Raw genomic sequence first — 288,358 nt, forward strand, 5'->3', positions numbered from 1 at the left:
GATTGATAACATTTCGAACGAATGTGGAAGCTGATATTAGCTGCAGTGAATGATACGGCGAGATAACCTAAATCAAATGGAGGTGCTTCACTAACAAATAACGATAAATAACTGAATAGGAAATAATGTTCGTAAACAATAAAACATCTTTTGACTAAAATGCCCTAGGCAAGTTTGTATATTACTGTACATAGTTCCTTTGTTTTGTCGTGTTATAGTACTGGTTGAAAGTTGCAGCAATATACCCAGCAAAACGCAAGCAGTATACGCTACCTTCCTAAACTAACTACAGTTATATACGCATTTTTACCGATGCAAAACTGATTTTGTAATGCCTTATAATACCGAGTAATGTTAGGAAAACAGTTTTGAAAATTTACAATTTAAGAATCAGTAGCATAAATATCGGTGCCTAATAAATGTACATGAACCCAACATGTTAACAGTTTAACCCAATGCTAAGAAGTCGTTAAGGAAAATACCAGCGACATGAACATTTTTTTCTTACTTTTCCGAAACATCCTTTTTCAACATAGGGTTTATTTCTAATTCCCGTCGTAGTAAGGCAAGCCACTCTAATTTTCATCATTTCTTAAGTGGATTTAATGAATACTCTAAAAATTCTGCTGCTGATTTGACTCAAACACCTGTATCTTCCGATCCGTGCACCTTGTATTCACTAAAAAGCGATTATTAAAGCATTTTATTGAAATTACGCAACTGATTTTATATCTTAAATTCGTCGTACCGTTTTGAAATCCGTCCATCAACATTTTTCATCGTCTGAACTAAAAATACCAATAATGTTTACGAAGCTGGCGCGCATGTATTTGTGTAGGACGGGATGACAAATGTTATTCTGCAAAATTTCAGCAGGTCATGCAAGTTTTCCCGGCTGCAGAATAACGATAATGCGTTGCGTGAGTTGTTTTCATTTTATAAATGACAGAAACTGAAACGTTTACCTACTTCCTCGCCGCACGAAAAAACGTAGGAAATTTGGCTGCTAGGAATTCTTTAATAAAACAAAGCATTTAAATAGATCTCAGCTCACTTTGATTGATCGCGTATGATAGTCAACGAAGTAAAATATTAGGGAATAACTAATTTTGCATTGTGTGTCATAAAAATCGCTGATATTTTTAATAATTTGTGTTGGATAGGACGGGAATAGGCAACTACGACGAAGCAGCAACATACCCTTCATTTCATGACCATGATAAAATTCATTCATCTTATTTCTTTTTTATTTACATCAACAGACTTACATGGTCCCAATGGTGATGAAGGGGACATAAATGACTAAAATTTTTGAAAAATTCAATATTTTCTTATTTCAGATTTCAATTTTGCAGTCTTTTCCGCTTATTTTGAACCTAATTTTGTAATGATCCGACCACTAGACGTTGTGTAGTTTCTGAGAAAAAGGTACATAAAGTTATAACATCGTGGTTTTTCAGGAGCGGCGTTTTATATCCCGTTACAAAATTAGTATCAAAATAAGCGGAAAAGACTGCAGAATCAAAATCTGAAATAAGAAAATGTTGAATTTTTCAACAATTTTAGTCGTTCATGTCCCCTTAACTCCTTAGAACTAGCGGTAAACTATAAAATAGCATAGGGGAATGTCGTCGTGGTTGTACCGCCTTTTGACATTCGCTCATAACTTTCGTTTCAAAAAGAATTTTCAAAATCTAAATAGATCGTTGGAAAGGTCTAAGCAAGGTGAGTTAAAATAGGTGATCTTGTTTTCACAGTTTGTAGAACAGAAGTGCGCGGAACGATTGGTTAGCAACCTTCGACGTTGTTTACACATTCAACAGTTTCCACTTTGAAAATTTCGGTGATCGTCAAGGGTAATCCAGTGGGGGTGAAAAACAAATCTGAACATCAGAAAACCTCTCTTGACTAACCTTGGGTCTAAGAATAAGCTATATTTCTGAAAAATCTTGAACCAATTGCTTAAAAAATGATAAAGTTATAAGCATTTACGTGAAGACAAAAAATGTTGTCACACTCGGGCCACGTTGTACCGGTTCGGCCACCGCTCTTATTCCAAGAGATACGTATTGAAATTCTATGTAGAGACATCAAAAGAATGAATTTCATGAGCAACGGCCCATACAAGTATAAATATCCTATTTTTAATAACATCTTTGCGAAATTTTTGGAGATCTTGTAAAATCAATATTACTACAATCGCGTTTTCCGAAGTGTACTACTGCAACGAAAAATCAACAACAATCTAGGTTTTTATTGGTACTAATTTTGCTTTATTTCATCACATTTCCCGCGACTGACGTTCTCTAGCGAATATTGTGCTTCTGTGCTTAAAATTATGGTGGCCATGACCACGCAAGTGGCCCGACCTTTACAATAAGCGCTTTTGTAGCATTTACCCCCTTACCCTACCCAGACACCTAACTGGACGACATTTTTCAATAGTCTTCGAATAGAGCACAACACACTTAATAAATTTTCAATATTTATCCCGATAATTGCATTTCATGAATCATTTTTTGAAGAAAAGTTAACTGCTCCTGGAAATTTTTTTTTTACTGATTTTTTACTTGCAACACTTCTGCGCATCGCACTTTTGACAGCTCTAACGCATTTGTTTGTTAACATAACCATTTGTACCCAATGCTATTTTAAAGAAGGGACGTTTACCTACACACAGAAAAATTTCATGGTAAATTCTACCATTTTAGGGGTAAGCTTGACCAGAAAAGTATGGTGGTTTTCAACCGACCGGGAAAACTGGTCTAGACAACATTTTCATGGTTATTTCGACTATAAGCTTGAACAATGGACGCATGGTACGGTTGACCACGCATAGTAGGCATAACTATAATCTGTATACCATAAAATTGTCATCATTACAATGCTTTAGTTATTTTAACCACTTTTTGTATAGTTTTACTGACAAGAAAATAGTCATCTTGGACAAAAAAATAAACGGAACTAGCTGGTTGCAGTGACAATTTTATGGTAAAAATGACCATGTATGGTTGGGACAACTATAATTTAAAACTATACAATTGTCATCATGACAATGGTTTTGTTATCATGACCAGGTTTTGTATGATATTGCTGACAAGAAAATAGTCATCTTAAACACGCAATGAACGGGACGAGTTGGTTGTCGTGACAATTTCGTGGTAAAAATGACGTTATTAACTATTGTTGAAATAACCATGAACGTAGTCATCTCAACTATAAATTTTATAGTTTTTATAATCATTCACGTTATACTTACTCCGAATGAATCAAACGAATCTTTTGCAATAAATGAATGTGGTGCACCTGCAGGTATACTTGCAGAGAAACTTTCAAGTATACTTGCAGATGCACCACATTCAATTATTGCAAAAGATTCATATGATTCTTTCGAAGTAAGCATAATGTGAACGGTAATATATAAATAAATTAGACGGATTTCTCATTATTTCACAATCCAAATAACAAACAATCGGTTATGTCTATACATATATATCGTAGATTACTATAATTTTAACAGGAATTTTACGTACGTTTTTGGTGTGGCTCTGCAGTGTAGGTTTGCTGACTGTGGTTACCTGCATTGCGAGTATAGATTCATCCGCGGCTAAAACCACAATTTGCGATGCTCAGCCTGCAGCAGAGCCGGTCAGATCTGGCATATTTAGCTGGAATATACTGAAGTGAAACCACTGGCTACCTATTAGTTTGAACTGCCTGAACATTAATCGAATGTGGCATAGACTTCACGTTATCCTATTTGGGATGAGAAGCGGTTTTAGACGTGTGCTAAACTAACACATACCAATATTTACCTCAAAGTTGTCGAGCCCGTGTAGCTACTACTCTAAAAATCCTTATCATGATGGCACATCCAATGACGATCATCGGTTATTGGGACTTCGAATAAATTGGAAACATCTCCCGGGGGCATTATGCAGCAGAATCCTGTACGGATGGGAAAATCGATAATCCTGGAAATAGTTTTCTGGACATATGCCGTATTCTTGACTGCAGACAACACGTCTAACTTAAGCCTATCCATGATGCCAATTAACTACAGGATAAGATTCTCCACCGTGCACCATGCATTGAAAATATTGTTATTTCAACTGTTATAAACGGCAAGCAAAGGTGATCTCCGTCAAGTGATTTAACAATTGGTTTCTGATCAATTTCATCAGAACAGGTTGGTACAACCGACATAATTAGCATTTTATATATGTTCGGTTCTAAGGGAAAGTCTGTCATACGGCAATCTAATCATGCCGGCTGTCTTTCGTTGTCTAATGCAGATAAAGAGTGCAATAGGTCTGAAGCAGGCAACAGTAATTCAACTGGCGGAGCATCCATAAAATCAAACTGCAGGAAATCGTTAATTCCCAGCTGAAATATCATTGTGGTCAAATCGGTACGCTAAATTTTTGGAACCAGCATCGGAAGCGTTTTACGTTCCATTCTAGTTTTTGAGATGAAGACTTTTTGCTCAACAAATCCTGGATTAACCACATAATAAATACCATCGACTGTGAGCGATGTTTTCGTTATGTCCGTTCGTAGTGTGTCAGCAACTTGAATAACAGACGACTGAAATGAACAAAATTGAATAAACATTGAAATACGACAAAAATTAAATACTCACTTCGTTCGTTCGTTGGATATGCCGTAGTTTCGGGGTAGTTTAAAGGCCGGCCGAAATCTTCCGATCAAGTAGGACGTCATAACTGCTGGTAGAAGTAGATTTTACGATTGAAATATTTCAAAGTCTCGGAGTTGCTAATTGTGACTCTGATCGGTTTTAGAAGTCTATTGTGCTCCAGTGTCTGCTGACGGAAATAGTTTGACGATGGTCTAGCTCAGTGGTGGCCACGGTACAAGCATATTGCGGGCTAAATCAGATCTCCCCAATAGATCCGCGGCCCTAAATGACTTCTGACATTAATAAATTCAACCTATAGTGTCCGTCCGCCATCTATCAAACCAGTTCGCGGGCCGCAAAGGCCAAATTCAAGAGCCGCAGTTTGGCCATCACTGGTCTAGCTGGTGTTACATAGGATGTCATTTTGAATTATTCGACTGAAGGTACCGAAAGTGTAATCCTCAATTCCCGACACGAATCAGCCATCGTTGGCAGTTCCAGAACCTGCTTTTTGTTTGTACGTGTGGCAGGATGTTCGAACTGGTTTGTCTGATCATCTGGATGCTACGCTTGTTCCGCACCTGCCACTCTACCGGTCAGGAAAAATATGTACTAACTTTTGATTCCTGTCGGTCTACTATATTGCCGCTTTCCTCTGTCGAAACGTATTTACTTCTGTTTTTTTTTGCTGAAATATCCAGTAAAACACTGTACCTGGAAAACAACATATTAGCCTCAACCGTTTGAAACAGTCCTAATCGAGTTCATTGCTGGTCCTAAAAAGAGTTATTATGGTGTATTTGAAGATAATAAAAGATGATTTTTCTATTTCTTTACCTAAAGCACAAATGGTGCTTCCTGTAGTCCGTACGGTATGGAGTTATGATGACGGCGATTAAAACTTTGGATTGATTCTTTTTTTTTCACTGGCCTAATAAAATAAAAAGTTTCACTGGCCTGTGGATTCCGATATAAAACATCTGTTGGTGAGCAAACCGTGATCATTGTATTGTATTTACGACGAATCAAGAAGATCTATGACGTGGATCTTGGACCCGGCAACAATACCGTTCGCACAATAGAGGCTAAATGTTGTGATTGCTGGATGGTGTTGGCTCATTCCTAGTTTTTGTAAAGAGCTGCAATCCGGTTATGTTAGATATTTCGGAAGCAAGCAGGAGATGCAAATTTTCTTAAAAATATGTTGCGGAAAATATAAAGAAAAAGAAAATATTGTACCCAACAAATATTTTTGTTATATAACAACTTATCAGGCGTTTGCTACTCGGTATTAGCTATACAATGGTTTTAATAAGGTATACTATTAAACAAAAATGTTTGTTGGGTATACAGAAAAATGAATTTTGTCTGTTCTGCATGTGCCTTATAGACTAGGAAACTACTAAACCGATCGGAGTGAAAATTTGTATGCGGTTTTTAGGGTCAGGGAAGGTTCTTATTGTACTAGCTAGTGCTGCTAATGAAAATACGTCTTTGCCGCCCAGTTGTAAAGTTTGTACTTCCCAGTATGTATATTAAATAGCATATCCAAGAATCTATGTTTACTAGATCAACGGATAATAGAGTTTATAAATATTTTACTATACTACACAGGGTGGCTCCCATACAAATAAAACCCAAATTTTACATATCTCGAGAACCAATCAAGCAAATTGGGTCCTAAAATTTGTGATAAAAAGATGATTTTTTTAGAAGGAACGATAAAGCTTCCCATTATGACTACCAGAGTATAGTTTTTTCTTTTTTAAAAAGATGCAGAGCACTAAAAAATTAAAAAACAAAAATATTGTAATTTATTCTCCCTTCACATTATAGATCTTCCTTGACATAACGAAAATAACACGTTTCTGGCAACAATGATAACTTTTTCTCACTGGCAACTCTGGTTTGACATTAGAGCAGCTGATCGTTTTGACAGTTACAGCTTCGCAGTTGTCTCTTGTTCTTGTCTGCGTTTTGCTGGTCGTGAGGAAGTGGAACATCAAATTTGTACTATAGTTATCGGATAAAAGTTTTGATTCGGGCAATGTATTTCAATCCATCGATTCACGGTGCTAGACTTTGCCCAAATCTAGTTTGCGCTAATGACTAAACGATGTCAAACTGATGGCCAACAGTATAATCTCGGTACAATCGACCCCGCAGAACAGTATGAAAAAAAAAACGCCAACCGAAACTGGCACCGTATTATCAATCAGATTGGTATGTTCTGCTACTCCGATGTGAATCAGCAGTAGGGCGAACGGCAGACCAAAAATTTCTGTGCGTTTCTAACCAAACACGGTCGCATCTCGATGGCGAGTGTTGCATCCGAAAACTGAAGCCATCCACGCTGTGACCAAGTGCAGTCACTACGCTTATTGCTGATTTTGACAAAGGCCTTAATTAAACTGAGATGACCGGAACCGGAAAATGAGCTGTAAACTCAGAAAATGTTTTAGGTCGCGATTGCCAAGCCATTTCCTGACTGCAACTTTTGACTTTTTGACACACTATCACATGAGCGTGAAGGTAAACAAAAAGTTTTCCGTGACATTTCAAGACATACTATGGTTTCTTTTTATAATTCGTGTTGTCTAAACACCGCTTGACACAACCATGCACAACTATAGTTTGTCTATATAAGGTTGCCCAAATGTTTATTTTTTGTTCAAAATTTCACAAAATTAAAAAAAAAGGTTTTTAACGGCAATAGCCTAAAAATATAAAATTGAATATCAAAATATTTGTTCCTAACCCTAACCTCATCGATTCAAGCTAAAAACGACATAGGGCTTTAGGACCCAATTGAACCAAATTTTGGATGAGGTGGGGTTTTCCCTTCTCTGGAAGGGGTTGTACTCACACAAATAAAGCGGATATTTTTGCAAAACTCAAAAACTAATTGAACTCGAGAAAAATTCTTCCATAAACATTAGTCAATATCAAGATCACTAAAAACTGCTTATATACACTAGATGATTCAGGGCGAGACGGCCGCAGGTCGCGAGTACTGCCGGCGGAAGCGCTGACCACTACGAGGGGGGCAGTCCCCAGAGAAAACACCTCTGTCTAGGTTTATTTGTTTTCCTAGGTCTACTGCCCTCTATTACTTTCCTTCAGTTGGGTCCGAACGAGCGACGGCGGGTAAGTGAGGATCGCACCCGCGAAATAGTACTTTTCGCTAAAAGGGTTTTCGCGAAATGGTATTCCGCTAACACTATATTCCGCATTATGGTCAACTGAGAATTAGTTTTCCGCGAAAATTCGGCGAAATGTTATATAATCACGGTGAATATTTAAATACTATTAGCTTTATTTTATCTGCCGTAATAATAATGGTGGGAGCAGCCACGTAGCCAGGAGGGCCTGGCGGCCTTGGCCCCTCCCCCGAAATATTTTGGCTCACATTTTTATCGCAGCACTGCAAGAGATCTGTCGCAAAGGCGAGAAGGTGTGGAGGATCCGTGGCGGTAAAGCCAAATTTTTCCAGAGCGGTGGAGCGATCGACGAGCTGGGAACGGGCTTCGTAGTATTGGGAAAAATGCAGGATCACGTAATGGACTGGAAAGCGATCAACGAGAGGATGTGTGTGTTGAGGATAAAAGGCCGTTTCTTCAACTACACCATCATAAACGAGCATTGTCCATACGAAGGTAGACCCGACGACGAGAAGGAAGCGTTCTATGTGCAGCTGCAGGCAACGTACGACAGCTGCACACGACAGGACATCAAGATCGTCATCGGCGATATGAACGCCCAGGTCGGCAGGGAAGCAATGTATAGACCGGTGATCGGGTCCCATAGCCTGCACACCGATACGAACGACAACGGCCAGCGATGCATGATCACCAGCGATGGTGATCAGAAGCACTTTCTTTTCCCACAAAGATATCCAAAAAGCCACCTGGAGATCACCTGACCAATGAACTTCGAACCAAATCGACCATATTCACATCGAGGGCTGGTTTTTCTCGAATATCACCAACGTACACTCCCTACGGGGTACGGATACCGACTCGGACAATTACCTAATAGCAGTACACGTGCGCTTAAAGCTAGATGCTTCGACCCTCGAAAACGGGTGGAGTATGATACGCTCGGCCGTCAACGGGGTCGCAACCTCGGCGCTAGGAGTGGAAACCTCGAGCGGAACCAAAAAAGTGGTCTCTAGGAAACTCCGGTAATATACGTGGGAAAGGCGAGACCACACGAAGCCAGCTCCCCCTCGATCCAAAGTGTGTTCGGCTACTGGTAGTAAGAAAACTACGGCCTCCATGAGGCCAAACCTCCGGTAATTCCGTCTCTCCTAAATGCCAGTGAGCGGAAAAATCACAAAAATACAGTGCAGATAAACCTTCCACTTGCGAAAGCTGTTTCGGGCGTAATTTTCAGGAGGTTTATCGAACACGGTGTGGACCTGGCCCTGGGGTGACATTGCGATTCTCGTTTCGAGTGATTTTGGTTCGTTTCGACCACGTTAAATGAATGGGCGAAACGAACTAAAATCACTCGAAACGAAAATCGCAATACCACCCCTGATTCAAGAGCCCTGGGTCTACAAAGGAAGAATACAAGGTATTCAAACAAGAACATGTAAGTTCTTCTATGATGACAAATATGATCCTCCGAGAGCTGCTGTCTTGGCCAACGCAAACATTAATTGTTTGCCCATTACAGAGTTCATCAAACGAGACATAGTGGCGATCAGAGTTGAGGTATCAATCGCCAAGGGAAATCCGATATTATCGTAGCATCGCCCCATTTTCCTGGAGACGTTCCTAAGGTTGCAACTCAAGAGGTTGCGGCGTTCGTCAAATTCTGCATAGAAGTCAACAAAGACTGTATTATCGGCTGCGATGCCAACGCTATCGCATTTTGTGGGGAAGCACCGACCAGGGGTGTGAAATTGTCAAAATTTTGCGGACTAAACATCCATGAATGGCGACAATTTGGAACCAGCCAGCGTATCGAAAATAACAGCTAATAATAGTTAAATTATAACTAAAAGGCTACGTTTAACTGCTTTCTAATTAATTTCAGTTGTTTTAAAACGAATCAACCTTTAAGTAGGTCCCAGCACCAAAGGTATTAAAACCAATGAGTGGGACATGGACAATGTATGTGATTTGACAGCCACACCACCTCGCTGGCACCGACATCAACAATCGAGATGAGTGCCTTTTAGAATTTCTCTCGTTAAACAATATCGACATTGCTAATAAAAACAATGATCCTACATTCATGAATGCTATGAGGCAGGAAGTCTTGGACCTGATCTTGTGAGAAGCTAAGAGGCAAAAGGTTTCGAATTTGTGGGTTTTGCTGATGATTTGGTCATCATGGTTCTTTGAAAATTCGACGACGTGATATCGGATAGAATGCAGAGGGCCTTGGTGTAGTAAAGAAGGCCTGGGCATCAATCCCTCTATAACAACAATTGTTTGTGTTGTTTCACTAGGAAGAAGAAACTGAAATTACAATCTCTACACCTTAAGGAAGAAATTAAATGTAGAGTCTCGTCTCAGGAGTAATCCTATACGCTAAACTTTCTTGGCACGCACACTTAGATTTAATAATTAGCAAGGCAGACTGCCTTATGGGTATGTTCTAGACTGGGAGGAAAAAAATGGGTCCTCAAACCAAAAATGGTGATGTGGGTCTATACCGCCGTTGTGAGACCTAAGATAGCTTATGCCTCGTAGGTATGGTGGCCAAAAACTAATAAAAGCCACAGCTATTGAAAATTTGAACAAACTTCAACGATTATCATGCATGGCCGTCACTGGAGCAATGAAAAGCACACTTTCAAAGGTTCTAGAAGCTATCCTCCACTTACTACCCCTGAACCAACATGTTCAGTTAGAGGCTAAGAAAAGTGTCCTAACACTTAAACGATTGAAGACAATACTCGACGGAGATAAAACCGGTCACTTGAGTATCCTGAATCTTCTACCTGTTTGTCGGTCCAGCTGCGGAAATGAATAGTGATTGGATGGAAGCTAGAACCAACTATGACATCCCATACACATTAAACGAACCCTCACGTTCGGTATGAGTTGGGGAGGGACCTAGCTTCCACAGTGGTTCAATCAAGTTCTATACCGACAGGTCAAAAATGGAAGTCAAAATGGGTGCTGGAGTGTACGGTCCCAGAACAAGAATATCTGTAGCTATGGGAGACTGGCCCACAGTCGTCCAGGCAGCGATAACAGTTATAATAGAATATAGGGTCAGGTGGAGCAAGACGGGTCACCTAAGGAAAGTACCCGATGCGTTTTTCTACGAATTCAATTTTAAGCAGCTTATCATTTATTTAGATAAATCACTAATAATATAAATCCAAAAATAACCAAAATAAGTAAAACGAAACAAAATAAAAGTTATATCAGACAAAAAGTGAAATGTCGGAAAACTACCCTTTTGCCGCATTAACTGTTTTGTGGATAAAATATATGCCGGGCCAGCTAAAAACTTATTTAATAACAACAATAAATAAACTCAAAAATATAGATATATGGACAAACATAGAGTGCCACACAAGTCTTTTTCAGTCTAACCCATCTTGCCCCTATTGAACTGGTAGAACAAAATACATGTTCATTTAAAACTTTGTAGTATATAACAAACTAGCTGACCCGACAAACTTCCCCCATTGCTTAGCCTGATAAAATAAAGCGGATAGCATTTAGATATTCGCCATCATTGCAAACCATTTAGCCGAATACCATTTTGCGGAACACCAATTTTCGGTTGACTATAACGCGGAATATAGAGTTTCGCAAAATACTATTTCGCGAAAAACCTTACGCGGGATGTACCATTTCACGGAAAATCTTTTCGTAGAAAGTACCATTTCGCAGGGGTGACCCAACTGAAGGAAAGTAATAGAGGTCAGTAGATCTAGGAAAATAAATAAACCTAGATAGAGGTAATCTCTACGGGGGGCTGCCCCTCACAGTGACCGGCGCTTCCGACTGCAGGTCGCCGGCAACACTCGCGGCGTGTGGCCGTCGCACGCTGAATTATCTAATGTTACTATTGATAGTTTTTGGTGGTTAATCAATAACAAGATTAATGTTTTATGAAAGAATCTAAAATTGCTCGAATTCGATTAGTTTTTGAGTTACGCAAAAATTTCTGTTTTATTTGTATGAGAGTCCTTATCCCCCTACCACAGGGGTGAGGGGTCTCAAACCATCATTAAAAGAATGCTGGCTCCAAAACCCCCCCACATGCCAAATTTGGTTCCATTTGCTTGATTACTTCTCGAGTTATAAGGAAATTTGTATTTCATTTGCATGGGAGCCCCCCCCCCCTCCTAAAAACCGAGAGGGGTCCAATTTCATCATAGAAAAAATTCATGCCTCCAAAAACACCCACATGCCAAATATGGTTCCATTTGATTAACTAGTTCTCGAGTTATAAGGAAATTTGTATTTCATTTGTATAGGAGCCCCCTCTCCTGAAGCGGGGAAAGGTTTCAATTCATCATAGAAAACATTCTTGTCTCCAAAAACACCCATATGTCATATTTTGTTCCACTTGCTTGATTAGTTCACGAGTTACGAGGAAATATGTGTTTCATTGGTATGGGAGCGGCACTAAAAGCCTTTAAAGTTTTTAAGTGCTCCTCAAAAATTGTCTGGGATTGCAATTGCTTCTTACGGCAACTAAGCCAAGTGAACTCGGTAAAATTGTATTGTGGTTCCTGGTCATTGCGCTATAGAGTGGAATGAACTTGCAGACGAACCAGCCAAATGTGGATCTAACCCTCCATTCACGGTTCAAAATCCATTTCGCTGCATCCCTGACTGTGTGCTGAAAAGTGAGCTGACACAACGGGAGAGCCGAACAGGCATGGCCAATTGGATGGCCGTACAATCCCTCAAACAATCAAAAAAATTATAACGCCGTGTATTAGGGTTACTCAAAAGTTGACATCAAGAAATCTCAGCACGCTTACCGGTCTTGTGACAGGACATTGTGCGAGTAAATACCATCTTCGGAATCTCGGTTTCGTACAAGATAACATTTGTCGCTTGTGTAATGCCGAGCGTGATACCTCGGAACACTTGCTCTGCAATTGTGGAGCACTAATAGGACGTAGAGTGCAGTATCCCAAAAATGGTCTACCAGAGCCAAGGGAGATCTGCTTTGCGTCGCCGATCAAGGTAACAACGTTCAAAAACCAAGTCATCCCTGATTGGTACCTGTCTCGCTCCAGCTACGAGCCTATTACTTACTTAACAAGTGATAGGTAAGCTTGAAGCGTACAGTAAAAGAAATAAACGGGGCATAGCACAATAGTTCAAAATAATGGACGCAGTGGTAAGAGTACTCAACAGAAGAGGGAGTTTCATAACGCAATTCTTGACAGTTATTCAAGATCAGTGTTATCGCTCAGAAGTACGAAAAATCGAGCAGATATAGTATAATGGGGACATGGCAATCGTTCGCATTATTCCAATTTTTCTCGGTGACGGTAATTGCGGCTTTTAAAAGTAGAGAGTGTTGGTTATTGGGTTATTAGGTTAGGTTACATGCTATACATGAAACTAAAACTGGCGGTTGCTGAAGGACTCAACAAACCACCTACTCATGGAAGAGAAATTAATGTATCTAAAGTAATTGCTCAGATTGAGTAATTTTTATAAAAGAGAATTTGAAATCAAAGCATATTAATAGCTAATACAATAAAAACATTAAATGCATACCTGTCTGCAAGATTCTTGTGTTTCGCAACTTTTGATGCAATTTGCAATCCATGTTCAGTAATGATTCTCTGCTCAATCGCTTGCGATAGTGCTTTTCCACTCGCGCCTCCACATATTGCGATCTCTCTAAGGCCTAACTCAAGAGCATGTTTGTCGCTTAAGGATTACTCGATCTGTATAAAACATTTCAATTAAATTATGACTATTAAATTTTCAACCGTTACTCACCAGGTCATTGACTAATTCACAAGGGTATATTTTACGCTCAAGGATTGCAATTGGCAATCGTAAAGCCATAGCTTAGCCAGTACATTTCCTAAAAAAGTTATTTATCACAATTTGCTCCTAGTAGTTTGCGTCTCATGTGTAGTAATCCAAATATACCTGACGAATATTAAAGAAAAGATAATACCAATAATTCATACAATCAAAAAATATCGAATACTACCTATAGATGATGGTCTGCATGCAGATAGGATATATAAATTGCCTTTATTACAGTTCCAAATATACGTTTCCAACAGTCTATCCCGCAGCTCCCTCGCCGCAGTCAAGTTAAATGGAAATATTTGGACATCATTTCACGTTTTATCCAAAAACACTTCACGGACACGTCTAAACCACCGATTGAACTGTTTAGAGCGGAAGTCCAGCACCATCCGCAATTAAAAAAATAAAACAGACAAGCTATAAATAACACCGATTACACCATAACAGTTTAGCAGTTTGTTTTTGTTAGTACACTACACAGTAAAATAATTCAACCTGTTTTCACGTACACAGAAAATAATTTAATACAATTTGTCACTTAAAGATTAGATTTTTTTTATTATTTGTTTTGCACTAACAAACTGTTCATAATATCAAAAAAAAATTTAATAAAAACAAAAAAACTCACCACTAAGCACATCACTCGTGACTCAAATTTTTCGTAATGGCGGTGCGGTTTCAAATGACAGAAAGAAAAAGGGCAAAATAAACATAAAATTGTCATCAAGAAACGCGTTTCCATAGTCGGTTGAAAAGCACTAAACTTATACTGTTACGATAACCCATAAAAATGTTAAAACTACCATGATATTCTTACAGTTAGTAAGTTACCAATTTTATGGTCCTGTTGACAATTCAATATTGTTATATCAAGCTGCAAAAATATTGTCATTAGAAGTATGAGAGAAAAGTCAATTTAACCACGGAAATAGTCAGCGATTTGCTTGTTGTCATAGTAGTTTTAACCACGAAACTTCTCAAGTTGACAATAATCATGGTAAGCGCTACAATATTGCAATATAGTTAAGATGACCATGCATACATGTTTCTAAAACGGGTCTAGGATCGTGAAATGCACTCGTACGGAAAATAAACAGCGAAATTAAGAAACGTGGTTTATTGTACGAGAATAACTTTCAGAGTAAACAAAGTGATACAATGTAATGTATGCAAAGGTATATGAGATCGTAACTATACATAGCATTCGCAAATGCTGGCACATCAAGTAGCGAGGGGTTGTCTACCCTAACACCCCCACTCAACCGCTGCAACTTGTTAATCCGATGGCAGAACAATTTCGGCGAAATACTGCAACCGGCAGACTCTTAGTCATCATGTCAGCTTGTTGATCACTGGTAGGGACGTATTCAATAGCAATCTTGTTCTCCTTCACTAAATCCTTTACGAAGAAAAACTTAACATCGATGTGTTTTAATCTCCCGAAGCCTTTGTCATCCTCGGTTATACGAATCGTCGATTGATTATCTTCGAAATACGGTACTGGGCTTTCCAATTTACATCCTAGATCCTGTAATAAACGCTGCATCCACAGGCCATGACAAACCGCTACACATAACGCTGTCAATTCTGCCTCCGTTGAAGAAAGCGCCACAGTTTGTTGTTTTCGTGTAATCCACGACACCGTTGATCCGTACACTTTAAACACGCTGCCACTAACCGATCGCCTATCGACAGCATTGTTGGCCCAGTCGGCATCCGTGTACACCTTTAAAACTTTCCCTGCATTTCGTTGGTATACAAGACTCAGATCTAAAGAACCTTTTATGTAACGCAGAATCCGTTTTAAGTGTGTCCAGTGATCGTCTGTCGGACAACTTTGATACTGACTGAAGAAGTTCACACTGGCCGCCAGATCTGGCCGTGTTGTCAAGGACGCGTACATCAGACAACCTATCAATTCGCGATAGGGTTGTTTAGTGCGCTTCTCTTCTTCGCCCTTCATGAGCTTCAACCTGTTCTCCATTGGCGTCGAACAGGGTTTGCAATCTTGCATATTAAACCGTCTCAAAACATCTTGAAGATAATTACGCTGATCCATTCGCAGGACTCCTTTCTCACTTTCGTAATCGATCGATATCCCGAGAAAGCACTTAATTTCCCCGATATCCGTCATCTCGAATTCACGTGAAAGTAAACTCTTCAAGCGTTCAACGATCTTCAATGTTGAACCCGCAATCATAATGTCGTCTACATATAAAACGATAAAAATAATTCCTTCGTTCGTCCTCTGCGTATAAAGACATTGATCATTCAAACTTCGTCGAAAGTGCAAACGCTTCTGAACAAAGTGGTCAAACCGGTCGTTCCAGGCTTTGGATGCCTGCTTCAATCCGTATATGGATTTCTTTAAATGACACACAAGATTATTACCGCTTTCGAATCCTTCAGGTTGCGTCATGAAAATCTCTTCAGTGAGTGAACCGTTCAAGAAGGCTGTTCGAACGTCCATCTGATGGACAATCATCTTCTTTTCATTCGCCAAAGCTAAAACTGTACGCAAAGTGTCCAATCTGGCAACCGGGGAATAAGTTTCATCGTAATCAAATCCGAAACGTTGGCTGAAGCCTCTGGCCACCAATCGAGCTTTATAACGATCAGGTTGTCCGTCCATTCCCCTCTTTACCTTAAACACCCACTTGCACGTAACAGGTGACCGCCCTTGTGGTAACTTTGTCAGCTCCCATGTTTGATTTTTCATCAGCGACTGCATCTCTTCATCCACCGCTATTTGCCATTTATCCCAGTCCGGACGCTTCCGAGCTTCAGCTAGTGTTTTGGGAAGATTCTCCACAAAGCTTGTGACATTTAACGCGTAAGCCGCATAGTCCATCACGTAGTCTCCATGCCAGGCAGGTGCCCTGCGTTCTCTTCTTACATTCCCCGAGCCATCGTTCGCCTCAGTACCAGCATCCTCGAGAGATTTGTCACTGCCACAGACACTGGAGAAATCTTCATCCTCTGATGTCACCAGCTCATGGTGCATCTCTTCATGCTCCTGCTCAACTTCAGCACCGCCATTATCAACAGCATCTATTGAGATAAAATCATCGGTTGATAAATGCTCTTGTTGATCGACGGAAGACGAGGTTTCCATAAAAACGACATCACGAACATGAAATTCTCTTTGTTTGCTAGGGCTCCATACCCGATAGCCATTGATGGCGTATCCAACAAAAATTCCTTTCCATGATTTAGAATTAAGCTTACCTCGTTTTTCCTTAGGAATGTGAACGTACACGTTGCAGCCAAAAACTCGAAGTTTAGTCAAGTCAGGCTTGTGCCCTTCCCATCTCTCATACGGCGTTTCACAATTGTCGATAGCACTCGTTGGACTACGGTTTACTAAGAATGCAGCGGTCTGAATAGCATAACCCCAGAAACACTTCTTTATTCCGGAATCCTCCAGCATCGCTCTGGCTTTATCGACGAGAGTGCGGTTCATCCGCTCGCTCACCCCGTTCTGCTCGGGCGTATACGGAACCGTCCACTCCACCACAATTCCTTTCTTCTTCAAGAACTGCTGAAATTGCCCACTTCGATATTCGCCACCGTTGTCACACCGTAAACGACTGATACGCTGACCGAACTTTGCCGAAACAACCGCTTCGTAATTTCGAAAACAGTCAAACACTTCATCTTTCGTATTTATTAAGAACACCATCACAAAGTGGCTCCAATCATCCACGAAAGTAACGAAATATTTCGCACCGCCAACACCAATGGGCGAAACTGGACCGCATACGTCTGTATGAATCAGTTCTAGCACTCGCGACGACCGCTTTTGTGTACGAATCGGAAACGGGTTACGCGTTTGTTTTCCACGTAAGCAAGGCTCGCATACGATACTGCCTTCATCGGTACATGACAGTTTCAGACCTGTCACCATCTCGTTCCGAATCAACTTGTCAATACTGCGCACATTTAAATGACCAAAACGTCTATGCCACAATTCCAAATCTTTTGACACACGGCCACTTGTCAACATCGATTTCACAGCATTTTTCTGGGAGTACAAATCTAGCTGATATAGCTTCCCGACACGCGAACCACACGCGACGACCTCTGTCCCGCGACGAATTTCGACATGTCCGTTTTCGTACACTACCGTCATCCCAGCATCATCAACACGCATAACCGAGAAAAGATTGCACCGCAAATCTGGTACGTATAGTACTTCGTTTATCGTGCACTCGATTTGTCTGCCGTTAACAACACTAATCGCTTTGACGGTACCAGAATACTCCGCCCGAATCGTCACATTATCCTTCGCAATGGCAATTTCTACGGGATTCTTCAGTGGGGTCAGTTCTTCGAATAATGCCTTATCATTCACTAAATGGTCAGAGCAACCGGAATCAATGTACCAACGAAGTTCTTGCGACCGTCTGCGTGACGCAGTTTTGCTCACTCCGACAAAACTAACACTATTCGGTTCGGCAATGTGCGCTTTCGAATTATTATCACTCCGCTTCTCAAAACCGTTTGCTTTCACCGGACAATCAGCAAATTTATGACCGTTTTGTTTACACTTGAAACATTTAATATTCTTCTTTTTCTTCTGCATTTGCTTCGAACCAGAAAACGCGGCCTCACTTTTTGGCGTACACGACGTTGTACCTTTCCTTTTTGTTTCTTCGTCCAGCAGCCTGCATTTCACAAATTCAATAGACAGCTTCTCTTCAGGCAGCGTCTCTATTGTCGTAACAACAGTCGAATATGCCGATTCAACCGTTAGCAACAAGTGACAAATTACATCAAGCTCCTCGAAAACGGCACCGGTAGCTCGATATTCGCGAACGAGTCTGTCAAATTTCAGAAAATGTTCCTGCAAAGTGCCACTGGTAAAACGATGCGCAAGCATTTGCTTTTTGAAATGCATCCTGCTTGCCAGGCTGCGTCTCTCAAAGACCCGCTGTAGAGTATCCCACACATTTTTCGGTGAAATCTGATCGTGGATATACTCGAGCTGAGAATCGTGAATTCTCGCCACTAGCAATGACTTGCATTTTCGATCCTGTTTTGCACGTTTTTGCCGATTTTTCGCCTTTTGTGTTTTCACTTCAGCATTATCACCATCCTCGTCCTTCAGCTCCTCCAACTGGTCCGCATCTGACCGGATGCACTCCAGGAGCTCGTGCTCCTCCAGGAGAACCATCATCCGATACTTCCAAGCGGCGTAGTTTGAGCCGTCGAACAGCGGAAGAAAATGCCGGTCGAATTTTTCGTCTTCCATCGTGCGAAACAAATTGCGAAACGAAACTTAACTCGACAAACCGAATGAAAACGCGACTGAGCACATAACCTAAAACGGGTCTAGGATCGTGAAATGCACTCGTACGGAAAATAAACAGCGAAATTAAGAAACGTGGTTTATTGTACGAGAATAACTTTCAGAGTAAACAAAGTGATACAATGTAATGTATGCAAAGGTATATGAGATCGTAACTATACATAGCATTCGCAAATGCTGGCACATCAAGTAGCGAGGGGTTGTCTACCCTAACAGTTTCGCATTACCATGGTTTTTTTCTCAGTGATCCAGCTTTTTACGATTCATAATGGCGGACGTGTTCGTAATATTTGAACAGCATTTTTGACATTTCCCCAATACATCGCACGTTTTCTTTCCGCACATTCCTTTATTTTTGCCGTGAACGCGCGGAAAGAAAACGTGCGATGTATTAGGGAAATGTCAAAAATGCTGTTCAAATATTACGAACACGTCCGCCATTATGGCTCGTAAAAAGCTGGATTGATTAGTTAAGTTTAATCCATTACATCATTGTTTTGCTTGTTTTTATACGATTGAAAAATTAAAATTGTGAAAAAATCCACGTGCCTTGAAACGGCAATTTGTAGTTCGCCGACATGCTGTATTTTCATCGAATATCTTTGAAAAAGCGATAGACGAAATTGGGAAACAAAAAACGCCTCCAGTATCTCTTGTTTTACTACAAATACATCCAAAATATCTAAAAATAGTCATTCGCGGTTTGAAATCAGATTTAAAATCATAAGAAACGCAAAATCAGAAAAGTGTTGCAAGTAACCCCGTTTACTGGGTAACTTGCAACACCTTTGTTTTCGGTTCATTCTACAGATTCATTTAGTTTATATTTTTTCTCATAATCATAAATCAAAAGTACTACCCACTATACAAGGTTTTGGCTACGTACACTTGGACCTAAACGGCATACTTCGGAAGTTATACTAAGTCCATGTTCAAAAGTGTTGTAAGAATCCCCGGATGACGGTAGTTCATATGCAGGGACATCATAGCAGCATGACATCATGACATCATCATGACATCATCAGACATCATGACGGCATATCAGTATTTCGAAGAGACCTAGGTATAGGCTGCGCATTAAGGTCGATTACCTTAAGAATTTTCGGGCAATCTATGTTTTCTCGCATAGTCTCGGCGGCTAACATGGCTTTTGTAGTGTCTCTCCGTGTGGAAAGCGTATCCTGGTGGATCAGCGGACATCGGTTTTCGTAGCTATCGGTAAATAGTAAGGATTTCGTCAGGGTAACCGACGAAGAATAAAATATAGGAAGCGACGCTGGACAGATTCAATTCGTTCAGAGCTGTTGTAGTATAGTTCGGGTTCCAGATCGCAGAACAGTACTCTAGAGTCGATCGGACCAGAGAGCAGTATAATGCTTTAAAGCACTAGACGTCCGTCTTGGCAATCCTGAGATAATGCCTAGGGTCGACGATGTACGAGATATGCTTTCTGAATGTTAACTTTTATCGAGGATTACCTCTAGGTCTTTGAGTTGATTGACCCGCTCGATTGTACTCGATAGAAGCATCTAGTTAAAAATAACATCTTTTGTTTCGTGAGAAGGATACTACACAGAACTTTGAGAGATTGACAACCATCCTATTTCTATTCTATTATCACAAATTGGCGAAAGTATCGCGTTGGTGTTGGAGTGCGAGACAGTCTTCAGTTAAACGGATATGGGAGAATATTTTTAGATCGTCGGCATATGACAATCATGGTCGTTTGAGCACGAGGTTTACGTCGTTGAACTAGAGTAGGAATATGAGCGGTCTGAGTAGGAATATGACTGCCACGCGGAATAACTAAGGTGGTACAGAATGTATTGGGCCTGCAATCGCCGATTGTAACCATCAGCTAGATAAGAACGATACCAACGCAGGATAGTTCCGCTTATCTCAAGTCTTTCCAGTTGAGCGACTGAGACAATGGATGAACTTATCAAAGGCGGCTGACAGGCCGGTTCTTAAGGAAAACGGACTAAATTCCCTCTGGCCCCGATATTAAAGGAGAACTTTTATAGTTCGATTGATTGCTACTCTGTTGTTAGCAAAAAGGCCCCGAGGTACGGCACTGATCTAACAAGCAATAACAGGTCAAGTTTCAAGCGGATCACGGTATCAGAAACCTAGCTAAATTTAAAAATACTACGAACAATCAAGGACTTGGAACATTTGGCATAGACTAGGACGACGAAATAAGAGTGGATGCTTGGTATACCTGGAATTGCAGATCGCTGAATTTCGTGGATCGCGACAGCGTGCTGTTGAAACTGAAAGTTCGGTATCGTGGCGCTGCGGTGTGGCAAAGGCAAGAAGGTCTGGAGAACCCATGGCAGCAAGGCCTAATTTTAACACGATCTGGGAACGGGCTTTGTAGTGACGAGCAGGATGCAGCATCACGTGATGGATTGAAGGCGATCAACGAGAGGATTTGTATATTTAGGATAAAAGGCCGTTTCTTTAACTATCACCATCATAAACGTGCACTATTCATCCGAAGGTGGACCCGACGACTAGAAGGAAGCGTTCTATGTACAGCTTGAGACAACGTACGGCAGCTGTTCGCATTAAGACCGTCGTCGGAGATATGAACGCTCAGATTAGCAAGGAAGTGATGTATAGACCGGTGATCGGGCCTTATAGCCTGCATATCGACACGAACGATAACGGCCAGCGATGCGAACTTTGCAACTTCCTGAGGCCTGGTGATCAGAAGCACGTTCTTACCCCGCAAAGATATCCAAAGGAGACCACTTGACCAATGAACATTGAACTGGTGAAACTCTACCTTCCTCTGTGAAGGTAGGTGCTTCGACCCTCGAAGACGGATGGAGCAGGATGCGCTCGATCATTATTGAAACCGCTACCGCTGTACTAGGTGAAGAAGCCTGGAATGCACGAATTGACTGATGGTTTGACGGAAAATGTTAATAAGCGATGGAAAGGAAAAAAGAGTTTTGAAAAATTAACTGAGCATTGTCACGAGGAATAATTTGGCCAAGTATCGACGAGCGCGGCATGAGTTGACCGCTATCCTGAGGAGGAGAAAGCGCCAAAAGGAGGACGGAGATTGTGAAGACCTAAACTATTGACACGCGCAAGTTATATTAGAAGGTGAACCAATCTGCTGGAGAACTCTACAAGATTGTGGTGATTTCGCGAATTGACGGACATTTTGTTAAATGCGAACTGTAAATGCGAAATAAATACACGTCTTTACGCGACACGATCAATCACAAGACTCAGTTTATTTCTCCTTTCTCCCTATTCACACCAGTGTTACTCTCTCAGTGCGGAGAGTACGTGACCCTATCTCTACTGCTTCTAAGTCCTCAACCACAGACAAACAAACAATATTTTTCTCTTATCGCCCCGCTCGATCCCTACAAAGATGAGGCTAAAACTTTTAGAATAAAGAATCAAAATAAAAAATCTACAAAAATGGCAAAGATCCACCACTAGCTTTCATTGGATAATTTCATTACCGACAATAATACGAGTAATTCAAGCTGGAAGTCAAACCTATTTTCCCTCCGCAATTCGCTTCGATCAAGGAGCATACGCCGCACAAATCTGGCGACGTACAAAACGTCATTTTAGCTCTAGCTGCTAATTTCCGTTTAAATATCACCTAAAAATTGATCAAATTATTAGTGCTACTTAGTTACTTTACTTTAGTGGCAACGGTCCGTTACCGATCCTGCGCCGAACGAATTATGGTCCTCCAGTACCGTCGGTCCTGGGCTGCCGTTCTCCAATCCCCACGAACACCAGCTGAACGTGCATCGTCTTCGACAGCACGCACCCACCGGGTGCGGCTTCTGCCTCGGAGTCTACGGCCTCTTCCTGGTTCTCTGCTGAACATAGTTTTGGCTACTCTTTCGTCGGGCATTCTGGCCACGTGTCCAGTCCACCGCAGCCTGCCACATTGCACTACCTTCACTATATCAGTATATTTGTATACTTGGTACAGCTCGTGATTCATGCGTCTGCGCCACACTCCATTTTCCATTTTGCCACCAAGTATAGATCGCAGAATTTTACGCTCAAAAACCCCAAGCATTCGCCGATCAGCTTCCTTTAGCGTCCATGATTCGTGTCCGTAAAGGGCCACCGGGAGGATTAGTGTTCTGTAGAGCGCCAGTTTTGTGCGAATTTGCAAACTACGGGACTTCAGCTGGCTACATAATCCGTAGAAAGCCCGATTCGCGGCTGCAACTCGTCGTTTCACTTCGCGGTTTACATCGTTGTCATATGTCACGAGTGTACCAAGGTATAGAAATTACACTACTTCATTTCGTTCCCCATCTAACTCCACCTCGGCAACAACACCACTTGAGCTCCCACGTTCCCTACCAGCAACCATGTACTTCGTTTTGGCGGTATTAATGGTAAGTCCCAATCTCGCAGCTTCCCTTTTAAAGGGCCTGAAGGCCTCTTCCACTGCTCTACGGTTGATTCCGATGATATCGACGTCATCCGCAAAACCAAGAAGTATGTGAGATTTCGTGATGATAGTTCCATTCCTTAACAAGTTTGCTCTTCGTACTGCACCTTCCAAGGCAATGTTGAATAGCAGGTTAGAGAGTGCATCCCCTTGCTTCAGTCCATCCAACGTCATGAAAGCAGCTGAGGTCTCACCCGCTATTCTAACGCATGATTTGGATGCGTCCAGCGTCGCACGAATCAGCGTGACTAGTTTCGTCGGAAAACCATGTTCTAGCATTATCTGCCACAGCTCGTTTCGTTTAAGTGAATCGTACGCCGCTTTAAAGTCCATAAACAGATGGTGTGTTTGCAAGTTGTACTCCTGGAACTTGTCTAGCAACTGGCGCAGGGTAAACATCTGATCCGTCGTGGAGCGACCCTCGCGAAAACCAGCTTGGTACTCGCCGACGAAGGACTCCGCTAACGGTCTCAGTCTGCAGAACAGGATACGGGAAAGCACCTTGTAGGCAGAATTGAGCAATGTAATTCCTCGATAGTTTTTACACTCCATTCGATGTCCCTTTTTGAAAATTGGGCAAATGAGGCCATCCAACCATTCCTCCGGCATTTGTTCTTCCTCCGAGATCCTGACAATGATCCGGTGGATTGCTTCGTACAGCCGCTCGCTCCCCGCTTTTAGAAGTTCAGCCGGGATACCGTCCTTCCCAGCAGCTTTACCGTTTTTCAGCTCACTGATTGCCTTCTTAACCTCCTCCTGTGTTGGTGGCTCCACAGTTTGACCATCGCTTACAATTTCTATCCTGTCCCTGCTGATCTCCGCATTTACCTCTCCATTCAATAGTGTCTGATAGTGCTCCTTCCACCTGACTGCTACCGCCGTTTTGTCGGTAAGCAGGTTGCCAGCACTATCATTGCACATCACAGGCATGGCAAAATTCCTGCATCTCCCCGTTTTATAGAAACTCCGTTTGTCGATGCTGGCGTATCGCTCCTCTGCGCCGGCGAGCACGTGCTCCTCGTACTCGCGTTTCTTAAGACGATGGATTCTTTTTTCCGCAGCTCTAGTCTCTCTGTATCTCTCTCTGTTTTGACGCGTTGCCGCAGTGAGCATGCGACTCCTGGCCTGGTTCTTTTCGTCTGTCACTCTCTGGCATTCGGCATCAAACCAGCTGTTACCATGTCTTTTACGCGTCGTGCCTACCACCTCTCTCGCTGTTGTTTGGATGGCACCATGGATGTTCCTCCACAGCCCATTCATATCTTCTTCTTCTACCTGCTGTTCTGCGATTCGCTGGTCAAGCTTCCTGGCGTACTCCACTGCTACGCCGTCTGCCGTTAACCGCTGGATGTTGAAACGCAGCGTCCTCTCAGTGCGAGCTTTCGCCGTGTTCGACAGCCTTGCGCGAATCTTACTCACTACGAGATAGTGGTCAGAGTCGATATTTGGTCCACGAAAAGACCGTACATCGATAACGTCCGAAAAGTGTCGACCGTCAATCAAGACATGATCGATCTGAGAGCTAGAGTCTCCATTTGGATGCCTCCAGGTGTGTTTCCGAATATTCAAACGTGGAAAGTAGGTGCTACAGATGGCAATCCCTCTGGCCGCGGCAAAATTCGTGAGCCTCAGACCGTTATCATTGGTCGACAGATGCAGGCTATGTCTTCCAATAACTGGACGGAAGAATTCCTCCCTCCCGATCTGCGCGTTTGCATCTCCGATGATGATTTTCACGTCGTGTTTTGAGCACTCTCCATAGGTCCTCTCAAGCTTGTCGTAAAACTCGTCTTTAGCATTATCGGATTTATCATTTGTCGGTGCGTATAAGTTGATTAGGCTATAGTTGAAGAATTTGCCCTTAATCCTCAACACGCATATACGGTCATCTACGGACCTCCACCGGATAACTCGTTGCTTTTGTTTTCCCAACACTACGAAACCGACTCCATGTTCTGCTTTCTTACCGCCAGTGTAGTAGATGTGGTACTTGAAAGAAGGGCCTGCAATAGGGCTACTTATGAGTAACAATTTTATCAATTAATTGGCATAATATTCACGTATTAATTGGCAGATAAAGCTAAAATGACCCATAATTGTGTGTGACCCATGATTGTGGACATGGAGAAAGTCCCATTGTAAACCCGACGAAAGTTGTGAGACTACGATGGACCGGTCACGTCGCGAGGATGCCGGACGACTGTGTAGTGAAACCTGTTCTCTTCTACAACACCACCGGCACCAGGAATAAAGGGGACCAACGTGCTAGATGGAATAAAGGAAAAAAGCGAACCAACGTGCTAGATGACTCGACCAAGTTGAAGCCGACTTACGTGAGTCTAGACGCTCAACGAATAGTCCGGGATCGAGTGCAGTGGAGAGAAATTGTTGACATAATATCAAGAGCCACCCTGGTCCTATGCTTCTAGAAGTAAGAAGTAAGGTATCAGGAACCACATCGACTGGGTGGAAGCACTTATCTACCGAGAGACCAGATATGGCCAGTTGAACAGTCAAGAACACCGGAACCGGTGATAGGAACGAGATAGAGATTGAAGATAACGCACAAGCTATGGATACGTCTGCTTTGGATTAGGCAAAAGAGGCCCCTAGAAAGGTGAACTGTTAATAGCTAGAACAGACTAATATTGAATTGACAGCAGAAGGCTAAGTGGACTTTCAGACATGTTTTACAAAAGTTAAAGAAATCTTTCTCATTACTTTTTCATTATATTCAAACTTTACATCTTAATGAAAATGAAACTAAAACAAAACATAGAAAAGAAACATAGATTGTAATCAAGTAAAAATGTGTCATCAACATGAGAATTTTCAATAATGCGTGATAATCTAGCAACGATTGATTCTTTTTATTCCCGAGCAATTTTTAGTTTCTTCAAAACTTGATGATAGACCTGCTCGACTTGCTGAAAAATTGGGAAATAAAAAAGAAACAAATGATAACTTGACTTCTTGTCCAAATATGTTGCAACTTACCATATATTCTGCGTGCAGCTGTTCTATGCGATCTTCTAGCGTGGGAAGCAAACTGAGTGCGGCACTTACGTCGACTCCACGTTTCTGTAGCCGAGTCAGTGCTCGCTGATGCTTACTGCTATTAAGATTGAGACGTTTTTTCACTTCAACACGATAGTTGCGGTAATCAGTTTCATTCTTTTTATCGACTACTGACAACCGCAGAATCTCATAGATTACGCGACACTGTTTGGGATTGATCTACAAAAAATAAATCCTAATGTAATAAACTTATGCGAAAAAAGAGTTGAGAAATGGTACCTTGTATTTTTCTTTTGCTTCTTTCAGCATTTCTTTGCTGAACCCGGTTATCAGTTTATCTTTCGCAAATGCGGGCAATGTCATACAGTGTTTTGCGTCAATGACGGAGCGAATATGTTGTACTATATCGGTTGGCTCTTCGTACGTGATGTCCGCTACATTACTTTTAGCAAGGAAATATTTGTTAACAGTCTGAAAAAGTTCAGTTACACACGGTTAGTTTAAATCCTTCGACACATAAGAACGAGAGTTCTAACCGTTTCAATCAAGCGGGAGGCAATACCAAGTTTTTGGAAAGGAGGTAAAACGAGAATCTGACTGATTCGTGGCCTGATGAACTGCGGGTACGAGTAATACTGATATACTGTGAAATATCCCGCAGTTGCATAGCGAGTCTCGCCGCCGTCGGAGTATTTTTCATACACTATGAAGAACAACCAGAGTGGATCGTGCTCAACTCTACTAAATGCGTCGATAAACCAAAACGAAAGTGACTCCAGTCGGGCGTGATACTTCAGGAAATCCTTATCGTTTATATCGCTTACGTAAACTTCGAATGTACGCTCCTTTGGACCGCATATGCCTGGATTTATCTTGAATTCATCTACCTTAGTACCAAATGGCTTGAAGGCTTCCGCTTTTACTTTGATGATTTTTTTATATTCTTCCAAATTAGTATAGTAACATCCATCTTCCACCAATTCAGCAAGAGCTTTCTCTACGTCGTCTGCTTTTACACCATCCGGACTCACATCATCAATCTGCAATGAATCTATAATTATTTTTACCGGTCATTATTATTAGTTATGGTAACGTACTTTCTGTGAATATTTGATATTAAAGTAGATATCCAGCGAGCCGGCCGCAAACCCAACATCTATCTGTAAATCTCGATAGCCGAATATGCTCTCCTGTTCACCGAAAACCTGATGGGCCATCTCCGGATGAAACATAATGGACTCATCATCGAAGTCTTCTTCCTTGCGAATTAAGCGAAAGCGGGTGCATTCCAGTGCATTTGTCACGTAGTTTTGTAATTTCGAAATGGAACTCATTCTGGGATGTTCTACTAAAGAAATTATCCGGTTCGGTCACAGCCAAGTCTGTAAAAAGAAATTGCGCCAAATCTTTGTTTACATCGTAACCTCAACTTTGGATTTATATTTATAGAGGAAGTTTTCGTACAAAATTTAACGGTTGCTACCTACCTTCCTACAAAGAGAAACCAATTTAAATTGAATCCAGTTTTTTTATTTTAACAACGCAGGTTTTTCAATAGTTTATCGCGCTTATTTTCTGAGGGTGAACGTAAATCGAACAAAATTTGGTTGCATTGTGCAATGTCCAATGTGTCAAATTAGAAACCGTGGTGCTAGTTTTTTTTAAACAATGCCATTTTATACATGTTTTCGCCATTCGCCTTTTTGTTAATTTATACCAGATAACATCTAGGAATGTTACACTGAAACAGATACCATGACCGTAAATTTTGACAAAAGATTCCTATTTATCCTAAGCAGTGCCTATTTAAAATTTTTAAAGATTGCTGACATTTATCTTACATATTGTGCTTCCCGAGAAAAGCTTTCGTTTTTCAGCTTTATATAGTTGTGCGCAAAGGTAAATCATGTATTATTGACAGTGTAAGCACGAGTAAGTTTTCTATGTTTATGCTCTTATTCTTTGCTAAGATAACATTCGTTTTGTTCTATTACATACAGACTTACAAACAACACAGTCACAATGTTTTACGTTAACCGAAAATGATAAAATTTAAATACTGATTGCGTTTGTAAAAAATTTGTGCATGTTTGAACGGGCAAACACGAAGCAAGCTACCCTAGCATTCAGCTGATGAGCGAGAGAGAAATATTGTTGCTTTTCTCATCACTCTTGCGTTGACAGTTTCTTACGAAATTTCGTGTGAGTGTAAAAGAGATACTTTGACTGCGAGCAACCCAAGCCCATGGCAGACAACCATGTTCTCGCCGCCAACATCTCGTGTGTGCGAAAATGAGATAGCAATTCAGCACTGCGTTTCACTCGACTGCCAGCAGTCTGATTTGGGCCCGCTGTCAACTTTTGAGCCCCGGACATGCTGTCGCTGACGTTTACTGCAGCTCGATATAGAGATGTCGATGGGGTGGAGCAACCAGAACAGAGCTGCGCGCAACTGTTAGGCGCACAACTAAACCTATGAAAGAAAAATTTTAGATAATAATCGCAATACCTTATGCGTAAACGCGATTTGTATTCATCAGAATTTTTTTTTAAATAGTAAAATCGTTGCCAACAAACCACCAATATCATTGCGTATCAGCAATTCGTTATTTTTGGCGTTACCCCGAAGCATAACAAAAATAACAGATTCATAGAGCTTTCTGACAGCTCAAGCACCCACACTAGCGAACACGAAATACGCGTGAATACATGAGGAACAGCTGATGCTGGAGGAACAAACCGAAAAATAGCGATTATTGGTTGTGCTGCTCCGTTTGCCACACAGCAGAACACATATTTTGGTCAAATTTTTCATCCTGTTTCAAATTCAAGCACACATCATGAAAATTTGCTGGTATTTAAGCCAGCGGAAGACGAAATTTATTCTGTACCTTGGTGACAAAGGAATGCATCTTTTTTGTTTAATGTTGTTGTTTGCCTCATTTTCAAGCACCAACACACACATAACTGGAAAGCTCTATAGTCAAAATTACAATGAAAGGTAGTAAAATTGTCTGAGAACATGATGCTTGTACAAGAATCATGGTAAATTTGAATAAGTAATCTTTTCATGGTACTTTCAAAACAGCAAACGTTTTCAGAAAAATGGTACGAGATATTGCGCACTCTTAAATGATTCACCTGTAAATATGTCGGATTTAGTTAAAGCTACACACTTAAAAAAAGTACAGAGTTCGGTCAAATTTACCGAACTTTGGAACAGCCGAACGCTCGGTAAATTTTTTTTGATGCCAAACATCACTAACGGATCGTAAACGTTGATTGGCACCATCGAAATTTTTACCGAACGTTCGGCTGTTCCAAATTTTACCAAACGTTTTAAGTGTGTATAGGTTGAACCCAGTAAACCATTTGGTTTGTATATCTCGATTGCAACTGAGGTATACGAAATCATATCTGCACGAAAAAGTTATATTTCACGCCATATAAGAACATATATGTACCAAAGTGGAGGCGATATACGTGCGAAAATTTTGACAACTATTTGTAATTCTATTTCGCGCAGTTTTTATAACACGCAACTAAATACTCCTGAATATATGATATAGATATAATCAAATATTGCAATTGTCTTTCCTGCTTTATAATTCACAGTCATGAATTGTATATGAAGACACGCACGACTGCAAAACAACTTATTGTTCACTTCGATTTGACATACTCTAATCATTATACAATTCTAATGTGAAATTGACATGAAAACGATCTAATGTAAGCTTTCTATTACGATTTTGTGTTATCTGGGAAACTACTCAAAGTGCCCTTAAAGTGTACAAACTCAGATTTTGATTAGTTTTTCAACCAAAAAATTGGTAGTTGGAACTTAAAAGTGCGTTATTTGTCAATAGAGAATAATTCAATTATCGGTAGCAAGTAGCCAAAATTGGTTGAAATTTTTACCCAAAGTTTGAGCACAGACATAACACTCGTTTTCCATTCTTCGTACCGATTAAACGGTCGTTTCAAATATGGGCTTAGTTGGGAATGTCTCCGTTTTGATCATAGTGGCGCTTTGTAACGAAAGCAATTCTAGTGCTAGGGATACTCCTGTTGCAATTTGATATTTGGGAATGTCGATCATAGATGGTGCTGGTGTTCAGGCAAAATGTGAGGTACGATCATTTTTGTTTATTTTTCTACCAAGAGTTATGTCTGTTTGTCTGTCGTTTGAGTTTGTACACTTCACGCTCGTTCGGTTTAACCCTAAATAGGGTACATTATACTCAGTTCGTTGTTTCATGCAAAATGTTAAAAAATGAGTGGTTTTAAAGAACAAACTGCCCTTAGATTTAAGGGCATTGTGAGTAGTTTCAACGTAGCTTTAACTAAATCCGACCTATTTACACGTAGAATCATTTAAGAGTGCGGAGTTTCCACCAATTTAGAGTCCCACGCGAAAATTATTAGCGTGGTTATTTTCTGAGTTTAGCACACATGTTTGCAATTTAGAAATTTAAACCATCAATTTTTCGTTATTGCCTCCCCACTGCACGTCTCCTTGCTTGACAAGCATATTTTCAGTGTATTTAGTATTTAAGTACAGGATAATTAAATATTATTATTTATACCCACCCCACTGTCACAAATGTCATTCCCATACATTTTTCGTGTAGCCAACATCTCATCTAGCCCATAACAAACTTTACCTCGGACCAAATGTATTTGTGAGTAGCCCGCTCTAACTTCAGCCTCGGATAAATGTGTATTGGTAAGCGCTCGAACAAAGTTACTTTTTTGCTTTTTTTTCTTCTTGTGTCGGACGTGTAGGAAGCGTAAAAAGATGTTAGCCGCATCTTTACCCTTCAGTTTCATACGCCTGTTTATACCGCACTTCCCACCAAACTGGACTCTGCAGTTTGAAAGTGCGACTGCACCAAACTGCGGTCAAACTGCGACAAACTGAAATCACTGTAGTAAGAAAGAGAAAGAGCAACAACGACAATGTTGCTGTTTCGTTCCGTCATATACATTGGTATTAGGGAAAATAGTCCAGATTTAGCTGCCAGGCACAATATTATCAATTTCCCACCCTTTCGTATGCGATGAATTATAACCGTCGCGGGCGAAACCATCGCCCGAATCGTCGCGGGGGCAAATATCGTTTATTTTGTCAAGTAAATCAATGGCTTAGAGCATCCGTAACGGTGCGCTAGTATTTTAGTTGCTCTGGTGACTTTGAACAGCGCTGCTATCCAGCTTTTTACGAGCCATAATGGCGGACGTGTTCGTAATATTTGAACAGCGTTTTTGACATTTCCCTAATACATCGCACGTTTGCTTTCCGTATATTCCTTTAGTTTTACCGTGAACACGCGGAAAGAAAACGAGTGACGTATTAGGGAAATGTCAGAAATGCTGTTCAAATATTACGAACCCGTCCGCCATTATGGTTCGTAAAAAGCTGGATATTTTTAGTCACTCGTTTTCGTACCGGTCTTTGCTATCGCGGCTGTTATTTTAGTTGCCGTATTCCGTACCGGTAATAAAACCCATACAGTTGTTTTGGAACCAATTTGTAAACCAATGAAAATTAATCATAAATTTAAATAATTGACTATTTAGACATATAATGAGGTGGATATTGTTCCAGACACAAGTAACAGGTATGGAAGCGGCGGAAATGGTACGTACGCGAGGGAACGAACTGAAAGACGTAATTCCGCGAACTCTTTCGGACTCATGCATTATTCATGCACATTGTGAAGGACGTGGAGAAACTGCTAACCAAGCTGCCAACGTTTATTTCGCTTAGCGGCCGAACTCAAACAGATGGTTACTGGAAAAAGGATAAATGCCCGAGTTTTCAGAGATGTCGGGATCGTTGAATTTCGGCTACTGGGAATGAAAAAATTGTTACCTTACTTATGTGTTCGTGTCCGCCTGTCCGGTAGAATAAAAGGATGAAATCGGAGATCTCCACTCTCGACCGAACCTCTACACTGTCCTTGCGCATTCCAGTCAGGTTCTTCTCTGCAAATTTCGTTCACTCCTTTCTTCATGGTGTGTCCGATCCGCTACCCCATACTTCCACGATTTTTTGTTGCTACAGGCCGTCGATGACATATACGATGGAATTCTTCATGGGATATCTAGTTGTCCGGCCACCCGACTCGAATGATATATTGTAGGGAACGACTAATAAACAACTACAGGTTTTGTGTTGTCTCCGATGAGACGCACCACGTTTCGCAGGCATACAGCCAGTAGTACGGATTTATTATTTGGGTTGAAAATTCGGGTTTTAATATGTAGAGCGATTTGTACAACAAACGGATATTACCATTGGCGGCAGAAGTTTCTCGATGTTCGGCTAGAGTTAGTCCAGGCTCTTTTGTGTCACCTACTACAGTCTCGTTTAACATCTTTTTCTAGTTCGGTATATCATTGACGGATAGCAAGGATCCTGTGACGCAATTGTGCTACTGCAGGACAGTTGCAAATTACGTGATATGGTGTACCGTAGTCGGATTCACATAAATTACAATGAAACCATATGATAATTTAGTCTGCAGTGACAGTGATCTGATCAAGTGATCAAGTTTTATTTGCTTGATTAGTTCTCGAGTTATGCAGGAATTTATGTTTCATTTGTACGAGAGCCCTCCCCCCCCCTTCCAGAAGAGAGAGGGGTCGCGAACCATCATAGAAAAAAATCTGCCTCCAAAAATTTCCACATGCTAAATTTACTTCCATTTGCTTGATCAGTTCCCAAGTTATGCAGAAATGTCTGTTTCATTTGTATGAGAGACCCCCCACCATTCCAGGGGGAGGGTTCTCAAACCGTCATAAGAACCTTTCCCGGCCACAAATGCATGCAAATTTTCATGCCGATTCATTCAGTAGTTTCTGAGTCTATAAAGTTCATACAGGTTCATGCTATCCGAAAGCAATCCAGCTTTTTACGAACCATAATGGCGGACGGGTTCGTAATATTTGAACAGCATTTCTGACATTTCCCTAATACGTCACTCGTTTTCTTTCCGCGTGTTCACGGTAAAACTAAAGGAATATACGGAAAGCAAACGTGCGATGTATTAGGGAAATGTCAAAAACGCTGTTCAAATATTACGAACACGTCCGCCATTATGGCTCGTAAAAAGCTGGATAATACTTGCATTCACAACAACAATAATATACCCCGAACCGCAATTTTCAATAATTCTTATTTGATCCACAATTTTCAATAATAAGCCGCATTTGATAATTCTTTGGGTGAAATAGCAGCCTTCTCCAGCGCTGTTATCGGGTTGCTAAATTTGTGCACGCGCTGCTTCCCGAAAGCCCGGTTACTGTTTTAGCAGCGCGTTTAGCAGCGACCGGTACGGTACGGAGTGATGACAGAGAGCTGCTAAATTGGATTTAGCAGCGCACCGTTACGGATGCTCTTACGTGCTAGACAAGCATAATATATACTAATAACTTACATACAGCCAAGCCCCTGGCAGACAACCATGTTCTCGCCGCCAACATCTCGTGTGTGCGAAAATGAGATAGCAATTCAGCACTGCGTTTCACTCAACTGCCAGCAGTCTGATTTGGGCCCGCTGTCAAATTTTGAGCCCCGGACATGCTGTCGCTGACGTTTACTGCAGCTCGATATAGAGATGTCGATGGGGTGCATACAGCCAAGCAGATTCTTTCTGCGACGATTTCAAGCTATCAAAAAAGTGAGTAGCGCGTTTTGTTACCAAAGAAACGGACAATAAAAACGTATTTACGTAAATTGCTGCAAGGTACACGGTAAAAAAATATCACGTTAAAGTGAAGTGATTTACCTTTGAATTAGCACTACTTGCCAAACATTATAATTCGAAATGAAAATCTATCCAGCTTTTTACGAGCCATAATGGCGGACGTGTTCGCAATATTTGAACAGCGTTTTTCACATTTCCCTAATACATCGCACGTTTTCTTTCCGTACATTCCTTTAGTTTGACCGTGAACACGCGGAAAGAAAACGTGCGATGTATTGGGGAAATGTCAAAAATGCTGTTCAAATATTACGAGCACGCCCGCCACACTCAAAATATTCTGCACATAACTATAATGGTAAATTTCCATATGAAATTCTAGATGATTATCATGTGCCGCATATAAACACAATCCGCCAAGAAATACACATAGAAATTATACGGATATGAATAGTATGTGCAATTATACACATAAAAAATATACGCATATGAATAGTATGTGCAAAAGTTTCGCGTACCCATAAATTATAACTGTGTGGCATATAAAGTTCATTGATTAGGCACATTGCAAAAATCTATGTGTGGGACACATAGAAACTATATAAAAAGTTTTCTCAGTGCATTATGGCTCGTAAAAAGCTGGATTGAAAATGAGGCAATCCAGCTTTTTACGAGCCATAATGGCGGACGTGTTCGTAATATTTGAACAGCGTTTTTGACATTTCCCTAATACATCGCACGTTTGCTTTCCGTATATTCCTTTAGTTTTACCGTGAACACGCGGAAAGAAAACGAGTGACGTATTAGGGAAATGTCAGAAATGCTGTTCAAATATTACGAACCCGTCCGCCATTATGGTTCGTAAAAAGCTGGATACAAAGTACGATGAAATCAACAGAAAATCACTTCAATTTCGAGTGTACTATGTTTTGAATTTTGGACTGTCAAATGAATTAAAAAAACATGCTTGATAAAACTTAATTTGTTCGACAAGTTAATTTATTATATTATATTAACACAGACAAACAGACGAGACACTCGCGTTGATTCCATCGTCCATTCAAAAACTACTTATTTTTCAAAAAAGCATGTTTCGCAACATCGCCACACCGCGGCGCTCGAGTGTTGTTTCGAGTTTTCGGTATAAAACCGTTTAAATGTAAAAAACCTACAGTATAAAACCCTGGTAAATGTAAAACCCCTACAGTATAAAACCCTGCAAATGCAAGCTACTCCGCAACATGCATAACAGAGGGTGCTAGTGTGCAAGCAAAATGTGTAGGACGATGGTTTTTAAAGGATTTTCTTCTATGTGTCATGTCAGTTCGTCAGTGATATTAATATATTGTGTAATACCATAATGAATGATATTAACATGTTATCCATGGTCACCGATAATTGAACTGGATTACAATTTGGTTTCAGTTTCTACAGGGATGGCTAAATATTGCTGAACGCCGCTGCGGGATTTATGTCCGTCTCCATTGGATTAATTCCGTATACTAAAAACATTTAATTTAATAATTCCGACTACAGAGATAAATACACTTTACTCACAGTCCAGAATATCAGTGATTTCAAAGGAAACATGGTCTAATCTGTTGGTTTTCTGTCTTTCTGCTGACTACTATAAGTTGCACTTTTGTTTCGCAAACCTTTGACATTTACGAATTGCAAAACAAAATTCAATTTCAATGGATGAAAACAGTCATGCAGATGGTGTTTTCCATTAAATACTTTTAAACGGAAGATCTCTTTGTTAAAAAATAAAAATCTCTTAAAAATCAATGTGAAATCACTTCAATTTGCAGTGCGGCGTGACAAATTGAAGTAAATGCAAAAACACTTGAAATAAACGTGACGATTTTTTACCGTGTATACAATATCATCGTGGTTCCCGTTTCAGTGCAGAACCAGAAAGGCACCAAACGTGCGTAACGCCGTAGCGTTATCTGCAACCTGTCAAAGCTTGAATAAAATGCTGTCCTGTGAGTCGTGCTTTCGTGATGGTGTTTGATGTTTGCGTTGTGTTTCATGCTCCGCTAGACTAGACAAAAGTTTATTATATTTTAAAGGTTTTTGGAGTAAATTTCGTTTCCATTTTCGGTTTAAGAGTGCAGACGTTCACTTATTTGTCGGCCCCAAAAACAACTCAGTATGGGACGAAACAAAGATAGTGAAGTTTCAGGTAAAAATCAAATATAAAGTTTTTTAAACAAAATAGTTATGTGTTGTGTTCACGCAGGATCGGATTCCGATTCGAGTCGTGCCGGTAGTCGCAGTCGAAGCGGCACTCCCCAGGTAGCCCCAACGCCGGGCTATTCACTAGAGCATCACGACTCCAGATCAAATTCTCCGGCAAATCGCTCCCGTTCGCAAACACCGCGCAACCGCAGCCTCTCGAGGTCACGTTCCCGTTCAGCTGGCTCTGCGCGGTCAAGGTCCGGCGAACGGTCTCGTTCTGGATCCCCTGCAGGCTCGCAACGGTCTCGGTCGGGAACACCCAGATCTCGTTCCGGATCACATCGTTCGCGATCGGGTTCCGGTTCCCCTGCTGGATCGCAACGTTCACGATCGGGATCTCGATCGCGCAGCGGAACACCACAGAACCGTTCGAAAAGTGGCACGCCCGTTAACAGATCTCGAAGCGGAACACCGGGTGCTCGGTCTCGCAGTGGATCGCGCTCCCGTTCGGGTTCACCGGTATGTAGTGGTATTTAATATTGTTTGATATGGTAGACATAATAGTTTTTTACAGGCCAAATCCCAAACCAGTCGTCGTTCACGGTCACGATCACGAAAATCTGGCTCTCGTTCTCCATCGCAAGCAAAGTCGCATCGGTCAAACCGATCTGAATCAAGGTCACGATCCCGGAGCGCGGGTTCAAACCGATCCGGTTCTGCTGGTTCTGAAGTTGGCGAAAAACGTAAGCGAACCATTGTTTCCAGCGATTCCGGCTCAGAAGCGGAAAAAGTAAAACAAAATAAAAAGAAGAATAAGCTGATTGATTCCGATTCGGAAGAATCCGATGTCGGGAAGACAGGAAAATCTAAGGAGAATGTAACAGCGGATTCTCTGTTTGGAGACGCAGACGATATCAGCTCGGATGAAAATTCGGAAAGAGAACGGGATGAGTTGGATGATCTGGAAGATGAACAACAGAGAAAAAAGGAAAGTGACAGGGAACGTTCGAGAAGTCGAAGTCGGTCACGATCTCGTTCGAGGTCCAGATCTCGGTCTCGGTCAAGAAGTCGCGCCGGCAGTGAGCGTTCAGATGATGAACGTGGAGAAGAGGGTCTTGCACGATTTGAAGAGCCCAAAGAACCTGAACCAGAACCCGAGCCAATACCAGAGACAAGAATTGACGTGGAAATTCCTCGCATTGTGACTGATTTGGGTCGAGATTTGCACTTTGTTAAGTTGCCCAATTTCCTTTCGGTTGAAACACGGCCGTTTGACGTGGAAACTTACGAAGATGAAATCGACGAAGAGGAAACGCTTGATGAGGAAGGTCGCCAAAGGTTGAAACTGAAGGTTGGCAATACGATTCGCTGGCGTAACAATATTGATGACGAAGGCAACGGAGTGCGAGAAACGAACGCTCGAATGGTGCGCTGGTCCGACGGAAGCATGAGTCTGCATTTGGGTTCTGAAATTTTTGATGTCTATAAGCAACCACTGCAGGGCGATCATAACCATCTGTTTATTCGTCAGGGTACCGGTCTGCAAGGGCAATCGGTATTCCGTACAAAATTGACTTTCCGACCACATTCAACGGAATCGTTTACTCACAAAAAGATGACAATGTCTCTGGCCGATCGATCGACTAAGACTTCCGGTATCAAAATTCTTACCCAGGTTGGTTTTGATCCTGATGCTAATCGCAAGCAAAACATCAAAAAGGAGGAGGAAAAGCTTCGAATGGCCATGCGTGCGAAACCTGGTGCTCAAAGCAAACCGAGTGGTCGCAGCAAGAAGGATTCCGGTGCCAATGCGAACAGTTCCTACCACCCAGACGAAGGATCAGACGATGAGGGAGGAATTTCTATTGCAGCTATCAAAAACAAGTACAAGGACGATCGTTCAAAGCCTAAGCAAGGTGCCGCCATTTACTCGTCCGATGAAGATGGATCCGATTTCGATACGAGCCGCAAAAAGCGAAATGATGGCAAAAAGAGGGCTTTAAGAGCATTAGAAAATTCCGATGACAGCGACGAAGGATCTGGACATTCGGGATCGGGCTCCGGGTCCGGGTCGGAACATGGATCTGGTTCAGGATCAGAAGCAGCATCTGGCAGCGAGAAAAGCGGTGGAGGCGCAAGGAATAAATCTGGTGACGATGGAGGTGGCGATGACAGTGATGAATAATAATTTAGTAATTTGTATCTACTATATTTGTAATCATAAAGACTAATCAATAAAGCTTCATTCGCTGCAATCCTACATTTTATAACGGTAAAATAAAAAAAAAATTGCTAATTGACTATCTACATTATCGTACAAAACGACTTTTCGCTGCCGCTTGAAGCTGCTTTTTCCCCTCGAAGTTCTTGTGCTTTTGCAGCCAGATAGGATTGTTCATATTCCTTTTGCATGCTCTCAGGAAGTGGTTTGGACCAATCTTCCGGGACATGATCCCTCTTTTTCCACACATCATTCCGATAGTGTGCTCGTAGTCGTTCTGTTCTTCGCTGACGTTCGCTTTCGACTAGTTGAAGTGCACTTTTGGTATCCTGCGTATTCTTTTCGAATCGAACGCAGTTATCGAAGTCCCGTTTCCACTGAGTACAATCAATGCTTTCTCCATGAATGAAATATTGGTGAAACCGACCCTTAATGCTGGTGCAATCATCATATTCATCGCTGTAGACAAAGCATGGTCGAATCTAAAATGTTTTGCATTTATACACTAGAATCTTTCATAAAATATATGAATATTAAATCGTACTCACAGACCACAAATTTTCAAAAACTTTTTTCTCTTCGGCTGTTCTAGGCTGAGGTGGAATATCCAACAATAATGGGGCCATGTCGTGGAAACCACTACTATTATTACGCGGCTCTCTAACTTCACGAGTTTCCCGATCAAAGATTTTCAAGTCAACAACCTGCTTTTAAAATTTGCGGAGAAATTACGTAAACATTAAACAAAAATCACACGAGCTACTGACAGAGATGCCAGATTTTCTGTTCTGGACATTTAGTATCCCCCCGGTAATCCGACACTCAAACAAAAATCTCAGCGGGATGCTATGAAAAATCTGCATCTGGGGTTTCCACAAGGGGTTTTCAACTGCATTGATTACTACGCACCTTTGAAGAAAGTTACTTTTGATCAATCCTCCTAAACGATTTATTGTATCCCGCATTTTGCACCTTACTGGACACCGCAGTCTAGAAGTGCGACTGGCACAAAAAGTGCGACAATGCGAATGCTGTGAGTGAGAAAGAGAAAGAGTGACAACTGCAATGTTGCTGTTTTCTTTTGTCATATACATTGGCATTAGAGAAAATTATCTGGATTAATCTAGGTACAGCTGCAAAGCACAATAAAATAGCACTTTTATGAGCGATAGGGACGATTCAAATATGACGTCCACCAAATTTCTGCTTTTTTAGACCCCCTCTCCCCCCTCTGTCCGATTGTGTCACAAAACTCAACCTCCCCCTCCCCCTTGGACGTCACACAAACTCAAAATAAAAATGAAAAGCGTGTTGAAAGTAAAAAGTGGTTTATAAAACTAGCTTAACCTTTTAAGAGTTAATGTACACTGATAAAAATAGACACGGCGTTACCAAAAGATCTTACACATGAATTTCAACGTGCAAATGTTGATAATCTTGTTTCATATGTCAATCATTCGGGTATCAAAAGTGTTTCCCTTCAATTTAACGTGAAATGAAATATTTTATATGGAAAACACGTTAAACAACCATGCTTTCCCAACAAACCTTCAATCAACATGGTAGTCACTGCTTTAGCACCGCAAATCCATGTGTATTATCATTAGATCATATTCTATTGCAATCCCCATGAAATTAAAGTGTAAGTTTTTAGAAATATTTCATTGGTTTTAAACGTTTAATCAAAGTTTAACTCTTATGAAAAGTCATTCTATTTGAAATTCACGTGGCTTTCACAATGATTTGATGTGAATATCAGATCATCTCAAAGTGTTTTACCCATGGTTTTGCAATTGAATATGATTCATGTGTTATTCCTATGGAACTGTAGTGATTAGCACCAGGAGAATATCTATATGATCTGCACATTGATCACACGCATTGATGTAGAGTTTTTTCGGTGTATGATTAAAACAAATATAGAAAATAATAATTAATAAAAAATAACTGCGAACAAGGGCTCTAACAACATTCAATTGCAAATTGTCACAAATCAATGAAGAAATGAAGCTTTGGTTTCAATTGAAGTAGCACGGCTCCGCTTCAAAACAAGCTTCAATCTGCGTCGGCGAAGCAGGTTTCACTACATCGTAACGATAGCTTTTAGAGTTCATTATATTCTTTTCTATCCAATATTTAGTAAAAAGCTAGAAACTTTTATTGCAAATGAACTGAAATTGATGTGTAAATTGATCCTTCAATGTGACGCGTGGTCTATCTAGTAGACATTGACAAATTATTGTGCTTGACTTTCAAGCGCCGTCAGCTGGAACAATAAGTTCGAAAATCGACATAAATCAATGAGTGATGAATGACTGAGAAACATATTTTTGCTGCCTTTTGATGAAAATGCAATTTTTTTTCGACGGATGTCACATTTGCCTAGACCCCCCCCCCCTTTGTCACAACCTGTCATAAAATTGACACTCCCCTCCCCCCATAAGCAATGGACGTCATTATTGAATGATCCCATTTCGCACTATGGTACAATTTTCCTTGCAATCAGCAATAATAAATTTGAAGTGATTCGCCCCACCCCACTGTCACAAATGCCATTCCCATACATTTTTCGTGTAGCCACACTCAAAATATTCTGCACATAACTAATGGTAAATTTCCATATGAAATTCTAGATGATTATCATGTGCCGCATATAAACACAATCCGCCTAGAAATACACATAGAAATTATACGGATATGAATAGCATGTGCAATTATACACATAAAAAATATGCGCATATGAATAGTATGTGCAAAAGTTTCGCGTACCCATAAATTATAACTGTGCGGCATATAAAGTTCATTGACTTGGCACATTGCAAAAATCTATGTGTGGGACACATAGAAACTATACGAAAAGTTTTCTCAGTGCAACATCTCATCTAGCCCATAACAAACTTTGCCTCCGACCAAATGTATTTGTGAGTAGCCCGCTCTAACTTCAGCCTCGGATGAATGTGTATTGGTAAGCGCTCGTACAAAGTTACTTTTTTGCTTTTTTTCTTTTTGTGTCGGACGTAAAAAGATGTTAGCCGCATCTTTACCCTTCGGTTTCATACGCCTGATTCGCCCCGTGGATGACAATAAATATTTCAACGGTAATTTTTTTTTCAAATGTGCGTTGTAATCATAGCTCTTGCAAACCCCTTGTACTTTTGCTTTTTGGCTGTCGGATTTAAAAAAGATTTCGAAGCCTCCTCACACTCACACGACATTCTGAATAAAGTTGAAAATATATGTTTCTCTCTTTTTCTCTCACGAAATCGCAGGATAATAATATTATCAAATTGTCAACGCGAATGTAAAAATGCAAATGGTCGCAACGCAAAGTCGCTACTATTTTGCTCGTCGGGTCCAAAAAAGCGTAATAATTTCCGAATTAGCAGTGGCTGGATAAAAAGTGTGAATAAATGTGGAAGTATGTTGCACGCCGTATTCGAGATGTGTATGATCGTACCCACAACGTACTAGACGTTCGCCGGCCGTGCCAGTACGGCGCCGAACGTTTCTGCACTACTGAGGGAACTCAACATCAACCGTGTAACGAGCAGTTTAAGATCCAGTTCCGTAATGAATACATTCGGGGCTCGTACTGCTTGCTGAATGTGGGCAATCGGCAAATAACGGTCGCTCCAGATGGGAGACAGTCCAATGAAAGTGGATCGAACAGTTCCGGTCGGGATGGTTTCCGCCGGAAGGAGTTCTGTCCGTTTCAGCACAGTTGGATCGGTGCCATCACTTGGGTAAGTAGATCCTCAGTGAATGTATCGTGTTCTCGATGTTCAATAGACGATACGAAAACTGCTAGAAAAGTCGTTGGCCTTGGGGGTAGCAGTGAAAAGACGTCTCGGTGAACGAATTTTGACATGCAAACGTTGTTTATTTATGGGTATTTGTTTTATCAATGTGCTTAATAGGCGTAGATAATAGACGATCTGAAAAGATATTCTTCAAGTTATCTTTACTTTAATTACCAATTATTATTTAATAATCCAAAATAAAAAAATCCACATCAACCACCTACTCGAGATCGTTCAGTGATCTGTATTTGTTTGAAAATTACGCTGCATGATGCTACACGTTTGATTTAACCAGTTAGATCCAGTTCGTTGGGTTTATATTTTGATGTGGTTGAATTATGCGAAATTATCATTCAGTGATAAGGAATAAAGCATAACACTAGTGACAAGGCTCTTTGTGTTTCTTTATTTTTTCCACCGAACGGCATCATTTTCGTTATCGCATATTAAATTTTGTATAAACAACCTGAGTTACAAATACTAAACTCCCCCCTTTTGGCGTCAAACGAAGTCGAAGATTTTTCACGTCTATTGAACACTGCTGTCGAAAGGGTTATTTATTATTACTCATTTTTGTCGTTTCTTTTAGTCTGGTGCCATAATCTGCGGATGGTATACAAGCAAGCTTATCTGTTTACACCGCCGTAATCGCAAGTGGGAGGGGCCTAAATGTCTACCGTTTTTGATTTCTTCAGCCCACAAAATTCCTCGTGATTTTTACCGCTCACATTGTCAGGTAAATGCTTCATTGTCTGTTCCGCAATCCCCACCGACCGCATCGAATTCTGAACATCAAGAGCATCAGGCTACACAGAGACCAACATTCTTCGGAGTTCCAATCCCAACGGCAAAACCAAGTCCACTTGCTGAGGTTGATTTTGGCGATACCTTTGTCCATCAGAAGGATGTAATTTTTCCGATAAATAATGAACCAATCAAGAGTTCTGCAGCAGTACCTGCTGATAGGGCTCATTCAATTGAGCAAATCCAACATGAGCCTGCTCCTACTGTCGAATCTGCTATGCAAAACCTTGTGAGTGTTATCGGTGAGATCGAATACCAACTAGGCGTTCAGAATTTGGAGGTGGGGGATTACAGTACAGCGGTGTCCCATCTGAAGTTGGGAACTAGTCACCAGCACGCTGGAGCTGCGTTTAATTTGGGAATTTGTTACGAACAAGGTTTTGGAGTGAAGAAAAGTCCTAGAGTGGTGAGTTATATATTTAAAGTAATTTATCGGAACTACATATTAAGCTACGTTAATTTGTTTCAGGCAATGGAGTGCTACTACACTGCAGCGACTCTTGGCCATCCACAGGCCATGTACAATCTAGGAGTTTACTATGCTCACGGACTCGGAGGATTGCGTCGCAGTCGTCGGATGGCCAAGAAGTATTTTACTGCCGCCGCCGATATGGGTCTACAGGAGGCAATCGATGCCTTAGGAGCGAACTATCGCTCTAGGCGCGATTCGCTGTTGTCGGCCGGTTCGTCAGCGGGATCAACACCGGCTGCCGTACCGTTTCAGTTCAAATTTAATTATGACGAGCTGGAGCGCTATGGTTACGGGTTGAAAAACGCCGAACCGCAGACGGATCAGATCGAGTTGCGCCTGGTTTCTGCGATGGCATAATTTACTGCATATTTTTCATTATATGTTTCAAAAATGTTGATTTGCTACAAAAGTAAAGTTCACAGTCAAATCTAAGATTGACTGGAACCTTCAATTTTACCTATCTACATTACGCGTATCGAATTAAGCTGCTTCGATAGTCTATGGTATTGTGGTTGAAGTACAGAAATTTGATTAAATTTTCTTATTTGCTTTATGGTAAAATCAATTCTTTGGCTGATTAAAACATGCCGAAATACACGATTGTTTTCTAAGTTTTTACCTAATACTTATTTTGAGTTCGATGTTTGATGATAGAGATGGTGGTTGGAGGGACTGGTACAAAATTACAAAATAACTATTTTTTACTCTGTTGCATACTTGTTACTTAAATGCCCACTATTATTATTCTTCTTTCAATTCCATTTTTTTACTCTAGTCTAGTGTCTAACTACAACGGGATAATCGGTATGGGCCCAGGTAAAGAAAAAGGACATCGATTATTGGAAACTTGGTACTTGGAATGTCAGCATTCTACTTGAACTGGCACGCGCGGGTATCCTGGCAAGAGAGCAGCAGAAGATGAAGGTCGAGGTTGCAGCCATCCAGGAAATGCGATGGCCGAAGGCGGGAGAACGCGAATTCCTATTGCGGGCATTCATTTATCACATCTACTACAGTGGTGGCGATAAAGCAGAGCATTGAGTCGGATTCGTTTTACATGGAAAACAAACGAAGCGTGTCAATAGGTGGAGGCCCATGACCGTCCATGCGTGTCGAGAATTAAGGTCAAATTCTTTAACTACAGTCTGATAAATGTGTACGCACCGGCGAACGGCAAATCCGATGACGTAAAAGAGGCGATCTATGATCTTCTCGACAGGGCATATGGAGAGTGCCCAAGACATGACATAAAGATAGTCATCGGGGATACACAGGTCGGACGTGAAGAGTTCTTTCGTCCCGTTATTGGCAGAGAAAGCTTCCAACCTACCACAAACGGCAATGTCCTGACGCTAATCAACTTTGCTTAAGCCAGAGAAATGGCTATCTGTAGCACCTATATTGCACGATGGAACATTCGGAAGCACACCTGGAAACACTCTAATGGCGAGGTCTGCTCTCAGATCGACCACGTTTTGGTTGATGGCCGGCACTTTTCTGATGTCACAGACGTGTGATCTTTCCGGGGACATAACATCGACTCGAGCCACTATCTCGTAGCAAGCAACATCCGCGCCCGTTTGTCCAATGTATTCAAATCGAAACCAACGAGGATGATACAGCTCAACATTCGGCGGCTATCAGCGGAAGGAGTTGCTGCAGAGTACTCTTGGAAGACCGATGAGCGGATCGGAGAACAATTTGAAGAGAACCTGAACGAACTGTGGAGGCACATCCACGACGCGATCATTACTATAGCGTGAGACTGAGAGGTGTGTAGTTCTACTGCTGCAGTCACTTCCAGTGAGTGGTTTGACGCAGACTTCCAACGATTGACTGATGAGAAGAATCGAGCCAGAAGTTACACATTGGCTGCAAGTGCAACTGTGGCACGTCAGAGCGCAGAATTGCTTCGAGAGGCACGATACGAGAAGCTTCTTTAATACGACCAACGGAATCTGGAACCGAACCGTACCAACCCCTGTTACGTGCAATGACAAGGGGGGAACCTGATTACCACCAACTTTGGACGAGGTTAGAAAAGCTGCGAGATAGCTGAAAAATGGCAAAACGGGCGAATTGTACAATCTATTAGGTTATGCTATGGTATGGACTGAGGAAGAATTGCCTACCGACTGCTTGGAAGGTCTCATACGCCCTATTTACTAAAAGGGCCATCGACTTAATTGCAGTAATTACCGAGGCATTACTCTCCTCAATTCTGCATACAAAATTCTCTCCCACATCCTGTTTCTCAGACTGAGGCCGTTGCAGGAAACTTGTTGGCGAATACCAGTGCGGTTCGAGAGGGACGCTCCACGACGGACCAATCATTTTTCGCATCCGACACTTACTCCCGTTTGAAAAAAGCTTATCTAGAAGTTTTTTTTTCCTTTTCTGTCACGTTTATTTGATTTCTGGCTTAAATTTTTTCCCTTTGCTCTGCGGTTCTCCATTTCAATCTCCCGTTTTTCTTCTTTTTCTCTCTATAGTTTTACCTTTGACTTTGGTCCGTTTTACCTGTTTTTTTCCTTTCTCTGTCACATTTTCCTATTCCATTCCTATTATGTTCCATCTTTTTTCTTTTATTTCCCGTTTGTCCTCTTTTTTCTGCTTTCCTCTATCGCTGTTCTGCTTCTTTCTCGCTATTTTTCTCTGGTTTGGTTTCTCTTGTATTCTGCTCCGTTTTCCCACATTTTCTGTTACGTTTTATTTTTCTTTTACTGTTCTATATTCTCTCTATTATTCTTATTTTTCCGCCTTTTCTATTTCATTTTTCCTTTTCCACACGCAATTTTCTTTTTTTCTTGTTTTCTTATTTAATTGTTAGCACTCTTCAACCCTGATTTTCCTCTTATTTTTTCTTTTCTTTTTCATTTTTCGTATTTTTTTCTCCTTTTTCAGGCTAATTTTTCTTTTTTTTCCAGTCTGGTTTTTTGCTTTCTATCCCGTTAACTCCTTTTCCTCCTTAGACTAGACTTAGACTGAATACTAGGCAAGTTTCGATCTGCGGCTCCTTTTCCTCCGTTGTTCCTCTTATTATGTCCGGCTTGTCCCCTTATTCTGTCATTTTCTTTTTTTCGTTTGATCTTGTTTGTCTTCCGTTCTTAGCCAAATTGAAAACCAATTTTTCGTCGTTATCTGATCTCGTTGTTCAATTCCCCAGCTTTCGCATTTTCTCTTTTCATTTCCTCCTTCTCTATCTTGTTTTCCCCCTTTTTTCTTCTTCTTTTCTATTCAGTTTATCCTCATTTTCTTTATCCTTTTCTTACTTTTCATGACAGAATCTTCTTTTCTCATCCATTTTTCATCTTTTTCTGTCCAATCTCTTTTGACGTAGGACTACGTCTTTGTTTACTATATTGGGACTGGGTAGCACTTTCTGAAAACGAACACAGGAGTGTAACATTGGAATGAAAGATTTCAAATGCTAATAACTACTAAACTACTGAACGAAACTGAGTAATTTATATGTCGTTGGATAGATAAAATGACCAGCAATTTTATGTAGGAGTAAAAAAGCAATTTTAAGGAGGGCGTAAGAGGGAGGGGAGGCTCCTATGCAAATGAAACACAAATTTCTTCAAAACTCGAGAACTAATCAAGCAAATGGAACCAAATTTGGCATTTGGGGTTTTTGGAGGCAGGAATTTTTTTCTATGGTGTACTTAGACCCATCCGTCTTTTAACAGGGGGGCTCCTATATAAATGAAACACAAACTTCCTCATAACTCAAGAACTAATTAAGCAAATGGAACCAAAATTTGGCATGGAAGGAATTTTTTTTTTGGTGGATTAGGATCTTTATCTTCTTTAAGAAGGGGGAATCCCAAACCAATGAAATACAAATTTTCTCATAACTCGATACTCGAGAACTAATCGAGAAAATGGAACCAAATTTGGCATGCAGGGGTTTTTGGAGGCATTAATTTATTTTATGATGGTTTAGACTCCTCACCCCTGTGCACAGTGGTTTTTTGCATGTAGTGTTTTTAGGAATATTTCTTGGTATAACAAACCCCTTCTTGTGAGAGAAATCCTTTGGGTGATTAATTCCCTTAAAAGTGAGATACGAAATTTATTGTCTCGTATATTCGAGATACAGGTTTGGTACGTTGAATGAGTTGATGATCGTCGGTACAACGTTTATCTGCAGCCGGTTCATCTTCTCTAGTGCTCCCTTGGCATGATGAGTCAAGACCAGGTCCGGTTAAAAGACCACAGCCTTTGCGTGATACTTCTTGATGAAGGCAGCAACTTCCGGTAGGTACTTCGTACTGTATCTCCGTATCTCCTCGTTCACCGTAATCCACGAGAGAAAGAACAGCGGTTGGAACATTCTCTTCTAGTCCAGCGTCAAGTAGTTTTCGTCGCTCATTACGACCACGATATCGTGCTTCGTTGGACAGAAGTTCTTATCAGCCGTTCTCTGGGCATAGCTAGCCTCAACTGATGTTCTCAGACATATGTCGAATTTGTTTATTCAATCCGGGTTGAAATTGGATGAATTTTATTTGTCAGATAGGAGCAAATGAACACAAAAAGTTCATCCAGTTCCAATCCGGATTGAATAAACAAATTCGACAATAGCCAGTCTCGACTGACGCTTCCGCATAAAAATGTCTATATTGGCCAAGTTCTTTTTACCGCTTAGCCGATTGCTCCGATCTCCCGGCTCAAGGCGCGAAACCTGGTTTCCGTTCAACGCTTTCGCCTTTCACGCGGGATAGGATGTTGTAAATGCCAGATTTGGCTCTATTCAGCGGATACGAAGTGCTTCACCATGTCCAACTTCTTCGCTACGGGGTGGAGCTGGCAGTACGAACAAAGCATCGAGCGTAGTTGTTTGGCTTTTGCATGCAAATCAACTGATATCGTGGCATGAAAAATCGCTAAAATCTGTTCAGTTTTTTAATGCATATGTTATTACTAGTGCTTTACTGAATTGTATGCCATTTTTGGTGCCCCCAAGAACCAGCGCCCTTGGCGGGGGCCAGTCCGGCCAACCCGACGCTACGTCGCTGGCTGGTCATTCATTACTATTTCAACCTTTATAATGCACACAAGTGATTTTTAAAAGAAATCTTTATGTCTTAATGGTTGCAGGCGTTGTTCTTATGTGTCCCCGTCCACGTGTTTTCAAAGCCACCATTGCATTCTGTTTTTCGATTTAATAAAACGCGATCGAACGATTAATACACAGCTTTAGTAAGGTGGTCTATTCACATCAAAGTTCTGATACTGACTTAAACGAGGGGCTAGCAAATACCATAACACATTCAAAGAAGAATTGAATCTGAATATTTCGCTCATCTCTTTTAAACGTTCACTTAAACAATGGCACTCACAGATTCTTATAAACATACATGTGCTAGAAATGTAGTTTACATTAGTCTTTGATCCGTGATCCGATCGTTGTCCAGCTTTTGTTATGTTTTCCCCGTGCTCTTTTCCGTTTTTTTACAGGAGCAGCAAGAGACGGACTTTCACTAGATCTATCGTTAATCTGTCTGTGAATATGCTAAGAAAATTTACATGGCTTTTCGTAAGAAACGGTTTGCTCGTACAACGTACTATTTGGTTCATGATAGGGTAACGGCACCAGTTTTCGCCAGGGCACCAGTTTTCGCCACCCTAGTGGATCACAGGTGTTTTATTGCTAGTTGGCGTACGATAATTGCCATAACATATTCATTGATTTAAACAAAATTATATACTTAACCAATAAAATACGATTCCAAAACCTTGATAATTGTACATACCTCTCGCCAGCTCTCAAAATAGACCATCTTAGTCGAAACTGCCGAGCCAATATTGTCTTCTACAAACCAAACGTTTAGAATTCGCGCAAGTTTGAAAAGTTTTCAAAACGTTTGTTTTCGTCAAATCAAAACAACAAGTTCATAGAGTACGCGTCTTGCGCTTATGTGAAAATGAATAGAGTTACCAAATATTCAGATTAAAAATGAACTCGCCCAATCTGAACGAGCTGTTTTTCAAATTAGCGGGGGTCGAGTGTACCTAATTTAAAATTAGACTTAAAATTTAAAATTAATATAATGGACTTAACGACTTTCAAAGATTTGACCCTTCGGGTGGTCAATCCCTGCGTAGTGGTTAGCATTCACGCCTCTCACGTCGAGGATCCGGTTTCAAATCCCAACCCCGCAGAAGTCACGAATGATCTAAGCTGTTAAACAAAACAAAGACCCTTAGTTTTCGACAGATTTCGAAGCCGGTTGTTAGAGTATAAGAAAACTACGGGGCTTGTGCAACGATCCTACTGACTTTATCTAACCCCTCGTGCCCCAGTTCGGCAGTGCAAATAATTAGGAGTAGTTGGTACGAGATTTTCGTACATTGATATACGTCTCTATTTCATCTTTCCGTATTTATTTGGAAATGCGTTCTTTGTATGAATAATTAATTCACACAAGATTCATTTTGCTTAATTATTTTTGCGGTAATATTTCTATTTCTAGAATTATAATATGTATAAAATTTTAGAACCTTCCAATTCAGAAAGAGGTTTCGCTCCTAAATGCCAAACAAAAATACAAGTTTTCGATGAATAAAAATTCGATGAATAAAATGTTTCTCGTATCCTGCCGAAGAGGGATACAGACGATAAATGCACTTTCTGGAAGACGTACAGTTCTGAAGAAAACCGTCAGCATTGCCACAGCCGAGTTAAGCTTTGTCGCTGTTTTTGATGAAATCATACACCACGGAGAAGTCTTTATTGGCAAGTCCTTTGGCCATCAGCGTGCGGTAGATCTGGTGCGTTAGGGCTCCCAACGGGATTGGGGTATTGGAAGTCGTTGCCACGGCTGAGGCAATTCCCAGATCTTTAGTAATCAAACCGGTTGCAAAACCGCCAGCATACTGATTGGCCGCTGGTGCCGTAGCAATCAGTCCAGGGACGGGGTTATTCACTTCGGATGCCCAACACCGACCGGTGGAAGCGTTGATGATGTCGGCAAACACTTTAGCGTCTAATCCGAGTCTGATAGCTAGGTTCATGCATTCCGCCAAACCGCACATGGAAATACCGAGCATCATATTGTTGCACACCTTGGCAGCTTGGCCCATTCCGTAGCTGCCGCAGTGGGTGATCTTTTTGCCCATACCTTCGAGCAGACCCTTCACGCGGTCGTACTCTTCCTGTGTACCTCCAACCATGAACGTCAGGGTGGCGTTCTTGGCTCCGGGCACACCACCGGAAACGGGAGCATCGACAAAGTTCGCCCCAGCCGCTTTGATTTTCTTCTGCACCGCCTTCGCCACGTTGGGATCGATGGTACTGGAATCGATAAACATGGTGCTGGTGTTGATGCCACCCTTCAGAATACTGTCATAGGTATCGGCCACGATATCGTTGTTGGGCAGCATGGTTACGACGAAGTCCGAAGCCTTAGCCAAATCCGAAACATTATCGTACGTGGAGGCACCCTTGGCCTTCAAGCCCTCTTTCGCGTCAGCCGAGATGTCGAACACATGCAGCTTGTGGCCCTTCGCCATCAGGTTACTGGCCATAGGTGTACCCATATTGCCCAGCCCGATGAAGCCGACATTCTTCGGTCCGCTACAGAACGATCTCGCCAGGAGCTCACCGATCTGTGCGGTGTGTTTGAGGTTGTTGGAGAACGACAGCACGCGGAAAGCCATTTTTGCACTATACAATATCACTTAACAATTATGGAACAATTCACTAGCCGGAACGGACGGTGACCTTACTGTCTGTCTGAGAAAGCACACAAACGCTGCCTTTCTCGAGGAACGATTTTTGGCGACTTTTAAATTTTCTAAAACGAAACAAGTTTTATACAAAATCAAAGCTCTTTTGAGTTTCGATAGTTTTACCTTTGTTATACTATATAACAAAGGTTTAGAAATTGGTCGAAAAACACGAAATTGATCCAAGGCCCGGAGGGCCGAGTCACATATACCAATCGATAGGGTTCGACGAACTGAGCAATGTCTGTGTGTGTGTGTGTGTGTATGTATGTGTGTATGTGTGTATGTGTGTTCGCTCCGAATTTTCTATCGCCTGTTACTCGGCGATGGCTGAACCGATTCGACCGCTATTACTTTTGTTTGAAAGGTATTATTGCCTAGTATATCACTATTAAATGGTTTCGTGGTCTGACTTTTCGTTTGAAAGTTATAAGCAAAAATGTGAAAACTACGTGACACGGTTTTCTCCGGAACCACGCAACCAATTTTAACGATATTAGTACCAAACGAAAGCTCTTACTATTACTAAACATTTAGCTAAGTTTTATTGAAAACGGACAAGCAGTTTAAAAGTTAGCCTTGAAAAACTTGTTTTGACTAGGTACAAATGAACGCCTGTTTCTCAGAGATGGCCAAACCGATTTACACGCTATTAGTTTCATTTGGCAGGTAATATAGCCAGATAGATCACTATTGAATAGTTTTCTGATTGGACGTTTAATTTGAAATTTATGAGCAATCGAATACATCACACCAAAATTAACAATAATTTATAATGATTTTAACCAAGATAATTTACCTAATTTCAATTATTTTAATATCAAACGAGAGGTTTTCACACTAGAAATATATATGCAAAATTACATAAGAATTGGTTTTACCGGTCAAAAGATATTAACCCTCGAACACTCGCGCCAACTTTTATAACACGGTTACTTGCGCGCACAATAGCCCAAACCAAAGAAAACGTGCGCAATAGACTTTTGACTAGGAAAACTTGGTTTTAAGTTTATCAAACCTTTGGAAGAGTTTCTTAAAATTGAAAGCTCTATCGTCTGGTAGAATTTGTATTCTGATTAATCCCCTTAAAAGTGAAATAAACAAATTATTTTCCTTCAGTTTCAATACAACACATTGATATGTTTTGCAAACTTTTAGAGCATATTATTATAAGAAATTTTGCTGAGCACAGTAAGCTTCTATCTCTTCAGTGAAGGTAGAAAAATCTTATTTATTGTATATGAATTTGTAAAATCAGTTTTTCTATTCTAACTCTTCTTGTAATTGTTGTATGACTTTTTCATGTATTACAAAGTTGTACAAATAATAAAAATACACAACTCTGCTGAATTTAGTATACCTCTATGTTTGCTTGTTTAGGAACTGTAGAACTTTAATTGTAAAAACAGCCTGATTTTGACCCCGAATTACTCGATTACCAACAGACGGATACATCTTAAACATTTTACATTTGCTGGTAGTTTTGCTGCATACAGACATCATTTTTCCATGTGAAGAAACGAGAGAAAATTCCAGTTGGGGTCAATTGCGGTACACCTCACATGCTACTTGCTTCGTTTCTGTGATGTCGGTTTATGCTAATCTTGTTTCCTAACAATTTAAAGTATTAATGTATTCAATAATTCGGACATTTTGCTCATAACAAGTTTACTGAAGAATATACGTTAGTATATACGTAATATACGATTTGTAATGGCATTCAAAAACCTACACATGTTGTACAAAATACAACAGCGTGAGTAACCGAAAGTTAATAAAAATTGATGAAATTTATTCAAGAAAACTTTATTGTTGTGAATCAAATAGAATGGCATTACAGGAAATTATGCATAGTTCAAAAACCTATAAACTAGACCTTTACTACGCAATGTATATGTTAAAGAATAATATTTCTTCTTACAACTTACTTTTACTTGAACTTACCCGCATTAGTAACAACTTACTCAGCAATTTCATGAGAAAAAGAACTATCATAATTTGCAAGTGCTTCTATTTTGTTCAAATTTTGTAAACTTATTCAATTTCCAAAAATTTCATGTAAGCCAAACGTGTCGATTTCTATCTCAAATAGCAAGTAAGATCGTATAACAAAGGTTCCTTTCACCACTAGGTGGATTAAATCAGGTTTTTTTCCTTGGAATCGCCAAATTATTACGCAGAACGTAATCCTAAACCTGGTGAATTTTACCCAGCTAGCACCAACTCGTATATCAATGTACGAAAATTATCGGAAATATCTCCTAACAAACTCGAAATCGTAACTAAAGCTGGATAAAGTGGGACCAAGTTGATTTTCTATTGTATATGATGATAATAACTGACATACATACGATTTTCAGCACAAAATCGTATAGTAATACGGAGCGACACGCGCTTAATCGGATATTATCGTATATAAATACTTATATAGTCGAAACGCTCAAAATTATTCGGAATCACGTATATTGCCTCCAAAATAGTACGGATATGCCAATTTTGCGCATCAAATACGATTTATTAGCATGTATATCTGTACGTAATTCTGATTTTTACCTTTTTTGTACATATGAAAATACTAGCTGGGTATTCGACTCTCGTAGGTGCTGATCTTTCTAAACCCTAGACGAAGCTACCACGTGTAACGGTAACACAGTGGACGCTCCATGGAAACTTGTTGATTGGCCACAAACAGTTGGTGGCTATATGAGCACAAGTCTTTCACTGTCTGTTACTACCTTGTGCAGGAAACATCTTTTTTAATCTGTGTTATACCTATTATCTTGGTATGTTGAAAAATGCATGTCCGAAGATAGAAGTAATCCGTGTTATGACTCGTTCAGCTGTTAAGTTTTAATCGTGAAGTGTTGGGAATTTGTAGTTTAAAGTTTGAAACAGATAGCTAGTTGGCAAATAGAAAGAGCTCTACCATGTTTCTATCATCGATACCATCACTGCCTTCGATATTAAACAGCCTATCGGGAGAATCTATCACTATACGCAGGACTCGCTTGTAAGTAAATGAATTTATATACCTTATAATTTTGCGACCTGCATTAACCTTTTCTGGTTAAGAATATGCTTCAAAGGACGAGGATGACTAAACGAATCTTTTCGCGGTTCATAATCGATAAACTATACTTTTTTATGTATATCAGTATGTTTGGAGGGTAGTAGTTTTCCAATCTTTGCCACTAACGCATGTGGCATGATGACAGTGTGGAATGTGCGTACACGAAAATGAATGTATGTCAAGGTCTTATCGGTGTCATCGCCATCGCAGGATATAATTTTGGGTAATGACTTGTCTAACCTGTCATGGTAGTTTACATTAAATTGAACCAAGGCTTTTTGAAAGGTTATGGCCCTAAAGGCTCTTGAGTTGAAGTTCAAAAAGAAAAAAAGCAACCATCGTTATTCACCTAGGAGGCCATCAGAATCAGATGGAGCTCTTTTGACTTTATTGTTGCTTGATTGCTGGTACGTCAGTTTTTGTGAGTACAGATAGTAATTATCAGGTGGCAGTTTTTTTAATGTCACTGTCACTTAGTACGAGCAGCTATTTTTGAAGTCCTGTTCCTAATTTTCAATTGTTAAAAAATAATAAATTTTCATTGATTCTTCACTCACTTGTAGAAAATCTTTTACGCAGGTTCGAAAATACGAAAAGACATTTCTTCTTCTTTCCAAAAATAAAAGAAAACATGAGCCTTTAATAATTGATCAATTTTTTATTTCTACAATTTTTTAATTTTAAAGTTTGGATTGCATAAATATTAATATTCGGGTACTTAAATGAACAAAAATTAACAAAGAAGTAAATTGACAACAAACTAAATAAACAATAAATGTGACTAAGCGAATAAAAAATAATTTAAGACAATAAAAATCATATGTATTTATATGAAATAAATAATGGAGGTAGAATTTAGATTCACTAAAACACAACATAAAACATTTATAACTCGAAAGTGAAACTTCACCTTATAACTATAAGGTCTGTCTACGACGCCGCCGCCGGTCTCAGTTGTTGCATTAGGGATACTTTAGCATGGCGCAACTGCGGTAATTTCATTCATTATGCATGTTCGTAATAAGGAAGTACCGATTGTAGAACGGTGCATTTAGGTTGTTCTATGCACGAACGTATGTAGGTAGGTAGCGATCATATAGCATAGAACCGTACTCATACTCAGTATATTGTAAAATATCCATCAGACAGCAGACGGTTCGTTTTATCTTGCCAACATAGAGAATTCGTGCGCATGTCCTGTTTTTGTCTCCCATCGTCGAATATTCTTAACGCGTCTCCTTGGGGATGAAAGTTCGATCTCCGACTCCGACTTGAAAGAAACAACATCTGATGACATCTTCCGTACGAATGACCTCGATCTCAGACGCTGTCAGTCTGTGTCATTTGTTCCGTGGAGTCAATTTGGAAGCGGACACTGTTAATTTAGTTCGTGTCAGATTATAGAGCTGGTATTTGCCAGTGCGGTGATATTTGTGCATATATTCATTGTTTTCGACGGGTGAGTGGGCGTAGGAAGTACAACGGAAGCTGTACAGGATGGAACCGAGCAGAAAATGCTAAAATTAGTGTATTGATTACCCTGCCGGATGTGATGCTTTGTCAGTGACAAGCTCTAAAGTTTAATATTGGGCAGCAGTTCGTCGTGTATGGAAGTTTATAAATGTTAAAATGACGGTGAAATTGGAATAATATTCGTGCCACATGGTAATGTGTCAGTAAAGCATCTCAATATTACATCTAAAAAAATCGAGCATTTTGCTGTTACGTGTTAAAGTACCACGGCGTAATTTAATATGCGGCGAGACGAGACATACAGACGTATAACACGCGAGAAGGTGGTCGTAAGAGGAAACACCACAATTCGGACACTGGATTCCACTGTGTCTTTTCTGCCCGTAGTTGAATCGTAAGTAATATTGTTGAGTTGAAAAATAGGATGTTCTCTATATTATGATAGGATACCGATGGTCGAGAGTCATATACCAATTGATAAGGTTCGACGAATTGAGCGATATTTGTGTATGTATGGATGTGTGTGAAGCTGTTTTTGTTCCGATGAATTGATTGATCGTTTGAAATATGTTATGGCCTAGTAGATCACTGCTAATTTGTTTCTCAATCGTTTATAAGTTCTAAGCAAAAGTATGAAAATGTGAAACTATTTACCCTAGAACCGCTCAATGAATTTCAACAATTTTGCCCAAAAGTCTACGTAATTTGATCAATCGGGTCAGGCGCACTCACTAAGTAATTCCATGATAAAAAGTCGGGTGCACGGATAGTATTTTTAGACATTTATGTTTGAAAATATGAAAATTGGTGTAAAGTTACTAAAAACCATCAAAAAATGTTTCAGCAGGTTACGTGTCAGTGTAATTTTTGACTTGATTATAATGGCAAAGGGTGAACATGTGCATTCCATAATCTCTGTTCATTAACTCCTATTCCTACCTCCACGAGGTGCCGGCTGGGGTACGCAACTTTGGTTGTCGTATGCTAACAGGAAAGGGGACACAGTGGCTCCCGCCCACATTAAGATGGCAGCCCCATCAGCGGGAAAGGACCTTAGGTTAACAGCCTACTGTACCAGAACATACAAAAAGTTACCGAAAATGAAAGAAGAAATCTCTCCGGATTATTGGCAACGACCTTTAGCATGAAAACACGGACACGAATCGGAACATGGAATATACTGACCCTTGCCCAGCAGGGCAAGCTGGCTCAACTTGCAAGGGAAGCTAGCCGCCTGAAGCTTAAAATCCTGGGGCTGAGAGAGGTCCGCTGGCCGGGTACTGGCGAACACAGGACATCATCCGGGCAAGTCCTGCTCTACTCTGGCATACGAGGTGAAATTGCTACTCGAGAAAGAGGAGTTGGATTCCTACTGAGCCCAGGGGCACATGCGGCCCTGATGAAGTGGGAACCGATAAATGAGCGAATAATCGTTGCCAGATTCAGAACACGGGTTGGGAACCTTACAGCAATCCAGTGCTATGCGCCAACAGATGCAGCAAAAAGAGAGTTTTTACAGCCAGCTAAACAGCGTGGTTGAGAAAATCCCGAAGGGGGATATCCAAATTCACATGGGCGACTTCAACGCGAAGATTGGCTCAAACAACGCGGACCTTGAACGCGTCATGGGACGCCATGGCCTAGGAGAGATGAGCGAAAACGGGGAACTGTTTACAGAATTCTGTAGTAATAACGTAATAATGGTCATTGGTGGATCGCTCTTCCCCCATAGACCAGTACATAAAGTCACGTGGGGTTCCCGCGACGGCCGAACAGAAAACCAAATCGACCACATCTGCATCAGCCGGAAATGGAGAAGGAGCCTTCTTGATGTACGCAACAAACGCAGCGCTGACATTGCATCCGACCATCATCTTGTTATCGCTGAGATACGTCTGCGCGTCGCACGTGTCCAACGCCGGGAGGAGAAAGTTGGGTGCCGCTACGACGTCCGCCGATTGGAGAATCCTGAGGTGAAAAGGGCCTTTGTTGAACAACTTATTTACGCGAACGCATCATTTATTCGTTGACTTCAAAGCCGCATATGATACTATCGACCGGAAAGAGCTATGGAAAATCATGGACGAGAACAGCTTCCCCAGGAAGCTCATCAAACTGATTAAATCTACGATGGATGGTACGCAGTGCTGTGTTCGGATTTCGGGTGGATTGTCAAGTTCATTCGAATTACACAGAGGGATTCGTCAAGGTGATGGTCTTTCATGCCTGCTGTTCAACATAGCGCTACAAGGTGTTATGAATCGAGCGGATATCAACACGCGGGGCACGATATTCAACAAATCTAGTCAATTCGTCTGCTTTGCCGATGACATGGATATTATCGGCAGAACATCTGTGGCGGTGGCTGAACAGTACACCAGACTAAAGCGCGGAGCAGAAAAGATTGGGTTAAAGATAAATACGTCTAAAACAAAGTACATGCTGGCCAGCGGAACCGAGGCCGAACGACACCGCTTGGGCAGTAGTATATTGATCGACGGCGATGAGTTTGAGGTAGTCGATGAATTTGTCTACCTTGGCTCACTGGTAACGGCGGACAATGATACCAGCCGTGAGATTCGGAGGCGTATTATCAGCGGAAGTCGTGCTTACTATGGGCTCCACAAGCAATTGCGGTCGAGCAGACTAAGTCCCCGTACAAAGTGCACCCTGTACAAAACGCTTATTAGACCGGTTGTTCTCTACGGGCATGAAACATGGACAATGCTCGAGGAGGACCTGCGAGTGCTCGGAGTTTTCGAACGACGAGTGCTAAGAACGATCTTCGGCGGCGTACAGGAGAACGGAGTATGGAGGCGGAGGATGAACCATGAACTCGCACAGCTTTATGGCGAAACCAGTATCCAGAAGGTGGCTAAAGCTGGACGGATGCGATGGGCAGGGCATGTTGCAAGAATGCCGGACAACTACCCTGCAAAGATGGTGTTCGCCTCAAATCCGGTAGGAACAAGACGACCAGGAGCGCAGCGAGCAAGATGGTTAGACCAGGTGGAGCGAGATCTGGCGGAGAGTACTCGGTGTCCGAGGAATTGGAGAGCGGTAGCCCTCAACCGAGTTACATGGAGAAATTTTGTTCAACAGGCTTTGTCTTAGGACGGCAAGCCACCTAAGTAAGTAAGTGTTGAACAACTTGAATCTCGAGCCTCGGAGTTGCCACCTGGTGGAACCGTCGAAGAGCAATGGACCGGCATCAAGAACGCCTTCATCACGACCAGTGATGAAACCCTCGGCAAAGCGTGCAGTGGGCGGAGGGAGTGGATTTCGGATGAAACTTGGAGGACGATCGACGAGCGGAGAGAGGCGAAAGCCGGCATTGAGCGAGCGCGGACCAGATCGGCTAAGACAGCTGCCCGTCAACTATATGCCGAACTGGAGAGGTCTGTTAAATGTGCTTGTAGGCGGGACAAGAGAGCCTGGACTAACTCCCTAGCCGAACAAGGAGAAACCGCCGCCGCCAATGGTGATATCCGTTTGTTATACGATATTTCTCGCCGCCTTAGTGGTGCCAGGATGAATACAAAGATGCCGCTAAAGGACAGAGCTGGTCAGCTATTGACTGACCGTACAGAACAGCTTAAGCGATGGACTGAACATTTTGAACAACTCTTCCGAGTTTCAAATGTCAGAGACCAACAAAACCAGCAGCGTACGACGCCTACAGTTCGTCGAATAAATCGCGTGAACTCGGAGGCGCCATCGCTGGATGAAATTGTAGCAGCCATCAAAAGTATGAAATCCAATAGAGCGCCAGGGATAGATCGTATTTCAGCCGAAATGCTTAAAGCTGACCCATCTTTGTCAGCCCAGATGATGCATCAGCTTTTCAGCAATATTTGGGAAACCGCAACTTTTCCGGTGGGCTGGATGTAGGGCATATTGGTCAAAGTCCCTAAGAAAGGAGACCTAACGGAATGCGGTAACTGGCGTGGCATCACGTTGCTCTGTATTACTCTCAAAGTACTCTGTAAGGTAATCCTCAACCGGATCCAGGAGAAGATCGACGCTACTCTCCGACGGCAGCAAGCTGGATTCCGTGCTGGCCGATCATGTGTAGACCATATCACAACGCTCCGCATTATATTGAAGCAGATCAACGAATTCCAGGACTCTCTTCTGCTGGTGTTCGTTGACTTCGAAAAGGCGTTCGACCGACTCAATCACGAAAACATCTGGGGCGCACTTAGGCGTAGAAGAGTTCCAGATAAGCTAGTCCATCTCATCGAGGCTCAGTACGAGGCGTTCTCGTGCAAGGTTTTGCACGACGGCGTCTTGTCCGACCCCATAAGGGTTACTGCTGGCGTGAGACAGGGCTGGATTTTATCACCGCTTCTGTTTCTCATCGTTATGGATGAGATATTAGTTGGAGCAATTGACAGTAGACCAAATCGAGGATTGCCTTGGAATCCTCTAACGATGGAGCAGCTAAATGACCTCGACCTAGCCGACGACATTGTCTTGCTCGCACAACGCCGAAACGACATGCAGAGCAAGTTAGATGACCTCTCCAAGAGCTCCCAAGCAGCAGGTCTCACAGTCAATGTAGCGAAAACTAAGTCTATGGTAGTGAACACTGACAATGCCACCAACTTCACAGTAGCGGGACAACAAGTTGAGCAGGTAGACGCTCTTCAATATCTTGGTAGCCAAACAACGCCCGATGGTGGTACCAAGACTGATATAGCCTTTGCAGGTCTGCGAAATATTTGGAGCTCAAACCAGATCACTCTACGTACGAAAACCCGAATCTTTAATTCAAACGTTAGATCCGTACTGCTGTATGCCTGCGAAACGTGGTGCGTCTCAGCGGATACAACGCAAAAACTGCAGGTCTTCATTAACCGGTGCCTGCGATATATCATTCGTGCCTGGTGGCCTGCCCAGATAACACAAAATCGTAATAGAAAGTTCACATTAAATCGTTTTCATGTCAATTTCATATTGGAGTTGTATAATGATTAGAGTATGTCAAATCGAAGTGAACAATAAGTTGTTTTGCAGTCGTGCGTGTCTTCATATACAATTCATGACTGTGAATTATAAAACAGGATAGACAATTGCAATATTTGATTATATCTATATCATATATTCAGTAGTATTTAGTTGCGTGTTATAAAAACTGCGCAAAATAGAATTACAAATAGTTGTTAAAATTTTCGCACGTATATCGCCTCCACTTTGGTACATATATGTTCTTATATGGCGTGAAATATAACTTTTTCGTTCAGATATGATTTCGTATACCTCAGTTGCAATCGAGATATACAAACTAAATGGTTTACTGGGTGACAACTGGATATCCAATGAGGAACTCCATCGTCGGTGTCATCAACGGCTGATAGCCACAGAAATTCGTGAACGTAGGTGGAAGTGGATCGGACACACCTTGAGGAAAGGAGCGAACGAGGTTTGCAGAGGAGCACTCAACTGGAATCCACAAGGACAGCGTAGAAGAGACAGACCCAGAGGCTCATGGCGACGGAGCTTAGCCAACGACATCCGGGCTGTAGACGAGAACCTGTCCTGGCGACAGATAAAAGCCATGGCGGGTAACCATCAGCAGTGGAGATCTCTGATTTCATCCCTTCTGCCGGACCGGCGGACTTGGACACATTATAATTCCGCACAGTCATGTACATAATTCCGCGCACTATTACTACTATCGTAATTATCACAGACAAAGTCCAAGAAAAGCCCATGACCAAATTAGTCCAAAATTGAAACGAGTACATTACAGGTCTGAACCAAGGTCTGGACGTCTGATAGGAATTGGAACCATAGACAAACAGACTTAGCAACACAGACAAACAAACGTAACATCCTGTAGCATAATGAGAAAGAGTGTGAATAATGACACATGGCAATAACTGAAATAAGAAATTGTCTGCATTCATTACCGTCAATAGATTAAAGTTGCATAGAACCCGTAATGGTGGTTGATAAACCACTGGGTAATGCGTACCATCGGCGCCTTGCGCACTGGGGATAAAATTGACCCCAAAGTGGTCCATGGCCTCTTACCCAGCAACTTGTCGACTTCGCCGCCTCCAAGAACATGGCCATACGTAGTACTTTCTTTCAGCACAACCTCTACCAGTGGTACACCTGGAGATCACCCAACTAGACGGAATTTCCAAATCGACCACGTTCTGATAGATGGTCGGCACTTTTCAGACATTTTCGACGTCAAAACCTATCCAGGCGCTAACATTGATTCGGATCACTACCTAGTGACGGTAAGAATACGTCAAAAACTATCTGCTGTAGACAACGTGCGACACCAGCGCCCGCCACGGTATAATCTAGCGCTACTGAAACAACCGAAAGATGTCGCCGAAAGCAATACGTTATCTCTCGAAGCCGCGCTGCCGGAAGAGGGTGAGCTGGATGAAGCCCCTTTTGAGGACTGTTGGAATGCTGTGAAAACAGACATAACAGCGTTGCGGAGAACGTCCTAGGCCGTGTGACACCGAATCGACGTAACGAATGGTTTGACGAGGAGTGCCAGCAGATATTGGCAGAGAAAAACGTTGCGCGGGTACAAATGCTGCGTAGAGTCAACCGTCAGAATGTGGAGTGATCCAAACAGAAACGAAAACAGCAAACCCGGCTCTTTCAGGAGAAGCAGCACCACCAGGAGGAGAAGGAGTACAAAGAACTCGACCAGCTGTACCGCTTTAACGACACTCGAAAGTACTATTTGAGTCTCAACGAATCTCGCAAAGGCTTTGTGCCGCTGGCCGGAATGTGCAGAGATAAAGATGGAGGTATCTTGACTGACTGAAAAGTGGAAGCAGCACTACGATGAACACCTGAATGGCGTACGGGCTATAGATAAGGGAAATAAAAGAATTCATCCAGCGGATGAAGAACACAAAGCAGCGGGAAAGGATGGCATTGTAGCGGAACTAATTAAAATGGTCCCGGACAACTTTGCCGGCTGTCTACATCAACTGATTGTCTAGATTTAGGATACAGAACGACTACCGGAGGAGTGGAAAGATGGGGTTATGTGCCCTATCTACAAGCAAGGCGATAAGTTGGATTGTAAGAACTACCGAACGATCACTATCCTGAATGCCGTCTATAAAGTGCTGTTCCAAGTCATCTTCCATCGACTATCGCCAATAGCCAAAAGATTTGTGGGAAGTTATCAGGCACGAACGACAACGACCCAAATCTTCACCCTGCGGCAGATCCTCCAGAAGCGCCGCGAATTACGAGTCTCCAAGCATCACCTGTTCATTGATTTCAAAACCGCATATGATAGTGTACCGACAAGAGCTATGGAAAATTTTGGACAAAAACGGTTTTCCGGATAAGCATAATAGACTTATCATGTGTACGATGAATGGGATCCAGTGCTGTAAGAGAATCTCGAGTCGATTGTCGGACCCATTCGAATCTCGCAGGGGACTTCGACAAGGAGATGGTCTTTCCTGCCTGCTATTCAACATTGCGCTTGACGGTGTTACAAGACGAGCGACAATTGAAATGCGGGACACGATTCTCAATAAATCCAGTTATTTGCTTAGCTGACGACGTGGATGCTGTCTGCAGAACATTCGAGGCGGTGGAAGATCTGTACACCAGACAAAAACGTGAAGCAGAGAAGATTGGGTTGAAGATAAATACGTGTAAAACGAAGTATATGCTGGCGGGCAGGACCGAGCGCGACCGTAGTACCGTAGTAATCGACGGGTATAGAACTGGTCTCCAGTTTCGCGGACACCCAGTGCTCCACCTGGTCTTGCTACCTCGCTCGCTGTGCACCTCTTTGTCTTGTTCCCATCGTATTCGGTGCGAAAACCATTTTTGCAGGATAGTTGTCCGGCATTCTAGCAACATGTCCTGCCGAACGTATCCGTCCAACTTTAACCACTTTCTGAATGCTGAAAATAAATTTTAACTAAATATTGGATTTTATCCATAAATCCCAGTTTTCGCCATGAGCCCCTCAACCAATTTTCGTTTTGGGAAGCTGAGAAAAAATGCTACAAGAAACATTTGTAAAATGAAGTATCCATTAGCATTTGCTAAATGAAACACCCAGTCATCTGCAACAAGGTTCATAATTTTCATATAATCATTGTGACATTTCCAAAATTTGCTAGGAATGACACAAACAACAAACGACACGGTTTTGTAAATAGGTAGGATAGGGCTTTTTAATGAAGTGAAAATAAATTGACGGCAATCTTGGGTTTGGCCGCCATATTGGATTTTAATAAAAAATCACCATTTTTGCCATGCGCCCATCAGCAACATCAGCATTCGACAAAATAGCGATTGGTGATCATCTCATGTCTCTAAGAGGCAGTATGGCCGGTTCCGGGTCCGGGGAGGGTTTCTTTTCTGATTCAAGCACGGAACGGATTTTGTAGGAACCTGTCCGGGACCTGAAATCGGCCATATGGCCTCTGAGAGACATGAGATGATCGCCAGCCGCTATTTTGTCGAATGCTGATGTTTTTTGATATGCGACACGACATGCTTTACTGATGCTGAAATGTCCCGTTACGGGAACCGGTTCCGGATTTAAAGTGTCCCCCGGATCCGGATGGTGCGCACCATGGCTCCTAACTGCGACAAAGTAACTATTATATCCACAGTCGATGATATGTTTACAAAAATCAACAGATTTCACACAAATTTTAGATATTTGGCAATTTTATCTAAAAAAGCCATATCTCGGTCCCCCAAGGAACTCCGGAATAACTCCGGGACCATATGACATATGACCATTATCTATAGATATTATGAAAATAGAAAATATTTTCGGCAAAATTCCCAAATTTGGTAAAAAAATATTGAAAGATAAAAAAGTTACGGTCATTTTAGTAAATTTTGCGGTGCTAAAAATGATGTAGATCTTAGAGGGGTTAACTAAATGAAACAATTAATTATCTTTAGCATGGTTTACAGTTCTCATGTATTGTTAAATTTAGCTACAAAAAATCGTTTCATTTAGTTAATGACACTGCACATCTAATTTGATGAATGCTTCTTGCAGTGTTTTTCCTCAGTTGGTTGTTGATTTTCCAGATAGAGTACGGGAGGGTATTCCCATCACTAATTTCGGTATACATTACCTTTTTTGGCTACACTATCCCAAATAAAAACTTTGCCGCTATAAAACAATACTGAAACGAATGACTTTAATGTGTTATAACTATTTTCATAAAAATTTAAGTAATTTGCTAAATTTTATTCAATAAACATCAAAACCACTGTATTTCCTCTGGCACGTAATCAGGCTGAAAAAACCAGCAGCAATCGCTTACGCGTATCCGCTCTTGATGACAGTTTGGAAAACACACAATTATGATCACGTTTACTTATTCTAGAAACTAAACAGCTGTGAATATGCAATCACAGAACAATTCTACTTCTTTTTATCACGGAAGAACACAAAAATTCTCCTCTGATATGAAAATATAAATCAATTTTCATTCACTAGCCATTAGCAGCATTTTGTTTATAATTCCAGCATATGGTGCGTTATTTACACTACTACCAGTATGTGAGGCCTGAAACGCCTGAAATGCTTCTATCTTGTTAACATAGCTAGTATTTAAGTGACAACCGGCGCTAATGTATATGAACGATTCAATGATACACTAGCGTCAGCAGCAAGCTGTTGTCACTGGAAAACTAATTATCTTCAATGAGCTCGGAATGTAGGCAACAGCGACAAGTTATCAATCGCTCTCTTTTGATCTGTTTTTGAAAAGCAATTAAAACCTGTGCAGGCTATTTCGACCGATTGGATTTAAAAAACACAGACACCACTATAGAAAATGGGCTCAATTTAGCTGCAGCGACTTCATCATTTCTCGCGACTATAACTCAAATTCAGTAGCGTTTTATTGATACCAAAATACACGCCGATATTCAGTAAATATTATTCTATCAACTGGTATAAAAATCTTGTCTCGAATAAATATAGTTTCAACGTAATTCCTGAATATTGTTCAGGCTACCGCTTAATGGGCTGGAAATACCCTCCCGTACCCTTTGTTGCTGTTGCTATTCCTGTTGAAGATGATGACACTTGTCTGTCGCTCGGTGAACGAGACCTTTGTTCAGCAGAGTTGAGCTCGCAATCAATAGGAGCATTTTTGGCATATTCACTTTCGCAGCTACCAACAAAGTTATTATATATGGCTATAAAACTTCCTGAACAATACATTAACGGGAAATTAGCAGTCTTTAATTTTTCGTCGGAGAGCCCAATTTCGGAAGCAATTTTTGGGCGCAAAAGCGGGGTTTTATTTATAGAAATTTATTCACTGCATTCTTCTTGCCAATCTGGACACAGTAAATATATTTTCATGAATGGAATTTTTGTTTCAAATAAAAAAACTGCTGTTGAAATTGGCAGAATTTCACCTTAAACTTGATTATTTAACACATCGAAATCCTATGTATAATTAACAAACAGTAAAATTCTGCTGCAAAGACATCTCGTTTTCCGATTCTGATGATAAATGGGGATAAAAGGTGGCATGACAAATATTACATTCACCATTATTGATGGATTGAATCGGGTTTCATATCGGTTTCATTCCTCCATTTTATCTATTAAAATCCAAATGGCTTTTTTCGCCGGATCTATCATCGAAATGATAGATATATTTTAAAGCTGCATACATACATTTAATAAAAATGAATGAGCTTTTTCGATGCGGCTCTCCGCCAATCTTCCCCAAACTGCTATGGGCTTCGAATGAAACCTAGCAATAAACCGAAATGTTGCCGATTTGCACTCCACATTAAATCTTAGTTACCGTGAGAATCTGATACTCAATAAATCGCAAAGATATGACCTTGATTTTGATCAGATTGGAATTTATCTGATTCATGCGATGTTTCTGAAGTATGTTAAACGAAAAAAATATTTTAAAATTGAAGAGATTACCAATCTCTATAATTCATCGTTAGTTCAAACAGTTCGCTTACTAATTTTGTCTTGAACTTATTAATATTTTTTCGAACAAGTGCATTGATTTTATTGGGTATTTTTTAAAGGGTCTAAGAATTTCATGAAATTTTGTACGTGGGCATGGTTGAAGGACGTATATTGTTTAAGGGTTCGAGGAAACTACGATAAATGTGAGGAAAGTGCTCCATTAGCAACATATAGGTATTGATACTTTATGCCAATCAAACCATAGAATCAGAGCACTGGTGAATGAGTACACAAATCATTGAACTGTTTTGATGATAACCAAAACACCTGATACTACTTTTACATAGTTGTTTTTCGCGAAATTCCTTGAACCACAATGATGTTGGTGGTTTATATTATTTCCTCTAGACATCAATCAATGCACCACACTGCAAGCGAAGGTTATCCTGTCGGGCCGTTCACCTATCCAGCGTGAAAGTGTTCATTGATAACTATTAGACAAGCGAAAGGTTCAAATCTGCTGCTTGAACGAATCCTTCGTCTTTCGCATGCCGAAAAAGTGGCTCTCACTTCACCGCAATTTAATGCTGGCGCCATGCCACCGGGAGAGAGTGGGGGAAAGTCTTGACTTACTTTCTATGCTTCTACCATACATATTTCGCTGGTAGTGCAAACTTCAGATTCCTTTGCATACCTATTCCCGATTGCTCTAATCTGATTCCGCACCGCCGTGAGTTGCTTTTTGAGGCCTTCGTAACTTCGGAAGTGGTGCGTGTAATGTGGAGCACCAAGGGGGTTAGGGGGATGGCTTTATTTTATATATACAAATTTGGCTAGCAATGCCTGATGCCGGTGTGCTTCCTTACGGAAGGTGAGAATGTGACTGTAGGGTGGTAAATAGAAAAACAACCCCTTGTGAGCTTCGCGCCGCGAGATCCTTTATAATAAAAATAATAATAGTAATAATAATAGAGCACGAGCGTCGTCGTCTGTGTTTGCGTGCTGCGACCACTTCAAACACTATGGTCAAACAATTCCAATGAGTGAAAGAGAGGTGTCTACGCGAGGGGATGAGGATTTATTGTGTGGCCAGTTGGCAGAGGGTGGCATGCGCTGGGTTTTTTTTGTCGTGCCGAGTGCGGTACACTACCGTTGGTGAACGTCCTGTCCATCGGTCAGTTTAAGTTTGTCCGCGGTCATTGAATGTTGTGCCTTTGCTTGCTAGAAGAGGTCTGACCTCTTGGAGTATTTTTTCTTTTGGTGATTTTTTTTGTGAGTCATGTTAAAAATGATGGTGCTCAAGCTTAGTTCCTAAAATAGAACAACAGGAAGATCGTTTGTTGTAGATGTTACAGTGCACCAGCCGGAACAGTGCGATGAACAGTTACGGTTGTTATAACCAACAGTACGAAAGTGTTGGCGGAACTACCGGCAGCAGTAATCTCGTTGAACACTACAATAACAGTTCCAACGGTTCGTACAAAATGTCCCGGAATGTATCCAACTCACATCCGGCACTGGAGCGGTCCGATGTTCATGTGGAATATGAAGTAGCCGTTCCAATCCATAGCATCGAGTCTATACGGCATACTCCATACCATTCACTCTGGAATTTGCATGAATGGTAAGGGAAACATTTCATTTTCTTCAAGCCAGTTCAAATTCGAATCGATATCGTAATTATACACCATTTGCGTTTGTGTTCTCTTAGAAGCCTAGAAATAACTGCTCAGTATTCATCTAACAGTGAGTTTTCTAACAATACAACAAAGAGAAGTTTGATGTCGTGTGTTGCATTTTTGCAATATCACTTCAAGAACATCTTCAACTATTCGATGGTGCCTTCAGGGAAAAAGTTGGTGATGGTATGCAAAAATTCTATACCAGTTAAAGAAGGACTAAAAGCCGCCTCATGGCAGTAAAAGAAAAGAAAAACCCCGACATATTTTCATTCCTTTAGCAGGACGAAGCATTTGATGAACTCAGTGCGCTCACATAGAAAACTCCGGTCGCACGCTATTCCATTTAGATTGCTTTCAAGTTCCGATTTGAGACCGGGAATGGAATGGGCGTAGAAGGTTCACTGCTTGTGTGTTCAGGCGACTACAGTGGGCGACTTGAACGGACGGTGGACGGAGTTTGATGACCCCTTCAATTTGCCGGACGATGGTGCCTTTTGTTGTTGGTGCTGTGGCGTGGCCTATCGATGCCACTGAGGTGCTGCACGTGTGCTTAGCCGTTGTAGAATGACGCTTCATAATTGGACAACTTTGTGTGTGATATTTGGGAGTATATTTTTTACGGGCCTAAAATTCAATTTGCGGTTTTCGGGTCATGCAGGAAAAACTAATGGAGCAAAAACCTGAAACTTACATTATTTTTATGTGATACCTACTTTTTCGTTCATTACGCTGAAGGAGAAAATCGATTTCCTATTTAAAACACAGATTTTATCAGTTTTATTTTTAGTTGACCGGCAATGAAAATTCTGAACATTTTTTTGCTAGAACCTATTGTTGTACCTACATGGAGAATAGTATCAATCTTCTACTGCAACATCTGAACAAATTGTTTTTCCAAGTTTTGTTTTATGAATAAACTAATGTATTTCTTACTGATTTGCTCTTGCATACTAGGATTTTTTTTAGCTTAACCCATTATGTCCTAGTATATGAAATAAGAATAATATTAATATTAATAAGAAAGAAATATATGAATCTTTTTCGACTTTTCTTTGGAGTTTATCATTGTCGTGGAATTTTTCTTTTTTTTTAAATCCATTTTCCGATTGATTCCGATTTTTCAAGAAATTTAAGAATTTTCTTGCATTTTCATAAAAAATGTCGGTTCATGAGGTATGAAGTTATGAAATGAGCGATTTCCAAAAATAAATATATTTAGAAGGGTGTACTAAACGGTTCTTATATGTATAATACCAAGACGAACTTTTCCTCAAATTACTAATTCTACTGAGTCGCCTAGCAGAGAAACATAACGTCATTGAATTGAACTCGTCACACCTTCATTAGAGTTTCCTATTGAAACGACCAGTCGAGTAAATTTCCGTTTGGAGAATGAATAGTTAATTTGATCTATTCTTGATTGGTTAAGTTGAACGGCAGTGCAAATATTTACACTTTCTTTGACGGCCGAGGTATGTAAGGGGGGGGGGGGGGGGTGATTAGTTGGAATTTTTAATGTAACTACTTATAAAGAGCCTTTTAATAAATCATAGGATTACGCCAACGGATATAACACTTCGAAAAAAAATCCCAGCGAAACAAACTAGAGCGACAGTTTTAAATTAAAGACGGTCGGGTGTGAACATTTGGACACCCGAACCCTACCCGTACCCGATTCAGAAAAAACAAAAAACCTGTACCGGGCTCTAACCCGCAATTTTTTTTTGATAGCCGAACTCGATCCGAACTCTGGTACGGGCAGGGGCGCGGGTACCTTACCCGACTCGAACATCTTTAGTGTTGTCAGGCCATCAAGCATGATGGTAGAAGTGCCATTGTTCACTACCATAAAATTGTTCTATGCTACATTGATTGTGAGACCTGCTGCCTAGCAGCTGTCGGAAAGCTCATCTAGCTTGTTCTGCATATCGGCTCGGTGTTGGGTGAGCAAAACAATGTCATCGGTTAGGCCAAGGTCATTGAGTTACTTCATCGTTAGAAGATTCCAAAGCAATTCTCGATTGGGTCTTCTGTACCATATATCCAATAGTTCCATATATTATCTCATCCATAAAGATGGGAAACAGCAATGGTTATGATAAAGACATGTTTCACACCGGCAGTAACCTTCACAGAGTCGGACAAGATTTCATAGTGCAAGACCTTTCATGCGAGTCTAAACACAACACCTCCTGGTGTTGTATAGGATTCGCAAGATGCCAGCTTGCGCCTACCTACTAAAAATTCTCCTGCTTCCCATTTCCTGAATCCCTCCCGGAGTTACCGTTGGGTTTCACTTCAGGAAGAAGGACGAGCCTAAGCACTCCACCATTGCCGTTGTTTGTGTAGGTTCAAATATTACACCTTGTCATGCCATTTTTTTACTTCTCTCCTGTAGAGCCATATTACAACTGCGTCCATTGATAAGGACTATTGTTGTATGACCCATATTTGATCTGGTGCTAGTTAGATATCCTATCACAATTAAGGTGTGATGGACAATGGTTAACATAGCACACGGTCCCAGTTAGGCTCAACTCGTTGTATAAAGCCTAATACCCTACCAGGATCGCTTTGCCAAATTTCGAAAGGCTCTAATAACCCCTTTCCAAATATTGACATCCTTTGATTGAATAATGCTCCACAATTGCAGAGTATATCTTCAACAGTTTCTATATCTAATCGGCAAAAACGACATTCAGTAGTTTAGTATCATTTTTACCTATTTTGTTTAAGTGATATCTGCTCGGGCAGTGACCAGTCAACAGACCAGTAATTAGTAGTAAGATCTTTTTTACTAAGATTTAATAAGATCCGGGCTTTTGCTGCACTTGGTCTTATGAATCTTTTTGCTTGTCTGGATGTGTCCGTGGCGTTCCAATTTGATTCTACCATGGACATTTCCCATCTTCTTATTTCGGTTCTCAGAGCACACTCCGGGACTCCGCAAAACGGTTCCGGACCAATGAAGTTTGATGCAGAACCTTCTCTTGCTAGACTGTCGGCTTTTTCATTTCCCTCAATACCACAATGACCGGGCACCCAGTATAAAGTTACTTCGTTCTTACTGGCCAATTGCCTAAGAGAGAGAATGCATTCCCACACTAGCTTCGATTTACATGTAAAAGCTTTAAGCGCATTGAGAGCCGCTTGACTATCTGAAAATATGCAGATCTCTGCAAATCTGTACATCCTATTTAAACAGATATTCGCACATTCAATAATGGTGTGAATTTCTGCTTGAAATACTGTTGGGCTATGACCCATTGATGTAACTTTCCTGACTCCAGGGCCAAAAACCCCAGCTCCAGTATTTTCACCCATCTTCGACCCATCAGTATAGAACACTATTGAACCTGGATGCAAACTTGGCCCACCAGACTCCCAAACATAGCGGCTTGATTTAACCACTTTGAAAGGAACGTCATAGTTTGTGTTCATTGTCATCCAATCTTCAATTGTAGGAATATCTGAGTTTAGCCTGAAATCCTTAACGATCCTTAAATGTCTTGTCAGATCACTGTCTAAAATCTTGTTATACCGTTTGAATTGCAGGGCACTTTTCGCGGCCTGTTGCTTCACAAATTGATGCAGAGGTAACAGGTTAAGAAGGGCATCCAAAGCAACTGATGGTGTACTTTTCATTTCTCCAGTTATTGAAATACAAGCAAGCCTCTGTAGTTTACCTAGCTTTACTTGAGCGGTTACCTCATTAAGTTTGGGCCACCATACAAGTGAGGCGTATCTAATTTTCGGACGAACTATTGCCGAGTAAATCCAATGGAAATTTTTTGGTCGTAGTCCCCATGTTTTCCCCACGGCTTTACTACAAACCCATAGGGCATTTGTACCCTTAGTGATAACCTTGTCTAGATGGGAGCTCCAACTTAGTTTTTTATCCAAACTGACACCAAGGTATTTAACTTCTTTTTCAAACTGAATTGAAACCCCATCTAGAATAGGTGGTGTTAAATTTAGCTTGATCCTTTTAGTAAAAGGCACTATAACAGTTTTGGAAGGGTTTACATTTAAGCCCTCTTTTCTACACCATCCCTAAGTCATATTTAGCGCAGTTTACCGATTAGATATTGTGTCATCAAACTTGCCACGGTTGATGACGGCTACATCGTCTGCGTAACCAATCACCTCATATCCTTGTTCTGCTTGAAAGGCTAGGAGTTTGTCTACTACTAATGACCACAATGAGGGTGACAGTACTCCTCCTTGAGGACAGCCCTTCATTGATCTTATAGTTAGTTGTGCACTTCCAAGATCAGCAGAAATTTCTCGATCTTTTAACATCGCCATTATCCATTCGATAATACAGTTATCCAGGCCCCTCGCTTCCATTGCGGAACGCATTGAGCTATAGGATGCATTATCGAATGCTCCTTCAATATCGAGAAACGCAACCAAAGCTATTTCTTTGGCTTGAAACGATTTCTCGATTTTGCTAACTAGCGATTGTAGCGCCGTTATCGTAGATTAGCCTGATTGGTATGCAAATTGATATTTGCTCAAGGGAAACCTCGATAAGCTTGTTGACTTAATAAAGTCGTCCACAATAGCTGTAAAAATAGCACAAAAAATAGCTGTACGTTGATGCATAATAGACTATTGCACGACGACAAACGTTATAGTAAGGCTGCAAGTTCCGAATCAACGAAATCGTCGAACGAAAGCTCAGCGAGCTACAACACGCACTCTAGGGCGACGAAGAAGGTTCTGTTTCGGTACGTGCCAGTGACTATATCCGGTAGGGGGAAGCAAGTGAAAACCTATGCTTTCCTCGACGACGGATCGTCGGCAACCTTAATAGAGCACAGCCTACTAAAAGAACTGGATCTAGAAGGAAATCCTTATCCACTAGGTATGTCTCGACTGGACGAGTGGTTTGCAACGAAAAGAAAACGAGTCAGTGGTGCTGTCTCAAGATTTCCTTAGTAAATGACACCAGCGAGGTATTCGAGCCATACTGGTCCATACTGTTTGTTGACACCGCTGGGCAGTGCGACGGTGTAACCGAAAACGGTGCATTCGACTGATCGCGGCTCGTCAGATTGACAGATGAAAAAAAAAAAAACAAATGTAGGAAAAATATTAGCAGGTCTTGGCAAAGTTACATTTAAATTAAAATTGTAATTATATGGCATTACGGAAAGAGCAGTAGTGGATGAAAATTTAAACGGCTTGTAAAACAGTGATTTCTAGAAGACCAGAAGTAATCGGCAGCTGTTCACTAAAGTGATTAGTAATCTACAGCCTAACACAGTGATCGAAAATAGACACCGGTTGTTCGAGTCTAAACCCTAGACCAATTGTTCAAGCGCAATTCCCGCTGTTGCCGTGGCTGTTGTTAACCTGCAAAGAGAGAAAGAAGATTAATATTTAAAGCAAATCGCGATCGTAAGTACATACTTGAAAATAAAAAAAGAAGTTATTAAGTGAGTAATATTTATTAACTAAAGTTTACCAGGATAAGGAAAGGGCAAGAAAAGCAAAAGAGATAGCGAAGGAAGGAACGATAGTGGAAAAAAGGATTATAGTGTGTACGAAGATTAGAAAGGAAACTACTTATTGTAAGTCGTAAACAATCAAATGCAAATTTATAACATTAATGGTTAAAATATACTTACAGTTTGAGCTGCATAAAACAAATTGCTGCTACAGAAAATAGTTACCAGTTCTATCCGAACACTGTTCGGGATCTATCTGTTCCAAAGCAGTCTTTGTCAGTTCCGACGATGGCCACCAGGTATCGCTATCTTGAAGGTTTACCACTGGAATCCTACGAAAGTGTATCTCCACGAATCTTAATAGGGATGAACAACTGTCGATTGGGCCATGCCCTGAAAAGCGTAGAAGGAGAGGAAAATGAACCGATGGAGTGTGAAACCCGTCTTGGCTGGATAGTATATGGACTCTGCACAATAGAATCCGCGATGGTAAACGCTAAACACAGCGGTCATTACAGTTTCCACATTAACCTGCGTGTTGGAAAGGCAATGAACCCGAGCTTAGCCTTAAGGTATCCTATCGTACCACTAGGAACCTCTGGTTCATACCAGCTTCGAAGGATGAAGAATGTACGTTGCAAATCTTGTCTTCGGAAACACGCGTGGTGGGTAACCATTACGGGACTAGCTTACTGACTAGCGAGTTCCCGAAAGTGCATAACGACGAAAGGCGAAGTTTTGAGTTCGATGATCTTGATTCAAAGTGGTGGCTCTACTCCCCAACGGTTCCAAATGTTGGCGGCTGCTCGGGATGCTTGGGAAAATCTGTCAAGAGGACCCTCAACGATCTGAACACCTCACGCGTGCCCCATGACGAATTCGTGCGTTCCATGCTAATGGGGATTGAAATAATACTAAACTCGCGACCGCTCACTGACATACCGCTAGATAACGATACTGAACCCCCCCTAATACCGAACCGTTTTCTGTTAGAATCGTCTAATGGGAGAAAGTCCTCGATCAGTCTCAACGATAGACCTGTTGTTCTCAAGCACTGATGGACGAAGGCCCAGCTGTACACGGACATCTTTTGGAAGAAGTGGCTGAATGAATACCTACCTACTTTGACCTGGAAGACGAAGTTCCAGTCCATAAAACCCATCGATAAGGGCGATCTTGTGCTGATCGTCGACTGCAATCTTCCAAGGAACTACTGGCCACGAGGTCGCGTGGTGGACACCGTCTTGGCTAAAGACGAACAGGGTCGCCGAGTAATCGTCCAGACAGCGAGAGGAGTTCTGGAAAGACCAGCGACCAAGGTAGTGCTGCGAGACGTCGGTGCAATGGAAGGTAAGCCACAGTGACTGCAGTGGCGAACGAGGGGGAGTGTCACAACCCTACGGGATCCGACGCACCTTGCGTCCATGTACATTGTTCAGCGCAACCCTGCTCCGAATTGCCAACTGTGTTCGCTTGACGGACGACAGATCGTAAGTAGGAGAAAAAATGGCAAGTCATCAAAGTGCGATTGCGGATGTATAACAAGCCGAAAAAGTGGTTACAATTAATTATTACTACATGTATTGATTATCCTAGAATTCAACTTAACTCTAAAGTGATTATATGCTAATTATACTATACTAATCGTTATCTAAATCTAAATTAATTGTTATACGATAGTTGTTAGTGCTACTTACTTGCAAAAGGTAAAATTAAAAGATTTTCTTATATCCTAACCTAAGCTAACACATGCATTTACAGTTCTTAAACTCACAGTACGGTTATAGTACGGACTTAAGGAAGATAGAAGAAGACTAAACGTGAGTAGTCACATGGAATTCTAAACTCAAATCCAATGCTAAATGTTTGATCGTAATATTAATTACTTGAGCTAAAAATCGATAGCTAACTGATTATTCATTATGTTGCATTACCTATGCAGTCGTGTCTTATACAAAACCTCTCTGATTTTTCTGGTAAAGTGGTAACATGGCAAATGGGATCTAGTCACAGGATTTTTCAAGCCGACCATTGATGAACATTTGGACGTATTTTGAGCAAACTTGTATACTCTGGAATATTCGTTATCAGTCCCACTGAGATTCAAAATCGTCCAATTTAATTTTTTCTAGGAATATATTAAATCAGGTAGAACCTATCGTAGGCAGATTTCTATTTAAATTTCGTTTGCGATACGGAATATCTCCGGGAAAATGGAACCAAATGTTGTTAATGTATGGCATTGTGGTTCTTTTAAGACTTGCTACACAAAATTGAATAAAAATCAATGTATAGTCCTAAAAGTTATTTTTGATATCAGGGACCGGGGGACGTAAAGGTTAAACACTTTTTCTACTTCATAGTTTACGCTGGGCTGGGTTTATTTTTATTCCAGCCGTTATCAATAATTCATAAAAGTTAGCTTGGGGGTTTCCGCATAGCGGAAATAGAGAAGTGGTCCTATTTTACTAAGAAACTCTATTTCAATCAGGGCTCGACTCTTGATGACTGTTTTTGCTGCACTTCATTATGGCGCTGGTGTCGGTTGGTTCAATCATTGTTTGAATTGTTGTCACTGTGTTGGCGGGAGTTTTATGCCACGAGTATGTGCTTTGTGCGGCATACCGATAGCATGACCGGGGACATCGACCTCTTCGGTTGGGAGGGAAAACTAGCTCTCATTACTATTGTCCGGTTCCGTTGATCAATTATTTAGCATAAAGGAATGTCTTTGGATTGAGGTAAATGGGGAAAACTAATAAATAAGTGACAATCAAAAGTAGGGCAAGCGACGGTTGCGAATACACTTACAGCTGCTACGTCGCAATGGAAAAAACCCCAAAGGAAGTTGGACAACCAATTGCTGTCACGTTTCTAATTGTGATTGCTCACTTCCTGCTATTTCCGGTGCTATGAATTTGTCAGTTCAAATTTCCTCATAATGCTGCGAAAAATGTTATTATATTTGTTATACACGAAACTAAAAGGAAAAAAGTCAAACGAGTAAAACCAAATTAGAATTATTGGTAATTTTAATTATAACTTAACATTTGTATTTTGTATTTGTTGTTTTGTTTAGAATTTTTTGTTGGAACATGAGCTGTTCCCGTATCAGTGGTTTTCTCAAATGGACTTTGGCTTTGAAATTGTCTATGATGAATGAATGTCATTTCTTAACGTTGCATGCGTTTTATTCAAATTATCGTTAAAACTAAGAAAAATAATTTTTTTCGCAAACAGTTTTAACTTCTAAAAATCATTTTTCGACTAGAAATAAATTTTTGCCTAATATTTTATGCAATTTTGAATGTTTTATGCAGTTTTTTAAAATAAACTGACATTTTGTGGTTTAATTTTGAATTGCTATTTTAAACAGCAATTATTTGCACTACTGTTTCTGTTACTGTTTCACGGTACTAGGTATATGAATTATTAAATATTAAATTTCTATATTAATTCATGTCTTAGTACTAGCGATACACGGCTCTGTAGAACGGATTAAATTCGTGTCCTGGAAAAAAGGGTAAGACACGCGTCCGTCTGGAGACTTGGTATAATGTTAAGATCCGGTGGATTGGTAACACGAAACATAAGCTTTTGTAGCTCGAACAGCATGAAAGTAGCACGTTGACCAGGGTGAAATAACGACAAGCGTTCATTAATGGTGTCAAGGCGCCCGAAGTGTAGCTGCTGATTTAATTGAGAATTAATTGAAATTTTTCACGAATCTGACACATAATCTTCAGAATATGTGCCAATCCTTGAATGAAAGAACTTTCAACTTATAAGCAGGAAAGCTGATTATCGTCCATTTAAAATCACGATTTTTTTACTTTTTGACTCTCTGCTAATTTACCAATTGTCTTTTTTCTTCTTTCAGCTCTCAGCCTTCCACGTCCAGCTTTCAACACATGGCCAGGATGATGGACACGCTAATACTGGATAATTTAGCACCCTTCGCATTCACTAAAATTACCACCACTCATCGGCCGTCAAGGATCGCTGCAACGAACCTCGGACCGACAAATGGATCGTCGGGAAGTTCCGGTGCAGGCTGTGGCTTGAGTGGCGTTCCCGGCATGGGTGTTGGCGTGAAGAAAGCAACCAGCACATCCAATGTGGCGGCCAGCTGCGGGGCGGGTGTAGGCATCGGTAGCTCGTCGATCCGTGTCAACCTGCAGAAGAATAAAATACCCACGCAAGGTCAGCATAGAATTTATGTTACTTTTGCGCCCGTCTTGGTTGGTTTGCACGGCTGATGGCTGAGGCTTTCTTACTGCGGCAGTCAGACGTTTGCGACTGGGTGGGGAAAAGGAGGTCAAGCTGGGGTGACCAACAGTACGTCTATCTTTGAGATTTAATGAGTAGAACTATTGACCTGGATACCTACAATTATGGGCTAACGAACGAAAAAAAAGCAGCTGCCTGTTTTACACTTTCAGATGGTGCTATCATTGACCTCATTTGGAGGAACGATACTTCAAAACTTAGGCACCGCGTGGTTGACGTGAGAAAAAGTTTTTAGTTTTCCCTGTTTCCATTTTGCTTAGAACTTTGCTTTGAATTGTCACAGGTGGTTGTGTATGAGTTTCTGAAACTACAAGGTCGCTATCCGTCATGTTTTGCATGTAAAGTAATTCCCTATTTATTATATTTTTAAATAAAAATGTTTTTTTTTGTCGAAAGGGTTTATATTTTATATTCTTATGAAAAAATAATTTTACGGCAAACGATGGTCATAAAAAATCTGTTGACAGTTTTTCATTTTTCATGTTTAACGCTCTACTTAAATACTTATTTTTATATCAGAAACATAAACAAAACACAAATATTTTATGTCTAAAGTTATAAAATCAGTCATTCCATTCTAAACATTTTTTTTGAGAAATTTATTTTGGATTTTTTGGATTAATGCAATCTATGAGCAAAATTTAATGCATAAATGACCAGAATTGACGTTTAAAATAGAATCAATATGCACACTGACCAATTATTATCGACCAGTTTTTCCAACAAACTACGCATTGCAATGCCTTGCACGCACGAAAGTATTTGATTTTCACTTTATGGTACACCGCAGGGTTTTTAAAAATTGATTAACACCCAAATTATCTGATTCTACCTAGGCTGGTTGCATTTTGAAAGTCGCCTGCTCTTATTATTCTATTCGGTATGGTTTAATTTTTGTTGTTTTCTTCTTAAAATTCATTTTGTAAATAAAACCGGCAGCATCAATAGTATCACTGACCAGACGATTGCGTGCAATGAGTCTAACATGAATTTTTAATGCGAATTCAGATGCTGTTAGAATCAGCAAGGGAGATTGGAACCGGAACATCAGTCCATGTCAATCACTCTAGGCGATAGGTATGATGTTAATTTCGTTGGAACTACGATGCTTGTAAAGACCAATGACTCCTTGGACCCTCGGGAATACGACATGCATTTCGTTTGAGTGTCTATGATTAAACTGGAAAGATAGATTACTAGTGTAATATAGAATTCACCAAAACCCATCTAGGTTACTACTGTTTGTTTTCCAGAACCAGCAACTTGCTTTTTGTTAAACAAATTTCGCGGTTTTCTGATTAAATTCAATATGGCTTTCATTGCCAAGGGAAGACAAATTTATAAACTATTACATGATAGACATGTCAAGGTTAACAAAAAAATCAACTTTTTTCAAAACTGTTTGTCCCCTTACCAAACTTGGGATCCACCGTGTCGAGTACCCTAATCCGGGGGCAAATTGATCACCGGGGCGAAATTCATCAAACGTAAAACTCAAATAAACTTAAAATTTGGGCGGTATTCTGAAATAAAATTTAAAACTTCTTTTGTTTATGAAGTTGAACAGTCATCCAAAGGTTCTGTTGCTAAAAGAAACTGCTCTTAAATGAAGTTACGTGCAAATAGGTTGGATTCAGCTGAAACTTGGTTAAAACTACTCAAAATGCCCTTAAAGTGTACAAACTCAGATTCTGAGTAGTTTTTATTACCTTTAATATACTATAACAAAGGTTTAAAAATTGGTCGAAAAACACGAAATTGATTCGAGGCCCGGAGGGCCAAGTCACATATACCAATCGATAGGGTTCGACGATTTGAGCAATGTCTGTATGTGTGTATGTGTGTATGTATGTAATGATTTTTTCTATCGCCTGTTTCTCAGAGATGGCTGAACCTAATCGTTCCCTATTACGCTCAAGTCGCTTTTTACCAAAACCACGTAAAAAACCGCGTGAATTCAGAAAACCGCGTAAATTCCGAAAACCGCGTAAAAAACCGCGTAAATTCCAAAATTCACGTAAAAACACAAAGTTTCGCGTAAAAAAAACTTTGTGGATTTCAACACTACGCGAAAAAGAGACGTTTTGAGCACATCCGCGTAAATTCCGAAAATCGCGTAAATCCCGAAATCCGCGTAAAAAAAACTGCGTAAATTCCGAAAACCGCGTAAAAAAACCGCCTAAATTCCGAAAACCGCGTAAAAATAGGGGCGTAAAAAACCGCGTAAAAAGCGACTTCAGTGTACTTTTGTTTGAAAGGTATTATTGTCTAGTAGATCACTATTGAGTTGTTTCGTGATACGACGTTTCGTTTAAAAGTTATAAGCAAAAATGTGAAAACTACGTGCCACGGGTTTCTCCGGAACTACATGATCGATTTCAACGATCTTACTATCAAATGAAAGCTCTTGTTAAAACTAAATTGTTCAAAAATTTTAAATTGAAAACAAACAATTATTTTAAAAGTTATGCTTAAAAAACCTGTTTTGACAAGGTATTATCGCCTGTTTCTCAGAGATGGCCAAACCGATCTATGCGCTATTAGTCTCATTTGAAAGATAATATATCCTATATCCTTCATGCACTACAGAATTGTACAAATTTTCAACACTCATTAGCAATTACTTACTTTACTTTTTCGGCGACAATCCGCTTATCGAATCCATGCCGAATTCAGAAGCCGCTCGCCGGCTGTCCCTAACACCCGCGGCTCTAGAATCCTCGTCAATAGCGCTCATCCAACGGGTACGGGGTCGGCCTCTGTCGGGTTCTCTGCTAAATATTGTTTTCGATGGTCTTTCATCTGGCATCCTCGCTACGTGGCCAGCCCATTGTAGCCTGTCGTGTTTTAGTCGCTTCACAATATTATCCGCATCTTTGTATACTTGGTATATTTCATGATTCATGCGCCTACGCCTCACTACTTCGTTTACCATGCCACCAAGTTTTCATCGGAGGATCTTACGCTCATTAACGACAAGTGCTCTCTTTTAACGTCCACGTTTCGCGACCGTAGAGCACCACTATGAATTAGCGTGTATTAGCGTGTTATAGAGCACGAGTTTTGTACGGAGTTTTATGCGGGACCTCAGTTGGCTACATAATCCGTAGAAGGCCCTGTTGGCAGCCGTTATCTGCTTTATTACTTCACGAGTCACATCGTTGTCACATGTCAATAACGTACCACGGTTAACAAACTCGTCAACCACTTCAAAAGTATCTCCATCTATCACCACCGTAGTTCCAACACCCGAAGAGCTACCACGATCTCTACCAGCCACCATGTACTTTGTTCTGCTAGCATTTATGATAAGCTTTTCCTCGCAGGTTCTTTCTTAAGATGCGTGTACGCTTCTTCCACAGCTACGGTTAACACCGATGATATCGATATCGTCTGCAAACCCTTTGCGGATTGACGTCTAACGTCACGAATGGGTCCAATGTATCTCCCGCTATCCTGACGCTTGATTTTGAACCATCAAGGGTAGCGCGTAGGTATCAGCCTAATCAGTATTTTTTGGAAAACTATGTTCAAGCATAATTTGCCATAGCTCATTGCGTTTAGCTGAATCGTGCGCCACCTTGAATTTAAACAAACGGTGAGTCCGTAAGTTGAATTCCCGGAATTTATCGAGGATTTGTCGCACGGTGAACATTTGGTCCGTCGTGGAGCGTCCCTCTCGAAAACCGCACTAAAATTCGTCAACAAAGGTTTCCTGCAACGGCTTCAGTCTGAGAAACAGGATATTGGAGAAAATTTTGTACGTATAATTGAGGAGAGTAATGCCTCGATAATTGTTGCATTCAAGTCGATGGCTTTTTTTTGTAAATAGGGAATATGAGACCTTCCTACCAGTCCGTAGGTAGTTCCTCTTCAGTCCATACCTTTAGTATAACCTGATAAATGGCATAATACAGTTGTTCGTTCCAGACCTTCAAAAGTTCAGTTGTTGCGCGTTGAGACCATCACCAATTGATTTCTTGTGTTCTTTTTTACGTAAGAAAAATCACTTTTTACCCCTTAAAAACATCGGTCGTTTTTTCGGTCGATTCTGCCCACTGAGCAACGGTTTAATGTTTTATTTCGCATTTCTTCCAGAAGTTCACCCCAATCCTCGCCATGCTGGTATGGCGGCCTCCAACGCGGCGTCCCCGCCGACGGCAACCGATTCCCGTTGGATTTCCTCGCTGCGTCGTCGTGATCCGGAGCTACAGCCAACGTTGCCTTCAATCAATCATTCCAACCACCAGAGTACCTCGTCATTGACGCACCAGACCAGTGTCGGCTATGCCAGCTCGACGAACACTCCAACCGAACGACGCAGCAGTCGAAACAGCGGCCAGAAATCTTCGCTTCGAAAGAGTCGTTCTGTCGAACGAATCCGCGCTCGTAAGCTGGCTACTTCGAAAATCAAGGAGCGACCGAAAAAGTCTTCATCCGAAGAGGGCGGTGGATCAGACGATCAGGAAGTCACATCAGTGGAAGAAAATTCACCGCAACAGCAGCAATCACCGGTTAAAAGAATTGAAAAACCAAAGTTATTTAGCTCAATTGGATATGAATCTCACCTAGTTGATACGTTGGAAAAGGACATGCTCCAGAAGAATCCGAACGTGCAATGGAATGATGTTGCCGGGTTAAACGAAGCGAAAGCTATCTTGCAGGAGGCTGTAGTTCTTCCGGTTATTTTACCTGATTTCTTCCGCGGCATTCGACGACCCTGGAAAGGTGTTCTGATGGTGGGGCCGCCGGGGACTGGTAAAACAATGCTCGCGAAAGCAGTCGCTACCGAGTGCGGAACCACCTTCTTTAATGTTTCGTCGAGTACTCTGACGTCAAAATACCGCGGAGAAAGTGAGAAGCTGGTAAGGCTACTGTTCGAGATGGCTCGGTTCTACGCACCCAGTACGATCTTTATCGATGAAATTGATTCCCTGTGCGCCTGCCGAGGAAGCGATTCGGAACACGAAGCAAGTCGTCGGTTTAAAGCAGAGTTACTCATACAGATGGATGGTTTGAATGCTTCTAAGTAAGTGTTCTTAAAACTAGTAGTGTTTCTGAACGTTAATTAGGAAATTTTGATTTTATAGCGATGAAAAAATAATAATGGTTTTAGCGGCGACCAACCATCCATGGGATATCGACGAAGCCTTCCGGAGACGGTTTGAAAAGCGAGTCTACATTGGTCTTCCGAACGATAACACTAGGAAAGCGCTAATGGAGCTGTGTTTGAAAGGTGTAAACGTTTCTTCCGATCTCGATGTAGAAGCAACAGCGGAGCAACTGCGGGGCTACACTGGATCTGATATTGCTAATGTTTGTCGGTATGTACGATACAGTTGTGTTTTTACTTATGATGCTAAGTAATTGTTTTATTTTTTCAGCGACGCAGCAATGATGGCTATGAGACGGCATATTAACGGTTTGACGCCGATGGAAATTAAAATGATCCGACGTGAGCAGGTGGATCTACCTGTAACGGCGCAGGACTTCCAGGACGCAATGGTAAAGACACGAAAATCTGTATCCGCCAATGATGTGGCACGTTATGAAACATGGATGGATGAGTACGGTTCCTGCTAGTGTTACATCTAAGCTCAAATCGATGTCCAATGAAAATGTTGGACTCAAAGCGAATCGTAACTACTGCACCTATAACTACTTTCGCCTGGGATGAAGTTTCACAGTTTCCCAAAGGATGATCTCATAGTAGATAATTAATTCCTCAAAGCCATAGTGTTCATTTACAATTTTTAAGCATTGTTGAGTTCATTCGTTAAATCCAAAAACTTGTAACTGTTACCTTGATTGATGGCTGATTTATCCGACCCGATGAAAATAAACTGCAGATTTGGCCACGCTAGTTTGGTTATACATCCACGTCATCAGTAGCTTAGTTTATTCAACTAAAACGTAAACTTTGTACCGTAGAATAAGGTTGCTTTCCAATGTTATTAAATAGAGGAATCGCTGATACTCATTTGTTTCTTTTTTGACAATATAGCGTCTTGAGGTATATACCTTCCTTTAGCTCTCGCCTCTGTTTTGCATATTGAACGGAATACTGTCATTTGTCCGCTTCGGTTCTGTATATATTTTGATCGTATTGTTATTCTGAATCCTAATGATTCTTTAAAAAAAATTTAAAAAATCGAAAATTTAACTTTTTCAAACACCTGGAAATTGGGAAGAGACTGATGGTGCTCTTTCAGCAGCTGATGGATGCTTCCTTTCCATCTTAGATCCTACACCAGTGCAGAAGTACTCGTCATGAATATGATGTAAGTAGCTACAGTCAAAACTAAAAGTAAAACCTAGAACTTGATGATGATATGATATTAAGCGATGTAGAAAGATGAATTTCTAGATGAAGATTCTAGAAACCTGCCATTGGCTGTTGAATATAACGAACAACGATCATGTAGTGAAGGGACTGCTTTTCCCGAGATAGAGCAACAGCCTACATATTCCGCCACGTTCACAGGGTAGCTTCCCGTGAAAACAGGAGTGAGAGTCAGTCGCGCTGGATAACAAATCTTGGAATATCACATTGGCGATCTACTGCCAAATTGAATCGTCGGTGTTATTGAGGTAAGAAAAATAAAATATGTGTATTGTTTAATGCGATTTATGGACAATGGTTTGCACTTGTGTTGTTTTGCTGGAAGATTTGGGCTGCGTAATAGTGCAAAAGTGGAATGCCAAATCCAGAATGTTCCCCTTCTTGCCGAAATGTTCTACGTTCTAATATTTGAGAAACTCAATAGCAAAAAGTTTGCTTTAAAAGTACCGATTAAAAATTTATTTTAGAGGGGGGGGGGGCGGCTGCTACCCATATGATTGGCATACTTCTTATGGTTGAGTCGGGAAAATTCTAAGAACAACACCTATGAAGATTGAGTCGAGATGATTCCAAGGTCACTCACAACCTACACACACACACACAGCACACATACAGCAAAATCAAATGGAAGTGTCCAAATTATGTACAGCTGCTGTTGGGTTCTAAAATAGGTTGGTTACCCTACCTTATAACGTGGACGGCTTATCCGCGATTTCTCTCCCGTTCACCAAAGCTCTTCAGGCGAGTGGCTTAAGCGTCACCTCTCAAAGAGGACCACTCGCTCGGTTAAGGTTGCCCGGCACGAAATCTACCTTCAGGGCAGGTGGGGGAAGATGGGTCCCGAATCGCGCAAAGGAACGGTTGATTTTACCCACCTGGGACGATAGTCTACCCGCGTCCAGATGGTGCCACTAGACCGATTCTCTAATGCATCTTGTAAATACTAGGAATAATGGTAGTTCCTGTACGCTTGAAAGAGCAAAAATGGATATAACATTATCAAGGACCTTTCCATTATTCTTTTAAGATGCTTACTAACGGTATAAGCTAGATGTTTCTTATAGTTCTATACGAAACCATACAGAGTGATACTTCCAGGTATCCAGATTTACATGCAACAACTTTATTTGTCCTCCCTCTTGTGAAGTTTCAATCAATTTCTTTCACGTTCATAAGAATAGTTTGAATAATATTACTCACAATAAATATCAATAGGGCTTTAATTTCCTCTTCTTTTTTGTTGGTTTATTTTAAGCTCTAACCTTGTTTCCTGCTTTTGGAAAATATTTTCAATGTACCACTAAAAATTTTACACACACCGTTTAGTCTCTAAGACGTTGCGTTCTAGGCTTTGTTTTTCTTGTGTTTCAATTCGTGAGCAGAGTGGCAGAGTCCGGTTCTGTTTGTGTGCAAAGCTGTCACTGCACTTTCAACAACATTATTATCAACTGTTTATTATATAAAGCGCTTTTCAACGATCCGAAAATAAGTGTACAAGTAACGATTTTGCTGCGGCGCTCGCAGCGTACGGTGGAGTCTGTAAATATCAAATAACTTGAGCTCTCTGTTACGTCGTTTAAATTGCGGCTGTCTAATTTTCCCGGTAATAAATAACGCTTTGTTCTAAAACTAAAAATTGTAAACAAAACTGATGAAAAACTTACGAGACAATCAAAACTCTATAAGATAAGGTCTGTGGCAGCCTTACATTCGTTCGTATTTAAATTGTTTTATAGTACGTTTCTCCGATGAGCGGGAAGTCATATCTGTGTAGCACTAAGAATTTTCTACATGTTTTGTGGAGTATTGCAGAAGAACGCTGTTGGGTTATGGCCGAAGTGTTTTATTTGCGACGTATGCACATTAAGTTGCACTAAGTTAACTCGAATTACTGTTCTATAACAACGATGGAAACATTACTTAACTACTGCATTTTATCTTTAATCCAGCTGCTGTGCACTACACAAAAGATTGAGTCCGTGAAATCGAAGAAGCCGTTACATCGTTTTAAGCCGCTGGCCGTGTGGTACCGGTAAGCAATATGGTAGATTTGTCGGAAATATTGTCTTTCAAATGGTTGCAGTTGTTAAGTCCAACATGATTTCATGTCGGTTTACTCCCCCTTCTTAAGAGTTCCACGAGACCTCCAGGCCTTTATTAGATTCCAGGCAAAGTACAGCGAGAAGAAGTGCACCTGGAGTGCTAGCAGCACAAAGCCGTACCACAAGAGTCCGTACGGATAGCCCTAGATTCGTGCGAGTAGAGCAAACAAACACATAGGAACAGTGCAATGGATTAGAAGAACAGAAGTGTCAACGACCGATTAGTGTTATCCGATTCAGTTTCGACAATTTTGCAAATTGGTACTAACAATTACCTGCCAGACGAAAATGTCGGTGTCATCCAGCTCGGTATCCTCATCCATGTTAATGTACTCCATCACGTCGTTCAGATAGTAGATGAGGCAGTACAGCAGGGGTACAAAGGCGATCGTGCTAATACCTACCATATACTTCTTCATGTCGTTTATTCGATTGCGGCGGGCCGCCGACAGACCGATAAAGGAAAGAAACACCGACAGACACCAGAAGTACTCCCACCAGAGGGGCTGTGGAATTTGCAGTTCCTCGATTTCCAAAATGAAGATGTCGAGACGATCCAGGATGTCGGCGGACAGCTTGACTAGCATCATGAAGAACAGCAGGTAGTGAAAGAAAATGCAATATTTTAACCGAGCTTTGTTGAGTGCGCTGAAAAAAAAGAGGTCGAACAAAAATTTAGTTTTAGTATTTTTTAAACGTAATTACGCAGGAACTTAAGAAATTTCGTTCGGTTGGTTAGTTGGCTGCAGAAAATCTAAAATTGCGAGTGTCACGAAAGGTTGCTAGGTTTTAAACGCTAATCACTCAGCGGTTTACATATCGACTTTTAATGCTTTTTGCTATATCGATGAAACCACCAATTGTGGGAAGGTTAAGAAGGCAATCAGTGAGCTGAAAAACGATAAGGTTGCTGCGAAGAACGGTATCCCGGCTGAACTTCTAAAAGCGGAGCGCGAGCGACTGCTCGAAGGAATCCACCGGAGAATCGTCAGGATCTGGGGGGAAGACCAAATGCCAGAGTTGTGGTGGGATAGCCTTATTTGCTTAGTTTTTAAAAAGGGCATCAACTCGGGCGTAAACACTATCCTCCGTATCCTGTTCTGTTAATTAAGACCATTAGCAGAGTCCTTCGTTGACAAGTACCAAGCTGGTTTTCCTGAGGGTCGCTCCACGACGGATCAGACGCTAACCCTGTCTTGGTTAATAGACAAGCTTTGGGAGTACAATTTACAGATTCATCATCTGTTTGTGAACTACAAGGCGGCGTACGATTCTGTCAAACGAAATGAGCTGTGACAGATAATGCTAGAACATGGTTTTCCGGCGAAACTAGTTAAACTGACTCATGCGACGCTGGATGGGCCAAAATTATGCGTTAGAATAGTGGGTTAGAACTCAGCCGCTTCCGCGACGTTGGATGTACTGAAGTAAGGGGATGCACTCTCTAAGCTGCTATTCAATATTACCTCAGAAGATGCAATACTAAGAGCGAACGTGGAAAGAAACAGGATTATCATCACGAAATCGTACATGTTTCTTGATTTTGCGGATGACGGCGATATCATCGGAATAAACCGTAGGGCAGCGAGATTGGAACCCACTATCAGAAATCCCGTAGTTTGCAAATTCGAACAAAGCTGGCACTCTACAGAACACTAATTCTCCCGGTGGCTCATTATGGAAAGGAAGCAGATCGATGAATGCTTGGAGTTTTTAACCGTAAATTTCTGTGATCTGCACTTGGTGACAAAACGGAAAATTAAGCGTGCCGCAGACGCATGAACCATCAGCTATGTCAAGTATGGAAACATGCTGATATATTAAAGGTAGTACATTGTGGTAAGCTGCGGCGGGTTGGGTACGTGGTCAGAGTGCCCGACGAAAGAGTAGCCAAAGCTATTTTCAGCAGAGAATCTGCAAGATGCCGTAGACCTCGGGGTGAGTCCTGCCGATGGATGTGCGCTGTCGAGAACGATGCACGTTCAGTTGGTGTTCGAGGAGATTTGAAGACGGCAGCTCCCCTCCCCAGTCAACACCAACTCGTATATCAATGTACGAAAATTATCTTAAATATCTCTTAACAAATTCTAAATCGTAAATAAAGCCTAATAAAGCGCGCATAAGTTGACATTCCATTGTTTATACTGATAGTAGCTGACAAGCATACGATTTTCAGCCCAAAGTTGTATATTTGTATGAAGCTGGTCGAGCTTAATCGGATCTTATCGTATAGAAATACTTATATTAGTATATACCTATTCCTCAGTGCGTATATCGCCTCTAAAATAGTACTTATAAGCGAGTCTTGCTCATCGCATATGATTTTGTTAAATCATACGGTACGTGATTCTCATTTGTAACATTTGTAACATTATTTTTTGCATCTATGCATCAACTCCAAAAATGAATGTATTTCATTATACACTCAGCCCCCGCTAATATGAAATACACCTCGTTCAGATAAGGCGAATTCATTTTTAATCTGAATATTTGGTAACTCTATTCACTTTCACATACGCGCAAGGCGCGCACCCTGTTGTTTTGATTTGACGAAAACAAACGTTTTGAAAACATGTCGAATATGCTCGAATTCTGAACATCCAGATTGTAGAAGTGGAAATTGGCTCGACAGTATCAACTCAAATCTAGACTAAAATAGTCTATTTTGAGTGCTGGAGAGAAATAAGTTGCGTATGAGCTATATTGCCAAAGCTGCTGAGCAAGAGGAAACGTATTAAGTTTTTTTTTGCTTTTTTTTCAATTTGTCCGGTCAACTTAACCGTCAATTGTGAATGACGCTTGATCAGTTTTTAATGTGAACGCATTCATACCAACGGGGTTCAGATTAAAAATGTTCAAATTAAGGAAGGTCATTCCAGCGGGGGTACATGGTATTTTCTAAGAAAACGAGACGTTTCACTAGCACAGACATATCCGGAGTGATTTGCGATTCCGGCGCAACTAGCAGACTGTAAACAAATCGTTTTATTGCACCATCCGTCTTAAAATGACTGATAATATCCACGGCAAGAATCCTTTCTACTGTTTTAATCGATAGAATTATTTAAAACAAGTTTTTAGTGAGGAGCGATAGCAGTGGTTAGTCAAACCTAAAGACAATTTGCAGTTTAGCCCCTTTCATTGTGATGAAGTAACAGGCTTATTTGCAAATCGTTGTGTAAACAGGCGATAGTGAAGAGCGAAACTGCGTTGTTTTCAAAACACAGGCGCATGTAAACAGGCGAAACCAAATAAAAAAATCAAAGCAAGGCGAAACAGTGCTGGGCGAATTTCATTGTCAAAATGCTTTGAGGCTTATTTCAAGGGGTTCAACTAGAAGACTTAGATTTTGAGCTTGAATGCACAGATTTAGTGCAGTATTGCTGTCAAATTATAAGATTGCCTTATTCTACACCAATTTATGTTTTTAGACTCGATTTTTGTCACTTTTATTTAAATTACGACTTGAAAATGTACTTGCAAATTATCATAGTGATATTCCTCATTGTTTACATTTTGCTAGTTGTGCCCTAATCGCGAATCACTCCGGATATGTTTGATCATCTCAGTGCAGCTGCAGACAAACGGGCGCTTCATGAAAGTGAATTAGTTTTTTATCGCTTTTGAACTTTTAATTGAAATCTTCTTTAGTCACTTTCTCCACGATTTTTAAACTTCCTAAGCTTGGGGTGAACCAACCAACGGTTGAAAGCCCCATCAAATAGTAAATAAAACTTCCCAAGCACTAGCAACATAACTGTTCCGGAGACCCCCGTTAATTTGAACAATGCGTCATGCAATCTAACGGGGTAGTTTTTAATTTGAACAACTAGGTTAGGGTTGCCGGTTGTGCTGAAACTTGTATAAACTTGCCGCCCTGTTGTTTGTTATTGTTTCTGTAGTTTGATTTAGTTGGCAGTTGCAAGCAGCGAATATTTCAAACTCCGATCGAATTTCTATCAGAATCGTTGGGAAAACGGAATGTGAAACAGATTGAGCTATATCAGTACAAATCAATCAAGGTTTATGTGCATTGTCTTTATAAGCAAATGATGTTATGTTGATTATGACATTTGGACATTTTTAATTTCCTCGTCGTACAAACTGGCGGGGCTCAAATTAAAAAATAATAAAATTAAAACGGCCAAACGAACGGGGATCCATGGTAAATTGTCTAACTATTGTGCAGTAATAAATGCGGTATGACACAAATAGCTCAGGAAACAGGACAAAACATGTTAGGACGGAACGGAACAGCATTGGATAGTTGGAAAATAAGTTACTTTTCGGTCAGTGTAGGTGTTGCTGCAGAAGAACGCGCGCTTGGTGAAAAGTAAATTGATTTTTCTCGCTTTTGAAAATTTAGTTGAAATCTTTGAAGCCTTGTTCTCTGATTTTTTTACTTTCCAAGCACAAAAGATACACAATAAGTCTATTTTATTATTGTCATTGTCACTATTTTATTTACTAGATTTGATTTTTTAGAAGTTTTTGGGTAGGTAAAGTTCACTGGAGAGAAAGAAATAGAGCAGGGGTGAAGCATTCCACGATTTTGTGTCTAGCCCACTAAAAATATGGTGAAATACTAACCGCTTTTGCATTTGTTTTCTATAGGAAGTGAAAACTCTTGGTTTTATAGTAAACATATATACAATGTACATAATAGTTTTGATTGTATAGAAAGAATGTAATATTATGTTAATGCTGTTTTGTTTCCTTTTTGCGCAATATTGGCTGTCACGGGCCAGATTCGTCCAATAGGTTTTCTTATGCGAGGGTTTATAGCAAACGTCTACCAAACGTGGTCCTGATTAGGTCTCGGTAGAAGTTGGATTCTTAGCAATCCGCACAAGCAATACATTTTATAATTTTCTATGAAATAAATAACAAACGATACAGTTTTGCCAAGAGAAAGGAGGCTTTCGAATAAACTGTAGATTTAATTGGCGCCCATCTTAGATTTGGCCACATATTATCGAAACTGCAAGCTGGGACCGAATTTCATGAAATTTAATATATACGTTTTATATCCGAACTGCTGCCAAACGTCGAATCAATGCTATTCAAAGCAAGGAAGTAATTAGAATATAGCTTTAAATTTACATGAAAGTTGGCAGATGCTTAGTATCTATTTTAAAACTAAAAAAATGACCTATTTACTTCCAGCAGTGTATCACAGGCTGCAATACAACACGTGTAGTTCTGGCTGGTTTGTTTATTGGCAGCCCAAAGAACCAAAACAAACACAGCTGCATCCAAATGCGCGCTCTCGAAACAAGTATCAAAACAAAACTCACAGCCAAACGTTCGGAACCGGCAACCAATACATAGCCATTTGGAGGTGGCTGATAATACGGGCGAAAATTTATAGCACATCTGACAGGCCGACTCCCTTGCTATAAATCGTGAACAGTATCGTATAGCTGTATAAATGACACATTGAAACGTAACAATAATACTGTCACCTTCAGCTAGACCTATGCAAAAATATCTTCCTTTCAACTTCCATGAGCCTCGGAGGTCTATTTTTATGCGAGCAAATCAAGCGTTCAATTTTGAATGGATTGATGCATTTATTAGATCGATAGCACTATTGAGTAAGCTTGTTTTGTATGCTTTGAACTATCACTTATCACAACCATGAAAGTTTCGTGACCAGAGCCAACCCGAGAACGGACGGCCCGTGGGCCAGCCAGTAGTAGGAAACGATTGAGAAAAAAAAATTTAACCTGATTTGGTAATGTGCGGCCACACGCTGCCTGTGCTCGAAATCTGCACCATCGGTTCCGACGATCATGGGTCCGCCGCGCGATGCCATTGTTGCGTTACGAATTCGTGCGTCGATTAAGCAAATCCTGTTCCGAGCGGCAAGCGAACGCTGGAGTAGAAAATCACAGCGCTAATCCAGGCTAGGGGGAAAAATCTTTCACCACTTTCACTACTTGCTCGCGCACTCACAACATCACTGACTGACCACGGCACAGTACACACTAGCAGCCAACTCGCACACGGATTGGGAGATTTTGACAGCCAATAGTAGTTGCGCCTTGCGCGTGGCAACTCTGCGTGACGTGTGCCACAATGCACGAGCGCATTTCGCCCTGTTTAATTTGGCCGTTTTTATAGCAATTTCGAGCGTGTCTTTGCTAACTTGTATAATTGTCGTTTAGATTTGCATTTTCATTATTTCTTTAAAAATTTTGCAGATGCTAATTTTGAAACCATATTCGGTTTTTCCGATACTCTTGATGAGAGTTCTTTATTTGAAATATTTTTGAAAGGTTTCAATTTTGTGAACCGAGAACCAAACCCAAGTAATCTATGTTGATTTTTAAATTGAAAGTTTAAATAACTTATTCCCAGCTGGCTGACTGGAAATTAGATGAATTTTGAGCAACCGGCACCCAATTTGCTTATATAATTTATAATTTATATAGACGAAATTCGATATAAGACGATTTTTACCTCGATATAAGACAAATTCCTTTGATATAGTTGGTAACGACACCTGAGCCAATTTTCCAATCCAAAAGCGGCGCCATAAAGATGTTCATTATTTCTAAATAATGTTAAAAATTGTAAAAATCTAATAGCTCATACAATAACAAATAGTTCGTAAAACGTAAACACACAACACAGAGTAAAATTGGCGAGTGCTAATGCAAAAATGCTTGAAAAAATCATGTTTCGATATAAAACAATTTCGATATAAGACAACTTTTTGAAATTATAAATTGTCTTATATCGAGGTATCCCTGTACATCTAACTGGCATAACATTGAGATAAAACTAGCAAAAAATAAAATAACTTTAAATTAAACAAAAGAAAAATATTAAGAAAGTCAAACTGTCAAATTGATATTGAATTCATTTCGGAAATCTCAATTAACATAGATCGTTGATGTACAACACGCACAGAAGAGACTCCAAAACAATGCAATGCTTTGGGATACAATGGCCTAAGCTCGGTTACACTCACTAAGGAACTGAGCCCTATAGGATCACATTCAAACCAATCCATAGCATTCATGCGCGAAAAACTTCCACCTTCATGGGAAAGCACATATTGTCCGGTACCTCTTGTCCAACGGGGATGGAGACGTCGCCTGCAAATTATAATCAATTTAACCGGCTTATCTTTGTCAAGTAATTAAAGGAAAGTTGCCTTGAGGACAAGCGCTGAGTGCCACCAGGAGATCCATATCCGCTATGAATTCAATGTAGTCGCCTTTCCGTGCTGGAGTTGGCTTACAAAAGTACTGTTGGGTGTCCTAAAAAGTAAGTGTTCAGTTACTCAATTTTCATTTAAACAAATTTCAGGTGTTTGTTACCCTAGTGAATCCCGTGCACATAAATATGTTCCAAACATCGTGAATATAAGATTCATCCAGTCCGTGTTCCTTGATAGCTTCACGAAGGTAACTATGACAACTACCGAAACGTTCCTTCCCCGTAATCAACTTGTACGTATAATCATCGCACCGCGTCCCTATTACGTCGTGCAGTGCACCGCCGTCTTTATCGATTCCATAGTCAGCCAGTGAATCCCACACGAAAGTTGCCATCGGACGCAAATAGGGCAAACAGCTCCAAAGTCGATCGCACGGTCTCAGGTGCGATGCATGCAGCTGGCGCGTCTTTCCAGAATAAAAGTGCTCGCGAGGGTTTTGAAGATTCCATAGGTTTAAATCACCTACTTGAGCACCTTCGCAAAGCGAAATTCGACAAAGCTCACCGGTCAGCACTTTCCATGTTCTAGCGGATTTCCTCGGTACTTCAAAACTCTGGCACAGTGTACCGGCTAGGGCTGTCGATCGTTTAGCTTCACACCATTCCGAAGAAACGATGGCCGCGGCGGGTTTGTTGTAGCAAACTGTTGGATTGAACTCTGCGAATTTACGCTTCATCATATTGGCAGTTGATTGTGTCAGCTAACTGATAAGACTGAGTGTAGTTGATGAATATTGATGTGAGACTTCTCATTTTAAACATAGAAAAGCAATTATTTTTAAACTGGCACGTGTTGGTATGAATTAGACCAAATAGGGGAGAATTGTGTAAAACGCATCAGTGGGGTAGAATGGCTCATGTCATCAACTGTTTAAAGACGTGGAGACTAATTTATAAAATTATGAGTATACATAATTTTGATTTTAGTTGAAAAAATACACTAATTCATAATTTTGTAAAATGCAATACTATAGATCATGATCATGGTAGATCACTAAAATATATTTTTGGCAAATTTTACCAAATACATCAAATTGAAAAAACAATCGGAACAGTCCACAAAGACCCTCGCGACGAAAACGGACTATCGATTAGAAACACGGAACATGGAACTGCCGGTCTCTAAATATCCTCGAAAGTATCCATGCGCTTTCTGAAGTAGTGAAGAGCCGCAAATGATCGGGTGGTGGCCGATCAATGCCCGAATGTGTAGATTACGAATTAAATGTCTACTCTTTAATATTAGCATAATAATCGGACACAGCCCTCACCTGGAAAGTACCGAAATCGAACCTACTTTGCCCTTCACAAAACGCTACGATCAAGAAGCATACGCTACCGTATTAAGCTGACAATGCACAAAACTTTTATTAGGTCAATAGTTCCTTATGGACTTGAAGTCATGAGGTTGCTCACGAAGGATATACGCGCCCTTGCCGTGTTCGAACGAAAGGTACTGCGGATATTTGTTGGAGTACAAATTGAAAGCGAAGAGTGACAGAGACCTATGAATCACGAGCTACAGGCATTGTTTGGAGAGAATCCCACCGTACATTTGGTGGAAGTCAGTAGGCTACGGTGGGCCGGACACGTCGTAAGGATGCCGGACGACAGTGCAACGAGAACAGTTGTCTTCAACAACCCCACCGGCACCAGGAACAGGGGGCTTAACGTGCAAGATGGCTCGACCAGGTCGAAAGTGATTTGTGGGTTTTGAAACAACTGGAAAATTGACTACGAGTGGCCCAAGTTAGAGTCAAATGGAGACGACTGCTTGAATCAGCACGAGCTAGCCCGGCTTTAGGCTACTGTAGATGACGACGATATATTGTGTCATCCATGTTTATCGTACGCAACAACCGACCAATAAGTTTAATTTAACTAATTTATCTAATGGGACAACGCAACTGTATCAGTAAATATCAATAACAGCGCAACCTTACTGATACTTAGTGATATTATTGCTTACTGATAACTATCAGTAGTTAATGATAGTTTTCACATCCCTTATTACAATATCAAATTAGTCCAAATTCAAGTCTAATTTAATGTCTATTTCGATATTTAAATCAAATTTTAATTCAAGTTTCAGCTTTAAATTTAAATAAAAATTCAAAGTTTACAAGTCCAATTTGAGACAATTAAAATAAATTAAATGAAACTTGAAATTATGCTTTAAGTCTGATTTCCAAGTATAATTCCAAGTAAAACTGCCAGTCCTAGTTAATCCAAATTTAAATCTAATTTTAAATCCAATAATTTCTAGTTTGAATTTTAATTCAAACGATTTTCAATTGAAATTCAATTTCAATTTGAAGTGAAGGTTCATGCCCAATTTAATTCAATTTCAAGTCTAATTAAATGCCATATATCGGGTTCGATTTCAAGTCTAATTTCAACTTTGATTTTAAATCTAGTTGCGCACGAAAGTCCGCACGTTTCAAACTAATCGGCTGGTATTTTTGTGTTATTTATGTAATAATAGATTCCCCATCCTACGATTACTCCGTTTTTCCGAAAGGTTGGTTACCTCACCTTTTGTTTATATCTAGGCACGTGCGCACTGACACTTTGCATTGACATAAGTTTGATTGTCGGATTATCGAAGATTATATTCTGACAATTTAGTCTTCGTTTCGTCGGATTAGCGGGATGGTACTGTATTTTTCGTTCCTCAGTTATGGCCGAAACACTAACGATCGCGAATGAGCTAAAACATTGATGATGCATTTTTTTTGGTCGCATGCCAAACAAATCCTGTCTACACAAAACATATGTTCTGCCAGTGCAGATCAACTTAAGAAAAATCTTTTAGGTCTGGAAATGAGCAATTCGAATGAATTTAAGTCCAAAACTGAAGGAAATGTCTTAGTATTACATCTGTCTTTTTAGTCTATAATGAAGTTATGTCTTCTTCTACTGTCTAGCATTGAAAATAGGCTATATGATATTAACAAATAATGACAAAATATAGCTAAATACATGTTCGTATTTTATCACTAGAGTGGTTCATTAAAATATTATTTATATATTATACATTTACAATCGATGTTAACCATAATGTTATTTATAATGTTACATTTATACATACAGCTGGGACTATGAGTGGATATGACAAACAGAACCATTTCTGTATTTTGAAAGAGAGGAGTGGAAGAATTTTTCTAGTTGATCAAATGCACCCAATTGAGTTGTGTGAAAACTTTATACAGGGTGTTCAATAAGTTCGAACTCAACTTTTCATCGTTGTGTAAGTGCGCATCATGTGCATTATGTGTATTGGTATTGGTGTCAGCTTTAGCCTTATATATAGGCTAACCGACGCACAAGGTGTCGACTTGATGTCATTTGTTATTTGTTTACCGCGCGCGATGAAGGAATGCCGCAACGTCTTAGTAAAGTTGTTTGCGAGAGGTGAGCGACCCGGCGACATATTTCGGCGGTTGAAATCCCACAGAGTGAAGTGGAATTTCATCTATAACAATATCCGTCGGTGCCGAGAGACGGGCTCGGCCAAAGATCGTGCTAGATCCGGGCGGTCTCGTTCGGCGAGGACGTCAGTAGCCATCAAGGAGCGGGTTCGTCGAAAAATGAACCGCTCGATCCGGAAGACCGCTGTTGACCTGGATGTGTCGATCGAGACTGCCCACACCATCATGGCGAGGGACCTGGAATGTAAGCCGTACAAGAAACGCAAGGTTCACGGGGTAACGGAGGCTACAATGAAGAAGAGGCTGAACTGAGCAAAACTGATACTTTCGCGGCCGGCTGGTCAGGAGTTCGTGTTTTCTGATGAGAAACTCTTCCTCTTGCAACAGCCGCACAATATCCTAAATCAGCGGTTCCCAACCTTTTTTCGGTTCGCGTACCCCCTGACGGATTTCCCTATACTATTCTGCAGCGAACTAAAGTTTTGGCGAACCCCTGGGGGTTCGCGAACCCCCATTTGGGAACCGCTGTCCTAAATGATCGGCTGGGGGCGCCGATGTTGGCCAGCACCCCCCGTCCCACATAAACATCCCGCAATTCCAGAGGGTTTGGGGGCCGTTTCCAAGCGTGGGAAGCTTCCACTGGTGTTTATCGAGAAAAATGTGAAAACCAACGCCGCGTACCATAAGACCGAGGTTCTGGAGAAGGTTGTGGTCCCGGTACTTCGTGACCTCTACGGGAAAGATCATTACGTCTTTCAACAGGACGGCGTACCGGCCCACACGGCGAATCGTCCAAGCGTGGTGTCGGGACGGGAAAATTTTACTGATTTTCTCGATAAGAATTTGTGGCCTCCCAACTTCCCTCTAAGAAGCTCATTTCTAAAATCTGTGACGAGATGCCCATGGATGAGGTGCGTGCCGCGTGGGATTCCTTTGAGAAACGTCTCAAGCTCGTCATAAAGCACAAAGGGGTGCTTCCACCAAATATGTCGTAAAGGTTCTCAATATCTTATTTTAGTATTTCTAGCTTCCTAGGGTTCAATAGATTCATCAGAGGAAATGTTACAAAGATCGTATTGAGCATAATTTATGTTTCTCAGAAGTCGATATTGAATCGCTCTACATTAGCCCCATCACGATGATGCTAGTACGGTCTGTGTGACTAATGGGCGCCCATCGTCTATGCTGCTGTAAGCAATTTTGGTATATACATAGTAGATATCTTTCTCTGCTTGGGCGGGAAAACAAAAACATATCTCCCGCTCGTATCCAGAGTAACTTTCCTCCTGCTAGTATCCAACATATACATAGTATTTACTACGCATGCAACAGAGACGAAATAGCAGAAGAAGAACTTGTGTTTATGATGCTCGCATTCGTGTAGAAGTGCTCAAAAATAAAACATATCGCTGTTGGCTGGCTAGCTGGCTGGCTGCGTGGACTCGAGAAACAGGCTGGCAGATCAGATAGAATCGATCTGAGCGGGTCGGTTGCTTGGGCGAGCTTCGGTTGGCCTGAATTTACGGGTGAACGTAACGTACCAACCATCGTCGGCACCCACACTTTTTATTTTCGGTTCATGTAGGGGAAGAAAATGAAATATTCCATGCATATGAATTTTGCCGACGGGATTGGCTGACGAATATTTTATTCATATAAATATATTGTGATACTGGCAGCGGCAGGTGAACATGTATAATAAAATGTATGTAATTTTTATATTGTCTTCAAGGTTAACTAAATTTTAAGTTCAAAAGTTTTGTGGGAGAATCCACTAATTGGAGAGCACTTTTACGTTTTCTTTCTAAGAGCACATCATCCATTAAAATGGGTTCCCGTGTACTAACAAAAATTCTTTTTCCGAAATGCTTATGAAGATGCAGAGAATTCCTTGGCCTTTAGTAGCAACAAGTATTAGACTAACATTCTATCCAACCCGCAACTGAGTAGCAGCACATGGGCGGTATCCTGTTTCTATGCTTATCATATATCTTAACTGTTCAATTATCAACTACCATGACAAATTCCAGCATTGAAACATGTAAGCCATGCTTGATGCCTTAAAGCCCTCCACGAACAGAAAAAAAAGTCAAATGAACAAATTAAAACGTGAAAAAATTAAACGTGACAGAATTCCGTTCAAATCTAAATTTAAATTTTCTTATCGAATTCAATGTAATAGATAATATTCGATTTTGTCCTAGTTGATAAAGCAAACAGACGACCTCAGATAAAAACAAATTCGTCATTGCGACACATAATAGGTAGGTATATTGTCAATGCCAGATTTACATTACAGTAAAAACAAAAAAATTATCGATGATTGCGGTTGAAATTTATTTGGATAGTGCGTAGTTTGTACCGGTCGAAATTAGAGTTAACTGCGCGACAATTTTCCGCACCTGAACGTGATCGTGCTCTAGATGGAGGGCGCGGTCGAGCGCAATCCTCTTCACCATATGGGGTGGCGGTGGGGGTGATGATGGGAGCAGGGAGTGCGCGCGCGGAAATTAGTAAGCCGCCGCCCGGCAGCGCCGAAATCATCGGCGGCGCGAGTATTCATGAGTAAACGAAATGGAAAACAACACTCGAGCTTGGTACGCTGCACGGAACAGGGATGGAACGAAAACATCAACAGAACGGGCGTGAGGTTCCGAACCGTTTTCACCGCCTAAGCGAAGTCAGTTTGATTTGTGTAATCTAATCGGTAACCAGGCACAGGCATCTCGCGCTTTCCAAGTCTTCCGATTCACGTTTTGATCGTTTAGTCGGGTTTCGATATTTGTCCACAGTGGCGTTTATCTTCGGTGAAAAAATTCTACGCCGCACGAGTGTTTACTTGACCTGAAACGGAATAAAGTTGGTTTTTGTTTGAATTAGGCGTAACTTTGGAAGCGTGCCGCGATCACGTTTTCTACGTAGTGAGTAACCGAGTCTTTGAAGGATGGTGACTTTGAACTTCGCCTCGTGAATAAATTGAGTGCAATCGATTAGCTGCGGTCAAACAAGTGCTCCAAACGGTCTAAATATAGCCTTCGATCGACGTATCAATTGATTGCCATAAAATACTAGCAGTGCACATCTGCAGTCGTAGATCGTAAGCACGATCAGCTTATGGGGGTGATCCTGCGGAGCGTACGACAATCACTCGTCTCTCAGCCAACATTCGACACGCAATAGTTCAATTACTCAGCCAAAAAGGCAAAGAAATCCAATTTAATCAATCGTAGAAATGAACGAAACTGACATCCACTCGAGTTATTAGAATATGAGATACACTAGACAGACTGGATGGATATTTCTTTGGGGGGAGTAGAAATCCGAACCAACCGGGCCAACAATGTCGATGTTTTTAAGGTCCATCGATTGCCGAACGATCACGTTGGGAGGGAAATTCTCAGCGACATTTTATTTTTAACTGTTCATTTCCCTCACAATCCATTTGTTTTTTTTCTGTCGGTTGTTCGGTACCGAAAGTTGTGTGATACATTTTACTGACTGATGACATTTCTGTTCGTGAGAAACATGTTTCAGATGACCTTTCGTGCAATCTTCGATAGCAGAGGGGCAGGTGTGTGTTTTTCAGAAATTATATCCCGTAGGTTTCGTCACTCTATGTATATCCGAAATAGTTAGGTACTGTGTCCAGGAGAAGAGTTTTTGTATAACGCGATAGTCGCGATCAAAATGAAGCTAGCGTTAATCGTGAGGGGAATAATAATTTAATTCAGCTGTTGTTGTCAGCTGTTTTTGTCGTCAAACTTGTTTTCTTTAAGAACTGGTGCGGGTATTTTGTTTTGATTTTGACATAAACCTTTTTTCTGGGATAAAAGAAAGATAATATTTCAGAGTCAAATCATGTGTACCACAATGTCGAATTCTAAATAGTAAGCGTATTTGTGACACCATTGTGTAGGAAATGGTTCCAAAGAAGCTATTTCAAGATGAATCGAATACGGTGAGTATAATGGTTTCCCGATGGAGATGGACGTTTCATGAAGGTGAGATTTCCGGGAAAGTGCTATACTTATACATTTACTATACATTTTATGATTGGTAACTGTTTCTGGATTATTAGTTCTTTGGAACACGATAGTTTTTATTACTGTTTAACAAACGAAGCCATTATTTACGGCATTATCAATGTGGAGTGTATTCCCAGAACGTTCGAGGGCTTTGGCTGAGTCACGCATGCCAATCGAAAAGATTTGATGAACCGAGCAACGTTTGCTTGGGAGACATGATGATGTTTTTTGTCGTCTATTTCTCGAAGATGACTCTATAGGTGTTATTATTCAGATGTTATCACTATTAATCTTTTTTTGTAGTCCGACGTAAAGATTAAAAGTTATAAGCAAACTTGTGAAAAAACATGACAAGATTTTCTCCGAAATCGCTCGACCGATTTCAATAATTTTAATACCAAATAGAAGGTTCTATTGTAGTCAAGTTTTTTCCCAAAGCTACATTAAAATAAAACAAGTAGTTCAAAAGTTATGCTTAAAAATGTAATTTGACTAGGTTTTGACTGGTCGACTGTTTCTCAAAAATGGCCAAAATGAATTGTGCGTGTTTAGTCTTGTTTAAAAAGTAATATAGCTGTACGGAGCACCATTAAATTGTTTTTTAATTGGTCGTCTGATATGACAGTAAAATTTTGCAATAATTTATAACGATTTTAATAAAGATAATTTATCTGGTGTCAATTATTTTAATATCAAACGAGGTATCGGAGTTTTAAACGCTCTAAGTATATCTGCGATTTTTTGTAAGAATTGGTCTTACCAATCGAGTTATATAATAAAACTTTGATAAACTTTCTTTAGAAAACTTTTTTGATGTACATCGAGTTCACCAAATCAATTACCAAAAGCCGATAAACTAACGGGTGTCAACTAAAATTTGGGAATTTTTTCGCGGCCCCTATACTCAACAACAAACGAGCTCAGAGAGAAATGAGAGTATGTATGTGTTAGCTCTCTCTCTCTCTCTGGTTTGGCTATCAATAGATGTGCACCAGACGAATGTTTGAAGAAAATTTTGATCCCGTTTCTACGAAAACATCATGCAGATGGACAATACGTGTTTTGGCCGGATAGAGCATCATCGCATAACGCCATAAAACACAATCGTTCCTGAATACCCATTCGATTCTATTTGTACTCAAAAACCACGACTCGACAAATCTGTCTCAGTGCGCCTAATCTTCGGGATATTGAGTTGCTTGGTGTAAAAAATTAACTGGAGAGCCACGAATTGCAGACAGCTGGTTGGTAGAATCAAGAGATGCATTCGCAAAGTTGACAGGACGGCCGTACAACGCTCCTGTTCCGATATTAAACGGAAGCTTCGCTGAACAGCCTATTACGGAGCGTTTTAAAATGTTCACTAATTTTTTTTCAACAATGGATAATGTATCTTTAATTTCGCTAAATCAGATCTTCTTAATGTATCTTTGTCTTTTTTTGACAGTTTGAGAAAAAAATTCCAAAATTTTAGTTGCCACCCGTTAGACTTTTAACAATGCAGTACAAGAATCAGGTTATAAGCTCAAGTTGTCTTATCACGCTCTGATGAAAGCAGCAATATAACCGATTATGTTTTTCGCTGCTTGACAGCTACCGCCGTAATTTAATGAAGCTTTTCGCTAAGCTAAGAAGCAAATAGATTTGAATCGTTTGTTTGAGAAACCCCACAAGTCCACTCAACACTATTGTTGGCAAACAACAAAAAACTGATTTTCTCAAAATTTTGAACCAATCCTTATATTTTTTGGTATGAGGTTCTATGATAGTATCTAAAATACATTATGTAGACTTATCTTTTTATCAAAATAATGATTCTAGCTAAATTTACAAGGCTTTAAAGTTGATGGATATTTGGGGTTTCTCAAACAAACGAGAAATTGACGGTGCACTTAAGTAATTTTAGGCCGTTTTTATTCAAACTTGTGATCTATCCATGTTCATAGTATGTTATTTGCTACCATACAGCACTGGGGATGTTAATTTAGTACGTACCGCTAAGAAGAAGAAGAGGGGAGGGGCGCTAAATATTATTTATTAAAAATTTTAAAGTAGATTAATATAAGTTTCACAAAAAGTTTTGTAATTTCAAACCGAAATTTTTATCATAGTTTGCATTTACCTATTGAAAAATAAAAGGTAAATGGAATAACGGCGGTTTTTGAATTGCATAAATGGACAAGAGTAACACGAATTCACATCGAATAGAATACCTTGATACTTTGCTAGCAGTAAATTAAAGATATTATAACCAGAAATTTTAAATCTTGGATAACAACCGTACTATGATTATGGAGCAGAATCTGAGAATAAGGGTTTGTTCTCAACTTACGTTATACCAAAATGAAATGGAGATACATGAACAGCACCTTTAATACTTCGAACGGATAAACTATTGATTTTACAGTTACTCGGGTGTGCTCGACGGATTACTCGCATTAGAAAAAGCAACGAGTTAACAAAAAAGATAAATAGAAAATTAAACCTTTTATTGATATATTGTGCTATTATTAACATTGTATAGTAAATGGTGGGTTACTGCTTTTGTGAGAAACGCATGGATAGTTTAGTCTGTCGATTTCCGGAACGAGATTGCTACAGTTTTTACTGTATCTAGATTACAAGAATGGTTTATTTACGTTTATCTTGTCGACCAACTAATCCAAGCTCATCTACATTTGCAATCAGTTCTCACTTTTTCAGCTAGAACATCCTTTTTTTGTCGATTTCATACGCCGTTCTTTTAGTTTATGGTTTAACTTAATAACTTTCGCCTTGTATTCTGTAGTCCACCGAACACTATGTTTCTTCTTTTTGACTGTGTCCAAGTCGTAATTTTTCGATTCCGAAGACATTTTTATACTATTGAATTGTGTTGCGAATACTGCTTACAACATTGCATGTAAATATTGAATGATAATTTTGTACCTATCGCAGCGCCGCTCTAGGTAATTATCGGAAACATGGATATTTGGGGTTTCTCAAGCAAACGGATATTTGCAACCCCAATTAAAAGGGGTTCGTGGAACTAACTTTGTCTGGAATTTTGAGGGAAGGTGTAGATATCCTCAAAGATTCGAAAACTGTTAAAAAGTCAACTTTCGTAAAAATGGCGTTTGTGGAGTTTCTCAAACAAACGATTCATTTGTTAACTTGAAGTTAAAGTTTTACTGTCAGATGGTCCTCTTCGATTTGGTTTGTAGCGATCACAATAAAATATTCGATACAATAAATAATAAATTTTCAGCAGTCTCCCTAGTTGTTCAGCATATGCGCATTAAATTTTATCGTGCATATTGGTATGATAGGTGAATAAAACCAATGCGCGAACAAAATTTGGCTGAAAACTAGTTGTTTTACCAAAATTAATATTTTCAGTCAGACAACTGCAATTTCTAGCCAAATCATTTTAGGTGCTTTCTGAGACATGAAAACCAATTGAACTTTCTTTCTGCAACAGGCTAAAATATGCGGAAGCGAAAACCATTTAGTAATCACCACCGGGAAGGAATTTAGGAAAGATTTGGGCCGGAGAGTATTCAGATCCACAACATGCACGAGGCATTAGAACTAACCTGAGTGACCCCTGTGTCATTTACTCATAAGTCCACCGTCCCTCAAATCAGTCCTGCGGGCCGCACGAATTATCCCGAAGGGCCACAGCTTGACTATCACTGGTTTAGCTGAATATTTGTTTGTGAGCTAAAAGAATATTCTTAATCATAGCATCAATAAATCTGGTTAGTCAGGGTGTTTCCGTTTTAATAGCTCTTTCGACTGAGTATCTTTGCAGAGTTTTGTTTTTCGGCTTTGCAGTTAAATTGCTGGTAGAAAACGAACGTTTTTCTTCTACTTCTGACGTTTCGATTTGTATTAAATTTTTTTCAAGGATTAGAAAGCTTTCGTTTTTCGTCTGACGGCTCTATTCAGTTGAGATTTCACGGCAACTTTTTTAGACGGTGCTAGGACTCGTTTTTGCATTACAATAATGTATAAAATTATCACAAAATATTACAATTTTAAAAACCTTTCAAAAGTCTGAAACTTAGTACCAAACGCTACTTTTAGTGTTTTTTTTATCAGCAATTTGACTGCAAAACCGAAGAACGAAACTCTTTTTTAACAGCTCTATAAAACAAACAGATTTATTGCGGTTTGACAAACAACCGTAAAAAGATCAATTTTGATTGGTGCGCCATATTGTATTGCTACGACCAGCGCACTATGGGCAGAAACAAACCAAAAAACAAATGCAGTTAAGATACGGCCTACAGGCTGATAAAAAGTAGGTGATTTTATGTAAAATTTTCCGGAAAATCGCCCACCCCTTTCATGTTTGTCATCGAGAAGTGCCTCATTTGGCCCATTTTCTCCTTATTTCGACATACTTTTACCTATTTTCGTCTATAACAAGCAAGATTTTGAGAAAACCAAACATGAAAATCTAATAATTTTGTGTAAAGAAGTCTGCAGAATCAAATAGGATCCACCCCATTTGGTTTAGAGCACACTAAATTTTTGGTCGAGGTCCCGTTTGATATGCTTGAATTTTGATAACACTCGAGTGTATACGAATTATAATCGCCGGATTTTTCGGTATCATCTTGGTATTGCGCATTATCATAATAAAACCAGAGGTAATGATTACTTCCGCAATAAAACCTTGACAAGATTCAGATAAAACCAAGCGGATCATCATTTTTGCCGGTCTTTCTTTTTTTTTAAGCTCATAACTTTTGAACCACTGGACCGATTTGCATGGCTTTGATACCAACTGAAAGGTTATTCGTTATACAGGGATTCCTCGATATAAGAGAGCCTCGTTATAAAACAACCTCGATATAAGACAATTTTTGTCTTATATCGAAACAAATCCCTTTGACACAGCTGGTGACGATACCAGAGCTGATTTTCCATTCTGAAATCGGCGCCATGAAGATGTTCATTATTTCAAAATAACCCCAAAAATAGTAAAAATTTAATAGTTCAAACAATAATAAATAGTTCAAAAACCGTAAACACATAACAAAGAGCAAAACTGGCGACCAGTAGGTAATGCATTTTTTTATAAAACCATGTTTCGATATAGGTAAGACAATTTCGATATAAGACAACTTTTAGAAATAATAAATTGTCGTATATCGAGGTATTCCTGTATTTGTTTTTCGTTAAATTTCTATGAACTAACCAACACAGCGTTGATAATGAGTTGACTTATATTCTGAACTTCTGAAGACAATTTCTATCTCAAATAACAAGTTTGATGATATTACAAAGGGTCCTTTCACCTCTAGGGGGATCAAATTTTTCTTTTAGTTTTTCATCATGTTTGTATATACAACCGCTCAGGGGCCGTGCAATAATTACCTAAGGGTTTTTCCTCATTTATGAACCCCCCCTCTCCCCAAATAAGATTTTGCGGAACTCCCGCTTCCCCCATTATGCCTTACGTAATTAGTGTACGGCCCCTCAGTAAGCTTCGAGGTACGATGCTGGTTTAACAAGCTAGTCGTCGTATGTTCGAATTTCGTCTGGTTGGTGCTGCTAGAGTCAGTAGGATCGTTCACTAGCCCGGTAATTGTTCTGTACTCTAATAACCGGCTGCGAAGTCTGTCGATAAAGAAGGGTCATGTCTTAAAGACGTTTTATAACCCAAGGCTTTGCTGTTTTTGTATCATATTTGTATTTTTTTATGATTCTTGTAGCATAATTGTTGTGTTAATTATGTGTAATTAATGAATTACTATTTGTATAATTTTTGTGTTGTATAAAGTCAGTTTGCAGGGGTCAGTTCCGCCGTAGTAGTTAGCATTCACGCCTCTCACGCCGAGGACCCGGGTTCAAATCCCAACCCCGCAGAAGTCACGATTGACCTAAGCTGGTTAAAGAGACTATAAAAACAAATAAAAAAAAACAAGCAAGTCAGTTTGGATTCATTATTCTGTCATAATTTTGGTAATTTTTGCATCCTTTTAGTCCCGTTTATGTGGTTTTAATTGGGTTAAATAATTATTTTAATTGGGTGTGTTTCAAAATGGCATACAATTTAAAGCGTTGAATTTTTTAACCAAACGATCGACTAAATAATTTTTGTACAATTTTGGGGTCATTTTAGCATTATTTCTGAATTACTTCTGCACTGCTCGTCGTTTCTGTGTTAGTTTTTTCTTGTTTTTTTTATCTTTTTGGAGTTCTTTTTGTGCATTTTTTGTTTGTTTCATTACTGCATTATTTTTGTGTTATTCGTCGACGCCGTATCATTTCGTGTCATTTTTGAGCAATTTTTTAACATATTTCTGTCATTTTTAGAAAATTTGGGTGTTATTATTGTATCATATTTAGGCTCAGGTGTAAGTTTTTATTCTAATTTCTGTAATATTTTGTCTATTTCTCATAGCATCTTGCCGATTACTATTGAGGAACATGATACTTTTTCTTTTAAATCCGATAGATATTCATAATTTTGACAGATGCATATTTCGTTTCCGGTTTGCTTCTTCAAATTCAAGAAAAAGAAGAAGAAAAGATGGTTGAAAAAATAAAATTTTGTCCTTTTCTTCTTTTTTCTTCGGCTGTGTTTCGTTTACAAACCTCAAAAGTTTTAAAAGACTTTGATAAGCTACCACTAATAAAACAAAAAAAAAGTTTGTTCCAATACGTTGTGTAGTTTCTGAGAAGAAGGTACAAAAAGTTTGAATACCATGGTTTTCCAGGAGCGGCGTTTTATTTCGAAGTTGTTCCACGCCGCACTGGAATGCTTATGAGTATGATTGTTTTTCGTCCACTTCCCGTGGTCGGATCATTACAAATTAAGTATCAAAATAAGCGGAAAAGACTGCAGAATCAAAATTTGAAATTAAAAATTAATGATTTTTTCAAAATTCTTAGTCGTTCATGTCCCCTAAATCTAGTTTTTGAATTTTAGTGTGATTTAAGGTGTCGTATGATGAGCTTTTGTTCACGTTCGTAACTGGCTACTTATCTGGAGGTACCCGGAGTCCTTGGAACATGTCCCGATATGATTAACGTGGCTTTGTTTTTGAATTTTAGTGTGAGATGTTTTGGTTAAGGTTACAAAGTGGTCATGTCACCCGGTGGGAAGTTAATCCGAAACGTTTCCGGATAGTCCCAATGCAGCTCGAAACAGTCACTAATGGGCATGTGGTGCAAGAAAATCAATACCAGCTGCGATTTGTGTTCATTTTGAAAGTGTTATTAAAGATTTTTATTTAATTTATGTCGACACCAACTTTTCAAAATGGTGTAACTGCAAAAATCTATACAAACCAGGTGATTGTTATTTTCCGTTGATATTTCTGTTGTTTTTTTTTTAATTTGGCTCAGAGATGTAGGATGACAATACAAACGATCTGATATTTACCATTTTGATGGCTCTAATCTGAACTTTACACAATTTTGAGACGCATCAAAATCAATTAAAGAGTAACAACTACTAGAAAGAGGGTCATTAAATCCGTAATTTGCTCCTGAACCAGAAACAAACAGGAAGCTGTAACTGCGCAGACTTCTATGTGGTACCTTGAAATTAATTTGGCTAAACAGTTCCGAACAGTCAACATGAGACACAGTAAACAATGTTTGAGACAAACGAGACGCTTTGGTAATTTCTCTCCACGGACACCGGGTAATTCAAGGCCAGCCAAGTGATTACAGCTTTCGTAACGTGGCAATTTGAGTGGATCGTTCCAAGGAAGAATACGAAGGGTGACCCGTTTAAATTTGCTTTAGTTTGTTAAACACCGGTCAGAAAACAACAGATTTTGATCACTGTATGTTTCTGACCGGTTTGGAAGCTGGCTTTTGCAGAGATGTATAAAAGGTGTTCTTGAACGGTAGTTTATCAGTAGTTTATTAAAAATATAAAAACCCGGAGTTTCTTCGGTTTCCAAATCTTGAAAATACAAATAAAAACTATAATTTTAATTTTTGGCGCTGTAAAAGATTAAGCTTCAAGGTTGCATTTTTGCTGAAAAGTTCATTGAAAAATATTTTATTTGATACCAAAATAATTGGAGTAGGTTCAGTGGTTTGAAAGTTGGGTATTTAAAAAAAATCTGGTCCACATGCAAAACTAGGCTTCGGATGCTTTTTGGGATCACCAGAATACGTCAGGAGGGTGTAATATAAGATATGCCAATTAATAAACAGAAATTGAAAATGATTGAATATTATATTACATCAGACGGTTTGATCTTAATTCTTCTAAATCATATTTAAAACCGTTTGATATTACGTATAACGTCCAATGACATGATTTGTGAAATTCCATCTAAATGATCCGTGCTTTCTAGGCTAATTCTTTCACCCTATGCAATGATCTTCGACGGTGACGAAAATACCGGTTGTGTTATGCAACGGCCGCCTTGCAAGAGTTGGTTAAAAATAGTCTTCACCGGACTGACTGAAGGAAAGCTAGAATTCTTAGATTATGAGGCAATAAAAAAGAAAAGAAAAGCGTACACATTGTGTGTATATTTCTCTGGCGCTTGATTGCTGGTGCTACTCCTAACACCTCAGTCAGCCAGTGGTGACTCTCAGCAGGATGGGGGTAAAATCAACTGACCGGCGATCCGGTTCACACCGGTTGTTTCCTGACTTTCCCGGTATAAGTTACTAAACAACGATGTTTTTAAAATATTAGGATAAAGAAGAAAAACTTACTAGAGAAGTAAACAGCAAAAGCTTTGCTTGTGTTGATCAATATCATTTAAATAATTTCAACGTCATTTTGAAAATTTTTCAAATTTTTAAAAATAGTTGAATATTATCGCGATTACGTTTGTAAACAAAGCAATTTTTTTTGTCAACACAAGAGTGCACTCTTAGCAGCTTCGCTTGCGCGCTTTGCTTCGCTATGTTGGCCAAACAACAACCACTGACTGCCTGCCTGCCCTGTTAATTCGATGCTTGCGAGACGGATTGGCTAAAAATAGTAACCCACCTATCGAAACAAACAATTTCATTATAAAAAGTGCACTACGGGCATACGGTCTGGGACGACGCGAAAACACGAACCTCCCACGGCCTATGCTGATTGCGGTAAAGTTATTTATGAAGCGAAAATAGATTATTTTGATGCTGCAGGAGCTTATGTTGGAGATTTCGGTAATATTAACGCAGCTGAAACTGATTGTTCAATTGTAAATCGTGTAAATTAGAAATAAATTTCATTTGATTTCGTCTGGTTGAACTTTTGCAGTGAGAAAACACGAAGTGTCTCTCAATTTTGTTTCAAACTAATGGAGGCGCATGATCTTTAAACATACATTAACAAGATACACTTAACGAAATTCAAAATTCGGACTAATTCTCACATCTATTTACAGTAATTTATTATTTTAGGAAACGACTCATAATTTTTTTTTATTATCGGAAGGTCAGCTAACCGTGCTTTGATATGTAAAATATTTTAAACGAGTGTTGGACAAATTGCCTTACACCCAAAAAGTGAACTTGAAATTCTTGAACGAAAGACCATCGAAAAGGTTAATTCTAAGCTATGATGGTGCCAAATTGATGCATTCTCGAAGGTGCTTTCTGAAATACGAGTCGGAAAGCAAGAATATCTGACAGTGCGCAAAGTAAACGAGAGAGTAAAATATTACGATGAAAAAGATTAATTGGACCCTGCCATATGTATTGGTTGAACGCAAAGCGCGAAGGCAGCATAGTCCAGCCGAAGGCGAAGTCTGAATCGCAAACAACTAAATTAATTTTAATTACTAGTTATTACTTTGTGCGGTCACTTCTTACTGCCGAGCAAACGGCAATTGTCATTCGAGCAAGGAAAGGGAAGCTCCGACATAAATTATAAATATCTCGCCATCTTGAAAGGTTCCCTGAAAGGTTAGCAGTGGAGGGTGCGGTTTTTGCGTTCCGGTGCATACCGTAGGAGCAAAAAAGCATAAAGTAACAATTGTTGGTCGGGCACGTTTACCCGGCTTCGATTGTCAGTCTCGCGGAATGGTAAACAATCGTTTCATACTTGCATAAGTGTATATCTGAGACGTGCAGGATCTATAAAAATATTTTTTAGGTATCCAGACGAATGATTTTAATTTGCCTGATAAGGGTGATTGCGATTTTAATTTCCGTGTGTCAATTTAGTGAATCAGAAGATGATGAATTAAACAAATATCTATGTCTATTTATTAGAATTCGAAGCAATCTGAACAACCAGATTCAGACTGATAATAAAAAATATTTTTTTTAATCAATAATTTCGCAGCATTTTGTTGTCCCCACCGTATGACACAGTATGACTGATTCGTCAGTGTCAGTGTGTGTGTTTCGGATTAATGTTTCCGCATCACATCTCACTGGGATGGGCTCATTTGAAAATGATGCCGGTGTGTTATGAAGTGGAAAATCTCCCGATCACCTCTATATTTAATAATTACACGAGAAATTAAAGCCGGTGGTGGTGTTGATTCACAAATCAACAGGTTGTTAAGCTATGGTCGTAAATCGTTTTGATTCGTGTGCCGTAAATCACGGAGTCACCAGCGGATTCCCCGGCAAGAGTTTTATTAGTTGTATTTCCGATGAGTACTACCAAAAAGTTTTATTTGTATGAACTAAATTTCTTGAAATAGGCGCGGAATCATTATTGTGTCATAACATAATAAATGCGAACAACATAGTATCTAGCAGATTCTCAACCTATGAATATCTCTGTCAATACTCGTAATGTTCAGTTCATCGAATTCTACTTTTTCTCGCTTGAGAAAGGTATTCTTGAATACAGTACCAACATATAAATAATATGGTTACGGAATTGATGGAATCATCAATAAAGCTACAAGCACGGACTACCTTTAAACAACTAACTTACTTTTATTTCACTTTTACGACAACGGACCGAGTTGACTCAGTATCAAATCTAGCATTAGTACACCTTCATGTCATGCGGTCTTGGCTTGCTATTCGCCAGTTTCCCCTTACACCTATTACTTCGGCATTGTTGTCGTCGTGCGGGGTGCCATGAGTTTCGCCCAAATGCTGTTGTTGACTTCAATTGGACGCTTGAATAAAAATTATGGCACCTGCTGGCACCACACATCGGCGGCATTTGGGAACGGTTGATACGCACAGTGAAGAGCAAACTAATGATCGCCTTAAAATGAAGAAATCATCCGACATATAGGTTTGCAACATTCTAATCAAAATAGACAACGTGTCTCCTATTTTCCAGAAAACTTCAAAGAAATTCTATTTTCACGGACATTGCTTATTTCACACATTCATAACTCTTGAACCAAGTATCAGAGATAAAAAAAATAGATGAACATGCTGTTTTTTTTGTGGTGAAAACCGAGAAACCAAATATATTTTTAAAGAAAATCTAAGTTGGTGTATCTCAAGTTCTACTTGATATATCTACAAGCGCATTCAAAAGATAATTACAAACATTGTACAAACTTGTCATTTGATTTCCCGGAACGGTCAAATTTGATTGCCTATCCCTAGCCGATAAGTTGATTCGTTCGTCGTGCCATGGCGCAATTCGGTTTTGGTTGAAAGCTACATATTTTTTCTGCAACGAACAACAGGTGATAAGTAAATTAACAATAACAGTGCACGTCTATCCTATGGGCTATAATTTCAGTTCAGTATGCTGGAGAATCAATCGGCGTTTGGAAGCGTGGTTGGCTGAGAGACGAGGATTGACAGCGCGTCTGGTTCAGACACGACGATAAGTGATGTTGTGTAGTAAATTGCAGTGTTGAAGGAGGTAAATAAATAAAGTGTCAATAAAATTGTTTGTTCTTGGTAGGAAAAATTAGTTGAAGATTATCTTGAGTGTGACGGAAAACTGAACTGTAGGTGGAGTGAGTTTACGGGGAATCAGCGAGAATAGCGCGCTTTAGGTTTCGCTGGGGGGAAGTCGAACAGCAAGAAGTGTTGGCAAAGTGCTGCACGAAAACGTCGCCTAGTTGTCGTGTGCCACAGCTGGATGAACTGTCGGAAGTGTCAAGTTTAAAAGTGGATCTAATTACCTGCCGCCAATTGAAGTTGATACGGCCCTGAGGTCATTGTTCTGCCGACATCAGCGTCTCGTTCGGCTTTTTGAAACAACGGAAACAAACATGAACGCCCAGGAGAGAAGGACTTCCTTCGCCCGGCGGGCGGAGAGCTTGATCGAGCGGGTGAGAATACTGAACACGATTTATGAGGTATCACGAAACCAACGGTGAGGTTATGTAGCAGTTGAGAGAGTGATTTGTTTTTATTTTCCAATCAATCTTAATTCAAAGTGCACCTTTATCATTCCTGCAATTTATTTTAGCAGCCCATTGAGCATCATTGACAGTTTAGAAACCAAGACCTGTCGGTGGAAAACTATCTCTTGAATATTACACAACCCTGTAGAAGTCGACGGCCAGAAGGCCTGCTTACTCATGTAGCACTGAACTAGCAGTTAATATCAACAATGTACCCACTGCATGAAGTAGATTATTTGTAGTTAAAATTATTGGCCGTACAAATCCAAACAAACCTCTGGCATCTTGTCTATTTTCACAGTCATTCACAGTCAATATTCATTTAATTAGCTTCAACCTTTTTCATCGCCCCGACGGTTGCACTAAAGTTGGCACCTTCGTTACTCTTGGGCCGGCCGCACAAATATTTATGAATGTTGGCCACACTCAACTGCAGTTCCGAAATCATTCACTCCAACTGAACCTACCCTTGTTTTAGCGTAGTCTAAATATTAATCGTTTGGTTATCGTGTGTACCTTATAAAACTAGTTACCATATGATTGTTATTTATTTACTAACAGCCCAGAACTAGATCTGTTTCTGATGACTAACAGCTTTGATTTAGATGATTTAGATATATTGAAAAATAATTTTTTACTATGACTTTATTTGCTCATTTGTTTTTATTATATTTAAAAAAATTCTTTTATCTAGAACAAAAAACAATCGTTAAAGAGTTTATTTATTCATAAGAAATGTTGAGGGTTGAATATAATTTATTTAGAATACTCTCAAAAAATTTAAAGTTTCCAAGGTTTTTGAGTCTAAAATTTCAACCGTATATACTAGAGGTGTTTCAACGAAAGTGTTTACATAGCATCGCTACTATATTTATCGGTGGTAAATCGCCGGTTTTAATTTTTCAATTGTGTTTGTGGCTATGTTTTATGGTTGTTATAGTCGCCAAATGATGCTATTATTTTTCATTACAAACCGTGTATCATACTATAATCTTGACAATCTAGTTAGCTAGGTCCGCCTCTCCGCTCAGAGTCAAATATCACATCTTTAGTCAAACGCCATTTTTTCTACGATGGGGTATTCAAGATTGCATTATGAGAGAGCGTTAAGGAAGCGGTTTTTTATGTAAGTGAGTTCACTGACATGCAGGCTTGCTCTAAAAAAATCATATATGGGAAATATTAAAATAATCGTATATTTTCAAGGATCCAAATATTCGTGTTTTGATCATTGTTTATGGAAAATGCAAACAGAATTTTGAAACTAATTTGAGTAGTCCCTTATTTTTCAAATGATGCATGCCCTAGTTTTCTTGGAAAATTTACGATTTCAAAAATTTACGGATTATTACAGGTAATGGAAATATGTAAAAAGTCATTCTCTCGGTGTTTTAAACAACAACAACAATAACACCAACAACAACACGAACAAGAACAACAATAACAACACTAACACCAACAACAACACCAACAAGAATAAGAACGAATAAGAAGAAGAACAAGAACAAGAGTAAGAGCAAGAGCAAGAGCAAGAGCAAGAGCAAGATCAAGAGCAAGAGCAAGAGCAAGAGCAAGAGCAAGAGCAAGAGCAAGAGCAAGAGCAAGAGCAAGAGCAAGAGCAAGAGCAAGAGCAAGAGCAAGAGCAAGAGCAAGAGCAAGAGCAAGAGCAAGAGCAAGAGCAAGAGCAAGAGCAAGAGCAAGAGCAAGAGCAAGAGCAAGAGCAAGAGCAAGAGCAAGAGCAAGAGCAAGAGCAAGAGCAAGAGCAAGAGCAAGAGCAAGAGCAAGAGCAAGAGCAAGAGCAAGAGCAAGAGCAAGAGCAAGAGCAAGAGCAAGAGCAAGAGCAAGAGCAAGAGCAAGAGCAAGAGCAAGAGCAAGAGCAAGAGCAAGAGCAAGAGCAAGAGCAAGAGCAAGAGCAAGAGCAAGAGCAAGAGCAAGAGCAAGAGCAAGAGCAAGAGCAAGAGCAAGAGCAAGAGCAAGAGCAAGAGCAAGAGCAAGAGCAAGAGCAAGAGCAAGAGCAAGAGCAAGAGCAAGAGCAAGAGCAAGAGCAAGAGCAAGAGTAAGAGCAAGAGCAAGAGCAAGAGCAAGATTAAGAGCAAGAGCAAGAACAAGAAACTTTTTTCAGAACTGAAATTGGACGTAAATTAGACTTGGATTAGACTTAGAATTATATTTACACTGAAATTGAAATGAAAGCTGTACTAGAATTTGAAATCAGAGTTTAAATTAGACTTACACCATACTAAAAATTTTAAATCAAAGTAGACTTAAAATTTGGCTTAAAGTTGCACATGTAATTACATTTGAAATTGAACTTAACATTGGACGCTAAATTAGACTTGAATTTGGGCATGAACACTCAAACACTTTCATTTGAAATTAAAATTGACATTTTTCGTCTTACTGGTCTTCTATTTCTCTTTTTCAGTTCCGTTTTTCTTCTTTTTTGTACCGTTTTCCTGTTTTTTGTTCTTACTTTTTTTCTGTTTTTCCCCTTTCTCACCATTTGTTTTTTTTGTCCCGTGTTTTCTGTTTGATTTTTCCGCTTTTCTTCGTGTCCTGTCCCATATTTTCTTGTTTTCAGCTCTTTTTTCATCTCGTATTTCCTCTTTTTTTTCACCCACTTTTGATAATTTTCTCTCCCGTTTTGGGGCTTTTTCTTTTTTCCTTTTTTCGTTTCCAATTCTAGTCTTTTCCCAACTCTTTCTGCCTTCTTCCATCTCGTTTTTTGTTTTCGTCTGTTTCTTTTTTTTCTATCACGTTTATTTTGTTTTTGGTTCTAGTTTTTCCCTCTGCTCTCTGGTTTTCCTCTTTTATCTCCTGTTGTTCGGTCTTTTTCTCTTCCGTTTTACATTTTTCTTTTGTCCATTTTCTTGCTTTTCTCTCCTTTTCCTATCCTATTTTTGTTGCATCCTTCTACTTTATATCTCGGTTGATCCGTTTTTTTTGTTTCCTCTATCGGTTTATTTGTTCTCTCTGAGAATTCTTCTTTTGGGTTTTCTTGTTTTCTGTTGCTTTTATCTTTTCTTATCTTATTTTCTTTTCTGTTTTCCCACCTTTTCTGCCACGTTTTTTTCTTTTTCTGTCCATTTGTCCCTCCTTTGCTCTCTCGTGTTTTCATATTTCCGCTCGCTCTTTTCTCTCTCCCTCTTAGTTTTCTGTCACGTTTTGCATACATTCAGTCCGGACCTTCCTCTTGGTTTTCTTTTTTCTTGTCATTTTTTGCCATTTTTATTCCATTTTCCTCCATTTTTAGATCCGTTTGTCCTCTTTCAGCACCCTTTTTTGTTTTCTTATTTTAACTCATCATGTTTTTTCTTGTTTCCTTTATAGTTTTTCCTTTTTTTTCTCATTTTTCCTCCTTTTCTCTTCCGTTCTTCCTGTTTTACTGTCCCGTCTCCTCTTTTTTGCCTCATTTTCTCTGTTTTCTATTTTTACGCCCCGATTTCCCTACCATTATGCCACGATTTGTCTTTCGTATCTCTTTTTTCATGCCAATTTTTTCTCTCTTTCTCTTTTTCCTCTTTTCTGCTGCGTTTTCTATCTCGTTTATACAGTTTTTGTCATGTTTTCTCCCGTGCTCGCTTCCGTAATTTTTCTCCAGGAGCAGCAGGGGACGAACTACTTCTAGATCCATCGGTATTCTAAAAAACTAAAAAAATATTTATACTTTCATAAGAAACTGTTTGCTTTACGCTGTTTGACATTTAACCCAGATAATCAATAAGCATTATCAATGCTATTTAAATGCAAGTCAATAAGCATTGAAGTCACCTTAAAGGCTAGTTTGGAAAAATAAACGGTTACTTTACGGCTAACCCTCTTATAATGCTGACAAAGCTTATTTGCGGCTGCTGATTACCGTCAAGAAGAATTAGAATTAGAATTACAGAATAAGTAGTAATAACTGTAAGTGTTGTTTGGACGTGTGCAATTAAAAAGGGATAGTCAAAGATCATACATATTTTTCGTTTAGAGTGTATTCAAATGCTAACACAGCTTCCAAGTATAATTTGAATTTTCATTCGTTTAAGAGTCGTGGTAATCATGGACGTAAAAAGTGAACTTGTGATAAGTCTGTTTTTGAAAAAATTTCAACCGTGTGATATTTTAGGCTGCTGAAGCCTTCCGGAATAAACGGAAGACTCAATTTTCGTACCATAGAGCGATACAAGGAAACCGGTTCTTGAAAAAATACTCTCCTAACCTGGCCGTAAACGCACTGTAAAGACACCGAAAGCCATCAAACGAGTAAGAGAGTGAATTCGACTGAAACCAGATCAGTCTGGACTTAAGATGGTTAAGAAAATGGGTATTTTGGCAGTCAGTCATGAAAAATATTTTGAAAGATGATCTTCGATTGATTCAATACAAAAAACAACGGGCGCACGGTTTGACTAAAAAGCAAAAGGTTGCAAGAGTCGAAAGATGTCGGCAGTTGCTCAAGCGGTACAGTGATTGTGAAATTCTAGAATTGGGTTCCAGAATGCTTCCAAGGTGACGGTTATCCAAAAATTTAAAGGTTTCATTGCTGTTCATTGAACCTGGTGTTAAAATCAACACTAAATATTTCATCGATGATGCTTTGAAGAGTTATTTGCTTACCATTGCCAAAAAACACTACAAGAATGCACCATGCTGCGTCCAACAAGATTCTGCACCGTCTCACCAGGCGAAAGCTGCAGAGGCTTGATGTGAGGATAATTTACAGGATTTTATTTTTTCGAATTAAATTAAGTTAAATTAAATTAGAAATGGTGGACTTCTAAGTCACAGAAATTGTTTAGATTTACATTAACTATTACAGAGATAATGGGTTACGTGGCGCAACTTGGGCACGCTAGTGTGTGCAGTTCAATTTTAAAACTACATTACAGAATGTTGCATGCCCTTAATTTAAAATAGAGTTGTAATGACCTAGAAATTGTTACATTCCTAAAGAAATCTAGAGTCTAACTACAACACATTCTTGACCCTGACGCCTCAACTAGAAACGTGCTAAATTAGCAAACATTGTTCACAGCATGGTAGGTAGGCCGGTTTACCCACAGGAGATCAATCCTCGCTGCATTATTGTACACAACGCAACGGTGCTGGGTATCTTACGAAACGCACTCGTATCTAGAGCAAATAGTGAAAATATCGCATTCAATCATTGGGCAAACGTCCGAGCTCCGGAATTGCTCTTAATTAGAACATCGCTGCGAAGAAAAACAAAACGAAATTTACGTTTCGCCCTCGACAAATATGTACTGCGCCAATAAGTTGATACTACCGCGGGTGGTTGCATCCATTTTGGACCAATCGTTAAACCTTTCCACGATATGGTGTGTTGCAAATATATTTGTTAGACAAATATCGTTCATGTCGTGCACAGGTATTCGTTAAATAAACTCTAGATTATAGAGGTAAGGTCAATATGACCTCGCTGACTCTAGAAATGTTAACCAGTTTTCTTACCGGCCGGCTTCCCGATAGGGACTGCTCCTCAGGCAGATAATAAAAAGTACGGCAAACAAACCGAGATGGTAATTGGAATTAATGCCCATATTGATGGTGCCGTTCTGGAATTTTTCTGGATAGCGCATGTTTTTGCTAATTGAATGAGTCCACATTGTCAGCAGGTAAACCGGGACATCGGCGGCGGTAATTTTGTTTCTGCACAAGTCGGTTGAACATTATAACAAGTCTTTACAAGCCTTATTTTTTCGACAAAAATTGAAGGCTGGTTCGATTTGCTCGAATGGTTTCGAATGAATAGGCAAGAATGACGAATGTTTGTAGGCTAAAAACCGGTCAAATGATTATGCATCTCGTCTGTTGGCGGTTTCGGGTGACTTGCTCCCAATGGGAACGTCACAAGAATTGTTATTGAATATTTCAGCTGTGGAAAAATTTAATCCGGAAGCACAAGCTCACGTCGCTTCGAGCACGTAATATCAAGCAAGGAGTTGTAAGTGTAAACAACTACGAAAATGCGTACATTTACATTTGTATTCTTTCGTCGTTTTGTTGTCGCATGCGTGTACGCATGTATTTTCCCCCAAATAGATGAATGAAACGAATGAATATTGATTGGTATCGTACACAAACACCGACTGGGGCTGTGTCACACAGGGCCTTCAGCGCGAGACAGTATTTTGGCCTCCACTTATCTATTTGCCGTTGCAGACCGTTCGGGTTTCTGAAGTGGTCTAATTTTGTAATAATTCGAATTCACATGCACAGGGTTCAAGTCGCGAATAAAAATAGAAACGACAAAATTATCAATTTCCGCCGGCTGCCACTAGAGTTTCTTAAGTCAAGAACCACCACCAGTCCACCCACCGCCGTTCAAACTCATTCGCCACAACAATTTAGGGCAAAGAATAAGACACGCAACAGTCATAACGAAAGAATCAGCATGTTTTGGATTGATGCTCTGATTTGCGATCCCGCAACGACCGACCGACGCAGCGATATGTTGGCGCTCAGGGTGGTTGGGTTGGGGATATTGTTTTGGTTCGGTTGGTTCCATTGAGCGTTGGTCGTAAATTTATACTGCCGTTTAGTGTACGACTATACGACTCTGATTGTAGGCGCTCTGGCGAGAAGGAAAAATCGCGTGCTGTCTTGAAGATTTGTATATACGTCTTAGGAAATTATTTAAATTTCTTTTCAAAAAAGTTAATGGCTTACGAAATGGCTGGTTTAAACTCTTTTTTTACTGTATAAAACAAGTTAACTCAGTTCTATTTTTTAAATAAGTCATGATGAAGCGTCTGAATGTTATGTTGAACAATCCAAAATTATGAGCATCACCTTTTTTGATCTGATTAGTTGGTAATTAAGATTGTTATCATGCATTATCATTTTCCCCCTCTAATTCAAGTATCAATATATTATGTGTTTGCTTACCTAAACAGAAAAAATACTCCTTCAAGTAGATGATGTGGACGTGGAAGAAAACACCACAAGTAAAGAAGCACGAAATATAAATAACTTGTTATAATCTGTTTTTCGACGAAACTTATTTTATTTCCCACGTGCAGATATCGCCACCCAAGGGGGTCTCGAAATTTACTGCTGTTTAGAATAAAAAAACTTTGGAAATAGCCGTTTTGAAAGAACTTCAGTTGTAGCTACGTGATTATTGTGTTTGCAAGAATCTTTTCTGATAAAAGTTAATCTGGACGCATAGAACAACCTATAATTCGGAAATGAAGTGTCGTAAAAAAACCATAAATGACTGCATTGCAGTATTTTTATTTAGTTTTAAGTTTTACAGTATATCGTTGCTTTTATCTGGTTCTGATAAAATCTCGAACTTTTTTCTTAATAGAACTCAAACCCTGCACAGTTGTGTAAACCAGCATATTTCATCCACTTTGAACGCATTTCTTTAGCGCACTGTTGTCTGTCCCCCCGCTTCGTCGAAGGCGTTGTTTGATAATTGCCTGAAATTTTTCAATGAATCGAAACTCCGGACAATTTGAAGGGATCATCTCTTTTGGCACAAAATCCACATCATTAGCCCACCAATAGCCCGTCCATCAAAATACATCCGTTGAATTTCGTCAAAACTTACTCGTAAAAATTCGGATTCGGATAGCTTTTTCGAATGAGAATTCAATTTCGAATTCGTGTTCATGTCACGTCGGGGTCACCAAAGGCACAAATCTTCCACAGGATTGTGACGAACGTGTTGCTAGAGCCAAAGATGCTGATAGTCGTCTGAATTCCATTCTGTACTATTCCACAACGTGGTGAAATATTTTGACGAAACTTGCACTAGTTGTTCTTCAGTTACTTATTTTATCAGGCGAGAGGCAGGTTGGCCATTGTACTCGGTCCTGGGCTACTCGTCGTCAATTCGTTGCGCATCTCGACACACGCAAGTCGGCTTCAACCTGGTCAAGCCATCTAAAACACGTTGGGCCCCTCTATTCCAGATGCCGGTGTGGTTCTTGAAGAAAACTGATTTCACTGCACAGTCCTTCGGCACCCTTGCGACGTGGCCGGCCCACCGTAGCCTGGGAGGCTACTACTGTCGCAAGGTGTACGATGGGAATCTCTCCAAGCAGTGCCTGTAGCTCGTCATTCATACGCCTCCGCCAGTCTCCGCTTGTTCTCCGCCACAATTTGTCCGCAACGCCTTTCGTTCAAATACGGCAAGTGCGCGTATGTCATCCGTAAGCAATGTCACTGTCTCAGGTCCGTAGAGGATTTTACTTACTTATTTATGTGTCCATGTCCGCCGGTCCGGCAGAACAAAGGGATGAAATCAGAGATCTCCCCTCCGGTTACACGCCATGGCTTTTACCTGTCGCCAGGACAGGTTCTCGTCTACAGCCCGGATGTCATTGGCTAAGCTCCGTCGCCATAGCCTCTGGGTCTACCACTTCTACGCTGTCCTTGTGGATTCCAGTCGAGTGCTTCTCTGCAAACCTCGTTCGCTCCTTTCCTCAAGGTGTGTCCGATCCACTTCCACCTACATTCATGAATTTCTGTGGCTATCGGCCGTTGATGACACCGACGATGGAGTTCCTCCTTGGATATCCAGTTATTAGGCCTCCAGGCACGAATGATGTATCGCAGACACCGGTTAATGAATACCTGCAGTTTTTGCGTTGTCTCCGCTGAAACGCATCACGTTTCGCAGGCATACAGCAGTACGGATTAAACATTTGAATTAAAGATTCGGGTTTTCGTACGTAGAGTGATCTGGTTTGAGCGCCGAATGTTTCGCAGACCTGCAAAGACACCCCTGGCCTTCCTGATCCGTGTGGCTATATCAGTCTTGGTACCACCATCGGGCGTTGTCTGGCTACCAAGATATTGAAAGGCGTCTACCTGCTCAACTTGTTGTCCCGCTACTGTGAAGTTGGTAGAATTGTCAGTGTTCACTACCATAGACTTAGTTTTCGCTACATTGACTGTGAGACCTGTTGCCTGGGAGCTCTCGGAGAGGTCATCTAACTTGCTCTGCATATCGTTTCGGCGTTGTGCGAGCAAGACAATGTCGTCGGCTAGGTCGAGGTCATTTAGCTGCTCCATTAGAGTTAGAGTTAGAGGATTCCTAGGCAATCCTCGATTTGGTCTACTGTCAATTGCTCCTACTAATATCTCATCCATAACGATGAGAAACAGAAGCGGTGATAAAATGCAGCCCTGTCTCACGCCAGCAGTAACCCTTATGGGGTCAGACAAGACGCCATCGTGCAAAACCTTGCACCAGAACGCCTCGTACTGAGCGTCGATGAGATGGACTAGCTTATCTGGAACTCCTCTACGCCTGTGTACGCCTAGTGCGCCCCAGATAGTAGAGGATTTACCGTAGAGGACTACCGGTCTGATTATCGTGTTGAATATCGTCGGCTCCGTGCGCGGCATATGCTCCTTGATCGAAGCGTCTTGCGGAGAGAAAAGTAGGCTCGATTTCCTGCTTGAATCCGTCATTGAATCTCCTTACTCGTATTATTGTCGGCGGCGACCAGAGATCCCAAATATAGGAAGTCATCAGCCACTTCCAGTTCATCGCCGTCAATAGTCACTGTCCGTTGGAGGCAAATATTGTTTTCTCTGAAGCCTCTTTCTTCGATGCATTTGGTTTTCGGCGCGTTGACCCAATTCTCCTAGCCTTCGTTTTTAGTATGGCATAGATTACCTCCGCTGTCCAAAGGTTTCTAGTAATGATGTCGAGGTAGTCTGCGAAGGCTAGGACTTGGCTACTCTTGCTGAAGATCGCTTCTCTCATTTCGTTGGCTGCACACCAGATCACATCCCTTTAATAGCGAATAACCGAAGCGAATAGCGAATAGTCGTATAACTTAGAGGACAGTCCATTCTCTTGCCGCGATTCGAAAGGGCTCGAGTGTCTCCGAAACGCGCACGTAGCACATTACTCGCTCCAGGGTAGCTTTGATCAGCCGCGTCAGTTTGTCCGGAAAACCGTACTCGTGCATTATCTGCTATAGCTGTTCGCTGTTCAACTGTATCGTACGCTGCTCTGAAATCCACGAAAATATGATGCGTGGGCACGTTGTACTCTCGACATTTCTGGAGTAAAAGTTTGATCCGTAGTAGCACGGGCTCCCATAAAGGCCGCCTGATACTGCCTCACGAATTCGTTTCGTCGCCCTTTTTGTAGATGGGACAGACTACAGCTTTCCACTCCTCCGGTAGTTTATCCTCCCCCCAAATCCTTGAAATTATCCAATGAAGTACCGTTGTTAGTGGGTCTTGGCCATTTTTGTAGAGTTCTGTCGCGGTCGGTCCTTTCTGGCGGCTCTATTATTCTTCAGCTGACGAATTTCTCTACTTGGACCACTCGACTACGCAGACGTAGACGTAGTCGCCATTCTACAGTACTCTCGCTTTCCCATGCCACTTGGACCGCTGGTTCAACGACGGTACATACTTTTTAATTCATCGGCCCCACATCTCCTGAGCCAACTCTTGCGAACGCTTATACGTATCGCGCAACGCTTTTGCCTAGTGCTGCGGAAGGGGAACCATCTGTGGCTCGTTCGATGAAACGTCACGTAGAAAACGGTTCGGACTGAGCGTTTCTACCCCAGCTATATCCTGTGATATGTACAGCGGCATAATTATGTCTTCTGATTCTTTACGTACGTGTGCAGAATTTAGTCTGTCAACCGCTTCCCGTCGTTCAATGCTTCCAACACCTACTTAATCGATCTAACCATCCGCTCCCACACCCCGCTTGAATGACCACTGTATCCGCGCGTCGGTCGTCCGCGCAGTCGCTATTGATATCGTCAATCTTCCCCGTTAGCTCCTTGCTTGCTCCTTTCAAGTTAGCCCCGTTATCGTCCGCCCAGTTAGCCCTGGGGTACGATGCTAGCCTAACAAGCTAGTCGTCGTATGTTCGAGTCTTTGCACTAGTCTTACAATCTTACTGTACTCTAATTACCGGCTGCGAAGTCTGTCGATAAAGAAGTGCTAAGTTCTGAAGGATGTTTATACCCATGACTTTGCATTGCTTTGCCGTTATCGGAGAAGAATTCTTGCGGTGGCCCTCTACGATGCATGAAGCGACGAGTAACTATTAAACACGACCGTATTGGCAAGCTGGCACTCACTTCCAGGTGAACAACGCGCATCACAAAGCAAGTGGACACGGCTATCCAGCACTTTTCTCTATGTCGCGCTATTGTAATGTTAACTGGTGGTTAACAGTCGTGAATAGGGCTGTAGTCACTCCACCAATAAAGCTGCCATCCTCGGAACCTGTGGTCAGTTATAGTGGACTTTACACCACTGACACGCCTTCTATATCTTATACACCACCGTTCCGACCTTCGGAATGTAGAACCGCTGAAAAATCTAATTTTTAGCCGTCTCTCGATAACCGTGTTCGTGGTAGCGTTCGTGGTAGTGCTGCACGATTAGCTCCGTCACATGGCGTTCTCTCGGTAAAATAACCGGAAAGCGCAGATCGAATAGTTCTCCGTACGTCGTTCCATCCGATTCACGTCGTCTTGATTTTTCCAAAGCTGTCGACTTGCTCGTAGGTCGGTTTCGATTTTTATTCAAGGTTTTCAACTCGTCCCGGAACACTTCGGTCTGAACCGCTAGTAACACGTAGCGCTTCACTTGATGGAATTCCTCCTGGTTCAACAGTGTACGTACGGATGACCAATTTACCGACTTGCTAGACCTGGTTCTTCGTCGCTTGCAACGTTTCGATCGGACCGTCTTTCATCCGCCTTCGACAATTGGACATAAATCTACATAGCTTTGCGGAATCCTAATCTCCGCAATCGTTGGCAGCAACTTAACCCAACGTATCCATGTCTCCATTGATACGTCGTCGATTCGCTCATCCCATTCACACCCGGTCCCCCACAATTGTTGGATCAACATTTTCCCGGATCGTGAACGGCGCTAGTAGGCTCAACGGATCGAACATTGCCATAACGCAGCTTTCTTAGAAGATTTCTACTTCGGCTGGATTTCTGCATTGGTGGTGGTGAAGAAGGAAAACACATTTTCTTTCGAATCCCAGACGATTTCGAGAACTCTTTCTGTTTCGGCTTGCATGGCTTGGTGAAAGTGCACCGCGCTGCTGCTACTTTGCTCTCCTATTTCTGACAAGAACTCCGGCGAGTTTGAGACTTAGAATGGTAAAAGCGCCACGCGAGTGGATAACTTTCAATTCCTTGGCTCTCATAATTGCCTTTTCAACAGTGTCTAAACTATCGAAATAGTTGTCGACATAATGATTTTTCTCTACCGCCGTTTCCGGATACTTCTCCGCGTGCAGATTTTTGATGCATTGCGCAGAGCGGGGTGAGCAAGTAGATCCAAATATCGCCACGTCCATGACGAACACCTGCGACTTGTCATTACTGGAGTGACGATGCGGTGCCCCTGTTTATCCGTCACTTTGATCCGGATCTGGTGGTACGTTTCCTGTATGTCATCACCAAACCCGACGCTTCGCTCACGAAAGCGTTGAATTACTGCCAAAAGAGACATCAGCATGTCAGGCCTCTTCAACAATTTTTTTATTCAGGGAAACGCCAGTCACTGTTGCAGCTGCGCACCTTGCCCGGCTTCTAGCCCTTCGATTTATAAATGGTGATCTGCTTCTCCACATTTTGCCGCAACGCTTCTTTTTTTGACAGCTTCCTCTCCAATGCTTGCATCCTGCGCTCAGCCATCGGATAACTGGCAGGAAACTTTCGTTCGTCGTCGTGCCACAGGAGGACTGTCTCGAAACGATTTCCAACACGAACCGTCATACCTTGAAGAATCAGACGAGCACGGTCGTTTTCGGCCGACGCCGGAATTCCGGCCGATGTAACTGCTGCTACCTCCATCACGTATTGGTTACGGATCATATCATCACGACCGGTATTCCGCAAGGCAGTCATCTAGATCCGCTCATCTTCGTACTATACTTCAACGATGTAAAATTTTCGTTACGAGGACCCATGCTTTCCATTGCTGATGATCTTATGATCTATCACGAGGTCAAAAAAGTAGAAGATGCCATGTTTCTGTAAGAGCAGGTGGAGATCTTTTCTAGAAAACGAAAATAGACTGGTGCTCAACATTAGCAAATGTTCAGTTGTGTCGTTCTCCAGGAAAAAAACAGCCAATCCTTTTTAACTATCATCTAGACGGTGAACTGATTAAAAGAGAGTCCCGCATCAGGGATCTGGTCCTTCTTCTTGACTCACAGCAGACCTACAGGCAGCACATCAGCTACATCGTTGCTAAAGCATCCCGCAGTCTTGGCCTAATAATGAGAACTGCGAAAAACTTTACCGATATACTTTGCTTGAAGAATTTGTACTGCGCGCTTGTCCGTTCGACGCTGGAGTATTGTTCGGCGGCTTGGAATCCCCAATATCTCAACGGCGTTAACCGGTTAGAGAAAATACAACGCAAATTCATTCGATTTGCCCTCCGTCGCCTGCCTTGGAACAACCCGCTCCAGCTACTAAGATACGCAGTGCGCCGGATGTTAATTGAATTGGACACCCTAGCAACCAGGAGTAATCTGTGCCGAGCAGTCCTTGTAGCTGATCTCCTAATGGCGAGGGCCGATTGTCCATGGCTTCTTAACCATACCGTTTCGAAGGACAAATTATGCAGCAAATGTGGCCATCGTCGGGCTACAACGAGTTTTCAGCCAAGTTTCAGCTGGGTTCGACTTTTACCTAAATCGTAGGGCTATTCGTAGGAACTTTTCAAATATGTTGGTATATACAATAAATGTAAATGTTAATGTAGAATGAAGTTGGAATTTTTGAGATCAAATTGTCTTCATTCAGGGAAAAATGTAAATTTAGTTTTCAAATTGAGTTTAAAAATGTTTGGCAGCACTGGTGCTAAAAAATAATATCTTTTTCGAATTCTTTAAGTATTTTCCTTTGAAAATGTGAAAATAGTGTCTTTCTAAACTTAATATTTCCCGAAATAAGCAAAAGAAAAATAGAGGTTTTGACAAAAATGGGTATTTTTCTTAAAAATGGAGGTGCTCCCATTAATCGAAGGAATGTCCGATCGGCATCGAATTTTGGATTTTTACTTCCTGCCCGAAAACGAACAATCTGGCAAAATTTAATTCAAATCCATGAAGACCGATTACCCGGTTCTCGGACACTTCGCGTGGAATAACCATAATACAAATATAATAACAAATTCCAAATACAAGAGAAATGCACCCCTTTACCCACTTGAACCTTCTTCCACCCCTTGTAAGAGACCACCCCCGCTTTTTGTCAACCCACCAGTGCTGATTCCCTCATGTTAAGGAACATATGTGCCAAGTTTGGCGAGGAACGGTAAATGCGAGCTGGAGCTATAGCGGAACATACATACAATTTGATACAAACATATTCACGTAGATAGATACATAGATTAAAGTTTCGAGAATTTTTGTTACAATAACGATTTTTGAATTTTTCGAAAACTTCCTTTCGAGAAAATGGATCAGGAATATCAAACATCATGAGATCTCACGTTACCGTTGGGAACATCTATTTACTCTAGTGAAGGTAGTGGACTCCCCCTGGTCTGCGACGAAAGCATTTCGTTTCATGCTCGTAGTACAAACGTCGGGTCGAGCGACCTTCCTTGCTCAGCTAGAGTCAATAACAATATTTAGGTATTTCCGGGCGGGCTCACTTAGTCAGTATGCGTGCAAGTGTTATGGGGCAACTATGCAGGAACTCGGGATGATTTGTCCTTCTTGTCTCCCCTATTATATACTTCGTATTCATTGATGGTAGCTGAAAATAACAATGTTAACTTTTAATGGTTTTATGTGTTTCTGGTAAAGTTTTCGTGTGTTTTACGGCATGCAATATATTTCTTGTACCTATTTAATTAAAAAGACAGTTAGAATTATTTTTGAAGAGATGGTACAAAAATAGATGTATGTTACGCTATTAGAATACATCTTACCAACCCGCAATCATAGTAAATTGGATGTATGGCCGCTGGCAAAAATGCTGTGGAGCTTTGCTCTTCTCTCGAATGAAAAATTCGTGTACAAATTTTCTGACCCTTTGAATAACCTCATCTCTAGTGTGAAGATCCATATTTTGGCTAGTATTTATTATCTACGGCTTTTTCAAGGTGACTTTTACTCTCGCCAACATGTGAAAATCATTACAATGCTATTAACCTGGAAACGAAACGCATTTAATTCCTTTACACAAATTTATCAGAGTTTTTGCGCTTAAAGAACAATAAATATCTAATGTCTATCCAAGTTGCATACTTTCTATAGTAAGAAATTACTTAACTATAAATCGGGAGAGAAAAAATTAAATAAAAGTTTTTATTGTGATATTTTTTGACACAATTTTGATTTTGATACCGTTTGATGTTTGATGAGTTTCATCGGAACCGGTTCGCAATGTGGCCTGCCCCTGCTAGAGGAGTAGACGATTGTGAATGGACACGCACACAAACGAGCGACTTCTCAAGCCTTCTGGACGGTGCAGTTATTTTCCACGAAAGAATAGTAGTTCATAAAATAGAGAAGTTCTAGTTTTTCTTTTTTTTCACCCAGCGGTGGTTGTCGCGAGAATTCCAGAGCATGTATAGCAGAGAAAAAGTTCTGCCCAGCGCGGGAAATTCTAAATCGATAACTGGTGCGAGAGAGAAAGTTTCACCGTGTGTGGGTGGAAAATTCCTGGATAATGATGCGAGTCCCGAGCGGAAGTCGATTGCAACAGAGAGCTGCGCTCTCCTGACAGAGCAGGAGCAAAAGAGAGCCCTTCGGTTTGTGGCATAATGAGTTGATAAAGAAAATAGCTTCATCAGGCTTCTGACGTTATCTGCCGCCCGTGGATTCAGTTCAATGTAATCGCTCAAAGTCGTTGGATCGGTTTCCCACATCAGGTATCAGTAGTAGACGAGCAAGGATACATACAGAGCAGGACGGATTAGAAGCAAGAGGAACAGGAAGGCTACTTCCAGCATCTTGGTCGGTTGTAAGAAGTGAAATTGCGTCGCGAGGTGAATGCGGAAGGAAAAGCTATTTGTGAAACAGGGGCGTTCAGTGGTTGGAAAAAGGTGGCTTCGTAGGATAAAAGCGCGTTAGCAAAGCGACCGTCGAGCCTGCGATTAGGATCCGTTGTTTGTTGATTTGTTATTGCGCGCTCGAATTGCGTTTCGGAAAAAGTGCTGACGTACGTTGAAAAGTTGTGCGTACCGAGTATTGGCTTCTTTGTTTCTGATGTGTTGCCAAACAATAGAAAGGTGAAAACTGAAGCCTAACATTGTTACAAGCTTTGTGCGGCGGTGCCCGTTTTGCAATTCATTTTGGCCTACGGAGGAAATGTTGAAGGTCAAATAAAACGGAGAAAAGCGCAAGTGAAATTTTATTTCCTGCTAGCCTTTTATTGGATTTGAGCAGCACGGGCTCGAGAACGGCGGGATTTTTGCGTTGCTTTCAAGTGCTCGAAAGTGAAAATTTTGGAAACCTAACATCAGGACAATCAACGGCAGCAGAGCTTGAGAGTTCATCAGCGGATAACAATGGATAACAAGACCAAGGCGAACGACACGGCAGCTCCTCAAAAGAGCGGTGTACATGTATGTATTTATGGTTCTTTGCTAAAATTGCACTCCTTTTGCTACATACAAGCAGAAAAAAGCTTTTAGCTAAGGTAGAGAAAAACCAAAAAAAAAAGAGCATAAACACATAAACTGGATGTTATATTTCCTGTGGTAAATCGCCTCCTATATGTATATTTCCCTGTTGCAATAGAGAATAAAGACAAATATAAAATCCCAGTGAAAGTTGAAAGTATATTTCCTGTTGGAAGGATACAAAATGTTCACTGAGCATATAAATTTGTTTGCTTTCATAAATTTTTTATTACTTGTGGTACAGATTTGTTGAATTGTATTCGACGAAAAACTAGGTGCAACATCCTTCGTAGTGTTGTACAACTGGCAAATAAATATGGGTATAGATGGGTAAGGTTTGAATTTGTACTGACGGACTGGCAGTCACCGTATGGTTGTTAATTTTTCATTACCTTGCCTTGGCAGCGTTGTTAATTTACAGTAAAAATTTAAACTCAATAACAGAACGCACTTTTCAATCAATTGCTCTGTGTACCACAGGGAAGCAATATTGGTCCTACATTGTATTATAGTATTTTTTACGTAGATATTCGCAAATTACACTCAAAAAGTGATTCAGTCAGACAGAATATCGATATAGACAATAATCAATAATTCTTAATTTCGTGAAATTTTGCTCGTGGACATAGGTAATGGACTTCGGGGTCTCCTATTTTTCCAGAAAACTCCAAGGCAAATTCTTCAAATTACGCGGACATTTGAACAATATAAGCGTATTTTTACTATTATTGGGAAAAGATGTGGCTCTTCGGTCTCTGGTTTCTTACGAAAACTTTATTTTACGTTTCCGGCTGACGTTTCGAAGATCTATGCCTTCATCCTCGGAGCAAAACGTTAACAAAGGTTTTCTTAGTCAAGTATTTGCATTTGAACGTGAAAATGTTGATTTTGTTTAACCCTCTATAACTATAACCTTCCACGCACATCACAACCAGTCCAATATAGAGTTATAGTCCAATTGGATTAATCGATATGGTTGTAGATGCAATCGCTTAATGGTCTGAAAATACCCTCCCGTGCTCTACTTTCCTTTGTTTAGGTTTCTATAATGAAGCTCCTTTTTGTTACCTGTCGAGATGCGATGAAGATAATTTTTCCATTTTTGTCAATAGAGCACTTGCTCACAACGAAAAACCATCGTTCAATTCAAAGTAACCAATTTTATTACACTCTTATGATGATTTCTGTACCATTATAAGAGAGCAATAAAACTCAAATTATTATTTATAAAGGCTCTTTGGTTTCAAAGCATAATGGAACCTAAGTTTCTTGCTTTTAAATCGTTGCCATGCCATTAGGGTTTATTTCTAATTCCCGTCATAGTAAGGAAAGCCACTCTAATTTTTATCATTTCTTAGGTGAATTTAATAAATAATCCAAAAGCTCTGCTGCTGATTTTACTCAAATACACTTACCTTCCGATCCGTGCCCTTTGAATTCACTAAAAAGCGATTAATAAAGCATTTGATTGAAATTACGCAACTGACTTTATATCTTAAATTCGTCGTACCGTTTTAAAATCCATCCATCGAAATTTTTCATCGTCGAAACTAAAAATCACAATAATGTTTACGAAGCTAGCGCGCATGTATTTGTGTAGGACAGCATGACAAATGTTATTCTGATAAATTTTTGTAGGTTATGCAAGTTTTCCCGGCTGCAGAATAACAACAATGCGTTGCGTGAGTTATTTTCATTTTATGAATAACGGAAATTGAAACGATTAGTCGACATTTTCTTCTTCGTCGCACGAAAAGACGTTGAAAATTTGGGTGCTAGGAATTCTTTAATAAAAAAAAGCATTTAAATAATGCTCAGCTCACTTTGATTGATCGCGTATGAGAGGCAACAAATTAAAATATTAGGGACTAACTAATTTTGCATTGTGTGTCATAAAAATCGCTGATATTTTTAATAATTTGTGTTGGATAGGACGGGAATAGGCAATTACGACGAAGCAGTAACACACCCTACTTCTAATCGCTTGGAAATGTATTGACAGCATACTTCCAATGTGAAGCAATTAGGGCCCGGCATCCTCGAAACAAATAAATGAATCTGACTTTCTCTACTTATTTCATTTAAATTTAAATGCATTTGTTGAACAGTTGAAGTTGGTGGGTGTTTCAATTGACTGAAAGTCAGGTACGATTTGTCGACTAGGTTATTTACCAGGTTAATTGCATTGTAGTAAATGTTACTCAAAGTCGATTCATTTGCATTCAAATGATGGCCTTCTTCTGAGTATTTGATATAAATGTACAAAGAAAAGTTTAAACCGATAGTAATGATGAATTGAAACCCTCTTCACTGACGCTGACTGTAGCCATTATGGAAGTGAAGCGGTGCTGCTTCAGTTGAAACCGAAGCTTCATTACTTCATTGTTCAGTGACGCTGGGCAATTGATGGTGACATTGTCGGGCCCTAGAAGCAATACCTCATTGTGTTTGGCACGCTTTTCTTAGCAAGCGATGCCTCGATATCGACCTCCCGGCTTACTTCCGGCCCAAGCAACACAGCTTGTTATAGAACAGTATAATATTACATATATCAAAACTTCTCTACTACCTGAAAAGCGCAAAAAATTTAAGTCTAATGAAACAAGAATTGAAAGAAGTATGTATCAGGTTATTTTATAACAATTTAAAACGTTATTATAGCATAAGCTACAACTTGTTCTTCCAGTAGTTTAAATTTAGTAATTGAGACATAATAAAAACTTCGTGTTGACATGTTGACAAAACAAACATTATACATTTGATATGAGCTGTCAAATTTATTCATGTTATCCCAAAACATCTCAAAACCTTAATAATAACGACATATGTTTTCAAAATACGTTTATAGTACTCTTAAGAGACTACTTCCCACGAATATTATTTTCTAACTTGTTTTGTGTGTTACTTGGGGGAGTTCTATTGACAAACAACGGTAGCTTGTAGATGTGTGCGTGCAGAATAATGACTCTATTTGGATTTGACATTTGCGCTTCAGTTGTCAAAATGGTGTCCAAGCAACAGGAGCAGCGCAGCACAGTTTTGCTTGCCCGTTGCCAAAATTCTCGCAACTACTCGCACGTCGAGTTAAAAGCGGTCAAATCAACCATCACCAACGCAATAAAAGTGTTCGGGGAACGTTTGTCAAAGCCAAGATCGGAGGAAAGTCGCTGTGACGGCAAAAACGGCCAGCACTTTCAAGCGGGACGCCCGAGTGTCGACGGATGGCCAAAACACGATCTCCGAAGTTCTACACGACGATACTGACGAAGTTCGTTTGTGTGTTGATAGATGACAAAACCTGTTCGGCAGGACTTTTATACAGTAACCGATAGGGGAAAAGTGGCAGATATTTTCAAGCATATGAAACTGTTGAAGTTCGCTAAGAAATATCCAGTTTTGTAGACAATTTGCATTGCAACCGGGACCGTCAACTTAGAAATTTATGTGAACATGTATCTGCAAAAACGTTTGCTGCTTTTCCTGAAGCAGCACGAACGTTCCATGCTGTTTGGGCCGGATTTGGCTACCCACAACGTGTGGGTAATGCCCATGGATAAGATCGTTCTCAACAGGTCGGAGCTCCGTATAATCGAGAAGAATTAGGCCATCGTTAGGCGAAATTTGGAAAGACCCAACAAACTGTTGGAAGCAAGAATCAGTTTAAGGCAAATTGGCGTTTTGCGGTATATAGAGTGGACGACGGTTCTGTACAGAATCTGATGGCAGGAGTTAAACAAAACGACCAGCAATCTGGATTCGGTCAACCGAAAGATTAGTTGAATATTTTTTCTGAATTTTGAAAGCTTTATAAAAAGAAAGCAGCCGATTACAACGTTTGGTGGTAAAGAACCTTCCGAACTCTGTAAGACAAACTCCTCGTGCAGGTACATTTAAAACTTTTCCAAATTCAATCGATTTTTGACTTTTCGTTTTTGGAATACTTAAAATATTTGGGTAGCAAGTAACAGTCAAAATCTGCCATGCTATTTCAACAACACTTGTCATTATCTTTGGTGTCTTCAAGCCACCTAAGTCCTAAATTACGTACATCTTTTACTACCTTATTCAAAGTCATCATTCGCCGGTGACTTCCAGTTGAATTCCATAATACCCTATCTAAATGGAATCATCACAAATGGGTTTACTTAAGAACGGTTTTTATTGTGATAGTGAAATAGTTACGAGGCTAGTTTTGTAGTATGAAGTTAGTAGCTTTAGTTTAGTTAACCTTCCTAATGCATTAGAAAAAAGTTACATATTATGCATTAAGGGTCGAAAACGACCCAAGTTTTGAAATTGCTCTCATTCATCCATTTTCAATCCGAATTTCGTTTTCTTTACCTCGTTTGAAAGATATGGCCAAAAACTAGCACCCAAGGTATGTTGGGGAATATTTGTTGACTGATGGCCACTTCTGCGTCGGTTCCGGAACACCCACTACCAGGTCCCTGGGGACATTTTTATATTTTGAGATAATTCATTTTGCGGCACATCAAATCACATTGGCTTGATAAAATAAGATTAATGGAAGTGCAATGGGAGCATTTTGGACCCAAGCGGTCGTTTCCTTATTGGTTCTGGAACATCCGGTACCCGGTTTTTGAGGACAATTTTGAATTTTAGGATGATTTATCTTGCGACACGTCAAATTACATCAGCTTGATAACGTAAGACTATTGAAAGTATAATAAAGACATTTTGAAGGCAAATGGCTACATCAGCATTGGTCTCGGAACATCCGGTACCCGGGTTTTGGGGCCATTTTTGTATTTTAGGATAACCCATCTTGCGACACATCAAATCACATCGGCTTGATTAAATAAGACTGATAAAATAAGGTCATTTAGAAGCCAAATGGCCATTTTACCATCGGTTCCGGAACATCCGGTACCTGGTTCCGCGGGATATTTATGGATTATGAAATAATTCATCTTGCGGTACATCAAATCACAACGCTTTGATCAAATAAAACAGTTACAAGAGCTATGGGGACCATTTGAAGACAAATGGCCATTTCATCATCGGTTCCGGAACATCGGGTGCACGGTATATGAGAACATTTTTGGATAATTCATCATGCGCCACATCAAATCACATTGGCTTGATGAAATAACACTAATGGAAGTACAATGTAAAAATTTTGGAGCCAAAATTACCATTTCACCATCGGTTCCGGACTATCCCTTATCCGGGTTTTGGGGACATTTTTGGATTACAGGGTAATTCATCTGCCCCGGTATAAATACCGGGTACCGGATTGTATGCGACTGACGCCCCATTATACTTCCATTGTTGTTATTTTATCAAACCGATGTGATTTGAGGTGCCGCATGGTGAATTATATCAAAAGCCAAAAATGTCCCCCGAAACTGGTACCGGATGACCCAGTACCGATGGTAAAGTGGCCATTTGGCTTCTAAATGACATTGTTTTACTTCCATCAGTCTTATTTTATCAAGCCAATGTCCCCAAAAACCGGGTACCGGATGTTCCGTAACCGATTGGGAAGTGGCCATTCGGGTCCAAAATGTCCCCATTGTACTTCCACTAGTCTTATTTTATCAAGCCAATGTGATTTGATGTGCCGCAAAATGAATTATCTCAAAATATAAAAATATTCCCCGGGACCTGGTAGTGGGTGTTCCGAAACCGACGCAGAAGTGGCCATCAGTCAACAAATATTCCCCAACATACCTTGGATGCTAGTTTTTGGCCATATCTTTCAAACGAGGTAAAGAAAACGAAATTCGGATTGAAAATGGATGAATGAGAGCAATTTCAAAACTTGGGTCGTTTTCGACCCTTAATGCATAATATGTAACTTTTTTTGCTGTGGCTCTTCTAGATGTCGCTGAAAGCTGAAACTCCCCCACAATGCTAATTTTCCAAAGTTAGGAAAAGTCAGAAAATTTCAAGTCTCTAGCTCGTACCGTAACTGAGTATCAAGCTTTGTAAGTATGCCGATGAGTCGAAAACGACCCCAATGCACTAGGAAGGTTAATATCATGAAATATGCCGATTCCATCTTGAGCAACGGTTTTTATGCTCGCTCACATGTTTAAGTGATTTTACACAGAGCATTGATGAGAAATGCCTCTTAGATAACTTCGAGATACGACGTTGTTCTAACAAGTCAGTCGTCGAATGTTCGAATCTCCGCAGGGAGAGGCTATTAGAGTCTATAGGATCGTAGCAGTACCTCGTAATTGTCCTGCTATCTATCAGCTGATTGCGAAGTCTGTCGAATAAAAACAGAATGTCGAGTTCCGTAAAACGGAATGTAGCATCTAAGCTTTGTGTTGCCTTATATTATTTAGGAACAGTTAGTAAAAGACCAGTTTATATATTAGTTTTACTGATTTATATCAATAGCTGGACAAGAAGAAAAGATGTTGGCACAGGAGAAACAACAGAAGTTCCAATAGACTGAAGTTTTTGGAGCGTTTTAGTGGAATACGAAACCTGAAATTAAAGAAAAGAAAAAAACTTTTCCGATTAAATTCCACTATTAATATTTATTCGAGGTGTCGCGTATATTAACAGTGGAATTTAATCGGAAATAGTTTTTTCTTTTCTTTAATTTCAGATAAGTTCCACTAAAGTAAAAGAAACTATAAGCAACGATGACGTCTGATAGTAGACTATCACCGTTTGCTGGAGACGGATGGTAAATTGTTCGCATTCCAAATTTTAGATTGATGGGGGACGCACCCAAAAGCATTACCCGTTAACACGCAACACAATTCTTCCAAACAATTTGCCAAAACCTCTTCGAACGACATGTAAAATACTGAAACAGGGCGTCGCGTTCGTTATATAATATTCTCGGTAGCATCTCTTCCGTGGCGGGGAAATCTGCGACGCAATTTCGCCGCCTTTTTGTCCTTCCCGTCGTTGGTCGTTTTGGTCAACTCCCATCGTGCGAAGGCGATGGGAGTACAGATGCTATCTATATAGGTAGCTGGCTAGATACCTACCGTTGCCGCTCAACAGAGCAGACTAAACTTTTGCGATTTACCGCCTGTCTTGGAACGGATTAACACCGCAGGGACGAGAATGGCAGATGCCACCGTTCTAGCGACCAATTTATCAATCCTAAATAGACAAGCAGTCGGCGTTTAGCTGAGCTCCACGATAAGCGCATTTTCGCGGGGTGTGTTTTCGGTTATGTCGGTTGTAGGCTTTAAAGCTGGTGACTGGAATTCAATCAAAAATTCTTTTCAATTATAAACGGTCGGTGAAAGCTGCTTCCAAAATAGTTTCACAAAAATCAAACAACGTTGGGCACCATATTCGCGAAATGTTCTTAAATATTCCTTAATCAATATTTATCTGGTGTATGTTGACAGAAAGTTTCCCGTTTATCTTTTGTATCTTGTTGTGTTTAACCTGTACGAGAGCATGTTAAGCGCGAAATTACTGCTCATGAAAAGTTTTCCTTGGCTTTAATCCGAAATATCCGTTCAGCGTGTGGTACTAATAAAGGGATATGCAGTGGAATAGTGGAAAACCCATTGTTGCGGGCTCAATGCGCGATGATGCATATCTCTCTTTCTCTTTCTCCATCGTCGGCACCAGTAGTCCAGTGTTTATCGCTCTCCTTTTAGCTCATGCTCTGGCGAAAGGTTCAACTCCACGGGAGTATTAAGCGGATGCTGCCGGGGTCAATAACCAGCTGCTTGCATGGGCTTGGCGGGGAATGACATCCGTCATCAGCAGTATTAGTACACAGCACGGACAGGAAGTGGAAGCGAATTGGAGTGTGGGTTTGTGTATGTTTCGCAATAAGGATCTAGTGTTACTTTGCATGTAGCAGAAGTATGCTCTGGAGGAACTCCGCTGTTTCTTTTTGTATGCATTTCCGTATCGATCGGTACATGTTGGTAAGCTCTCTGGTTCGAATGGACTGGTCTGTAAACTGTTGTCGTGTGTAACAATAATGTCGTGCTGCGTACGCTTGGTAGATAACCTGGAGAGTACATCTGGTTACGTCATTCACTGACAACGTCGGTCGAATCGGTGTCATCTGGTGGGATAAAAATCGCTAACAAACGCTATTATTTTAAGATCAAGAGGTAGCTTGAACAGATTTTATTTCAAATACACAGAACGAAAAAATGAATGTCACATTCGACGTAAACTGAAAATCACACATATTTTATTATAAATAAAACGTAAAAAACCTAAACCGATTTATTAAATTTTATTTTATTTATTATTAATATTTTTCCATCCAGCCTAGTGACTTTAATTAACTAAATTAAACAGAATTTAAACTAAAAACAGAACATCTTTTAAGTCTAATGATAAAACTGCGTGTTGGTTCACCGAACTCGAACAATTCTTCGCCATACGGTGGCAGATGTATGGGTCGCTCTATGGTAGATTCCGAGAGCGAGACGAATAAACCGTTTTCGTACACGGTTTAACCGTAGAGTGCCAAGATATATGATAAGGATACCACATTGAATCCTTCATTGATTTTCGAGGATTGGTCGAACTAGTGCACAATACAGCGAGTTAAAGCAGTAAGGCTCCGTAAAGCCTCCAAAGAGCTTAGATATAAATCCTTGTTATCGATTCGCTGTGCCTAGGGGACCAGGCCCTCTCCAGAGTTTTGCAGACCCCCTCCAGAAATTTTCACCATTGAAATTTGAAAACCGGAAAAAATCAGTGTTTATATGTTCTTAAAAATAATTCCTTCCAAATGACGAAGTTGCAAAAGAAGGCGGAACGGAAGTTAACCTGGGAGTGCCCATCGAAGATACTAATGTTCTAGCCGAGATATGCTGGGAACGGCTCTACACTGAGTTATTTAGGAGGAGAAGAAACTACCGGAGGAATTGATGGAAGGAGAGGCGTAACGCTGGTAAAGCCGCCTACAAAGTACTCTCTCATATCTTATTGCACCGACTGTTACTGATAGCACATGGATAAACCACCCGTCCTTTCCTCGTGAAAAATCACGTAAATTTCTCTATAGGGAGTTATGTGGCTTTCAGTTGAACATTATTGGAAAATGCAATAAAATTTGCCTGATTACCTCGTAAAGGCACGCATACTAATGCAAACTACGTTGAATTCACGTAAATAGTACAGGAAAAGTTGGATAGAAAATATTCACATAACTTTTCCCGTAATTTCGACGTGAAAATTATTTTGAGTGTAGGGAATTAGAAAGCAGGCTTCATGGGGGCTCGGAAAACTACGGACCATATTTCTATCATTCACAATATGTTTCAGAAATGTCGGGAGTACAACGTGCCCACGAACCATATCTTTATTGTTTTTAAAGCAGCATATGATGAAGTCGATCGAGACCACCTATATGGCAGATAATGCAAGAACACGGTTTTCCGCATAAACTGACTGCCCACCCAGTTAGCTGCGGGGTACGATACTGGTCTAAGAAGCCAGTCGTCGTATGCTCGAATCTCGACTGGGCGGTGCCACTATAGAGTTAATAGGATCTTTGCGCTAGCCTCCTAATTTTCGTGTACACTCAAGTCTTTTTTTACACGGTTTGTTTTTTTCGATTACTCGAAAACGATGCAGCTAAGGAACTATTTACAATCTACGTAAGGAATGTCGAGCTACTCCCAAATGTATTGAGAAATAAATGAATGGTCTCTAAGTTACCCCGTTCTTAATACTCAAAAAATTAAACCGTGTAAAAAAAGTACTTGAGTGTACTCTAATAACCGGCTGCGAAGTCTGTCGATAAAGAAGAGCCAAATTCTGAAGGACGCTTTGCTTTTTTTGCTTTGCATAAACAGACGGGACTGATCCGAATTATCATTGGATCGAGTTTGTGTTTAGTTCGTTCTCGGAGACACTCTCGAGTCCCTTCGAGGCGCAGCGAGTGTTGAGACAAGGTGCCGGTTTATCCTGCATGCTGTTCAACATCGCGCAACATGGAGGGGGTGATCCGATGAGCGGTTACGATACGAGAGGCACAATTTTTACCAAGGATAGCCAACTCCTAGCGAGCAATTTTGCGACGCAAAACGTTACGATGAAGAAGCTACAATTGGCGATGTACGTATAACTGACAATGTACAAAACCATTATAAGATCAGTAGTTCTTTACGGAGTGGAAGCTGGGATTCTCCTCACGAAGGACATACGCGCCATTGCCGTGTTCGAGCTCAAGAAAGAGTTGCAGACAATATTTGGTGGAGTACAAACTGAATGTGGAGAGTAGTGGAGTCGTATGAATCACGAGTTATAGGCACTGCATGTAGAGATTCCCATCATACATCTGATGAAAGTCGTTAGGCTACGGTGGTCTAGACACGTCGTAAGGATGCCGGACGACAATGCGATGAAAATAGTTCTCTTCAACAACCCCACCCGCACCAGGAACAAGGGGGCTCCATGTGCAGAATTGCGCCGATCATGTCGATTTTCAACTTCTGAGACGACTGGAAAATTGGTGACGAGTGGCCCAAGACCGAGTTGAATGGAGACGACTGCTTGAAACAGCACGAGCCACTCCGGATCTATGCTACTGACGACAACGACGACGATGGCGCTTATATAAGTTTAATTAGTGATTTTTTTTGTAAGGCACCCCCCAGGCCCCTCCCAGAGAAATTTCCTGGCTACGCCAATGCTTGTAGGTGCATGCAATCATCAGGTGAACGAACTGTGCCACAACCTTCAGTTGTTACGCACCTTCATCAAAATTACTTTGATACCGTAGTCCGCCCTTAACGTCAACGAACTGGTGTGGTTAACGTCAGTAAATGATAACTTCTCAAAACGTCACTCGAAGTAGGTAAACACCAAAAAGCGTTTTGTAAGCGAACTAAACCTAAACCTAAACCTAAACTAAACCTAAAAGTTCATAGAACTATTGATCAGTTGCGTTGAAACTACTTAATTTCCCTTAAAATTCGTAAAATTGTTTACACTTAATAAACATAAACTATAAAGGTAAATTGAAATTCAAAACTACATGCGATGTTCACAAAAATTAACTATTCTAATTATTGTCTAGAGTCTAGACAGATTCTTAACCTACTGTACGGTCTCTATAAACAAAGGGACTGAACAAGCAAAATACTAAGCTCGTTGAGCTAACCTGATTGAAATACGAAAATTAGAAAAAGACACTAAACGTAAGTGCCATGAAACTTCGCATGAAACTAAGCATGAAACACTATTAATTTACTATAAGTTCAAATAACAAAACAAATATTGTGCATTTATACACGAGAAAAAAATCTAATAACTATGGTACACGAAAAACCTATTAACTATGTATTATTATTACGCTACTCGATAGGGAATTTTTGAAAGCGTCTTCAGTTGCTGTTTATAAAGTTACGTCATTAAAAAATCGGAAAACTGTCATAAGTACAAGTACAATGTCGTTGATATAGAGAATAAATAGTAACGGGCCCAAGTTGCTATCCTGTGGCACACACGAATGGTTCCGATGTGTGTGTGAATCCAGTCATACATGGAATGTTTGGACCTTCCTTCGTGCCTGAAACTACTTCGTTTTTGTCCTTCAATCAACTGCACATCTTTGTTTTGTATTGGAAATTCATATAATGCAAGCAACATAGCCTTTTTTCGCATTTGGACATTTCCACCGCACCATATTAGATCTCTTCCCCCTGCTCTAGATCTACGACCCCCCCCCCTTTTCCACGCTCAGTCAGCTCCCCATTTTGCCCCGCAGTCACTTGTGTATCTGTTTTTTCGCTCCGAAAATCTTTATAATGGAAGAGAAACAAAACTTGTTTTTTCTTGTTTTGGACCGTTCTTCCCAGATATATGGGAGTTTTAAACCCACTCGCCTTATCGTCCAGCCACTGGTACAACTGGTGGTGGTCCAGGGTAAGAGAAAGGCATTTCCATTACCTTATTTGGACCTTCCCCTCTGGAAAAAATGTAAACATATTTTTTTTTCCGGCATCTATCGGGTGCTATCATTTGTCACAATACAGAATGATTTTTGAGTCATTTCCTGTACAGTTTCGTTACGCGAGTTTTGGGGTTGTAGAATTTCCTTTTCGTTTAGTCCGCTGTATTTCACAGGTTCGTCACTACCGGCGATTGGCAGGGTCTGGGAGAATTAATGCGTTCGAATCCTGTTACAATTGCCTCCAATTATAGCTTGGTTCGATCCGCGGATCCCCCAGATTGGATAAAAAGGAGTGACCATTTCTTAAGCGTTGCTTCAATGATCCTCTCTTACATAATTTCCCGCTCTTTCCCCTTCACGCCTGGTCCCATTCTGTTGGATCCAATCAACATCTTTGTTTCATTCCTTTCTTCTACCGTCCCCTACGTTATTTGTAAAAAAAACTACCGTTATAACGACATGTAAAATACTGAAAAAGGGCGTCGCGTTCATTACATAATATTCTCGGTAGCATCTCCTCCGTGGCGGGGAAATCTGCGACGCAATTTCGCTGCCTTTTTGTCCTTCCCGTTGTTGGTCGTTTTGGTCAACTCCCAACGTTCGAAGGCGATGAGGGTTTTAAAATTTAAGAATTTCTTGGCAAACTTCGACATCTTATGTTTTTGGAGGTTCTCTGGAACATATCTTATCCTTGGCGGTAAAATACTGGTTCCCCGGAATCTGGTTGAAATCCGCTTTCACGTTCCACAATGGGACCATTCTGGAAAAAGACGGTCAAATGCCATTTCTAGCTTTTCCTGACCTTATTAAGCTTAGTTTCTTAAAATACTATTCTGCATCTTTTGACATTTTCAAAAAAATAATATTAAGGGGATAACACATATGAAAAAATTAACTTATTATAGGAACTAGATAGCATGTTCATGTGTTCGGAAAAGTTGTGGAACTTTGAATTTCTTTAAACTTTACTAAAGATGCTTAGTATCTGCATCATATGGTTAACGAGATATAATTGACTTTCTGTCTTGACCCCCTTAAAATCAGTTTATTAACCTTTTTGTACGCTATACCTTATCTAACAGGTTTGACATGTTGATACTATCAAAATACGTAATTTTCTAGAAAGCTCATTAAGGGTGTATTTTATTCAAGTACCACAACTATCGGTACTACCTCCACTAAGAGTACTTTTACACTAATTTAGTATGAATTTTCTCTCACTATGCTAGAAGCGTTCTTGGCGCCTGTGCTTCGCACATTTGTAGTAGTGTAAATGATGACCTTAGTTTTTAGGAAGGGTTTGATAACAAGATGAATTTTTTGCTAGTAAACGAAAATTAACTTATATTTTCATTTTAGAGCGGATTTTTTGTGTTCCTCTTTGATAAAAAGAAGTAGAATTGTTTTGTGATACTGTAATAACAGTTTTTTTTGTATGATTATAGTCACTTTAACAGCTTGGGTCATTCGTGACTTCCGCGGGGTTGGGATTTGAACCCGGGTCCTCGCCGTGAGAGGTATGAAGGCTAAACACCTCACCGGGATTGGATTGGTTGTTTAATTTCCAGAATAAATAAATTATGTTATATTTATCTTTAGTCTTCCACCTAGGTTTGCAGTACAGAGAGTCTTAACTTAAACACACATTTACTTATATTATATTCATACAAATCACTCGTTTCATCGAATCTTCGGCAACACGTTTCTGAAGACGGTGGATGCTTGAGTAGTCCTGTGTGGGACGTTGAAACGTAGTTGCAACAACTAGTGGATGCAGTCGATGATATTGCTGATAATGTCGAGGGTAAACATTCGTTGTAATTGGAACTAATGGCTAATGAGTTGAAATCGTTGCTCATAAAGTAATAGTGCTAATGCTGAGGGATCATTCCAAGTAAGCGAATGAAGGGTGTAACGAATGAATGTTTTTTGAACTCGTTTAGTTCTGTTCATGTGGATAATTTGGTAGGGGACCCAAACTTGAACTACGTATTCGAGGATGCTTCGTAACAGACTGCAGTATAGAGATTTTAAGCAATAAATGTTGTTGCTAAGTGTTGCGCTTGATGAAGTTTAACACATTAAATCCTGAATTGAATCCTGAATCTACGCATGATGCGATATTTTCCAAGAATGGCAACCTACTGTCCAATGTGATATTCAGATCTTTGACGGTATGCACTCTATGCAGGTTAGTCGATGACATCGAGTAATTGTAGACGATTAGGTTGCGCTGACGGGTGAACGATATGATGTGACACATTTTTTACATTGGCTTCCATTCCATTACATTCACACCATTTCAAAAGTAGGTCAATGTCTTCCTGGAGTACAATACAATCTGCAACGGAAGTTTCGGTGCTCTGAGGGAGTTGCATGAATCATTTACGAATAATACGAAAAGCAACGGGCCCAGGTGACTACCCTGCGGAACGCCAGAGCAGATATAGAACGGCTGCGATATGGTGGTTCCAATTTGCACCGACGCACTGCGGTTACGCAGGTACGAGAAAATCCATGTTGTCAACTAATCAGGGAAAGCACACCATTTCATTTTTCTACAACGAGTCTATGCGGTGCACTCTTTTTTCATTGCTATGTACAAGTGATGAAACGTGAACATAATTGTGTGTTTTCTAAACTATTATTGAGAGCGGATACACGTAAGCGATTGCTTCTATTTTTTTGGCCCAATTACGTGCTAGTGGAGAAACAAGGATTTTGATGTTTAACTTTGTTATTAATAAATCAACGTTCGTTTGCCAATAGAAAAGTTACTCCACTATCATACTTACGGGCTTACTACAGCGTAAATAGCAACAAATAATGCAGTACCTACTCTATTGAAAAAGGTTGCAAGTATGCTGTACACTATTCTACAAATGTTACATACATGACTTCACAGATTTTGCTTTTGAGGCAAGTGAGCGTAGCTGAACGCAGCAACCCTGCTCAGCGATTCAAAAGTTAAAGCAAATTGAGTGTGTTGCAATTTTATCAATGCAATTCTATGTTTAGTAAATTATCAACGCCGCTTTTATGCCAAGAGCAGATCTAGCAGGTTATAAATTACCCTTCAATAGTATATGTTTCTGGAATTTGTAATATTAATTATTATTTTTTCTTTTCCAGGTGAGTAACAATCGTAGACTACCGATTTGTAAGTAATGTAACAGAGTTAAATGAAATGTTTAATACCATTAATTAGCTCCAGGAATAATTATGTTTCCGCGTTGCTATGCTCGAGTATTTAATCCGAGCTGAAAATCTAAAAAAAATGCTTCAGGCCAAGTTTACTTTGGTTTTAAAAGTACACATTTTTAGTGTTGTTTATAAATATTTCATAACATTATAGCTGGCTGTCACTATCAAGTAGCAGTATTTTGAGTTTGAAAACTAATACCAATAAGGCATATCTCCTTACATTCTAGTTGGAAAATACTTATTGTTAATCTGCCAAATGTGTTCAATTTCTTAGAATGTAATAATTGAGTCTGCAGGAATAGAAGCATATTTTCGTAAGTTCACGAATTAGTTTCTCAAACTCAACAATGTCTCTCGAATAGTGCTCTAATTGGCTATAATCTATTTCTTGTTTATTGCTTTTTCTTTTTTGTTTATGTGCGATTTTACAAACGATTAAAACATCATAGAAGGAGAGAGAGAGAGTAAATCACTCGACTGCAGCAGTTACTTTACCATAAAAGCATGCTTGAATTCATATCCAATAATGTTTGGTTCGATAACGTTTTGAATAACTTAGCAGTTTAAAAATTCTTTCAAATATGCCCTCATAGTTCAAATGCACACGTTATCGATCAAATCCAACTAAATTAATTTGACAAGACTCAAACTGTACTTACTTTCGAAGGACTCATAAATCATTTCACTCTTCCTTTTCTGATTGAAAGCATAACCTCTTCACCTCTGTGTCGCCCACAAAGTGGGTGTGAAGAGCACACTTGTTGAGTCGTCTCGCGATTGCCTTTTATATTGGTAGCTTTAGTCCGTTGTTGAAGTGGACAAACAATAAGCTGTTTCTTTGATGATATTCTTCTTGAAAAAGATTTTCGATACAATAAACTCATAAGAAGTGAATATGCCTATATGACCACATTTGTATCCACAAATTCGATCCAATCCAATACGATCCACTAGTAGCGATTACAGAATGAATAGCTCGATAATTTAATAGTCAACTATCAGTTTCCTAGTGAGTATGTCTACATACATATACGTATGTTGCGCTTATATGTTATTACCTTCGGCTTCCGATGGAATAAATCCCATCTTGAGCATGTGAAGCATATCCACCCGAGTGGTATCGTCATTTATGTGCTATTCTGTTGCAATTACGTGCTACAAGGTGGTGTTGAAGTGATAAATTTTTGTTCCATATAACCATACATGTCGAGAATACGATAGCACATCAGCGTCGACAGGATAGCAGGATCACTGGATCGATTTTCAACCCCATCACGGAGGATCCGATTTTTACGGAACCTTTGCTGCGAGGGAAACACCATAAGCCATATACTTTGACATGGAAGAAAATTTATTAGCACTCATGCTGCTCTGCCCCTTCCTAGCACAGTGGCTATATTTTGATATATAATGGAATAATTTATAAACTGATTAAATATTGATAACACCATTATCATAATGGATTACACTTCATCTTTATATTTACCAGACATAGTGTTGCATGAAATGTGAACAATACCCGCTCGCTTTACCGGAAGGTAGAGGCCTAGTTAGACATTAATACCAAGCGACATACCGTGATTAAGGCCAAATTAATGACAAATTAATGCCGTTTCTTGTTAGATAATCGTGAACATACATCATGAAATACATTGCGTACCGAACTGGGTCATTCATTTCTGTTAACATTTTCAAACTTGATTTTGTGATTTTTTTCTTAACCCTCAAGAAAATTCTTTTTCGTTTGCGTTTACTTTTTCACGTATGCATGCTCTGGGGAAAAGTAACACAGCTAGCAAAAAGGTGACAATCAAACTGTAACATAGTCAGTAACAGTTCCGGTGAATATTCACTCCTCACTTCGAAGTGTTTGAAGTGGTTCAGAGAATGCCCCGACGTAGGAAAGTAAACTTTCATCACAGAAAGTTATGTTGTCATCTGTTGGAGCGCGCAGTTGAGCAACCTTTTCCGAGAAACGCCATTAATCTTATGTCGCCAAGTTTTCACACCCGTGTGCTGACGATTAGGCTTTTTGCCGTCAAACAGATTGTGTCGGATTCCTACAAAGCCGATCACGTAGCAACCTTTTTCAGCACCGGGTTTCGCACGATTTTGATCTTTCTTGTATGTACTTACGTACCGATTTATGGTTCGATAGAGAATTCTCTTGGTAATATCAGAGGGAGCTGAAAAAGTCGTTAAATAGAGCCTTTGTGTTGCCACTACATCAATCCAGTTTTCCAACTGATATACTGGTGGGAATTTACATTTTAACAAGAAAAGAAAAACATACACTCCCTCCACAATTATGGATCACCCACAATTATGGATCACTTTTGTGTTTCAAGTTAAATAACTCAGTTAAATAAACTGTTTGAAGGAATGAAGCATTTTTGCAACAAAATATACCCTATTAACTAACTTTTAACACATAAAACATCCTTTAAATCCCTACATTGATGCTTTTTCAATGCGCGTACAAAGTTGTTATCGAGAATCTATCAAAATGTCTGTCGTTTTTTCAATCAGCATAAGCAGTACGTTCTTCATTCATAAGGTTTCTATGTGGCATAATCACCAATTTTCGAGCAAAAAATGACTCGTACATAAAGATCAAGCTAAGTTCTTTACGATTCAGCGAAATATTGCTGGTTGCCAATGATTTTCCTGTAAAAATAAGTAATTTTCAAAGTGATCCATAATAGTGACCAAAACAAGGTAATTTTTCACAATTATGGATCACTTTGATTCCAATGTAATTTTCACAAATTCAAACAGTTTAGCACCTATTACAAACATTTTTAAAGCAGAATCGAAAGTTGCACAGAGCTGAGTTTTTGGAAAATGCTGTTTCTGAATTACGCAGGACAGGAAGCTACGTAAGGCAGTAAAACGCTATGATGGTACATATGCAACGGTTCATCGCAAAAGTTAAGCGGTTCATCGCAAAAGTTGATGTTAGCTCTCATGCAACGATCTAAAACGTTAATTTTTTCCTTAACTTTTTAAGTGTTTGAATTTACTGGTGCTTCAAGCTTTCGGTCAAAAATTCCCTTCTATGTTTATATTTCACTTTTTCGGTTTATTGTCGCCTTTCCACTATTTCATACATCGCATCATAGCAGCGATGAAATTAAACTCTTGCATCGATTAACTTTTCCGAGATCCACTGTACCTACACACTTAATAAAAAGTGCCGAAGTCAGCAAAATTTTGCCGAGATTTGGACAGCCGAGCGTTCGTTAAAATTTTTTATGATGCCAAACGTTAGTAAAGATCCGTAAACGTCGATTTGCAAAACTGAAATTTTTGCCGAACGCTCGGCTGTCCAAATTACGGCAAATTTTGCTGAGTTTTTTAAGTGTGTACATCGTTAATAACAATTCGGAAAAAAGAAAACTTCATCTTGTACTAGTCTTTTCGGAGCCAACGCAGCTGGTGAGCCTAAGACCTTTTTTCCAGGACAAAAAATCAGTCGTTAAATCGCGAAAAGCATTCCCAACGGCTGATCGGTAGGTGTCTTCGAAGAAGGATGGCAGGCATCTAAAGACAGACCAAAAGCCACACAAGGTCTTTCATACGATTTGAAACATGTTATTTTTATGTTATTACATGATTTGAATAAAGTTCATTGAGAGAATTCGCTGCAAAAAGTGTATTTTTATTTTGATCCATAATATGGTGAAAATTGTTTCATAATTGTGACCGCTTCCAAAAGTGATCCATAATTGTGTATTTGATCAGTCATAATATAAGCTTAATTTCCGTGGAAAACTTGCACTAAATGGGTTTTAATAACTGAATCAACTGAAAGATTACATATTTCTGTAACTAAAAACATTTATAAACTGCTTTTAAATAATAGTATGCGCTACAATTGATTGTTTTAAAATCATACTTCTGCTTAAATGGTCCATAATTGTGGGGGAACTGTACTCAAACTCAAAATTTACATAAATACTTGCTCTTGTTTAGCTTAGATTTAACGATCATCAATTAATCATTGGGAGCTTACCTCGAATTACGTGCTTTTCTCATTGAATATGAAGAACCAAGTCTGAAGGTGGTACTAAACCAAATTGTCTTCAAAAATACTGACCGTACGATGACACTTACAGTTGCTGTAAATACATGCTGTATTGTTCAGAATTTTATCTGAAATTGATGAAATCAATGCAGGCAAAATAATATTTCAAGAAGATGTGCTACGGAGAAGTGCTACGTGCCATACAATGGCCCACACAACTACCCACAAATATGACGATTTAGTGCCGTTGAACTGTATTTTGTGAGACAATCTGGAATAAGCATCTTGGAATTCAGCATCTATAGCACAATTATAGCACTGCTTGTGAGTTGTGACTAAAGTTACCAAAACGACTGAAGAGGTGTTGAATTTTAGGCAGCTTGTGTAGACAGAACTCAAATGGATTTAGCAATAACTTTTTGATAGTAAAAACCCAAAATGGTTCTCACAGAAGAAACCATAATCATTTTCAATGATTCGGCCGGGGGTAATTCTCATCGTCCCGAAGCCATCCTGGTAGAATTCATTTGCCAGATAACTCATAAATATCTCGGTTGATTGACGAATATCGCGTGACCATTTGGCCCGGTCTGGTCCCTGCAGACAGCATCACTCCGCTCCATTTGTTCAACTCAGTTGATCATTGAATTCGCTACTGCTGCACTGGCGCTGGCTGGTGTGGTTGTGCAAAAGCACAGGACTAGCAGGAGCAAACGACCGACATTGAAACCACTCGGAGGAGTCATATTTCCGGTAATGGCAACATTTATGGCATTTTTGATTAATCAGCGATACTTGCGCTGGTGACGGCTACCAGCGACTGGCCGGCTACGGCATTGCAAAAGCATCCTGAGTGGCACACGATGGGTCGGGTGTTCCATCAGCAAATCTATTTTATTAAACTACATATCGGCTATCGCGTGAGTGCACGCTGGATCCGAGCACAGAGGATGCCACGGTGCTGTCTCGATCCCGATAGACACATAGCGGGTGGTTATTCCTCTTAGGAGAACTCAATCATTTATTATTGAAATACTAATAATTGAAATGTCCATTTCATTGCGCATCATCGCAACAGAGAGAAATGAACTTGTGTACATGTTACACATCTCAATGTAATCCCGATCAAAGTGAAATAGTGAAATTTTAACCCAATAAGTTCTGAAGAACAACTTATGTCAACAACTTATGTTTTATGTCGTTTTCTTAAATTTCGCGATTATAATTTACCTTGATTGAATTTACCTTGATTCGGTAGATCTGTGGAAGGTTTATGTTTACTTCTATTAAAGGCTTCGGTAGAGTAATATAAATAGGAAACAAAACTGACGGGACAGACAAGACACACGAGTGGGATAGACGGGACAGACTAGACAGACGAGACAGGTGGGACAGACGAAACTGGTGGGACAGACAGGACAGACGGCATATACAAGACAGGCGAGATTGACCGGACAGACAGGATAAATGAGATATCGCAGATGGGATAGACAAGGCACATGGGAAATCCAGACAGACGGAGTAAGCGGGACAGACGGGAAAGATAGGACTAACGTATCATATTGATGGGACAGATAGAACAGATTAGATGTGATAGGTGGGACAGACAGGCCAAACGGAACAGATAGGTCAGATGGGACAGACGGGGCAAGCGGAACAAACGGGACAGACAGTACCAACGGGATAGACGGGATAGACGAGGTAGACGAGATAGATGGGACACACAGCATTGACCGGACAAGCGGGACAGACGAGACAGACAGAAAAGGTGGGACAGAAAGTACAAACGGAAAACACGGGATAGTCGGGATATATAGGACTAACGAGACAGACGGGCCTGAAGGGACAGCCGGGGAAGGCGAGGCAGACGAGATAGATGGGACAGACGAAACAGACGGGACAAGCGGGACTAACAGGACAGACGGGATTTATTGGACAGACTGGTCTGATGGGACAGACGAGCCAGATGAAACAGAAAGGACAGAAGCGATAGATGAGACAAACAGGACTAACGGTACAGATGGGCAGATAGGATAGATGAAGCTGATGTGACAGGCGGAACAAGCAAGATAAATGAGATAGATGGAACAGACGAGGCAGATGGGACAGACGGGATTGATAGGACAACGGAATAGATGAGATGTGACAGGTAGGACAGACAGGACAGACAGGACAGACAGGACGGAGAGGACAGACAGGACAGACAGGACCGACAGGACCGACAGGACAGACAGGACAGACAGGACAGACGCGACAGATAGGTCAGATGGGACAGACGGGACAAGCGAAACAGGCGGGACAGACAGGACCAGCGGGATAGATAGGACAGGGGAGACAGACGAGATAGAGAGACAGGCGAGACAGATGTGACACACGGCAGTGACCAGACAGACGGGACAGATGAAACAGAAGGGACAAACGCGATAGACGAGACAAACAGGACTAACGGGGCAGATAGGGTAAACGGAACTAATGGCATAGACAGGACAGCCAAGATAATTGAGATAGATGATACAGACGAGACAGATGGGACAGAAGGGATTGATACGATAATGGGACAGATGAGATTTGACTTGTGGGACAGACAAGATTGACAGGACAGATAAGTCAGATGGGACAGACGGGGCAAACGGAACAGACGGGACCAACGAGACAGACGAAGCAGGCGAGGCGGATGAGATAAAGGGACAGGTGAGACAGATGGGACACACGGGATTGACCGGACCGACGGGGCTGACGAGTCAGACGGGACAGATGAGATAAACGGAACAGACGGGATAGGCAGGACACGCAAGATAGACAGGACTAACGGGACAGACGAACCTGAAGGGACAGATGGGGACGCGAGGCAGACAAGATAATTGAGACAGACGAGAGAGCTAGGATACACGGCGTTGACCAGACATGTGGAACAGATTGGACAGACGGAACAGACAGACTAATATATTAGTTTATAGACAGACATAGAAATTGGATAGATAGACTGGACAGACGGAGATGTAACAAATAGGTACACTCAAGTCTTTTTTTACACGGTTTGTTTTTTTCGATTACTCAAGAACGGTGCAACTTAGGGAGCATTTATAAACTACGTAACGAATGTCGGGCCGCTCCCAAATGTATTGAGAAATAATTGAATGGTCCCTAAATTGTCCCGTTCTTGATAATCGAAAAAACAAACCGTGTAAAAAAAGTACTTGAGTTGATGATGTACAGAATATACAAACAGATGGGACAAGTAACCAAGCAAACGGTAAAGATAGACAAACAGACTCATGAAGTCAGATGGATAAACTGAGAAAAAACAGATTGGACACAAGGCATGCCGGTGAGACAGACAGTCTAAGAGACATACAGGTGGGACAGATAGCCTGACTATTTTAAGTCGTAACCCGGTTGCTTCAACTAAATGGACCTGCTACTTGAGAAGATACACAGACAAACGGGACAGATAGATACATGTGTCAGGAAGACAGATAGGACGAACCGATGTAATGGCAGACTAATAGATGAAGGAACCAAATAAGATACGGAAATACGGATGGTAGGGCTTGAAAACGGATTAGAAAAAGAAACAAGATAGATAGACAGATGCTACAGACAGGAATACAGACAAAGCAATCTGAAGGGAAAGACAAACAAATGGGACAAGTAAATGGAACGGACACGACCAGGTTGTACTGGTAGACAGGCCGAAAAGACAGACATATGGGACTAACTGACAGACAGCGGGGACAAATAGGTAGAGAGACGAGAAGAATGGACGGGACAGACAGACAGATGGGATAGGTAGGCAAACTAATAGATACAACAGTTGGACAGATAGGGCTAGCACACAGTCGAACGGGATAGATCGAAGATAGATGGATAGACAAACGGGACACATAAAAATATAGACAGACGGGACAAAAAGTTAAACCAAAAAAACAGACTGACAGATTCTGTTTCGTCAGGAACAGGCGAAAAAACCTTGGGCCTAATCGTCTTTAAAATTTGACCCTTCTTTATTTGCACAGACTTCGCAGCCGGTTATTAGAGTGCATACAAGACATATGCGGGGCTGGTTCAATGATCCTACTAATTTCAAAAGCACCGCCCAGGCGAGATTCATATGACAACTGGCTTGCTGGATCAGCATCGTAGCTTGAAACTAATTGGACAGAATTTTTATAAGCGTCTTAGCAGAATACGAAAACTAAACGAAAAAATATTTTTTTTCACGATTAAATTCCACTATTAATTTTATTCACGACAGATATGAATTTTTCCTACAGCTTGCAGGCTTCATCAGCTCAGAGTTCGGGAGTTCGAAAGCAGACACTGATGAAGCTCTGATTAAGTCGTGAATAAAATTAATAGTAGAAATTAACGGTGAAAAAAGTTTTCTTTTATCTAGATGGGACAGATTGACAGACATGATAAATAGATAGGCAGACAGATGGAACAGACATACGAACGTGATACACAGGTGGACGAAACAGACATACGTGTCAGATGGATAATCGAAGAAAAAAACTAATGGAACAGACGAACCGACGAATGGGTAGATAAACTGACAGACGGAACTGATAACCAAACCGGACGCATAAACATAGGTGTCTCATAGCTAGTCAGAGAAATAGATAGGAGAGTCATAATAATGGACGGGACACATAAATGGGACAGTAGGGCAGCCGGCATAGACAGATGAAACAAATAGACGGGACAGACAAGCGTCACAGATAAACAGAGGATTAACAGATAGATGTAACAGACAGATAAATGGGACAAACGAACTGACGCGGCAGACAAATAGATAACCGGGACAAATATTCGAGTTTATATATTAACTATATACTGAGAAAATATGTATATGCCGAACATCAATTGCATATTTTAGAATTGATTTTGCATATGATGATGATGTTTTGCATAGTTGTAAATAAAATACTCTAAATCAATTTGATTTGTATAGGAGCACCCATCCTAAAGTGGGGAGGAGTCCTAATTCACCATGGAAAAAATTCTTGCCTCCAAAAACCTTCACATGCCAAATTTGGTTCCATTTGCTTGATTAGTTCTCGAGTTATGAGGAAATTTGTATTTCATTTGTATGGGAGCCCCCTCTTAGTGGGGGGAGAGATCTCTAACCACCATAAGAACCTTCCACAGTCCTAAAAAACCCTACTTGCAAATTTTCACGCTGATCGGTTCAGTAGTTTTCGATTCTATAAGGAACATACTGACAGACAGACAGAAATTTGGGTTTCATTTGTATGGCAGCCCCCTCTCTTAGTGGGGGAGGGGTCTCTAACCATCATAATAACCATCCTCGGCCATAAAACCCCTACATGCAAATTTGTACGCCGATCGGTTCAGTAGTTTTCGATTCTATAAGTAACATACGGGCAGACAGATAGAAATCCATTTTTATAGGTATAGATTTGTATGGGAGCCCCCCCTCTTAGTGGGGGAAGGGGTCTCTAACCATCATAAGAACCTTTCCCGGCCCCAAAAACCCCTACATGCGAATTTTGACGCCGATCGGTTCAGTAGTTTTCGATTCTATAAGGAACATACGGGCAGACAGACAGAAATCCATTTTTATTGGCATAGATTTGTATGGGAGCCCCCCAGCTGGCACCAACTCATATATCAATGTACGCAAATTATCGTAAATATCTCTTAACAAATTCGAAATCGTTATTAAAGCTTGATAAAGTGGGCCTAAGTTGATTTTCTATCGTATATAATGATAATAACTGACATATATACGCTTTTCAGCACAAAATCGTACAGCATTACGAAGCGAGTCGCGTTTAATCGGATATTATCGTATATAAAAACATATTTAGCCGTAAGGCTTATAAATATTCCTAATCACGTATATCGCCTCCAAAATAGTACGGTATGCCAATTTTGCGCATCAAATACGATTTATTAGCATGTATATCTGTACGTAATACTGATTTTTATCGTTCATATGCATATGAAAATGCTAGCTGGGCCCTTCCCTCTTGGGGCGGGGGGGGGGGGGGGGGGGTGAGGGGAGGTTTGTGGAGTCTCTAGCCATCATAAGAATCTTCTCAGGCCCCAAAAACCCCTACATGCAAATTTTCACGCCGATCGGCTCAGTAGGTTTTGTATATCACTTTAGTTCTACTAAAATCTTCTAAGGTGATATATAAAATTCACGATGACGAACTCTAACAATATCAGTAGTTTTTGATTCTATAAGGAACATACGGACAGACAGACAGAAGTTTATTTTTATAGGTATAGATAACTTATATTGTGATATAAGTACCACAGAAAACTACATATTCAACACTCATATCTCTCGGTTATGGGCTGTCGTAAAGTTCGAGCCATTTAATATCTGGGTGCACGGTTTATTTCACTGCAGCGCACTTAACTGTCGGATTTGCATTCGTGTTTTGACAGAAATTTATTTTGAAATGTTGCCCCTTTCAATGCTGAAAAGTTTGTCACGATTAATTTTGTTTCAAAGAAGTTATACTTGATGGAAACCGTGGAACGAAAATTCATTTTGGACTCAAATTGAAAAATATTGGGCAATAATTATTGAAAATAATTGTCAAATAGAAGTTGAAGAAGAATCGGAAAGTGACTCGGCATACGACAAATACGAACAGATGGTAGAACAATAATATAATGGTCGATCAGCGGTTCACAATACAGAGACTATAGATTGCAGAGGGGACAAGGCACTCAAAATCCGCTAAATTTTGTATCATAATGGAAAGTTACCTTTGTTTATGATGGTACTCTCCGGTTTGATTCAAAATTTAGCGGTTCGTGAGTGCTTTGTCGCCTCTGTAATCTATAGTCTCTGTAGTTAACGAGCAGAGTGAGCAAACAGGATGAGTGGTATTCGAAGAATAGTTCGAGATTTCATCTAAAAAATTGGAATAATTTTGTCGATATTTTTGCTTTAAAGTGCAAGTAATGATCTTCTTTTTGAGTACTGAACTTTTTTATTTGTAACAAAAATAGTTAGTGGAGTATTCCCTGCGGTTGTTCGGACGTAACCAGGTATAAAATTCGATTTTATAGCCGATGTGTGCAACCTCATATGCTAATGCTATGCTAACAAAAATAGTTAGTGGAGTACTTTAAACTTCAGTAACATTAGTAAAACCAGAACTTACAGGAACTAAAATGCACAAATGTCGGGAAGATTGACATCGCTGATCCAGCTATTAAATGACTTAAACTTTACCATCTGAGTTTATTACCGTCGTACAACGAATGTGTCCCTAATGTACATTTTATTTTCATGCCACCTGAGCTTATTACCGTACGCTAAGTTAATCTGTATTATCGCTTGAATGCACTTTCCTTGCATTGAGGGAACGTGGCATTGGTGGGAATTCAAGAGATGAAATTATGTGATATCAACTTAAAATTTGGACTGAGCGTCTCCTTTACGTACGAACATCTCCAGCTTGTGGCTTGGAACTGGTCGATGGGGTGAGTGCATTGTTACCACTAGAGAACCCAAAAGGAACTTTATATTACCTAGGTTATCCACAATAGACTGCAAGCCCATAAGGCGTTTTCGTTGTGTGGACTCAATCAGATTTTCCACACTATTTCCCACTAAGCAGAACGAAGCCGGGTGAATAAAAGCTCCTTCTGCGAGAACTCAATAGAGAAAATAAACTCATCCGGCGATCCGTTTTACCAGCGTCGCTAGTGACGTTGCTTCTTACAAATTAGTCTGGTGCTTTCCACCCCTTTCCTGGCTGATTGCCAGAATCAGGCAGTCAACGACCAGCCCGAGCGCAACAGGATGTGGGTGTCAAAAGGGAGAAGAACGGTAAATTTTATTCTTTTGTTCAAATTCTTTTGTTTCCGCCGAAGAAATCTGGTAGAGTAAATTTGTGGTACCCCAAGGAAGAAAGTACGCCGGTTAACCAAACGCAACTCGGAGTGTAATTAACAAGCTTCTGTGCAAGCATTATTTTCATCAGCTTACAGTTGGCACCACATAGGACCGAATATATAGTCTGCCATTTCGTACGCTTGTAGTTTGCAATCTACGTTTCTGGTTGCCTGCTTGATGGTATTTTTGTTTGGAAAGAAAATGAAAGGAGTGGTTTAATTACAACAAATTAGTTCATGAAAAAAACCAGTTGGCATACCCTATGTTTCAGTTTTAATTTGTCGAAATTTAACGTCAAGTGGATTAACAAATCCACATTAGACTAAAGTTTTAGTAGTTTTGAACTAACTTACGATGAAAACTCAATTAAATCGTTTTGAATGCTGAACATAGATCCTGGGAAAAATCCAACTATTCATTAGGTTAGTTTAGAATCTCGGTCTGTCTATTAAACATGATTGAACCATCCAGCAGTTCTTCGTTACTGTTCATTAACGGTGGAGCCGGACGAATGCTGTTAGAATTCGAAAATAAGCTTAAAAGCTCTCCAACCATCTGATATCAAATCAGTGCAATTTAGCAAGCCACCGAACACACCCCACTACTGTCGAGTAGAGGACTAAATTTGATTTACTGTTCCCAATCATGTCCGCATGTGCGTCTGTGTGTGTCTGTAGGTTGATTGTGGCCGGTGGCCGTCGAGCACCGGCTAGTAGAGGTGCCACCAGATAGATAACAAATCACTTTTCCAAACATAACCGTCCTATCTACGATGGCAAGCCGGGTCATTCTTGTTGGGCTATATCAGCCTACCAGGCAGCGGGGCGTACTGATGTCGTGATTTTGTGTGATAATATTTACTTATTCACCGAACTGCCGCTCAAAGTGATGGTCGCAAAGGGTTTATAGGTAGCACAGCTATGGCGATACGAGCCTGAGTTGCTGGTAACATAATCCGCCAAATGTGACCTCGAAGATTGTAAAAGCCCGTGTGATTTCAAAACTTAGAACATGACACGGTTTCTTCATTTTCATCACAGATTTTTTTTTATAATGAATAACAAACAAACCTCAAAAATTATAAAAGTTTTTGCCAAGCTTCTACCAACCAAAGAAAAAAAAGTTTTTTTTCCGATACGTTGTGTAATTTCTGAGAAGAAGGTACATAAAGTTTGAAAATCGTGGTGTTTCAGGAGAGGCATTTCATTCCGTCGATGTTGTTCCACACCGCACTGGAATGCTTTTGTTTATGATCGTTTTTCGGCCACTTCCCGTGGTCGGATTATTACAAATTTAGTATCAAATAATAGAAAAAGACTGCAGAATCAAAATCTGAAATAAAAAATTTATGACTTTTCCAAAAAATTTAGTCGTTTATATTCCCCTTTTTAAGATTCTTAATAATATGTTGCAAAGTTTAAAACTGATTTGATAATTCTTATTGAGCCTAACAAAGATAATGTTGGTAGTGCTGGAGTTGATTTGTGGGGACATCTGCATAATCTGGTTTGGATATTGTCAGAAGCAAAGTGCCCACGAGAAAAGGCCCGGGAGTGAGCACGTCCAGTTCGTCTGGATCCTCTGACAACAGAGTAAGTGGGCGAGCTGAGTGAGAATATATTTCATTTCCTTGAATAAAAGTTGTGGTTGAGCCAGAAAGTGAATGAGTGACATCTTAGCAGACTTCACAGTAGCCTCCCAGAGGCCCCCGAAGTTAGGCACATGCGGCGGGACTTCCGTACGATGTCATGCTGGGAAGTTTCATTGGCGATCTCAGAAGACGTCTTAAATGGATTATTCAGCAAATCGTAGAGCTCTCGGAGGTGGTTGCTAGCACCTTGGAAGTTGAGGCCGTTATCCGAGTGTTTCTCGGTGGGTAGACCACGTCGGGATATAAAGCGTCGTAAGACGCCTAAGAAAGCGGTAATAGCGATATCCCCTGCAAGTTCGAGGTGAACAGCCTTTGTGCTGAAGCACACGAAGACAGCGATGTAGGTCTTTTGGGATGCTGCTTTACGATGTACGGGCTTCAGAAAGACCGGGCCACAATAGCCGACTCCGGTGACAGCGAATACGAGAGTGGGAGTTGCACGAGGCTTTGGGAGTTGACCAGGAAGTTGTGAAACTGAGGCAGGGTTGCTTCAAAAGCAGCGAATACAATTGCGAAAAATATAAGTTGCCAGTCTTCTACCTTTTAAAGGCCAGAACTCTTGCCGGATTTAAGCGAGTGTCATACGGGGGCCCGAATGAAGTGCAATTTCGTGATATGCGATTGCCACCTTTCGCGAGAAAGAATGGTTGCCTGGAATAATCATGGGGTGCCGAATGGCGTACGATTCTGTAGCAAGTTTAATCGGCCACCAACTCGGAGTATGCCCAGTTCCTCTGATTGCTCTGATGGTTTCTCGTACTTCAACGGTTCTTTAGTATTCCAATGCTGGTCCATTTGAGAATCATTGTGGTAAACTAGGAAGGTCTCTTGGCGTGACACCTCGCGACACAAGGTTTTCCGACCAGCATTGGAATACTTAGGAGCAGTTTGAGTACGAGGGACCACCACTCTCCTTGACATGGTTCCACCGTTGTCCCTTAGTGATCCTGAATGTGAGAGTTGCGACAAATGTTGGCCAAACTTATGGTGGCTGTACAACGGTCGAATCTGACTGGAACCAAGCCTCAATATCTTGCACCTTGAGTGTGTTAAATATATATCTTGATTAATATCGGTTAACGAAGGTGAGGTGATATTTATATAAAATTAGTAAAAGTAAACTGTACTTGTTGCTGGTACAAAATGAAGTGACACGTTTAATCAGTCCTTTTAGATACATGCGTTCAGAGAGTGCAAACTCTCAATTTTCGCTTGCTCTCTTCATCGAGCTTAGGGATGCTACAACTCCTTTCCCCTTAAAGTTTATCATTTCATTTTACACGAAAGCAAAAACTAATATAAGGTATACAAATCTTTCCTATGTAATTAATTTACTAAATGAAACGCATTAAACCTTCATTAATCACAAAATCTATATAAAATCGAAAAAATGTTCAATAATAGAGATATTCATCCTTTCTAGTACTCGTTGATATCCTTTCCGAACGCCTTAGTTTTGTAGGCTTTGGAATTTGTTTCCGGTTCATTTTATTTCCCTGTTTCGATGGTGAACTCCGATGCTCACCAGAATACTTTTCTGGTTCACTATCTATACTCGATGACGAAAGTGGCTCCGATACATGCCTATCGGAAGCATAACACTCCTTATCCTTCTCCTCTTCGAAAATGGCTGAATCAGCCACAAAACCATAAAAATCGCTGTCATTGTTAAATGACCGTTCCAAACACTCCAAAGTTCGCATTTTTTTATTTCTGTTATTATCAAATGACTGTTCTGACTGCTCCGAAACCCGCTTTCTCTTATTGCTGTTATGTTGCTGACTGACGTTTGAACTGTTATGTTGTTGCAAAGCTGTTGAACTCTCTCCACGGAAAACCAAAGGTCGGTGAGTTTTCCGGCGAGAGTCAGACAAAAACTTCAACTGGCGCTTATGCGCCGAAATTACCCGACCACCGAGCGATATCTGAAAAATATTCGTAGAAATTTGTTTTAAAAATTTTGCAGGTAGATATCTTCTTATATCTGTTTTATTATAGTTTCTATAATAAACTAAGTCACCGCTTTTCAGTGGAACAGCTTTAAAATTGTTAGTGGTATCCAAATTTAGGATATCCTTATCATCATGCGGTTTTAGTTCAATGTTCCTAGCATTATTTTTAGGGTTTATTAAATCTAAAAGTGTCTTTGGCTTGTAAGAGAGTAATTTTTCAGAGGGAAATGTGCCCTCATCGTTCAAACATATATTTCTGTAATTAAAAAGAAAAATAGAGATTTGTTCATCGGTATCCTTATCTCTAATTCCTGGATCCAGCCAAAATTTCTTGAAAACCTCTTTTACTAACCGAACCATTCTTTCTGCCTGTCCATTGCTCTCCGGATGGTAAGGTGGGCTTTTCAAGACTTTAATGCCTTGTTTTTGAAAAAACGTAACAAAAGAATCCGAATTAAAAGGCGGTCCACCATCGGTAACTAATACATCCGGCAGACCAAATCTGGCAAAAACTCCTAGGAAAACTTTAATTACTTTCCTGCAATCCGTTCCCCAACGCATATACTCCAGCTCAATCCATTTGCTGAAACTGTCTACTATGACTAAAAAGATTTTTCTATCAAAATAGAAGAAATCTGCGTGTAATCTGCCGAATGGTCTACTAGCAGTAGCCCATTTTGAATATGATGATCTCTTAGCAATAGCTGTTGTCTCGTTGCATATCCTGCATCGCATTACATACTCCTCAATATCTCTGTTCATTCCAAACCAGTAGACCGTCCTGCGTGCTAACTGTTTTATTTTATTGACACCAGAGTGATTGCCATGAAGCATCTTTAACACCTGATCCTTCATTACTTCTGGAATTATAACACGATCTTTGAACAGGATACATCCATCGACCTCCTCTAATTCTTGGTAATGCGAGTATACATTTAAAAAACGTCTATTTAATCTCACAGGCCAACCCTTATCTAAATATTCCATGATTTTTTTCAAAAAATTGTCCTGTTTAGTTTCCTGCGCTATTTGTTTATAATTTATAGGAAATTGGCTTGTGAAATTGAGATTTTTTATTATGTCCAAATCTAAGTCTTTTGGAACACACTGATTTAGGGGAAATCTAGAGCAAAAATCCGCATTGGCTAATTTACTTGATGGTCTATAAATTATTTCATAATCGTATACAGAGAGTTCCATCACGTATCTCTGTAATCTGGTTACTGAAAGTGGAATTTTCCCTGCCTTGCCAAAAATTCCTATGAGCGGTTTGTGATCAGTGTAGATTGAAAACTTCATCCCATATAGAAACTTGTGAAACTTTTTTACCGTTGTCACAACTGCCAAAGCTTCCAAGTGGAGAATCGGATACTTCTTCTGTGCCTCGTTGAGTGAATATGAGGTGAAACTAATTGGCCTTTCTTCTCCCTCTATCACATGAGCAATTACTCCACCCAGTCCATAATTACAGGCATCCGTAATAACTACAATCGGTTTCATTGGATCGAAATACTCCAATAAATTTGGCTTTAACAACAGTTGTTTACAACTGTCAAAAGCTTTTTCGCACTCGTCAGTCCAGATGAATTTAACGTTTTTCTTTAAAAGACCATAAAGACAATGTATTCGGGAAGATAAATTTGAGATAAACTTCGAATAATATGTGACCAAACCTAAAAATGCCTTAAGCTCAGTAACACTCCGTGGAGCCTTCGCTTCACGGATAGTTTTCACCTTCTCAGGACATGGTAGCAGACCCTGATCCGTTAGGACATGGCCCAAATAAGGTAACTGGTTCACAAAAAATTTACATTTTTTGAAGTTGACTTTAATATTAGCTTTAGCTAACCTTTCTAAGACCAAATAAAGTCTACTTGCACAATCATTAAAGTCTTCCCCTGAAATTAAAACATCATCTAGGTAACATTTTACATTTTCTAAACCATGAAGTATTTGATCCATTATTTTCTGAAAAATCGATGCGCTAGATGTTGCACCTTGAGGCAACCTGTTGTAAATGTAAAGACCTTTTATAGTATTTATCACCATGAATTTTCGTGAACGTTGTGATAATAAAACTTGTGTGTAAGCACCTGCCAAATCCAGCGAACAAAAAACTTTTGATCCGGCTAACGCCGCGAAAATGTCTTGGGCTAATGGTAAAGGATACGTATTCGAAATTATCATCTTGTTGATAGAGACTTTACAGTCTATTACTAGACGAAGCTCTTGATCCCTCTTTACCACAACCACTACAGGTGAGGCCCACTCGCTGGCTTCTATAGGGGTTATAATTCCATTTTTTTCCAAAATATCCAAATAATCCAACACTTTTTGCCTAAGACGTAAAGGGACTTCATATGCTTTTCTAAATATTGGACGATCATGCTTTAAAACTAAATCCCCCTCAAAACCTATAATCGGATTTGAAAAATCTTTGTCAAAAACATTGGGAAACTTACGTTTAATATCGCTGACAACTTGCTCTTCCTTGACTGCGTTGATTCTCTCCAGAGACTGAATTGGTTGAGCAAAAGTGTTCCTCCATCCAGAATAGTAGATGTCCAACCAACTTCTACCCATTAAAGGGACAAAATTTAAATCGCATTTTAAAATCACAAGACTCAAGCTTTTGATTATTCCTCCTAATTGTACCGAAACATCCGATTTACCTACTACCTTCAATTTTTTTCCATCAATAACAGCCAGTTTTTTATAACATGGCTTGATTTCATGTTTTCTAAAATTTCGTAAAAATAATTCTTCCGATATCACTGATTCCGCCGAACCACAATCTATTTCCATTGTTAAACGCTTATTCTCTATGTGCACCTCAACATAACAAGGCTCATTTATTTTATTGATTGCTGAAATCATTAAACAAGGTATATCGTCGTCATCAGTGTCAGAATTCATATCAGTTTTCAATCTTTTAAATAGCGAAGAAACTCCGGAGGAGGCTGGTTTAGGAGAATCTAAAAACTTTACACTAGGTTTGTTTTTGTGGTGATTTTTTTCTTTAAAACGATAGCAAAATTTCCTAGTGTGGCCTTTCTTTTTGCAAAAGGAGCATAAATATAAAGGTTTATCTTCTCTATTCCTTTTATCCGCAAATCTACCTCTACTTCCGCTTCTGTAAAACGAACGATTTCGATCTATGCTACGACTTCCACTACGATATCGGCGGTGAGCACGATCAGGTCTACGACCCAACCGCGCTACCACTCCCATGTGCCGTTCGTCGTCACTGTTCAATAATCTTGACCTTGCACTGGCCAACTCTTGGTTTAAAATGTATCTTTCTGCTTTAGACGCCGTTAGGTCTTCTTCGTCAAATAAACGTTTTTGAAGCGTTTTATCAAAAACACCGATTACCAAAACATCTCGAATCGCACGTTCCTTAAAATTTCCGAAATCACATTTTTCAGCTAAAACCTTGACAGCCAAAACGAAATCTTCAGCTTTCTCATTTTGACCCTGTCGTCGAGTCCAAAATTTGAAGCTATTAATTACCTCTGAATCATTTTTATCATATCGCTTTGTCAATTCTTCCGTTATCTGCTTGTACGTTAAATCTTTAAAACTCTGACCTGGGAACAATTTTTTTAATTCCGAATAAACCTCTTGCCCGCACACAGCTAAAAAACTCGTTTTATGCTTCTCAGATGGTAAATTATTGTGGTCGAAAATCCATTCAAGTTGTTCAAGATATTGGGAGAATGGAATTGAGCCAGGCAAATAAGGCTCGGTAACTGTTGTCAACGACATTTCTTTAAAAAATAATTACGAATTACACAAAAATAATTCCAGCAAACCAAAGAAAAAATAAACAGTATAAATAAAACAGCTTACCACGTATCTATATATCCTCGGGGCAAATGGGTATGTAAACTTCTGTAAATGGCAGCCAACAACACAAAATCGTTGAACAGCAACAGCAAAATCCTGCAACAGCAGCAAAAATCCTTCAACAACAGCAGCAAAAATCCTCCCACAGCAACAGTCGACTAAAAATCTTCCAAAAGTATCGATCTTCGATGTCCGTCCAAAAAAAATCCTCAGCAATAAATCCAGAAATCAACAGCAGCAGCCAAATCCTCAATTTAATCGTGCACAGTACTCATGCACCTCCTGCAGCAGAACACTTTCCAAAAAAACAAAAAATTGACTCGCTGATAGTCAAGCTGTGAGCATATAACAAAATGGTGTTCGAATGAATGCTGTCGCCCAGTGAATGTAAAAACTTTTCAGCCGCCGTACAAAGATATCCGGAACAAAAGAAAAACGCGTGCCACAAAAGACTGTATAGCACCGCTTTGCAAAATGGCGTATTTCTGGCGTTCCACGGCCTTTGTTCGCACTGACGCTTCTTTGCTGATGACCAAATAAAATCACTAATGCGTTATAAAATTTGATGAGCTTTTGATTCTGGATAAAAATTAACCTTTTTCCGGTCTCAGAATCACACTCGCAAAGACGTAATCGTCGCCTGATACGCACAATTTCTTCTTAGAAATAATTCGCAATGGCACAACGCAGATATCACAAAAATACTTTTGCTGGCCGCTTCAGCTTAATTCGCGAGTAAAAATAAGCCCGAAACTACACTCACGCAAGAAAATTGCACTAATTACTTAAATTACCGTTTTATTCTCGTCGCCAATTGTTAAATATATATCTTGATTAATATCGGTTAACGAAGGTGAGGTGATATTTATATAAAATTAGTAAAAGTAAACTGTACTTGTTGCTGGTACAAAATGAAGTGACACGTTTAATCAGTCCTTTTAGATACATGCGTTCAGAGAGTGCAAACTCTCAATTTTCGCTTGCTCTCTTCATCGAGCTTAGGGATGCTACAGAGTGCATGAACGGTAGCTCGGTAAAGTTTTGCAGCAACGAAAGCTCCACACAATTCCAACCTTGCAAGCGTAACCTTCTTCAGACTTGCGGGACGAAATTTTGGCGTCCAACAGAAGCAACCAAAAGTGTATTCAAGGTAATATCCCACGGTACACATCCTGGTCACGGCACCAGTGTTTGGATCCTTTTCAATGAACCATGGACACATGCTGTGGGAAGCTAGATCTGGGTAAATTCTTTTCCGACGGTGGGTTTAACTAGGAAAACAGGATTTTGTGTCACACGCGGTGTAATGCAACTGGGGTTTATTCGTTCCCAAACCTTATTCGTATAAAAAATAATAATATAGGGTACGGGAGGGTATTTCCAGCCCATTAAGCGGTAGCCTGAACAATATTCAGGAATTACGTTGAAACTATATTTATTCGAGACAAGATTTGTATACCAGTTGATAGAATATTATTTACTGAATATCGGCGCGTATTTTGGTTTTAATGAAACGCTACTGAATTTGAGTTATAGTCGCAAGAAATGATGGAGTCGCTGCGGCTAAATTGAGCCCATTTTCTATAGTGGTGTCTGTGTGTTTTAAATCCGATCAGCCGAAGTAGCCTGCACAGGAATTAGATGCTTTGCAAAAACAGATCAAAAGAGACCGATGGATAACGTGTCGGTATTGCCTACATTCCGGGCTAATTGCAGATAATTAGTTTTGCAGTGACAACAGCTTGCTGCTGGCGCTAGTGTCTCATTGAATCGTTCATATACACTAGCGCCAGAAGCAAGTGGTTGTCACTCAAATACTAGCTATGTCAACACGATAGAAGCTTTTCAGGCGTTTCAGGCCTCACATATCGGTAGTAGTGTAAATAACGCACCGTATGCTGGAATTAAAAACAAAATGCTGCTAATGGCTAGTGAATGAAAATTGATTTATATCTTCCTATCAGAAGGGAATTTTTGTGTTCTTCCGTGATAAAAAGAAGTAGAATTGTTATGTGATGGCATATTCACAGCTGTTTAGTTTCTAGAATAAGTAAACGTGATCATAATTGTGTGTTTTCCAAACCATCATCAAGAGCGGATACGCTTAAGCGATTGCTGCTGGTTTTTTCAGCCTGATTACGTGCCAATGGAAAAACAGTGGTTTTGATGTTTATTGAATAAAATTTGGTAAATTACTTACCTTTTTATGAAAATAGTTATAACACATTAAAGCCTATGAGTGCTACATTCGTTTCAGTATTGTTATATAGAGGAAAACTTTTTATTTGGGAAAGTGTAGCCAAGGTAATGTGTGCCGAAATTAGTAGCGTGCTGGGAATAGCCTCCCGTGCCTTATGTGCAGCAGCAGTGATAAGTGTTATACGTTTCCTCCGTGCAGCGAACTGAAGGAGTGCATCAAACTACCGAACAATCTTTAAATCAATTCAATAATGGCTATATTTTGTATCGACGTAAAATTTATGTCTTTGCAGATTAGATGTTGTTTTGAAATAATTGAACACAGATTTTCTTACCCTATTACGATGTACAAATAAAATATTAATAGAGATAATCCACGTCATGCTAATGAATTCAAATATTCTTCCTATTGCCCTTCTGGTTCACTTCTACTTTAAAACCATCAACCAACAGTGTTCCTCTCCGCCTACTCACAATGAATAATGAATTAACCCACCGAAACCGAGCTCGATGGTACTTCCGGCAGCCAACGACTACACAACGTACTGGTGCTAGCTCAATTCGCCGAAATTCAATTTTCCCGGAAATCACACTTATTTTCTCGTCTACCGTGAATGCGGAATCGGAACGTACAAAGCTTGAGCATAGTTAAATTGCGAAAGAAGGCCTGGCCTGTATTCCGTTTGTCCTCTTTAATTGTGAAACATTCTAATATGTCAACAGTCCGACTCCCCAGCATGCCACCAGGCACTGGTGGTGGTGGTGAAGTGCTGCTGGAAACAGAATGGTCTTCGCAATAATGGAAAAGATGTTAGGAAAATGTAAAATAACCTGAGGGAAATCTTGCTTGTTAACGCTAACAGGAGTTGTTGAATGTTGAAGCTTCAGATGAGTTGTACAGCAGCGTTTCGTGTGCACTTTAATGAATATTTAAATAGCTTCCATCGCACAAACGCTTCCACGTTGGCGTGTCCACTGGGGGGGCAGGGAAAAGCATTCTGTTGGATACCTACATTAAAAGCTTGTACGAAACATTCTGCGAAAATCTAACGTAAGCCAATAATCTGTGAAACCGGGGCATCGCTACTATACGGTGAGTGATGGATTTTGGTCGAACCTTTATGCTTTGAGTAACATGAACAAGGTGTAATAAACTGTTTCACATGTAAAGGTGCATGCTTTTTGATTCAAATACCGATAGTGAAGCACCATTTTGAGATTCATAATAAGAAAGAACATATCTTACATATGTTTTCCTATTATGAACTCATTTTACTCTAAATATAGTTCTGACTTGTTTTATCATACTTCACTATTTATTTTTCTAGACTCAAATACAGATGCTTTACTTGACCGCCTTTCATCCATGTATATATTTTTAAAGCAGAAGAGACAAAAAAACTTTTTTTCGAAGGGGAGATCAAACCGCTCGATTTAAGGGGGTTTAAAAAAAACTTCGGTCTTATTTTTATCATTTTATGGCGTCGTCAACATGAAAACGGGTTGCGAAAGCTTGTAAATGGGAGGAAAATGTGGTGAGTTCGGCAAAATTCATTTCCGCTGCTAAGCGAGTGCTTGCTGTAGGGGAAAAAAGTACCCCCCGATTTAAATTTAGCAGCCCGTCAATTTTGGTGAGCCTTTTCGGTGCCCAAAAAAAATCGATTCGAGATGTAGTATGCTTTCTAGCAGTCAGTCGACTGAACTTCTGCTGCTGTTAGTAAATATTTCGGAGAATATTGCTCTTCATGTGGGGAATTTTTACAGCCCATAAAATGGTACATATTAATACCAGCAGGGGGTGGTGCACTGCTTGCGGTGATTTTTGAATTTAATGTTGGATATCACTGCTTATTCATTTTCTTAAAAACCGAACTTTAATTTTTGTGGCAATTTGCACCCAAATTATTTTCAATGACGATAACGTGACCCAGGAAAAGTACCCTCTACCAATGAAGATCATTTCCCAGAAATTATCGCTTCAGTTCGCACACATTAGGCGACAATTGTAACCTCCATCGATAGCATCATTAATAAATTTACCAGTGTCTCGATTATCGACCGGGGACCAGGGACGGAACCGTAGGACGCCGGACGACGCGCGGTGCAACCGGAAAGAAACTCCCAAAGTGCCGACTACCACAATGCCAGTCTGAGCTACCAGCCAGCACTAGAAGAGGTATCATTTCGCCATTATTCAAACCATCTCACATTTCCTATTCCAATCACGTCGCCAGCTGAGGGTTTCCGAACCGCTGCTGTTGGTTAGGTGCATGCATTCCAGCAATAGCCGGATGGGGAAAATTGGCGAGTCGAGGAAAAACGAGTGTGGAAGCCACTTGGAAGATGAAGAAGCCCCTACGTACGGGTGTTGGATTTCCCACTCGTACTACTGGCCTAGACTGGATGCCGATGCCAACCGACCCGCCGACAGAAGCTGGTTGGTGCCAATTACGGGTAAGTTGATGTATACGGCACAAAGGTGTACTTCCACATGCGCACAGACGGGCATGTCATCGAGCGGGTCGACAAAAGGATTATACGAAAAAAAAGAAAATACGGAAGGAATGGAATGGAAATTTGGATGAGGATATTAAATTAGGGATCTAATATCGTCATTGTGCTCGTATAAAGGACACTTCGTCCACCTTCATTGGAGCAAGATGCTAGTGAACGGGAAATTGGAAGCATTTTTTTACACCAGACAGGTATAACCTTACCAAGCTAGCTGCTCCAAACTCTACATGTTGAAAATATGAAGCTTTTTGCCGATTTCGTATGGAAATTAGAGCACCAGAAGCAAAGTTGTTTCTAATATTATTCCATTTATTTAACAGTTATTTATTTTAATGACTTTACCGAATTTTGCAAAGTGTTTTTCTATCGGTTTATATTCTCTTGGTGATATTATTTTAACGGAGATTTTGATATTATTTTAAGTTAAATTTGTTTTAGTTATGTTCCAATCTAATTTCTTGTTTCATGTCGCAAAACTTGGTGGTGGAAAATACCAAAGTTGGAAAAACTTGTGTTCTACAAAACTAGCGATTAACGACGCTGTCGCTACTCGCACAACAGCCCCATTTATGTATGAAACTCCTTAGAAAATGGGACTGGTATTAGTTATGAGTTAGGCGATATTCGTGAGGTATCCGTTGGAGTATTGTGGGAAGTGTTCCCGAGCTTTTTAATAATATTAATATATTAATAAGGCCATGAATTATTCCCGCATGCAAAATTTCCTGAAATTCTGAGACGTTCTGGCCAATTTAGTGAATGCTGAACTAGGCGAGGTAGTTATTTGGGTTCTTTGTATGAAACATACGTCTTGAAATATATTGTTTCCGTAATATCAAATTGATACATTGGCTCTTTTATTTACGTGGGTAAAATTTGTGGATTAATTTTTGTACAAAAAGTTTTTTGCCATGGTCCGGTATGATTTGCAGTAGTAATTTCCTTAATCGAAAGAGTCAAGCACTCAAGCATTTTACATATAATCGGAGTTTGCCACGATCCAATCGCGATAGTACGTAACACGGACATGCACCGAGGGAATTCCGATCGAGCAACCACCGGGTGATCCGAACGAAACGATACCGACCTGTAGAGAACGTCCATCGGATACGGTCAATGGGCCACCGGAGTCTCCGTTACATGGCGAACGGCCAACATAACTGGAAAGGCAAAGGTTCTGAGGCTGAACGAGGCTGGCGTCCCAACTTTCCAGGCAGCGTTCCTGGGGCAGGATTAGGTTGGTAGTGAATCTGAGTACAGCCGAAGTGGCCTGGCTGTCATCAGAGGTACGTCCAAATCCGGAAACGGTTCCAGTGTATTCAGCAAAAGTACGACTGTCTCCTGCGGAAGGAATTCGAGCTGGCTGGACACGAGCATTGAAAACAATGGCACTATTCAACTGTACTACGGCGATATCGTTTCGGATGTTAGTTGGAGTGTATCCTGAGTGAATCTTGATTCCCGCTGCTCCAAAGGCGATTCTTTGCTGAGATGGCTCGTTCGCAGTTCGGTTATGAGCTCCGATGATAGCTGTTCCTCCTAGAGCATTCTGGACGCAGTGAGCAGCAGTTAGGATGAAGTTGTTAGTCAAAACTGATCCGCCGCACAAGCCGGTGCCAGCGATGAAGTCGCTGAGTAGAGCGATTTGATACGGAAATTGGCCCGGAGTAGCCTCCTCTCCAAAGATGATTCTGCGGGATGGTGTCAGTTTTCGCAAGTGTTGCCATTTCTCCGGAATGCGGGCCCAGTAGTGGTCAAATTCTTCGATCGGCTTAACCTGGGACCAATCGATTTCGATCCATTCGGCACTAGCCAAAGCCAAAGCTGCAATTACCAATAGGATGGTTTTCATTTTGGACGGAGCAAATAAACTATAGATTAGGACTGTTGGACAGTCGTTTTTATACTAAGGCTTGGGTTTATCTGGACGGAAGTTTGTTATCGTGGGAAATTTTGTCTTGTTGGGATCGGGGAAATTGCACGATTCGGAAGAAGTGTCTGATAACATGTGTTATTGATACGATTGTAACAATGCGTGTTTTCCTAGATTATCTATGAGCGAAGATTTATCTTGGTTTTTACTAACTTCTCATACATAATATCTTGGCTCGGACATACCTCAAATTTGTATTTCACTTCCTGCCGATTCGCCAGATTGGAAAAAAAACTAAACTTAAAACTAAACCATCTTGCTATAAGCAGAAATAAAAATTTAAGTGCTGAATTATACTATAAAGCTATAAGACCTATCATAAAATGCACTTATGTATTTGTTTTAATTATGTTGTTTGCCTTTACTCGAAACATACATACCTTTTCCGTATTTGTTGCATTCATTAAGTCAATAAATTATTGATTTTGATGCCAGCTCTTGGTCTGTTCGCGAGATAAGATTAGCTCTTAGCCAAATTCCTGTACATATATTATTTAAAAAAGAATAAAATGAAGATGGTATTAAATCTTTCAATTGTGGAAAAGCATTTTTAGATTAATTAGTAAGTACACAGTTGAAATTGGTATACAAATGTACGTAACCATTAGCATTTGCCGTATTTGATTGTATGTCTAGTAAAAATGATCCAATTTAACTCATTTTAGTTCATCCAAGAACACCCCGTGAAAAATATACATTTTCAGGACATTTCACAGAGATTTGTGATCACTAAAATTGCGTAATGGGACTGGAAAATTTTACAGTCTAAGACGAAAAGACGTTTTCTCGTTAAAAATTTAATTTGAAGCCATTTCGCAAAAAATCTCAATGTCATGTAGTTTTTGAGTTTCCTCTTCTGGAAGAGCACATTAGCTATCAAATGATCAACAATGTTTGTAAAATTTTATTCGCGCATTGCGAAAATCCGAATTACTTGCACGTCGAGTTAGCGAAATCGAAATGTTCCCAAATAAAATGTCTCCAACGTAATAAAAGTGTTCGGGAAAGGTTTGTCGACAGCCAGGAAGCCTCGGAGAGAAATCGATAGCCGGAAGCCAGGAAGTCAACAAAACAGAGCGGACAAACAAAGCAAACAGTCGCAAACATATTTGGAGTTCCGTCTAAAACATGCATCGGGCTTGAAATCGAGCCGGACTGTCGATTTATGAGAAGGTAGTGACTCCAAATCAGAAAGATAAACAAAACAAGATATCGTCGTCATTATCGTTCACGTAGGGGTGGCTTGTTCTGTTTCAAGCAATCGTCTCTATTCAGCTCGATCTTGGCTCACTCATCGCCACTTTCCCAGGCGTCTAAGTTGTCGCAAGACGCATTCGACCTGATCGAGCCATCTTGTATGTTGGGACCCTCTACCCTACTATTCTAACCTATTGACTTTCGACAGACGTATGATGGGAAGCTCTCCAACCAGTGCCAGTAGCTCGTGATTTATACGCCTCCGCCAGTAGCTCGTGATTTATACGCCTCCGCCACTCTATGCTTTCAGTTTGTATTTCGCCCGATATCATCCGTAGCACCTACCGCTCGAACACGGTAAGGGCGCGTATGCCCACCAAAAGCAGCTTCACAGTTTAAAGTCCATAAAGAACTATCGGTCTAATGAGGGTCAGCTTCGTATGGCGGCGTATAGTTCTGCGCCGCTGCATCTCCTCACTAGTGTTGTTGCCCGCGGTCACCAGTTATCCCAAATACATCAATTCGTCTACCACTTCTAGATCGTCCCCAGCTAGCATTTTCATATGTATAAAAAAGGTAAAAATCAGCATTACGTACAGATATACATGCTAAATAAATCGTATTTCATGCGCAAAATTGGCATATCCGTACTATTTTGGAGGCGATATACGTGATTACGAATAATTTTAAGCGTTACGACTATATAAGTATTTATATAAGATAATATCCGATTAAGCGCGAGTCGCTCCGTACTATTCTACGATTTTGTGCTGAAAATCGTATGTATGTCAGTCATTATCATTATATACGACAGAAAATCAACTTGATCCCACTTAATCCAGCTTTAGTTACGATTTCGAGTTTGTTAGGAGATATTTACGATAGTTTTCGTGCATTGATATACGAGTTGGTGCTAGCTGGGTCGTAGTCAACGGTTACCGCTTGTCTCAGCCCTCGCCGCGTCTCGAAGGGACTCGAGAGTGTCCCCTGATGCGTACGAAACCAATCACTCGATCCCGTGTGGCCCTGTTCATTCACGTCAGTTTGTCCGGAAAATCGTGTTCGAACATTATCTGCCTTATCTGGTCTCGATCGACCGTATTGTATGCTATTTTGAAGTCAATAAAGACGTGATGCGTGGGCATGTTGTATTCCCGATATTTCTGCAAGATCTGTCGGATGATAAAAATTTGGTCCATAGCGGTGCTAACCCGTGATGAAGCTCGCCTGATAATTCCCTATAAAACCCTGTGCTGTCGGCGACAGCCAGCGTAATAGGATCTGGGACAGTACCTTGTGGGCGGCATTTTTCGGTCAAGTTTATATAGCTCTGTTGGTAGCCGGTCCTTACTTGCGGCTTGCGACTCAATAGACACAAGCTCTCGTTGATCGCCTTTCAATCCACCGCGCGATCTAACATTCTGCGCAACACCAAAAACCCGGTTTTCAGTTTGTTGGTGGTGTCACCGCTCTGGAAAATAGGGCCCTTCCGCGGAGTTTTCTTACCAAGGTCACGGTACCGGGTCTCGTGATAGGGCTATCATCTTAGCTTTCGTGTCGAGATATCATGTTTTTTGATTCAGCCGCCCACTTCGGATCAGTCGCTGCCGTTAGTCTCTCCTAGCCTGGAGAGCAGGAGCTCATTACCTTGATGATGGTACCCAGCTAACATTATCATATGTATATAAAGGGTAAAAATCAGCAGTACGTACAGTTACATGTTAATAAATCATATTTGATGCGCAAATTGGTATATCCGTACTATTTTGAAGGCGATATACGTGATTAGGAATAATTTTAGGCATCACGATTACATAAGTATTTATATACGATAATATCCGATTAAGCGCGACGCGCTCTTTAATGCTATACAATTCTGTGTTGAAAATCGTATGTATGTCAGTTGTTATCATTGTAGACAATTGGAAATTAATTTGGGCCGACTATACCAAGCTTTAGTTACGATTTCGAATTTTTTAAGCCGATAATTTGTTTGTGCACGATAATTTTTGTATATTAATATACGTAGAGCCTACCCTGACATAGGGATAAACGCTCATGGCTGGCAAGGCCATGCCTTGCCTCGTATTGATACTCAGCATTAGCCTGAGTACCTCGTACCCTGTTCTTATACATTTGTTTCTACCGGGGTTTGTTACTTTGTTTATATTATGTTATTTCTACTAAGTTTTCTCGTATTCAGGTTGGTACCACGAGGAAGTAGTTGCCCCCTTCAGCTTGGGTAAAGTGGAACGCTACACAACTTCGTAAGCGTTGCTTCAATGACCCTTTCTAACCTCGTTTAATATTGTAAATTTCTCACTCACTCGAACGCGATAAATTATAACTGTCGTGAACGAAACCGTCGGCAGAACCGTTGCAAGTGTAAATTTCAATAATTCTGTCAGAAATAATGTCAAACAACAATTTCAAACTGTTGGTTTGAAGTTTATGTGCTAGTGAGTCACTAGCAGCTAGTCATTCACGTACAGCCATGTAGATTTTCTTGCGACAAATTCAAACTGTCAAAAAAGTTACCAATCAAAAAGTTTTATTGGCAATGAAGCGAACAATATTTGCTGTCTGAATTTCGGCGATATAAGATATAAGAGTAAACGTAAATCAGCGCATACACCTTCTCGCACAACTGACAATGAAAAAAACTACAATGACATCTCAACAAAACTTTAAAATTCTCTAGCGCTGCATATGATATAATGACGTCATACTCTTTTGGACACACATTTTGACAGTTCGCTTGGATACAAAAGATTCATCTTCGCTGATGTATGTTTACACTACTATCTATATTCATAACACGTTACGAAGACTCCTTTTTTAATTTCATCCGAAATCTCAACATTTCAACACGTTATGTTGCCAATAGGGACGGCCTTTCGTATATATAGTTACGTGCAAATGGTTGGGATCTGGATTAAATATCGACCTACACTCTTAATTGAGTCTACTAGTAAATAGGTCGGATTAAGCTAAAACTTGGTCAAAACTAGGGTTTATTTCTTATTCCCGTCGTAGTAAGTAAAGCCGTTATAATTTTCATCATTTGCTGGATGGATTTAATGAATACCGCCGTGCCGGGCTTCTTTGGACAATTCTAAGCTCAAATCAAAATATGCTAGAGAATCTTTCAAAACTTGTTTTAAAAAGCAACGCTTTTTTGATTGATCTTTACTGGCCCTTCATTGACCATCAACTAAGAATAATATAAACTACAATAATATTCTTATTTGCAAAAATAACCCTGCTATGTCAAATAAACGTTAATCTTTGAAAGAGGCGGGCTACTTTGGACAAGTATAGCAACTCGTTTTAAATCAAATGTAATTGTATTTTAAAAGTAATTGTTTCATAAATGATTGCAGTTCTGAACCAGTTTTGTCCATTTTCATGAGAAATAAAAGGAAATTTTCGAAAATGAAGACTTTTTAGCAATTTTTGTCGCGAAGCGTTTGATTCATTTTCTTCTTAGACTGCTTTTCATTTGGGATAATGTTTTTCGCCTTGTTGTTCATTGACGAGCCGCCGGGGTGATACTTTGTCCTGCTGGAACGTTCAGCTTCCGTTTTCGTGGTTTGCTAGAGTTCAAACCAACGACTTCGTCATGGTGTTTTTGCAGTGAATGAAATGTGCATCGAGATAATTTTTGACAGCCGCTTGGAAATCGGCTATTCCGACTGGAAATCCCCAAGCACTAGAGATGGTCGGGTATGAAAATTTGAATACCCGAACCCGACCCGTACCCGATTAAGAAAAAAATTGAAAACCCGTACCCGACCCGAACCCGCAAGTTTATTATTTTTGATACCCGAACCCGACCGCAACCCGTCGGGTACGGGTACCCGACCATCTTTAGTGTTAAATGTGGTCAATAGAGATACCCGACCCGACCCGTACCCGGTTTCAAAAACAAAAATTAAGAACCCGTACCCGACCCGAACCCGCAAATTATTTTTTTCCAATACCCGAACCCGACCCGAACCCGGCGGGTACGGGTCGGGTGCGGGTTTCGGGCAAATTTTCCGCTACCCGACCATCTCTACCAAGCACCTAGCTATGATTAGCAAATGCTTTCTCTTCTGCTTCGTTGAAAACAGTAGCATGCCCTAACTCCGCGGGTGACAATCCTTTTCAGCTTCAAGGCATTCAGACAAACTTTGTTCCGTGAAATTTCCATACTTGCGACTCCCCGATACTCGTTTATACCTATAAACCATCTATACCTATAAAGAAGGATTTCTGTCTGTCTGTCTGTCTGTCTGTCCGTATGTTCCTTATAGAATCGAAAACTACTGAACCAATCGGCATGAAAATATGCATGTAGAGGGTTTTTGGGGCCAGGAAAGGTTTTAGTGATGGTTAGAAACCCCTCCCCCCACTAAGAGGGGGGGCTCCCATACAAATGAAACACAAATTTCTGCATAACTCGACAACTAATCAAGCAAATAGAACAAAATTTGGCATGTGGGTGTTTTCGGTGACAAGAATTTATTCTATGGTAAATTGAGACCCCTCCCCTCTTTATAAGGGGAATTACAACTCCTCTCCTCTTTAAAAGGGGGGGCTTCCATACAAATTTCCTCATAACTCGAGAACTAATCAAGCAAATGGAACCAAATTTGGCATGTGAAGGTTTTCGAAGGCAAGAATATTTTCTATAGTAAATTAGGACCCCTCCCCACTTTAAGAGGGGGGGCTCCTGTACCAAAGAAACACAATTGTCCTCATAACTCGAGAAGTAATTAAGCAAATGGAACCAAATTTGGCATGTGGTTGTTTTTGGAGACAAAAATTTTTTCTATGATGAATTGGGACCCCTCCCCGTTTTAGGAGGGGGGGATCCTATACACATGAAATACAAATTTCCTCATAACTGAAGAACTAATCAAGCAAATGGAACAAAATTAGGCATGTGAAAGTTTTCGAGGGCAAGAATATTTTCTATGGTGAATTAGGACCCCTTCCCATTTTAAGAGGGGGGGCTCCTATACAAACGAAATACAAATTTCCTCATAACTCGAGAACTAATCAAGCAAATAGAACCAAACTTGGCATGTAGAGGTTTCTGGAGGCAAAAATATTTTCTATGGTGAATTAGGACCCCTCCCAACTTTAAGAGGGGGTGCTTCTACACAAATGAAATACAAATTTCCTCATAATTCGAGAACTAATCAAGCAAATGGAACCATATTTGGCATGTGGGTGTTTTTGGAGGCAACCATTTTTTCTATGATGAATTAGGACCCCTTACCTTTTTAAGAGGGGGGGCTCTCATACAAACGAAATACAAATTTCCTCATAACTCTAGAACTAATCAAGCAAATGGAACCAAATTTATCATGTGGGTGTTTTTGGGGGCAAGAATATTTTCTATGGTATATTTTCTATGGATTTCCCCATTTTAAGAGGGGGGTGGGGGGGCTCCTATACAAATGAAAAACAAACTTCCTCATAACTCGAGAACTAATCAAGCAAATGGAACCAAATTTGACATGTAAGTGGTTTTGGACGCAAGATTTTTTTCTATGGTGAATTGAGACCCCTCTCTTCTTTAAAAAGCGACTTATGGCCCATCTCCCCTTTAAGAGGGTACGATTCCATACAAATGAAATTCAAATTTCCTTATAACTTGAGAACTAATCAAGCAAATGGAACCAAATTTGGCATGTGGGAGATTTTGGAGTCTTGAATTTATTTTACGATAGTTAGAGACCTCTCACCCCTGTGGTAGGGGGATATGGACTCTCATACAAATAAAACAGAAATTTTTGCGAAACTCAAAAACTAATCGAACTCGAGAAATTCGAGACTCTTCCATAAAACATTAGTCAATACAAGACCACAAAAACTATCTATAGTAACACTAGATCATTCAGGACGAGACGGTCACGAGTGTTGCCGGTGACCCGTCGTCGGAAGCGCCGCCCACTGGGGGGCTTGCGAAACTCGAGATTGTGACAAAGATCATCCGAGATTCATGATTTATGTACAACACAGGTTAATTTGTGGCAATACGAAGTTTGTCGGGTCAGCTAGTGATCCTATAAAGAAAGAAAACAAGCATTTGGGCAATCAACCAAAATGGAGGCGTAATTGGTGGGTCGTTTTAATTTTATGTAGAATATTTGTTTTCAGCAATATATTCAAACAAATTAACAATTATATTTCTTACCTGACATAATAAATGATGTTTCAACAGCAGTTGGTAAATGTTTTACAGTCGCTTTACGTAATTTCTGGCCAAAAGTTTCTCGATTAAAAAAAAATTACTGCGTTGCGCAATCTACTTTTTACATGAAAAACAACAGTGTAGCAAAACAAAAACGACCAAGATGTATCATAAGGTCGGTACAAGTTTTAACTTGCGATTTGCAATTGAATTAGGTACGTTGATGATATATTCAATTATTTATTGTATTGAAAATAAATGTGTCCAAAGTAGCCCTACGTATCCAAAGAAGCCTGGCACGACGGTACTCCAAAAGTCCTTGTGCTGATTTGACTAAAACACACTTACCTTCCGATTCGTGAACTTTGAAATCACTGAAAAGCGATTATTAAAGCATAGTATTGAAATTGCGCAACTGACTTTATTTCTTAAATTCGTCGTACCGTTTTAAAATCCGTCCATCAAAATTTTTCATCGTCCGAACTAAAAATCACAACAATGTTTACGAAGCTAGTGCGCTTGTATTTGTGTAGGACGGCATGGCAAATGTTATTCTGCTAAATTTCTGCAGGTCGGGCAAGTTTTCCCAGCTGTAGAATAACGACATTGCCTTGCGTGAGTTATTTTCATTTATGAATGACGAAAATTAAAACGGTTAGTCGACATTTTCTTCTTCGTCGCACGAAAAAACGTGGGAAATTTAGCTGGTAGGATAAAAAGCATTTAAATAGATCTCAGCTCACTTTGATTGATCGCGTATGATAGACAACAAACTAAAATATTAGAGAATAACTAGTTTTGCATTGTGTGTCATAAAAATCGCTGATATTTTTAATAATTTGTGTTTGATAGGACGGTAATAGGCAATTACGACGAAGCCGCAACATACCTTACCTAAAATACCTTTAAAGAATACAAACTCAAACTGTAGAAAAAATTAAACCAACTTTCGCTACTTATTACCAATAACCAAATAATTCTCTGTGACAAATAACGCACTTTTAAGTACCTGCTGCCAATTTTTTCGTTGGGAAACAACTCAGAATTTGGGTTTGTACACTTTAAGGGCATTTTGAGTAGTTTTAACCTAGTTTTTGCTAAATCCAACCTGTTTACGGGTAAAATCATTTAAGAGTGTATTTCACTGTTGAAGTCATCATATGCACTTGCCAACAATCGCCTCCTTATTAAAATAATTATTTGATGAATGCTATTATTTTTTTATTTGGTCGAAGTTATAATGAAATTTTTATATCTACAAAATGTGTATCATGTTCGTTAAGTTTGTTGCAAAGTCCTTTTCCGGTTTCGTTTGTTGAATTAGGCGGAAGTCATTTCTTCGAAACAGCCAACCTAAACATTTTACACAAAATCGGAGTTCGCCACAATCCAATCACGGAAGTGTGTAACGCGCACGTGCACTGACGGCATTCCGATCGAGCAGCCAGCGGCCGATCCAAACGAAACAATACCAACTTGCAGGGAACCTCCTTCGGCTACGGTCACTGGACCACCAGAGTCTCCGTTACATGAAGAGCGGCCACCCTCGCCGGAGAGGCAAATGTTTTGTGCCTGAATGAGGTTGGCGTTGTTGGCCCAGTCTGTCAGACAGTCCGCCTCGGTCAGGATTGGGTTGCTAGTGAATCTGAGTACAGCGGCAGTGGTTTGGCTACCATCAGCAATACGCCCAAATCCGGAAACGGTTCCGGTCAATCCAGCAAAGGTACGACTGTCTCCTACAGCAGGAATTCGAACTGGTCGGACACGATCATTGAAAACAATGGCACTGTTCAGTTGTACTACGGCGATGTCATTTCGGACGTTGGTTGGCGTGTATCCTGCATGAATTCTGATACCCGCTGCTCCGAAGGCGATTCTCTGCTGAGATGCCTCATTGGCAGTTCGGTCATGAGCACCGATGATAGCCGTTCCTCCTAAAGCATTCTGGACGCAATGAGCAGCAGTTAGGATGAAGTTGTTAGTCAAAACTGATCCGCCGCACAAACCGGTGCCACCGGTGAAGGTACTGAGCAGGGCGATTTGATACGGGAATTGACCTGGAGAAGCCTCCTGTCCGTTAGTGATTCTGCGGGATGGTGTCTGCTTGCGAAGGAATTGCCATTCCTGCGGGATGCGGGCCCAGTAGTGGTCAAATTCCTCGATCGGTTTAACCTGGGACCAATCGATTTCGATCCATTCGGCACTAGCCAGAGCCAAAGCTGCAATAACCAATAGGATGGTCTTCATTTTGGACGAATCAAATAAACTATAGATTGGAAGCGTTGGACAGTGGTTTTTATACTAACGTTTTGGATTATCTGGACGGCTGATAATTATCGTGGGAAATTTTGTCTTGTCGGAATCGGGGGAACTGAAATTTTATGATGCACGATTCGAAGAGGTGTCTGATAACATGCGTTACTGATACGATTATTACAATGCGTACTTCCCTCGATTATCTGCAAGCTGGGATTTAGTATGGTTTTTACTAAATATCTATGCGCATTTAGGTTCCAACTGGTTTTACCAAAACCGGTTTTACCGTCCTATTTTTCATTACCGAATTACTGGTTTGTCCGTGATAGAAAATTCGTACATTTTTTAATGTTATCAATTTACAAATAACATCTCAAGAAGCCTTCTAGACGGTTAACATTTTTAACGTATAGGGCGAGTATAATTTGTTGACTAAATCAATTATGTGATTAGTTCCTTACAATGGATAGCATTCATAAGTGGCTGCACTTATGTTAGTCGACATCCTTTATCATAATGAATCAAAGACAACAAATATGTATCGAAACAAACATCAATAATGGTTTATTTTACTTAATTGACGTTAACGCGTTGCGAAAAATTAAAGCTAGTTGATAGTATAATCAATTAGTACTTCACTAAAATTAAAAATAAGAAATATTTTTTTAGCCTCTACCATATGGGGTATTGAGAAAAATCTTTCATATGACACAAAACCGGAAACTTATGCTTGCGAGATACATTCTACAAGCACTCTCACGAAGTAGGTAGTTATTAGTTGTTTACTTTTTCTATTCATTGCATCAAAACTGCTGCTTTTGCAGCAGTTTTCCTCGTAATAGTTTGTCCCAGTTTGCAGTAAAATATCGCCGATCAGCTGACTATTTATGAGAACGCTGTTAGAAGCAAGCGACCATTCAAAGCATCAGTAGGAAACAATCACATTCAACATATTCCTGCGGGAGGACGGTGATAGCAACAGTTTCTGTTCAAAGTTTATACCTGTTTTGCTTCATAAAGTTCGAAATGTTTTCACTGTCTTTTTATTTTAATTAGCAAGATAAAATCAACTCTTTTCAGATCATCAGCATCGTGAGTTTATCAATAAATGAAGTATTATAAGATACCAATATATTGTTATTTATCTTCATCGAAGTATTAAATTCAAATCAAAATTAGATAACGGTTGTAAATGATGATTGCCAGTTGTATATTAAACTCAAAATATATTAGCATCATACATAATTCATAATAAATTTCCAATTCTAGAGATAGAGATCGAATTATCGAATAAAGCTTATGTCGTGCAATCTGGTTTGGTGATCTCTGAGAAACAAACGTTTTCGTGATCATATTGGGTCAACTTCAAATTTGGTTAGTACCCCATGTATTGATAGTCCATATATATTTATCAAGAACTGTTTCACCAATCATGATGATTTTTTTATGAAAGGATCCAGCATGCATAATTTATTTTTCGAGAACGCTCCATTACACCCCATGAGATAAATTTAGAAACGGGAAGCATATACATCCTTTCCAACATCGACGTGTGATTGAGTATGATGACGACTGCCACTACAACACTCAGCTCGTTTCGCATTGATGAAGATGGAAAGCGATAAATTTATATTGATTTGCACACCCCCTCCCCCGAGGGGGTTCATTCCGGTCCTGTTCGGGTCGCCTCTGATCGAGCAAAAACCAACATCGAAACGTAGAACCAACCTGAACAAATTAAGCCGATGAGTGTTTTTCCTCCAGGCCTCCACCAGCCATCAGGAAGGTTCAATCCTCGGTTCCGCAATTGGTTCGAAGATTTTTCTCAGTTTATTTCTGACCGCGGATTCGAAAGCATCTATTGCGACCGTACCAGTTGGTGTTATTTTCCGGTGTTCAGATTTGACTGTAGTTAAACAATCAACAACAATATTCTACGAACGCAATAAAAATTTCGATGTAAAAGGAATTCGGTTGGTTACCGTAGTGATTGATTGTCGAGTGATCCTTAGCAAGAAAAAAACTGTTCTTCAGACAAAGCCAGTAGCAACCCTAAATTCGAGGGAATCGAAGTGTTGTGATTGATTACATAATTTGCTTTCTTCATCACGAAATGACTGACTTCGGTTGCTGGAAAAGCCTGTCCTTTGATGCTGCTTCATTAGGGAATGACTAATTGCAGTATCTTAATGCGTGAAATTATTCTAATGAAGGTTACGGTTATGATTAACATTTTGGTTTTTGTTGAACCAATATATATGTAACAATCTTTCATGTTCCGCTCCGCTGAGCTTTCATTAGTGATGGCTGTCTGATTCGGCCTCTATAACCTAGTGAAAGATAAAGATCGATTTATCTTAGTGTTATGCACTTTCGACATCATTAGGAATATGTAAAAACATACACAAGAGTCCAGGAAAGGATGACTTGGTTCTTTCTAAAGTACACAGTGATTCTTAATTAATTTTAATAATTCTAACAACTAACAAAATTTAAATTATCTCACGGGGTCTAGGATGCTATTTTTTTATCTCCCGATGGTAGTCGTGGTATGAATTACATTACAAGTATCTTACAATACTTTAAATCAATATAGTTACCAGAAAAATAAGTTTTTGAGCCGCAAGGATCTTCATTAGGACTATTACAGTTTATTTTGGATGGAGTACAATTTTGGATGGATTTTATTGATTCGTAACAGAACTCTCAATAATCAAAATAACGCTTTATTGACGAACGAATTGCACCAATTTGTCATCCAGAGAGTTGTTCGTCACTATTATTTTCTTTTTAAATTGCGCGTTCGGTCTACGGTTGGTTGTGGCAATGGTTGTGTTGCATGCTTTACCGGCTCACACGTCAGCTTGCCTCGGTTTAATCTCATTCAATGTCCGTGAGATTTTCGGAGCCAAGAAATTTTTGGATCGTGCCTTCCATCGCTCGAAGAAGTAAATTTAGGGCGAACAAATGCCGACGGAAAATAAACACCCGTGACGTCTAAAGCACTCTCTACATTATGTCTTCTTATGGATTTCATAGAACTCCTCCTTCACGTCTTCGTGTTTCGCGTCATCCGACGCCGACGAAAGGTGAATAGCGACATGTTCTTCAGACGTTTCGTAGCTTTGGCAATCAGCTACTTCTCCGTTTTGGCTACGAAATTCTTGGAGCAGATTCTCCGTTTGAGGGGTTCGTCCAAAAATTATATGTCGGTCGTTGCGGAGGACGTTTCGAGGGTTGGCGATCTTCTACGGAAGGTCAGCTAAAAGACCATACCTTCCTTGAAAAATGTGGCAACTTCCGACAGGTACTGCATACTGTATATCTCCCCATTAACCGCAAGGCTCGAAGGAAAGAATGTGACTTGGACATTCTCTTTGCACTAGCCTCCAGCCATAGTAGGACCTTCTTCGGGAACTTGGTGTGGGCGATATATTTGGCGTCATCGCTTACCTCCTTAGGTGACCACGGGAGACTGCAGACAATTTACTCCGTATCCCAAAGAGAATATGGGACAGGCAATTATATGGACTGAAACGATTTGCTCCGTGGTATTGAGAGCATGCATTCGGTAGTGCTCCGGCAGAAAAAGAAAGATGAAACAAAACTAACGCTCATTTGGGGGCAGAGCAAAGCACTGCAAAAGCAAAAAACTCGTCACTTATCGGAGAAGGTGACATCTGACAGAGAAGGCAAATCGGTTCATCTTCTGCGTTTTTCCAGTAAAACGTCGAGAATTGTGATTCTTTTCAGAGCACGGCAAGAGTCCGATTCCAACCCACAGTCTCTCGGTTGGTATCCATGTGTTTTTCCTATTAAACTACCGCCCCACTCTTGTATTCGATAGACTCACACCTAATTTTGTCCCTCCAGTTTAGCATTTCATACACGCACACATACGCTCCTCCGCCGTCGGTCATTATTTTTGCATAATTGCCTTTTGCTTCTACCACCGAGAGAGCTGGTAGCGGCGGTAGTTTAATTGCAAAAACGCTTGGGCACCAACTGTTGTGACTTGAAGTCCCACCTGCCATTGAACGATCCAATATGTTTTTGGCCTTTATATCGAAATTTCCCAGTTTCATCCAGTTTATTAGCATTCTTCGCATCAGGCACTCCTCAACTCTACAAAAAAAGTTTATGTTGGATTGCGATAGTCAAGTAAAACAGAAAAAGCCACCAATACTAAGGCTTGATTGCGACAAAATCTGGACACCTCAATTTTGCAATAAAATAAATTTGCTAGAAGTTTAATCCTTGAAACAATTTTATATCATTTATGTGTTTATCGTTAATAATTATCAAACAAATTAACAATACTTATTTGGTTTGCATGAAAAATTGGCGAACTTTGGAGTTCACCCTTGCCATGAGGGTCAGTGCAGACTTGTTGGCAACCAATTTAGCTGCGTTTGTCCAAGATTTTCGAAATTTATCTAGTAGTTGTTGCTTGTTGTTTGTGCTGGGACAGCTCTTTCTTCGCCAAAGCTCAATACCGCTCGGTGGGGCGTAACTCTGGACAATTAGGTGGATTCGCCTCCTTCGGTACAATATGGACTCCATTTGCATCATACCATTCCAAAACATCTTTGGCGTAGTGACAGGAGAGTCCAAAACAGCGAGGGTACATCATGGCTGTGTAGGAACGGTAACAATCGTTTCTGCAGGCATTCTTCTCGGTATATTTCCTTGTTAACCGTTCCCGTAGTGATGTAACTTTTGCTTGCTCGACCACAGCTGCATATGGCCTGCCACATTAAATATTTTTTGGGGAACTTGGCTTTCTCCTTTGTCCGAAAATGCTCTGCAACGCCATTCCCTTTCATGGCAGTGTAAAAAGACATTCAGGAAGCTGTTTAAAGTCTTCTAGGATATACGTTTTATCGTCCATTATAACGCATCGAAACTTCGTTAAATATTCGCGATAAAGCTTACGAGCGCGTGTTCCTTAGCATTACGGTTTGGCACAGTTCTCACCTTGAAAGAGTTCATGCCTTGTCGTTGCTTAGAAGTGTGCACGAATGTTGGCGACATTTTTATTTTACGCGCAATGGTAAAGATTTGCTCTCCTCCGTAATATTTGTTTTACCTTCGCATCCTTGTGGTGGTTTCCGTTCCGTTTTTGTTCCGGTTCCAGATCCATTTTTGTTCCACTTCCCTTCTTCCTAGCTGATGTCAAGCGAGTATCGAACGATTTTAAAACACTGTGAACAGTGCTTGGAGGAAATTCAAGCTTTTTGGCACGTTTTCTTAACGAGAGATCCGGATTTTCATTGCGACCGCACACAATTGCTTTTCGCACCTGCTCTTCTTTCGACGCCATTTTACGCTGAGCGCTTGTAATATAAACAAGTGTTATATTTTCAGAAAGAACGTCTACCACTCTGCAAAATATTTCACTTATTGTTAAGGGAACATAAACATTTATTTCAGATTTTGATTCTGCAGGCTTTTCCGCTTGTTTTGATACTAATTTTATAAGGGGCCGACCACGGGAAGTGGCCGAAAAATGATCATACACATTAGCATTCCAGTGCGGCGTAGAACAACATCGACGGAATAAAACGCCGCACTGCAAAATCACGATTTCCAAACTTTATGTACCTTTTTCTCAGAATCTACACAACGTATTTACGTATTGGAACAAACTCTTTTTTGTTTTATTGGTAGACTCTTGGCAAAGACTTTTATAACTTTTGAGCTTTGTAAATGAAACACAGCCAGAGAAAAAAGAACAAGAAGACAAAATTTTATGTTTCCAATCATGTTTTTTTCTTCTTTTTCGTTTTTCTCATGGTGTGTTTTGTCTACAAAGCTCAAAAGTTATAAAAATCTTTGCCAAGCTGCTACCAACAAAACAAAAAAAGTTTGTTCCAATACTTTGTGTAGTTTCTGAGAAAAAGGTACACCAAGTTTTAAAATCGTGTTTTTGCAGTAGCGGCGTTTTATTCCGTTGAAGTTGTTCTTCGCCGCACTGGAATGCTCATGTGTATGATCGTTTTTCGGCCACTTCCCGTGGTCGGATCCTTACAAAATTAGTATCAAAATAAGCAGAAAAGACTGCAGAAATAAAATCTGAAATGAAAAAAGAAGGTTTTTATCAAGATTTTTAGTCGTTTATGTCCCCTTAATGTATTTCCGAAGCTGTGTGTGTTTAGGGGTGTCCAAATTTTGTCGCGAGCAAGCCTTAGTTAAGACGCTTAACATAATAACTTTAAATTAGACATCAATACTATTATTGGATGTGTTTGTGTAATCAAAGATGGTCCCTGAAGGGCTTTACTTTAAGAGTTGTCGTAACAGAGATGGATGACCCAAAGGAGCCTCCGGCTGTACAGTACAGTTGACTTAATCCTTAACTAATTAAGGGAAAACTAAAAACTTTTTGGAGTTTGTTATAATAGTAACAAACCCTGCTGATCGTTTCTTCCTAAATAACATCTCTTATATAGGCAAGGCAAATTTATAGGCATAGTATATAGAGATTTCAAGGCAGCGTTGGACAGTATAGACCACCAAATACTTTTACGATAATTTTTCCGATTTCATGCATATTCTCATACTTTTATCGATTTTGGATCGCTTTAAACCGAACTACAAATAGACTGCGAAAGTTTTGCGCATGATGATATGCTTTCACCTGACTATTTGTCTGCTTTAATTTTTTATATAGTTGTAAATGTATTTGAAATTGAAATAAATTACAAAGGTGAAATAGTGCGATACGTTTGTGAAGCAGTAACACATGTAAGCGAACGATTCCCCTCGAAGGGTCACATCTGCGTTTCCGAAGTAAATAATTTGAACGATTTCATTTTCTGCATCTAGAGACCGGAAATTGTTCTGTAGATGATTGATGATATGCATCGTTGTTACCAACCATCGATGCTCGTGAACGATCGTACGTTGGTCAATCATGCACAAAGCAAGTGACGCACAGGAAACTTCGCAGTAGATTTCAATTACGCCTAATTGCTTTTTAATTAACTTGTACGGTAGCTATCTCTCCACAGTAAGGGTAAGAGCCTGCTTTACAGAACCGTTGGTGTCATAAACGATACTGTAATATGGCCAACGGCTAAGATAGAATCAATTGAATCGAACGATAGGGCACGCGGTGCGATGAACGCATCCCGATAGAAGCCATCCTTTTCGCATATTTCGCAGAATAAGTTACAAAATTGTTGCATCTATTGCAAAATGGATTAAATCTTTTTCAGTTTACCTTGAGTCGACGCTATTCATAGGACTTCTAAAAATAATTGTAATAAATGGCTTGGAACCTTTTTCTGCCTGCTTTAATTTTGCGCTTTGGCCCATAAACCAAAAACAACTATTTTAGAAAAAGGTAATTTCATAAGATATTTTTGCTTCTCAAAGGGCGGCACATCACCTCCATCAGAGAAAATTTCGATGGATACCCATCATATGTAAGCCAATCTCGCATTTTAGGAACTTGCTCTTCCGGAAAATCGATTCATAAAACGGATTCAGCTGATAGTAATCGATCATCTTACGAAAGTAATCCTATAGACTGATGACTGTTACAAGGGGGCTAGACACTAGCGAAGAGGACACTCTGGTGGACATTATTACACTAGACTGCCGAGGGAAATAGCTCTCATTATCATCTTATCTTTTGGTGATGGTCCCGTTGCGTTCACAAAAGCAAAAGGGACATTTAACAATGCTATTAATCACGACTTGCGAGCTAGCCGCTGTCCTTTTTGGGCATTTACTTTCACGGCTACAGGGCCGTTTAGCCCGCCTAAGTTATTTATCTCTACAGTGTGCGACTACGAAGCACAAATGTTTGAGTGCTTAGGGAATTTAGTTGTTAATTCTTTTTATGGAAATGTGTCCTGGATCTAAGTTTGATGTCTAGTTCAAAGAAAAAAGTAACACATTTTTTGGCACCTGTTCTTCTTTTCATGAGTTTGACTGATTGCGAAAAATCGTGTCGACCGTTATAATTATGGGCTCGGCATTTTCTTTAGCCTACGATAACAGGCTGTACCTAAAAAGGAACAATATGAATGGCACAACTTTTCTGACGATTATGATATGAAAGAATCCACACTAAGCCGTAAATAGCGGACATCTGCTAATTCTCATACATTTTTCTTCACCATTCGGTACGTTCAGAATGTTTCCCATTGGTTTATCCAAACGTGACAAAAGCAATTAATTACCTCTTCCTATCAATGTCAACACAAGTTAGTTTTTCTTAACGTGAAACTTCATGGAATAGTAAAAGTTATTAGTTTCTACCGTATTTCTTTATTAGTTTCGACTACATCAATCAAATTATAAAAAGAAAATTATTGCTGACAAGCAAACGCAATAGAACTTTTGTATCGATTGTCACAACACTTATGTTTTAAGATATAATTTAGTACACTTTCGAATTCAAACTCACTTCAGTCCATTCTTTATTCCATCTAAAATATATCAATCAAAATCTTGTTTTTAAAGAAACGATTCTCCGCCCTACGCGTTGGCTTCTATTATGTTTCAATCAAATTCAGAAACGAAAACTGAACAATCACGAACGGACACATTCATACATCAGGCCACAACCCATCCCGACAAGGCAAGGACGAGGACAGGAGGTTCACAGTTGGGAACATTTACGTTTCACTTTGCTCCGCTTTTTTTAACAGCATGCTCCATTTTTCTTTCGGATTCGGACTACACCCTCAAGTACATAGTTGAAATCAAAAGTCCCTTCTGTTCGGAATCGTTTCCGGCGGATTCCGTGACTAGCATTCGTTTAATCTAATTAGGTACCGAAAGGTCCCTCAACAGCTTGTTGATTGAACATGAAAAAAGGCCATTGGAATCCTAAAGCTTAGCTGTGGAGGGATACTTTCTTGTGGAATACTTCCTTCGGAAGTTTGATGCGAGTAGGCTACAGTTCGGTTGGTTCTGCGAATTGGTATTGCGTAAGGAGAGGTTTATTTATCAGAATGTCACTGGTTTCGAAATCTGTAAGGTAAAAGAAAAGAACCGACAATATAACAAAATATTCCATGCATAGGAAGTTTGCAGAGATCCAATCTGTGTTATTTATATAGACAGTTTATTTATAGCCTATCTTGAAAGAATGTTTTATTTTGCCTTTCAGAGAACATAATTTCTGTCACATACAAGACAATCCGGCTACCTTAGCTACTTTAGATGCAAATACTTTAAGAAACGAATGGCTTATATTTGAGCAAGGAGGTAGATTTTGTATTTTGCAAACTCATACCCAATAATCTTTTTGCTGGTCCTTCTCAAACTCTAAACTTGACGCCCTTTTATTGTTATTTTTCTGCATGCATGCTATGCTGTTAAAGCCGAACGCAGTCCAATTTATAAAAAATCCGACTTAGCTTTGCTAGGAGGACATGCTGTAGAACTACAAAATTAAAAACAGTTTGAAAAATTAAATCTTTTAACAAAAGAAGTAAATTCTTGCGTTACAATACTAAAGGTTGTATTCAGGGATGTTTCGATCACTTTGACTCAATTTTGATTCATTTGACAGTACCGTCTTAACGGGGCCAAACATGTCAAAGTTATATATAGGACATATGTAGAACAGGTTATTATCTATAATTTTGCTGAATAAAGTTTTGCTGTATCTTTTGTAGTGATGGCGCTACAATGCTAGTATCTTATTTGTGACTAAATGAACGTTCATTTAGTCACTGATGAGTTGCTAGTGTTGTAGCACCGTAACTACAAACGATACAGCAAAACTTTGTTCAGAAAAATTGTAGATTAGAACTAGTTCTACAAATGTCCCATATCTAACATTGTCATATTTGGCCCCGTTAAGACGGTACTGTCAAATGAATAAAAATTGAGTCAAAGTGATCGAACCATCCCTGGTTGTATTTGTTTTTTTAAACTAGGGCACATAATTGTCAAATCAATTTATCGCTCGCAATCGCTCATAAAAGTGCTATTTTAGCTTAAATCGTTTCGGTTTCTTTGGCGCACTTCTTGCTTGGAATGTAACGCAAAAGGGCGCCAAAGATACCAAAACGATTTCGCACTTTGGAGGGTATAATTTTTCTTGCAAGGAATCTGCAATACATTGGCACAAATATTTGCAACATGACCCCTGATAATTCTATGATGACTAAACTGACATACCGGCACGCACTGACGTAGGTGTAAGTTTCCTCTCATTTAATATTGCGAAAGATTCCATCAACGTTGATTGGAAACGAGTGGTTCGTTGGCAGTTCCATGCAAGCCGAAACAGACACGCCTGATTCCGCGAGCTTTTACCTGCCAGATAAGGTAATTTTCATCTTTGCTTGTGCTCCGCTATCGCCCGATGCTCATCGATCGAGATCGGGCCTTGACTTTTCGCATCTTCTCGTCAGCAACCGCATCCTTTCGGTCGGAAGCGGTCGCAGACGCAGCACACTGATGAGGCTCGACAGGGTTGCTATCGGCGGTTGTCAGTGATGTATAAAATGTGTACCCTCCCGATCTCGCCGGGTCAGACATGAAATTGATTGAAATCCGATACTGCGTAGGAATTCGTGGCGAAGCACAAGGAGCCAGAGCGGAAAACGCAAACCGGTGGATAATAACCCGCAGATGTATAGACCAGCATGGGTCGACGGGTAATCACTCAGTGCGCTGTAATTGATTAAAAAGCTCGCAGCACGAGCGAGCGGCACAGTAAATGCGTTAATAGGATTATCTGCTAGGGTTCATGCATGTTTGGAAATAATAGCAGGAAGCAATTTTCCGGTGCAACGTAAGCATTTTAGAATAACACAGTTTTTTTTTGCTTTCTCTTTCATTTCAGAGATATGCAGTCAACACGGAGAAAAGCGGTGAAATCATAGTTACAGTTCAGGTAAGAATGATAATTGGTTTTGGTTATTAGAGGTATCATAGTTTTTGGTCAAATGGGGAAAGTTGAGCAATTATGATAAACCAAAAGCCTTTGTAGATCGATATATCGATTTCAAAGAAAACGTTCAGCCGACTGCAAGAGCCGTAACGAACAAGATATTTTACCAATTCTTAAGGAAAGTTGACGCACAAATCTACTGAATTCTTGTAAGAGAACCTCACCACTGACAAACTACCAAGTAGCCACAATTATTTAAGTGAATCCTTTTTTTCTATTGCGAAAGCTTTGTTATCCCTCTAAAGCATGTAAATTATACGCTGTTAGTTTACCTGCAACGACAAGAAACACAAAAAATAGACCAGTTATTCGTACTTCACATTGGAAGTAAGTAGATTTATTATGCTACTGGCAGATATTTATTAGATATCGTATACCTATATGAAAGAAATGAGCATAACAAGAATAGCGTCAAGAGCATTTGGTAGTGCAAACTAACCAGCTTAAGAATTGAAAATCGTTACCGTCATCCGGGGATACTTGCAACAGTTTTGAACTTTGACTTGGTATAATTTTCGAAATGTTCCGTTTAGGTTTAGGTGAAAGTAGTCAAAATGTGTATAGTGGTTAATACTTTTGAATTATGATTATAAGAAAAATAGCAACTAAACGAATCTGTAGAAAGACACGAAAATAGGGATGTTGCATGTTACCTTAAGTATATGGGGTAACTTGCAACACCCTTATTTTCGGTTCTCCCATATTTCCCCCTATTTTTGAATTTTTGAAAACATAAACAAAGCTCAAAGTTACCTACTCTAAAACGACATCGGCTACAATTGGCTCTGTAAAAAACGAATGCGTTAGAGCTGTCAAAAACGCGATACGCGGAAGTTTTACAAGTAACCCGGCCGTTTCAAGTATCCCCGGATGACGGTACCAGAATGTGCATGTTTTCTTGACGGCATCTTTGCTGCATTCGAGCTTCTGAAAGAAGTACGATATAATCACAAATCCATTCATCATAATGGAAGAAAGCACTTCAGGTTCAACATGCACAGTAAAGTAGCCAAGGAGCTGCACCTACCGGACATTAAATATTTATTTGAGCGCAGACCTCTGCGAAGCAGGCAAATTGAAATTATAATTTAATCCTAGAGCTGGTCAGCCAGTTGCTGCATTCACAGAAAATGTTTCAACACGTTTCCAAATACAAAATATTTTGTTTGAAATGCAGGTGTGACATTTTTTAATTTTTCTTCTACCCTAGCTTCTTTTTATGATTTTTCGATGCACACTTACTTTTTTTTATTTCTTCGGCGACAACCCGCTTATCAAATCCAAGCCGAATTCTAGACACGTCTCCAAGTTTTTCGGTCTTTGGCTGCCGCGCTTTAATCGCCCCCAACACCAGCTGCTCCGGCTTCAATGTCAACAGAGTTCATCCAATGCACAGTGGGCAGAATCCACCGAAAAATGGAACTTTTTGTGGCCACTGTTTTTAAGGGATAAAAAGTGAACTTTCTTATGTAAAAAATCACGAGAAATCGACTGGTGATGGTCTCAATGCGCGAAAATGACGAGAAGTAGTCCATTTTGCCCCATTCACCCTTATTTGCTAGTAGTTTTGAAAGAATCATGTACAAACTCTCTATAATTTGAGATTCTATGGTACGGAAAGAAGAATAATTTTAGGAAAAAGATGTATGAACCATTTTATTTTAATACAACATAAACTATAAATCTGTTTCCTTCATTTTACTCAAGATTTTGTACTACAGGCAAAATGCTACTTCGATACTTTTACCAGAGATTTACAAGAAGCATGCCTGTTGTGCAGGTTGGAACAGTTATAAAATCGAACGATGATCAAATTTTTCACTAAAATGTTGTTTAAGGGAATATTTTACCTCGCTTTACCCTACAATTTGTACTGAAATCTGAAAATGTATTGATAGAAAAAGGTTACAACTGTAAAGGTGTTCAGATTTGGTTCATTTTGGGTGTGCTTGTTCTAAGTTGAAAAATTTTGGACCCATATTGTTTATTGGTCCCTTAGACTGGCCCTTTCTGAGTTAGAAGCATAATCAGCCCACAGTTGGGCGTTTAACTGAATCGCACGCCGCCTTGAAGTCTACAGGGTGCTCCACCTTTTATGTCGGTATGAAAACATTGAATCACTTTAAGAAAAAACAACCGATTTCTATTAGTAATGCATTTTTATTTAGTTTGGTTCCTTAAAATTTTCTTGGTTGAGTTTTTGAAAACAATATCAATTAAGTGACCACCTTTATTAGAAATTACAAATTAACTCCTTTTTTCTGCGTTTTCCATTACCTTTTTGAGCATCTCGGGTGTTATAGCGTCGATTTCCGTACGAATATTTGCCTTGAGCTTGTCAATAGTTTGTGGCTGGTTGGCGTAAACCTTGCTTTTCAGATAACCCCACAAAAAGAAGTCCGGGGGGGTTAAATCAGGTGATCTGGGTGGCCAGTCAGTCAATATCACCTCTTTTTGACACCAGACGTACCGGAAATTTTCGTTGCAGAAATTGAATTGTTGAATTTGCAGTGTGGCATGGTGCACCGTCCTGTTGAAACCAGTAACCTTCTAGACCTTTTTCGCGCATTCGTGGGCAGACATAATGAGCCAACATCCACCGATATCGATTTCCATCGACAGTTTCAAGAAACTGTTGGGTCCTGAGCAACAGTCTCCCTCACTGCTTCAACCAATTCAATGGAACGTCTTGATCTTTGATGAATGGCGTGTTGACGATCTCCTACTATCCCGTGCTCAAAAAAATTCGACACGAAACGACGAATAGAATTGTCAGATGGTGCCTTTGAGGCGTTGAGTTAACACAATGGAACGACTATTTTCGATGTAAAGAGTCACTATTTCAGCGCGTTCTTCCGGTGTGAAGCGATGCATGGCAAAAATTGTACTGAAATGGCGTTTCCAAAACATATCTAATTAAAGAAATCGGTTGGTAAATGTGAAAGTTATACAGCGTTTACATACCGACATAAAAGGTGGAGCACCCTGTATAAACAAATGGTGAGTTTGCAAGTTGAAGTCACGGAATTTATCGAGGATTTGTCGCAAGGTGAATATTTGATCTGTCGTGGAGTCCCTTTTGAAACCCGTACTGGCTATTTGCCAATAAAGGTTTTCTGAACCGGTCTGAGAAACAGGATTTGTATGCTGAATTGAGGAGTGTAATGCCTCGATAACTGCTTCATTCGAGTCGATGGCCCTTTATGTAAATAGAACACTTTCCACCAGTCCGTAGGTAGTTTCTCCTCAGTCCATACCATTAGTATAACCTGATGGGCTGCACAATACGGCCGTTCGCTTCCGATTTCCAAAAGTTCGACCTATGCCGTCCTTTCCAGCTGCATTGCCATTTTCCAGCTCTCTCGCTGCTTTTCCAACCTCGTCCCAAACGAGAGGATCCGCAACTTGTCCGTCATCCTCAATTGTTATCCTATTTTTGTTACCCGCTCCATTTTGTTCACCATTCAACAATACATCGAAATAATGTTTTCAACGCCTAGTCACCTCCGATATCTCGGTAACCAGGTTTCCCTCCTTGTTGCACATAACAGGAGTTGGCCCGGTTCGGTTTCTAATGGGTCAATGAATCACCCTTATTCTGCGAGACGAGTGACGTGACTATTTGGAGTCACCGCGAATCAGGTGACATTTGTCACCTAGGTGACTCGCTTTGTCACCTAGGTGACACAGTCTGTCACTTAGGTGACAGGGGTTTCTTACCTAGGTGACTCGGTTGTCACCTAGGTGACTCGACTCGCCGTGGCGAGTCACGGCGAGTGACAATTGTCGTATTGAGTCAAGTGACTCGCAGAATAAGGGCAAATGTAGCTAGTTTTGGAGTGACAACTACTTGTTTCTGGCGCTAGTGTATATTAAACCGTCTTAATATACTAGCGCCAAAAGAAAGTCGTTGTCACTTCAAAACCAGCTATCTTCAATGATCCATTCCCATGATCGTATGAAAGAAGTTTCCCGTACCGTGCCCCTCGAAGCAATTCTTCGCCTCCGCAAGAACGTGATCCTAGTGCTGGCATTTCATACGACGGTGAAGTCTCTTTTCGGCAGCTCTAGCATCTCGCTATCTCTCTCTGCTCTGGCGGGTCACAGTTGCAGCCAATATGCGACCTCAGGCTCGATTCTTCTCATCAGTCACTCGCTGGCAATCTGCGTCAAACCACTCACTGGAAGTGGCTGCAGCAGTAGTACCTAACACTTCCCGCGCTGTAGTACTGATCGCGTCATAGATGTGCCTCCACTGTTCGTTCAGGTTCTCTCCGCGTTGCTCATCAGTCTTTCGAGAGTACTCTGCAGCAACTCCTTCTGCTGATAACCGCCGAATGTTCAGTCGTATCTTCCTCGTTGGTTTTGATTTGAATACGTTGGACAACCGGGCGCGGTTCTTGCCTACTACGAGATAGTGGATCGAGTCGACGTTTGGTCCTCGGAAGGATTGCATCTTACAAAATAGGTACTACAAATAACCATTCCTCTGGCTGCAGCGAAGTTGATTAGCCTCAGGCCATTTGTCATTTGTGGTAGGATGGAGGATTTCTCTACCAATAATGGGACGAAAGAACTCTTCACGTCCGAACTGTGCATTTGTATTCCCGATGACTACCTTTATGTCATATCTTGGGTACTCTCCATATGTCCTGTCGATAAAATCATAGAACGCCTCTTTTACGTCATCGGGTTTGTCGCTCGTCGGTGCGTACACATTTATCAGACTGTAGTTAAACTAGAATTAGCCCTTAATTCTCAACACGCATAGACGGTCATTGATGGGCCTCCACCTAATGACACGTTTCATTTGTTTTCCATGTAATACGAATCCGACTCCATGCTCTGCTTTGTTGCCGCCACTGTAGTAGATGTGATACTTGAATGTCGTGCCCGCAATAGGATCTACAGCTCTCTACACTTCCTGGATGGCTGCAGCCTTGACCTTCATAATCTGCCGCTCTGTTGCAAGGATACCCGCGGGTGCCGGTTCAAGTAGAGCCCTGACATTTTAAGTACCAAGTTTCCAATAATTGTTGTCCTTTTTCTTTTGCCTGGCTCATACCGATTTCTGAATTTCTCCTAGCGAAAGTTTTTTAAGCATACCGCTTTACTGGGGCTGCGATACCTAGTCCCGCGGACAGGGCTGTTGTCTTGGGTATAGCTGGGAAAACATAGCGTTTCATAAGTCAGCCACCCGCTCTGGATCAGTCGCTGTTGTATGCCACCCCTAACCTGGGATACAGCCGCATACCTGGTACGGAAACGGCGATGAACTACTCCCAACCTGGAGTCAAACGCTCACGGCTGGCAAGGCTGTTTCTTTTTCCAACACTCAGCAGATGCATGAGTGACTCCTTCCCTGTCGGAATACGACCTTAGTTTCCACCGAGGTTGGTTACTCGATCTTCACTAAGGTTGCTCGTATTCTAGCTGGTACCACGAGGAGGTAGGTACAGGAGTTGCTGAATAAGAAGCTAATGGCCACTGTGGGGTCTATTATATAACTGCAGGAATGCGAGGTACCGATGTCACCATTTACCAGCCCCATAGCTTGGTCATCGCTCACAATTCAATTGGTATGGCCACGTGGAGGCGCTAGGTAGGGGTTTGGGATGTTGGGCGCTTTTTCCTAGATGCCTTCCCCATTTCATACCCTTTTCATCTGTCACTCTGACATTCGGGATCTAACCAGCTGTTACCCTGTCTTCCACACGTAGTGACTACCACATCCCTCACAGTCGTTTCAATGGCGCCACACGCTATGTCCGAAGGTCCTTATTATACAGTGGTAACCCAATTTTGTCACTCCCCGATTTTGTCACTCCCCGATTTTGTCACGTTTTTGACCCGATTTTGTCACCCCCGATTTTGTCACGCTTTTGATTTATCAAAAGCTTAGTATGTCAAATGTGTTAAAACACTGTGAAAAGAATTGTGTTCAACAAGTTGATTATCGTGGAGTTTCCACAAAAGTTGTGTCTTATCTCCACAACTATAATAGCTAGAACGTTACATTCTTTGGCAAAGTTCTTTATAATAATCTTCTCAAAAGTTTTGTAGAACATTGTTTTGCTCTATCTCTTACTGCTTGAAAAATAAATTTTCTATCTTACTTTTAGGGGGGTTAATCAAAGAATCGTTCATACCATAAGAAAGAGCTTCTTACGCTGTGAAATTTCTCTGAACATAGTTAACCAGTATAATTAACCATTTCGGCGCAATTAAAAAACGCGTGTTTTCATACCTTTGGGAGTGCTGTGAAAAGGTGACAAATGTCCACAGAGAGGTAGAAGGAAGTGCGACATGTCCTAAAAGTGATCAGAATGAAGTATATGTAGTTCGTTCTAAGTTATCTGCAAAAAAATAAAAAATTGAAAAAACACCCGATTTAGTCACTGCCCCGTTTTTGTCACCCCTAAATTCATCATGGGGGTGACAAAATCGGGCCATTACTGTATAACTTTCACGCACTTCAGATTTCTCTTCACAGGATGTTAGTATTGATCATAACAATGAATTTATAAAAGGTCTTAAAATATTCTATCTTGGGTTTTTCACAAAATTAATTTTTTAGGGTTATTTAAGGGTCATCTATTCCACCAACCAAATCTGGTATAATTGCTCATTTCGGCCCCAAATTCAATTTCATAAGGTTTTGTATGGATTGATCAATCCCGCTTGCAGTGACGCTTCTCCATTTTTTTTCAGATTTTCGAAAAAACTCATTTTTCACTGCATGTCACTGCAAGGGGAATTGATCTATCCGTATATAACTTTGGGAAATTAAATGTGGGGTCGGAGTGAACAATTATACCAAATTTGGTTGAAATCAGAGGTAGTCGATTACAACGGTTAAGCCCACTTGAGAGGGGATGACCCCTAAATAAACTTAAAAATTGAATTTCGTGAAAACCCCGAGATAGAATATTTTAAGACCTTCTTTAAATTCATTGTTTTGACCAATAATAACATCCTGTGAAGAAAAATCTGAGGTGCATGAAAGTTAAATAATAAGTGCCTTCGGACATAGCGTGCGCCATGGAGGTTCCTACCCAGCCCACTTATATCTTCCCTTTCTTCTTGCTGTTCTGTGATTCGTTGATCAAGCTTTCTGGCGTATTCCGCTGCAACGTCATCTGCGGTCAACCACTGGATGTTGAAACGTAGCGTCGTCTCAGTGTGACCATTTGCCGCGTTTGAGAACCTTGCGCGAATCTTACACACCGAGATTGTGGTCAGAGTCGATATTTGTCCCCGAAAAGACTCTACATCGATGACATCCGAAAAGTGTTTACCGTCAACTAAGACATGATTGATCTGAGAGCTAGAGTCCCCATTTGGATGCCTCCAGGTGCGGATATCGAATTTGACTTGACTGCTGCAATTTTCGAGTGAAAATTCAAACGCCGAAAACTTTTTATCCTCAATGTAAAGGATTACGTTAGACAGAAAGCTTTTTCGCTCTCATTTATATTTGTTCCCTCTCGACTTGACTTACAATTACAAATCGAGCTTATTTCTAGGGCTTGAAGTTTCTCTTGCAGTTCTATCGAAAGTCAAGACCAGCTACCTACCTACCTACTTTTTCCATCTGTTACTTTTATTAGCGCGTGTCCTGATAAACTTTTATGGTCAGTGTCATTATTTCTCATAAAATTATTTCTTTTTCGTTTCCTTCTATGCTACAGGGTGACCTCACACAGCAGGAAAAACGCGCTGTCTTTCTCACTGTTCACGATCTGGGCTGCAATCGTAAGTATTGATGTCTTTCCAGGATGGACCTTTAAAGTACGAATTTTAAAATTTCAGATTCCTCTTTCGAAGAGTTTGTCAACAGTGCGTGTATGATCGAAATTAAGGAACGGTCGTGTTTCATTCATATCGACGTACCCGGACACGCGGACAACGCTCCAAATCTACCAGAGAAGTAAGCCCAAATAACTGTTACTGGAATCACAAATCACAAACCATTCTCTTCCGTCAGCTTCCAGTTTCCATCGCTTCAGTTGCTGGGCGAAGAGCTGGTTACGGTGTTGGACTTTTTGCACGTTAAATACGTTATCGGCCTAGGCGAAGGTGCGGGCGCCAACGTCCTGGCCCGATTCGGTTTGGCACATCCGTCACGAACCCTCGGTCTCATTCTGATCAACGTCACCGGTTCGGCAGCTTCGGTGCTAGACGCATTCAAAACCAAATTCATCAGCTGGAAGGGAGACGAACTCGGCCAGTCAGCCGAGGACTTTCTACTGTATCACAAATTTGGCTATGTAAGTTTTCGTACTCAAAAAAAACTGCAGCATTTTCACAGACAGATTGTTCACGGTCAATCACGCTTTTCAGCGTGAAGTCATGTTCTATATTCAGCACCATTGCCCCACCCCACAAACAATTCACCCTGTCCAACATGATCCAAAACACATTGGCTTTTGACGGGTAGAATAAAACTGTTTCCTCGCCTACTGGTGTTACCGACTCTATTGTTATGCATATACCTTTCTATGTTTCTTCTTCTATACTGTCCTTCTATTGTTTCATATTCAATCGGCAATTGGAATGTTCTAAATTTTTGTTTCGTGTTAGGTAAACCATGTTTATTCAACCTTGTTATTTTCCCAAACCCGTAGTTGAAGCTCGAATTAAATTACATACCGGCAAAACAGCCACCAAAACGGAAGCATTGGAAATTGCCTGTTCTCGAAATTGGAATCGGTTATTATATACATACTGCGATTTCCGCGAACCGCCACTCTAGTCCCTTCTGTCCTTGTCTATCGTTCTCGTAACCACCACTAGAGCCCACGTAGCCGCGGGAACCATATACCCTGTTCTCAATACGTCAGCTCCATTCTAGTTCCATTGACATCCTTAACAGTAGATTAATATCGAACCGTTGCCGGTTTGCGGAATTGTGAGTTATATTTTAATAAGTTGGAATGAGTTCAAGCGAAGTTTTTATATTTCCTTATGTTGGAATACTATTCGTAAGAAAATTCGATTAGAATAAAACTGGATTAGTCTAGTGAAACAAGTTTTTGCAAGGTCAGGGTATAAATCCGGGTTCGTAATTTTTGTTTAATTTCTACAAACGTTTTCTTTGAACGTTATTCTAGGGTTAAGTAGGTAACTACGAAAACAATTTCGTATACAAATTACTTTTAATCGTTTCACAATTCCGCAAACTCATGTGCAAATGTTTCCGGCATCGTACACCGGTTCCAAATATATGCTCACTGACATATTTCCTGTTATTGGACCGTTGTATTTTAATATATGTTTGCTTTATTGTTCCATGCCTCACATCTTCCATCGACTTCGCCGATAATGGTGAATCCTTCGTGCTTATCCGTCCACCTGTCAAAATCGAATGAATTCATATCAACGTCGATCCGACAAAAACTGTGGACGAATTATAAAAAATAAACATACCAATTTAAATCAATCGCCCGCGTTAACCTTTCTAAATTGTGAATGAAACGGTGAAATGTAAACAATACTACAAACAACTTATCGATCCGTTGCAATAACGGTGGCTTTTCCGCGCGCACCGAACCTGAAATAAAATGGCTTTTTACAAAACGAATTCAACCATTTCTTCGACAACAACAACAACCACAACTACTACTGCACCAACAATTACAACAACAACCATAATCTGCTGCGGTGCTCCGCACAAAAAAAAATGCAAAAATGAATCACCCTCGGGAACCACAGATCTTCTCCGAGGTACATTTGCATATCGCTTTCCTCCCGTGGGTTGCCACAGTACTATAGTATTGCTCGAGCTTTTCCTTTAACTCGTTCGTTGTTGCATCTTTTTTTTACTTCCTTCAGTAGTGTCCTTTTTTGTTGAGTTTCGCTTGTGTCATTAGAATGTTCAGCTTGCTTGTATTATAGCAAACTGCTATCAGTTTACGCTAGCTTGCTGGTGCTTTTGTCGGCAAATCTCGGTTCTAGGAGTCAAATAAAATAAAATGTATGGCATTTCTACATAAGTATACCAAAATAGGTTGCTGTAATCTATCAATTATTGTGTAAAAAGTGCTGCTTGAGTAGTGAAATGGCTGACAAGATAAAAATTTTCGACTAGATGATGAATGGAGTCAATGGTATTTAAAAAATTGCATCCATCGAATTGTTACATTCCGTGCATGCTACGAATTGTTACAGTTACATTCAAACTCAAATAATAATTGTCTTGAAAGTACGATGAAACCTAATTGGACAGCAATTTGTTTTGAAAAATTGAGACAGAAGATAAACAGCAATCAAGTTTGACTCTTTTAATCAAGATTCGAGATTTGTCACGTTAAAAAATCGATACACAATCGATTGGTCTTCGAAATGTGGTATTGAACTGAACAGTAAGTCCGGTACATTAAAAATTATCATCTTCTCGAAATACGAACCCAACAAACATTTTTGTTGATTAGTAGCTTATTCAACTTTTGTACGGCTAATTATCAAGCTACAAGCGCTTGATAAGTTGTGATACGACAGTGTTTGTTGGGAAGCGCATTCACAAACAATACAAATAATAATTTCATTAAAATGAATTTGATTTACTATTGATCTCTAGGCCGGCCTATAAAAACACGTCTGTCGTTTTCATGCTCAAAATAATAATTATTGTTATGAAACTATTTTTCACTTTGTGTCTGTCAGAACACAATCATAAATTTTCGTGAGTATTTTGTTTTAAGTATAAAAACTGCTTTTGAAATCCCAGACATCAAGTGTTTGAATCTCAACTAAATGAAACAACTAATTATCTGTAGCAAAGTTTACAATTGTCATATATGATTTGATTTAGTGGCAACGGTCCGTTACCGATCCTGCGCCGAACGAATTATGGTCCTCCAGTATCGTCGGTCCTGGGCTGCCGTTCTCCAATCCCCACGAACACCAGCTGAACGTGCATCGTCTTCGACACCACACACCCACCGGGTGCAGGGTCTGCCTCGGAGTCTACGGCCTCTTCTTGGTTCTCTGCTGAAAATAGTTTTGGCTACTCTTTCATCGGGCATTCTGGCCACGTGTCCAGCCCACCGCAGCCTGCCACATTGCACTACCGTCACTATATCAGCATATTTGTATACTTGGTACAGCTCGTGATTCATGCGTCTGCGCCACAATTCATTTTCCATTTAGCCACCAAGTATAGATTGCAGAATTTTACGCTCAAAAACCCCAAGCACTCGCCGATCAGCTTCCTTTAGCGTCCATGATTCGTGTCCGTAAAGGGCCACTGGGAGGATTAGTGTTCTGTAGAGCGCCAGTTTTGTGCGAATTTGTAAACTACGGGACTTCAGCTGGTTGCGTAATCCGTAGAAAGCCCGATTCGCGGCTGCAACTCGTCGTTTCACTTCGCGGCTTACATCGTTGTCACATGTCACGAGTGTACCAAGGTATATAAATTCCTCCACTACTTCATATCGTTCCCCATCTAACTCCACCTCGGCACCAACACCACTTGAGCTCCCACGTTCCCTACCAGCAACCATGTACTTCGTTTTGGCGGTATTAATGGTAAGTCCCAATCTCGCAGCTTCCCTTTTAAAGAGCCTGAAGGCCTTTGCCACTACTCTACGGTTGATTCCGATGATATCGACGTCATCCGCAAAACCAAGAAGCATGTGAGATTTCGTGATGATAGTTCCATTACTTACCACATTTGCTCTTCGTAATGCACCTTCCAAGGTAATGTTGAATAGCAGGTTAGAGAGTGCATCTCCTTGCTTCAGTCCATCCAACGTCACGAAAGCAGCTGAGGTCTCACCCGCTATTCTAACCCATGATTTGGATCCGTCCAGCGTCGCACGAATCAGCGTAACTCGTTTCGTCGGAAAACCATGTTCTAGCATTATCTGCCACAGCTCATTTTGTTTAACTGAATCGTACGCCGCTTTAAAGTACACAAACAGATGGTCTGTCTGCAAGTTGTACTCCCGGAACTTGTCTAGCAACTGGCGCAGGGTAAACATCTGATCCGTCGTGGAGCGACCATCACGAAAACCAGCTTGGTACTCGCCGACGGGATACGGGAAAGCACCTTGTAGGCAGAATTGAGCAATGTAATTCCTCGATAGTTTTTACACTCCATTCGATGTCCCTTTTTGAAAATTGGGCAAATGAGGCCATCCAACCTCTCCTCCGGCATTTGTTCTTCCTCTCAGATCCTGACAATGATCCGGTGGATTGCTTCGTACAGCCGTTCGCTTCCCGCTTTTGAAGTTCAGCCGGGATACCGTCCTTCCCAGCAGCCTTACCGTTTTTCAGCTCACTGATTGCCTTCTTAACCTCCTCCTGTGTTGGTGGCTCCACAGCTTGACCATCGCTTACAATTTCTATCCTGCCCCTGCTAATCTCCGCATTTACCTCTCCATTCATAGTGTCTGAAAGTGCTCCTTCCACCTGGCCGTTTTGTCGGTAAGCAGGTTGCCAGCACTATCATTGCACATCACAGGCATGGCAAAATTCCTGCATCTCACCGTTTTATAGAAACTCCGTGTGTCGTTGCTGGCGTATCGCTCCTCTGCGCCGGATGGCAACGATGTTTGGATGGCACCATGGATGTTCCTCCACAGCCCATTTATATCTACTTCTTCTACCTGCTGTTCTGCGATTCGTACTCCACTGCTACGCCGTCTGCCGTTAACCGCTGGATGTTGAAACGCAGCGTCCTCTCAGTGCGAGCTTTCGCCGTGTTCGACAGCCTTGCGCGAATCTTACTCACTACGAGATAGTGGTCAGAGTCAATATTTGGTCCACGAAAAGACCGTACATCGATAACGTCCGAAAAGTGTCGACCGTCAATCAAGACATGATCGATCTGAGAGCTAGAGTCTCCATTTGGATGCCTCCAGGTGTGTTTCCGAATATTCAAACGTGGAAAGTAGGTGCTACAGATGGTCATCCCTCTGGCCGCGGCAAAATTTATGAGCCTCAGACCGTTATCATTGGTAGACAGATGCAGGCTATGTCTTTCAATAGCTGGACGGAAGAATTCCTCCCTCCCGATCTGCGCGTTTGCATCTCCGATGATGATTTTCACGTCGTGTTTTGGGCACTTTCCATAGCTTGTCGTAAAACTCGTCTTTAGCATCATCGGATTTATCATTTGTCGGTGCGTATAAGTTGATTAGGCTATAGTTGAAGAATTTGCCCTTAATGCCCTTAATATACGGTCATCTACGGGCCTTCACCGGATAACTCGTTGCTTTTGTTTTTCCAACACTACGAAACCGACTCCATATTCTGCTTTCTTACCGCCACTGTAGTAGATGTGGTACTTGAAAGAAGTACCTGCAATAGGGTCCACTGCACGGAACTCCCTTTCTCCCTAATTTAGCCACCGAACTTCCTGAATAGCAGCGATCTCCACTCCGAGTTGATGCAGCTCTCGAGCAAGCAAGCCAGTCCGTGCCGGTTTATGGAGAGTTCGGACATTCCAGGTACCAAGTTTCCAATCGTTATCCCTTAATCGTTTCCTTGTCCCTTGTCGTGTCCTATACCGATTGTTCCGTCCTGAATTTCTTTGTTCGTTGTTCGTGGTAATTGAGTTTTCGGTATACTACCTCACCGGGGTCGCGATACCTACATCCCGCTGATGGGTCTGCCATCTTAGGTATAGCTTACGGGATACAGCATTTCATATTCAGCCGCCCGTTACGAGACAGACGCTGTGTGAGCCGCTCCTCAATGGAGAACAAGCGCTCTCGTTCGCACCTCCTAGCTTAGCTGCTTCAGTAAGTACATGAAGCATTTCCGGGTAAAGGCCATCGACCGTTTGACTTAGATCTGCGTGGAGGCGCAATTTTTCCTAAATTTGCTATAAAACATACAGCAAATGACACGTTTTTGTGAAGAGGAAGCATAGGATTTTCAAATGAAATGAAAAAAAAAAATGGTGACCATGTTGAATTTGGCCGCTATATTGAATTTTATCAGAAAATCACCTTTTTTGTCATTAGCGTACCTTTTTCATTTTAAGATCAAACTTTTTTTACTTCATTTGGAAGCCCTGTTCTTTACAGAACCATGTCATTTATTAGGGTAGATGCTCCAGTAGTTGTGGTAGTACCAGTAGTGGTGGAAACTCGAAATATATCATGATTTTGGCGGATTTCGAGACAATTTCCGTTTTCTATTGTTAAATATATATTTGTTAACAGCTTTATCTAAGATACACAGTTAAAATTCAAGATGTTGGTGCAAAAATTACAAATTCCTTTTCAGCAGTCCAATAGAGTGCAATTGCTTAAGAAATTCGTAACAATCCATAGCATTTTAACAAGCCTACGTTGTTATCCACCTGCTGCCATGCTCATTGCAAGCGTTGCTAAGGCGGTAAACAACATTCCACTATTATAGGCAAATTTTCCACTATTATAGGAACATTACCACTACTTTAGGAGCACATACTAATGTCAGGAAAAGCAATATTTTAGATATATTAACCAGTAGAAAGGTATAATTTTGGTATGTATTTAAAGCCAACACTATGGTGCATCATATTATCATGTAGTTCAATTGGAAACTGATAAATTGAGCGTTCAAATTGTCTTTACACACTATCCCCCGACATAATCCCTCCATTACTGGAGCATCTACCCTAGTAGTTTTATTGCAAATTTTGGAAATATCACATAATAGGGTAGATGCTCCAGTAGTATCAGTAATGGTGGAAATGCGAAAGAGTTCATTATTTTGGGATCTTCACTATCAATACTGGGTATTGGTAAGTATTGATAGTGAGGAAGATCTCACGTCGGGATCCTAAAATATTGAAATCTTTTGAATTTCCACCACTACTTGCACTCCCACAACTACTGGAGCATCTACTATATAGATTTCACATTTCAACGTATACTAAAGATTCAACTTTTTTGAAACTTTCGGGGTTTGTAACCTTGGTCGTTGTACGCATACAGGGAAGGGGTAACCGCGGCTTCCGCCCGCTGTAAGATGGCAACCCTATCAGTAGGATGGGGACCTTAGGCTAACAACCTACTGTACACGTTACAGAAAATGGAAGCAGAAATCAATCTGCATTATTGGCAACAACGTTTAGCATGAAAACACGGATGCGAATCGGAACATGGAATATACTAATCCTTGCCTAGCAGATCAAGCAGGCTCAACTTGAAAAAGAACCATTTGAAGCTTGAAACCCTGGGCCGAAAACACGGGTTAGAAACCTTACTGCAACCTAGTGCTATGCGCCAACAGACGCTACCGAACTGCAGGAGAAAGACAGTTTCTACAGCCAGCTAAAGTGTGGTTGGAGAAATCCCGGATAACGAATGCATGAATGCATCGTAAAAGTGAGAAATAAAACGGTCTGGACTTCTACAGTAACTAACACTAGTTTAACCTATTCTCTGTTCACTCTGTGATACTATTTCGGACACTTTAGGGCATCCCCAGACATGCTATACCCGCTAAATCGGCCATAGTACATGTTCAACATTCAATTTGGGATCGAATTCCAGTGTTTCAATGAGGTTATGCTCCTGATGACATCAAAAGCCGATGGATGTATTATCGGTGAATCAGGCGAGTAGTGTATGTTCCAGAAGGATGTTCATCAATTCAAATAATCATTTTTCACGAATTCTCCAACCACTGATAGATGTCTAAAATTAAAAAAGAAGAAAACTTATCCAATTTAATTCTACTATATATATTATTTTATGCTACTATTTATATTTTAGATGCGTATTTCGCCTACGACTTGCAGGCTTCCACAGTGTCTGTTTTCGAACATTTTCACAGCCACTTAGTTAGCTTCGTCAGTCGTCAGACTTATGCCGTGCTTTGAAAATAACTTTAATTTTCTGCGTTTTACGCTTTGCCAGAAGACGAAGCGATCTGCTCTCTCTGTTGGATGTTACCTTCTCTTACAAGTCACGAAATTGTTTACTGTTCAAGTGCATTGCTGCATTGCTCTGCATCTGAGTGAGTGTCGGTTTTGTTTCATCTTTCTTTTTCTGCCAGAACACTACCAAATGCAAGCTCGCAAGATCACGGAGCAAATCATTTCACTCCAAAAAATTCCTTGCCCTAGAGAATCTGAAATGGAGAGAATGGCCAAAGTAACTCCATTTCTACTAGGATTCGAACCAACGAGCACGTCGTTAGTCAAACCATACATGGTAACCTTGATTTCCCGGAGTCTCCATATCTTAGAATGTGGATAAGCCCAACACTATGGATGCTTTTAGGAGCTAATATTGTGATATCATGAATAAATCTAATGAATCGCTGGAAGCGTAATGGAAAATGGCGAATACGTTATTGCTGTCAATGGACCCATTGCGCAGTACGTACCCCAGAAGGTATTCTACGACATCAAGGAAAACCATATATTCCATTCAATTCCTTGAACCCAAAGGAAAGCGGACCTCCCGAACCAATTGAACATCTCAAAAACAGAATTGAAAGCTCCTTTGTATATTCAGATAATTGTTTGTTGTAGACTAAAAAAATATATTTATTTATCGGTAATGCACACGCTCAGTTTATAGGGGGATTAGGGATTAGAAGTATTGCAAATTCTAATTATTAAAATCAGCACATTTACTCAGGTGGCTAATAATTGTTTTGATTAATAAATCAAAAAATACAACAGAAAATAATTCCAATGCAGAGTTAAACTCTAAGATTTATTTTACTAGAAGAATGATATTACTGTTAACTGGAAGTTCAGATCCCGATATATTACACCGGAACGTTTATAAGTGCTAATGGCTCTCAAAACAGTTCAAGTTGCACTAATAGCATATAGTTCAGATGCGTTGCTTTGGCCAAGGAATAATTTATATCTATGCAAAGTTTAGCTTTGCATATATTTCGCTAGTTTGAATAAATTACACAGCTTCATATGTAAGTATTCAATGCACTAGTAATCTGCCGATTGATTCTTCCAATGGTTTTATCGTGTAGAACATTTTTACTGCTATTAGCAGCAATGCCATCTACAAATGGTGCTAGATCGGCTTACACTGGATGTTTTGATGTTATTCCTAGCTTTTAGATACATAGCTTCCGCATCACTGTCCCTACCAAGCATAGTCTTGTTTTGGTTGCGTTGTAGTATCTATTGAAACAATATAATTATCAAAAGATTCTAATCGATGTTTGCTCCCCATGACCCTTTTAGCAATTAGTCGGTGACAACCCGGATAAGGAAAAAATTGTCGCCGAATTCCAGAGCCGACTTCACAGCTCGTTGAATAACAAAAATCTGAAGCAATATGTAAAAGCATTTATGAAGTAAGTTTCCGAGGTAATGATCAATTGACAGATGCTACTAAGAGAGATATCGGATTTCAGCCGTAAGGACCTGCCGCTGAAGAACTGCAAGGTTGATTGTCTATTGATTACTGGTGTTATGAGCCCATACGCTGGTGTTGTTGAGAAATTGTACAAGGACTTGAACAAGGAAAAAGTCACCCTTTTGAAGGTCGAACGTGCCGGAGATGTTCTGGCTGACGCCGTAAGTACAAAAATGTTCCATATTTCGAGAACAGAACATAAAATATTTGGTTTCAATTTTAGCCTGCCAAGGTAGCCCAGTCAATCCTACTGTTCTGCAAGGGCCAAGGTCTTTTGACATCAGTCGCCATGCCCGGTGTTGATCGCAGCAGGGCATTTTCTACCAGTTCCGGTGGTTCGACCGAAGGAACTCCGGGAGCCCGGCGGCTGTCCCGTGGCATGTCAATGGAGGACTACGACAAGCCCAACATTAGACGGTTGAGTGTCACAATCACCGAACAGTTGCCACCGATCAAAAAGTAAACGCAGTGTGCAGCTGAAATTAATTTCTACATATGTCGTATTCGAGTGTAATATTTTAACGAGATGAAACCGAACAGTAAAAAACGCATGCAGATTTAACACATACACACAACAATATGTGCAGGAAAAATTCACAAACCATTCTGATATCAATTTTTATAGATGTACGTGTTTTCTATCACGAGGAAAATAAACAGACAAATGCGTGTAGCTCGAGGGATTGAGCGGAAAGGACTGTTGGACTTTATGGCTGGTGTTTGAAAGTTACACTGCGGTGTATCCAAATGTAATTTGAGCGCTATACATATTTGACATAATTAATTGTGGTGTTTTTCTTGCAATGGGCAAGTGGAATAAAGTAACGAAATTTTCAATATTTGACCCTAAATTGAGACACTACTATTATTGAATTTGCTGATTACTGTAGCGTTAATTAATATAATGCTATTTGTGGCCTGTGACATCTAATTCTAGGATACACCATAGTGTTCAGAAAAGGCATTTTCAAGCATTGCGTAAAGTCATTCTTTCAAAGCTCAATCACTCTTAGTAGGGAGTCATTTAATCCAGCAAAAAAAAAAAACGATTAGTTCGAGTAAACAGATAAAACACGTTAAAGGAACAACAGTAAACCAACTATTCTAAAAGTGAACGAAAATTATACATGAAAAATAAAACAAACTATTTTAAGACATCATCTTCCTGTGAAACCGAACGGTTTTGCTTCCACACGCCAAAGTATCTCCGAGAAACAGAAACATATGAAACCCTCGAAACTGATCCCACGAAGTCCAAGAATATTAACTCACGCAACAGAACGTTTATTTGATAAAGATATTTTTCACCTTCAGAGCCTATATACATCTTCTTATACCTTCTATTGATGAGAAATCAAGATCCAAGCGTATTACTATATATACCAATTAGAGAAAATTTAAAACAAGCCGTAGAATTGTAACCAGCTACTGGCATATTAGTAAAGAAACAAGTAACATTATTAAACCAATGAATTCATCTACGATTGGATTAAACAACCAACACCTTGTTGATCAAGAAGCCAAAGCATATTTAGAGGACCTATTTCTTCACAGTAGCCGGCATAGTAGAGAACATTAATTCACGATTATTAAAGTAATTGATAAATAAAATCTAAAATAAATCATCGCATCGCTTATAATTGAACTTTAATAATAAACCATCTGCTAAGTAATATAGTTCAAACATGCTCTGCACACGATCACAGATGATAAAATCAGGAAACCATGAGTTCAAAAAAATTTAATAATATAATGAAAAAAACTCTCTCGGATATGAGCTGTTGTTGCGTTTGTCACCCTCTCGAACGGAGCGTGTGGAATATAAATTAAGATTGTTTTATTATTGAAAATATTATCTGATCGAGCATACTATACAGTAGTTTCAAGAGCAAAAATATACTTATTTAAACGATATTCTACAGTAGCGAACGGTGACGGCGTACTCACTTGATCCTCTTGGCGGGGGATGACGGAGTAATATCACTGCCCTTAAAATTCTTCGCTCGCTTCAACGGGGGCTGCTACGTCATCTGAAAATTATGAAGAGTAATACTTAATGTAGGAACGGTTAAGGGGAAGAATTGTTTGATTAACTAAAATAATGTTGTCACATAGTAATTGTCAAACATACTGATAAGCCTGTGGCCACTTTTTTCATTTTTCATAAAGAGTTCACTAAAAGCGCCCCTCTTTCAACCACTATATTGCTAAACATTCGTACCCGGTTGTCCAACGTATTCTAATCGAAACCTACGAGGAAAATACGACTCAATATTCGGCGGTTATCAATGCAAGGAGTTGCTTTCGGAAAGCTGATGAGGGGATTGGTGAACGAGTTAGAGAGAACCTAAACGTGCAGTGGAAGCACATCTTCCATGTGACTAGTATACAACGCGAGAAGTGTTGGATACTACAGCCACAGAACAGAAGTGGAAGTCCAAACGATTCGGAGATCAAAACTGGTAACAGAGTCTTTTTTGTTTTTATTTTTCTTTGGGAAGGTTTTCGTATAGAAGAAAATAACAGCAATATAAGCAGAACGTTCGCTGCCAATCGCATAGCAGTTTTCACATGCTTTCGTACGCGTTCGTGTGCTTTCGTGGAAAAAAAGTGACTCGCTACCGCTAGTATCTGTAGAAAGTAGCATGTACGTGTTTGGATTTCTACTTCCATTTCTGTTCTGTGCTACAGCCGCAGCCATTTCCAGTGAGTGGTTTCACGCAGATTGCCAGTAAGGGACTGACGAGAAGAATCCAGCAGAGATGCTTCAATGTCGTAAGAATATAGTTACTATATATATAGTTCGGCGGATAGAAAACCAGGCGAATTGGCATCCCTGATTTATGAAATTAAATTTGAAATAATGGTGAAATGTGCAGGTTTTTACGAAAAATAATCACTGACGGGTGTTGAAAATGACTAGTTCTATGAAAATAAAGTGTATTTTTTTACCATTACTCCTGCATTTTGGATTTTGAAAAGCTTTTGGCTCCGCTTTTGACGTTTATTTGGCTCCCGATTTTCTATCCGCCGAACTATATATATAGTAACTATACGTAAGAAGCGCCAGCACTGGGATCGCGTTCTAGCATGACACGAAAGGCTTTTTGAAAAGGATCGATGGAATTAGGAACAGGACCGTTGCAACTTCTGTTATGTGCAGGCTTCTGCCATCTCAATTTTCAACGTTTTACTGGCAAAGCGCAGAAGACGAATCCATTTACCCTCTCTTAGTCAGATGTTCTCCGACGAGTTTTGTTTTGCTTTTGCAGTGCTTTGCTAATTTGCTCTGCCGGCGAGTGAGCATCAGTTTGGTTTCATCTTTCTTTTTCTATCGAAGTGCTACCGAAGGCATGCTCTCATGGTTACGGAGCAAATCGTTCCAATCCATATAATTGCCAATCGCATATTCTCTTTGGGACACGGAGCGAATAGTCTTATGTCTCCAATGTACGAAGGAAATATTAGCTCTGGTTGTGGTTGCTCTGGTAGCGCTCCTTCTGCGCAAGATGAATGGTCGTAAGTGAAAACAGTATTCAGGCATCGTTAGGAGGGAGAGGAAACGGCTGAACAAGATGAGCAAAATGAAGCCTGGTTATGTGCAACGACTAAGAAGGAAACCGAAAGATCGGAGATAACCATGCGTAAAAAACACATTTCGATTTACTGTTGAATGGCGAGTAAGAGCAACTAGAGACCTAAAAAATGGCAAACCAGCTAAAATTCTGTAAGTCGAGAGGGAAGCATTGTGAATCCATCCGGTTGTACTACATGTATGAACTAAGGAGGACTGGTACGGTCTTATTACCAACCTGACCTGAAGTCGCTACTGAGTACGCGTAATGCCTTGAGGCTGCGCTGCCGGGTGAGGGAGAGTAAAACGAAGCCACTCTCGAGGACTGCTGGGATAGCGTTAAACCAGCCATCAACAGCGCAGTGGAAGGTGCCATTGGGTTCGCCAAAAGGAGTCAACGTAACAACTGATTCGACGATGAAGGCCAGAGGATGTTGAACGAGAAGAATGCAGCGCAGACGTTGATGCTGCAGCAGGAGACTCGTCAAAACGTGGAACGATGTAGACAGAAGCTAAGACAATAAACCCAGTTTTCCCGAGATAAGAAGCGCCGCCTGGAAGAAATGGAGTGCAAGGGCATGGAACAGCTGTATTTTCCTAAGGAAATGCGTAAATTGTACAAGAAACTGAACGTATCCCGCAAAAGCTTTGTGCTGCGAGCCGAAGCATGTCGGCATAAAGACGGAGGGAACTTGTCGGATGAACGTGAGGTGATCGAAAGGTGGAAGCAGCACTACAATGAGCACCTGAATGGCACGGAGACGGAATAACAAGACAGCAGAAGTAGTGACTATACCAGTACGGCGGATAATGGTGATGTGCCGACCTCCACAATAGGTAAAGTGCTCGAAACCATCAAGCAGCTCAAAAACAAGGCAGCTGGCAGAGATGGCATCGCAACGGAGCTTATCACGATGGGCCCGAATAGGTTGGCTAGACAGAACAGTCACCGAAGGAGTGAAGGGAGGGAGTAATATGCCCAATAAACAAGAACTTGTCACCCAGTTAGAGAGAGAATCGTTCGATAATTATCGATCACCATTCTCAACGCCGCCTATAAAGTTCTTTTTCAGATCATCATTCGCCGTCTATCGCCCCTAGGAAGTAGATTGGTGGGAAGTTATCAAGCTGGGTTTGTAGACGGGCAATTAACAACGGCAAAAAAGACCAAAGATTAAAATGCAGGCTTATTCTGCTTTACTCTGCATATGAAATTCTTTCCCACATTCTGTTCAAAGATCGTTGCGGAAAATGTTGGCGAATGCCAGTGCGGTTCAACTTTACGGAATTTCAACTTGCAAACTCACCATTTGTTTATAGATTTCAAGGCGGGGTACGATTCAGTGGAACAAAAATTTGCTGAGTCAGAGTATGCTTAAAAATTGTTTTTCAACAAATTCCCATGTGTGAGAGCGGGTGAAAATCAAATCGGTATATTCTTAGAGAGGTATAAAGGAATTTAAATTTCATGTTATAAACGGGCACGTCTCGATAGGTGCAATAGAGCCGTGGTTTCACTTAGAGCTAGTATACGCGTGAGGTCTGTTAGTTAGAGCCGAATATAAATCATGCAAAATGAAGTTGTTACGAATGCCCAGTAAGTAGTTCTAGTTAAGTCGCCACAACACAAACTAACTAAAATCGTTTCTTTCGTCGAAAATTACTTGTCTATTGTGAACTTATTGAATAGCGAAATACTCCTAGCCACCGCGTTGTAAATGCATGCAGTTTTCAATAGAATAAGTAGAAAATTACACTCACCATCGTAATCCTTCGCTACCTCGTAGTAATCCATCTCGAGAGCGGCCAAATTTTCACGTGCCTCCCGAAACGTTGCCTCTTCCATGCCTTCCCCAACATACCAATGTACAAACGCTCGCTTGGTGTACATTAGGTCGAATTTGTAGTTCAGCTTTTGCCACGCTTCGCAGATGGCAGTATTGGAAGCTAACATCGAAACCCCTCGGTGAATAGGCGCCAAATCACCATCCGGAATCATAATGGGACACTTTTGATTTATGCCAACCTAGAGAATGAGAAAGTGTTTTATGTTTATGTACCATAATGTTCAACGATAGTAGGCAAAAATATAACCTTAAACCCGGTAGGACACCAGTCCACAAAGTGAAGCGATCGTCGAAACTTAATAGTTGCAATAGCACTATTGACATCCTTCGGTACCACATCGCCACGGTATAGCAAGCAGCAGGCCATATATTTACCACTTTTTAAGTCACATTTGACCATTAGATTGTCTTGCTCGAATAACTGTGACGTTAGATCCGATACGGTCATTGCTGTGAGGGGAAAACCATGTTAGAAGTGAAAATTTACGATCTCTTAGATTTAATGTGAACTTACTGGAATGATTCGCCTTTTCTTTCGGTACTAAAGGGGAAAATGCCGCCAACGGAAAGTGTATTCGAGGGTAGGGTACTAAGTTAGTTTGGAACTCGTTCATATCGACATTGAGTGCACCCCCAAACCGCAGCGAAGCGGTGATACTGGATACGACCTGGCTTATAAGACGATTTAGGTTGCTATAGAGTGGCCGTTCGACGTTTAATCTAACAAGAATCAAATTAGCTAATGTAATGATAAAAGCGAAATGAAAATAATTTCATCCCTTACTTTTTTTGGCAGATGTCGTAAATGGATTGGTTGTCCACCAGGAAGGTGCAATCCGTGGCATCGATGGAATGATGAGTCGTTAGAACGGAATTGTACGGTTCAACCACGCTGGTGCAAATGTGCGGTGAAGGATAGATGGCAAACTCTAATTTGCTCTTTTTAGAAAAACCATCCGCCAGCTTTTGCGCCAAGAGAGAGGAAAAGCCGGATCCAGTTCCCCCTCCGAACGAATGGAACATAAAGAATCCTTGCAAACTATTCGACTCTTCTGCCATGCGCCGAATGACTTCCATCGTTCCATCCAGTAGCTCCTTACCGATGTGGAAATGACCCCGTGCAAAATTGTTTGCCGCATCCTCCTTTCCGTTGATCATGTTATCCGGATGGAACAAATTCCTGTACTCACCGGAACGAACCTGGTCTACCACGGATGGCTCGGTGTCCACGAGAATCGCTCGTGGAACATAGCTATCGGTGACCGTACGCTGGAAGAACGTTCCATTGAAGCAGTTTGCATCGTCATTATTTGGCTCGACCGCTTCCTGCAGTTTGCCATCTTTTCCGATGCGGTGCTCCAGCAGGTACAGCTCCCAAGTTGCGTTCCCCAGTTGAATACCGGCCTGGCCAATATGAAGCGAGATGGTTTCCCGATTGCTGAAACTCTGCGAAAATTCAAAACTAAAACTTTAATCGATAATCTTCTATAGAACAGAAAGAAAGATTACCATTTTCGATAGTTTTCAGTTTTTTTTTCTAGAATTTTCTTCTTAAAACAATTTTTGAAAATTTTGACGGTGAATTAAATTTGCTTCTATTTCACTGAAAATTTTTGATGAGAATGAAAATTTTATTCGTATTTGGCAAGGCCTGCTGTATTGTTAAAATTTCTTGTTTTTCATGGCTGCGTACTTCTAGGAAAGCATGGCTCTATCACCACGCGTACGCGTAGCAAAACTCCAGCTTGAATTGCGCGGTGCTTTTTTTTTAGTTTTTAGCATAAAATATCATACATAAATGCAATAATTACTTTAGACGGTTCATTTCCAAGTTCATCGCAAATAATGTTCATTTTCATTTGCCGCGTTCTCGCGTAACGGGAACAGAGACGTTGTGGGTTGTGAATAGTAAAAAACGTACGACGAATAATAAGTGAAAGACGAAGATAATAGATTTATGTCAGCCAGCAGCAGAAGTGCAAGTGCTCATTTCAATACATGGATTCTCCACCCGTGAAACCACCGAGAGCCGTAAAATACGGCAAAGAAACGGTAATTTGTGCCTCTAATTTACATCTAAACTAGTGCAAAGTGAAATTAACGGTACGGTGCACAGTGTTAGCTAGTTAACTAGTGCCGAAATTGCGCAACCAATGCGATATTTGTGTTTATTTTTGTGGGTGTTCATGTTTTCTTTTTTGGAACGGTGATATTTTTTATGCGATTCATAAGGACCTGCCCGACTAGCGAAAGCAGGGTGAAAAGAAACTGTCAAAATGACAGGGCTAACCTCAACGCGCAGAAGCGTGTTGCCAAGATAGCGGCAAGGTGTTGAATTTGTTCGTTGGTTTAAGAATCGAGCAGATTTATGTTCATGGAATTATCATGTAAACGATGTATATTTAGATTTAAAAAAATCTGCTTGAATCAAACGCATACGCATGTCTATTAAAAATAGGTTAGTTTGGTACTTAAAAAAACTTGAACTGGCATACGTCCGAAGGATCTCAAAAGAAGTCGCAAACACTTGGACTAATCAACAATAAGCTTGATTAGGTTTAATTCACGTGTTAGGTTTAATTCACAGTGAAAAGCGGCCACTTTCTTCAGAACAGTTACGTAATTCGAAACGTGTCAGGTATACCTAACTAAAACTTGAACATGCTTATCAAAATAGTGCTTTATGAATTAGTTTTGAAAAGCCATAAGATTTGCCGCGGTTTGCCATCGCATATGACTGGTTTTGAATCGTTCTCAATTTTATTCTGAAATTGTTTCAGTCAGATTTGCAGAACGTGTTTTCTTATTTCGATCAAATTCAAAACTTAGTTAAAATCATAAAAACAAGAAATGTTCCTAATTAGTGCTGTTGCAAAGACTCCACCTTAGACTCCCACACGTAAATTATTAGTATGATTATTTTCTGCGTGTCCTATACACGATGCAATTTAGTATTTCGAACCATCAGTTTTTCGTCATTGTCTCATCTCTGTGTCCCTTCTGTTTGACAAGCATATCTTCAATTTATTGGTAAGTACAGTATAATTATTGTGAATTGTACAGTATAATATGTGAATTTGCGTAGGACTCGTAAAATTGCTGCAAGGCACAATATCATTGTATTACCTTGCTATATTTGAAAGTAATTTGTAATTTCCGTTTTAAAAAATTAGTTTATTTAAAATATCTAGCACTTTCCTGTCCATATATTATGTACGCAGAAGACCCTCTAATATCTATGTTTTCTGCAAGCATCTTATCTTATACAAATGGACACAGTGGTGATGTAAACAATTCTACCTGCAAAACCGACAAAAACGGTTAATGTTGCCTGTATACTTGATATATAAAGTACGCATTCAACTTCAACCAAGAACACCGAAGCAATTTTAATATAAAATAGTTTGGCTCAACAAAGACGTTCCTACCAAGCATATTTTGACCATTTTCATTGTTTTGATAAAACTTACAAATATTTTAAGTTTTAGACAATTTTACAATATAAATTTGAAAATAATTACTGACCTGTTATATAAAAAAATCAACAATCTCGTCAAATGGATTACGGTTTTAAAATGTTGAAAAACTAGTGTTAAAAAAAGGATAGTTTCACAAACTCCAGAATTTTTGTTTTTTTTATAAAACTCCATTTCAGCCATCCATCAAATTTAAAGCAATTCGGCACCAACTTTTCGAAAGGGCCAATCTGCAAAATGTGAACAAACTGAGTGAGGATTTCTTTCCCCATGCTAGTTCAGCAGAAAATAACCCTCACTCGTTTTGTTTACATTTTACAGATTGGCCCTTCTGAAAAGGTGGTGCCGAATTGTCCTTTTCTTCAAAATATAGAGGAATAGACCACAAGATGTAAAAAAAGTCTGTTTCTGGTGGTGGTTTTCTAGGCATCTTATATTCAAAATTCATAACTTTAGATCCCAGTATCGTAAAACGATTTTGTTATAAAAATCTTGAATTAGTGATATTTATTTTACATTTTTCTTTTCGGGTTATCGTAGAAAATTTAACTATTGTGGGCTATTTTAAAGCGATAGATTTTCTTAAACATAACTGCATCAGATATGAATTATCTCCTGAAGCAAGTATCGTCTCGCAAACATTTTTTGTATAAAATATATGATGTCTGCTAAGGTCGATAAAATTCCTTTGCAATGTTCTGAAAAAATTGGAGACCTAATTTTCAATATTTGTTTTGTTCATCACAAAGTTCTGGGGCACGTTGGCTCAACTTGTATGGTAATTGGGTCCTAAAATTTGTGATAAAAAGATGATTTTTTTAGAAGAAACGATAAAGCTTCCCATTATGACTACCAGAGTACAGTTTTTTATTTTTAAAAAAGATGCAGAGCACTAAAAAATTAAAAAATAAAAATATTGTAATTTATTCTCCCTTGACATTAGAGATCTTCCTTGACATAACGAAAATAACACGTTTCTGGCAACAATGATAACTTTTTCTCACTGGCAACTCTGGTTTGAGCAGCTGATCGTTTTGACAGTTACAGCTTCGCAGTTGTCTCTTGTGCTTGTCTGCGTTTTGCTGGTCGTGAGGAAGTGGAACATCAAATTTGTACTAGTTATCGGATAAAAATTTTGATTCGGGCAATGTATTCCAATCCATCGATTCACGGTGCTAGACTTTGTCCAAATCTAGTTTGCGCTAAGAATGACTAAACGATGTCAAACTGATGGCCAACAGTATAATCTCGGTACAATCGACCCCGCAGAACAGTATGAAAAAAAAACGCCAACCGAAACTGGCACCGTATTATCAATCAGATTGGTATGTTCTGCTACTCCGACGTGAATCAGCAGTAGGGCGAACGGCAGACCAAAAATTTCTGTGCGTTTCTAACCAAACACGATCGCATCTCGATGGCGGGTGTTGCATCCGAAAACTGAAGCCATTCACGCTGTGACCAAGTGCAGTCACTACGCTTATTGCTGATTTTGACAAAGGCCTTAATTAAACTAAGATGACCGGAACCGGAAAATGTGCTGTAAACTCAGAAAATGTTTTAGGTCGCGATTGCCAAGCCATTTCCTGACTTTGCAACTTTTGACTTTTTGACACACTATCACATGAGCGTGAAGGTAAACAAAAAGTTTTCCGTGACATTTCAAGACATACTATGGTTTCTTTTTATAATTCGTGTTGTCTAGACACCGCTTGACACAACCATGCACAACTATAGTTTGTCTATATAAGGTTGCCCAAATGTTTATTTTTTGTTCAAAATTTCGCAAAATTAAAAAAAAGGTTTTTAACGGCAATAGCCTAAAAATATAAAATTGAATATCAAAATATGTGTTCCTAACCCTAACCTCATCGATTCAAGCTAAAAACGACATAGGGCTTTAGGACCCAATTTTAAAAAATTCCAACGCTCAAATTTCTGCATGATTCGAGCAGTTATCTTGTGTGCCTTGTTTTCCATTGAAACGGCAACTCTGCTTGCGGGCTGACTTCGCGGACGACGTAAACAAGAAGAACACTCACTCACCCGCACGTCTGATTTCCCTGTTCGAGCTTATACGCGGACCGCAAGCGTACTCGTACCGTCACGTATAGAACGAAAAACATTTATCGGACGGATATGTTATCAGCCCACTTTTGTAGGGGTGGAATTAAGTTTCTGTGTACAAAATAGTTCTGTTAGTGTTGTAATTTGTACACCAGGCTGTTGACAGCCTGCACGACGGTTTTCTCGTTTTGATTCTTAAACTTGCTGATTGCTGCTGATTGGATCATAATGGTGAGAAATATGCTTTGAATCGTTAAATATGTCTATCTTTTATGTTTCGAACAGATGACATCATCGGTGGAGGTGCAACGGTCTAGTGTACACGCGTTCGTAAATTTGCTTATTCATCAGTTTAATAGCATTTCTTTTCCATTTCCATAGAGCGGCTGCGGACTATTGGTTTCGGTGATCAAAACCCTTGACGCCAGCGAAACCAATGAGCAGCGAGAACGGGAGAAGCAGAAGATCGAAAAGGAGTTTCGTAAAACTGATCAGAGGTTGAACCAGTTGGTTTCCCGGAACGATGGGGATCTCACACGGGTTATGCAGTTGTTCGGCAAGGTCTCGACACAGATCACCAGCTCCCGGGAGAAAATTCATGTGGTCAAAGAAAACTTGCAAACGTGTAAGCAATTGTTACGATGCCGGCGGGAAGAACTGAAAAAGCTCTACACGGATGCTGTGCAGCACAAGTATGTGTTGGAAATGTTGGACCAGATCAACGAACTCCGTAGAACTCCTCAACAGTTGGCTTCGTTTATGGGCAAGAAGCACTATCTACATGCAACCAAACTTCTAATGTCGGCAATCGAAATGACGGAAGGTCCCCTGAAGGACGTAGAAGGTCTGAACGATTTGCGGCAGGATTTTCAGACCAAACGGCAACAGCTCTATGGTCGGCTGCTTGAGGAACTCAACAAACATCTTTACGTTTCCAGTACGGCTGAAGTGCTGCAAAGCTTTCAAAGGCAAAGCTCTGGTCGGAACAGTCAGTACGCGGCGAACAGTACAGCGGCTTCGCCATTTCAGCGGAACGTTTTGCGGCGATCGGCCGAACGAATGGAAGCCAACACGAAGGCTAGAAGAGCATTGTTTGAAATTGCACAGAATGGTTTGTAGAATGTTTTTAAATGCTAATTATATGCAAACGGTTTTAATAATGAGTTATTAATTTGTAGGCTACCTCGATGTCGACAAGAGCGAAATCATCGAAGACACGGATTTGCTCGATCCGGATGTCAATTCTACCTATTTCATAGGAATCATCATTGAGTGTTTTGCGTTGCTGAATAAAGTGCCTGAATCGATAGAAGTATGTGGTAAATTTTAACACAAATGAGTTATTTATTATCAATGAATTTTATCATTGCAGTCCATAAGAGTACAAATGCAAAGTGAACTCCTAGCGATTGTCACGAGATCCACTCATCACATCATCACACTCAACCAGCAGCAACAGAATCAGCAGCAGACACAGCATCAGATCCCGTTTGGAAATCTGGCGACAAACACTGAAGAGACGCCCGACCAGACAGCTCCAATACTCGAACTTCTAGAAATAGTCTTCAAACAGTTAAAGCTTATTGCAAATGCGCATCAATTGACGCTTAAAAACTATCACAACGTAATGCACCGTTACAATCTAACGCAAGCGAAGGCTTATGATCTAATTGAATACTGGGGACAGGCTCAGGCGGTCTTGAAATTAGTGTTGACTGATTATCTTGATATACAAAACGACAGCAGTGACGAGCTGATGCGAGCGCAGTTTACCGAGCAGACGACTAACATCAACACATTCTTCAGCCGCCGTAAGATGCCAGGTAAGAAGATGCTGTTCAAATTCGACAAGTCTTCCCATACGGCTTTGCTGGAACCGGACTCCGGTGCGAAAGAGCATCGCCGCAATCCGTCGAATGTGTCGAATAGTGCTGCAGCCAAAGAGGATGCATTAAATCAGTCCCTTGGAAATGGACGGGATTTGCTGAATGCTAGCTTTAGCAATAAACAAGGTGTTGTACCACTCGGGCCGGAACGAAAGAAACAAGAACGATCGCTTGTCTGCACTCCGGATGCTGCTCTTGTAAGGCAGATTTATCTACCGATGATGGGTTACATTCATGAGATAGAAGGATTTATGAAGTGTAAATCAGGGTGAGTAGAAACGGCTGTATTCTTACTGAATCGATGAATATATCGTCCATCGTTTGTGGGTTCCTTTCAGTCAATTGTGCAGTTTGAATACCTTCTTGGCTAATTACGTAAAGGATGCTTATCTGGCGAGGGGTCACAATCGAAATTTACAGCTTACAATCGAATCTTTATCAAAAACACAGGATGCTTGGCGCTCAATTATTACACCGGAAGAGATGAAGCGACTTGGATTGACGAGACCGTTGCTGCAAAATACCGTACTGGTAGAAAGTCGTAAGTAGCTTTTTAAAGATTTTTTAATGTTTGATTTTGAATAATTGTTTATACATTTTTTTAGGAATCTCTGAAACCAAAAAACTTATCTTGGATCTCCCAACGTACTCGGACGAACTGCTCAAAATGGTATGTTCACTGTTGAAAACATATCGCGAAACGTGTCAAGCTGCGTACCGAGGTATTGTCCAACCAGAAACGGAGGATAAGCGAATTTACAGTGTAGCGTGGTTGAAGGATGACGACATCACAAGGTTTCTTAAGTAAGTTTGATGAGTCACTTATGCATCCTATTGTGAATTAATCGTACTTGTTTATTCCACGATGTTGATAAGTAAGTTAAAATTTCGTTTATTTTGGCCGCTTATTGATGTCGGAAATTTTACTATGTGCTCTGTATGCGTCAATTGCAGTGTATTTGTGAAACGATGGCGGTGTGACGATTTAGATGACTTAATGGTGTTCGTTAAAATTAACAATTTTAACAATGATTTCAGCTAATACGTTTACATCTGTTATCAATTATCCTGTCCTATCCTATGAACGATGGATATGTGTTTAATCCGGGGGTTGAAGATGTTGTTTTTGGCAATGCAGATTGTGGATTGATGGCGCATAAAACTGGTGCCGCTTTCTTCCGGTCGAATTGCTCCAGTAACTGCTACTGCTACCATAGCACTTTTTGAATTGTGTCCGACAAAGCTACAAAGTATGCCTCGCAAGACGATAAAGATGATGATTCTTGAGCTTGCCTTATTTGAAGATCTTACTCACCGACAATAGTTTTGTAGTCCGATCAGGAACGTGTAGAGCTTCTTCTACTTCGATCGGACCTTCTTTCAACTTAATCGCTAACAACCCTTTGGCAACGGAAATGATCGACTGGTTGGTCGCAGTACTAATAGAAACTAGCAAGTCTTCGTGCTTCTGAAAGTTTTCCTCGCTCCTCGTTATGTGAGAGCTCGCCGAAATATCACGCTTCTTCCTTACCGCACGCCGTAGTCAGCATAGCACACCACAGAGCATTTCTATTTGGTTTTGAAGTGCCTAGTTTCTGTGGACAACTCGCTGCCAATTGTCCTGGTTTTTTGCACGTAAAGCACGTTCCGTTCTTCTTCTCTGTTTGCGGTTATCGTGGCTTTTGCTTGGTGTAGAGAGCTCCTTCAATCCCAGAGGTTTTCAACGGCCACTTCATGTCTAGCAAAATCCTTGCTTTTACAACGTTCACCGTCAGTTCCATTCCCGACGCTTGAAGTCCCATAATCATGGGGCTGTACTATTCGGAGAGTCCCTTAATTAGCAACGAAACCAACCATTGATCATTAACATTGAAACAATTGTCCCAAACCAGTTGTGGTAACCGATTTATGACTAAATTCAGCCATAAATAAGTCTCTACAAGTGCGAAAAGTGTGCTGATTGAACGGCTCGTCCACGTAGTCCTCTACCGATCCGCACCGCTGTCTCACGCCTCTTTTTCCATATTTTCTCACTGAACCGGGCTGTAATTATTCTTCTCAAAGCTTTGGCAAATCATCGCTAATGCTCTCTCGCCCAAATCCGGGTTGGCCGGTTTCACTGCTCGCCAGGAACCTTTTCGAAACAAAGACATCTTCATCGCGAACGCTCTCGATGCGTAGTTTTGACGTCCTCGCAACCTTTCCATGGCCGGTAGATTCACTGCGCTTTCCAACGGCACGCCCAGTTTCGCCGGGACGGCGGAACGGCTGCCTCATGCGTTCTGAAATGACGTCCCTGCGCTTTATTAAGGTGCGTTTAAGGCCAAGCCAGCGCACTAGAGAGAGAAAACAGACGAAGCAAAATTTTAAATGAGATTGCGCTTTTATTAGATGGTTTTGAATACTCAACTATAGGGACATATTATATCAGGTACGGGTTTTACACACAATGATGTACCTTCGAAAAACTATGTTGTAGCGTTATTTAAGAAATATTTAAGATTTTCGAAATGCTATCTTTCTCGATCGACCCACGCCGTTTAATGCTTGCGCTTGCGCTGCTTCGGCATTAAACTGGGCAATTTTTTGGCAACATGTAGAATGCAACACTTGGTATGCGACATGTTACTAGTTACTCAATGCTGCTTCTGTTGCCACCTATTTTCCGGACTGATGCAGTTGAAGGGCCAAACAGAATGCTGCGTCAAAGCGTTCGACAACGTTATTCTGATAGTTCCCATGGGTTTACTGTCAAATTGACGCTGACGGATGCGTTGACGCAGCATTCTCTTTGGCCCTTGATCTACCCTGGAGCGACTGGTTGATGTATAACGTGCGTGTTTCGGGGGTACTCTCGAGTCCCTTCGAGTCGCGCAAAGGGTTGCCACAAGGGAATGGACTGTATGTTATTCAACATCGCTATTGAAGGTGTGATCCGAGGAGCGGGCATCGAAACGAGTAAAGTGATCTTCAGCATGAGTAGCCAACTCCTAGTCTTTGCAGACGACTTCAATATCGGTCCAACCAGAGTGTACCGCAGGCGTCTGAACCACGAGTTGCAGGCACTACATGGAGAGATTCCATTCATCTTGGCGAAAGTTGGTCCGTTCTCTTCGAGAACCCCGCCGGCACTAGGAATGCTAGATGGCTGGACCAGGTTAAAGCCTACTTGCGTGTGTCGAGACGCTCAACGAATTTGCGACGAGTAGCCCAGGACCGAGCACAGTGGAGAGGAATCCTTATTACGGTAACAGACACCCCACCTCTATGCTGTTAGATGTAAGAATTCAACTCTAGTTTCGCAAATGAGTACAGGATGATTACGGGGCTAGTACAACGATCCTACTAACTCTATTTAGCACGGTGCTGCTGCCAGTCGATATTCGAACAATGATTGGCTTGTTAGACCAGCATCGTACTTCGTAGCTAATTGGGATGGTGAGCAACGTCAGCAAAAATGAGCGAAACATCATTGCAGATCATTCCGATTTGAATGTTTTGGGCATCGAAAGAATGGATCTTTTCGAAATCTGAATTATTTTCATAAGCGGGCTGATAATTGTGGTTCACCAACGCTTCGACGAAACCGTGGAAAAACTGAAGTTGCAATTTCCCGAAATGTTCCTGAGCACTGTAGGCTACGGTCCAAAGCGCAAGTCAAATTATACCCTGATGTACTGTACGCATTCAGTGTACTATCTGAAGCGTTCCGTAGTATACGCTGCAGTCGCGAAAATAGAAGCAAAGCAAAGCGGACCATGTCTCGGGTTGTATTTGTGGAGACCATACGACATCTCTGCTGAGTTGGCAGGAGTTGTTACTTCACACGCATGGATTTATCAGACGCTTACATGCAACCTTCCTGTGTCACATCTTCACCTTTATTCTGTATTTCGAACGAGTTGACTTTTCGAACGAAAATGGATGGTATTCCGCCAGCAAAATCGAATGGGAAAAAACAACTCGTTCGAAACAAGTCGAACGAAATAAAGATCCGTTCGAAATACAGAATATGAGTGCTTGCTTGTACCTGGTCACAGGTTGAACCAGAAAAGATCATGACTAATCTTTCATGCAGCTCTTGAACAGGTGCGTGACTTTGCCTATTCTAAATAAAATTTCTTGGATGCATTGTGGACAACGATGGCATTCGTCCTGATTTTAGAAAAGGCGAAAGCTATATTTTTCAGTTGCCACCATCGTAAGATGCTAGATAGTAGCTCAGATCACAACTCGGTACAAGTAACTGTTATAGTCGGTTTATTAATCAAATGAAAGCGTTGGAATTGGTCGGCAGAGTTTCAAACATCTTTCGATCGATTTAAATCCGCTCTGTCGTATTTGTTGCTGACCTACTTCGACCCTTCAAAGGACATCATTGTTGCAGAAAATTTCAAGTACTAATTGTAATCCTAGGTCATCTTCCAACTGGGGAGGACAAGGCAATCGCACACATATCCCGTTAGCTGATATCTGCAAAAGCAAACTATGGTCAAGTGGAGAAAGAGACCCGGGCACTAATGTTTGGGTTCCGATTTATACTGTCAATTCGCCACATCTATGAACAATACTCGAGAAGAAGCTGCGAGTGCTCGAAGTTTTCAACAGACGAGAGGACAATTGCCCTGCAAAGATGGTGTTTTACTTGAAACCGGTAGGAACAAGACGACCAGCAGTGCAGTGAGCAAGATGGCTAGACCAGGTAGAGCGGGATCTGGCGGCGAGTATTCCGTGCCCAAAGAATAGGAGAGCGGCAGCCCATAACTGAGTTAATTGGAGAATTTTTTTTCATCTTTTCAAATCTCATCATTCAAATTTGCCTGCTAATAACTAAATAATGCAGACCAGATGAGGAGTTGGTCATTGCAGATGAGGAGTTCGTCATTGCACACTGAAATCGAAATTGATGTCAACTACAATGCGATGTTCGACGAACAAATCGTTGTTCTCCAAGGATATTGCAAATAAATCCTTCTATAGCTACACACAGAACTTCCTGGCATGGACCATATGAAATCCATTACCTATATTTATTGATTAAACGTGCACGACGATGTGGAGTGGTTTAGTGCAGATGCTGCGAAGTCACTAAGGAACACTATTCGATAACTTCCAAGCCTAAAACATTGCTTGTGCTGAGTCGATCGACGGATACATCTACCTGGTCATTGAAAATGCTTTTAGAAGTGACCAGAAATCTTCCGGATAAACTCAATAGTCATTTATACAACGATTGAATGACTACGAGAAATGGTTGCTTGGTCCGGCAATCCAACCACTCTTGTGTCGGACAATAAAACGGAATTTAATAGCATACGTTTCTAGTAATTCTGTAGCAGCAATGGAAACTCCCATTTCATCAATATAACGGAGCCTTGATGAACAACAAAGGTTAATGTGGTCTAATACCAACCAGATTCGAGCACGCTAGACGCGGCAGAACCAACTACAGTAGTTACTAATGCCCAGCTACTATGGGAGATCTTGATAGAAGAATTTGGCAACGCACTTGCGATAGTCCAACCAGTACCAATTTATCCCGAGTTGCATGACATTCTTCCACCGGTTCCAGATGATGATGCTACTTCTGTTCATGAAAACGTCATTGAACCTGACGAGTATGGTTAAAACCATTTCTTTTACGGATAAATCAGTTGCCGAAGATATTGCCGGGGAACGGCCTTCTCCAGGAATATTTTGAGAGCAACTTTTGATATATTCCAGCGTAATGTGACACCATCCCCACTATGCGAATTACCAAATCCATGGCATACAACTCGAAAATTGGGCCACTTTTAGTTGCATATTTTTCCAGCTCTCTGGCAAAAATTTGGTGAAACTGAAACCAATTCACACAGAAAAAATGGTTGCTAATTGTGTCCCATAACGCTGGAATGTGTCCTTTGCCGAACCGAAGACTTTTATTTGGGTTGGCCCCTTCGATATCTTTTTGATATTGCTATTTCCTCTATTGATACTGTCAATGACCTCTGAACAATAAAGACATGTAAATTAGTCTATTTTGAATACAAAATTTACGTATATCACTATCAAAAAGTTCTAATCGCATCATTTGCGTCCCGTTCAGATCTCTTCCGAACTGGACCGATCTCAAGACGTCCAACGTGCGTCACAAGCAACAGCCGGGCCAGAAGCGACTTATGAAAACGGAACCTTCGGAGGAGGAAAGCCCCACGGCTGTACAGCAGCGGAACGTTCGGGAAGCTGAAATGCTTACCAGCAACCTGGGCGAGGGTGGTATCTCGCAGCAGGAAATTCTCTCGGATGTCGGCGTCCTCAAGGAGTTGGCCATTCTGCAGGAAAGCATGGAATGGTTCGCCAACCGAATAACCGATTTTGCTAACGATCTACGGAAGCCCATCGTAAATGGGTTGCTCACTGGTGGGGGTTCCAGTTCCTCGCCGGTTGTTGTCAAGGACGGTATGATTAAGGTGCTGATGAATTTAGCTCTGGAGTTCGAAGAATTGGCCAACACCTGTCTGTTGGTGCTGCATTTAGAGGTGCGCGTACAGTGCTTCCACTATCTTAAGTCCAATCCGTCGGATAAGTTTAAGCCAAACAATCCGAACAAGAATGATTCGCTTGAACCGGATGCGAAGGTGCTTAAACTGACAAAAGTGCTTTCCGATATGGATGAAGCGCTAAGTTTGACGTTACATCCGAGAAAAACAAAGGTAAATCGTAAGTAATCGAAATCAATCTAATTGATAATTTAACTTTTGATTTCCTCAGTACGTGTTCGAAGGCTTGGCTCATTTAGCTTCCCGAATACTCGTGATGACAGCCAATTCCATGGAGTATATAGACCATGCCGGAGTGCAACGCATGTGCCGTAATGCACTCGCTCTGCAGCAAACACTCAGTAGCATCACCGCTTCCCGGGAGGTGGCGCTCGATTATGCTAGGTCGTTTTACGAAATGTTTTACCTTGATCCAGATGTGAGTTGCTTATCTTTTTACTATTTTTTTACTCATCCGTATATTAAACTTAATTTTTTTTGTGCAGGAAATTTTAACCTCAATAATCGAGAAAGGAACACAATTCACCGAGATGCAGTATTTAAATGCTTTGCATTTGATTTGCAAAAATCGAGGCATCACCGATCAGAACACTCTGGTTATGTACCAGCAAAAGTTGAGCGATGTTCTCGGAACAAAGCCTGCGCTTGGGGTCACTGTTTAGTAAGTAGATATTACGATATTTATGAATTGTTGTGTAGTGACGAAATGTAGGTGAATATTGTTGCTAATGAAGTTACTACTGATACCAGAAGATGTAAACACATTACTAAAACGCTAGTAAACAGCAGCGCAAATTTTTGTAAAAATTATTTGTTGCAGCAAGGATGATCAAAGGTGTTCATTGTAAACCGCTACATTTGTGAAATGTATTGAATTTGGCTACAATTGTTTTCGCGGAATCAAAAACCACTAGAAATTATCTTTAATCGATTAAAACCGATCAGTTTCGTATTGTCGCAAAATAATTTATTCATTTTACAGGTATATTTATTTGAAAATAAAGCGTAACAGTACTTTTCGTGCATGTTTAACTCCTCCGAGAGAAAAATGGCTGAAGCAAAACGTTATTTGTAGATTGCAAGTTACAACAAATAAAATAGAACATCGAAAGTATAATCTTGCTGCCAGTTTACCTTTACGCCGAAATGTGAGTAACTGTATTGTGAAATCCTACTAATAATATGAAAAATATTCACTTCATTGCTCCGTTGACGGTAATTTATTCTTTTCTAGAGAAAGATGATACTCTATGGTAGATCCGTTCTGTTCGGGCGTGAGCATAATCCAAGTTTCGCGGTCGTAGAGCACTGCCAATCTTATCAATCGCCTCGTTCTTGTATACCGATCAAATTAATCCTAAACAAAACAGGAACTCACCACTTTGATGTCTTCACCATCAATTCGAATTCTTTATTTCTTTATTTCTTATTATTGATGATAATTCTAACACTACTGAACTCACTCTTCAGCATAGTGAACAGAAACACTGTCGACGATTACCGTCCGTAGGAGGTGTGCGTTCGTCTCCTTTGAGCGTCTACTTTTGATATACACTGAAGTCTGTTTTACACGTCTTTTATGATTTTTGAATTAACGCGGTTTTTTAATGACGATGATTTTAATGCGTTAACGCGATTTTTTATAACCATTTTTTGAATTACCGCGGTTTTTTTAAACGGTTTTTTACGCGCCACGTATCCCCCGTGTGCTAGCTAGATAGTTTTGTAGGACCGTCGATAAAGAAGGGTCAAGTCTTAGAAAGACGCTAAAGCCTAAGGCTTTGCTTTTTTGTATTCTCCGTGTAAAAAAAACTTGAGTGTTCCGTGAAACCACCAGCGGCGACTGGTGCTTTCACGGTATTTGGTTTCTAATGCATTTATTTATAACCCAGTCATCCCAAATTCCCTCTCGATTCGATGCCCGCTCTTCGGATCAACCCACGATAAGCCGTCAACTCTCGAAAGGACTCCAAGAGTGTCCCTGGACGCGCATGAAACACATCTCTCGATCTAGTGAGCACTGATCAGTCGCATAAGTTTGTCCAGGAAACCGTGTTCATGCATTATCTTTCACACTGGGTTTCGATCGATTGTATCGTATGCTGCTTTGAAATCAGTGAAGATGTGATGCGTGGACACATTTTTGCCGACATTTTTGCTACGCCTGTTGCAAGGCGAAAATTCGGTTCGCAGTGGCGCAAGCTTCCATGAAGCCCGCCTTATGATTCCCTTCAAACCCTTGTACTATCGGCGACACCCGGCGTAACGACTCCTAACGATTTTGAGCACCGCAGATTTTGAACACTTCGCGATTTCCGCTCATTGGCCCAACGATAGTTTCTCGGAGCACCATTAATCTGTATTAAGCAGTATTAATCTGCGTGTCGACATACTGATCCGAACTGTGGTCTTGAAATTTGCACTTATTTTGTCATTTTGTTAACGTGAAGATATATGTACAATACGAATTCTACTAAGACGCTCCAAAAACTTCAGACGAATTCTGTGCCGGAAATTGCCCCCTTTATCAAGAAGTATCTTACTTTGAACATGTCCGCCGATCCGGCAGAACAAAAAGATGAAATCAGAAATCTCCACTGCCGACGGTTATCCGCCATGGCTTTCACCTGTCGCCAAGACAGGTTCTCATCTACAACCCGAATGTCGTTGGCTAAGCTGCGTCGCCATGAGCCAGTGGGTGTGTGCCTCTTCTACACTGTCCTTGCGGATTTCAGTCGAGTGCTTTCTCAAGGTGCGTCCGGTCCACTTCCTCTTACGTTTTAGAATTTCTGTTGTTTTGCGTTGTCCCCGGTTCCCGCTAACTGCCGTAAAGTCCTGGCCTGGCTAGGCATTTTTGTGAAAACTTTTTTTAATCGCCATCCGAAATCAGTCCATTTTTTAATGCATTCGTTAGATAGATTGCCAGCAATCATATTGTCCTAGTTTCTGCTGTTAAAGAACTAGTTTTGATAATATTCTTTTATTTAGCAGTGCATAAATTTTTTCATTGATAATGAGAAATTATTTATGACCGCTGGTATATCTCGCCACATCGATCGTTGGTACTATTCGATTAAAGTAGGCTAAAGAAAAAAGACACCGTTTAAACTTAAACTGCAAACTTTATTAAGAACGACAATAATACACGATACACGTGTTCACCGTACAGTATATAAAAGTATAATGACGCATTTGCACTGCGCCTCTGCTCTGCTCTACACGCTAACCGCTAACTGCTAACACATATACACCGACACCGCTCAAAGTAACGAATATAAAGGTGGCTGCATCGTTGCTACACTAACACTCCTCCTCAACGATCGCTGCTATCATCTTACATCAGTCCCATCATCTTTGCAAACTTCATCTGCTTAATTGATCCTACAGGCTTGGTTAGCATATCAGCTGCCATGTCTTCAGTCGAACAATAATGCAATTCCATGACCTTATCAGAACATAACTCTTTTACATAAGATTCACGTGTCTCAATATGTTTCGATCTACGATTAACTCTTTCTGAACTAACAAAGTGGATACAGCTTTGATTATCTTCAAATATTTTCACTGCACCTTTCTGTTTTTCACCGAAATCTTCGAACAAGCTCAGCAACCAAACCAACTCCTGGCTCGCTTCGCTAAGAGCCATATACTCCGATTCCATGGACGATAATGTCACAGAACTCTGTTTTCGACTAGCCCACGAAACAGCTCCTCCGGCATGCTTGAAGACATATCCTGATGTTGATTTTCTAGTTTTTATGTCACCTGCCCAATCAGCATCCGAATATCCTAAAAGATTTTCATTAGGATCACCGTAGGACAGATTCCAATGTTTCGTTCCCAATAGGTAGCGAACAACTCGTTTAGCGGCAACCCAGTCGGCCTCAGTCGGACAAGATACTTTCCTCCCAAGTATCGTAGCACTGGCTGCTATATCTGGCCTTGCGCAAACAGAAACATACAACAGTGCACCCACTAGACTTCTGTACATCGTGACGTCTGACAATAGAGAGCTTTTATCATCAATTTTTATATATCCCACTTCCATCGGTGTTTTTGCTATTTTAGCGTCGAGAAGCCCAAATCTCTCCGCAATACGATGTATGTATCCTTCTACTGACACACTATAGTTTCCATTTTCTCGCTTTATTTCGAGACCCAAGAAATAGTTCGGCTCGCCAAGGTCTGTCATTTCAAATTTATCCTTGAGCAAACGAAATACAACATCTATTTCAAGTTCATCTTCACAGCAAACCAGCAAATCATCCACATATACCAAAAGATATATACATTTTCCATGTACTATTTTGGTATATAAACAAGCATCGGTTGAACTCTGTACGAATTCCATATTCAGAAGCACACCATGCAACTTTTGATTCCAACATCGCGCAGATTGTTTCAAACCATAAATACTTTTATTCAAAAGGCATACCATATGCTCTTTACCCTTTAATTCGAAACCTGGTGGCTGCCTCATATATATTTCTTCATTTAAATCGCCGTATAAGTAGGCCGTTTTTACATCGAAATGCTTTAACGTCATTTTTCTTCTGCTCGCCACTGACAACAACACGCGAAGAGTTGTATGTCTGGTCACAGGAGCAAAAGTTTCATCGAAATCTTCACCGAATTTTTGGGAATATCCTTGTGCTACAAGACGTGCTTTGTGTTTCACGATTTCCCCAGAAGCATTTCTTTTCAACTTGAACACCCAGCGGCAACCTACTGGTTTTCTGTTAGCAGGTAAGTTCACCAACTTCCAAGTCCCATTCTGAGCATGAGATTTCAACTCATCCAGCATAGCTAACTTCCAGTTTTCCTTACGAGCTCCACTCATTGCTTCCTTGAAATTTCGTGGCTCAACTTCGTCATTTGAAAGCGCATCAGCAGCAAATATTTCCTCAATGAGCCTTGTTGGTGGCACCCCTTTCGTGCGACGAGTGGATCGTCGCGAAATTTCATCTAGCGGAAAACCCCGAAATGGCGACGTTCCCTCAGAAGCATCATCGTAAGACGAACCACAATCATCCGATTCCGAAAGCGGTATAGGAATCTCACTATTCGTGCCAACACATTCAATCAAAATTTCATTCGACGGGACGAGTGGAACCTCAACTGCTCCTCCTGTCCCAGCAGAATCACACTGGACTTCTCTGGTAACTTCTTTTCTGTTACACATTTCCAGGAACTTGGCATCTCGACTAATTGTTATGCGATCTGTTTCAGTGTTCAAAAAACGATATGCTTTACGGCCATCAGCATACCCGACAAAAACCAATTTTTCCGCCTTCACATCAAGTTTCTGACGTCTCTCCTTAGGAATATGGACATAAGCTTCAGCGCCGAAAATTCGCAGGTGCCCATACGATGGTTTCTTACCATGCCACAATTCATATGGAGTAGCAACCACTGTCGAAGACGGCAAACGATTCTGCAAATAGTTTGCAGTACAAATCGCTTCACCCCAGTATTTATTCCCCACACCACTATCAGCAAGCATACACCGCATCATTTCAACCAGATAACGGTTCTTTCGCTCCGACACACCGTTCTGTTGCGGTGAATAAGGGGCAGTAACTTCATGTATTGTTCCATTATCCACGAAAAACTTTTTCAATGAAGCACTGGTGAATTCACCTCCACCATCCGTTCTTATTTTTCTCGGGTAACGATTGAACTGATTCTTAACCAGGTTGAAAAACTCACGAATTTTGTCCTCTGCATCATTTTTTCTTTTCAGGAGATACACTGCCGAATATCGACTATAGTCATCCACTAGCACAATATAAAAACGATTTCCGCTCGGTGTCGACTCTTCCATCGGGCCACCCAAATCGCTATGAATTAAGTCCCCCACTGCACTAGACTTCCGCTCAGAAAATTTAGGAAAGGAATCGCGGCTCATCTTTCCCTCGCAACATGATCCACACACAGATTGCACAGCACAGGGTTCAATTTTCAATCCGTATCCCAGATTGTCACGCACTACTTTCGATACAGCTGCCGGATCTCTATGCCCAAGCCGACGATGCCACAAGTGCGCACACAGTTCACTGTGTGTTGAACCAACTGTGAAAGCTTTTTCTGAACACTGTTTCAAATGATACAGCCCGCCTTTGCGTTGTCCAACTAACACTGAATCGTTTCCTTTCAGCACTCGACACTCTTTTTCATCAAATTGCACTATGAATCCCAAGTCAGCAATTTTACTTATGGAAAGTAAATTACCGGCTAATGCAGGAACGTGAAACACTTTTTCAAGCTTCAGCTCTACACGACTTCCAACCCCATTAACCGAAACCGTTCTGCCTGTGCCACTACCTGTTGCTTTGATGGTTTTCCCATCTGCCAAGCAAACTTGCACTTCCTTGGAGCTATCGAATTCCTCCAGTAGCGATGCATCATTTGTCATATGAGATGTAGCACCAGAATCAAGATACCACAAACTCGAATTTCCAGATACGCCTGCAGCCAAACACAGCTTGAGACCAGCTTCAGAATTTACAGTAACATTCGCTCTTTGTACGGTATTCTTCGCTTTTTCTTTCTCCTTCCTATCATCCTGGAACTTTCGGCAATCTCGTCGGAAATGTCCTTCCTTTTTACAGTAGTGACAGATTTTCGCTTTTTCTTTGTAGCTCTGGCTTTTATTGCCACCGCCAGTAAACTTGGGGGCGCCTATCACAAGAGCTTTCTCGGTAGTAACATTTCCACGACGTCTTCCTTCATCAAGCAGCTTACCCTTAATAAACTCAACAGTCAGGTCTTGATCCGGGCGGCTCTCCAGCGCAACAATCAAACCGTCGTATGACTCGGGAAGACTTGACAACATCAAGGCTACAAACCAGTTGTCCTTCACTTCTTCCCCAAGTGCTGTTAACCGCAACCGCAAAGCCGTCATATTTTTCAGGTGCTCAGCCATGTTCCCGTTTTCGGGCATTCGCAACATAATTAACAGACGCACTGTGTGAATAATACTAGATAGGGACGCGCGTTCATGGTAACTTTTCAGCGCATCCCACATCTGCTTTGCCGTCTCCATTTGCATAACGTGAATTAGTTGGTTATCCTCCAACGCCAACCCGATAATGGCCTGCGCCTTTTCATCATTCGAAAGCCATGTTTCATCCGGGTTTTCAGGCTTTGGCTCAGTGACAACTTTAAGCACTTTTTCTCGCGTTAGCAACAAACGAATTTTAAATTTCCATATGGCGTAATTGCTATCGGTTAGCTTCTCCACTGTTACCTTCGCGTCAGCCATTTTGTTTTTCACAAACGACCGCTCAAGTTCAGAAGCACAAACTAATTCGCAAAATTCACTGTCGTACAATTTAAATTCGCGCACTACAGACGACTACTGGGCCCATAACCTATTCGATTAAAGTAGGCTAAAGAAAAAAGACACCGTTTAAACTTAAACTGCAAACTTTATTAAGAACGACAATAATACACGATACACGTGTTCACCGTACAGTATATAAAAGTATAATGACGCATTTGCACTGCGCCTCTGCTCTGCTCTACACGCTAACCGCTAACTGCTAACACATATACACCGACACCGCTCAAAGTAACGAATATAAAGGTGGCTGCATCGTTGCTACACTAACAGGTACGTTACCGATAGCATAGGGAATTATCAGGCAGATATTTGCCACCCAACAGATCTTGCAGAAATGTCGAGAGTACAGCGTGTCCACGCATCACAAAAAAGCAAAACCACAGGTATAAACGTCCTGTTGAGAACCTGACTCTTCTTTATCGAAAGACTTCGCAGCCGTCTGTTAGAGTACGTGACAATTACGGGACTAGTGCAACGATTTTTTTTGTCAGAAGGTTTGACCACTGCGACCATTATTTTGATCTATTGTGGTAGTGCAACGATCCTACTGACTATAGCAGCACCCCCAGCCGAGATTCGAACATACGACGACTGGCTTGTTATGCCAGCATCGTACCCCGAAGTCAACTGGGCGGTCCACGCATCACATCTTTATTAATCATTTATCATTTATTTGATTCATCTGACCATCTGGTCTCCATGAATTTATGGTAGGATGGGGAAAAGCCCCCTTGAGGTGAGACCCTCTTCAAGAGGGCGTAAAAACCCCATCATCTTTTGACTTTGGATTACAATCATAACATACAATAATAAATATCACTGCTTACACACTAATATTGTTTACATTGTCGGTCTTATAATCTAAGTTATACAACTAAACAAGAAACATTTAACTAATAAATCTTCTTATACGATTTTTAAAAACATCTATTGAAATAGTAAAGCACATAAATTCTAGTAGGGGCATTAATATTGACTTGTGCAAGAAGATGAGGAGCATCAATTTTGCTAGTTAGAAGCTTTCCAATAAAAACGGCCCTGGAAATATCACGCCTTTGCGCAAGTGTTTCCATGTTAAGTAGTCGACAACGCTGCTCGTATGGGGGTAATTGCATTGGGTCACGCCCAGGTAGAGATCTAAGAGCACTACGTAGAAATCTGGACTGTACAGCTTCAATTCTGCTTATCCAAACATCTGCATAGGGGCTCCAAATTACTGCTGAAGTTTCCAAAACAGGGCGAACAAGGGAGTAACACAGTGCCCTCAAACAATATGGGTCAGTGAACTCTTTGCCAATTCTGGTGCTAAAACCAAGGTTTCTATTTGCCTGTGCAATGATCGATGAGTAGTGATCTCTGAAGGACATGCAAGAGTCCAACAGAACCCCAAGATCTTTAAAAGTTGACACTTTTACTAGCGGGTGACCAGAAATAGTGTAGTCCCATAGAATGGATGTTTTTTGCGTGTGAAGGAAATTACGTAGCATTTACTTATACTGAGGATCAGCTGATTATAAGAGCACCATCCAAATAAATCGTCGAGATATCCTTGCAGTTCAATACAGTCTCGTATCGGATGAAACAACTTGAGGTCGTCCGCATATAGTAGCCTGCATCCTTGCGGGATGACAAAACAGACATCGTTGAAAAATATGGAGAATAGCAGTGGCCCGAGATTGCTTCCTTGAGGTAACCCTGATGAGCTGACGAGGCTATACGATTCATTGTTTCCGATCTTTACAGTTAGTGAACGGCTAGTCAGGTATGATTTAAGCCATTCTACGAAGCTAAACGAAGCGCCCAGTCGAGCAATCTTCGCCACCAGAATGGAATGATCGACTCGGTCAAATGCAGCTTTAATATCTGTATAGATGGTATCTACTTGCGCGCCGTCTTCCATATGTTTAATACAGTGAGAGGTAAACAACGTTGAACGTTGAACACACTGGAGAAGTGTTTCGCGAATAGGTTACAGATATCGTTTCTTGTACTTGATTGTTCGTTATCAAGAAACATGTTAACTGGGAGTCCGTTCTCTCTTCGTTTTCCTTTTACGAATGACCAGAAACCTTTAGGATTTTGTTTAAGCTTTGATTGGGTATGCAGCAAAAATCTTGAATATAGAAAGCGATTATACGTCCTATAGGAATTGCTGGCATAATTAAACTCAAGCTTTGCCAGGGGGTCACATCGGCGGCGTTATTCAGCAGAGATTCCCAGTCCGTATTTCGTAAAGACTCTTGTAGACCGCAAAAGTCCGCTTTCGAAAAGTCAAACTCCCTATCATCGGACGTCTCTTCAAAGTGTACCGGGCGAGGACAGGCGAGAGAAACCAGTAAAGGAGGATGGTATACGTCAATATTTACTAACGGTTCCGTGACTTTGCAGTTCGATGAAGAGTCTTCATCGACGAAAACAAGGTCAAGGTCAAGGCTGTTCCGACAATTAGTAACTGCACACATCTGTAGCATACTTAGTAAAGACATATCATCGAGTAGCATTATACTTGGTCTAGCGAAATTCGATTCTGTGGCATCAGGAACAGCGTATACAGAGTGAGTATTTTTCCAAACAAGCCCAGGTTGGTTGTAATCCCCAAGTAAAATGTGAGTCGTTCCTGGTTGACGATGGTAAGAGCTGAGTTGATGTGCTTCTCGATAGCGTTAACATCAGAAGCAACGTCCGGAGGGAGATAAACTGCACCGATGCAAGTATTTGTGTTAAGGATTTGGATTTGGTGTTTACCCACAATTGCTCAAGATAGTTGTAGACGCCCGTTTTTTGGTTAGATGAGAACCGGTTAGAAACCGCGATTAGAACTCCGCCGTCTCGCGTTTTCTCGGAATTTGTACTTTGGCGGTCGTTGCGATAAACCGTGTAACTTGGCCCAAATGACTGAGGTGACAATATTCAGTCATTGAGCCACGTTTCAGTTAGAACTATTACATCAAGCTCTGAATCGGAAACAGCAACAAATAGCTCGTCTATCTTCGCACGTAAGCCCCTCACATTTTGGTAATAGATCCTGAGCTGATCATCGGCTGCCACTGCGTTGGTATTTGGAGCACTGCTGTCATCAACTATGATGTAGAGAAGCATGTTGCGATTATCGGCAGGCTGTAAGTGGAGGTCGACATGAGTGGAGGTCGACATGAGGGCGCGCAGTATCTCGTATAGCTTCGGAAGGACATATAGGGTAACCAACCTATTTTGGACCCCATCAGCAGCTGTACATAATTTGGACACTGCCATTTGATTTTGCTGTAAGTGTCCAAATTATGTACAGCTGCTGATGGGGTCCAAAATACGTTGGTTACCCTATTCTTCTTGGCTTTACCTGACGAAAACGATTTGGCACTTTCAATATCTACTATTTGGTGCTGTGACACGGTGGTGGACGGATGAATTTCGCTGACATAATTAAAGTTGTGTAGAGCAGACAACTGCAAATAAGGTTCACTTTAATTTCACTTTAATTTCAAAGCATAATACGATACAGTTGATTGAGACCAGCTATGGCAGAAGATGCACGAACACGGTTTTCCGGATAAACTGACGCGACTGATCAGAGTTACATTGGATCGAGTTTTGTTGTTTTCGTGTGCATCTCGGGGACACTCTCGAGCTCCTTCGAGTCGCGGCAAGGTTAGCGACACGGTGACGGCTTATCTTTCATGCTGTTCAACAGTGCTCTTGAGGGGGTGATCCGACGAGAGGCACAATTTTCGCCAAGGGTAGCGAACTCCCAGGCTTTGGAGATAACTTTGATTTCACAGCCAGGAACTTTGCGACGGCAGAGGCAAATTATGTCAGGCTGAAAGCGGAGTCTAGGAGGATTGGGTTAAAAATAAATGCGTCGAGGACCAAATACATGGAAGGAAGAGGCTCAAGAAAACAAACGCGTCACGCGTGTCTCCCACGGACGGTAGCCATTGACGGCGACGAACTAGAAATGGTATTTGACCAGAGTATTTGAGAGCGCTGGTGACTGCGAACAACAACACTAGTAAGGAGACCTAGCGACGCATTCAACCCAAATCGGGCCTACTTTGTCCTTCGCAAAATGTTGCGATCAGAAAGTATACGCCGCCCTACGAAGGTAACGATGTAGGTACAAAACCTTTATCAGACTGGTACTCTTTACGGCCTTGAAACCGTAACGCTGCTCACGGAGGACACACGCGCCTTTGTCGTGTTCGAGTGGAAGGTACAGCGGACGATATTTGGCGGAGTAAAATTGAGAGCGGAGAGTGGCGGAGGCGTATGAATCATGAGCTACATACGCTGCTTGCGTTCATCTGGCGAAAGCCAGTAAGCCGCGGTGGGCCGGACACGTCGTAGGGATACCGGATGACAGTGCGTCGAAAATAGTTGTCTACAACAACCCCACCGGTACCAGAGACATTGGGGCACAACGTGCAAGATGGCTCGACCAGGTCGAATGTGATTTGCGATTTCTGAGACGACGAGTGGCGCAGAATCGAGTTGAATGGAGACGACTGCTCGAAACAGCACGAGCCACCGTGGCTGTTTACGACGACGACGATGATATATCTCGTAAATTATTACAACGGTCGTGATATTTATGAAGTGAAACGATATCTATTCAAGAAAAAAAAATTTCTCTTGCGTATACAAGCTTACATGAAAAACTAATCAGTATCTTAATCGTTTAGCCCGGTTGGAAAAGAATCATTTAGTTAGCAAACTATAGTGTGGTATGGTAACGCACCTAGATTAGGTAGTTTGTAACGATTTTAATTTGAATTTTCAACGAGGCACTCCCGAAAGGTTTGTTCCAGAATGTGATGTCTATACGTAATGTTATTTTAATCATTTAGTGCATTGAATACTGTTTTTTTTCGATCCTGGTAAGTCGAAATCGATTGTTTGATGTTCTGATACAGGACAGACACCACTGCTATGTATCGTTACTGTGTGCAAAACTTATTGAAATATTTACTTTACTAGAAGCCCTCGAGCGAAGATTCCTTGTTTTTTGCCATTCACTTTCGAGCTGCAACAAAGAATCATCGCCATTCCTCCTAAAGATTTATTAGTTTATTGCCCTTTCCTTCTTTACTCAAGATTTACAGCTCAGCGTCCTTCACAAGTGCTTTGCCGATTGTACTTCTCCGAGAAAAACCACAAATATTTTGAATATCAGCTTTGACGCGAGCGTCAACAAGAGTCCTACGGCAAAAGGGAAAGCAAGAAAATTTATCGATGTTGTATTTCATTTCCCACCCTTGTTTGGCATCGATACAGTTTTTTTTCGTCAGTTCGCCTATTCCTATTCTCCTGGTGTTTGTTTTGATTTGTTTACAGTTCGCTCAGGAGACCGTCAAAGAAGAGGGAAATGTGTGTAAAATTGGTTGAATATCTGAATGAGGCAAATGCTAAATTAAGTTCTCAAAGAAGAACATTTATTATCGAATCGAATCGGTTTGAAAAACGAAAGTATGCAAATTACTCTGGGATGCTGCAAGGGATCTCCCCCTGCTGTTTAACTGCACATCCGTTAGTAGGAGTGTGCGTACCACCATTCAATCATCCTTGCGTAATGATGCATTGGCATCATGTGTCAAAGGCCGCCTTCACGCGCTATGCAATGATGCCCTTCAATTATCAAATTGTCACTTGCAGCTTCTAATGTTTCCCCTTCGTAGGTTATAGGTACAGTACTGTGCTGATTTTATCAGCCTCGTTATTGATTGACATTGAATTAGAATACTGGTTCGAATTCATATGCTGTAAAACATCTTTGAAATATTCCGTTTTAGGGTTCATACGAATTCCAAATCATGAAACAGTAAGAACAAACCCTACCCTAATTTCGAGCTCGTGAAAAAAACTGATAAAAACGATAGTGGACAAAATAGAAGGTACATAAATGTGGGTGATAATAAAATCAGAATAACACTGTATTGTAGAATTTTCATGGGAAATTTGTATTAAGCCATAGGGCTTGCATGCAGTGCTAACTTTTGTTGTATTGCAATGACTTGATGGGCTCAGTAATGGGAAGGGATTTTCCCGTAGTGATATTTCAAACATGTTTAATTGCTTACATTTTTTTTATTGATATATAACAAGGCTTCAAAAGGTCCTCATATGCGTGAGTTTTTCAGCAGATGACTTGAAGAAAGTTAATCTAATATACTTTTCGCTTACGGGAAAAAATATGTAATAATGAAACTGTTTTTTACTATACTACTTTTAACGAAAACGAATGTGATTTTCAAATTTGAAAGTAGATCAAATTGATCTTTCAAATAAACTATTTGATCTTCTAAGATAAACAGTAACTGATTCGATCTCAACCATTCGCTTTCACCATAGTTTCAAATAAATTATTCTTCAGCAGTTCCAATTGGTAATTCAATCGGGAACGCTGATCAAAGCGAATCGATGAAAAATAATTTACTAATTCAGTTTTAATGTCCTGAAGGTACCTGTCCTGGCCCTTCCTCTAAGCATCACCGATCGACCGCATTCGTACCGCGATTCTGTTTTGGGCTCAGGTGCTTCTTTCGATTTGTGTGATAGAACCGGTGCGGTGCGGCGGTTGGTAAGCACAGCTGAATAAATTTTGCCAAGTCTTTCGTTTCATTTAGCTACTCTTTTCAAGTACCACACAGACGAGGACGAAAAATCGCCAGAATACGTTTTCCACTTTCAGAAAGTATAGCCAGTATGTGGCCTCTGGAAATTGATTGAAATGAGCGATAGTCTGAAAACTTGAAACTGCATTCTTGCCTGTTTATTGGCTCTACGTTATCACGGCAGTAGTGGCAACAGGTTTAAAAGAATCGCATTTGTTAGCCCAAAAGAAGTAGCATTTACAGAATAAGCATGGTGCCTTGAGAGGGTTTGACAAATATTCCAGGAACTAGCAGGAAACATCAGTAAACTTACACGATTTTGGAGGATATGGATTAAAGTTAGCTGATTCGGGCAACTTATTCATTTTTCACTTTAATGCAGATATGTTGAACATCGACACGTAAAAAGCATCTGCAGAGCTTCCAGTGCCAAATTTAACTAACCAACGGTTATAAACTGTAGGTAGTCCAATTTTGCGCAAAAATAAATATAATTGAATGCGTTATTTGATATTAAAAAATTGCTAGTGCTTCCTAATACCCACTGGAACGTTGATTGCTTTCGATTGTTGATATTTCGGACGAAGAACTGGAATGGCAGGAATAAAAATCGATAACAGTCTTGACTCGGAGAAGCAAAATTCCGTCAAGAAGCCTCAAAAGTGGGCCCGGCTAGCACCTGTTCGTGTGGTTTCGCGACTGCACATGGCAAAAGAAAAATATTCGTCTCAGCGATTTGCTTGGTTTGTGGCTTGTTGAGAAACCAAAACAAACACCGCAGGCAAAGGTTCACATCAGAGGAAAGTCGTGATTAATTATGACTATAGATTTGTACTTGTTAGAAAAAATACTCACAGTTGTCCTTAGGAGAATTGTTGCTTTATTAATAACATCTTTTGCAATCTGTGACTGTATTTAATGCTTTATAAAGTCGTTATATTGTTGAGTGGTATTACCACAAATTATTGCCAGTTTTATTCGTAGAAAACAAGGGTTTCCAACTTGCTTCTATTTTGGGCCTTTGGGCCTATCCTACGTTCTTCATATTGTGCAGGAAAATTTGTCACTCTTTTCTATCCATTTTTTTCATACCTATATTGATTTTGAGCGTGTAACAATTTTGTAAAACCTTTCAAATTTCAATCCGATCTTCTAAGTTCCATTTCACAACTCTTATAATCAGTTCCTACGGCGTCTTAAACTTAACTTCTGTTCGACGCCATTTTGCTCACTGACTGTGTAGACGGCCTTTATATTGTTGCTGTCGTCACTAAATGTAGACTTTTTCATGCGTTTGGAGACAAAAATTTTTTCGCCATTTTTTCAACTTTTTTTCCGCCATTTGTCACAACTTTGCACTGTATACAGATGAAATGACAAAAACTGACAAATTATATCACACACACATCAGATTGATGTCTTATCTCTCTTGTAGTGATATATCAACAATGCTAACTGTTGAAATTCAGCAGTAAACAGGTTTTCAAGACGAGGTATGATATATCATACGCTGGGTCATAATGGGTTAATATGTCCTCTATTCTACTTCTCTAATGTACCAATGTTTCCAATCTACATACATATTTGTCTTTTCTTTTTGCCTTTGATAGCAGCTTACCTATTTTCTTCCTGGAGGGATTCTTTTGCTTTTATTATTAATCACTAACTTTTCCTCCAAAGTCCCTTTTTTGAGACAGGGGAAGTATCTGATCTCTACTCCAATTTTCGCCTTTCTGCTATGTAAATATACAGACGACTGTAGACACGTAAGGAATTATCGCGGAATTATTAACCTTCAAAACTGTTTGAAATAATCGTTAGTAGAATGATGTTGTCTCGTACAAAAAACTACATATCTTCAGCTGTCGGCTCAGCATGGTTTCATGCCTGGTCATACCGTTTGCACGAATTTTATCGAATTTACCTCAACCTGTATTTCACAAATAGACAATAAAAAGCAAGTGGACGTAGTCTACACGGACCTGAAAGCAGCTTTGACCGGATTGACCATAGAATATTGTTACAATATAGTGCAATGGCTGAGCTCGTACTTGCGCGACAGGGAACAGCGCGTGAAGTTTGGTTCCTGTATCTCTTCACAATCCACCAATACCTCAGGTGTTCCGCAAGGTAGTAATATGGGACCATGGCTTTTTTCATTGTTTTTCAATGACGTCACTTTGCTGTTGGATATCGACTGTCGATTTGTCTACAATCATGATTTGAAACTGGTTTTATCTTTTGGAAAATTGAGGATTGTCGCCGCCTGCAAGCGTTACTCGATATATTTGTGGATTGGTGTAAACCAGAGGTGGGCACAATTCCGCTAATCCGCTAACAGCTAATTAGCTCAGCTAACACTTTAGTTAGCGGTTAGCGTTTTCGCTAGTTTTTATAACCGTTAGCGTTTTTGTTAGCTTCCGCTAAATTTATGTACCGCTAAATAAACCGCTAACTTTTTTTTGGCAGAAAGAAAATTTGGGAGTAATATCGCACAGGCTTCGGTCGAAGGTTTCCAAACTTTTGTACGTACTTTACCAGCCAAGAACACCGGGGTGGCTCTTGCCGTATCAAGAATTCCTCTCCATTGTACTTCTGAGTCCTAGGCTACTCGTTTCCAATTCGTTACGCGTCTCGGCACATGCAAGTCGGCTTCAACCTGGTCAAGCCATCTAACTCGTTTGGCCCCTGTATTCCTGGTGCCGGTGGGGCTCTTAAAGTGAACGGATTTTACTGCACAGTCGTTCGGTTGATAAATTCATAAGTTTTCACAACAATCAAGGAAAATTATTATCTACAAAATACTCTTTTACAACTTTTCTACCTTCTGATTCTGAGTCCCTTTATTCTGATTTCGTTGTATTTTTACTAAAAACTTGAAATTTTTTTGCTAGATGCGCCACTACTGGTACGCTTACCGGTAATGCTCAAGTGTAAACCCAACAAAATGTAAGTAACTTTTCATTAAGCAATCCAGAGAAAATATTATTTAAAAAGCTTTTATAAACATTTTCACAGCGATGGAAAACTCCAATAAAAAATCGAGAAATCTATGTCATGGAACATGACATAGACAGCTAACAAATTTAGCTGTTAGCGGTTAGCGTTAGCTTCCGCTAAATTGTTGGTTGATTAGCTAACGTTTTGATTTAGCGGATTAGCTGTTAGCGAAGCCTAAATTTCGGTTAGCGGTGCCAACCTCTGGTGTAAACGAAACTGGTAGACACTAAGTGTGACAAAACCTGAGCTTATGAGTTTTTACCGCGTTAATAGCCCGATTTTGTTCAACTATCAGATTGAGGGGTCTGAGTTGCGCAGAGTAGATCAAGTTAGTGACCTTGGTTTGTCACTAAACTAACATTAGACCTGCACCGTGAATCGATTACTGCGAAAGCATCATAGCAGGGATTAAATTAAGCGGTCGCACAGTTGCAACTGTAGTTTGGTACAGGTAAGGCACGGGAGGGTATTTTCAGGCCATTAAGTAATTGTCTTTATTTTTCGGCCTATGGCCTAGTTCTAGTAGTAGAACAGGTGGTTTTGACGTTCTTTTAATAAAAACAGTAGATTACTTACAGCTACATGCTCTGCTTGGGGAGACTCCCATCGTACATCTAGCGAAAGTTAGCAGGCTACGGTGGGCCGGACACGTCGTAAGGATGCCGGATGACAGTGCGACGAAAATAGCCCTCTTTAACAACCCCATCGGGAACCAGGAATAGGCCCCTCAAGGTGCACGATGGCTCGACCAGGTCAAAAGCGATTTGCGACTTCTGAGACGACTAGGAAATTGGCGACGAGTGGCCACAGAGTTGAATTGAGATGAGTGCTTGAAACAGCACGAGCCACCCCGGCTCTATGCTGCTGAATAAGAAGAAGATTACTTACAGTATTGAGAAAATAGTTATAACATATTAAAATTGTATGCCGGCAAAGTATTTTTATTGGCGAAAGAAAAGGAAAATTGGCTGAATTTAGAAACATACAGACAGTACCCTCCCGTACTCTACATAATTACTTCAGAATTTTTGATGACATGCTGAATAAGGCCTGGCAAAGGGTGAACATGTGCAAATCTATCACCTCTGTTCACTAACTCCTATCCCTGTCTCTATCCTATCCCTATCTGCTGGTGGGGTCGGCTGGGGTATGCAACCTCGGTTGAGGTACGCAAACATAGAAGGGGACACAGTTGCTCCCGCCCACTCAAAGATGGCAGCCCCGTCAGTGGAATATGGATCTTAGGCTAACAACCTATTCTACCCGAAAATTCTACGTTACAAAAAATGATAGAGGAAATCGATCTGGATTATTGGTAACGACCTTTAGCTAAAACTCGAATTGGACCATGGAATATACTGACACTTGCCCAGAAGGGCAACCTGGCTCAACTTGGACGGAAACTGGCCACCGGAAGCGTAAAATACTGGGGCTGAGCGAGGTCCACTGGCCGGGTACTGGTGAACACAGGACATCAACCGGGCAAGTCTTGCTCTACTCTGGCATACGAGGTTAAAACGCTACTCGAAAGAGGAGAATTTAATTCCTATTGAGCCCAGAGGCACATGCGGCCTTGATAAAGTGGGAACCGCTAAACGAAAGAATAATTGTTGTCAGATTTAGAACATAGGTTAGAAACCTTACAGCATTCCAGCGCTAAGCGCTAATAAATGCTGCCGATTTGCAGGAGAAAGAGAGTTTCTATAGCCAGTCGAACAGCGTGGTTGAGAAAATCTCAAAGGGGGATTTTCAAATCCACTTGCAACTTCAACGCGAAGATTGGCTCGAACAACGCGGACCTTGAACACGTCATGGGACGCCATGGCCTAGAAGATATGAGCGAAAACGGGGAACAGAGTTCTGTGGTAATAACAACATGGTCATTGGTGGATCGCTCCTTCCCCATAGACCAGCACATAAGGTCACATGGGTTTCCCGCGACGGCCGAACATAAAACCAAACCGACCACATCTGCATCAGTCGAAGATGGCAGAGGAGCCTTTTTGAGGTACGCAACAAACGCAGCGCTGATATTGCCTTCGACCATCAGCTTTATATTGCTGAGACACGGTTGCGCGTCGCACCTCTCCAACGACGGGAGGAGAAAGTTGGGTGCCGTTACGACGTCCGTCGACTGGAGAATCCTAAGGTGAAAAGAGTCTTTGTCGAACAACTTGAATCTAGAGCCTCGGAGCTGCCCCTGGTGGAACCATCGAAGAGCAATGGACCGGCACCAAGAACGCCTTCATCATGACCAGTGACGAAACCCTCGGCAAAGCGCGCATCACTTTGCTCCGTATTACTCTCAATGTACTCTGTAAGGTAATCCTTTTACCACAATAGATCAAATATCTGGTCGCAGTGGAAAATGTACTCAACAAGGAAAAAAAAAATGTAATTCTTAACCGGATCCAGGAGAAAATCGACGCTACTCTTCGGCGGCAGCAAGCTGGATTTCGTGCTAGCCGATCATGTGTAGAGTGTAGACCATATCAGAACACTCCGCATTATATTGGAGCAGATCAACGAATTGCAGGACTCCCTTTTGCTGGTGTTCGTTGACTTCGAGAAGGCGTTTGACCGTCTCAATCACGAAAACATCTGGGGAGCACCTAGGTGTAGAGTAGAGGAGTTTTAAACAAGCTAGTCTATCTCATCGAGGCTCAGTACGAGGCGTTCTCATGCAAGGTGTTTAACAATGGCGTCTTGTCTGACCCCATAACGGTTACTGCTGGTGTGAGACAAGGCTGAATTTTATCACCACTGCTGTTTCTCAACTTTATGGATTAGATATTCGCCTCTATTCTACATACCGATTGGAGCCGGATCTGATCAGAAATTGCGCTTCGATCGGAATACAATGTATGCTATAACACACGTTGATCGAGACATTTCTGATCGGAACGGGCTCGATTATAATGTAGAATCGAGGCGATTAGTTGGTGCGATTGACAGTAGACCAAATCGAGAATTACCTTGGAATCCTCTAACGATGGAACAGCTGAATGACCTCGATCTAGCCGACGATATACAGAGTATGTTAGATGACCTCTTGGAGTGCTCTTAGGCACCAGGTCTAACAATCAATGTAGCAAAAATTCTATGGTAGTCTATGGTAGTGAGCACTGGCAATCTCACCAGCTTCATAGTGGTAGGACAACCGGTTGGGCAGGTGGATTCTGTATAATTGTGCAAATTCTGTTCTGTAAAATTGTGAAGACATCTCATCCCTGTGAGCTATGATTGATTTTTTCATTTAAACATTGAACCTATCCAAAATTGATGTCCGAAAAGTAAACCGTTGGAGGAAAGAGCGCAAGTATCCTTTCCCTTCTACCGATTTTATCGATATACTGTAAGTAATCATTTATTTTGATTACCTTTGATTACTCCAAACTGAAGTCTTGCATGAAAACGTGACCCGCCAAATAGCGGGGTTAGACACTATAGGGTCAATTGATTACTGTTTTCTGTTTAACCATAAGTTGTGCGTGCGCAGTAAAAAATACTGCACATTTTAAACAAGTTCTTTACGTTAAAAGTGCAAATTAACTGTCACCAATTTTAGATAATAAAAGTGTTTGTCGACAACCAGAAAGCCTGGCTCGGAGCAAATCGAAAGCCGGAAGCCCAAGCAACGACAAAATGGGTACGTGGTAATGGAGGGCAAAATATACGTCAAGGCAGACTTCAAACAGCTTCCAGGGGCACGAATTTTACATGTCAATTGGAAGAGGAAACGTGGCAGATATTTTGAAGTATTTGAAATCGTCAAAAGATTGCTATATCACATCTGGTTTAGTGTACCTTTGGTTTGAAAAGCGGCATTTTCATTGCAATCGGTGCCATCAACAAAAAATTGTACGTGAAAGTGTCTGCTGCCATCTGCTGCCTTTCTTGAAGCAGCACGATTTTTCCGCGTATCCTACCATTACGGAACAAAGACCATGCAAGTAAAACCTTAAGAAGACCCAAAAACCTGTCCGATGCGAGAAGCAGTTTAAAGCAAACTGACGTTCTACGGCAAACAATGTGTACGAGATGGCTGTATGAAATCTGGTGGCACGAGTAAAACTAAAGGAACGGCATGCTGGATTCGATCAACCGGAAGCTTAGCTGACTTCATAATTTATTTGGATCGTGACACACTTTGGATCGTGCATTAGTGGGACGAATTAAGTGCCGTAATTTAAAATATTGATAAAGTTAAACTTGTGGATTGTTCATCTGTTGCGTGTGGCATGGTAAAGTCATACCAACAATACTCAAAAAGGGGATTTGAATATACTATTAGTTTCAGTATTAAGGATCGAATTGTATCAGCATACGTAGGTCTACGTCGAGCCCATGTTCGCTATCGCTTATTTTAGCGGAAACTATTTCTGTTTTCTTTTCAATTATCCTGCACTTTAACAGCTAGAAGCGGAGTCTGTCGAAAAAATCTTTGTTATAGTATAACAAATAAGGTATAAAAGGGCAAAAGGTCCAAGTTCCGAAAAGGGAATGTTTGCATCCAAGGTTTTGTTTTGCTTTGCTTTGAAACAATAAACTTATCTGGAAGTATCATATGGTAGTCCTCCTTTCATGTCTTTTTAAATCTCAGCATTTCGCCCCTGTTGCAGATCTGGTACAGCGAGACTACTCTATCACACACTATGTTTTAGATAAAATTCATGTAAACAACACCTGCTATTTTAACCACTATCGCTGCTTGGAACCAACAGGTAGCACCAGCCTTATAATTACGACAATGCCATTACCGAAAATCATTAGTTCTCACAAATTATATATGAACAACTACCGTTAGTTATTAAGTACTTATTTTATCTTCTGCCACCAGTATCGCTTACGTTCCTTAAAACTCTTCTGCCCTGATTGTCCTTCGGAGTGTTCTCGCGTTGAGGCTGCTACAACGCAAAAAAGAACGCTAGATTTCCACCGAAAACGCCAACCCTCCTTATTATGCTCGATTATCTACACCACAGTCATTCGCAGTAATTGTCGTCATTTGCTGCGTAGTTACGCAAGTAAACTGCACTTGCCGTGATATGCGAAGCAATTCAGGCCCAGCCTGTTGCAGGTTGTGCAGTGCAGTGGGGTGCGTTTACCTTAAACACGTCAAACGAGTGCTGACACGTGGTTTTACGCTTCCTCCTTGCATCTTCTATGCGATGATGATGATGGCAGCCATCGTGATAGGTATCCTGCGAAGCGAACAGGTTTACCCCGTTCATTTTACCGCTGCACCGGTTTTCGGAGCATTTGCATAAATTTGTATGTCAACGACACACTCGAAGATGTAATTCTCAGTCGACCGGTTTGCAGTTTCGTAACGTTTAATTAAATCCCTTGTCAACCATGTGCTGAAATGCATTCCTTGAAATGGGTTGTGCTAAAGTGGTATGTTGAGAGATTCTAAAAGGAGCAATTATGGCACGGTTTTCAAGCGAGGAACTGCACATCACTATAAGTTCGAGCGTAGCTCGTGTCCTGCATGCTTATCAGAGCAGCGCTGCATAATTTCGACCACAACGATGATGCGATGGAAGCTGATTGTCAGCCTATCTATATTGACTCTCAACTCATTCGCGAGTCGAATCAAATCAAACAGTCCATTTGAAGCAATGCAGAAGATTACGAGTAACAGTTGAAATATGCGTTGAAAAGGATCCTCATATTTTTTGTAATGAAATTAACCGGATTTGGTTTTATTTCTTCTTACATTCTGCAATTCTACCTATACGATTGGTAATAATATTAAATTAAACAAATCATAAGAAACACTGTGGTATAGGAACCAATATCATCCAATTAATTAACATATGAAAAATTCTATTCCGAATAATTTGAAAGATTAATATTCAGATTCTCCAGCCACGCTTTTTGTTAAACAGCAAAAGCCGGTTAGAAGTTCCACTGAAGTGAACGAATGTAGGCAATCAACAGAGGTTTGGGCTTTTGTTTGGCATGCGATGATATACAGGGAAACATCGCGAATGTTGTGATAAACACGAATAAGTGTTTAGAATGATGAAATTTTGAGCATGAGCGATGGCTATCGGGACGTGATGCCAGCTTTTCCGATTTGTTCATGATGACTAATTCAATTTTTTAATTTTGTTCCTTTGATTCAATAGCTGATTACATAAACTTATCCTATTTATTTATTTGTTCTTTGTTGCTCTTTGATGCTCGTATGCGATTTATTTCCGGTATATATCTAAGAGAACAGACCAATCCACGATGCTGTCATGGTGAAAAAAAATGATCACAGTCCAGCACTCGATGACTTATTTAAATGGCCATAAATTTGGTTTGGAAAATGATTTTTTTTATTTCAAAGTACAGAATGTGCGAAAACAATCAAAAATTCAGAATCAATCAACTTTGTCTTGACAGTCAGTCAATTTCAGTCCTCCGGTCAGATGGACGGTCAAAAATTGAATTGCAAATTGCTCGAATGTGACTTGCCGGTTTTTTTTGGTCCACTCACGGTCAATGACTTTCTTCAGCGCTCAAGGCTGGTGATTTTTTCTATGGGACTGCTCGGATGTTGCTCTACAAAATGGCTCAAGGAGCCTTCAGAAGACTTTTCCGATAATATGTCGTATTTATTTTGAAGCCAGGCTCAACGGACAACACCCATCTGTGATTACAGCGGTCCAGACTATTATCCGTGGCGGGTGTTGGTGGCCAACATATGGCTCCAATTCTCATATGAATGTTCGGTTAAGTAAACTTAGCAATCTGATTGGCACTTCGCTCAAGTTGAACCATGTCAGGTGACGTTGGAGAGGCTCACGGCATCGCGAAAATCATAAAGTTTCCGGCCTACGGAATACAGGAGTTCAATTTCGATCTTGTTGGAGCAATGTGTTTTTACGACCGATGAGCAAGATATGTAGACATTTTCAAGGATGATGGAAGGCGCCTTGGCGAAGCGGCTAATGTTCGGCAACTTCTACGGAAGTACGAAAAATATATCAACAGTAAACTCCCGGGGCTTCAACCTCGTCGAGACGGTTTCCAAACTACTGAAACTTTTCGGTCAGCGTTAATTCATTTTCCATGCACTCTGTACCTTGAACGAAGCGGATGATTTCAATGATTGCCGCCACACGGTCATCAACACTATAAAGAACACCAACTCTCGAAACTGTCAAACGTTCGATTTAAGGTTCTGCGATTCGCGATTCATCTGTGGTTAACCGCTTAGTTGGTTTCGAGGTATGATGCTAGTCTAACAAGCCAGTCGTCGTATGTTCGAATCTCGGCTAGACGGTGCTGCTAGATAGAGTCAGTAGGGTTGTTGCACTAGCCCCGTAACCGTCCTGTACTCTAATAGCCGGCTCTAAAGAAAGGTCAAGTCTAAGAAAGACGTTTAAGCCCAAGGTTTTGCTGTGGTTTCCAATCACCCCAAGATGCCGATAGAAGTGCCGAAGGAGTGGAAAGCAAAATAAAATTGATAACCCTTTTAAAAGAATCACATCGGAGTGTGAACCTCAAACAGGACACTCAAATGGAGGAAGGAAACCCGTAACGTCAACGCCCTCACTCGATGCTGCATGCCAGTGAAGAAGTGTGTCCCAAAACCTCTTGCTGGATGTGCGACGTTCTTTAGTACACTCGTGGCTGAATTGTCAACAATAGCACTTAGGCGAAGCGCTAGCAACAGGGTGATAAGCAAGCTTATTGCTCCAGCTCAAAATCATCCGCTTCTAAGGAGTTCACAAATCCCGAAGCAAGAGCAGGTACCATGGATGGTTCGATCACTTTGACTCAATTTTGATTCATTTGACATTATCGTCTCAGCCGAGTCAAATTTGACAAAGTTGTGTATGGGACATTTGTAAAACTAGTTATTATCTAAAATGTTGCTGAATAAAGTTTTGCGGGTATGAAATGGGGAAGGCAACTGGGAAAAAGCGCCCAACATAGCTCTAGCCATCCCAAGCCCCTACCTAGCGCCTCCACGTGGCCATACCTGGAAATACTTCAATTTGTATAATTGAGTAGCCAAGCTAGGAGGTGCGGGGTCGTGCGGTTTTCAGTTCCTAACCTTACAAATGTAGTTTTAGGCAACCATTAAACCACGCGACTTTATTTTCAAATATTATATAATTTAAACTAATATTTTCGGCAAACTAATCTATTTTCATAGAGCGAAATAAGGCGCTATATCCTTGGCCAATTGCAGCCTGGCTTCTGGTCTAAATGCCATTAGTTCATCCCTGAGGGTCCGGAGTATCACTTAACCTTTATTAGCAAAGATACTCCCAACGACTGTAAATAAATCATTATCTATGTATATGGGAAGCGTTTGGTACGGGAGGTCCACGCTTTCTTCCTTCCCCTTGATTTCAAGGAGTTTAATGGAATTGGGTATTTTTCTGATTCCACTTGATTCCTTGGAATTCTCTCTGCGGTACATGCTGCGCAGTTGGCCTGGCCATTGACAAGAAAAATGATTGATTCAAGTAATCGTCATTTTCCAGGATGCCTTCAAGAATTGGCTGCGTTAGTGTGAGATTAGATTAGAAAATGTTGCTGAATAAAGTTTTGCTGTATCTTTTGTATTTACGGTGCTACAATGCTAGTATCTCATTAGTGACTAAATGAACGTTCATTTAGTCACTTATGAGATACTAGCATTGTAGCAGCATAACTAGATAAGATACAGCAAAACTTTTTCAGCAAATCTGTAGATAATAACTAGTGCTACAAATGTGCTTTATAAAACTTTGTCAAATTTTCCTCGGCTGAGACTGTCAAATGAATCAAAATTGAGTCAAAGTGATCGAACCATCCTTGGCACGTACTACACATCGGCAGCATGCGAAAGTTCGTTCCAATTCATTTAAACGGTAATGAGATCGAACTTCAGTACGATTCTGTCAGACAGCTATGTCATATCCGAGCAGACATAGACCATCATCAGTAGACCAGCTTGAGTTGCCGACGACGAGAATTGAAAATATTTCGTTGAGTAAGTGAAATATAAACAACGGCTTACTTACTTACTTCTAATAGCATAGAGCTGGGATGTCTCTTGCCGTATCAAGAATTTCTCTCAACCGTACGCGTTCCTGGGCTACTTGTCGCCAATTTGTCGCCGTTGAGCGCATCGACACACGCAAGTTGGCTTCAACCCGGCCGAGCCATCTAGCGTGTTGGGTCCCTCTATTTCTGGTGCCGGTGAGTTTCTTGAAGAAAACAGATTTTACTGCACAGTCGTCCAGCATCCTTGCGACGTGGCATCCAGGTTAGCTTTGATCGGCCGTGTCAGTTTTTCTAGAAAGCCGTACTCGACTGGACCGTATGCTGTCCTGAAATCCTCGAAAATATGATGCGTTGGCACGTTGAACACACGACATTTCAGGAGGATTTGTCGGAGAGTAAAAGCTTGATTCGTAGTAGCACGGGCCGCCATGAAATCTGCCTGACTACGAAATTACTTGTTATTGGGGATAGAGGACGCAACATAATCTGGAAGAGCACCTTTTAGGCGGCATTGACCAGCGTAATGCTGCGGTGATTACAGCAATGAGTCGATCGCCCATTTTGTAGATAGTACAAACCGCACCTTCCATCCACTCCTCCGATGATTTCTCCTCCTTCCAAATCGTTGAAATTATCCAGTAAAGTGCCGTTGCTACCAGTTCTTGGCTATTTTTGTACAGTTCTGCCGGGATTCTCGATTATTTCCGGCGGCGCTATTATTCTTCAGTTAACCGATTTCTTTCCAAATCCCTTCGAGCTTGGGAGCCGGCACGCTGTTATCGTTTGTAGGCATTCTTAGCTGAATAATAACGGCTGCTCTCGAGTTTAGTTTTTGTGTCTGAGGCCAGCCGTGCTGTGGTTATCACTTTCGTGGATTCTCTGCATTAACGCTCGTGTCGAATTTTCGGTGTCACAATCAGTGACAAGAACTGGTGAAAAAACTCATACGTTCCTGGATCGGGTGGCATCCCTGCTGTTGTTTTTTGTCGCTGTGCTAGTCTATTTACTGAGCCATTATTTTCAACCGGTCATTCGGGCGAGGAGAATTTGCTGCGAGCTGGAATCTGTCATACCTGTTTCTCGTGTATAAAAGTGGTGATCGTCGTAAGGTCAGGAATTACTGTGGGATTACCAGCATTTCTGGCACTTCGAAACTCTTCGAGGTTATCCTCAGCAACCGAATCCTACAAACCATGAAGTCTTATATCTCCTCTGACCAGCCGGGTTTTTTCCAGGTAGATCCGTAACTACGAACTTGTTAGACTTTATTATCACTTGCTCGACTGCTATGGAAGGCAGAGCGCAAGATAATATCATCTATATGGATCTGAAGGCCACATCGGCAAAAATTGACCCTAAAGTATTATTCCGTAATTTGTTGCGAATGGAAGCATCGAGTGTCGTGGGTTTCGTCCTATTTAACTAGAAGAACGCTGCATGTTAAGCACGGCAATTACGTGTCTTGACCATTTGCTAATATGTCTGGCGTTCCGCAAGGGAACAATTTGGAACCACTTTTGTTCATTTTTTACTTCAACGATGTTGCATTTTCGCTTGGTTATAGATGCAAACTAATTTACGCCGTTGATTTGAAAAACTACGTAGTGGTACGCTGTTATCGAGGACCAGTGTTGCGAGGACCACACTCGTGTGGCCTAATTTTCTCACACACGCGTACTCATTCTAACGAACACGCCGCCATAAAGCATCCCTTTCGGACTCCCGCTCTTTTTTCTTCATGCACTGCAACGAGTTTTTGCGAGTGTGTGTTTAGCTAACAGCTATAGTCGTCGTTCGTCGTTCTTCGTTGCAGCCCAACCTGCTGATACCGATTGCTCGCGATGGCTTCCACTCCCATCCATGAGCAGAATCGAGGGCGAAGGTGAAGAAGAAGAAGAAGAAAAAGTAAGGCAAAATTTGTATCCCAGTGTGCCACCAACCTTACGGGCAGCTGATTCCTTGCGAGTTTTTTGACACGCTAATAAGCTATACAGGTAGATGATGTGGGGATGCGCGTGCGCGACATCGACGTAACTAGTTAATTTCCCTGGGACTGAAAAAAATTCACTTATATAAGCGCCATCGTCGTTGTTTCTTCAGCAGCATAGAACCGGAGTGGCTCGTTCTGTTTCAAGCAGTCGTCTTCATTCAACTCGATCTTGGGCCACTCGTCTCAGAAGTTACACTTTTGGCTTGATCGACCCATCCTGCACGTGGAGCCCCCTTGTTCTTGGTGCGGTGGGGTTGTTGAAGAGAACTATTTTCATCGCATTGTCGTCCAGCATCTTTACGACGTGTTTGGACCACCATAGCCTCCGCTTTTAGTTTGTACTCCGCCAAATATCGTCTGCAACACTTTCTAGAACTCTTTCTCGAACATGGCAATGGCTCATATGTCCTCCCTGAGCTGCATCCCGACTTCAACTCCGTAAAGATCTACCGAAATTATAATGATTTTGTACTTTGTCAGCTTCGTACAGCGGCGATCGTAGCTTCATCATCGTAGCGTTTTTGGCATTGGCAAGGCATTGTCGTTAGTCTACAGCCAGGAAAACTTGCCTGACCTGCAGAAATTTTGTAGAATAACATTCCATCCTACACAAATGCATGCGCGTTAGCTTCGTAAACATTGTTGTGATTTTTAATTCGGACGATGAAAAATTTTGATGGACGGATTTTAAAACGGTACGACGAATTTTAGCAATAAAGTCAGTTACGTAATTTCAATAATATGCTTTAATAGTCGCTTTTCAGTGATTTCAAAGTTCACGGATCGGAAGGTAAGTGTGTTTTAGTCAAATCAGCACAAGAACTTTTTGAGTATTCATTAAATCCATCGAACAAATGTTGAAAATTAAAATGGCTTTACTTATTAGGACGGGAATTAGAAAAAAACCCTGCACTGAATTTTTTCCAGTTTTCAAATTCCAATTGCGAAGATTTCTGGAGGGAGCCTGCAGAACTCTGGAGGGGGCCTGGTCCCCTAGGCACTCCCTCTAGCTACGCGAATGGTGCACGAGTGTGTGGGTAGCATAATGGCTACACACAGCACCGGTGGCTATTTATTTTACGTCTGCGTGTGTGGCGCAAGCGTTGAATGCTATGTTTCTCATACTCTTTCGCGTGTGAGTAGGCATGGTTGACTTCTCGCTCGATTCGCAACATTATCGAGGACTGCCTTCATTTGCAAATGTTGCTAAACGTGTTCCTCAATTGGGGTCAGCTGAATAAACTCATTATCAGTGTCGAAAAATTCAACGGCAGGATCTTTCATCGTTTTGCAAATCCGATCCGATTTGATTATCGTATCATACTATTCTCAACCGAGTGGGCTATGTAACGGATCTTGTTATTCTACTGGTGCCTGAGCTTACCTTCCATGCGCGTTACATGTCGATTATTTGCAAGGCAATTCGACAACCTGGCCTTATCTCCAAAATTGCCAAGGACTTCACAAAACCGCATTGCCTGAAGGCATTATATTGTTCTCTCGTTAGGCCGTTTCTTGAAAACGCTTCCATAATATGGACATCGAACGACGTAACATGCAAATTAAGACTTGAACGTGTCCAGATAAAATTGATACAGGATGCCACTTTCGTTGTGGCGCTGCTCGCTAGCGAAATCGATTACCCAAATCTTTTTTCATCATCTTTTATATGTTATGTTGTTACCGGTCATTTTGCTAATAATCCATGGCGTCAAAGTTTTGCGTTTTAGTGTTTAAGTTTAGTCGATAAGTGTAGTCTGTAAGTAAAATTTGTCAATTAGTTTTGTTTTGTATATCTGGCTCTTGTTTATTGTTGTTAGTTTATTTGGCTTTGTTGTTTGAATATTTATTGTGTTTTTTGTTTAACATAGAATAAGTTTACTAACCCTTGAAAACATATCCGTTAATTAAGCGACGAAAAATTTGCGAAAAAAGGATTTATGTGAGCGTTACCATTTAATAGCCTAAGAAGATCCTGTCTACAATGATGACTCAGAAGCTCAAAAGAGGCCTTCCGCGCCCACCCCGGAACATCCAGACCAGGTGTTGGGGCTTAGCATGGAGTCTCTAAAGGCTCCGTAAATCACTCACTGAATCAGGGACATTCTTATCTATTAAATGGTAACGCCCTTTAAAACACGATTGTAACAGAAAGACCGCAACGGAAAAGACGGCAAAAAGTCCGCATTAAACTAATAACCCCCGTAATAGTTCCCGATCGTACAGCCAATTTTATACCACTTGGACTGCACGAAAAAGTGGTATCCGGTGGTGATTACGGCGGGAGACGGAGAGTGATAGGGAGAGGGAGAGAGGAGACAGGAGGAGAGAAACGAGTCTGTTCGGGATGATTGGCGAAAGCAAATATCGGCTCGAGACAGTCGGATGAAAGCCGTAGTCACGTACGGAGGGGCTAGTTAATTCCCCGTCGAGCATCAAAAAATCCTTAGTGAAGTGTAATTTAGCGAATCCGCCACGAAGCCTAGAAGAGGGACGGCTGCGCGAGTGACGATATAAGCCTCGAAGAGCAACCATTCGAGTGCCCGGAGTTTCTCCTTTTTGTAACACCGAGAAGAGTGCAGAGTGACAGCGTCGTTCGGCAAGAAAGTACAGCGCTTCGCAGTGTCGATTCTGGTGGTTTAGGCGGCAACCACATACCACTCAACCAAACCTGTGGAGTGTCGAACACGTGGGCGCTGCGACTTCATTACGTCGGCCACAATTGCCACTGTACGGTGTGTCATAAGAGTCCTGTCAACGTCCCGAGTGAGACTACAGCACTCTTCAGTCTCCACGGTCACCACGGTCATCACGGTCATCTCGTCAAGTACGTTCGTCTCCTCTCCCTCCGTTCGTCGGTCATCAATGGGCCCCAACGTGCGACGACAGGAGCTGCATCGATGGTATGGAGCTAGGACAGGACGTGCCATCTGGCTTCTTACTCTTCTTTTCATTATGACCGCCATCCCGATTGAATATTCTTTGTACACTCTGCACCACTGTTGCCTGCACATATTATTTTAAAAATAACTTCGTTTGCCGAAAATCAGCTCCCGAATACGCCACAGTTAATGGAGTTAATGCGACCAAAATCATGTTTTGCATTTTATTTTGAATATTAAAATTCGTGTACAAACAAAACTAATATAAAACCAAGCATAGAACTATAGAATACAAAAGAAATTAAAATTCGGAAATAATAACTTATTGACGTATTCCCACTAATGAGTTTCAGTAACACTGAAAGCGATACCGCGTTATATTTTCCAGTCAACGGTTGCTCGTTACTTTGAGCCAATCAGAAATTGGGTCAATTTTGGGTCAACGCCGCGGTTGACACTTGGCACGTCCTGTCCTAGGTATGGAGAAAGAAATGTGCATGCATGAATTTTCCTTCTTTTTCTTTTACACAAAAGAGCCAGATTTCTATTTAAAACCTTCTTTGACGCTTTTGATTGGTCTGCTTCGTTCGTGGTAAGTAGTCGGGTTGAGCGAGTCCCCCGAAGGTCGGCTGCCGACCCTGAGGTATAAGAAATTGAGCTAGCTGGGTTGAGTGTAAGAACCAACACTTATAATGTTTGATTTCTGTGCTTCAGAAAGGACCTTACGATAGCAATCATTTATCAAGCCTGGATTTTATCGTACACGTTATGGCTACAGCCAGCCTATTGCTACAACTGTTCCTCTAGTTACTTCTGTCAAATCCGTGTTCGAGTCTGGAATGTCTGTATCCTGGTACAGTGTTTTTCAAGAACGCAGACGACTGTCACGTTGCTGTCAGTGAAGACCGCTATCAGTAAATAATTACGGATCTTTTTTGCCCCAAACGCAAGCATTGGATGAGGCCGACATATAGTTTCAACAAGAAGGCGCTATTTGCCACACAGCTAGTTGGACAATGTACCACGGTGAGAGTGACGTACCTACAATTAAGTTCGTGTTTAGAGTATGTAAACTGGTCGCTTAGATCGTGTGATTTTTTTTCTCTAGGCTACTTTTTGTGGAATTATGGAAAGTCTCTCGTCTATGCGGATAAACCAGCAATGATTATGGACATGGCAGACAATAATACACGGGTCATTGGTGAGATGTCAGTCGAACTGCTACAAAAGTGGTGCAACTCGAATAGTCCATATTTCACATAAACCGCTTCAAGCGCAGTCGCAATTAGCTTTTGCATGAAAAAATCAATTTTTTTTCAGATTTTCTATGCAAACGTATATATATTTACTGTCAAAAATCTAGAGGAAACTGTACATGGAAATGTCTCTATAGCTACCAATTTACCGTAAAGATATTTAGAGATAAATATTGAAATTTTTTGAAAGTACAAATAATTACGAAATACCTCTAAAAAGGAATTGCAAAATCAATCGAATTATTTAATCGATTTCGGCTAAAATTCATACCGGTATGATCTCTTGAGATAAATCGACTTCATAACACAATCTACTCCAGCCATCGAACGTATAACCAAAATGCAAACCAAATGACCGAATCAAGCAACAAAAATCGATTGCTTCCATTTCGCCTTACGTAGAAACATTTTTGACAACACTGAACAACTGATTTTGTTTGATAACAAACGTGTGTATCCGGCCGCCTTACGGTTTACGCGCAACCTTACGTTCGTTCGCTCCTCTCCGGTGCGCGGTCGTTCCGTTCTTAGGAGAGCGAGAGGACGCGAGAGCACCACACACGCACACATCGATCCATCCGCTATGTGCGATGTTTTATGCTGCGCTGGAGTGTATCCCTTTCGTGCTCGCTGAATGCTCCTGCATGCACCGACCGACCGCAAGCAACCAGCAGCATAATAGGTTTCGGCTGCCGATGCGCGAGGAGAGCGGTCATTCCTTCGTCGAGGGTCGTAGTGAGCGGATGCACTTAGTCGGTTTTTCCTTCACGTACGCGTCGCTTTCCCGGTCGGTGTCGGTGTGGGTGTACGCGGACAAGGGATAACAACTGGCCAGCTGGCGAAAGAAAAGGTGGTGCAGTGGTTCGGCAGCAGGAGCAGGATTTTCGAGAGTTTTCAATAACAGTGAGTCGTTAAACGAAGTGTGCGGGGGTGTTTCGCTTCAAAGTACAAGGACGCGAGATTGAATTTTGTTCTTTCCGAGTGGGCCATCCGCGCCGGATAGCGTGCAGCAGCACGGTGGCACGGGCCGAATACGTGGGGCGGTGGTATCGAGGGAAGCAAAACGACGAGAGCCAACTCTCACAGGATTTTGCGGCGAAAAAGAGAATGCATTGTTGTGTTTTCGATTGCCGGGTTTCGGTGAAACGGGATGTGAGTGAAGCAAGAAGCTAATTATCGCACTGTGAGACGAGAGGTGTTCAGCTGGAGGATGTTTTGTGGCGAAGAATTGTCATAACAATCATTCAAAGAGCGAATTGTTCAAGTGCTACTAGTTTCAGAGAGGCACAGAGAGAGAGAGAATACCTGGAAGTCAGTGGGTGAGCAGGTGGTTTCACCCGAGTGGGTGGTGAGTGTTCGAAGTTAGTGTTTATACTTTTCCCTCGTTGGAATGCATGCACGGTCAAAGCGGCAAAAATAGTGAAAATTTTTAATTTGTGAAATTCTGTAAAACTTTTCGCTTATCAGTGAATCGTCGACTAACGAAACACAACCTCCAAAGGAGCCAGCAAGGATCAAGCAAATTACGGTAGATTTCCGGAAAGATACGGAAAAGTCCGCAAGTTGTGGCTAGTTATATCTATTCCCCATACCGGTATCTGTGACTAGTGGCAGTGCATGAAAAGCCACGGATTTAGATTTGGATGGTAGAGTGACCTTCAAGTTATCGATTTTTGCTGCAACATTATTGTTGGTATTTCCCGGAAGTGAACAGTGAATCGAAAATTGTTTGAAGACGTCACGTGAGCCAAGTATAGTGAATTCTACTAACATATTTAATGAAGCAAATCGTCAATATTTCGCTGTCATCGATAAAACAAATTGTGTGTTTATGTGATCATATAATTAACGCTTAAATTAGCTGCATAATTAGTGTGAGTTAATTACTGAAATAATCCCCTATGTAATTGAATATCTGCATATCCGATCGGAAAAAATATACATATTTTCAAACGCCTGACCGAAACAAGTGAAGAAAAATTATTTTGAAATATAAATTCATCAAAGCATATGTACATGAGATCGACCAAACTAGATTGTGCAACAAACAGTATAATTCTGCAATAAATTTGATATTCGTTGCGAGCCGGTGAATTGTGTGAAGGAAAACACGTTGAAACAATTGGAGGAAAAAAAAAAGTTGTTTACATGTGCGGTTGAACCTGTACTATTCGCATTCGCTCCGGACCGACCGATTGGACTGTTTGGATTACATGACTTTTGGACTGCATCCGAGTTTGGATTGTATGCTAGTTGGTTATAAATAGGATTCTATAGTGCTCTGGCGCCGGTAAGTGATAGCTGTGTTTTCTCATTTTGGCACCACCTGAAAGAAGTAGAAAAAAAAACCTTTTCAAAGTCGGAACTTGGAACTGCGCAGTTTATATTATGTAATTCAGCTGCAATGGATAGATATGAAAAATTGAAATTTCGAAAGCCGGCCATTATAGTTATTTTTGGGGTTCTGATCTCATGGGTACCATTTGTGTTGAAAAATTCATATTCAACTCGAAAAAAGACGAGTTTTATATGCTATAGAGTACAGTCTCTGTTCCTGAGTTGTATGCTAGTGGCTTTAATATGCTTTTGGTAACTTTTGTTGCAAGGAATTATCCAGCAGATGAGAAGGTACCTATCTATTAAATCCGTTGATAAATTTAAATCACAATTTTAATAACTTTTATCAGTAACAATTACTATGCTTTTATCCGCTTAATTTTGCAGTGTTAGATTTAGTGTCCTCTGTTGTATAAAGAAAACCTTATTGAAGCTCCGCACCATTTTACTTTTGAACCATTTTGGGGCACTTTTCTACTTAGAATAAACCATTTTTCTACTTATTTTAAACCATCCATCGGATATCCATCCTTGTTTAAACCCTATACTTTCAATGATAAAGTGTCTCCCAAAAATTCACAAACCTGGTAACGAGACGATAAAAATTTTGTCAGCAGAGCGGGGGCGTCAAATGAAGGAATAACAAAATACCCTGTGAAGGAATTCTGAAAGATATCGAAGAAATTTCTAAGAGCACAGGAGATTTCATTAAAAGTTGAAGATCTTCGGAAAATACCGAAGAAGAGAAGATAGTGGTTCCTCTCGGAGGCGACGTGGCAGCTCTGTTTCCGAGTGTTCCAAGTGAATGAAACCTTGTCTATTCCAAAAGACTGGCTCCTTTCTCAGTAGTGCCAGTAATTAGAAAAATATTGTCAATAAATATTTATTGTTAATCACACTTATGGAAGTAGATGATTTGACCGTTATGAAACTTACACTCAAAAAAATCGACACGTCGCATCCACGTGAAAAATCATGTAAACTTCTGTACAGCAACTTACGTGAATTTCATGTACTAGTTAATGGGAAAATTAATAAAACTTACCGGGATCGCACGTAAACTGGTTAGTATGAGTGCGAGTTACCAACAATTCACGTAAATGTTACATGAAAAGTGTGATGGATGAGAATTACCTATGTTTTCACGTAAACTTGACGTGCCGATTTTTTTGAGTGTAGTAGCTTTTATTATTGGTATGTACGATGCCGTCTACCGGAACGCTCTAATTAAATCATGTCACGTGGAATGCGCGTAAATCAGCAAATTTGCACAACAAAAACGCAGTTGACGCGTGGTTCATTCTCTTTTTACCCGGATCATTGGGACGGTATAGTCATTGGCGTAACTAGGGGGGGGGGGAGGTCTAGGGGCTAAGCCCCCCCTAGAAAATTTAAGCTGGATTTTTAAATTTAAGAAAAGCTATAGTTAGATAACTTTGCATAATAAATCCTAAGAGTAATTTTTATATGCATCACAACTTAAAGTTCCTATGCATCAATGTACATTCATCCTAATACGCCAAGGAAATAAATTGGTCGAAAAAATGCCGAGGGGTATAGCCCCTCTAGAAATAGTTCCGCCAATGGGAATAGTGTTGGTATTTAGTTTAGATTTGAAATTGCGTTTATAAATAATCACGAAAAAGCGAATCCCATAGTTGATGGTGAGTAAAAAAATTATACTCAATAAAAGATAAATTTTATATAAAAAAAAACGACGAGCACCCATGGGGAACTCTTTTCTATGTGAGCTTTCCATGGTAAATTTATTGATATAAATCTACCAATCTGTTGGTGGCAGAGCAGAGCGAGAATTCACAGTTCTGCTACTGATATTGCACCACAATGAGTCAGCTATAGCAAATATATTAACAATATATTTCACTCTTCTATAATCCTGAAGACACGACTACTAGCGCCATTGCGGCATAATAGGTTACCAATGTACACCGTGAATTCGACACGTCTATCGGAAACAACACAACTTTGTTTATAGAGTTTAGCAATTCTAGATAGAATTAACATAAGTGCAAATGTCGCAAATTAATCAAAACGGGTGAGTTTTCTTTTGCTGACCCGCATAAGAAAATCATCTCTCGCTCGGTTTGTTCACGCTTGCGACATTCACCGTTTTGTTGGTTCTCCTGCAATTGCCCACATGAATACAGCATCAACAAAAGAACGAATGTCGCAAGCGTAAACAAACCGGGTGAGAGTTGATTTTCCTATACTGGTCCAGCAAAAAATAACTCTCACCAGTTTTGTTTATACCTGTAACATTCGCCCTTTTGTTAATTCTCTAGAATGAAGAATTATTGCCAAAAATCTGTAAGAACTCTTCGATTTCCTGTCATTGCTTGTTTTGAAGACTAAACATCTACTAGTTGCAGCAGCTTACCTTCGTAGTCGCGAATTATGTGAAATATACTCAGACGGCTTGAAATAAGAACATTACTATACGATTTAACCATTCGATTTGTCTTCAAACAAACTAATCCGGTTAGCTCTACTATTGATCAAGAGAATTCTAAAGAAGGTCCTTCGAGTGTTTCCTATTTTTCGAATTTATTCTATAAAAAGGTAAACTAATTTTGAAATATTTCGATTTTCAGCTTTGCTATTGCTGTTTGCATTGAAACTTTGATTTTTAACACACTTCTTCAGTCACACATTTGTAGGTGAGAAAAATTGCCAAAATATCATGGAAAAAACCATGAATCTTGGTTATTTACTATTTGAATTTTAAAGCTTACATGAAGTTGTTATCGACGTTAAGATTAATATAAAAAAAGTTTCTAAATGCATAAGCCATAATTTAACTAAATATGCAGCATATATGAAATAAAAGGGAAATTAAATACTATTTAAGTTTCCTACAACTGGTAAGGGTAAGCGGGGCAAGACCGCCCACTTAAGGAAAACCACCTGTGTAAAAAAAGTTGTAGCTCAATTTCTAATTTATCTGCTTTAAATGAACAATTAATCTGTTACCTACATGTAAAAACCCGATTTAATCCACCTAGTGGTGAAAGGAACCTTTGTTATACGGTCTTACTTGCTATTTGAGATAGAAACCGACACGTCTTCGGAGTATAATCCATCTATTGGTTAACGTTGCGTAGTGCGTTGGTTTACATAAAATTTTTGAAAATTGAATACGTTTACAAAATTTGAACAAAATATGACCACTTGTAAATTTTGATAGATCCTTTTTTCATGAAATTGCTGAATAAGGATAAGTAAGTTGTTAATAATTTGAGTAAGTGCAAGTAAAAGTAGGTTGTAAGAGCAAATATTATTCTTTAACATATACATTGCGTAGTAAAGGTCTAGTTTATAGATTTTTGAACTATGCATAATTTCCTGTAACGCCTATTTGATTCACACCAATAAAGTTTTCTAGAATAAATTTCATCAATTTTTATTAACCTTCGGTTACTCACGCTGTTGTATTTTGTATAACACGTGTAGGTTTTTGAACGCCATATTATTATAAAGTTACAAATCGTTGTGTAACTAACGTATATTCTTCAATAAACTTGTTATGAGCAAAATGTCATAATTATTCAATGCATTAATACTTTAAATTGTTGGGAAAATTGATCAGCATAAACTGACATCACAGAAATGAAGCAATCAGCATATGAGGTGTACCGGAATTGGCCTGGAATTTTCTCTCGTTTCTTCATATGGAAAAATGGTGTCTGTATGCATCAAAACAATCAGCAATAATGTAAAATGTTTAAAATGTATCCGTCTGTTGGTAGTCGAGTAATTCGGGGTCAAAATTAGGGTATTTTTTAAAATCAAAGTTCTACAGTTCCTAAACAAGCAAACATAGAGGTATACTACATTCAGCAAAGTTGTCTATTTTTACTATTTGTGCAACTTCGTTGAAATCGGTCACTTGGTTCCGGAGAAAATCGTGTCACGTAATTTTCACGTTTTTACTTATAACTTTTAAACGAAATGTCGGACCTCGAACTAATTGAATAGTGATATACTAGGCAATAATACCTTTCAAACAAAAGTAATAGCGAACAGATCGGTTCAGCCATCTCCGAGAAACAGGCGATAGAAAAGTGGCGCCCCGCACATACATACACACATACACACACACAGACATTGCTCAGTTCGTCGAACCTTGTCGATTGGTATATGTGGCTCGGCCCTCCGGGCCTCGAATCAATTTCGTGTTTTTCGACCAATTCCTAAACCTTTGTTATAGTATAACAAAGGTAAAAATAAAAACATAAATATCTGTAATGATTTTCTATTTTTTATTGCCAATTGAAAACACGTCCAGAAAAAGAGTATTTTTTCCATGCGGGGTGAAACACGTCCACTAACGGGGTAAAACCGCCATAGCGTATAACTTTAACAATATTCAACCGATTTGAACGAAACTGGTGGCATTGGATTCGTGAATTTATCTAATTTAAACAAATTCAATCAGTTTGACATCAAACAATACATAGTTCCCCGAGATTCGCAATTTCGAAAGAGTGTCCGGCAACCACTCGTATTGGAAGAATATCAGTAATATTGGTACCAACAGTCTTGAAATTGATACCGTGTAGTTTCCTTAGACAACAAGATGGATCGAGTTAGGTATCCTGGAGTCAATCTTTAAGGACTAGAGAGGATCTAAGATAAAATATAACAATATGGGTATTAAAGTTCCTGCAATTGATCCGGTAAGTCATTTTTTGACATTTCAAATTGTTCTGATTGATAAACCAGATACATATTATTTTTGCATTGCTACGAAAATTTGCTATATTTTCATTAAAAAAATGTTTATTCCTTGATATTTGTTCCAAGAGGGAGGAACTATTGAAAAAAGCTACATCCGAGAAAACAAAGAAATGTCCATAGCGCCCGCAGGGAAAATTGGCGAATTAGATTTTTTCAAACAGTCTACCAGCTACAAGTTAAGCACATGCACATTTACATTGTTTTATGTAAATCTGAGATTCTTTGGTCCAAACTATGCAATTATTTTAAAAATCTCCTTATCGCACTAGCATTATGAACGACGGTCTTGCGCCGTTCGTTGTGGGCGGTTTTACCCCCAAATGACCGCTTTACACATTTCACTATTTATTTCAACAAAACTGCATGAACAGTTACCTAATTTAGGTACTGTCGGATGAAGACAGGATCCAAGATGCGATATGGGTTGGATTTACTAAAAGTTTTAACGTTTTGAATATAATAAACCCTAAGTTCTGTGGGAACAAAGTTATAAAAAACGAAACGATTATAACGAAAAATCTGTTTTTATTTATTTCTCCGATAGTTCAACATTTAACACCAATTTGAGCAAGGCCCTATAAAACCATGGTGGGCGGCTTTACCCCGGCGGGCGTTGTTACCCCGTTTACCCTTACAGATACCACTGCCAAATCTATGACGATTATTGATGAAGTTTTCTTATTGTTAATAATTAATGGCAATAAATATGACAGCATAGGCAAAAATTTATAAGAAATAGAATAAAAACGTTTAAATAATAAGAGGAAAAGAAGAAGACTTCTCTTCCAACCCTCTAAATTTCGATATGCTTCCTGTTTGATGGTATTATCGATATAAGACTACTAGCGATATTATAAGTAGCACACTTTTCGTCACAGTTTTGATAGTAGCACTTTATAACTGTGCAGTCCAATTAAGGGTGAAAAGCGCAATATGTTACTACATCATTTTTGCAATTGTAATTGAAGGTTTTATTGATTTTTCTTGCTGTTTCTACTATCCACAATCAATTTTTATATCTAACGTTACAATCTAGAAAAATGACAAGCTTTTAGGCACCTTTTTGTCCGCAAGAGGGTGTTACTTTTGCGTCTTTTCGGATATATATGAGATTAGGCGAAGTGAACTATATCGTTAATATAATTTATTTAGCTATAGCCAGTGTAAAGTGAATATTTTGTGAACTTAATAGTAGAAAAATCTCTCGTTTACTCATACACAGGAAAGGAACAAATCGCTTCGCACAGATTATAATAAACTTCTTAGAGACCATATGTATGTTCAATTCAGACTTTTGTGAGGCGGCGTAAAAATTTGGTGGTTGAGACATTTTTGCTATTATGTAAATATTTTGAGACAGATTTTCACTCTCAAATCGTCAAAACTGACAAAAAGTATTTTATGTCCCATTTCAAGGCCTATTTCAGAATTTCAAGCTAAGTTTCTAGTGCAATTTGAAGTTGAATTTTAAGTCCAATTTAACTCCAATTTTAAGTACAATTTAAAGTCAATTGCCAGTGCGACTTGAAATGAAGTTTTCAGTCTAAATTAGTCCGAAATTAAGTCCAATTTCATGTAAAACTTTGTGCCAATTCAGAATTGAAATTCACGTCCAATTTCAAGTTCAATTTTAAATTATTGGTGCTCCGACTTCAAGATCAATTTCAAGTGCGATTTCAAATCCAAGTTCAAGTCCTATTACAAGTCCAATTTCATGTCCTATTACAGGTTCTATTAAATCAGCAAGTCCGGAGTTTGAGGTCTGACCCGCCGATATTTTTACGCTAAGTAAGTTTATTTGCGTAAAATTAGATTCGCCTTCCTCCCGAGCAAGGCTTGCAAGCAAGAATATATCTAATTTGTTTAATATCTAAATTAATAATTAAGCATATTTTGCTGTTGGAATCAACTAAATTTAAAAAAAACTAGAAATCATGTTTTGAAACTGAGTACAAATGGCACTTATGATGCATCAGAATTTATTTTCATTTTACTTTTTATTTAAAAAATGTGTTGATTTTTCTAGGCCAAAACATATTTGTGAAAGGTCGGTGCCCCATATTGCATATATGGCTGGGCACCCCAGTGAATAAAAGAAAATTTCGTATGCCTAATATACAGCAACGTTAAAGTATTGATAAAAAGCAACTAATGACAATGTTTCTGCTATAGCAAAAGCAGATTATAATGCACAACGGGTGCAATTCATGTGCAATTCTGCAGAAAGGCAGTCTTGTACTTCAAGGTAGATTTCTTAATGTGTAGCGCAGGAACAACAAATGTTCTGAATTGCTGTATGAGCGAGAAAATGTCTACTGCGGCGTCATCGGTTGTGTTGTCTAACAGACTATTCCAGTGAATGTGTGAAAGCGATTCTTGCAGCCCAGAGAAATCTAGTTTTGAAAAGTTAAACTTCTTTAGCTTGAACAGAGGGTGTGCTGTTCCAAACTAGCTCAGGTTGATTATAGTCCCCAAATAGTAGATGGACTGCGTTGTGACTTAAAGAGTTAGCGAAAGTGAGCGAGGATTCGATATGTTCCTGAATTACGGTGGCATCAGAGAAGGAGCCCGGAGGCAAGTATATAGCAACCACGCAGATATTGGTATTACAATAACAAATGTTCACCCACAATTTCTCAAGCTCTGAAACGACACTCGTTATCTTGACACTCGTATTTTGGAAGTAACCCAGTGTAGAGCCGTTGCCAGTGTTTCTCGGCCATGTTTGTATCGCCCTGCCGGTAGGCGATCCTTTCCAGCGGCTTTGTTGGTCTTCAGCAACCCGATTTCTCGTTTAACTTTTAGGATACCAGGTGCTGGGACATTACTGTCTTCCATGGGAACTTCTTAGGTTAACTTCCGTGTCGCCTCCTTCTGCAAGTTCGCCATTGAAGTGTCCATCAAGAACTGCTTCCACCTGTCGACCACTTTGCGTTTGTGATTAGATGCCCTCCTTCGCCTCTACACATGTCACGTTTCGGTGTGTAACCCTTACGAATTTGGTTCATCTTCTCGTAAAACTTCCACGTAAAATTTTCCACGATCTTTGTCTTGCTTTTGGTGCTTATTACTTCTCAGGATTGTGGTCAACTGGTTCCATGCTCGTCGGTATTTGACCATATTCTCCATAGTGACAACGCTCAGATAATTTTTGCCATGCAATTTATTTTTCCTCCACCGCTTGTTGGCATTCCCCAACCAATCAATCATTTTATATACTCCGGGGCTCTATACCTAGTGCCGCGTGGTCTATCCGATGGCCGTGCGCATTCTGTCCCAACCGTCTTCGAGGTTTGAAGCACCTAACTCAGAGGTTTGAAGCACCTAAGAAGGTAATGCCTCTTTCAGTATTTGTGCGTTCAGCCTAGGAAGTCAGCTTTACCGTGTCTGGTATGCCGTTGACATTTTTGAGCGTACATATAGGTGCTACTAGGTGATAGTCAGAGTCAAATAATCCTCTTAAGGAACGTATGTTCGTGATATTAGAAAAGAACCGGCCATTTATGAGAACGTGGTGAATCTGGTTCATTGTACGTTGGCCAGATGATCTCTAGATGATTTTATGGATATCTTTGCGCGGGAAAAAGGTGCTTCGGATCACCAGGCCTCGGGAAGCTGCGAAGTTTATACACCGTTGGCCGTTATCGTTCGTGTCATTGTGCAGACTATGGTGTTCTATCACCGGTCTATATGGGCTCTATTCTCACAGTCACGTAAATTTTTTAAGTGAGAGCACAAATTTGCGATTGTGAGAGTCACCCAGGTGACTACGTTCACCTGGGTGACTGTACAAATCCAATAGGACCTGTAATGCGAGGAGGGGGTGACTGTAAGGATAGGGCGCGTTGAAGAAATGAGGTTTGTGAGGTGACTGTAAAAATAGGGCCTTATATTTCTTCCCTACCGACCTGGGCGTTCATATCCCCGATGACGATCTTGATGTCCCGTGGCGAGCAGCTGTCGTACGTTGCCTTTAGCCTCGCGTAGAACACTTCCTTCTCGTTGTCGGGTCTACCCAGACAGCATTTTCATATGTATATATATTTCATATGTATGTAAATAAAAATAAAATAATTAATAGTTCCGCTGATTTATTTTATTTATTTATTTATTTGAGTAATTCATCCGACTTTACGTCCTAATGAATTTTGATTGGACTGGGAAAAGCCACCTTGGGTAAGTTACATACTCTTACTCAAAGTGGCACAAAAACCCAGTGTCCCACAGTGACCCAGTAATTTCTTCGAAACTATACAATACAGTAGCTTTTAGCATACTTGACTAAATAAAATTTACGACAATTATCAAATATCAGTAAACAATAATGATCAAAATCTTAAAACGCAGATTATGTTAAATGATCTCTATATAACATGCATTAGCTATTATTATGTTATGATCGAATAAGTACAAACATAGAAGTTTTGTATCTGTCTGTGCGAGTTGAAGACAGTAACGACTGCCTCTGCCTTTACATCAAGAAATAAATCTATAAATCTCTTGCGTGAATTCTCGACGCATTCTAAGCTCTTCCACCATGTTTTGAAAACACAAGAAGCAATCTGTATGAAGTCTGAAACGAAAAAGAATAAAATCATTGAAATCTTAACCCTGTAATTCCTGTTGTTCGTAACTTATGACATATCATGTATTCAATATTATTTTTTCTTGAAATGTATTCTAAGTTTCGCTATATTATTTTTAGATATATTACTTTTGGCTGTCCTAAAAATTGATACTTTTTTCGATTCGGTGATTCGACCAGATATTAAAACCATTCTATTCCGCTTGACAACTTGACTCTGTTTCAATGCAATGAACCGTTATCTTTTGCAGAGCTGAAAACAATTTCTGGCAATTGATGAAAACTCTACTACTCAACCAAAAAAAAAATTGGTAATTTTCGTTTAATGAATTCATCAGCTTATACCAAGCGGAGCCAATCCTGTGGATATAAATTTTTAATCTTTAGCAAATTACTCTCAAAGTTTCACCCTTTTACCCGTTCCAAAAACGCACGCCGCTGCTCGAAAGGTGCAATTCCAATTTTATGTGCGCTGGCCATGAACATGAACTTGTCCCCAATCCTTTGATCTGCTGCTGCTGCTGCTATTGCACCATCTGCCCTGTCCTGCTGCTGGCTGGCGGGCATTCCGATGAACGAAATGAGTTTTCGGGCATATGAGCTAGCAGACGACGCAAATTGTAGCCGAATAACGAAAAAGACGACTGACAATTCCTCGGGCTGGCTGCCCTTTGAGCTCTCTTTGCTCCTGGCCTGGCCATCAGTTATCTCGTCGTGATGCATCGAAATTATTCGTCTTTTTCATGCTTCGCAGTTGAAACCTTCGGTTGCGATCATTTCACTACGGGACGATGCGACGCGATGGGCGAGGCAATTATTTTTAGGATGGATCATAAATCATCACTTCGTTGGTTTCTCTACGTGTCAAGTACATTCTCTACGTTGTTGGATAAGTTTTCTGTGAATGCAAATTTGGAAGAGGTTCTCTGTTTGTGAGTGATGTCGGTGAAATTTCTTCTAGTTGAGAACGTAATGCCCGGTAATGATGGGAGTCATTCTCAACTGATAACTTTTGTGGACGAACAAAATGGTAATTTGATTTCAAAACTGTGCACTGCGGTGTAGTTCATATGGCATAAATAATTCATGTTTAAGTAGGTACTTGCATCGTGTAAATGGATTTTTTCTTGCAAATTAGTGACTAATTTAATTTGTAGTTTTCGTTCATTATCATTTTTCGTCAATTTATCAAGTCTATCCTCCTCACTAACCAGTAATTTCCATTAAAATTTTATGCAGGAGGGTTTCAGTCAAGGCCACTCGAGGAACAATAGACCAGCCTGGGATTTTAATAAATATTAAAGTACATCGCTTGTGGGTTGAAAACATTTAGGGTGAACTCGTCCGTACAACAACTGTTACATTTAATAACGTCAACTGCAATACCCACCCAACGAGCGAGTGGTACGCTCCGCATGTACCTCCCGCAGGCTTGCCAATTTGTTTTTGTTCATTTACTGAATGAAAGAATGCAACAAATCGCCCGGTACCTACCTGAGAGAGGCTTGCACATATTCGCCAACCAGTTTGGGCGGTTTGTGGAAGCCAGTCAAGGAGCTTCAAGTGCCCTTCCTATATATAGAGCACTCCACCGAGTGATTGCACACAGTTAACTTCAACTTAAAAAAACCGTAAAAATGTCCACTTGAGTGTTCCCTCATGCCAGTTCGGTATATTGGTTCTGTCTTCTGTGAAACGTTTCGCTTCAATTGTGGCCCGGTTTATTGTCTCCATAAAATGTGTGCCTAAGTTTTGCAATTGACAAGCCTTCCTAGCTTGATTCTAACATCAACGCTAATTGCAACTGGTTACTGATGCAATATTTTATTGGTTTTGACTTTTTTACTATGCTTCTGTTTTCTGTGTAAAAAGTAGGTTATGTAATACTGCGTAATTAATCAATCCGTAAATGGCAAAATAGCTTACAGAACATAGAAACTGGAACAATTATCCGGGGCATGTTTTCACATTTAATAAAACATCATCCTCTCTACCATTTTGGCATCGCTCAGTTTTATAAATCTACCACCACTGTTAAGCAAAACAATAAACACGAACAAAACAAGATTCGAATTTATCATGCTCATGGCATATGACGATCCTTTTTTCGTACAGAACTTCTCTCCGATCAATTTTATACTATCAGTTTTGTTAGGTATTTCGTGCCTTTCCTTGTTGCACACAACTGCCTGCATATAAATGCACGGAATTCAAAGCAAAACATACCTATTGGTTCTGGATTTTTTTTACATATTTGTTTCGATCAAGTTCCCCTTCAGTGATGCCAGATCTACGGATTTATCCGTAGTTCTACGGATTTAGGAGTTTTTTACGGACCTACGGATCAAGTGCTCAAATCTAAGGATTTTTATAAACTTTGTGGAAATAATGAAAGTTTCATTTAGTGACAAAAAGCAAAAGTACGCTACATGCAGTAAATAATTTCTCGAAAAGCATAACTTTATTCTTTCTGAGAAGAAACGCGAGCAGAATAGTTTACTTTAATGAGAAGTATGCTGTCAATAAGAACTAGCATTTTTCACTTTGACGGCAGATAGAAAGTTTCATCATTATATGCGTCAATGGCATCAAATGTCAAATGGAAAATGCCACTGCTTTCGCTTTCTGGTCGTAGTGATATTTACGTTTATAGTAATACTGATATTTTCTTGATTGGAGTACGAAAAAATGGAAAAGTATTTTCATTTCTTTATTTCTTTTATTGCTAGATTTTGGCAGTTCATTAATATGATTTTTGTAGTGCGATAGAATTTCAAAATCAAGCGAATAAGGTTGTTCTTTATAATCAAGTAGAAGACATCCTTATTCTACATGTATTAATGTTTAATATGCTCTTTTTACGCACGCGATAAATAAAAATGCTTGGACATATAAACTTTCAAAAAGCGATGAAAAGATGACTAAAATATATGTTTAGAAAATACAATGCAGTGACGGCGAAATGTTGACGAAAATGTGATTCAAAGTCAATGGAACAGTGATAAAAAAATGGCAAAAATACGATAAAAAGACGACGAAAAGAGTGCCAAAACTGCAACAAAAAAACAAGACAAAAATGGGAAATAGACATTTAAAAACTATCAAATAGGCGATAAGACATGCTAAAATAACTATGAATTGATGGCGAATAAACGTCGTCAAAAAGACGACGAAAGACCAACGAAAAACGAGACAAAGACAACATTTTTGTTGTCTTGGCAACAAACAGGACGAAAGATGATGAAAAGATAGCAATAAAACGAAGAAAAGCCGGCTAAATGTAAAAAAAAAAAACAAAATATGACGTAAAGATGGCAAAAGGACAATAAAAATACAACTGAGAAATGATAATGAGACGCCGAATATGGAGAAAAGGCAGCAAAGCGATGACAATAAGACGACGAAAAGGTTTTGAAAAAGCAACGACAAGGTGACGAAAATACGATGAAAGAATGATGGAAAGACAGCAAATAAACGACGAACAAACAGTGAAATGCCAGCGAAAAGATATAACGAAGAAGTGAAGACAAGTAGACGAAAAGACAAACGATGACAAAATACGTTTTAAAGACACCAGAAACGGTTTAAAACCGTGACAAAAATGCCAAAAAAAAATAGCAAAACAAAACGACAAACAGACTATAAATATATGCCTTTGGCTGAAGAAACAAGTCAGTAAAACAGTGACTATGCCAAAAAAAGACACTAATTACAAAGCCATCAAACCGAAAACGCCACAAAAAGCAATAAAAATTTTCAAAAAAATGTTGAAAAGAGACAAAAAGACAATGACAGAACACCATATGTTGAACATAACGTAGAACAACCACCTAGCGTTAAAAAACAACAAGAACGTGGGGTCAACACGGTGTAGTCACGCCTCTCACGCCGAGGACTCAGGTTCAAATTCCCGTCCCGCAGAAAATACGAATGACCCAAGCTGTTAAAGTGACTATCAAATTCAAATCAAAAAAAAAAAACGACAAGAAGATGACAGGAAAAGGCACCAAAATACGAAATAATCAAATGACGAAAAATAAAGAGTCAAGAGTCAAAGTCAAGTAGCTAAAGTCAAGAGTATGCATTCTTGAATAATATAGAGAAAATTTGAAATGTATCATGAACTGATTTGATTCAAAAAAGTATTCATTTCTTTCAAATACAATCAAAAACAGTACCTATGCGATAAAACATGTCACTTCTATCACTTTTCAGCAAAAATGAGAAACACTTTATACTAACAAACTTTTAAATGAAGAACAAGTGTCGGTCAAACTTCAAATCAAAAGTTTGATTTAAAATTTGACTAAGTTTGATAATTTATAACCCTTTCCTCTGAGATAAAAAAAACAGATGGTAAAACTACGGATTTTCCTTCAGGAAAACCTGGCATCACTGCCCCTTATCACTTGTGAAAATGAGTGACAGCAGATTGACTGGCAGTCATCATTCCAAATCTCGTAAAATAAACTTAAGCCTATAGTTAAATATGTACGCACTAAAAAGCAGATCGATTGGTTTGAAAACAAATTACTAATACTCCAATCGTGTACAAAAAAAAATTAAAATAGAAAAAACAATAAGGTGCACCACATGCTCCCGATCATTTTGCAGTTTATTATGATTTCCAAGAGGGAGAGTGAATATTAGATTTTTCCAAACTGTGCTTGTCGCCAATTTCCCAGTCGTTTCAGAAGTCACAAATCACTTTCGACCTGGTCGAGCCTTCTTGCACGTTGAGCCCGTGCCGATGGGGTTGTTGAAGAGAGCTGTTTTCGTCGCAATGTCGCCCGGCATCCTTTTGACGTGTCCGACCCACCTTAGCCTACCGACTTTCGTCAGATGTACGATGGGAATCTCTCCATGCAGTGCCTGTAGCTCATGATTCATAAGCCTTCGCTACTCTCCGCTTTCAGTTTGTACTCCGCCAAATATCGTTCGAAGCACATTTCACACGAACGCTGTAAGAGCGTGTACGTCCTCCGTGAGCAGCGCCACAGCTTTAAGTTCATAAAGAACTACCTACCTGATAATGATTTTGTGTATTGTCAGCTTCATACGGCGGTGTATGACTCTCGATCATAACGTTTTGCAAAGGGCAAATTGGACCCGATTTCCCACCGGTTCTCCTTATTACTTTCCTGTGAGCCTCTTCCATTAATGGTTTCGCCTACGACGCATTTATTTTTAACCCAATCCTCCTAGACTGCGCGTTCAGTCTGGTCTGGCGTAGATTGCTTCCGCCGTCGCACCGTTCCTGGTTATGATATCAAAGTCATCCGCAAAGCCTGGGAGTTGGCTACCCTTGGCGAAAATCGTACCTCTCGTTGCGATGGCCGCTTGTCGGATTACACCTTAAAGAGCGATATTGAATAGCATACAGGATAAGCCATCACCTTGTCTCATCCCTGGCCGTGTGACGAAGGGACTCGACAGTGCTCCTGAGATGTGCACAAAAGACATCACATGATCCAATGTAGCTCTGATCAGTCGGGTCAGTTTATCCGGTAAACTGTGTTCGTGCATTATCTGACAAGGCTGATCTCGAACGACTGTATCGTATGCTGCTTTGTATCAATAAAGATGTGATTCGTGAGTACGTTATACTTCCGACATTTCTGTCCGAATATCTACGGTTCAGTACACCGTACCCTGCGGTCCGGTCGGGATCATCCATCCGTACTTCTGCAGTCCAAAATGGTGTTCCCAGATAGTACTGTTTTTGACTGTCTTTTCAAATGAGTCCCACTCAATAACTGTCAGAAAACCAACTGTGTTGACGGCAGCAGAGGATGGAAAAATCGCTGATATGGTCGAGTAAATAGTTGCGGCTGCATTTCTCGTATGCGAAGAAATCCTTAGGATTCGCATTGGTCACTACGCAAAGCAGTTACACAAGAAAGATATCGTTCCAAATGGAATGCCGTCAAAGGGATTCAGTCATAGGGGAATTGTGTATAACGTGCCGCCCCCTGGCCAATGCAATGTGCCCCCCTTCGTTTTTCCCCAAACAAGCGGAATTAAAATACAAAACCACCCAGAAACCATAGTATTTGATGGAACTAGCCTACTATGCAAGTACGACAGTTGTCACATGCTGTAAAAACAAAACAAAAATTAATTTGTTTTTGAGCAGCTTCCGATGCAACTTTTGTCGTCATTTCCATAAGCTATTTTCTTGTCAAAATCTGTAAATAACCGTTTTGTTGCGATTCGATTGCGTGAAGTGAACTTCAAAAAGACATCCCTGCCAAAAATGATGGTTTTAAACGCTTGATTTGCTTTAGCATTTAATATTTTTTCAAATAAGTAAAAGCAGGCCAATATACCCCACTTGCGGTGGTGCAATTTGCCCCCCTTGCAAATGTGGCTATAAACATAGATAAACAGATCTAAGTTTAAGTCAATTGCCATTCTTTAATTCAATTAGTATTGTAGAGTAACCGTGGTGGGAATAATTTATTACCAACGTCCAAATTCCAGGTAATTCAACAACCTGGTGCAAAATGCCACAGGTGCAGTATAATATGCCCCATGCAGAAAAGGAAAAGTGCACCAGAAGGCCGAAACTTATTTAATATAAAAATAAGATATTTTGAAAATGAAGGAAATAGTTTTACTTTCTACAAAATAGAGTCTGTCACTGGTAGAAATACTCAAATTACCGCAGTGGGCATATTATACCGCAGGTGGGGCATTTTACCCCGCGCAGACGAGAAACACCACATTTAGGCGCTTTTATTGTATAATTCCTAGCATATTTATTCCACAATACTAAATGAAATAAACAATTGCAATTGGTTGTCAGCTTAAATACCAACATATACTCGTAGTTGTCACATTAATTTGGGGAAGCACAACAGAGATATATCCATTTATTCTTAGGGGGGCACATTATACACAATTCCCCTACACAGTTATGAAAGCTGACTCGGCAGACGCAACATTGATTCTACCACTGGTTCTTTTTCCGTACAAAGATCGTCCGCCCCGAGAAATCGTAAAAAGTATTCCAAAGGAATGGGTTATTAATCGTTCAGACAAAGGTTGGATGAACACTGAATCTTTCTACAAATACATGACCAATGTCTTTTATCCGTGGCTAGTAAAAAGACATGTTGTTTTCCCAGTCATTGATTGTGTTCGTTGATGGTCATCGGTCACATCCCGAATAAAAATGTATAGCGAAAAAACATTAAATTTCACTGTTACAAACATTAAAAAACTTCGAAAAACCACATTGCAACAGTGAAAATCTTTGTAAAAGTTACACTGAAGTTACCATGAATATCGCTGTTTTCACAGTAAATTTTAATGGAATCCGCCAATTTAACAGCGAATAAGGGGGTGATTAAGTGATGTAACACTAAATTTTTCGGCTTTTTCCCATACAAATAAAAACCAAAAACAGTAAAATTTGTGGTACATTCACTATAAGTTTTACACTGTTTTACAACGAAGTTACAATGAAATTTAAGGTGAGTTCTGCAAAAAAATTGTAGGCTTTCGGATTATTAGGACAAAATAAAACCGGCTGATTAATTACGGTATTTCATGTTTTTGAAAAGATATGACAATGAATTTGATAGGCTTCGAACTATTATGATTTTCGAGCTGCATTCATCGCTCATATTAGGAAAGTATTAGAGGTCAGTTCACCTACATAAACAAATTCCGCTCTTTCCCAGTCACGCCCTATCTCAATCTGTTAGATCCTATCGACTCTTTGTTTCATTACTGTCTTCTATCGTTCCCTCTGTCAATTGTAAACTCTACCGTTATAAAAACTTAATTATATGCCTGACACCTCATTCGATGTCTAGACGTAGAAACAACGAGGTTGGTCTATTCCATAGGAACGGAGCCTTTCCCCGAACAACCGCGTTAAGAATCGCGGCTAATATGTTGACAGACGAACAAGTAAGTCGCAAGGGCCTGCAAAGTGTCGTCGTCCCGTCAGTAAAACGAATTAGATTAAACTTCTCGATCGATGGTTTCTACAGTAGACGGAGGAAGAAACACAATTTATATCTACAAATAACTCAACCTGCCAAGGCTTGGACCTTAGATAGAGATTATTTCCTGCTTCGAAACAATTTGCATTGTTGCCGAATTATATGAAAAATTTTCCAAGAACGGTACAGTAAAGTTACAGCATAAAATATGTAAACAGTAAAATTCATTGTAATCGAAAATTTTTCCAAGAACGGTACAGTGAAGTTAGAGTATAAAGTGTTGTAAACAGTAAAATTCATAGTAACCGTAATGTTTTTACATTAATATTCGTTATGCATTTCTATGCGGGATGTCATTTACGAAACGCAATTCACTTCATTCAACCACCAGACGTTTCCTTCTTCAAACCAATGAAAAGGTTATGGAATACCGTACGAGATCGGCCTTTGCACTTTGGTTGGAACGAGCAATGAGCAATCAATGCAATGGTTTCTAAGGATGTCACCCTTAGAAATGTGGCCTAGTTTCGTGGGATCCAAACGCAATTGATTACACTTCATTGTTCAATCCATTCTTAGTCTCAAATGAAAAAAGAAAATCATTTCGGACCCTGGTACGTCACCCAGAACCCGAATTAAGTCTGTCAAGCTCCATATTTCTTCGTGAGATGGATCGTCGACTGTCACCAGAGCTACTTACTGTGGACTGGAGATCCTGAGGCATTTTCCTGGAAATCGATCCTACTCCGATAGGTCTCAATATCAACTCGTTTATCCAAGGGAGAATATGCTTTAAATAAATAAAGTAAGAAAATTACCGAAAAGTTTCAAGGCCAAATATCCCCATACATTTTCTTCGTGGTCGCCTTGCTTCATAGGTAGGGACGACTGGTAAGTACATCATCTGTTTACTGTGATTTCTATTACAGTCCTTTTAGAAAAAAGAATCTCCCCCTCCCCGATCGCGATTAAACCTAGACAAATTTGTTGTCTGTGTCAGGGAAGTGTGCCAGAAAAAATCACAAAAGTCCCTTATCCCAACAGATCGTAAATTATTTCCGGCGAGACGATTAAACCTAGGTGAATTTGATTTCTGTATCTCTAATATTTTTAGCGAAACTGAAATTTTATTAAACTTTTTTCAAAATACTCAAATGAATATGGTTGCTAATACGTGTGTAAGGTGTGAACTACTCTAAGAAACAAATGAATAAACTACTTTGTATAACAATTCAACCGTGTATATGTAGAACCTTAAAGTCGTGCGATTTATTTCCTGAAGGAAAACTTTTATCTTCACCATAAAGTTAGTTGCCTTCCGGAAACTTTTCCACACAAAGCAAAGCGAAACGAAAGTCAACTCCAAAGCATTCGCTAATCTGTGTATCATGTATAGTTGCTGTTAGCCATTGTTTTCTCCAGCCCAGTCTACCACCCTCCTGTTCCCTCCCTTGCCCCCTCAGGGCTTTGCTGATATCTTCCAGACAACCGGGGGTTGAGGGTCCAGAGTAGTGTGGCACACCGAAATGTTACCGAGCCCTGTGCCGTCCGGTTATAAATCAAAGCCGCCTGGCATTATCGCACCAAACAAAAAGCGGAAAAAAGTAAGGAAATTCGAAGAGAGGGAAAGGCACAAAATTGTAAACAGCCGCCATTTGTACTATTCCGGCTTCTACGTATTACTTATCGTCCGTTCAGCTAGACAAAGCCATCCGTTGCTTGGATCGTCTCCCCCCCCCCTTTTCACTATCAAACCCTAGCACACTGCGGCGTTTTTTTTCTGCATTGGCAATCTGGCATTCGAGCACAACACAATCGGTGGAAATTGATTTTATTTTAGTAGGTATGATTCCTTAGTGCAAAACATAGAATATTCCAACTAGAGTATGCTTGGAAGTCGTTGCAAGCAATTAAATTACAATTTCGCAGTACACCGAAAATGGATTATACGCACGACACGATGTCGTGTTGCTGACTGTTGTACGACACTACCCGTGCCACTCGCTTCGGTAGCGAAAAGTAACGCTGCGATGATGGTGGGTGCTAGTGCTAGCAACGGGGGTAAAGCTTCCAGTAAAAGACGACTCCCGAGGGGAAGTCCTGGAAAGTAATTGATGCGGAAGCCTGTAATTCCGAGTGTGAATAGAAGCAATCGGAGCTGTTACAGCAAGGCTCACTGGCATAGAAACGGATACCGGCATAAGCCGGTGCCGGAGTATTTACGGTTGACTGTTTATCTCCGGTTGGCAGGATAAAAGGAAAAGCGTAAATATAAGAAATTGGCATTCACACAAAAAGACGCTAAGAGAAGAAGGTTGATTTCATTTCACTGTATTTAGTTCAATCGGATTTAGCTTAATCATGGCGCAACTGTGAAGTGTGAGAGCATTTGGCGGAAGAATTGGTGTAACTAAATTGAAATTTAACGATGGTCTTAGGCGTACGCACCGGTAATTATCGAGACGTCAAAGTGTCAATTTGATCCAGGTCTTAGCGGAAAGAACACTTACTGGAAGCTTAGCTCGATTGCTATCCTAGTATTAACTAAAGTTCCTAAATCTGAAAATAAATAAACAAAGCAGGAGAGATTGTTCTATTAAATTCTGTCCATAATTTTGTTATTTGCACAAATACTCATCTCGTCGAATCTTAGTTTTCTGAGAGACTGGCAAATAAAGGCAAAACTAATGAAGCCCATGCGATTCATACATTTGGTTGTCCGAACTAGCAAACTGTATAGAAATTAAAAGTTATTCAACATGTCTGTCTGGAGTCCCGTTCAATTCATGCTGGTCCCGAGTTCCGGGTAAGCCGTATATACCGTTTGATGCGAAAGGAAATTTATGCTGAACGCGTTAGTGCAGCTAAACCATCTATGATAGAGTATTAGAATTGTTGAAACTGGTAGGTAATGCCTCTCGTGACAATAAAAAGACCAGAATCATCCCATCAACTTTGGTTGTGAATAAGTGAAGTTGTGAATAAAATGGCACAACCACAGTAGGGCAAGGAACGAGTTAAGCAGTGTCACCTATTTTAATCAGTTGAACATAAATGAGCCGAAAATGCACTTTTTTATTCATATTTTCAAAATCTTTTGATAGGATCATCTTCACAAATCACTTAACCATACATTTGATTCACACAAACACAATTTACTGGGTTTCCGACAAGAAATATGATGAATTAAAAATTGTTGTCCAAAAACGTACATTTTTCAGCTGCTGAAGGCAATCGCCACCTCGCTACTAACGAATCCATCACATTTTTCAGCACTGATTACAACCACTCTAAAAGTCAAGCACTCAATTGTCACATACCATATTATTCACTATCTTTTTTCCTATTATCTAAGGCTTTGTCACTAGCCGAAAGTTTTATTATTTTCTAACAAAACTGAAAACAAATTCTGAATTGACGGAACCTGTTCACCAGTAGCAGCAGCTGCAGCATAACTGATGAACTATCGTGTTGCCAAGACACTGTTTCGGTTCTGGAAATAAGAATTATAGGTTTGAAATTAACTGAAACCTCCTATGGTGAAAACGTGGTTCAATACTTTCAAGAGAAATGTATGTTCATAATTAATTTTTCTTTATTAAAAACAACACAAAAGACAGCTTTTTCAATAATTTTCGAAGATTTTCTCAGTGATTTAATGAAGCAACGATGTGTTTCAATGTTATTTGCTTTGACAACACTGTTCTGAGTCGGACCGTGTGTAGTGCTATGTTTACCTCTTTTGTTCTGCCACCATCCTTATGAACAGCGAGTGAGACGTCAAACTCGCAGTTTCCCATAAGAACACTAGATGATAAAAGAGACGACGAATACCGTTTGCCGAACGGTGCGGTGAGTGTATGCCTCGATAAATAATTTAGACAGATTAGACAGAATTTCCTTTCACGCATCTATGCCGATACGCTATGCCGATTACGCATCAGATGCCGATTAGTAGGTCGCGGATAGGAACGCGAACTTACTGAATAGAGGAAAAAGTTCGAGGGATTTTTTATGGGGACGTAAAAAAATTCAGATTTCAGGATTGCTTAAAAAAGCGCCTTGCGGGGGAAAATATGTTCGGTCTGATCAAAATTAGTTCCACCGCTCCAACTTTTAAAGCGAAAAATCAAAAGTTTAGCTCAACATTAGTGTCTTCCAATAGTAACAGCTTGAAGAACCAAAGATAGCAAGAAGATTGGTATGCTGATATCCCCCACTTAGTCAACCCATCGCTTGTAATAAGGGAAAACAATCAGTGATCCGCTTAGACTGCTTAAAACTGGTTCTTTACCCTATGTTCAGCTTGTTCAATCAGCAGCACTGGATAGCGATAAATTTGGACTAGCAACATCGGTTAGCATCATCAATTTCACTTTCCACACAAACCACTGGGTAATGCGTACCATCAGTGCCTTGCGCACTGGGCATAAAATAGACCTTACAATGGTCCATAGCCTCTTCTTCAGCACCTCCTATCCCTAGCTCCTTGTGATACGTGCAACCTCGGTGGGGATTGGATAACCAACCCCGGTGGTGGTAACCAAGGTGGTATGATAACAGGGAAGGAGGGCCCTTTGAGTTACCTAGATCCTCCGGCCATACTGTGGGGTTGCCAAGGGCCGAAAACCAGCACTACTAGAAAAAATCAAAACAAACGAACGACGTAAGTAATAGCTAAGCTCGGAATAATCGGCAATAACCCACGCAACGAAAACGAACTAACGATTTGAAATTAGCAATATGGAACTGTCGGCCTCTAAATTTCCTCAAAAGTGCCCCCTCGAAAGTAGCGCTGGTGGAAAGGAACGATGGTACGTATATATAGGGATGGTCACACCATCTACCAGAGCTGCAGCAATACACACGAGCTGGGTGCAGCTTTTATAGTGATGGGCATGATGCAGAAGCGGTTGATCTGATGGTGGCAGATCAACCCCCGAAAGTGCAGATTAAGAAATACGGGCCGATTCTTAAATATAAGCATAATAACGGGCACAGCCCTCACCTCGGAGGCACCGATGGTGACAAAAACGAATTTTACGCGCAGTTGGAGGGCGAATACGACCGCTGCCAAAATCGTCATCGGGGACTATAATGCTCAGGTTGGTCAGGCGGAGCAATTTAAACCGGTGATTGGACAGAGCTGGATGAAGCCCCTCTACGGGACTGTTGGCATGCCGTGAAAACAGCCATTAACAGCGTAGCGGAGAACATCTTAGGCTGTGTAGCACCGAATCGATGTAACGAATGGCTTGATGAGAAGTGCCGGTAGATATTGGACGAGAAGAACGGAGCGCGGGTACAAATGCCCGTCAGAATGTGGAGCGATACAAACAGAAGCGGAGACAGCAAACTAGACTCTTCCCGGAGAAGAATCGCCATCAGGAGGAGAAGGGGTGCGAAGAACTCAAGCAGTTGTACCGCTTACACGACGACACACGGAAGTTCTACTAGAGACTCAACGAATCTCGCAAAGGCTTTTTGCCGCGGGCCGAAATGTGCTGCGATAAAGATGGAGGTATTTTGACAGACGACTGTGCGGTGATCGAAAAGTGGAAGCAGCACTACGATGAACACCTGAATGGCGTGCAGCTGGAAGACCATGATCGTGGAGGAAGTGACTTAATGCAGCATGCAACGGATATGTGACACCTCCATCGATAAGCGCACTTAAAAAAGCCATGCAGTGGCTGAAGAACAACAAAGCGGCAGGAAAGTATGGCATTGCCATTGGAGTGGCACCGGACAAATTGGTCAGCTGTTTGCATCAATTGGTTGTCAAGATTTGGGGAACGGAACGGCTAGCGGAGAAGTGGAAAGACGGGGTTGTTTGTCCTACCTACATGAGAGGCGATAAGCTGGATTGAGAGAACTCCCGAGCGATCACTATCTTGAATGCTGCCTACAAAGTGCTTACCCCGCAGCAGATCCTCCAGAAGTGCCGCGAATACCACGTCCCCACGCATCATCTGTTCATTGATTTCAAAGCCGCATATGATAGTGTAAACCGACAAGAGCTGAAGAAAATTCTGGACGCAAACGGGCTTCCAGGTAAGCTTACTAGACTTATCAGGGCTACGATGGAAGGGATCTAGTACTGTGTGAGAATCTCGGGTGGATTGTCCAATTCAATCGTATCTTGGCTCACTGGTAACAGAGGACAGCAATACCAGCCGTGAGATTAAAAGGCGTATTATCAGCGAAAGTTGGGCCTACTACGGACTCCATAAACACTTGCGGTCGAACAATCCGAGCCTTTGTACAAAATGCACATTGTAAAAATGTTAATTAGACCGGTCGTCCTCGGGCATAAAACGTGGACACTGCTAGTAGAGGACTTGCGAGCACTCGGGGTTTTCGAACGGCGAGTGCTGAAAACCATCTTTGACGACGTGAAAGAAAACGGTGTATGGAGGCAAAAAATGAACCATGACCCAGTATTCAGAAAGTGGTCAAAGCTATGTTGGGTAAGACATGTTGCTAGAATGTCGGACAACTTTCCTGCAGAAACCGTTTTCGTATCGAATCCGGAAAGAACAAGACGAAGAGGAACCCAAGTAACCATGAGAATTAATCTAAAACCGTATATTGAAAATAATTCCGCATCCCTAGTGCCAAACTTTTGTATATTAGCAATCTTAATGCTTATAAAACGTTTAATAACATTGTTGATGCATAGAAGCATCAACGTAAATCAGCATTAAAGAAAGCAATATATGCGCATATAACGTAACAATATAATGCATTTAGTCAATTGCATTAAAATGAGCCGTAAGTGTTGATAAACGGCTTGTACTTGACTTCTTATTTTGCTATTCTACGGCCACTATTCGTGCCCTCTTCCACCTAACGAATGCCGTCTTTTTCTACCCTATTGGTAATGCAGGACAAGTAACTATGATATGAGAGGGAATATCACCAAGATTTAAATACGACTAATTTCAACTCACTCAATCACATCCGCTATGGTTCAGATAGCAAAGATGCAAGGAAACGAATGAGGTTGCATGGCTAACTCCCGGTTCGAGCCCTGTCTAGGTGGTAACATTATCCAACATTTCAAAAAATGTTTCTGTTTATCCTGCTCCCCTTGAGATGCAGCAAAAAAATCGCTTGCTTTTTTGGTTTTTAAATCCCGACCGAATCTATTTTTATTTTCCATATCAAGCAAACGATATGCCGTCGATACTTTTTCGATACGTCGATAATGTAGACAAAATGACATTTCGATTAAGTCTCAAACAAACACTGATAATGTTTATTGGATGTTTGTGGCGTAGCATTTTGATAACCCGCTGTTCGCCTTTTTAGCATTATGTGAGTTCTACAGAAGTATATAAAGAAAATTATGCTTTTAATCATAGTTCTGTATGCTTATATTATGTTGTCCAAGGACTGGTTACTTGGGAACACAGCGAGCGAGGTGGCAAGACCAGATGGTCCAAGATCTGGCGAGCACTGGGTGCCTGCCCAGCAAACATTTTCGTACGTATATCAAAGTAACAAATGTGATATATGTACCGATATATATCTAGAAAAATCGCATTCGATGCACGAAACCAGCATATGCGTACTGTTTTGGAGGCGACATACGTACTGCAAATTATATGAAAACAATTCACATTCATAAGTATTTGTATACGATGAAATCCGACTCAACATGATTAGTTCCATAATGCTATACAATTCTGTGACGAAAATCGTATGTGAATCAGTTACTATCATTTTGTACGAGTAAATGTAAACTACCGTGCACTTTATTAAGCTTTATGTACGATTTCGAGTTTGTTTAGCGATATTTAAGATGATTCTCACACATTATTATACGATTTGTGGTTTGTTGGGTGCGAACCTGGAGATGAGAGCCGTAGACTGAACTAGATGGAGGAATTATGTTACACAGGCTTTGTCATAAAATGTAAGGCCAACTAAATAAACAAATATGTAATAACAAACTCCAAGTAAATTTTCCTGGCACGACACATCTTTATTAAACAATCGCACCAACTAAGTTGTCATTTCG

The 288,358-nt window shown here is 40.5% G+C and overlaps 12 protein-coding genes across 13 annotated transcripts; 4 read left to right on the forward strand and 8 right to left on the reverse strand.

Moving 5' to 3' along the window:
* Positions 1-26,200: 26,200 nt before the first annotated feature.
* LOC128743259 (histone acetyltransferase type B catalytic subunit) lies at positions 26,201-27,999 on the reverse strand. Its single transcript, XM_053839804.1, has 6 exons — positions 27,893-27,999; positions 27,503-27,787; positions 26,942-27,445; positions 26,685-26,876; positions 26,385-26,624; positions 26,201-26,314 (listed from the first exon to the last, which is right to left on the reverse strand). The coding sequence occupies exons 2-6, from the start codon at positions 27,737-27,739 to the stop codon at positions 26,258-26,260; spliced, it is 1,230 nt and encodes a 409-aa protein (XP_053695779.1). The 5' UTR covers positions 27,740-27,787; positions 27,893-27,999; the 3' UTR covers positions 26,201-26,257.
* An 8,125-nt stretch (positions 28,000-36,124) lies between these two features.
* LOC128741438 (another transcription unit protein) lies at positions 36,125-38,574 on the forward strand. The gene is made up of 3 exons (XM_053837255.1): positions 36,125-36,305; positions 36,363-36,820; positions 36,876-38,574. The coding sequence occupies exons 1-3, from the start codon at positions 36,275-36,277 to the stop codon at positions 38,484-38,486; spliced, it is 2,100 nt and encodes a 699-aa protein (XP_053693230.1). The 5' UTR covers positions 36,125-36,274; the 3' UTR covers positions 38,487-38,574.
* LOC128741439 (UPF0545 protein C22orf39 homolog) lies at positions 38,496-39,222 on the reverse strand. Its single transcript, XM_053837256.1, has 2 exons — positions 39,071-39,222; positions 38,496-39,004 (listed from the first exon to the last, which is right to left on the reverse strand). The coding sequence occupies exons 1-2, from the start codon at positions 39,146-39,148 to the stop codon at positions 38,606-38,608; spliced, it is 477 nt and encodes a 158-aa protein (XP_053693231.1). The 5' UTR covers positions 39,149-39,222; the 3' UTR covers positions 38,496-38,605.
* Positions 39,223-41,832: 2,610 nt separating this feature from the next.
* LOC128742876 (DAP3-binding cell death enhancer 1-like) lies at positions 41,833-44,140 on the forward strand. The gene is made up of 3 exons (XM_053839366.1): positions 41,833-42,265; positions 42,912-43,532; positions 43,596-44,140. The coding sequence occupies exons 1-3, from the start codon at positions 41,933-41,935 to the stop codon at positions 43,953-43,955; spliced, it is 1,314 nt and encodes a 437-aa protein (XP_053695341.1). The 5' UTR covers positions 41,833-41,932; the 3' UTR covers positions 43,956-44,140.
* A 6,044-nt stretch (positions 44,141-50,184) lies between these two features.
* LOC128743409 (probable 3-hydroxyisobutyrate dehydrogenase, mitochondrial) lies at positions 50,185-51,285 on the reverse strand. The gene has a single exon (XM_053839972.1). The coding sequence runs from the start codon at positions 51,264-51,266 to the stop codon at positions 50,289-50,291; it is 978 nt and encodes a 325-aa protein (XP_053695947.1). The 5' UTR covers positions 51,267-51,285; the 3' UTR covers positions 50,185-50,288.
* Positions 51,286-68,184: 16,899 nt separating this feature from the next.
* On the forward strand, positions 68,185-84,124 carry LOC128739718 (katanin p60 ATPase-containing subunit A-like 1). The gene is made up of 5 exons (XM_053835216.1): positions 68,185-68,432; positions 77,827-78,191; positions 82,335-83,265; positions 83,327-83,560; positions 83,621-84,124. The coding sequence occupies exons 1-5, from the start codon at positions 68,185-68,187 to the stop codon at positions 83,817-83,819; spliced, it is 1,977 nt and encodes a 658-aa protein (XP_053691191.1). The 3' UTR covers positions 83,820-84,124.
* A 1,809-nt stretch (positions 84,125-85,933) lies between these two features.
* LOC128741938 (protein jagunal) lies at positions 85,934-92,652 on the reverse strand. Of its 2 annotated transcripts, none has more exons than XM_053838071.1 (3): positions 92,411-92,652; positions 86,957-87,329; positions 85,934-86,824 (listed from the first exon to the last, which is right to left on the reverse strand). In XM_053838071.1, the coding sequence occupies exons 1-3, from the start codon at positions 92,497-92,499 to the stop codon at positions 86,693-86,695; spliced, it is 594 nt and encodes a 197-aa protein (XP_053694046.1). In that variant the 5' UTR covers positions 92,500-92,652; the 3' UTR covers positions 85,934-86,692. The 2 variants fall into 2 exon arrangements, with proteins under 2 accessions (XP_053694046.1, XP_053694045.1); XM_053838070.1 differs by having other exon boundaries at positions 86,951-87,329.
* Positions 92,653-93,424: 772 nt separating this feature from the next.
* Positions 93,425-94,604, reverse strand: LOC128743078 (uncharacterized). Its single transcript, XM_053839597.1, has 3 exons — positions 94,013-94,604; positions 93,847-93,952; positions 93,425-93,787 (listed from the first exon to the last, which is right to left on the reverse strand). The coding sequence occupies exons 1-3, from the start codon at positions 94,589-94,591 to the stop codon at positions 93,708-93,710; spliced, it is 765 nt and encodes a 254-aa protein (XP_053695572.1). The 5' UTR covers positions 94,592-94,604; the 3' UTR covers positions 93,425-93,707.
* Positions 94,605-100,077: 5,473 nt separating this feature from the next.
* LOC128743666 (exocyst complex component 4-like) lies at positions 100,078-229,707 on the forward strand. Its single transcript, XM_053840285.1, has 19 exons — positions 100,078-100,263; positions 113,165-113,537; positions 191,781-191,831; positions 199,580-199,643; positions 199,701-199,818; positions 199,876-200,158; positions 209,053-209,165; positions 209,226-209,388; positions 209,451-209,668; positions 212,972-212,975; positions 216,632-216,700; positions 220,573-221,302; positions 221,370-221,503; positions 221,564-222,345; positions 222,416-222,618; positions 222,683-222,881; positions 228,166-228,772; positions 228,831-229,037; positions 229,105-229,707. The coding sequence occupies exons 2-19, from the start codon at positions 113,478-113,480 to the stop codon at positions 229,279-229,281; spliced, it is 4,182 nt and encodes a 1,393-aa protein (XP_053696260.1). The 5' UTR covers positions 100,078-100,263; positions 113,165-113,477; the 3' UTR covers positions 229,282-229,707.
* Positions 170,365-171,243, reverse strand: LOC128743664 (chymotrypsin-like). Its single transcript, XM_053840283.1, has one exon. The coding sequence runs from the start codon at positions 171,241-171,243 to the stop codon at positions 170,365-170,367; it is 879 nt and encodes a 292-aa protein (XP_053696258.1).
* Positions 180,071-180,964, reverse strand: LOC128743665 (brachyurin-like). The gene has a single exon (XM_053840284.1). The coding sequence runs from the start codon at positions 180,953-180,955 to the stop codon at positions 180,071-180,073; it is 885 nt and encodes a 294-aa protein (XP_053696259.1). The 5' UTR covers positions 180,956-180,964.
* Positions 229,708-231,953: 2,246 nt separating the features above from the next.
* On the reverse strand, positions 231,954-232,610 carry LOC128739719 (uncharacterized). The gene has a single exon (XM_053835217.1). It carries the CDS (start codon positions 232,608-232,610, stop codon positions 231,954-231,956), a length of 657 nt encoding a protein of 218 aa, XP_053691192.1.
* Between the last annotated feature and the right edge of the window lie 55,748 nt (positions 232,611-288,358).

The sequence above is a fragment of the Sabethes cyaneus genome, chromosome 3, assembly GCF_943734655.1.
Source record: "Sabethes cyaneus chromosome 3, idSabCyanKW18_F2, whole genome shotgun sequence".
Classification (NCBI taxonomy): Eukaryota; Metazoa; Arthropoda; class Insecta; order Diptera; family Culicidae; genus Sabethes; species Sabethes cyaneus.

Excerpts from the sequence above, each read along its gene's own strand:
- LOC128743664 (XM_053840283.1), bottom strand. The coding sequence starts at position 171,243 with ATGAAAACCATCCTATTGGTAATTGCAGCTTTGGCTTTGGCTAGTGCC.
- LOC128741439 (XM_053837256.1), bottom strand. The coding sequence starts at position 39,148 with ATGGCCCCATTATTGTTGGATATTCCACCTCAGCCTAGAACAGCCGAA. Across the intron at positions 39,005-39,070 it reads TTTTTGAAAATTTGTGGTCT|ATTCGACCATGCTTTGTCTA; the intron begins GTGAGTACGATT and ends AAAACATTTTAG.
- LOC128743665 (XM_053840284.1), bottom strand. The coding sequence starts at position 180,955 with ATGAAGACCATCCTATTGGTTATTGCAGCTTTGGCTCTGGCTAGTGCC.
- LOC128743259 (XM_053839804.1), bottom strand. The coding sequence starts at position 27,739 with ATGAGTTCCATTTCGAAATTACAAAACTACGTGACAAATGCACTGGAA. Across the intron at positions 26,877-26,941 it reads CCTCCCGCTTGATTGAAACG|ACTGTTAACAAATATTTCCT; the intron begins GTTAGAACTCTC and ends GAACTTTTTCAG. Across the intron at positions 26,315-26,384 it reads AGCTGCACGCAGAATATATG|CAAGTCGAGCAGGTCTATCA; the intron begins GTAAGTTGCAAC and ends CCAATTTTTCAG.
- LOC128743409 (XM_053839972.1), bottom strand. The coding sequence starts at position 51,266 with ATGGCTTTCCGCGTGCTGTCGTTCTCCAACAACCTCAAACACACCGCA.
- LOC128743666 (XM_053840285.1), top strand. The coding sequence starts at position 113,478 with ATGAACGCCCAGGAGAGAAGGACTTCCTTCGCCCGGCGGGCGGAGAGC. Across the intron at positions 221,303-221,369 it reads GTTTGAAATTGCACAGAATG|GCTACCTCGATGTCGACAAG; the intron begins GTTTGTAGAATG and ends ATTAATTTGTAG. Across the intron at positions 229,038-229,104 it reads TGTTTTACCTTGATCCAGAT|GAAATTTTAACCTCAATAAT; the intron begins GTGAGTTGCTTA and ends TTTTTTGTGCAG.
- LOC128742876 (XM_053839366.1), top strand. The coding sequence starts at position 41,933 with ATGTGGAAGTATGTTGCACGCCGTATTCGAGATGTGTATGATCGTACC. Across the intron at positions 42,266-42,911 it reads GGATCGGTGCCATCACTTGG|TCTGGTGCCATAATCTGCGG; the intron begins GTAAGTAGATCC and ends CGTTTCTTTTAG. Across the intron at positions 43,533-43,595 it reads TGAAGAAAAGTCCTAGAGTG|GCAATGGAGTGCTACTACAC; the intron begins GTGAGTTATATA and ends AATTTGTTTCAG.
- LOC128741938 (XM_053838070.1), bottom strand. The coding sequence starts at position 92,499 with ATGGCATCGCGCGGCGGACCCATGATCGTCGGAACCGATGGTGCAGAT. Across the intron at positions 87,330-92,410 it reads GCCGCACATTACCAAATCAG|CGCACTCAACAAAGCTCGGT; the intron begins GTTAAATTTTTT and ends CTTTTTTTTCAG. Across the intron at positions 86,825-86,950 it reads TTTTCGTCTGGCAGGTAATT|GGCTATCCGTACGGACTCTT; the intron begins GTTAGTACCAAT and ends GCACGAATCTAG.
- LOC128741438 (XM_053837255.1), top strand. The coding sequence starts at position 36,275 with ATGGGACGAAACAAAGATAGTGAAGTTTCAG. Across the intron at positions 36,306-36,362 it reads CAAAGATAGTGAAGTTTCAG|GATCGGATTCCGATTCGAGT; the intron begins GTAAAAATCAAA and ends GTGTTCACGCAG. Across the intron at positions 36,821-36,875 it reads GCTCCCGTTCGGGTTCACCG|GCCAAATCCCAAACCAGTCG; the intron begins GTATGTAGTGGT and ends AGTTTTTTACAG.
- LOC128739718 (XM_053835216.1), top strand. The coding sequence starts at position 68,185 with ATGAACAGTTACGGTTGTTATAACCAACAGTACGAAAGTGTTGGCGGA. Across the intron at positions 68,433-77,826 it reads CTCTGGAATTTGCATGAATG|CTCTCAGCCTTCCACGTCCA; the intron begins GTAAGGGAAACA and ends TTCTTCTTTCAG. Across the intron at positions 83,266-83,326 it reads GATGGTTTGAATGCTTCTAA|CGATGAAAAAATAATAATGG; the intron begins GTAAGTGTTCTT and ends TTGATTTTATAG.
- LOC128739719 (XM_053835217.1), bottom strand. The coding sequence starts at position 232,610 with ATGTACAGAAGTCTAGTGGGTGCACTGTTGTATGTTTCTGTTTGCGCA.
- LOC128743078 (XM_053839597.1), bottom strand. The coding sequence starts at position 94,591 with ATGATGAAGCGTAAATTCGCAGAGTTCAATCCAACAGTTTGCTACAAC. Across the intron at positions 93,953-94,012 it reads TGTGCACGGGATTCACTAGG|GACACCCAACAGTACTTTTG; the intron begins GTAACAAACACC and ends CTTACTTTTTAG. Across the intron at positions 93,788-93,846 it reads ACTCAGCGCTTGTCCTCAAG|GCGACGTCTCCATCCCCGTT; the intron begins GCAACTTTCCTT and ends TATAATTTGCAG.